The sequence below is a fragment of the Lynx canadensis genome, chromosome A3, assembly GCF_007474595.2.
Source record: "Lynx canadensis isolate LIC74 chromosome A3, mLynCan4.pri.v2, whole genome shotgun sequence".
NCBI lineage: Eukaryota > Metazoa > Chordata > Mammalia > Carnivora > Felidae > Lynx > Lynx canadensis.
Window position 1 is genome coordinate 113,586,894 of NC_044305.1, and position 288,358 is coordinate 113,875,251.

The 288,358-nt window shown below is 36.8% G+C and overlaps 2 protein-coding genes and 1 pseudogene across 2 annotated transcripts in view; all 3 read right to left on the minus strand.

Annotated features, from left to right (window-relative positions):
- Positions 1–1,568: 1,568 nt before the first annotated feature.
- Positions 1,569–227,984, minus strand: BIRC6 (baculoviral IAP repeat containing 6). Its single transcript, XM_032592785.1, is given in 94 exon segments — positions 1,569–2,712; positions 3,833–3,967; positions 7,157–7,345; positions 13,517–13,594; positions 17,708–17,869; positions 20,039–20,256; positions 27,394–27,504; positions 28,136–28,281; positions 42,356–42,566; positions 62,533–62,701; positions 63,594–63,758; positions 68,150–68,367; positions 72,167–72,383; positions 72,385–72,468; positions 73,968–74,041; positions 74,044–74,163; positions 75,272–75,445; positions 76,473–76,640; positions 77,297–77,428; positions 82,751–82,880; positions 83,822–83,965; positions 85,081–85,861; positions 87,537–87,758; positions 91,741–91,849; positions 92,106–92,362; positions 94,234–94,513; positions 96,082–96,282; positions 96,924–97,118; positions 97,252–97,348; positions 98,557–98,732; positions 99,703–100,265; positions 105,581–105,708; positions 108,524–108,657; positions 109,911–110,021; positions 112,802–112,928; positions 113,417–113,571; positions 115,936–116,052; positions 116,112–116,253; positions 118,692–118,762; positions 118,765–118,843; positions 119,914–119,945; positions 119,948–119,975; positions 119,977–120,047; positions 124,000–124,155; positions 124,781–124,964; positions 125,573–125,775; positions 125,778–125,787; positions 127,956–128,021; positions 128,023–128,088; positions 131,470–131,597; positions 133,123–133,260; positions 134,206–134,339; positions 134,822–134,995; positions 134,997–135,039; positions 135,646–135,918; positions 135,921–135,981; positions 136,436–136,657; positions 136,844–137,052; positions 139,420–139,488; positions 139,491–139,518; positions 139,755–139,928; positions 139,930–139,950; positions 139,952–140,080; positions 140,860–140,970; positions 140,972–141,048; positions 150,918–151,064; positions 154,289–154,422; positions 155,265–155,412; positions 156,804–156,901; positions 158,005–158,136; positions 158,234–158,395; positions 159,402–159,535; positions 160,529–160,707; positions 162,714–162,765; positions 162,767–162,846; positions 163,339–163,470; positions 164,544–164,647; positions 164,649–164,680; positions 164,682–164,703; positions 165,488–165,713; positions 167,584–167,733; positions 172,466–173,860; positions 179,220–179,278; positions 183,533–183,693; positions 183,773–183,995; positions 189,158–189,185; positions 189,188–189,239; positions 190,080–190,097; positions 190,099–190,161; positions 190,163–190,193; positions 193,414–193,607; positions 199,062–199,199; positions 201,160–201,341; positions 227,645–227,984. Coding segments are annotated over 94 exon segments (14,778 nt in total). The 5' UTR covers positions 227,970–227,984; the 3' UTR covers positions 1,569–2,532.
- On the minus strand, positions 120,461–122,273 carry LOC115510950 (annotated as a pseudogene).
- A 42,460-nt stretch (positions 227,985–270,444) lies between the features above and the next one.
- Positions 270,445–288,358, minus strand: part of YIPF4 (Yip1 domain family member 4) — a 29,362-nt gene continuing 11,448 nt past the window's right edge. Inside the window, exons 2-6 of the mRNA XM_030311345.1 lie at positions 284,907–285,060; positions 282,638–282,809; positions 279,353–279,430; positions 275,239–275,352; positions 270,445–271,034 (exon numbers count right to left, since the gene is read on the minus strand). Of these exons, the coding sequence (XP_030167205.1) occupies positions 270,897–271,034; positions 275,239–275,352; positions 279,353–279,430; positions 282,638–282,809; positions 284,907–285,060 (656 nt within the window). The 3' untranslated portion in view covers positions 270,445–270,896. The remainder of the gene's footprint in view (positions 271,035–275,238; positions 275,353–279,352; positions 279,431–282,637; positions 282,810–284,906; positions 285,061–288,358) is intronic.

Below are 288,358 nucleotides of genomic sequence, written 5' to 3' on the forward strand. Positions count from 1 at the left end.
TCATTTGACTATCCCATTGTCTCTGACAATCCAATGTGCTATTAACTCGAGCTCTCCTCTTGTTCTCTTTTGTCTGTGGTAACTTCTGCCTGAATTCTTTATCCTCATCCTTCGAGACTCAAGATTATTTTCCTTAAGGAAGACTTTCCTGACCACATCACCTCAAACATTTTGCCCGAGCAAAGTGCTCCTCCCCTGTGTTCCCAATAGTACCCTGTAATGAACTCTTTCTGGGAACTTAGCAATTGTACCGACATCAAGTTTCCACGTCTGTCATCCAACCCTGAAGTTCAGGAACCTGAACCTAGTACCAAAGTGAGTGCACAAATGTTTGCTGGCATAAAGTCAGGATCCCAGATGGAACCATTTGAAAGTAATCAGTCTCAAATTCAGACTTTTAGGTTTTGTTTTTTTAAAAACATGAATCGGACCTTATCGTACTGGTATTGTTACTTTTCTTTTATAAAGCCCCCTGAAGACTAGTGGTGCGAATTGGAGAAAAAGGACCCAGCCTTATTTTAATGATTAAAAATTAAATCCCAAGGGGAGCCTGGGTGGCTAAGTCGGTTAAGCGTCCAACTTCAGCTCAGGTCATGATCTCACAGTTTGTGAGTTCGAGCCCCATGTCAGGCTCTGTGCTGACAGCTCAGAGCCGGGAGCCTGCTTCAGATTCTGTGTCTCTCTCTCTGCCCCTCCCAAGCTTGTGCTTTGTCTCTCTCTCTCAAAAATAAATAAACATTAAAAAAAAAAAATCATGGGGCGCCTGGGTGGCGCAGTCGGTTAAGCGTCCGACTTCAGCCAGGTCACGATCTCGCGGTCTGTGAGTTCGAGCCCCGCATCAGGCTCTGGGCTGATGGCTCAGAGCCTGGAGCCTGTTTCCGATTCTGTGTCTCCCTCTCTCTCTGCCCCTCCCCCGTTCATGCTCTGTCTCTCTCTGTCCCAAAAATAAATAAACGTTGAAAAAAAAAATTAAAAAAAAAAAATCACAAGTTGGAGGCAAACAGTACACTTGATATAGTAGCTTTTATCTTCTATCCCTCACAGAACCCTGAGAGACCAAAAAACAGAAAGCCTAGAGGATGGAGGACTGTCCTTTTACTTCTTACTGTTACCTAGAATTTAGCTAGCGTGTATGTGGATGACATTTAGTGGACTCTTCTTCCTCATAAATGGACTTTATTTTGTCACTCTTGGTGTAGCTCATCACCCACCAGATCGAACAGTGTGTGTTTGAGAACTTTTTGTTTTCTGGTCACATACAGTCTGTCCCCTCCTTTGTCCACGCTTAAGGAGCACTACCCCTTGTACATCAGAGAGTATCACGCTCCCTAGCTCCCCTGTTGCTTCAGAGAGCAGCTCGATGTTCAGAATACAGTTTCTCTTGGTCAGCTCCAGATTCAAGGCTCCCACAGGCCACGTCATTTTATATACTTAGCTTTTCCTTTGTGATAATTGGTCTTTGAAAAATATCCTTTCCTTTCCCAAGCTTAGGTCTTGGAAGTGTCCAATTCTTTGTAGAAACAGCATTTCACACCATGGCAAACTGTTTTAGAAAGAAGACATACTAATACACCTAAGTCTTTATTTATTTGGCTCTAGGAAGAATTTGCATGAAAATGAGCCTATATGGCAGGTACAGAATGTACTGTAACAGCACCAGAGAGGTATCCTCTCTGCTCTACAGAGCCTCAATGTTTAATACATACATGTGACTTTAGTAATAAAACCAGAGTCCAGGAAAAAAGGAGCCCTTTAGGAAAAAATCAGTTTAGAGTGACTTTTCAAATTGACCATTCCTTTTCATATACTTAAATTCAAATAACGGATACATTCACAGGCCCAAATGTTGGCATAGAATAAAATCATGTTCATTTATTTTTTTCTGCATCTTAGAATTAGAAGGCATAAAATTAAATACGTTGAATGTAATAAATTCATCCATACAAGTGCAAGTCTCCAGCTATAATGCATTTTATGGCATATTTATCATTTAAAAAATGTACCAGTAAATCAAAAAAGAGGGAGTATGTCCATTTAACTTTTATTTAAGTGTATGTAGGAGGTCTTCAGAAATCAAATATGAGCATGAAGATATGGCCAAACATAAAATCTATCAAATTCAGTGAAAAGTTGCTGACTTTAAATAGTAGTTGTAAGAATGACCAATATATATTCTTTGTTAACAACCCCTCACTCTACAGTAAAAAAAAAAATAAAATAAACATTCAGTAAACATTCTTTCCTAAGGTAGTTTCCCTTATATATCAGTGATTTATCCATTTCTTTGTATACACAAATTTGTTGAACATACCAATCAGTGGTTCTCACAATTGAAAAATAAAAGCACAAAAAAGTTTACACTCTTGTACAGGTAAATAAAAGATCACCTTGAATTAAACTGGATCTCCTTAAGGGCATAGTATAGTTTCAGTTTCAATAACTATTACATAATTAGTTTCTTACATACAAATATTGACATATTTGGCTTGTGCTTCAAAGCCTCTTTGTCTACGAAGTCCATGTCAACGCAGCTCATAACTTGAAGTCACTGGGGAGATCCTTACTGCTGCTGGGTTTGACCTGATCATGCGTTAGAGTCCCCTCAGCACCGGCTGTGGCACTGCACATCTCCGAGGCATCATCAGCATCAGGGTCCAGGCCTTCGGGACAGGGAAGTTTTAGCAGCTCTTCCCGGAGCTGAGCAGTGTGACGCTACATGGGGGAGAGTAAGTGATACGGGAATAAACCCTGGGATTCTAACATAACGTCAGCTGAGAGAGGAGATGAGTTTAAAACAACACCCAAAGCATTAGGCCTACAAATACTTACTGAACACCTTCCTTATGCTATTATTATAAGAGGCAAAAATCTCGAACCTCAAAATAACTGACGTTGCTAAAAAGCCCTGAGTAGCATGCCCATAGACCCTACCCACGCCTCCATCCCTGGAGCAAAACAGCATTACTTATGATATAGAAGATACCGTTCTTCTGCAATATACACTCTTTTAAATTAAAGAGAGTAACCTCTTGACTTATCATACATCTTGCCTCTGGCTAAATATTTTTGAGAGAAAGTCTATAAATGAAAATAAACCCACCATTATTTTACTAAATGAGATTCATCAGGCACAGCAGGTTGATGTATATAACATTTGCAATATGTTTCACACTAATTATCTCACTTAATGCTAGAAAAAACCTTAGAAACAATTTTATCAACATAATTTTTTTTTTAATTTAACCAAATGAAAAAGAAGATTTAGAGAGAGTGTGTAATTTTGTATTATACTATACTGCCATTTAGGGAAAGATACAGACTTGTTAACAGAGAGTGATTAGTTGTCTATGAATATTAAGTTGTGGATTATAATTTTCTAGTGGGAGAGAAATGGCCTCAAATATCACACCAGGGGTTTGAAATTTTGTTGTTGTCAATAGCTGACTTTGAAAATTAACTAACCAACAGTTTTTATGTAGGAGGCACAGTGTTCAACACTGACAATGTAAAAGGAGCAGAATAAGGAAGATAAAATCTCTGACCTCAGAGAGACTAAATTTTGGTCGGAGGTCTAAGATGCATAAACAAGGTAAGACAACTACACACTTGCAGCCATTTGTAAGGTTTTAAAATGGATTAACACGCTGGTGACTCGTAAGTTCCCTACCCCAATTTCCCTTCCACTGTGGACAACAGGAGAAAACAATTAGGGAAGGAGAAGGAAAAATTTGATGGTTTTAATCTTTGCATCCTTCGGATTCCTTTACCGTTTGGTGGCCATGGGTCCGTCAGTGAATATACAAGAGGGCTCCTATTAGGAAGGCTTACTCACCTTGAGAGCTGCCGCATGGTGAGACATAGTCCTGCCTACCCGCTTATCACTGCTGTACTGCTGGATGTCTGCAATCCACTCCTCGCACTGGGCCATGATCTCAACTCTTTTCAAGTAAAAATGTTTGTGTATAACCTTAAGAATAAAACAGCCAAGGGAACAAAGTTTGTTAAGATCAGAATTTAAAAGACAGAATAAGGGGCATGACAAAGAAATGAAATTTATACATTTTTTAAAATGTTTATTCATTTTTGAGAGAGAGGCATGAGCAGGGGAGGGACAGAGAGAGAGGGGACACAGAATCAGAAGCAGGCTCCAGGCTGTCAGCACAGAGCCTGACACGAGGCTCCAACTCATGAACTGTGAGATCATGACCTGAGCTGAAGTTGGATGCTCAACCGACTGAGCCACCCAGGTGCCCCACAAAGAAATGAAATTTAAAAGACAGTTACAATGTTTTTGTCTCCATACAACTTAATTTAGTGAATTCTGTATTAACAAGAAAGAATCATGCTTTAAAAAAAAAATTTTTTTTTAATGTTTGTTTATTTTTGAGAGAGACAGAGACAGAATGTGAGTGAGTTAGGGGCAAAGAGAGAGAGAGAGGCACAGAATCCAATGTAGGCTCAAGGTTCCGAGCTGTCAGCACAGAGCCTGACGCAGGGCTCGAACTCATGAGCTGTGAGATCATGATCGGAGCCAAAGTCAGATGCTCAACCGAATGAGCCACCCAGGTACCCCGGAAGAATCATGCTTTTGACATCAGAAGACATGTGCAGAGATGCCCAGCTCTACACAGAAAATAATGCCCAAGCTCAACCAGACAATAAAATAGTTAATCCTACTGGAGAAAATAAAGATGTGTATAATGCAGTATATTCACAAAGTGAGTAAATAACCAGGAGAAAATAATTAGGAAAATATTGACAATAGAAAAACTGTCAAAATTTCTACCTTGAAAAGAGAACTCTACAAATACCTAAATAACTAAAGACATTCAAATGTCAAAGGCATTTACACAGAAATCAGAATAGAGTCCTAAAAATAGCACTATTACTACTTTCTTAATTTTATCTTCTGGTTAATTAAAAAAAAATTTTTTTTTCAACGTTTATTTATTTTTGGGACAGAGAGAGACAGAGCATGAACGGGGGAGGGGCAGAGAGAGAGGGAGACACAGAATCGGAAACAGGCTCCAGGCTCTGAGCCATCAGCCCAGAGCCCGACGCGGGGCTCGAACTCACGGACTGTGAGATCGTGACCTGGCTGAAGTCGGACGCTTAACCGACTGCGCCACCCAGGCGCCCCACTTCTGGTTAATTTTTAGATAAAATAGTATTAATACATTATAAAGTTAACTTTCATTATAATAATTATAGTTTGTATTTGGAATTAAAAAAATTATCTGAAAAATTAAGTACAATTTCTTCCTGTTTAAGTAGTAGGAGTCTACTTCTGATTAATGTAAGTCAGAAAATAGATCAATTTGGAATTATTATTAAATCAATTAAAAAATATTATTCTGTATGCTGGGTGAGCCACTATATTCCCATGAGCTTATCTCCCCTAAAGAAAAGGCAATAATACCTACAAAGTTTTATTAGGGGAAACTGCGAATGGATGTAACACACCAATCAGATCCTATTACATTTAACAGTTTCTGCTCTTGATGCCTACAGGGACATAGAAGTTAGACACTGCCTGACATGACGAACCATGACAACCACAGAACCAGACAAGAGGTAGGTGAACCAGAAAGAGGTACTTAAAAAAACAAAAATGTATGGAATTGTTGGATCACTATATTGTACACCTGAACCTAATATAACAATATATGTTAACTACAATGGAACTGAAATGAAATGAAATAAAATAAACTGAAGAAAAGGCAAACAAAAAACCCCAGGGAAGTCAAAGAGGCACATCTGAAGGGGAAAATCAGGAAAGCATACATGGATGAAGGGCGCCCCCTTTAATGTGAGCCAGGTTCTAAAGGATGAGAAAGATTGTTTCAAATTATACTTATCTGCTTTTTGTAAAAGTCATCCCCCAACTCAGAGTTCCTTGTGTTAACTGTTTTTCTTCCGGAAAAAAATTTTTATGCATGAACCAACAAATTATACCTCAACTGAGTATATACACTTACACACTTATTTCAATACATTTTAAAAGTGAAGTTTCGCATAGAGAAACACAAATTACACATACAATAGGATGCATTTTCCCACAGTGCACACCAACGTAATCTCCACTCAGACGAGAAACAGGACATTACCAAGCAGGCTGCAAGCCCCTTTTTGCTACCTCTCACCATAAATCCTCATGGAAGGGTATACAGTATCCTGACTTCTTTAAGCCAAAGTTAGTTTTACTCATTTCTGAGCTTTTAATAAAAGGAAACATATGAAATGTATTATCTGTGTCTGGCTTCTTATGCCCTATATTGTATTTATGATATTTGTCCATGTTAACCTGCATAGCAGTTCATTCATTCACATTGCTGTATTCCATTTTATGAATATTCCATAATTTGCCCATCCATTCTGTTCAAAGTCAAGTGAACTGTTTCTAATTTTTGGCAGTTATGAGCAATGTAATGAATATTTTCTATACCCAGTATAGAGACTATACCCAATTTCTACGAAGCACACACCAAGGAATGGAACTGCTGGTCTTTCAGCATATATTCAGCTGATTAGATCCTGCCAAAGAGTTTTCCAAAGAGGCTGTACTGATATCTATATCCCCATCAGAGTGGAACAGGGTTCCAGCTGCTGCACATTCTAACACTTGGTATGAAAAGCCTTTAAATTCCTAGAGATGCTGAAGAATGAAAGGACAGGGGCCAGACAACATAGGACTTTGGAGGCCATGGTACGGACTGGAGTGAAATGCAGAGATTATGTGTAGAAAAGCACTGCCGAGGGACAAAAGTGGAAGCAGGATAACTGGTAAGGAAACCACTTCAACTGTCCAAGCAAGAGGTAATTAACCATGGCTTGAAATAGGTTGGTCATTGCAACCTACTCAACTGCAAAGACAGTTTTACTTTGATTATGTCTTGAAGGGTGGAGCCAAGAGGATTTTTCATTAGACTGAATGTGGTATACTAGAAGAAGAATCGAGGGGCACCTGGGTGGCTCAGTCAGTTAAGCATCCGACTTCGGCTCAGGTCATGATCTCGCGGTTTGTCGGTTTGAGCCCCACGTCAGGCTGTAGCTGAGTTTACCCCAGATTGTCTAAATATAAAGGCAAGTACAATACTAACAAACCATATTATATAAGGTCTTTAATAAAATATTTCATTAATTTTATTGAACATACCTCTTTAAAGCATGGTGAAGGGTTTCTGATTTGCTCTAGCATTGCCCACTTAACCGTTGCTTGCCTAATGTTTCCATCATATTCTCGAGAACTCTGTGTGCCACTGGGAGTTCCTCTAGACCGTTCATATCCTGGTTCATTAAAGTAAGGCTCAGCTACTAATATAAGGGACTGAACAGACACCAACACCTGTGGAACAAAGAAATAAAGACAAGCTATTATAATGGGACATTTTTATTACCAGTAAACTGGTATATTTTAATATGTGCTTCCACATATTTTTATCACTGTCAAATTGATGTTAATCACGAGGACACTGAAATGCTATATTATTAAAAGCAATATTAAAATAGACACAGTAGTTTTTTGTAAAATATTCATATATCTTACATTTTATATTCTTGAATTCTTGAAAAACAAAAAGAAATGAATATATTTCCTGAAACTGCTAAAAAAAAATTTGTTTATAAACACCCCACACCAATTTAGACATTATTGAGCTCAAATTGTCTTTATGCTCAAAGAGGATAAAGCTAACCATGCACTCTGAACAATACTCACTTAGGGGCACCTGGGTGGCTCAGTCAGTTGAGAGTCTGACTCTTGATCTGGGCTCAGGTTATGATCTCACAGTTTTGAGATCAAACGGGATTCTCTCTGTCTCTGCCCTTCCCCTGCTCATGCGCTCTCTCTCTCTCAAAGTAAATAAACGTTAAAAAAAGGACTCACTGGTAAGAACAACTATTCATGAGGCAATCTTTATTTAAAAAAAAATTTTTTTTTAATGTTTATTTATTTTTGAAAGACAGAGACAGAGTGAGAGTGGGAGAGGGGCAGAGACTGGGAGACACAGAATCTGAAACAGGCTCCAGGCTCTGTGCTATCTGCACAGAGCCCAAAATAGGGCTCGAACCCGTGAACTGTGAGATCATGACCCGAGGCGAAGTCAGACACTTACATGACTGAGCCACCCAGGCGCCCCTATTTTTATTCCAAAGAAAATACTTTTTAAAGGCATCTACTATTTGCTTTTTAAAATATATACCATTTTGGAAGTATACAGACGCTACTTTATTTTTCTTCAGTGAATTCGGCTATTTAGGAGTCATAATATTTATGTTATGGAATCTTCTGGAGCCTCAGATTATCTGACCTCTTTAGTCATTTTACTTCACAGTACACTTTAGCCATAAAAACTGTGCACGAAGGGATGCCTGGGTGGCTCAGCTGTTTGAGCACTCAACTCTGGATCTTGGCTCAGGTCATGATCCCATGATTGGTGGGATCGAGCCCTGCGTCGGGCTCTGTGCTGAGCGTGGAGCCTGCTTGAGATTCTCTCCCCCTCTCTCTCTCCCTCTACTCCTCTCCCCGGCTTGTGCTCTCTCAAAAACAAACAAACAAACAACAACAACAACAACAACAAAAACAGAAACAAAACTGGGCATGAAAAAACAGTAAATCAATAAATCCTTGGACAGAAAGATTTCTCTTTTTAAAAAGGATTTGAATTTCAATATTAAAATTATCTATCCCTGAGAACAATGTATAATACATATTTTTAAACATGTTTTATTTACTTGGTGGTTTATTTATTTGTTTGCTTGTTATAGAGAGAGAGTGCTTGAGGTGGGGGAGAGAGGCAGAGAGAGAGAGAGAGAGAGAGAGAGAGAGAGAGAGAGAGAGAGTCTCAAGCAGGCTCCACACTGAGTGCTGAGCTTGAGACCTTATTTATTTTTTTAAAGTAGGCTTCACGTCCAGCGCTGAGCCCAACTCCAGGCCTGAACTCATGACTCTGAGATCAGGACCTGAGCTGAGATCAAGAGTCAGTCGTGTAACCAATGGACTCACCCAGGTACCTCCGAGAACAATGTGTTAATATTCAAGTCAGAGATCAAAGAAGGCAGAATAACTTAGCCCCTCAGAACTATTTTGGTTATCTGTAAAATTAGGATCACACCTACTTACTTTAAAGACTGGCTATGAGAACTAAATAAACTTTGTAGGGGGTAAAGTAGTAGCACTTATAATTAAGTGTAATTAATAACAGCAGCTATTCTTTCTTGGAGCAAAAATGACAGCATGCATCCAGAAGACAGTAAAATGCAAAACAAAATCATTTTTACTCTGAAAATAGAAGTCTTTTTATCTATAATATAAGAGGGTAATATAGGGTCCTGCAAAAAAGCAGTCAGTAGGAGTTCCACTGTGATCAACAAAATTTAAAAGAGCTACCTGGATCAAATAAAAAGCTAATATTTATCATAGCTCCATCTGCCTAAAGTGTTTTATGAGAATATGACCTGACAATGAACTGGTAATTAACAGAAACACACCTGCTACATACCATAGCATATTTACATAGTTATATTTAAGTTAATAATAAACAGAATAGATTTTCATTCTGCAACGTAGGTTCACTGATTCCTAGTCAATCCTTTGATACTTTAAGAAAGTCAAGAGTTACAGACTTTCATTCATAGGTTAAATTTACAGTCCCTTTCCTCTTTAGTTTTACATTAAGCATCCACAAAACTGCAAGAGGTTTTCACTATAATTTGTTTAGGAACTGACTAAATCAAGAATCATCTAACACCTTCCTTTCACTATCTGTGTCAAAATAAAAATTTTAACCCTGTCATATGGTCTTCTACTAGGCCACTCAAGTAGTCAGTAATCTTGTCTCCTACAATTGTATATATTCATTTGGTCACTATATTCCTACCACTATCCATTCTTGCAACTCATTTTTTTTTTTTTTTGCAACTCATTCTTTAGAATATCCACCAATTTGCCATATTCCTCCTCCTACCCCACATCCCTTAGAGATTATTAACTTTTGATTTCCTGTATTTTCATGTTGTATCTTGTCAGAGGATTTAATTGTCTAACTTGATCTTGTACATCAAAAAATTTTATCACAGGTATTTAAAACATAGGAGAGTACAGAGTATATAATCCAAAATACTAATGTGCAATGAGAAACTGTATTATAAGAAATAATAACATCTTTGGTATGAGGGAAATATTCTTTTTTTTTTTTAACGTTTATTTTTCAGAGAGAGCATGCAAGAAGGGGAGGGGCAGAGAACGAAGGGGACAGAGGATCTGAAGCGAGTTCTGCGCTGGAGAGCAGGGACCTAGATGTGGGGCTTGAACTCACAAACTGTGAGATCATCAGCTGAGTCGAAGTCGGACACTTAACTGACTAAGCCACCTAGGCAACCCAGGAAATACTTTTAATTAGTAAAATGCTTTTAACTTTTTAAAATATTAAGTACCTGCTTCTGGAAAATTATGCTGCAAATGACTAGGACTGTAAACAAGTGGCTGATTTCCAGAATTTTCCATTTTAAGAGAAATGATAATACATATTTTGTTAACATTTATAAATGGTTGACTACATGAACCATAAAATACGTTCAATTCCTTTTGCATATGATATCTTTATTAACATCCAACTGGAACAAACTATTCACAAGGCATTATAATAGGTATTTTAAGTACATTATAGCACATTAAAAACCAGTTATGTAAGCAATGCTATAACTTGGTGCTACTGTAAAAAATTCTGGTGATAGTCCTAATAAATAATATGACTCTGATTTGATTTTATTTTTTTTTAAACGTTCATTTATTTTTGAGAGAGAGAGTACACCAGTGGGGTAGGGTCAGAGAGAGAGGGACAGAGGATCTGAAGTGGGCTCTGTGCTGACAGCAGAGAGACTGAAGAGATCATGACCTGCAAAGTGGGACGCTTCAACTGACTGAGCCACCCAGGTCCCCCTGACTTTGACTTTATTTATTATTTTTTAAATATTTATTTTTGAAAGAATGCAAGGGGGGGAGGGGCAGAGAGAGGGGGACAGAGATCTGAAGCGGTCTCTGCACTGATAGGCTGACAGCAGCTGCGAGCCCGATGCAGGGCTCAAACTCACAAACCGCGAAATCACAACCTGAGCCAAAATCAGACACTCAGCCGACTTAGCCACCTGGCTGCCCCGTGACTTTGATTTTAAACTGTGCTAATAGTTAAGACTATTACTACACTACTGCTGGATACGAGACTTACAGCATAAGACTACAAAATGCATTATTTTTATACAAAGAAACATTCTTCTTCTAACAGTCTCAGAGAAACCAAGAAATTCTAATAAAGCTTGTCACTGTTCAAATATTTTGGAATTGTTTTTGATTGTATACAACCTTCAAAAATTTTTGTGGAAGATTTTCAGTCTGGCAAAAGTACTTTTATCCTTTGTGCACATGTGATAAAAGGGTAAAACAATGTTAGGCCCTAAAATCTAACCAAAGAGAAATAAAGTAATTTTCCTTGAGCCTTTCTAGTCTGCCTCTGAAGAAAGTTTCTAACAGACAACAAAGAGTAATGTGGTCCTGACTACATGTATTTATTTCTTGTATAATGTGAATAAAACCAGCTCACAAAGATCAGACCAGTATTTCTTAGGAATACAGATGCCAAAAATCCTCAAATAAAATACTAGCAAAGCGAATCCAGTAATATCTAAAAAGAATTCTATACCAAGAGACCAAATGGGATTTATCCCAGGAATGCAAGGCTGGTTTAGCGTCCAAAAATTAATATATCATATTAATAAAATAAAAAGCCAAAAATAGTAGAATCATTTAACAAATGCAGACAAAGCATCTGACAAAATCCAACATCCATTCATAATAAAAATACTCAACAAACCACGAGTAAAGAGCAATGTCGTCAACACGAAGAGAATTTATGAAAAACTCACAGTTAATGACACTCAATGAGGCAAGACTGAAAGTTTTCCCCCTAAGATCTGGAAGAAAACAAGTCTATTCACTCTTGCCACAGAAAAGAGAGAGCCTCCTCTTGCTCCTGCCCAAGTCAATTTGTCACAGATTTGAAAACCCTGATTCAGGAAACTATCTAAAATATAAAGAAAGTCATGTAATAACTGTATTACTTATAAAACTAAAAAAATTAGAAGCGAAAAATTTAGTCAGTAATAGAGAACCAGTTCAGCTACAGTATATTAATTCAAAAGATTAAGAGCAATTAAAAATTATAAGAATGTAACTTGGAAAAATGGATATGCTCTAATGTTAAGTGAACAGAACAGTGTACAGATGATTTATCTACTACGTTCTCACTCTGTGAATTATGATAAAAAAAAAAAAAAGCCCCAAAAACCCAAATCATAAAGGGAATATAGAGCAAAGCTCATTTTTATGCATGGGTAATTAAGTTTCCAAACTTGTAAAACTTAAACCCCTGAGTAGAAGTTTCTTTACTTTACAAGATTTTGGGTATATATTAGATATATAAGCCATATAAAAGTTAAAAGCAAATCAAATTTTAAACTAATTAGTTATTGGGGCATCTGGGTGGCTTAGTCGGTTTAAGCGTCTGACTTCGGCTTGGGTCATGATCTCATGGTTCATGAGTTCCAGCCCTGCATCAGGCTCCGTGCTCACAGCTTGGAGCCTGGAGCCTGCTTTGGATTCTATGTCTCCCTCTCTCTCTGCCCCTCCCCTGCTCGCGTTTTGTCTCTCTCTCTGTCTCTCAAAAATAAATAAACATTTTAAAAAAATTATCTAAATTCGACTAAAGTTTCAATTCTCAGCTAAATCTAATTTACTTTATGAAAAATAGGATATCTCTGAGTTTCCTTTCTTTGCTTAGTTTGAGTTGACAAGAGTAACATACATGTAGAAAAAATATTTTAAGGTTTTTAGACTACAACTGAAACAAGAATTTCTAAAATGAAGTAGTAGTTACTTGGGAGGAATATTCTAGTGACTTCCTTATAGTTCTCCTGCATGAATCATGTATACAATGTAAACTTTTTTCCTAATCTCGACATCAACAAAAAGGGAAAAATTATACTATGATATTATTTCTTTAATTCATGAGGATGCTACAAAGTCTTCAGAGAATCAAAAGAGTGACATCCTGAGAATTATTTTTTGTATCTTCTTTCACCTAATTCAAAATAAGAATGTAGAAAAAGAATCTTTTCAGGGTAGATCAAACTTTAGTAGGCTTACCTAGGGATAATTGTGGTGATTTCTCCGAAACATTAAACTTTTTTATTTTTTTAATGTTTATTTATTTTTGAGAGAGACAGTGCACATGTGGGGGAGGGGCAGAGAGAGAAGGCGACACAGAATCCGAAGCAGGCTCCAGGCTCCAAGAGGTCAGCACAGAGCCCGCTGCGGGGCTCCAACCCACAAACCATGAGAACATGACCAGAGCTGAAGTCGGACGCCTAACTGACTGAGCCACCCAGGAGCCCCTAAAACACACTTTTTAAAAATATAGATAGTTCTTATTTTTCTAAGTGAAATTCAGAGAAATGTGTTTACTTGCAAAAAGCTTGAGGTCTGAGGATTCCACTTCTCTTCTGGTCTTCCATGCCACGTATTTAAGATGCTTAAACAAACCTGAGGAAGAAGGGAAGAAAACATATACAGAATTGAATAGAGTGCCTTTTTTTTTTTTTAATTTTTTTTTCAACGTTTTTTATTTATTTTTGGGACAGAGAGAGACAGAGCATGAACGGGGGAGGGGCAGAGAGAGAGGGAGACACAGAATCGGAAACAGGCTCCAGGCTCCGAGCCATCAGCCCAGAGCCCGACGCGGGGCTCGAATTCACGGACCGCGAGATGGTGACCTGGCTGACGTCGGACGCTTAACCGACTGCGCCACCCAGGCGCCCCTAGAGTGCTTTTTAAAAGCAAAGTGTCATAGCTAGAAGCAAAAATGAAATGCTATCATGTCACAGTATCTCAGTTTTATGTTCCCCAAGAAAACCCCAAGGGTCAGTTTGTTAAAACAAATTGGCATCTTCAGATGTGACCCAAAGCTGTATGGCATTTCACTTTCACAATGAAACACGAAATAGCACCTATTACATGTTAATACAAACAACATTTTTAAATAAAAAATAACTCTTTCCCAAACCAAAAACAAGTTTCAGTGAGAAAAAATGGTACCATTTATATTAAAAAAAATTTTCTCTTAAAATTTTGTAAATTTTAAAAATGGGTATGGTTCAACAAAAGAGATCTTGATTTCATATCTGCTTCTACATTCAATTTGTTACAATATATTGTTCTGGTTGAAGTATCTGATAACATCTAGCTTCACATAAACATGAAGTTGGAAGGAGGAGACCTCACAGACTCCCTGAGAGGACGCTGAGGGTCCACTGGGTTCCTTGGAACCAACTTCACCACACAGATACTGTTCGCTCACATAAGCAAGAGTGAACCTAAACTATCTGCCAAACACAGGTATGGAGGTCATTCCATACCTGAATGGAAAAACAAAATTGGGGACATTTTATGTGTAATTGTAAACTGACAATTTCACATAATGGGCAATGGATTTGGAAAATAAGTGGTCCTAAATAAAGCAGAAGTCCATCGCCTTGCTAGTTTTGCAAATGTTCTATGACAGTAATAAGGCAAAATACGTTCATTTAGAACATAATTTCATTAACAATTTTTAAAGAACTATATCCAAATGGCTTTGTACGTTATTATTTAAAGTATTGCCAGGCATTTCATTTTTAGAACACCCTGTGACTATCAATGCCAAGTATTCTTTGTTTTTGTTAAATATAATTTATTGTCAAGTTGGCTAACATACAGTGTACACAGTGTGCTCTTGGTTTTTGGGGCAGATTTCGTGATTCATCGCTGACATACAACACCCAGTGCTCATCCCAACCAGTGCCCTCTTCAATGACCCCCCCCCCCCATCAACCCTTGGTTTGTTCTCTGTATTTAAGAGTCTCTTATGGTTTGCTTCCCTCCCTCTATTTTTCTCCCCTCCCACCCCCTATGGTCTTCTAAGTTTCTCAAGTTCCACATATGAGTGAGAACATATGATATCTGTCTTTCTCTGACTGACTTATTTCACTTAGCATCATACCCTCCAGTTTTATCCACGTTGCTGCCAATGAATGCCAGGTATTCTTATCCCTATCTACAGATCTAGATCCCAAGGGTTAAATGTTACCAGTGTATTAATATAACAAAGACTATATAATTCAGGATATTGAACTCTCAGGCCCTTACCTGCTTTGCTATACCATTAAGTCTAAAGGAAGTAATTTCTTTTCTTTCTTTTTTTTTTAAAGGAGGCTTCACAGCCAGTGTGTAGTCCGCCCAACACAAGGCTTCAACTTAGATCCTGAGATCAAGACTTGAGCTTGAGGGGTGCCCGGGTGGCTCAGTCAGTCAATCTGACTCTGGATTTCGGCTCAGGTCATGATCTCACAGTTTGAGATCAAACCCCACATTAGATTCTGCGCTGACAGGATTCTCTTGGGATCTCTCTCTCTCTGCCCCTCCCCTGCTTGTGCTCTGTCTAATTAATTAATTAATTACACAAAACAAAACAAAAACAAAAACACCCAAACTGAGATCATGAGTCCAATGCTTAACTGACGGAGCAACCCAGGCACCCCAGTGAAGTAACTTCTTAAATAAATTTTAACAATTTACACTTCAATTCTATTCAGATTCTAGTCTATCTCTTGGGTGAAGACAACACTGCTAGTTCCTCTTCTCTGCTCAGTTATAAAAGACCTGATCTTTGCTCTCCCAAAGAAAGTAAGCTCTACCTCTGGTTAAATCTCCTGAAGTCAATGAAGAAAACGAATTCCAGTTTTACGATCGGAGTTTACGATGAAAACAAAATGATAGCCTATGAGCACAGATCTGAGGCAGGCTTCTCCTGAAACCAGGAAGATGATACCCAGGGAAAACTTAGTCCATCTGTAATAAACCAGATCAACTTCAAGCCCTTGTTCCTCTCAGATCATCAAAGAAGTGTCTGCTTGTGAAGGCTATAAATTTCTTCTGACCATCTAGCGATTGTTTTAAAAACTATTTTTAGGGGCGCCTGGGTGGCGCAGTCGGTTAAGCGTCCGACTTCAGCCAGGTCACGATCTCGCGGTCCGTGAGTTCGAGCCCCGCGTCGGGCTCTGGGCTGATGGCTCGGAGCCTGGAGCCTGTTTCCGATTCTGTGTCTCCCTCTCTCTCTGCCCCTCCCCCGTTCGTGCTCTGTCTCTCTCTGTCCCAAAAATAAATAAACGTTGAAAAAAAAAAAAATTTAAAAAAAAAAATAAAAAAATAAAAAAAAAAAAAAAAAACTATTTTTAATGTTTATTTAGTTTTTGAGACAGAGTATGAGCGGGGGGGGGGGGGGGGGGAGGAGGCAGAGACAGAGGGAGACACAGAATCTGAAGCAGGCTCCAGGCTCTGAGTTGTCAGCACAGAGCCCGATGTGGGGCTTGAAATCACAGACTGCAAGATCATGACCCGAGATGAAGTCAGACCCTCAACTGGTTGAGCCACCCAGGTGCCCCTGACCATCTAGTGATTTTTAAACATTTAACACTTCCAGCATGGAATTTACTGTTGAAATTCCATCAAGCCATCCAAATTACTTTGAACAGTGATGACTGTCCTTTAAAAAAATTCTTTTTAATGTTTATTTTTGAGAGAGAGAGAGAGCGAGCGAGCGCGTGCACACAAACCAGGGAAGTGCAGAAAGAGGAGACACAGAATCCGAAGCAAGATCCAGGCTCTGAGCTATCAGTATAGACCTCGATGTGGGGCTTGAACTCATGAGCCATGAGATCATGACCTGAGCCAAAGTCGGATGCTTAATTGACTGAACCACCCAAGTGCCCCTATGACTGTTGTTTTAAATCTAATTTTAAAAGGTTTACTGTCAAATGAAATGCTTTTTATTATACCTCAATTTAATTTTTTTTTTTTTTAGAGTGAGAAACAAGTGTGAGCAGGGGAGCAGGGAGAGGGGGAAAGGCAGAAGGGGGTGTGGGAGGGAGGTAGGGGGAGAAAGAGAGAAAATCCCAAGCAGGCTCCACATTCATTCGGAGCCTGACGCAGGACTCAATCCCACAACCCTGGAAGAGGCACCACCCAGGCACCCCAACTTTTTTCTGAGATAGAACACATCTTCCCATTTATTTAAAAAAAGAAAAAGGAAACATTTTAGCATAAATTAAGCATCAGAAATAAGATCATAATTATATGTATCATGGAAAACATGGATGGCTATGAAAGCAAAAAAAAAAAAGTGAGGACATGCAAAAAAGGGAATACAGAGTTGACAGGACCATACTTTTGCCATTCAACTATCTCGAGGCACTTGTGAAAAGAGAAATGGAATTGGAGATACGGAAAGTAAAGAAAGTTGAGAGGCAAAGACAGACTTTTGGCTCTACTACATCTTGAGGGGAGAAAGCTCTCAACTGGCCAAGGAATGTGTTGAATGAGTTAGTCCCTTAGTAACTTCTTAAGACTATACATGCTTCTCAACATGGTTGTGTTTCTGCCTTTTCTGGTTCCTTCTCTGTCATTCCCCAGGCTAATCTTTGCATACAGGAAAGAGAGGCATGAAGAAAGCCACATAACTCTTGGAAAGAAGATATCCAAAAGAAAATTTTTGTTTAAATTACAAAGAACCTTTGGTTACAATACTTTGGCATTAGAAACAAAAGGCTGAAATTACATTACCTTGCCATCATTATAAAGGTTTGGATTGAATCGCACGCTATGACCACCAGTTGTCTCTAGATTCACAAGAGGGGGTGAACTGGGATAATCTTGAGGAAAATATACATCAAATTCAAAGCAGCCATTTGCATAAGGGGTGTCCGCTGGACCGGTTATCAGAACCTAATAAGCATACACAAACACAGAGGTCTCTGTTACTATTCCCAACCATTGTTTGCTATTTAGAAAAACACAATCCAACATGAAATAAGAACAACCTTCTTACATCCTATAGACAGAATCTATCTCTACCAGAATGTGTTAAAAATGAGGTTAAAGTTAAAAATAACAACATGAGTGGAAATGGGTTTAGATTAGGATTAAGGTTTTTTAGTTTTGGTGAAAACAGGCTATTAAAAGATGCCTTATTGGCAGGAAAGCTTACCTAAATATCAAATACCTTTTAATATTAAGTTACTATTTTCCTGAGAGCTTTCCTTCATATTTTCTATAGTATTTAAAGATTTGAGATTTTAGGGGCGCCTGGGTGGCGCAGTCGGTTAAGCGTCCGACTTCAGCCAGATCATGATCTCGCGGTCCGGGAGTTCGAGCCCCGCATCAGGCTCTGGGCTGATGGCTCGGAGCCTGGAGCCTGTTTCCGATTCTGTGTCTCCCTCTCTCTCTGCCCCTCCCCCGTTCATGCTCTGTCTCTCTCTGTCCCAAAAATAAATAAACGTTGAAAAAAAAAAAAATTTAAAGATTTGAGATTTTAGGTATATTCATTATCACATCCAAAAGGTATGGAGGTAATTTTCTGCAATATATCTTCAGATAGGTTAATCTCTTAAGAAATAACTTAGTTTTAAATATTTTTCTCTGGAATAATAAGACAAATAGATAACAAGAAAAGTTCTCATGTAATAACTTATGATAAAAAGGTTTTGAGAGAACAACAGGTGTTCCCTGTAGGGTTACTGGTAGTTCAAAAAATAGCAGAGAACCCAACCCTGACTGTCAGAATTATTTAATGAATTTTGTTTAAGTCAATCAATAGATACTAATTGTGCAAGGCCTGTGCGGCAAAGTCTCTGATCCTGAAAAGCTGTTTGTGGAAGAAAGTGATCGAGTCTCAATCTGTGACAACTCCGATTTAAGGTTTGGAGCTCCATGTTGGGATTTAAAAAAAAATTTTTTTTTTTTAATGTTTATTTATTTTTGAGACAGAGAGAGACAGAGCATGAACGGGGGAGGGGCAGAGAGAGAGGGAGACACAGAATTGGAAGCAGGCTCCAGGCTCTGAGCCATCAGCCCAGAGTCCCACGCGGGGCTCGAACTCATGGACCGTGAGATCGTGACCTGAGCTGAAGTCGGACGCTTAACCGACTGAGCCACCCAGGCGCCCCCATGTTGGGATTTTTAAATTTAGGTACAGCATAATGTTTTCCAGAGACAAAGTCACAAGTCTGAACTTATGTGGTCTATTTAGTGATACAATACTTCCCGAGGCAATCCTTCTGTAATTGGCTATTGTTTGTAACAAGGGACAGGTTAAGAGTGTGCTCAAAGAGGCAAAGCCTATGAGATTTTTACTGAAAATTTATCCAAAAGAGCAAAATAAAAAAGTAATAAGCAAGCAAAAAAACAAAAACAAAAACGCTCCTCAAATCAATGTGTTGATAGTTACAGGTGTGTATCTAAGGAAGACAGACTATGATACCACGAATTAAATGACAAATGTAAAGAAAGGTTCCCCATCATGTCCCTCCCCGGCAGGTGTCAAATCTTTATAATTTTCTTGCTGCAGCAATCACGTAGAATTTAAAGCCAGATAACCACAATGGTAAAGCATAAAGGTGCAGTTATTTATTATTGTACTATCATTACTTAATTCACAGATCTTAAGTAATTAAGTCAGTCTTAGGTAATTAAGTAACTGCATGAATTTCCTAGAAAAGAAAAAAAAAGAATAATTTCTGAAGAATGATACTATAAAACATGAAGGAAATATCTTGGATGACAAGGAAGAAGTCCTATGATTTTTTCCTACCAACCAACATAAAATCCTGTGATACTCAGCTCTTAAAACTACAGGCTGTATATGGCCTTTACTCAAGGCAGGCATTTTGGTACTTTCTTCTAAACTGTTATTTTGAAGAGCTGTCCCATACACATACTCTAACACTAAAAAAAAGGACTCCTTTCAATGATGTCCAAAATGACCAACAGGATTATTTAATTTATTAAAATTCATGCTACTTCTACTGCTCTGTATAGTCACTATCTGAACAATATAGACAACTATATACATAATGGCGTTAGCCAGAAATAGAGAAAACACAGTTGTTTTTCTACCTTCATGATGTCAAGTCGCTCCTCATCACAGCGCACAAACACACTCGAAGAGGACGAAAGAGGCAGTGAGGTTGACAGCGTAACAGCCTCCTGGGCCAGGCGGCGGGCTCTGGCTGCACTGTTTGCGTCATTTGCATTTTTCACCTGAGACATGTAGTGGTAATTTACTTTAAAACCCAATTTCCCATCTTCATCCTCAGAAACCATCTCAAATGTATCTAAAAGAAAAAGAAGAAAAAAAAAACACTGAAAAAAAAAGAAAAAGAACTAGAATGGAGTAGTGTTATAACGACAAGGATCACAAATAAATCACTAGCCCTTCATCCAAAACAGAGAGGACCAAAGGCAGAGCACAAGGAACACAGTCAATGGCATTGTAATAGTGTTGTATGGTGAAAGATGGCAACTACACTGTGGTGAGCACAGCATAATGCACAAAAATCATGAATTGCTATGTTGTACACCTGAAACTAATGTAACACTATGTGTCAATATACTAAAATAAAATTTTTTAAGCCCCACAAAATGGAGAGGACCATGAAAAATTAGCAAGCTATACATGTTTATGTCACAACTACTGTTCGGTGGATGGATTATGTAATGGAGCAAAATGAAGAAATTATTATTATTTTTTAAGATTTTATTTTTAAGTAATCTCTATATCCAAAGTGGGGCTCGAATTTACAACCCTGAGATTAAGAGTCACATATGCTCTGCCGACTGAGCCAGCCAGGAATCCCAGGAAATGATTTTTTAATCTATATAATGTGGACACACTGATAGACTGTATCAAGCTGCTATGACAATGTAAAGCAGAAAAAGCAATTTATTCTTAAAATGTGTGGTGTATAATTTTTGCCACAATAATTCAAAATACTAAATGCCAAGAACTATTATTATATTTCATTTTTTTAAAACCAGAATAGGTCTTTATATATTTGCACTGACTTTGGAGTTGGAAAATGAAGTCCCAGACTGAGGTCTACTCTTGCATTACTTTTGGAATTTAAGTTAATGCAATAAAGGAAGATTATTAGGGTAATGTTCTAAGTACTCTGAGAAAATACAACTAATGGGCTAATTCTTAACCATTTATTCAGGCAGATTTAGAAAAGAGTTGAAGTTATTCTTTACTTATAAACTCTGTACACACAGAAAGAAAAAAAAATGGATTTGAATTTTATCTCCAGTTCAGATTATTCTACCCTAACCAATGGGTTACAAAAGATTTATATAAATTTCAACACTACATCAAAACCATGTACTAGGGCAAATACTGTCAATTAGAAGCAACAATAACTTCTGATCTTATGTTCATATAATTCTAAATATACAGAAAAACTAATGCTATTATTATAATTAGCATTAATGCACTAAATTTCACCAAGAGCTTACTAAGTGCAAGGTTCTAGGCTAGTTTATATGGATTAAATGGTAAATCGGAAATGAAATCTTCAAGACTTCAAGTAGCTTATAATCTAGAAAAAGGGGGAAGACCTATGAAGAGTCACAGGTCTGTGTATTCCATATGTTTAAAAGAGGAGTGCCACAATCTTTATTTAACAAATCTTTCAGAGAGAAAAATAAACTTTTGGTGCATCTCTTGTAGAAACTATCACCAATTCTATGCGAGTAGAATCTAATTTAAGAAGAAATGTTGAAAGCTGACTTTACCACACAGTACATATACTACATCTCAGCAAGACTGCTAACTACTTCCTGTCAGTGAAGTTGTAAACTGGAGTTATTTCATCTGCCCAATTTCGCCTTTCACATACTACAGAGATAAATTTCTGTATAAATTTGAATTTTATAAACAGCAATCCACCAGAAACAAACATGAGCCGATTCCCAAGACTGGAGGAAAATTTTCTATCCTATAGCTACCTATAAGAGAACAGGATCTACTAATACCAAAACTTTATTAAAATATTCAAAGATAATGACCAGTTGCTAAAAACGTACATAGTTTGACTCAACAAATCCTCTTCTATTAATTTATCCTGAGGAAATAATCATAAATGTATATAAATATTTATAACAATGATATGGCCACTGAGATGTTGCAAAGGTTATTGAAAAACTGGACGGGCACCTAGGTGGTTCAGTCTCAGTCTGTTGAGTATCTGACTCTTGGTTTTGACTCAAGTCATGATCTCATGGTTTGTGAGTTTGAGCCCTGCTTATAGCACAGAGCCCAGCTGGGATTCTTTCTCTCCTTCTCTCTCTACCCCTCCCCTACTCATGCATGCATGCACTCATTCTCTCTCTCTCTCAAAATAAATAAGTAAACTTAAACAACTTGAAGGACCAGTTATTGGTTAAATGACAGTATGTTACATGATGGAATATTAGGCAGTCAATAAATATCAAATTGTAGAAGAATCATGATATTAAAAGTACTTGATATAAAAGGTAGAAAATATAGTTTATTCCAAAAAGCTCAACAGAAAACATGCATTTTTTTTGGTGAATGATTCTAAAAGTCACTGGGTAGTAAAACTTAATGATGTTTAAAGTCATATCCAACTTGGAGAGTTTATGATTTTACGTGGTACGAGAGAAGTCTCCTGGCTCTGACATAAGGACTCTGAATTTCTTAATTACAGGTAATAATTTAAATCAGAATTTCCTATACATACAGAAGCATAAGGCATTCATATTGATAAAATGAAACTTTTTGAATGGAAAGAACTAAAGAACATATAGAGATGGAATGTATCTAAATACTTTCAACTACATGCACATTACAGATGCTTTAAAAAGACATTAAAACATATTTGGGTCTGAACCAGTAAGTAAATTCAAACCTAAAGTTCAATAAAATATTTAACTCCCACACACACACACAATCACATTTCAGGAAACTTCCTTCTTAGAATCCTAGAACAGACTCGTTATTTTCCTAATAGAAGCTTGATGGTTTAAAATACTTTCAAAAATTCTTTGACACCCTCTTCAAAAGGTAGAAATTAATTCCCCATTCCTTGAACATGGGCTAGACTTAGTGATTTGCTTCTAACGATAAAGCAGAAGTAATGTTTACAACTTTTAAGACTAAGTCATAAAAGGCAGTTTGGCTTCCTGTCTGCTTGCTCTCTATGAGAAGCCAGACACAATGCATGAAGACACTCAAAAAGTCCTATGGAGAGGCCCACATGGCAAGGAGCTAAGGCCTCCTGTCAACAACCACGTGGGGGAGATCAAAAGCACAGCCCCCAGAGCCAGTCAAGATTTCACATGACGAAGCTCCAGCCAACATCTTGATGGCCACATTTATAAGAGAGTCTAAGCCAGAAACAGTGAGCTGAACCATTCCTGAATTCCTGACCCATGGAGATTGTGAAATAATAAAGGTTTTAAACACCTTAAGTTTTGAGAGTAATTTTTAGTGCAACAATAAATATGGAATAATTTGATAAAATACTATAGAAACTAATCGGAGTCCAAAAAGATATAAACTTATGTATATTAAGTAACACTTAATCAAATTCACATAAACCAAGTTCAAGTATTTGCTTTAAATAACCACAAAAAGGAATTTCCAATAAAATGCTTCTTCAGGGGGTCTGGGTAGCTCAGATGGTTAAGAGTTTGACCACTGATTTCAGCTCAGGTCATGATCTCACGGTCATGACTCCCACTCATTCTCTCCCGGTCTCTCTCTCTCTCTCTCAAAATAAATAAATAAACTTAAAATAATGCTTCTTCAGAAGTATTGTTTAAAAACAAACAAAGGGGCACCTGGGTGGCTCAGTCAGTTAAGTATCCAACTCTTGGTTTTGGCCTGGGTCATGATCTACCAGTTTTTGAGTTCAATCCCAGCATTGGGCTCTGTGCTGACAGAGCAGAGGCTGCTTGGGATTCTCTCTCTCTCCCTTACTCTCTGCCCCTCCCCTACACATGCACGCTTTCTCTCCCTCAAAATAAATAAACATTAAAAAAATTATTAAAAACAAACATGTTAACAGAATAAAGGAACAGATTAGATTGTCAAAATTAGTGAGGCCAAAGGCTGTAGTATCATTAGAAGCTAACGAGACCCCTAATTAAAGTATACAAAGAAGAAACCTACTCGGAAAAGATTATGGAATAATTTCTAAGAGAAATAAAAATGATATTGTACAATATTAGAACACAAATGATAGTTTCATTCCATGGTATCTTTTCAGGATTAATATACTAATAAGTAACAATGGGAGAGAAAGAACAATCACTTCTAAAAGATTTCTAAAAAGCCCACACCAGCTTTTCAGTGATAAACTCAAGTTATATAAAAAATTAATCTATGTAAATTTTAACCCACCAGAAAGAATGTTTTTCCAAGTAAAAGGAAACCAAATCTTGGTTAGAAGAATCACCTCTTCTCTCTTCCCAACCCTATTCTTGACACCTCCCACTCCAGGCTAACAGTCTAAACACTGAACAGGAGATTAATGTTTGCAAATTATATGCCCCCCAAAAGACCAAAAATATTGAATAAAAATTCAAAATAAAATGAAGAACCTATAAAAATTAGACTAAATCTGGTTATATCCAAAGCCTCTGTCAATGACTAAAGATCAGTAAATCCAAAGTTCAGCAGTAACAGCAAATCATATGTTTTATTTTTTAATATTTATTTATTTTTGACAGAAAGAGAGACAGAGCACAAGTGAGGGAGGGGCAGAGAGCGAGGGAGACAAAGAATCTGAAGCAGGCTCCAGGCTCTGAGCCCAAAGCGGGGCTCGAACTCACGATCCGTGAGATCATGACCTGAGCCGAAGTCAGACGCTTAACCGACTGAGCCACCCATGCGCCCCCATATGTGGTTTATAAAATGCTACTTAAAATCTTAAGGGGTGCCTGGATGACAGTCCGTTAAGCGTCTGACTCTTGGTTTTGGCTCAGGTCATGATCTCAAGGTTCAAGGAATAGAGCACTGGGCTCTGCACTCATTGTGGAGCCTGCTTGGGACTCTCCCTCTCTCTGCCCTCCCCTGCTTGTACTCTCTCTCAAAAATAAATAAACATTAAAAAAAGTCTTAGAAAAAAAGAGATTTAAACTCTTAAAATATCATGACCATGGACCACTTTTTCTTCCTTCTTGTATACTCCCACCAAGTATCAGTGCTGTATCTAATGGCATGAGTGGGAAGCAACCAAATGATGTCCTCTGGCAAATCTACCAGGATCATACTAAAAAGGTCTTAGTTTTTGCAGGATTTATTTTTAACCTACTCAGGTTTTCAATGGCTCCCCAACAAAGTTACTGTCCACTTGAGGTTCAAAATTCTGTTCCATTCCATTCTATTCCACTCCACTCTGGAATTCTATTCCAGAAGTAAGACATTAAACGTTTCAGTAGACATGCATTGGTACCTAGTTGGGGCAACTCACAGACTAAATTTCATTCAGAATCAAAGCACAATTAGACAGCCAATAAAGAAGCAGAGAAAGTTTCTTTATGCTTTTGAATCTGGAGGAGGAGGGAAAGAAACAGGTTGTCACAAAGTGAAAAAAGTACACAGAAGTGTGAAGCTACAGACAAACCCATCTAATACCTGGGTTTTGCCTCAAGGCTACCCATAGTTACCTTCAACTGTACGCAGACAAACCTGAGTAGAGATATGTATCAATCATTTCATCTTAACACAGTGCTACTGACAACTCCTGACATATTTCCAGTCTACTTCAGTTGTTTTATTCTACACAATATAGTGAATTTAGTTTCAAAAAAGATTTGCAACAATATACATTAATCAAACTGTAACTATAAAGGCTTTCATTTGAGAGATTTGAAAAATGAAGTCTACTTAAAATCTGAGAGTACTTTTCCTAGTTGTGACAGTGAATGTGGCTACAAGGATCATACTGGTGGTGTGGCTTTTCCTGATGATTCTGATTATTCCTTTATATGACACCTCTCTGAGGAAGAGGTGGTCATGATATTTTAAGAGTTTAAATCTCTTTTTTTCTAAGACTTTTTTTAATGTTTATTTATTTTTGAGAGAGAGTACAAATTCATGTTCTATTTGTATAACAGTATTTGTTCTTGGTGTCTTGTAACTTTAAGAGTACAGCAGACAATATTTTTGTTCCTTTGGTAATCATTTATAGTTATTAATATAGTATTGAATGAACCTGACATTTATTACATTTTCCTGAATTAAGCGTTTATTAAACAAAATGGTCACAACCTATCAGTGGCTGGCACAATTATCCAAAACCAAAACTGTTACATTTTTTCTGAACAACAGTATATACATGTCATCTCAATTCTTCCAATCTTAAGATAATGAACAAAAGCAGGGGCGCCTGGGTGGCTCAGTCGGTTGAGCATCCGACTTCGGCTCAGGTCATGACCTCACGGCTCGTGAGTTCGAGCCCCGCATCGGGCTCTGTGCTGACAGCTCAGAGCCTGGAGCCTGCTTCAGATTCTATATCTCCCTCCCTCTCTATCCCTCCCCTGCTCATGCTCTCTCTCTCAAATTCAATAAACATTAAATTAAAAAAAATTTTTTTTAAAAAGATGATGAAACAAAAGCTGCCTGAGTGCTTTATCATTTTCAAATCATTTTCATATATATTACTACTGTACGTGATTTTTACTGCAAACCTGGGAAGTAAGGTAGAGCAAAAGCTAAATGATTTCCACTGAAGTTTCAAAGACAGTATGTCAAAAGTTTATGTATTTTTACACTTGCTTTAGTGTTCCTTTTCATATAGTCAAAGTCTTTTGACTGGGTCTCAAGGTTGGAAAAGAGGCACAGATAATAACAGTTACTAATGGTCACCAAAATTTGGAATTCTAGTGTTTATTTATAGACTAACACCTTATGAGGGAGACTGGTAGGATCTTTTCACCAGTCTTTACTTGTCAAGAGTTTCAGAATAGAAAAGGATACAAGTGGACTTTACAAAACTATTATTTTCCAAAGGCAAATCTCATGGAATTCTAAAATGTTAAGAGTAACAGACTTAGTTCAAAGTGCCAGGTCTTAGCTTTCTTCTGGCCAGCAAATACAGAAATGAGTGGTCTTAAAGAAAACTACTTTCTGCCCCCCCCCCCGTTTTTGACATTTGACTTTATTTTTTCCCCTAGGTTTCTACTGAATCATGATTTCCAAATACAACTATAAATACAGATATAAATTTAGAGATGAAAAGATGATCAAATGTTTGCATGTATACATGGTGTGTGTGCACGCACGCGCGCACACACACACACACACACACAGACACACACAGAGGATATGAAGAATTCATGGTACAAACAACTTTTAAAATCTTTCATTTACTAGAACACATTTTAATAGCACTATTACACAATATGAAACGAGACCTGAAGAAATGAAGGTTAAAATTTCAACTTACCAAACTGTAATTTCTTCATAACAGCCACATATTTTTCTTCAAGCGATTTCAATACTGATAAAGGTTTGGGTTTCATAGCCACCTTCTTTGAACATTCACCTAGTTTTTTTTCTGTTATTTAATATTTCAAGATAAATAATATAAGCATACATTTTAAAAGATCAAAACAAAAACAGTTTCTACAGTTCAAAGTTCGAATTCTAAAAAATTAACAAACTCTTCACAATTATCTTCCTGGTGTATCAGTTTAAGTATAAGAGATTTTTATGTCATAAACATAACTAATAGGGCTAAAACCCTTATCAACTTTAAAGTTTATGTTCTTAAATTCTGTAAAATTAGTTTGACCCAATCAGGCAAGACAGCAGACGTAAAACAATAGATAATACACTGCTAAGACATGAAAATGCTAATTTAAACTGAATTCTCACAACCAGTCTAAATGTACTCTTTCCTATCCAGTACAATGGCATTTTTCAATTTCACAACTACCAACAGGAAGAAGAGAAGTTCATGACATGTCTGTCTGCCTGCTCAATCTAGTGTGAGTGATCATACAAAGAAGAGGTAAGTATTTCAAAATTAGAGACTATTCACGATTAACTTGAAAGCGTGGCAACAAAATTTTTAGGTAAATGAGCTTGCTTGCAAAGCATTAACACAGAGAAAAGAGAGAGGTAGTTTTCAGAAGTAAATGAAACATCTCTGGGTCAAAAGAAAAGCAGCAAGGACAGTTCTGTACCTTGATTTGCCTGCCGTAAACTGGTAGTGGCTGCATGCACAATCTCAGCAGTCTTCTGGATGTCCGGTACCAACAGTGTAAGTCCTTCTGGTTCTTGATCAGATGCATCTGGTTTTACTCCTGTTTTAACATTTTCCCTTTTAGATCTGAATTTTTTTTTTTTCATATGGGAAGAAATGCAAGGAAAATTAAGACTTTAGGATTGAAAAACAAGTACCTCTGTTAAGTCACAGTGGTTAAAAATCAAAATGATAGTGTGTATTTCATTTGAAATACATATGATATATAGCAGAAGTAGTTTAAGTTAGACTCATTGTTTTGAAGCCACAGAATAATGCCTAGCATAATAAGTAAAGCTTTGGATTGGTTTTCCCTTCAAATATGATCAATCTAAATAAAAAATGAACACTGTAGAAACACCCAGATACTCGATATGTCCTTGGATCCACACTTTTAAAAACGTACTTGTAGTACAGTAATTACAAATACCTGGAAGTAGAAGAAATCATTTTCATTATCTAAAAGGGACAGAGGTCTATCCTCTGTCTTCTAAGATTTGGGAATCAAAGAACCATATGTATACTTTTTTACTGTAATACTATTTGTATTTCACTCAGAGTAAGTATATTCTTTCCCAAGGGGAGAATTAAAAGATATATTCTGGAGTAAAAACGAAGGTTTATTACTAGGTATCTTAATGCAATGTGCTTTTATACATCATAACTTTATATTTAAACAGTAAGTTTTAGGGCATAATCATTTTAGAGGCATTCTCTATCCAGGGTCTAAAATGTACCCAATCTTGTATCAAATTCTGTATCATTAACAGGATGTACTACAACAATGTCTCTGTGTATAAGGCATCAAAATATTTCTTTAAATTTTCTAGGTGAATACAGTAGAGTTTTATTGTAAGAGTCACTGAAATTAGTAAGTGAATATCAATATCCTTTTTTGTATTTCAACTCTCAGCACATATTTTTCACTTAATAATCATCATACTATTGCTTAGATACTAAAAACTTACACTTTTGTTAATTCATTAAATAGATAATACAAACTGAAAACACATATAAATAAAGGTGTTTAAAATATTCATGCTATACCATCACTTATTCTTCTAGCTGTATACCTACCAACAAAAGGACTTGGCAACTGTATTACAACTGTATTTCACAAAGTGAGCATGGAGACTTAGATGAGCTACAAAAAGACTAGCAGAAGGTAGAAGAGTCCTTAACAAAATAATATTGTTAGCTATGTATAAACGAACTATTCTTCAGCACAAAGACAAAAATCTGCTCAGAAGCAATTCAGTGCTTACACTTGAGGGAGCTGTTAAGAGGTAAACGAAGAAGGGCCACTCAGGTGGCTAGCAAGGGTAACCATATATAGCATTATGCGTGAGTTCTGAACTGATTTCTGCAGTGTGTGAAAAAACTAGTACCCACAGGTATTTTTAACTAGAAGGTATATAGTTGCCTCACCTGGCAAGATGGCTCAACTCAATGTGTCACTGGGTTACTGTCTGAGGTTACCACTGAGGTATAAGAAATCACATAGAATGCATGGCCAACTTGGTGGATGTTATACTGTACCTCATTTCAGTCATCAATTTCTGCACAGGTACATGTATATGAACATGAATGTTTGCATGTATATGTAAGGAGACTATAGTGAATGAATGTTGTAAGACTGAAATATCAGGCATTTTAAGTGCTGGAATCAAATAAGATATTGTCTTTTAAAAAGCTATGAAATAAAGTGGAGACTATTGCTTAATAGTATCTGATACTTTTCTTAATAAAGATGTAATGCTGGACAAGCTCAAACAGATTCTCAACTTCTGCATTTATCAACAGCTATTCACAATCAGTGTCAAACACTGAGAATCAAGAAAAGTGCAATAAGCTGTTTGACTTTCTGAATTTAGAAGGACTCCCCGCCAATTGTAAATGATTCTCCCTCTGATACCAGGGCTTAAAAAAATCTTAATAGGATCACTGACCGTAACAGGAAAACAACGGTAAGTAGTTTGAAAAACAAAAACAAAAACAAAAACAGAAGAGCTACGGTTATAGCCACAATAAAATAAAGATGGTTTCCTAAAATCTGTCATCAAACAGTTGATCCACTGGACGCTCAATGAAGATTTCATTTAAGAAACACATCTTGCGAAGCAGAGAAGAAAAGATATGAAGTGAAGTGCGTTTTTCCAGAATTAAGGTGTTTTCTCCTTGAAGAAACAAGAGTGTCTGGCATGGAGAGTAAAGTGCACAACACAAGTGAGAGCAAGTCAGCCTTGGAGAGAGGACTCATCCTAAACTCCAAGCCCTATTCATGGATACCGATTTCCTAAATCCAGTTTTTAAAAGATGATTAGTAGGAGAAATTCCTATTATTAAAGTAGTCCAAACAGTCAGGATGGTAAATTTCATATATATGTATATATATATATTTTGGACCACAAAATTTTAAAAAGATGCTAAAAAAGTGCAAAAATACACAAAAGTTAAAAAAATATGTTGATACCAAAGGTGTGAAAGAAATGATTTTATGCATCTCCTATCGAAGATAATGGTTAACTCATAAAGCAGTTATCTTTTAGAGCTTTACACCAGGTTCAAATGAGAAATTTTTACATGAACAACCTTGACAAAAACAGACAGGAGAAAAAGGGATAATGTCCAAAAGGTGAGAGTACTTCAAATCTACAAAGAACACACACTCCCTGCCTAATGATGACCACAACTAGTCATTGTCTGATATCCAACTACAGCCAGTAGTCTCTTTCCTATAAAAGTTGCAGGTTACTGTCAACCCATATGTAGGCCCAGCTCATGAAAAAAGGCCATACCTTCGCTCACATCCTGAAGTCTGTGGGAAAAGCTATTTGAGTTCAAGGCACCTAGCTGGAAGTAGGTCTCTGAGACTGACAATGGATCCAACATGGTAAAAGCAATCAGCGACGGCCGCTACCATGGTATCCGCTGCTTTGTGCATACGTTGAATCTGGTTGTGATCACTGCCCTGAAGAAATACGAGGAATCAACTGAAGTTTCTACTATTGCACAGAATTATCTGCAAACATTTTCCACTATGCTGTGAATTCCAACTAAACGGCTAACAAATTAAGCAAATTTTGGCTCTCTGACATGTAATTTGAACTAGGATGTGAGCAAAATGGGTAAATCTTTCTTGTAAAAACAAAAGAAAAAAATTCCCATAATTCAATATTCAGTTACAGTGCCCTACCTCTGCTAACACTGTCACCCAAAATAAGTTGGATTTTTGTAAGACTAAATGCAAAATATCAGAATTATGTTATTTTATGATCTATAAACCGAAAATAGCTTAATATAGCTATTTTCTTGGTAGAACACAAAGAAAGATCACCTCCATTCCCTGTACTCCTAATTCTAAAGTCAAAACAGTTGAAATAAACATTTAAAAAGTACAGCCATGTTGAACAAGTAATCTGGAGACAACATGCTGAAATATCCAGATTCCAGAACTATTAAGAACTAGCATCTTAGAGAAAGATTCTAAAACTGTAAGCAAGTGAAACTTCTACATTTCTCTGTAAACCAATGCATCATATAATATTCCACAGTTCTAAAGCTCTTTGTCAGGGATAAAGTCTAAAATGAATTAAGATTAAAAGTAAGCAGTGAGATTTAGAAAATACATTACTGTGGAGAACTATTTGCTTCTAATTATCTCCAGAAAACATGAAAATTCTTGAAATGCACCAGTAAATGGAGCAAAGACCTCTGTAAGATGAATGCTTTTCATTATTAGTTTAAACCTTAATTTTTAATTCTGATTCCCTTTTTTTATTTAAACTCTTTCCAAACGGAAGTGTCCGTTTTAGTTTTCAATAGGATTTAAAATTGAAAACATAATCTCCATTGTCTTCGGAAGCATAAATGAGCACTATAGAAGGAAATATTCAAACAGAGGGTCCGATAAGCCTTTTAAAAATAAACCCTTGATTTCTAGATTAGATAAAAATATAACTTCTAGGTCAGATTAAACATCACAGGACAAAATGAAGGTACTGTGTGCTGTTGTGGAATGGAGTTGCCACAAATAATACGCTTTACCAAGGGATAATCCAACTGAGGCAAATAAAAGATGGTAAAATAAACATTGGCATCATTGTCTCCATCACCGAGTAAAAGGTTGATGAACTATGAAACTCGTTCAAGGTCATCAAAAACAGAAACTTAAAAAAAAAAATGTAGGTATGATTATAACAAATGCTTCTTGGTTATGAAACCAGGCCTCTTTCATTTTGTAGGTGTTAGAAGCAGAGGAAAAACAGGAGAAACTACGAAATGTTTTTCCAACAGAAACAAAGGTAGGAGGGCTAGAAATGAAATTCTCTGGTAACTAACTGAAGCCCTAGAGAAACTAGCCTAAGGCTGTTAAAATGAGAGTGACAGAAAATACGCCTCTGAAAAAGAGGTCAATTAATCTTATTGCTTAGTTAGATAAAAAGGAATTGGGTATTTCTACAAGAGAATTAAATTATTTTCATTTTATTAAAAAAATTATTTTTAATGTTTAATTTAGTTTTGAGAGAGAGAGAGACAGAGAGACGTAATGTGAGCAGGCGAGTGGCAGAGAGAGAGGGAGACACAGAATCCCAAGCAGGCTCCAGGCTCTGAGCTGTCAGCACAGAACCCGACACAGGGCTCGAACTCACAGATGGCAAGATCATGACCTGAGTCAAAGTCGAATGCTCAACCAACTGAGCCACCCAGGTGCCCTATTTATTTTTAAAAGTTTATTTATTTTACTTTGGGGGGGTGGCGGGGGTTGGGGGGAGGGAGTGTGAGCAGGGAGGAGGGGAGAGTGTGAGCAGGGGAAGGGGCAGAGAAAGAGAGAGGGAGGGAGAGAGAAACAGAGAGAGAGAATGAATCCTAAGCAGGCTCTATGTTGTCAGTACAGAGCCTGACATGGGCCTCATGAACCGTGAGATCATGACCTGAGCTGAAATCAAGAGTCAGATGCTTAACCTACTAAGCCACCCAGGTGCCGCAGAATTCAGTTATTTCTAAAATATGATGAACTTTCTTATACCAGAAGATGCTTCGAAATAGCTAAGGGAAATGGAAATAAAAGATGTTTGCTTTAATGCTGTTAAAGAGAAGTTCAAATCCAGAACGCGTCATACTCAATACAGACATTTGTGATGCATCCTTATTAGCAATTCAGATTATTTGACTGACAGCAAGTCCCTCTTCCAAATTTTTGGTCAAACTGTCAATTACTAAATATACTAAATAGGATTATTTGCCTACTAGAGTCCAGTAGGAAAAGTCTGCATAGAAGATGAAAGATAAAATGAATGGTCTTCACCCCTGCTCCAAGGAAGCTATGAAGTGTCACACTGATTCAAAAGTGAAACCAAACTACTATGGCTTACTCTGACTTTGTTTTGAGAGAAAAGGTTGGAATAGCCAGCAGAAACTGAATTTCACCAGGACTGATATGTAAAAGCTGAAGGGGTCACATCTTCACAGTGTGACTATGTTGTGGGCAAAAGAATGAATTTTCACACTAGACAATTATATTTCAAATGGAAATGATTATATATGTATGTGTGTGTATATAAAAGTTTATATATATATATACACACACAAAAGTTTAAAGTATTATGTTATGTTACCTGTGCCACAGATCCCTTCATTAACAAGATGAGTTGCTTTCAAGTTCTCTCATGTTTAAGTCTAAAATAAAATGTTGATCAATAAGTGGCCATAAATGGGAGGGGGAATGTTTCTGCTTATTTTTCAAATATCAACTATTGCTACACAAGTTCTTTAACTATCCCTTGACAAGAGAGTTAAAGATATCAGAAATGTAAGGTATACAAAGATATCAATAACATTCAGGAGACAGAAAATAATAGAGTGTGTGGAGGATGGGGAGAGGCTTCTTTCATCACACAGAGAAAACAATTTTATCACCTATGCCCTGCCCTAATCTATGCAAGTGGATACCAAATCAGATTGAAAAGACAGTAGAGGAAAAACACACACAGTGGTAATTAAGAAAATACCAGAGAAATGCTTTTCATAAATTCTTTATTATTTTTTTTCCAGACAGAGCACAATTGGGAGAGAGCACAATTGGGGGAGAGCGGCAGAGGGAGAAAGAGAATTCAAAACAAGTTCCATGCTCAGTGTGGAGCCAAAGGCTGGGCTCAATCCCGTGACCCTGAGATCACGACCTGAGCCAAAATCGAGAGGTGGCACACTCCACCCAGCCGCCCCCTGCTTTTTATTAATTCTTTTGACCAAGAAAAACATCAAATGGGTAATGCTGACTCACTCTTCATTTAAGTGGTAAGTATACAAAGTTGCTCTCTGCTCATGTACGAGAGAGACCAAAAAACAGTGAGGCTTAGGTTTACTTTAGCAATGTAGTAATTACTACTTAGGCACAACACAAATGTTATCATATCTAAGGTAATATGCTGCCTTTTAAGAGCCTATCATGACTTGAAAATTCTTCAGGTAATGAAAAAAGGTCAGTAAAAGGAAATTATCAGAAAAACTCTGTAGAATTTGCATTATTGTATATACTTTTATAATTACTAAAAGCAAAATTTTTAATTAGAAAAACAATTTTACTTCACTATCAACATTAAAAAAATATATATATCCTAAATATCTAAAACCAGCTCAGAAAAAAGTCCACCTCTCCAATTTCTAATTATTCACTGATGCACAAACTGAATTGTTCTTTGGAAGTTAGGTTTAACTTAGTGGATAAATATATTTGGGAGTTATCACAGCTTTGCCACAAAGTATCAGAGAACCTGGAACAAACCAAAGTATTTTTGGACCTTGTTTTCCTCATTTATAAAAAGAAATATCTGAACTACCTTAAGTCTAGACAGTCCCCTTATAGCTCTAAAACCTACAGATAATATGGAACAGGTTATTTGTTAGGATGTGCCCTGAAGGATTTGTTATAAACTAAACCTTGTTAGCAAGACACTTCAAATGCAGCAATTCACAGTGCTTGAAATTGCATCTGGGATAAAGACCATGGAAACTGTCCTGAAACATAAAGCTCATATAATGTAATTTGATAAGGAATAATCATTTTATATTGTTATGTTATGCTACTGAGATAGAAATATTAAGTCAACTTATAATTTTTTACAGTTTTTTTGTTAGTCATTAAAAAAAATATTTTTTTTAAAAAGTAGACTGCACACCTAGCACGGAGTGTATCACAGGGCTTTAACTCACAACCCTGAGATAAATATCTGAGCTGAGATCAAGAGTCAGACACTTAACCGAATGGGCCACCCAGGCACCCCTTAAAAATTAAAAAAAAAAATTTTTTTCTTTTAAGCAGGCTCCACGCCCAATGCGTAGTATGCTCCAGTGACTGTGTCAGCAAGGCACACTGTTAATCACTTAAATAATAGAATAAGGTGTATTTTGGCATTTGATCAATGTGTTCTCAAGAAACAGCTAAGCCTCAAGTATAGCCATTATACAAGCATGAAGCCTAAGTGATAACTGAACTATTTTGGTAAGATACAGTAACAGTGGTCTATCTGGAGTAAGGGTCAATCGACTTGTCTTTCTTCATATAAATTTATTGAAAACATTTTTTAATATTTATTTACCTTTGAGAGAGAGACAGAGCATGAGAGGGGGAGGGGCAGAGGGGGAGACACAGAATCTGAAGCAGGCTCCAGGCTCTGAGCTGTCAGCACAGAGCCTGACACGGGACTTGAACTCACGAACCATGATCATGACCTGAGCTGAAGTCAGAGGTTAACTGACTGAGCCACCCAGGCACCCCTAAAAAATTTTGTTTTTAATAATGAACAACATAGGCATCAGGAGACGGGGAGCAATGTCCAGATTTATAACCTATTAGTAAGTTTTTAATGTTAAACTCTTAAGCAGTAGTTTCATTCTCTTTCAAACAACGGTAAGAAATATTTTCTTGCCTACTGCATACAGCAGGGGAAACTAATAAATACACATTTAAAAACTTCTGAAACTGTATACACTCCACAGAAGCTAAAGTTCTATTACTTCTTTATATTTTTATATGACTACATGCTACTCTAAATTTATTAAAACTTAATCAATTATTTAAAGCAGTTTGGATAATTCTCAAGAAACAAAAAAGGAAATCAATGAAAGCACAGAGGCTGTAACACAAATACTATACTAAGCAAAAATACTTCAAACTGGCAGAACAAAAGGAATACAATCAATCTGACAGTTATGAAAATTCACTTTCACCAGATTCCCATCTTTTATAATTGGTATAAAATTGAGTGGTAGTGACTTTGGACTTATACATCAATGAGTATCTAATCACAGACTGTCTTTGGCACGTGGGTAACATTGCTTACACCTTGTATATACATCTTTGGCCCTCTACTTTTGACACACTCTGTCATTCTCAATGCACTTCCTCTCCATCTCTCTCTCTCTCTCGCTCTCTCTCGGTCCCTAGGGAACTATTTCTTCCCACTGCTTGTAGGCCTAAAAATTAAAAGTATTAACCACAAAAATCATTAAATCATTAAACTGAAGAAAAAAGCTAGAAATTAAGACGTTGTGTAGAAAATAAATGAGAAGCCAGTAAACTTTTTCTGCGTTAGGCCAAAAAGAAAAAGGGTTTTCTGAGAAATGGAATGTTTATGGTAATGAAAAATTTTAACCATCACGAAGGGAGTTAATTCCACTTAGAGTGTTAATCTTGTGTGGATGAATATTCAACTTTTTGCTCTTCACAGGTGCCTAGTATATCACAGGACCAAGTAAAGGAAATGGAGCTCTTTATCACTTTTGAAATCCTTTGTTCTATTGAAGTGATGACTAAAGTGGCTTTTGAATAATGTCTCTGAAATAAAGTAATAAACTCTATTATTGAGGCAAAATTAAATAGCACCAATATTTACAGTTTAACCATTTCCCCGTTTTCACTGAAATTATAAAAAGTTTCAAATGAACAAGAAAAAAACTACACAATTTCCTAATGGTAGCATCATGAAACGCTCCAATATTGTTTAGGTTTTAAGTAATAAATAATGGAAGAAAATGACCTAAGTAGAAAATTGTATTACATAACTTACAGGCACAGTTGAAGTGTGCTTTAAAATTGCTACAGAACTAATGTACAAAACATGTCATCTATGTTTCATTTATTTTGAAAGAGAGAGAGAGAGAGTGCACATAGAAGTGTGAGCAGGAGAGGAAGGAAGGGCAGGTGTGGGGTGGGGGTGCGGGGTGAGAATCCCAAGCAGGCTCCCAGTTGTGAGCACAGAGGCGACGTGGGGCTCCATCTCAAAAAAATCTCAAGAATCATGAGATCATGATCTGAGCCAAAATCAAGAGTTGGATCTTAACTGAATGAGCCACCCAGGTGCCCCTATATCATCTATATTTAAAAAAAATCAATTTCTGAAAAAATCCTGATACCTAATTACCTTTAATCTTGTCTATTTCAGACAAAAGCAGGAAAGTGTTGAATGTAAAATTCTCTATTTTGAAGTGATACACTTTGGCCATTCTTTTGTGCTTCCTAATCCCTGATTTATCTTAATCTAAAAGCTTACTAAAAATCAGTCTACAACAATATTAATCAGTTTGTCTATGTTAACCATTAGACTCAAATTAACCCTATGCAGTTATTATAAACTGTGAATCTTGAAAGGACGGGTTAGGAAAGGAGGTAAGTAATAAAAATATAGAATCATGAATAAAAGAATACTAGAATATTATCATCTTTAGGAAGCTCTTAATGCAAACTGTACAGTCAATATTTAACAACTGCCTAAGGAATGTCAACTTCAAGCCAGGAAAGAGGAATGCAGTAAGCTAGAAGTACATTCATTCCCCGAGTGGTGCTCTGGTTTCACTAAATATCAATCCCACCAGTCATCAAACTATCCTCACCTACAAGAGATCATTGTTTTAATTCAGGTATAATTATAATCAAAGGAAATTTGAAACATGCCTCAGAGTCTATTACTTTAAAAATTAAGATTCAGAAGCTACTTTTCAGATATATGTATGTGTGTGCATTGATATATACATGCATATATAATTATATCTCACATATAATAACAACAGCTCAGTAATTACAGAACTAGTAGGCGTAAAAGGCATTCCCACGGTGTCGTGCCACTGTGCCAACAACTCAAGTTCCTCCTCTAAGCAGTCACTCTTACTCGAGCCTTTGGGTACAGAGAAAGTGGGTAATGCAAATCCGATCAGATCTCTGAAATCCTTTCAGTAGCTCATCACCACATTTAAGAGCAAGTAACTGTAAATACACCCCTCTTCACCTTCTAGCTCCTGCTTTCATCTCTAGTTTCATCTCCCACGCATATACCATACCTAATCACACCAAATTTCTTCAGGTTTCCCTGAACATGTGATACTTTCTTTCACTGCTAACATTATTCCCAGTTTGGTATAGCAGGCCACTGCACACTTCATTTAGCTAATTCCTACTTACTCCTAAATATAATCACAAATTTCTATTGCACAAATTAGGTAAATGATGTGCCTTTTCAGTTTCTTAACAGTATCTTTCTGTTTCCTCTTACAGAAGGGTTCAAAGTGTGGGTGGGGGAGAGTCGGCTCACCTATATCATCTCCTTCACTCTTTGAATTTTGAGATCAAAATCAGTTGGGACAGAATAATCTCAGTCAGGTTATTCCCGGCAGGAGAATAACTTCCTTTCAGTACTGGGGCAAAACATTCTCATTTCTCTCATCCACAAAAGAGAGATAAAAATTGTAAATATATACAGAAGAAATAATTTTAATGAAAATCATTACATGTAACCACGATCATCATCTAGGGACCTGCAGAGTGCACAGCAAATCTATTTTTTCTTTATTTAAGATAAACAAATGGTCACATATAAATGATACAAATTTCATTCGAAGGGGAAAAACTGCACTCCCTTTGTGTATGCTTGGTTTAAAAAAAGTAACATATGAGAAGTTAACAAGACATAACGAGGGAAAAATGAGGAAATAAAGTATATAAATAAAATATATAAACATAATAAGTACTTGCTTTAACTTAAAAAAAAAAAAACCATACTAAAAAGATGTACTTTATTCATCCTTACATTTTTTATTGAGAGCAGAGACAAAAAGAACATAAACATTTTCTGAGCGGAGGTACACCTACACATTATTTTTAAAGTCACAGCTCCGGGGCGCCTGGTGGCGCAGTCGGTTAAGCGTCCGACTTCAGCCAGGTCACAATCTCGCGGTCCGTGAGTTCGAGCCCCGCGTCAGGCTCTGGGCTGATGGCTCAGAGCCTGGAGCCTGTTTCCGATTCTGTGTCTCCCTCTCTCTCTGCCCCTCCCCCGTTCATGCTCTGTCTCTCTCTGTCCCAAATAAATAAATAAACGTTGAAAAAAAAAATTAAAAAAAAAAAAATAAAGTCACAGCTCCAAACCCTGATAATGCCACAAAACATATACTAAAAGTGATCAATGAACAGAACATATTTGCCTTGACCATTGTTTTCTCAAAAGTATCCTGGTTAAAAAAAAAAAAAAAAAAAAAATGCAGTTGGGATCAAGTAGGCAGGTGGGGAGAAGGGAAGTTTTATACTTTCAAACAGTGTTAAAATTGAACTTAGCCAATTTCTGTGGGTATAAACTCTTTAAGGAAACTGGACAATTCTGCTCACTTTATTAGAGTTCTATCATTACGAAAATATAAAAAGAAATACATCTTAGGTCTTGACAGTCTGGAAGAGAATAGATTTTACCCTCTCTGTGTGAAGTGGAAAATGAATTCTCAATGTACCAAACCTCAAAAGGCAAGTAGGGATGTTATAACATGTATGTCTTTGATGGTTTCTTTTTCTAACAGAGGCTGTAAAATATAACAGATATCATGAACAATCTTGACTAAGAAGAATACTCAAATCCTAAGGTAAAAGTCACTAGCATTGTTTCTACATTACTAAAGCAGAGCTATTAAAAATAGCTATTGCAGAGTCACCATAAAGATAAAACAACATAAATAAAATGAGCTCTGAACAGTCATTATGATCTTTTACATACATGTTTTGGTGACAGAAAATTTAGAGTGTGAAGTACCATTTTTTTCTTACTGAAGAAGGAAGGAAAGAATTTGAAGAATAATTTTTTTTTTCCAGTAGGAAAAGCAGAAAACCAAAGCTCCAGTCAAATGACACTTGTTATTATCTATCTGAAATTAAATTTTTACAGTGAATCATGAATACAGTTTATACAGAAGTCAAGTTTACTTTTAAAAAATTATACTGCGTATGTTATGGAGGCAGGAAATATATTAACTTAGGAAAAGCAACAAAAAGGCTACTCTAGGCATACTAATTCCAATCACTGCATCTTCTGTAATTACCTTAGAACTCAATACACTGTAACTTCATTTTTGCAGGATCCAACAGAAATTATAGCTTAAGGAAATACATAATATAGAGTTGTCCATATTTTAATGGTCTTATTTTCACATTTAGACTGTCATAAATTTGTTATTATTTTTAATGAAAGTGATAATTATAACTACATTCCTAATCTTTATGCAATTTTTTCATCTAAGAAATAGAATACTCCTGGGAAAAAAACACTCCATTTCATAAAAAATTTCAATACATCTCAAAACACAAAAACATGAGAAACAGAAACACAGGGCAAGATCCCTCTAAAAAAACACAGGGCAAGATTCCCCCTAAAAATACTCAAAAGCTCTGCATATTTTATATTAAATGCTTTGTCAAGAACTGTATGTTTATTGTACAATAAGGAACAGAGATGACCAGGGTAGAGATGGGATGATCAATCAGAAGTTTCTCAATGAGACATTAGCTCAATTAGAAAATTAGACCTTCAGTTCAATTATGACATGACACCTTGTTTAGGTAATTATACCAGCTGCCTAGATTACCAGTTAGATTTCTGACACGATGAAGGTTGGGACCAAACATAATGTTCTCTTTTCTACAACAGAAACTATCTCACTATCAAAGAAAATATACCTTTACATTGTCCTTCCCTGGTGAAAGAGTAGTATGAACCTACAGCTCTTTTGTTTCCACCAACTGGCTCTTCTTTAATCTTTTGTCCAAATTATGATTTTTACTGCCTGGTAGTGAGCCACTAGCTTTAAAAGTGATAGTGACAATACAATAAATGAACAGTCAGGATTATCTCAGCAGCTGACTCCTCCCTGAAAAAATTATTCTTCCAGTGACCAAATCTCTACCATTGCTTGACGTCTGTGTTTCTCAAATTTATTATCTTAAAAAAATACGTGAGAATAGGTAGAATATATTGTAAAGATGGTAAAGAACATTAATTGACTCAAAAGACCACTGACAAAAGAATAAACTCCCATTTGCAGTATAAATGCTCTAAAAACCAGAATTTGGCCATCTACGTAAAACGGATAACCACTGAACAGATTCTGCTAAGAGAAAGAAAAAGGTTTGCCAGGTAACTTAAAAAGAGTTTTTGTTTTCAGAACTCATCATCTGAATCTAATGAGGTATAAACTTAAGCCAAACATTCATTACATAATTAAATTTACCAAGAAGATAAATACTAACTTTATTATAACTTCGAGAAATAAATACTGAATCTTCTCACTTCTAAAAAAAGATTATAGCATGAATTATAGCATGTATCACAATGAAATAGGAGTAATCCATAAATCCAACAATTCTGTTTCTATGAATCTACTGTGTGGAGATTTCTACAAGCCTCAAAAGACGTATGTCTGAGTTCATAAAATGAAAAAAGCCCAAATGTCCACTAACAGATGGTTAAGTAAAACATAGCATCTCTATGCTACGCATAATTGGTAGTATTAAAAACAATGTCAGCCCAAATGTATTTACAGACACTGAAAGGTGTCTTTGTCCTCAATATGGACTAAAACTAGCATCCATCTGTATAATCAGTACAATATGACAGAATTTAAGAAAAACTCTATACCTAAAGCCCTAAGACTGCACAAGCAGATGTCTGATAAGCCAATGTAAATAAATGTTTCTGAGTGTAGGATTTGGTGGATACTTTTTCTTTGTAGTTTTATATCTTGCTTGTGTGCATATGTGTTTAATCAGCACATGTCATTTAAGAAAACCCACAAAGTTAGTTTCAAAAGATTCTTAGGGGCACAATCAAGAGCAATGAACCAAGTATACTACCTTAAACGGTTGGTGTAGGTATCAACACACGTCTTCATTTTGGCTAATAATGTACCAACAGAAGTCTGGCACTCTGACTGTTCTTCTTCCTCTTCACCATTCTCTGTAGAAAGAGGCAACAGTAGGGGCACCATGGATGTACAAGAAGCAATGGCCCGGAGCAATTCCAGCAGAGCTCGATAGAGTGGCACATGTCTTGCCATATCAAGAACTGTAAAAGGAAAGGGAAAAGCATAAAATGAGAACATGTGTGCAATATACAAGTCCACAGCCATGTAGCTTCTACTCAGATCTTAAGATTGATTGGTTACTTGGTAAATGAGCTAATGCTGATGTTTATGAAGCACCACGTGCTAAGTATAATAATCATTAGTTCAAATGTTTTATTTATTTTTTTGAGAGAGAGATTGAGCGCGCATGTGTGCGGTGCTTGAGGGAGAGGTGAATCTAAAGCAGGTTCCATGCTCAGGGTGGAGCCTGATGCTTAACTGACCTAGCCACCCAAGCACCCCTCCAATGTTTTCTTAAAAGCACATGTATTGAAGAATAAATGCCCCACTCTAAGAACATATACCACATCTACAATTTTTATAAGTTGTTTTGCTAGGTTTTGTAGTTTTCTTCCAACTGGAATTTACTTTTGTGATCATGTGAGATAAAGACTTTAACAGGGGCACCTACGTGGTTCAGTCGGTTAAGCGGCTGACTCATTTTAGCTCAGGTCATGATCTCATGGTTTGTGAGACTGAGCCCTGTATATGGGGCTCTGCACTGACAGTGCAAACTGTAACTGTTTTTTTTAAGTGTATTTATTTATTTTGAGAGAGAGAGAGAGAGAGAGAGAGAGAATGCCTGCAGAGAGTGAGAGAGCATCTCCAAAAAGGCTCCACCCAGCATAGAGCCTGACTCAGGCTCAATCCCACAACAGCGAGACTCTTTTTTTTTTTTTTTAAAGTAAGCTCTACACTCAGTGTGGGGCTTGAACTCATGACCCTGAGATCAAGGGTTGCGTGTTCTACTAAGCCGGCCAGATACCCTAACAACTTTTTTCCCATCCCAGTTACTGAATAAAGTTATGCCATAAATATTCACTGAAAACATGCTGCTTGACAGGCTGAGAATACAGCAGTGAAGAAAATAAACAAAAATCCCTGCTCTCATGTAGCTTACATTCTATGTAGAGGGCAAATAAGTAAAAAAAAATTTTCAGATGCTAACAGGGACTCTGACTGCTACACACACAAAGACTGAAACCGGGAAGGAGAAGTGGAGGAGTACCTACTGGAGGCAGAAATTGGTTCACAGCCCACAGACCTATACTGAGATTAGAGTATGGGGAGATGCGGCATAGGAATTCTCAACTCTATAAAATCAGTTGTGACGGTCTGATGACAAACAGGGAGGCTCTTCAGAGTGATGGAGGAGTCGGTCCTCGTTCCACACCTTCCGATGGTGATGCAGAGGACAGAGGCAGGAAAGTAGGACTGCTCATTCTGGCCTTCCTTTGAAATTTTACTCTCCATCTTAATCATACAAAAATTTCCATACATACTTGGTTAGGTTTAAAGCCTTTTTTCCAACCTATGACCTAATGTTACAGCTTACTACACTTTTATGGTATAACATAGTACACTCCAGTTTTCAAGGAAATCCAAGTTAAAACCCAAAGTTGCTAATCAATAGGCATAAAATACAACATTAATTCTTGCGAGGATATGAGAAAGCCAGACTTCCATAAACAGATATATATATGCAACCTGATAACCAATCTGGCACTATTTAATGCCCATATTCTATGACTTAGCAATACCATTTGTTACTATACACCTATAAAACAAGGGTGACTAATATAATACTGTTTTTACAGCATATAATACTGAAGGTAGGAAGCACCCTAAGAGCAATAAAGGATTAAATACACAATAATATCTAAATGATTGTATCCTATGTAGAATTTGAAAAGAATATAGATCTCCTATACCTATACTTGAGTGAAGTAAGTTGTAAAATAATACATAAAGATGACATTTATGTAAAAAGAAACTCAAATATATTTGCTTTTTAAAAATTTTTTTTTCAACGTTTTTATTTTATTTTTGGGACAGAGAGAGACAGAGCATGAATGGGGGAGGGGCAGAGAGAGAGGGAGACACAGAATCGGAAACAGGCTCCAGGCTCTGAGCCATCAGCCCAGAGCCTGATGTGGGGCTCGAACTCCCGGACCGTGAGAACGTGACCTGGCTGAAGTCGGACGCTTAACCGACTGCGCCACCCAGGCGCCCCTATATTTGCTTTTTTATAGCTGGGAAACTACATAGGAATACTTAGAGGAAAAAGATGAATTTCTAAACATAAATGTTATATACATGAGTAACATCTCACACTGATTATCCTGACAAATCGTAAAACATTGCTGATAAGGCTACAGTCTACTTTGACCATTTCTCTCCTTGTCCACTCATTCACCAGGCATATCACTTTGGTATACATACATCTAATCCTTTTTCTACACGATATTCTGTGTGTGTATAACTTTTAGGAAAAGGAACTACAGTCCTCATTGTGTGTATGAGAAGCTAAGATTTAATAACATGTACCATCAGCTAAATAGAAAATAGCAAGAACAATGACACTGAGGTACATTTAACTCTAGAGCTTTTTCATTATACTGTGATGCCTCCTGTGTTGTTCAATAGGGTAACCACCGGCCACACATGGCTATTTAACTTTAATTAAAATGGAAAGAATTAAAAATTCTGTCCTTAACTGTACTAGCCACATTTCAAGTGATCAACATTCACATGACTCCATATTGGACAACAGAATGTTTCCATCAGAGTGAAACATATAGAATGTTTCCATTATAGTGAAAAATTATCTCAGATAATACCTTCTTCAAATGCCAAAGTCCTTATATTATGCTTACCTACATAAGCCATGAAAACTATGTGGGTATGGGCTCTACCCAAAGAGATGAGTCTTTCTCCGCGAGGTGTAGATATCATATAGAGTGAAAGAAATAATCTCTAGATTACATTTAAAACAGCATGAATAGTTTGTTTCAGGTTTATTTAAAAACCAGTGATACATACATGTACTGGATATACTTATATAGTTAGATACAGAATACTGATAATATTAATTAACGGTACTTTCACCTAGAAAGAAGAACTAGGGTTGGGGGGGGGGGCAAATATCAGGGTGAATTACTTTTCATCATATACCAGTTTGAACTATTTTATAATGGTTTATCAGAGTATCCGTCGTGCAGTAAATATTTTATTGACAAAAGGAGATAATTTAGTAATTACTAGGTCATAAAACTTGATAACACATAGATGATTTAAAGAACTTAAGATATATAAACACTTCAGCTATGATCTTGTCACAGAATAAGCAACAGACAATATATATTATTTCTAGTTTAAAAATTATTCTGACCTATGTATAAGAAAGAAAATACTTATTATTTTAGACAGTGTGTTCATTAAGGAATAGAATTTTGTTTTCCAATGTTATTATGTATACTTATAGACTTTGCTCAGAATTTGGTGTTTTTCCTTACTGTCTTTTGAATAAAATTTTATGAATGCAATTTATGCTCCACATTATATTACCTCCAGATAATTCATCCTCCATTGCTATGCAACATTCTACTGCTGGAAAAATTAAATCTAATACAACAAAGCATGGCTTTTTTCTAAGTAATTAGTAACATATAATCTCACATTACAGAAGCAGTAAACTAAATTATATACCAAATCACATCACACTGAAATGACTCCAAACAGTAAAGTGACAGGAGGTTATCATATATCCACAAAACTGTCTTAGAGGTTTAATAACAAGACACTTAGCCAGGTTAATCAACACGACTAAAAATAAACACCAATTTTGTTCTTAAAATAATTGAGGCAATATTGTGTTTTTATTAAAAGAAAACAACCCTACTGAACTAAACCTAAAATGTTCTGAAATATAAACTATTTGATCCAAAGAATATGAAGAAATAATTTGACAAAGGAAATTTTAAAATGAAAAAGCACATTTCCAAACAGTGTAACAGTAACTCCTCACAGATCAATTTTTAAGAATAAAGGTGTAAATTACAGTACACTGATTGCTAATCCCCAAATGAAAATAGCAATTATAAACAGTGTAGTCATTTTCCTTTCTAAAATTGGAATATAACTAAGTAATACAGGAAATGACTCTGATTGCATTATCAACAATTCACTGAAACCACAAACTAATTCTAGAAGTAATCCCTCTCTAAAGGTGGTGATGGCTGCACCTATCTGTGAATATGTCAAAACTCATCAAAAGTACATGAATTGTACAGTAAGTGAATTATCCTCAATAGAACTGTTATGAAAAACTTCTTAATTACTTATTCACATACCATTTCCACTTTTTCCTTCTGGGGTATTTATTTTTTTCAATTGCTTTATAATACTGCTTTGTATATGAAGAAAAGAAAAAGTTTTATGAACATTTTCCCTAATATATCATCTTAGTTTTCAAATATATGAAGAGAGAGACACAAATGTGACTTATACAGCTTCTTTCGTCTCGGAGTCAGCAAAAGAAATGAAGCTTAAGCTTATCTTCCATCTTCCACTAAAATTCTGAATAGCTTCCATTTCTACACTTAAGTACTGGACACATTAGAATTTACACTGATATAAATATGGCCAGTTATCCAAAGATTTCCAATTGTGCTATTTTATAAACTCATTTAATGAAGTACAGCACACAGTGTTTTATTCTTCCCAGCCTGCTTCCTTGTAACATTCAAAGAGAAAAAGAAGAGTATAAATTACAACAAAAACCCCAGTAACTTATTTTGTGGGTACCAACCAATTCTAAAATTTATACAGAAAGGCAAAATACTCAAAATAGCCAGTATAATACTTAAAAAGAAGTCAAAGAGCTGCTAAAAGCAGACTTTAAGACTCACTATAAAGTTAACGATAATCAAGATAATGTAGTATTGGCAAAATAACAAATAGGTCAATGGAACAAAAAATTTAACAAAAATCTGTACATGAAGATTTACAGCAGCTTTATTCATAACTGCCAAGACCTGGAAACAACCAAGATGTCTTTCAAAAGGTGAACTGTTAAATTGTTGACTATCCAAGCTTTCAAGTCACAAAATGACATGGAGGAAACTCAAATACATGTTGCTCAGCGAAAGAATTACTCAGTGAAAGCCAATTTGACAAGGTTATATACTGTATAATTCCAACTATATGACATTTTGGAAAAGGAAAAACTGGAGCTTGTAAAAAAGTTACCAGAGGTTTTGGGGGATGAGGGACAGTCTGGGATGAATAGGGGGGAACACAGGGAGTTTCTTAGGGAAGTGAGTGGAATCTACTTTGTGTGATACTATAATGGTGGAATGCAGGACACTATGCATTTGTCAAAATCCACAGAAATGTCCAAGAGAGAGTGAACACTAATGTAAACTACTGACTTTAGTTAAAAACAATGTATCATTATTATTCCATCAATTGTAACATGTACCACACTAATGCAAGATAGAAGTAACAGAGGATACTGAGTAGAAGAGAGAGGGAATATACAGAACCCAATGTTTATGTAAAGCTGTACAACTGCTTTAAAAAGCACGGTGCACGCGCGCGCGCACACACACACATTTTTTTTTTGGCTTATACATTTTAAGGAGAGAGTGTGTGCATACGCCAGGGCAGGACAGAGAAAGAGGGAAAGACAGAATTCCAAGCCGACTCCATGCTGTCATTGCCGAGTTTGATACGGGGCTTTGCAAACTCAAGAAGCATGAGATCATGACCTGAACTGAGATCCAGAGTTGGTCACTTAACCAAGTGAGCCATCCAGGAGCACCCCAAAATAAAGTAAATTAGTTTAAAAAACAAGCTACAAAAAAACCATAGTATTTTATACAAGAATATAACTAACCCAAGACACAATGATTGAAAAAAAAAATGCTTTTTAATGTTTATTTTTGAGAGAGAGAGAGAGAGCGAGAGAGCAAGTGAGCATGAGTGGAGGAGAGGCAGAGAGGAAGACACAGAATCTGAAGCAGGCTCAGCTCTGAGCTGTCAGCACAGAGCCTGATGTGAAGCTCGAACTCACAAACTGCGAGATCATGACCTAGGCTGAAGTCAGATGCTTAACCAACTGAGCCACCTAGGCACCCCAGGGCACAATGATTTTTTTAAATAATAATTATTAAATGGTTCTAAGTTACAAAAAAACAGGAAAAACCACAAAATAAGAAACCACCTGTCCATTATAAGAATAATGCCGAGGCCAGCTCAGCATGCTAAAACTCAATAAAAAGGAGTCGGGAAAAAAGATATGACAAATTTGCAAGCACATGTATGACTGTTAATTAAAATTTTTTAAAATCTAAAAATAAACGGGAATAGAGAAAATAAAACAGCTCTTTTAAGTAAATGAAACATGGTATTTCCTTTTATTCAAATGACGTTTCATTCACTTAAGTTAGCAGTGGGAAGGGACAACTGAGAATCTTAAATTATGAAAATAAAATATATTCTCTTCAAATGAGAAATGGAAGCAAAAGCTGTGGAGACAAGGTAATCAGCAACGGACAATGAGACTGAGAATCATTTTCACCGTGTGAGACATAAAACTCTGGGTCCGATTTACAAAGAACTTTAAATTTCATTACTGTATCATTTCTTATGTATTTTGCTCTTAAAATGTCAAGTTTTTGTATGTTTGCTTTTTTCCTGATAATAATTAGTTACATAAACAAGAGCGTTAATTTTAATGTCAAATTCTAAGAGATATTAACATATCCGGCAATCTACACTTATGTCTGGAACTTAGAACATGGTTATTAATTAATAACTCATGTTGTATTATTTGTGTTTTTTAAAAAAAGATTTATTGGGGCGCCTGGGTGGCGCAGTCGGTTAAGCGTCCGACTTCAGCCAGGTCACGATCTCGCGGTCCGTGAGTTCGAGCCCCGCGTCAGGCTCTGGGCTGACGGCTCAGAGCCTGGAGCATGTTTCCGATTCTGTGTCTCCCTCTCTCTCTGCCCCTCTCCCATTCATGCTCTGTCTCTCTCTGTCCCAAAAATAAATAAACGTTGATTTCTTTAAAAAAAAAAAAAAAAAAAAAGATTTATTTCTGAATATGGCCAGAGAGGAGAAAACTAAGGAAAAGCTAATTTATGTTCATGTTTTTTTGGTATGCACTTTTAAAACTAACATGGATGGATAGTCAGTGAACAAAAGGAGTCAATAAATGTAACAAACTCTTAATGAAAACTTTCTTGTTAAAATACAAAACAAAGCAGGGCGCCTGGGTGGCTCAGTCGGTTTAAGCATCCGACTTCGACTCAGGTCATGATCTCACAGTTCGTGAATTCCAGCCCCGCATCAGGTGAGCTCAAGCCCCACTCCAGGCTCCAGACTCTCTCCCCCTCTCTCTCTGAACTTTGTGGGATTCTCTCTCTCTCTCACTCCCTCCCTCTCTGCCTCTTGCTTACTCGTATGCTTTGTCTCTCAAAAATAAATGAATAAATTAAAAAACAAAGTAAAATGAAAAAAATAAAATTAAAATTAAAAAAATTACTTAAAAAACTATAACACAAAGCAACTGTTTCCATCTTGAATTCCTTAGTCCCATTTCTGTCAATAAGAGCTTCATCAGAAAACCTTAGATTATCTTTATACTTTGCTCCTTTTTACCTGCATACTTCACTGTTATTAAAGGATTAAATATGACCAGCTGACAAAGAAAGAGCAGGGGCACAACGCTGTTATGCAACACCACGTCTGCAACAGTGGCTTACAGCTCCATCATTATTCATGAAGTGCCAAGTGCATGTTCAATGTTACTGCTTATTACTAAACAAAGTCACTATCCTTCTGATGCTCGGAAGTTCCCTGGTTGCTGAATTATGCAATGCTTGAAAAGTACCTTGGAGTTAACAACTACAGATAGAGGTGTGTGACATTACTATACTTATTCCGGTAAGAGAAATTTTCTAATTTGAAAGTAGTGACTAGTACAAGATATAAAAACAGAATTCTCATTTTCTGTATTTGAAATTACATTTCAACACAGAAAAGGATGTTCAAATAGCTGAAAAGAAACAGAAGAGTTTTAAGATTCATCAGACAGAAAATTCATAAGTAGTCACCATTTTTGTGAAGCACCATTCAGCATGTATAAAAGCCAAAAGAAACATGGAACACATTTACCATTTGATTACTACTGGTAGAGGCTATCAATTTATACCAAACAGTTACAGTGAAATTTACATGGATTACTACTGGAGAAGACCCCTCCCCCTGGATACAATGAAAACATCTGTCATCTTGAGTATGAAGCCTGTCCAGGCTCTGCTCACTTTTCTTTCCTTGAGTACAAGCAGAAGCTCTCCACGAAGAGAAAAAATCCATTCGTCACACTGTGGACTATGCAGGATATCTGATAATACTTTATTCCTGATGCAATGTAGAGTAAGGAACACATCTCTTTTTATTATTTTAAAAATCTGACATTTAGTACCTTCATTATTTTAGGCTAAAATATGCAGTGATTATATACACATATCAGACCAACTGACTGCAATTCACATGTATGTCAGCTTAGCTAGATATAGACAGAATATTTGAAAATAAAATTTAGAGTTACTAAATATAGAACATATATAAACGGCAGATCTAATGTTTACCTTTTCATTATATTTTCTTATCCTATCGAACTGTTGATAATAGATTAGAAGTTCTACTAAAATATATTCATTTTCTATCATTTTCCATCATGTTAACAGAATAAAACAGAAATGCACCCTGAAAAATTATGCAAAGATAACAAGTATAGTAAATTTATTTACTATTTCTGTACATGTTGGAAGGAATCTTTCCTAGAGGTTTCACAATTTTCTTTTTTTCTAGATCAAGAGATGTTCTGGGAAAATGAGTACTTTTGTCATCATTACAGCAGAAGACATTAAGAAGCAAGAAAAGAAAGAAGAAAAAGAAGAGCCTATCTCGGCCATATTAGGCATCATGGGACAATAGTTCATTTCTTGGTAATTGTTCTTGTTTTATTTCTTTTTTTTTTTTTTAATTTTTTTTTTCAACGTTTATTTATTTTTGGGACAGAGAGAGACAGAGCATGAACGGGGGAGGGGCAGAGAGAGAGGGAGACACAGAATCGGAAACAGGCTCCAGGCTCTGAGCCATCAGCCCAGAGCCTGACGTGGGGCTCGAACTCACGGACCGCGAGATCGTGACCTGGCTGAAGTCGGACGCTTAACCGACTGCGCCACCCAGGCGCCCCATGTTCTTGTTTTATTTCTATACCACACTCTGATGATCTTTTTCATGGGGCTGCATTCAAGACCAAAGCCAGCTCTAATAAGAATGATTTCTAAGAATATCCTTTAAAAGTCCATTTCCAGAGAACTATGACACACATTCCAGGGTAAATGCCTTGTTCTAAGCGTGGCGATGACTACGGACGACCAAGATTTACTGCCAGAAAACATACATGACTTGGCAATATAAACAAGACACAAAAGCAAAAATGCCATAGACATTTTTTCTCAACGTACATGTTGAATATATTGTTTATAATCAAATTGCACTTAAATATGTTTTCTTTAAGCTCCTACCTATTTACCTAATATAGGAAAGGGAAATTTAGTCAGTATGGAAAGTAAGACCAACAAAATGTAAAGCAAAATAAAGATTTAGTCAGCATAAATAAACACAAGATTTTCAAAATCACTATCTTCCTCTGGATTTATATTTAATATCCCAAAAGAAATGCATACTTTAAAATGATTTTTTGGTAGTTAAGCAATTCTAACTGTAAGATTACATAGAAAATGAACACTATTGGGGCGCCTGGGTGGCGCAGTCGGTTAAGCGTCCGACTTCAGCCAGGTCACGATCTCGCGGTCCGTGAGTTCGAGCCCCGCGTCAGGCTCTGGGCTGATGGCTCAGAGCCTGGAGCCTGTTTCCGATTCTGTGTCTCCCTCTCTCTCTGCCCCTCCCCCGTTCATGCTCTGTCTCTCTCTCTCCCAAAAATAAATAAACGTTGAAAAAAAAAAAGAAAATGAACACTATGTAAGAAAAGTATCTTGTTTTTTTCTGATGAGTCATCAGCACGTGCTGACTTTATTTCTCTGATGAATTTCAGTAAAAACAAAAACAAAATAGACACCTAAAATGTGCAAAAACTTCAACTCAATTGAATAAAATATTTGTTTACAGAGTATTAAGTGAACTCAAAACTAATGTGAAAACTAAATATATTCATTATTCAAATATTTAATTTTATTTAACATTTTTTTAAATGCTTATTTTTGAGAGAGAGTGCAAGCTAGAGAGAGGCAAAGAGAGAGAAGCGGACAGAGGACCCGAGGCATTCTCTGTGCTGACAGCAGACAGCCCAATGCAGGGCTCCAACTCACAAACTATGAGATCATGACCTGAGGCAAAGTCTGATGCTCAATCAAATGAGCCGCCCAGGTGTCTCTCAAATATTTAATTTTCAATTAAGGAATTTATCCACTTACTTTGCCTAATCTGACACATAAAATCATCCTATATATTTCAAGGAAATATCATACAGAAAGAATCAGAGATCTTTAAATTATTTCTCTGTAAATTATAAATCCTTTTAGTAATTAAATACTGAATTTTAATCTATAATTATTTGCAATTAAGAACCATACAAAGTAATGTGGGTAATGTTCATATCTTAAAAGACAATCACTGGGAATGCAAGCTGGTGCAGCCACTCTGGAAAACAGTATGGAGGTTCCTCAAAAACTAAAAAAAGAACTACCCTATGACCCAGCAATTGCACTACTAGGCATTTATCCACAGGATACAGGTGTGCTATTTTGAAGGGACACATGCACCCCAATGTTTATAGCAGCACTATCAACAACAGCCAAAGTATGGAAAGAGTCCAAATGTCCATCGATGGATGAATGGATAGAGAAGATGTGGTGTGTGTACACACACACACACACACACACACACACATACACACACTGGAGTATTACTGGGCAATCAAAAAGAAGGAAATCTTGCCATTTGCAACTACACGGATGGAACTGGAGGGTATTATGCTAAGTGAAATTAGTCAGAGAAAGACAAAAATCATATGACTTCACTCATATGAGGACTTTAAGAGACAAAACAGATGAACATAAGGGAAGGGAAACAAAAATAATATAAAAACAGGGAGGGGGACAAAACAGAAGAGACTCATAAATATGGAGAACAGAGGGTTACTGGAGAGGTGGTGGGAGGGGGGATGGGCTAAATGGGTAAGGGGCATTAAAAAATCTATTCCAGAAATCATTGTTTCACTATATGCTAACTAATTTGGATCTAAATTTTAAAAAATAAAAAATAAAATAAAAAAAAAAGAATTTTATATTGATACATATTAAAATGATAATATTTGGGATACATTGGGTTAAACAGGATACATTAAAAAATAAAAAAATAAAATAAAAAAGATAATTACATAACAAATATATTATGCTTGGCAAACTAATTACATTTTTTTAGTAGTGATCTGGTAATTTGACTTTTACAGTTAAAATCCTTCCCAACTAAAACTATATTTTCTCCTCTAAAAGATCAAGTTGTAGAAATTATATTTGAGCAAAACATAGTTAAAAACAAATGCTGAGGGGGCACCTGGGTTGCTTAGTCAGGCATCTGACTTTGGCTCAAGTCACAATCTCACGGTTCATTGATTCGAGCCCTGCACCAGGCTCTGTGCTGACAGCTCAGAGCCTGGAGCCTGCTCTGGAATTTGTGTCTCCCTATCTCTCTCTGCCCCTCCCCTGTTCATGCTCTGTCTCTCTGTCTCTCAAAAATAAATAAATGTTGAGAAGCCTGGGTGGCTCAGTTGGTTAAGCGTCCGACTTTGGCTCAGGTCATGATCTCACGGTTCGTAGGTTTGAGCCCCGCATAGGGCTCTGTGTTGACAGCCTGGAGCCTGGAGCCTGGAGCCTGCTTTGGATTCTGTGTCTCCCTCTCTCTCTCTGCCCTTCTCCCTTTTGCGCTCTCTCTCTCAAAAAATAAATACATGTTAAAAAAAAATTTTTTTAAATACATAAATGTTAACAAAACAAAACAAAATGCTGAAATAAACACTGGGTACAGTAAAGTAAGAGAAAGAATTTTTTCACCCAGAATTCTCACTAAAATGTAACTCAATAAATAAACTGAAAACTATTCTTTGATATTACTGCATATTTATAAACAAAACATGCCTTTGCAATCAAGATGCTTGCAAATGAGGGGCACCTGGTGGCTCAGTAGATTAAGTGTCCAACTCTTGATTTCAGCTCAGGTCATGATCTCACGGTTTGTGAGACAACCTCACGATGGGAGCTCTGTCAGCACAGAGCCTGCTTGGGATTCATTCATTCATTCTCTCTCTCTCTCTCTCTCTCTCTCTCTCTCTCTCTCTCTCTCCAAAGCCCCCTACCGTCCCTTCCCTGTTCTTGCACGCATGTGCTTGCTCTCTCTAATAAACTTAAAAAAAAATTTTTAGAAAGTTACTTGCAAATGAAAATTACTAAAAGGGTACCTTAAGTGAGCACACAGCATGAAAACTATTTGTCCATTAACAAACAATTAGAAGGTGTTTTACTGCATAGCTATGAATTTGATATAAGTAACACTATCATATATAAGTGCTATGACAGAAACATCAATAGACTTCATACAAATACTTTGATAAAAGTAACTTTTGCATATAATAATTCATACACAATATTTCCTCTCCCTTGCAGTTTTCCAATTATTTAATTTATTGAATTCATACTCCTCAACTGAGCCTTAGCCAACAAATTATTTTGGGGATTCATGTCAACCCTAGAAATGCTGAATGCTGGCTTAAGTCGGCAGTTAAGCCAGCCAGTAGACAAAAAGAATGAAATACAGAGAAACCCACATCAAAGTATCAAAGATTTTTGGCATAGGATCAAAGTACGTATGTTTCTTACACAAGTCAGGAAGGGCTCTACCCAGCTGGAAGGGCATTCTACTGGGGAAATACGTATGTATACGATATATTTTATAGTTTCTCAATGTAAACCTAATTAATTGATTGTTTTAGTCAATTCCTTTTTTATGGCGTCTTTAAAAAAAGTATTCTAAATTTGTTATATAAACATCCAGTTTGTGTAATATTGAATTATGTAATGGCAATAGAGGCATAAATAAATTTGGAAACAAACACAACTTTTAACAGGTTTACAATTTAACTATTGAGAAGAGAAATATACATATACAAGTTGAGTTGTTTATAAAAGAACTAGAGAGTTATGTTTAATTTGGCAAGTGGTTAGGTGGATTCATTAAGAAAGTTTATACTATAACAGCACTACAACGTGAGAAGTGAAAATATAAGCATTAGGTACACTGGCAACTAACAGGAAGGAAGGATCGCTTTACTGTGGTTGATCAAGTAAGGTATCTCTGCAGTGTTGCAGATATTTTATCCTTACCAACCGGTACAAATCAGATCAGTTGGGAAACCATTTAAAGTTTAATTAAAGCAACCCCATCTCCCCCTTTAAAATTACCAGTACAATTATTTAACAGAGAGAGTGATGTATTCTACACCAAAGATATTTGCATATAGGATGCCTCTGACAAAGATGAGAATTCCAGATAAAGGGAACTAACATTTGTTGATGAACGCTTATGTGCAAGACACACTGAGTGGACAATAATATGATCAAAATCTTGGCATTCTGTACTCTTTTACCAAGAATGAAATGGTAGAGGGGTGCTTGCGTGGCTCATTCAGTTAAGTGTCTGACTTCGGCTCAGGTCATGATCTTGCGGCTCGGGAGTTCGAGCCCCGCGTCGGGCTCTGTGCTGTCAGCTCAGAGCCTGGAGCCTGCTTCGGATTCTGTGTCTCCCTCTCTCTCTGCCCTTCCTCTGCTTGCATACATTCTCTTTCTCTCAAAAAATAAGCAAACATTAGAAAAAATTAAAAGAAAAAAAAAAGAATGAAATGGTAGACAGGTCCTGAAAGTATCTTGTTTTTGTAGAAAATAGATACACTAAATATAGGCAAGCATTCCAGATTTTATTTTGTACTCCTCAGCTAATTTTCAAGAAAACTAGGGCCATATTATAACAGTTTGGGATTAAAAACCAAATGGCATGCAATTCTACTTAGCAGAAGTATCTTAAAATTTTTACCCCTTTCTGACAGACTGTTTATTAAAAGAGTGCAAAGAAATGGCATACACAACACAACTCAAAAGCTTCAAGTAAACTATTACAAAGAAAACTATAAGTAAGGATATAAAGTTAAGTATTATGTGTCATAATGGCTCAATAATTTCTACTTATTTGTTCTCAGACAAGTTGTATCAACAAAGTAACTTTTTACGAATGATAAAATTGCATACTTTCTATTGATAAACTATTATCTTTTCTCGGTACAAAACTAATGTAATATTCAAGCTCTTAAACAATAGGCCCTCCTGAATTTACTGCCCTGAAGACCAGAAAGATGGATAGGGGAAAAAAGGAAAAAAAAAAAAAAAAAAAAAAAAGGAAAGATGGGTACACTTCCAATTGTACATTTACTTTGAATTAACTTTATAGTAATAACTTTGGGTTTTAAAAAATGTGGTCATATTTAAATTAAGACATTTGCCATAACAAGAAAATTAACTTTATTTTCAACTAGTATACTCATGAGATTAAACTTAAGTCCTCACTTTCTGAGAAATATAACAAAAGATAAGACACGATAAGAACCTAAACACATAACTCCAGTGTGAGGAAAATCAGATGGTTTAATACAGCTTGCACTAATGGGTTTTGTTCCACTATAGGTAGTTATGGAACCAGCAAACCAACGCTGTGAAAATGACAAAATTTTCGTATTAGTATATACCATCACTTAGCTAAAACAAACAGCCAAACAGGTACCTTATAACGTTCCCCAAAGAAAGTCCTGTACTTGTTTTCTCATTTCTACCTTCCTCTAACCTATCATGTTTATTCATTTCTCTTTTCCATACTGAAAAATCCACTTATGGCTTTCCTTCAGATTTGAAAATTTTTGAGTTTGGTAATAGCCATATTACTGCTAAAGAGTTAAACCCGGGCAACTGACTAAATGTCTCTGGATTTCATTTTTCTCATTTGTCCCTTCCTAGTCTGTATATTGGCAGGGAATGAACAGGAAAACTCAAGTTTCCCTTTCTGAAATTGTATTTACCTCCATGCTATGAAACCAGCACTAAAATGGTACAGATTTTATGATACTGATAAAGGATTTTTTTTTTTTTTTTTTTTTACAGAGAGAGAAAAAAGAGTATGAGCAGGAGAGGGATGGGGGAGGGGGGAGGAAAAGGGGGGAGGGAGGGAGGGAGACAGAGAGAGAATATGAATCTTAAGCAGGCTTAACGCTCAGTGCAGAGCCTGATGTAGGGCTACACCCTATGACCCTGGGATCATGACCTGAGCTAAAGTGAAGAGTCGGATGTATAACCAACTGAGCCACCCAGGCATCCCTGATTGTTCCATTACATTAATGGCAAGTAAGTTAATATTCTCAGTGATGTTTTCTGAAAATAGGAGAATGTCATTTCCCAAAATGGTATCAAGATGAGGTGAGGGTGAGGTACCCTAAAGGAACATTCTACATTCATACTTTTTTTTTTTTAAACCAAATATTGCTAGCAATGAGACAGGATCTCCATCTAGTGGCCAGTAGGGTAACTGCATGCTTACTGAATAGCATAGTTAACCGTGGCTTGAGGAAAAAAAAGATCCTTGTTTACAAGGCAGCTTTCAAAATAACATGGCTATAACAAATAGAATGTTGACAAAGAAAAGTTAAAATGAACACATTCTTTATACAAGGATTTTCCTATCTACCTAACTACTTTCTCTAATGGTTTTTACCATTCCTATGAAAACTGATACTTGAGTTCAAACATGTAATTCACTTATTTGTTTCAATTACCCACCTTCAGCTCTGGCTTCAAATTTACTGTTTTATAATTTTTCCAGCAACTCTCTTGATTACAGACTAAGCTTACTGAATTAAATTCTTTCAAGAAAAATTTAAAAATACATACACAATACTGTTTTGATACATATAGTTGGCCAACAGAGAGGTATATTACTGGGTTAATCTAATGTACAAAAGCAAGTAAGAACACTAATATATTTCTTTATTTTATTAGCATAAAAAGAACTATTATTTAAGCTTCAAATATACATATCTATTTTAAATAACTGAAACCATCCCATAATATCTGAGAAATCTGATCACCAAACCAGACACTTCAAAAATTTTGCCATTCTTTCACTTATAAACAGGCTTCTACTTTTTGTGCCCCACCCATTTTCAGGCCAACAGAGAAAGACCTATATATGAAAAGTGTATAGTAACAAAACTACTATTAGGTTACTAAAAATTCCTCCTGGGGGGAGCCTAGGTGGCTCACTCGGTTAAGCGTCTGACCTCAGCTCAGGTAATAATCTCATGGTTCAAGAGTTCGAGCCCTGCATCAGGCTCTGCACTGCCGGCTCAGAGCCTGGAGCCTGCTTTGGATTCTCTGTCTCCCTCTCCCTCTCCCTCCCCGTGTCTCTCCCCACCCACCCCCCTGCTTGCATACACACGTGTGCGCGTGCTCGCTCGCTCTCTCTCAAAAATAAATAAAACACTAAACATACACATTCATAAGCGTATCCAGTAATTTTTAAATTTAACAAATCAATATAAAAATAACACACTGGATAAATAATACAAAGCCATATTATGCTACAAGTTAAAGTGTTGTTTGAGAATCACTTATTGTAAATATAACAGATGTAGTGACTAAACATAATCAGTACCTATCTCTGGAGAATGGGATCAGTGTCTCAGTTACAGAACTGTTAGAAGGTCAGTAACGGAAAAAAGGGTGTTCTTTTCTCCAAGGAATCAGTATGAACTCTTTATGCTGGTAATGATTTTACAACAGACAGTACTCTCTTTTCACCTGTGATGCAAAGATGTTCACAGCTAAAGTGAAGATCAATTATTATGTGCAATTTCTGTTTATCAGTATGGCTAGCATATTGTTATTCACTTAAAATTTTTGGCCAATTTTTAAACTTCCACCAAAATAAAACAGACTTACAAATAACCTGCTACATAACAAGCCTTCTAATATGAGAACTTTAAGGCATTATTAAAAGACACAAGTGGACTCTGGTATTCATAGCACTCTTTAATAGTCATTAAGAAGAAAAGTTCAGAGATTTCAAAGTATCTAACTTATACATTAGGAGTCAGAAAAGAAGGACAAAAACGAGGTTGTAAAGGGGTAAGAAACCACATTCAATACTTAATGGCAGGCCAATGAAAGTAGGGCATGAACTGCTGTATGTCTTGTCTTGCTCGCCGATTGTTTCCCAACATGTTAACAGAAAGGAAATGTGTACTACTTTACCAGAGTTCTCAAGACAGCCTATTTCATTATGCTTGCTTGTGTTTTTGTATATTATCTGCTAGCGATGCAAGCAAACCATCCCTTGAATATAATGTCTCAAATGAAATTATTAGCACCTCTCCCACAAACACCAACAAATGGCCTCTACTCTGTAAAAAATGTCAGTATTATGAAAGACAAAGCAAAGCTTGGAACGGTTTTTTACCCTATCCCACCACCCAAACTTGCCAATATTCTTTTTTTTTTTTTTAAGTTTATTTATTTATTTTTGAGAGAGCAACAGTGTGTGAGCAGGGGAGGAGCAGAGAGAGGGAGAGAGAATCCTAAGCAGGGCCCATGCTGTCAGCACAGAGCCTAACTGGCTTGAGCTCATGAACCGTGAGATCACAACCTGAGCCAAAATTAAGAGTCTGTTGCTTCACTGGCTGAGCCACCCAGGCATGCCACCAAAAATAATATTCTATAGGCAAGTGACAAAACTGGAAATTGGACTAGGTAATCTGTTCAGATTTTAAAATGCTACTTAAAAACTAACATTTTAAGCAAAATTAATGATTATATAAATAACATATTTACTGATATAATACTAAAGTATTTTTTTCCTGAAAATCAATTCATATTTAGAATATTCTAAATGAGCATACTTTTCTCACAATCTAAAGATCAGAATATATCCCAAACGTGACAGTAATTTTCTCTGATCATTTAAAACATCGTTTAAAAGGTGTATTACCAAATTATCTGATCTACTTAACTAAGTCACTTTATAGCAATTAATTGATCTTAAAGTATTATTCCAAAATCATTTTTGTCACCACATTCAAATATAAATGTACCAATTCCAGTTATACCAATGGACAAGGTACCAGGTTCGAGCACATAATTCTAAAACTAGGGCTAAAACAAAATCATTTTATAGGGAAAAAGTCATAAAGGAAAGATCAAATTCTGATCTGTCACATTAAACTTCTAAAATAGTTCCAAGATACAGCATCTAAGTCTCCGTAATGGCATATGGTTAACAAAATCACGGTTTATTTATTAACATATATACTTACCAGAAAGTGCACCTTACATGAATACATTAATTTAAACAGTAAAAGTAGATAATACTGGATTTCCTTTTTGACCCTGATCCATAAACATAAAAGCTCAGTATTATACAAAGACTGAATTATAGAACAAGATAAATTTTAAAATTTTTGAGAGGATATACATTTTAAAAGTGAAAGGACTAATAATATTTTAATAATGTGGAAAGAGATAAAGAAAAACCTTATCCCACTCTACTCAATTTCTCTACACAACCCAATGTTAAATTTCAGCACCAATATCTAAAATAGTTAAGTGTTTATACCTCTAAATATTTTACTTAATCAAAAAAATACACTGTGTACCTGATACCTACTTTTTAAAAAAGACCAATTTAATGTATCAAACATGTCAATGTAAAAGAAAACTCAATCTAAATAATGTATCATCTCAATATTTTTATGAAGTTTAAGGCAGATTAGAGAACTGTGTTTAGAAGCCCAATAATCTCCATAATGGTAGAAAATAGGGGCAGTTACCCCTTTACAAATACAAGTAGCTTTTCCATCTCCAACTGTGCATTAAAAAGATTTATTCCCATCATTTTCCTCACCTATTCTTCCTTAATAATCTAAGTATATGTGTAAATGTCTATTTTCATAACAATATGATTAAAGAAAGGCATAGATAAGAAGAACAGATACTAAAAGTTCCTGGTGAAAGGGAAGCGATGTTAATTAACTTGTTTTTCTTGGCACTATCTGTAAACAAAACACATCCTTCTATTATTATTTAGGAAAAGAATACATTTCTCAGAAGATACTTTCATAACTACTTATGAAATAAACTAGTTTCAGGGGCGCCTGGGTGGCGCAGTCGGTTAAGCGTCCGACTTCAGCCAGGTCACGATCTCGCGGTCCGTGAGTTCGAGCCCCGCGTCGGGCTCTGGGCTGATGGCTCAGAGCCTGGAGCCTGTTTCCGATTCTGTGTCTCCCTCTCTCTCTGCCCCTCCCCCGTTCATGCTGTGTCTCTCTCTGTCCCAAAAATAAATAAACGTTGAAAAAAAAAAAAAATTTAAAAAAAAGAAATAAACTAGTTTCAATGATCAGCTGCACACTGGCCAAGTAAGTACCCACAGTACTTCTATTAGTGAATTTATGAAATTAGTAGTCTTATTATCAAGTACCTATGGGACTAAAATAATTTATACATGTCTTGAAATTACCATCATCCGAAATTTTACAGTGTTTGAGAAAAACATTAAAATTATTAAAATGCATAGAAGTTCAACCATATTTATATATAATATATAATATTTAGCCCAGAATATTATCAAGAAGCTACTAGCCTTTGCCCATTATTTTCAGTTACACATTATTTGTAAAAAAAAAAAAAAAAAAAAAGTACATTCACAGGTTAAAACAGAGAGATAATGAAAACTTTCATTTTGTGTTTCAGGACAGATGACAACACAGGTAACCCAATTAGAATCTCCAAAAAACAACTAAGTGTTTCCACAATAATTTTTAAGAAATAAATCCGTTAATCTCATGCCTACAGATACTGGGGAAGGATAATACCAAATACTCCAACGGAACCTCATTATTTTAATAGATAATAAAGTAAACAAAGGACTAATGACAATGAGACTTACCTGAATCATTTCGTAGATAAGATGACATAGCTGGGATGAGACAAGACTGACTGAGAAGCTCCAGAAGTACAGAAGGAAGGGCGTTACTGTTCTGTACTCTACTCTCATGAGATGACTGAGCTTCCCCATTTACTGCTCCACTCACGGGATTTATGTAACTTGCAAGAACCTAAAAATAAAAATTAGAGGGTTTAAATTGGATTTTAGCTTCACATACTTTAAAAGCCCGCATTTGGTTAGATATTCAGTCTAAGTACCAAGAGTTTATATTTTCAAGTCAGTCAACGTCTTTGTTTCAAAAACAAGACTTGTTTCCCTCAGATTTTTCAAAAGAGAAGGGTGTGTTGTGTGCAATGTTACACTGTATATAGCTAGACATACAGAAAAAAATCCACCTAACAAGACAAACTTAAAAAAATGAGCAACAATTCTGGTATTATTTATATTACTGAATAGATTCCGTGTACAATTTGACAGTGATCTTAGAATTTTGTACTAGAATGAGCCTATCATTCTAGAATTATAGAAAATAATGCTCAAAAACTTGGCCCATTTTAGTCAATTAGTTGATGCAGGGACTAAAGCTATTATTTAAGCACCTGCCCTTCCCATTGGTGCTGTGGGACTTTCCATACTAGTGCAACTTGCCTGATTCTAGAAGAGTCCTAAAACAATGTGAGGAACGAATAAAAGAATAAATAAATAAATAAACATTTAAATACATATATTTAAAAAAGAGAGTCCAGATACAGCATTTTAGAAGAGAAGATGACTGGAAGAAGGTAGATATGGTATATTTTCCAGTTATTGGATAATTTCGTCCTTGTCACTTTCCTCTCAGTGAAAAAGCTAATTGAGATGGAAGAAATTTAGAGTTACAAGGAGGGAAGAATAAATAATCTTTGTCCAGGGGTATTTAAATGTACTAAGAGCAAGGAGCATAATATATTTTATAACAGTAGCTGAGGATGAGTTGGAAAGTCATCAATACTTAAAAATCAACACAAATATAAAAAAAAATTTAATTATTATCACCGACAATATCAACTTTGTAAATATACCTGCAGAAGACAGGTAACATGTTCCTCTTCCAGCCTCTGTTTAGTTAATGCTTGTTCAACATCCCATCCAGAAGCCGTAGAACCTGTTCCAAAGCCAGTCCCTTTTGCCCAATACAGCTGTTGTTCTTCTGTTGATGTAGGGTTATGAGAGCTCGATACCTGTGGCTTGTAACAAAAAATGAAAATTTCTTACTATTTGATTTTATTTATCCTCACAAATATTTATAAGTATCAACATGAATAATTTAGCTACTATAAGAGAACAGCTGAAGTCTCCTCAAAAAAGTAAACAAAGGATTAATTATGTGACCCAGCACTTTCATTCCTAGGTATATAACCAAAGAAATAAAAACTGACACTCAAACAAATACAGGTCCATGTGTTTTCATAGCAAGACTATTCATGATAGCCAAAAAGCCAAAACAGCACAAATGCCCACCATGAATGCATAGACAACTGTGATATATACATACATTAAAATTATTCAACCATAAGATGTAATGAAGTACTGACATATGCTACTTTGTAAATGAACGTCAAAAACATGCTATGTCCAAGATGACAGACACAAAGGGTAACATACTGTACAATTTTATTCATATGAAATACCCAGAGTAGGTAAATACAGAGAGATGGAACACATGGTAGCTGCCAGGGGTTAAGGGAAGGGGGAAAATACTTATACTTAAGAATACATTATAAAGGGGCACCTGCGTGATTCAGTCAGTTAAGCGTCCGACTTTGGCTCAGGTCACAATCTCATGGTTTGTGAGTTTGAGCCCCGCATCGGGCTCTGTGCTGACAGCTCAGAGCCTGGAGCCTGTTTCAGATTCTGTGTCTCCCTCTCTCTCTGACCCTCCCCTGCTCGTGCATTAAATATTAAAAAAATCTTTTAAACAAAAACATATAAAAAAATTTAAAATATCAGTAAAAGAGGGGGTAAAGACTTATAGTCAATGACACAAAATTAGATAGAGAAAACAGTGAAAGGAATAGGTACATGAGCCAGCTCCCTTAGGATGAATCTAGTTAAAGCATATCTTTAATTCTTTTTTTTTTTTAATTTTTTTTTTCAACATTTATTTATTTTTGGGACAGAGAGAGACAGAGCATGAACGGGGGAGGGGCAGAGAGAGAGGGAGACACCGAATCGGAAACAGGCTCCAGGCTCTGAGCCATCAGCCCAGAGCCCGACGCGGGGCTCGAACTCACGGACCGCGAGATCGTGACCTGGCTGAAGTCGGACGCTCAACCGACTGCGCCACCCAGGCGCCCCTATCTTTAATTCTTTAACTGTGTCATATGTCTTTAATCGCAGTAAGATTCCTCATACTTCTAGAAGGAACAATTTTCAATTTCTTTCTTACTGAGAATGTGATGTGTAGAAAAAATCTTTTGGGAATAGGGGACATACTAAAAAAGTGAATGGTAGAGAGAGAAAAAATGACTTAGAACCACTGGTTTTATTAACATAACCTCAAACTCTGTGAAGGTCAATTCTTCATTATTATTTTTGTGCAATGTAAAATTAATTATATAAGAAGAATCCTCTCTTTAAAGAATTTTCATTAAATATAATACACGATGTACCCTCAAAACATTTGCAAGTATTGGTTTCAAGGGTAATTTAAAAATAATACCAATGCTTTACATTTCTTTTAATGAGGATATTCTAAAGAAAAATATTATATACAATGATACTTTCCAAAAACAGATCTGTAAAACAGTTTTACGGATCTATGACTGCAAACGTCATCTTTCATGTTTTATAAGATAAACTTAAAATAAATCACAATTTCATCACCATATAAAAGTACCTGTAGAATTAACATTATTGATAAACATTTATTTTTTTAAATTTGTAATATAAATAATAACATATGCATGAAAAAAAAAAAGTCAAGTTTAATGAACTCCAAAAACTTATTTAACCAGGCAGGCCAAGAATTACATCACTGCACATAACAAATTGCCCCTATTCTATCTCCTATTTGTGAAACCTTCAATTCCTCCACAAAGTTAATTATAATCCCAATTTTTATACTCAATGCTTCCTTACCCTTCTTTATAATTTTACCACCTAAGCATGAAACTGTAGTCACTCTAATTTCATTTTGTCTAATTTATGAACATTCTATAAATGGAATGATGCTGTATAAATCCCACTTTGTGTGGCACTTTAGTTGCGCTTGTGAAATTCATCACTGCTGTTACGTGTAGTTGGCTGTAGCTGTTTACTTTCATCACCTAATAGTATCCCATTATATAGTAGACTACAATTTGCTTATCTTTTACTGTCTCCACATTATTGTATCCATTCCAGTCATTTGTACTTTTCTGATAAAGAAACAGATCACCTTTCTCCATTTATTGGATATTTAGATACCCCCTCTTATGAAGTGCTCATTCTAGTCTTTCCTCTATTTTCCCATGAGGTTTTCTGCCTTTTCCTTTTGTAATTCTTGAAGCTGTCCAAATATTCTGAATACAAATTCTTTATCAGATACACCCAAATATAGTCTCCCATTCTATGACTTCTGTTTTCACTATCTTAATAGTGTTTCTGATGAAAAATAGTTCTTAATTTTAACATAATTGCTTTTTTCCAATGTTTTTCCCCTTATGGGTTAGTGCTTTTTAAAAATTGTTTTTAAGAAATCTTTAAAAAAAAATTTTTTTTTAACATTTATTTATTTTTGAGAGACAGAGAGAGGCAGAGTATGAGCAAGGGAGGGGCAGAGAGAGAGGGAGACACAGAATTCGAAGCAGGCTGCAGGCTGTGAGATGTCAGCAGAGAGCCCGACGCAGGGCCCGAACTCACAAATCGCAAGATCATGACCTGAGCGGAAGTCGGATGCTCAACCGACTGAGCCACCCAGGCGCCCCAGAAATCTTTGTGTACTCTAAGATCATAAAGGTATGAGCATATTTTTTCCATAAAAGGGTACTATTATATTTTGTATGTGTTACATACATTTATATCTATCATCCAGTCATAATTAATTTTTGCATATAGAGTTCATTAGGGTTTAAAGTTTCATTTTTGTTCCACAAGAATATTTAACTGACCCCGCCATCATTTATTGATAAGATCGTATTTACCCCATCATGTTGTGCAGTTACTATTTTCATTTCAGGTAATCCTACATACAGGGATTTAAGTCTATTGTTTGCTGGGCTTCTATCTATCCTTGTACTAATACCACAGACTAATAACAAATTTTGATACATGATAGCATAAGCCTAATAAATATGTTCTTCTCTGAAACTGCCTTGGCTATTTTTGAGCCTCTGCCTTTCCCCAAAAAATGTTAGAATTGGCTTGTCAGATTCCTCCAAATTAAATCTGGAATGCCATCAAACACAAAGATCAATTTGATAGGAAATAATACTGGGGCACAGTCAGTTATACATCCGACTCTGGATCTCACTCAGGTCATGATCTCACAGTTCATGAGTTCTAGCCTCACATCGGGCTCTGCACTGGTGGCGTAGAGCCTGCTTGGGATTCTGCTCTCCTTCTCTCTGTCCCTCCCCTGCTTGCACTCTCTCTCAAAAAAAAAAAAAAAAAAAAAAAAAGTATCATTGAACTGTTATATTTTCTGTGCCCATGGAAAGAAACAGGGGCACAGACCTCATTTTATTAAAGTCTAGTGTTTCTTTTAAAAAGTTCATGTATGAGTGTAAATGTCTTGCACATATTTTTTCAGATTCATTCACAGATACTTTCTCTTTTTGATGCTATTCTAAAAAATAGATTGAAAAAGCGTATCATAAAAATTAAAAAAAAAAAAAAAAAAGGGGGCGCCTGGGTGGCGCAGTCGGTTAAGCGTCCGACTTCAGCCAGGTCACGATCTCGCGGTCCGTGAGTTCGAGCCCCGCGTCGGGCTCTGGGCTGATGGCTCAGAGCCTGGAGCCTGTTTCCGATTCTGTGTCTCCCTCTCTCTCTGCCCCTCCCCTGTTCATGCTCTGTCTCTCTCTGTCCCGAAAATAAATAAACGTTGAAAAAAAAAAAGAAAAAAAAAAAAAAGAAAAAGCGTATCATATGCTTCTTGCTGGTACACAAAAGTAACTTATTTTTAAATACTGAACCTGGATACTGTATCCTAATTAAATTTACTTATAGCATTAATTATTTTAGAATCTTCTAAAAACATAATCAAATCATCTTGAAATAATCAGGTGGTTTTCTTTCTTCTTTCTTTCTTTTTCCCTTGTTTTACTCTTTAGCTAGAGGCACCAATTCAATAGTATGATTCTAAAGTTTGAGAAAGAAAAGGAAAAGAGATCACAGTATAAATTCAGCATATGCTGGTAAATGGGAAAGCTTCCTTAAGCTTTAAAATCTTTGTTTTTTAAGCAGATAGGTTAACCTATGGTTCCTAAAAGCACCCAATAAAGAAGAAAACACTTAGTTCATAGTTTCTCTTTCAAATATTGTTTAGGAACCAAAAAAGATGTACATGAGTCTCTGAAATATTATTTCAGAAAAAACCCTATTCTGTACTCCATGAATTTAACTTTCTCACAATCGAGGTAAGTAAAACTCAACCTACCTCTGCTTGATTGAGACTAGAGTTTGGAACTCGCGGGGCATGGTGGCTCAGGGCAGAGAGGCAGACAAGGATGAGGTGTAGTGCTCCAATTTCCAATGCCATCCGCCTCAGAAGCACACCATCATCAGTGGTCAAGGGTGTGGTGCTAAACAAGCTACGAAGGACATGGAAAGGAAGAGTTGGAAGCACATTGGCTGATGGAGATTGCAGAATATGACCTATATTAAAAAAAGAGAACTCGAAATTAAAAATATTTAAGAACACAATAAGGAACAATATTCAGGGTCACAAATTAATAGTGACAATGTAACAGAAAATTATGTCATTAAATTTATTAAAAAGCAATCCAAAGACCACAGAGTATCTTAAAATTTAGTAAGTGTCTAGAAAAACTCTTTAAGACATCATGAATGTAAACAAATAAAAGCTGAAATATATTCATAGAATAATCATTATTGACTATGTCAAGACTATTATAAGTCAGAACTAAAACCTAACAACTAAAATAGAAGCATGTTCCTTACAACAGTATAAAAGTAACCTGATTGCCCTGGGAGTAGTTTTAACCATGAATAGATAATGAAAGAGCAAAACTATTTTATTTGGTGTGTACATAATATAGTTTTCTACTATGTCTAGCTAGAATGTTAAATGCAAAAAAAAAAAAAAAAGAAGAAACCAAAAGAAAACAAAAACCACATATGAATGGTGGAAGAGAACCACTTCAGAAATGGGTATCAAAATTATACTTTTTAAAAAGTATGTATGTATGTTCACGAAAAAACAAATTTGAAATGGCGTAAAGGTAATTATCTGTTTAGGGTTACACCTACCATGTTGTAATAGACTACCCAAATACAATGGTTCTTACCTCTCTATCTACTTAAATTAAAAAATCAGATCAAATAGGGGCACCTGGGTGACTCAGTCACTAAGCATCTGACTTCAGCTCAGTTCAGGATCTCACGGTGTTGTGAGTTTGAGCCCCCCATCAGGCTTGCTCCTGTCAGTATAGAGCCCACTTTGGATCCTCTGTCCCCCTCTCTGCCCCTCCCCCACTCGTCCGTAGGTGCGCATGTACGCGTGCCCTCCCTCTCAAAGAAATAAACATTAAAAAAAAATCAGTTCAAATAATTAAAAATTCCTGATCTACTGAAATAGGTATATACAATTTATATATGAAACTAAACAGGTAGGACTACACAGTATGTAGAAGCTGTAATTTAATATGTTACTACAAAAATATTTAAAACAATATCACCATTTTCAAAGATTTATTCATTCATTCATTCAGACAGAAAGGGGGGAGACAGAGAAGATCCCAAGCAGGATCTGCACTGTCAGCAGAGCCTGACACAGAGCTCGAACCCATAGGCTGTGAGATCATGACCTGAGCCAAAATCAAGAGTCAGACACTTCACTAACTGAGCCACCCAGATGCCCCAATAATATCACCATTTTTGAAGAATTCCATCAAATATGAAAATACATAGAGAAATAGGTGCTTTATTTGGTAAAGTATGTACTTTTAATATTCAATAGTTTGAAATTCATACGTTTTTATTAAATATATTTTGTGGTGAGGATTTAATATTCTAAGTGGTATGTAACAGAATTCACCTCCTATCAAAAACATATGATTTTATTTAATTTTTTCAATATATGAAATTGTCATTGGTTTCTATACAACACCCAGTGCTCATCCCAAAAGGTGCCCTCCTCAATACCCATCACCCACCCTCCCCTCCCTCCCACCCCCCATCAACCCTCACTTTGTTCTCAGTTTTTAACAGTCTCTTATGCTTTGGCTCTCTCCCACTCTAACCTCTTTTTTTTTTTTTTTTTTTCCTTCCCTTCTCCCATGGGTTTCTGTTAAGTTTCTCAGGATCCACATAAGAGTGAAACCATATGGTATCTGTCTTTCTCTGTATGGCTTATTTCACTTAGCATCACACTCTCCAGTTCCATCCACGTTGCTACAAAGGGCCATATTTCATTCTTTCTCATTGCCATGTAGTATTCCATTGTGTATATAAACCACAACTTCTTTATCCATTCATCAGTTTTTGGACATTTAGGCTCTTTCCATAATTGGGCTATTGTTGAGAGTGCTGCTATAAACATTGGGGTACAAGTGCCCCTATGCATCAGTACTCCTGTATCCCTTGGGGAAATTCCTAGCAGTGCTATTGCTGGGTCATAGGGTAGGTCTATTTTTAATTTTCTGAGGAACCTCCACACTGTTTTCCAGAGTGGCTGCACCAGTTTGCATTCCCACCAACAGTGCAAGAGGGTTCCCGTTTCTCCACATGCTCTCCAGCATCTATAGTCTCCTGATTTGTTCATTTTGGCCACTCTGCAAAACCATATGATTTTAAAATAAAGAACAATTAGGGGCGCCTGGGTGGCTCAGTCAGTTAAGCAGCTGACTTCGCCTCAGATCATGATCTCACAGTTCAGGAGTTCCAGCCCTGCTCCGGCTCTGTGCTGACAGCTCAGAGCCTGGAGCCTGCTTCAGATTCCTCTCTCCCTTGCACTCTGTCTCTCTCTCAAAAACAATACATCAAAAAAAAGTTTTTAAATAAAGAACAATTATTAATTTCCAAATGGAATGGTCATTAACTGAAGAATCACAGGTAAACCAATAGAAAATCTACTTGCTAGGCTATCCTACATTATGACTTTTCTTTAATGTTTCCTTATATTAAATAAAACTGTCGGCCCAATGGAAACAATCACCATAGCTTTCTATTATTATTTTGTAATATTATATTACAAGATAATTGTCATGTAATGTCATTTTCCACATTCTTTTCACTTTAGTCTAAATATTGCTTCCAGATTCACTTTCTTAAAAAAGATCATCATATCATAACTTGGTTCATATATTTTAATAAATCTTCATTACTATTTAGAATAAAATCTGAAGTTTAAAAAAAAATTTTTTTATGTTTATTTGAGACAGAGAGAGAGAGAGAGAGAGAGAGGGAGAGAGAGAGAGAGAGAGAGAGAGAGACTGTGAGTGGGCAAGGGTCAGACAGAGAGGGAGGAGATACAAAATCCAAAGCAGGCTCCCAGCTCTCTGAGCTGTCAGAACAGAGCCTGATGCAGGGCTTGAATCCATTAACTCCAAGATCATGATCTGAGCTGAAGTAGGACGCTTAACCAACTGAGCCACCCAGGCGCCCTAAAACCTGAAGTTCTTACTAAGACTTTCCATGATCTGCTATCAATAATAATAGCTTTTTTTTTTTAATTTTTTTTTTCAACGTTTATTTATTTTTGGGACAGAGAGAGACAGAGCATGAACGGGGGAGGAGCAGAGAGAGAGGGAGACACAGAATTGGAAACAGGCTCCAGGCTCTGAGCCATCAGCCCAGAGCCTGACGCGGGGCTCGAACTCACGGACCACGAGATCGTGACCTGGCTGAAGTCGGACGCTTAACCGACTGCGCCACCCAGGCGCCCCAATAATAATAGCTTTTAAAATGAGCACTCAGTGTTGTTTCTTATGTAAATTTTCATCAGCCAACTTATCGTCTCTCATATGATCTGGGCACACAAACACTGCTCAAATCATCTTTCTAGCTCATTTCAGCCTAAATAGATGTTATCCTTCAACACCCTACTAAAAACTAACATACCACTTTTTCACATAGCTGGGTAGTAAGGAAACAGTCTCATACCTGTGAGCCTTCACAAGATTGTGCTTGCAAGGCATTTGTAACTTAAGTCTACACTTACATATACTGCTTGTTGCTATTACTGGAAAACAGGAGAACATTAGCTACGTGAGGACAGGGTCTAAATATCTGCTTCATCTTTAAATGCCTCCAATGATGCCCAGCAGTTTGTAAACAGTGAATACATTTTGAATGAATAAAGAAATGAAAATAAAGACTCTTTAGGACTTACTATGTGTATCATTAGAATGAAACTACCGACAATAAATCTAGTAGCAGGCACTGATCTGAGTAACTTTTATGCACTCCAGAATTAATAATTCTAAACACTTACTTCCTTCTCCATCATCTGTCACTCCCAATACCAGTCGAAGAAGGCACTGGGCATGTTTTCTCTCTTTCAGTAGCACTTCAGCATAGCCCGGAAGACGAAGAAATAATCCAAAAGCGGCCAAAGAATGGGCAGGTATGGGAGACATGGTCTGTACTGCTGACTTGATAGGTGGAGGTTCAGCTGCAATGGTTTCTGGTGCTTCATAAACTAATTCCCCCCGATTGTTCAATGGTCACCCATTCGAACTGATCGCTATCTTTTGGTTTTTCCTGAGTGGTAGAAGTTACAACTGGAGCACTTACCTAAAGAAAAAAGAAATTTTTTGTCTGGCCATTTGTGTGTTTCAACATCAGGTTCAAATTAAAGACCTGACTTTAAATGATCTCTATAAAATACAGAAATAAATATAGGAATAAAAGGATCAATAATGGGGCCTGTTTTTACAAAGTTTCCAAAAATCAGGAATTAAGCGATGTCATGAGTATGGTGGGATCTGCCAAATATCTTTACTTTAAAGTTAGATACATACATACATACATTTATTTATAAATAAAGTTACTATTTTATCTTTTGTAATTAGTCAAGAGTATGTAGACAGAGTCCTTTGAGGCTATATAAATATCTTGTTTCTTTCTCACCAAACTTCGAATAATCAGCATTTTTAAAATTCTTGCCTGAAATAATAATTACTATAGTGGTTGCTAATGGTGGCTTTCTATCATTCCTTCTACATTTATTAGTCAGCCAGAACTGTGAGTAAAAACGTTCCCATCTTCTCCACCTATTTAACTCATTCAATTGTTAATCTACCTCAGAATGGAACTAGGTCTTTGCAGATGCAATCAAGTTAAGATGACATCATACTGGATCAGAGTGGACCCTAATCAATGACAAGTGTCCTTATGAGGAGACAGAGACACAGAGACACACAGATAGACACAAGAAAGATGGCCAAGTGAAAATGTAGGCAGAAATTGGAGTAATGCAGCCACAAGCCAAACAAATCCCAAGGGCCAGCAAGCAGCAGAGCCTAAGAAGAGACAAGGATGGTTCTTCCCCAGAGGCCTGCACAGGGACCATGGGTCTGGGGACAACTTAATTTCAGACTTACAGCTTCTTACAACATCAAAGAATAAATTTCAGTTGTTTTAGGCCATCCAGCTGATGGTACTTGTTACAGCAGCTCCAGGAAACTAATATATACTCAGTACATGAAATTAGAGAATAATTCCCCTACTTCATTCAGTAAATATCCAGTGCTTTGTATTTACAACTTTCTATGTGCCACACTCCCCCTTATTAACAGAGGAGCACTGAAAGCACATCAATAAGCTCATCACTAACAGCAACATTAATTAACAGTAAAGAGGTTAAAGCAGTTATGTTTTTAAAACTACCTGAAATGGAAATGGTACCTAAAACAGGAAAAAAGTTAAGCAGTATTTGGGTAGCAGTATACACTACTGCCTTACTCTCCCATTTCCAGTAACATCTATAATTAATATCAAGCCTCAAGAAGCACAGAAATAAAAATATTACATCATGATGACCATAAAATCAAGGAAAATGCTGCAGTGTAATGAGTCTCGCAAATGTACTTGGTCTTCAGCATTTCTTCGGTACCAACAAATTCTCAGAAAGCTCTCTGTACAGACTGACCTGTGAAAGATTTATAGGATGCTCGAAGACTGTAAGGGAAAGGGTACTCCCCAAAAGTTACACAAGTAAGTATTTTTAAAAAGCAAAAAAGAACAAAGGGCTTTGCCATGGAATTATATATTCAGTTAGGAATTTATCTTACTTGTTGAATTACTTCTGGATATAGCATCGGTAGTCGTTCTGCAATAAGAGCCAGTCCACCCATTCCTGCAAAACTTGTAATGGTGACTGGATGGGACAGGTTTCAAGTAAAGATTCATCCAATACTCCATCCATACATTCATCACTTGGAGTGAGAGCCTCATCTTCTGGACAGCTACCAAGTAAGTCTCCATGATCTAGAAAGTAAATTACAAATAACAGGTAAAAAAAGGTCTGTTTTTATAATAATTTTTCGTGTACAAGGATATTATTGTCACCTCTCTACTCAACAAAACAGCATCAGTATGTTACTCAGAAAGAGCTTTAAGGCTGGATACTACAATAATCTTTAAATGACTTCTGACGCTGCCTCTTAATAGTCCTGCTACTCAAAGCAGGATCACTGGAAAGTGAACATTGGCATCATCTAGTAAAAGCTTTTGAAATATAGACTTTCAGGTCCCACCCTGGACCTACTGAGTAAGAATATGCATTTTAACAATGTTCTGTAGGTAACTTATAATCAATCATACTGAAGTTTGAGAAGCACTGTCCTTTAGGGCATATTATAAGACATATTCTATGTAAAAATAAGTCAGTTTGCAGACATTCAAAGCAAATACTAATATATGTACATCATGTTCTGAAGTATCCCATTAAGAAAAACTGAATACTAACAGACTTCCCATAATGAAAACTAAAGTTATACCATATTGGTTAACTCTGAATCACTCACAAAGGAAAACCAAAAGATTAGTATGTTTACAAATGATTAGATTGTATAAATACTAAAAACCCAACCACATAAAAACAAATAATCTTGCTGAAAACTAAGCAAAGGCAATATTCTAAGATTTACTAAAGAATGCAAAATGCTAGAGGCACCTAGGTGACTCAGTAGGTCATGATCTCATGGTTCGTGGGTTCAAGCTCCGTGTTGTTAGGACAGAGCCTGCTTGGGATTCTTTCTTTCCCTCTCTGCCCACTCCCCACCCCACTGGTGCTCACTCGCTCTCTCGCTCTCCAAATAAATAAACTCCAAAAAAAATGCTTAAAAAAAAAAAAAAAGAATGCAAGAGGCAAATAATAAATCAAAGCATATGTGCTCATAAAGTGATGCTGTAAGAAAAATTAAGATTAATTTCAGTGAAAACAATAGCAATTTACTATGTTTACAATCAAGTCAGTCATAAAGAACAAGACCTCATTAACTTGACAGAATAAAAACAAAGGTAAATGAAGTCATGAGCTACAGAAATCCCTACTTCTCAGATCACAGACTGTAAGGGATCATCATATACATACCTTTTTCAGGATGTAACCTTTTAAAAGAATCTGTTTTTGACAGACTTGGGTCTGTGATAACTCTAGATCCCAATTTAACAGTCAGATCTATTGAGCGGTAACCTTGAGGAAGTTTTCGGTCATACAGGAGAGTTAAAAGTTGGGCAAGCGTCATTTCAGCTGGCAATGGCTGGCCTAAAAATGACATAACTAAGTTAAACCTGGAATCCAAGAGGGAAATATTTACTTGGTTTGATTAAGTCAATTAGTTACTTTTTTACTGAACTATAGTACAGCGTCTGATTCTGACACCAGTTTAAAAACAATTTGAAATTAGCACATGGAACGTTTACAGAAATCTATTTCTGACACATATGTCAGAAATTCTGACACAGAACAATCATGTCTGTAGAAAGTGTTAGTCACTAACCAATCCCACCAAGATCTCATGAGATACAGCAAGATACAAAGAAACAAACATTCCTAGCCATCAGGGGTTGGCAAAATCTTCTTCCTGAAGGACCAGATGATAATATTTTAATCTATGAAGACCATACAGTCTCTGCTGCAACCACTACCGCTACCACTGTGGCATGAAAACAGCTATGGGCAACGCACAAATAAATGGGCACAGCTGTTATTTCGATAAAACTTTTTATATCCAGTCTACTGGCCATAGTTTGTTGATCTCTGCAATAAATCAGTAACATAAAGGTAAGAAGGAAAATATGGCTAAGAAGGAATAGTTGGCAATTGGATTTTAAGAATAAAGCACAAAAATGGAGACAAATTGGGTATCACCTTGACCAAGAGAAAGTATACTGGTCAAAGATTATGTTTTAGCTAGAGAGAAAATACTGCTTAACTCTCAGTGGTACATCAATGACTTCTACTACCATAACGACTTCTTCAAAATCTGCCTCACGCTCCTTCCTATATAACTTTTTATGACCTCTTTAAAACATTAGTTTTACTGATATTATAGCACACTGACAGCAAAATTTAAGACGACAGTAAAGTATAAATATGCAACATTATAATGTTAAAAAGAGCATGTAAAGGTTACCTCTTCTTTTCTTCTCATTTTTCTTAGAGGGAGCTGTATGGACAAAGTCTCACTAACTCATGTACCTCATCAAGAGCTCTTGATTAAACAGGAGTCTGAGTGTGGTGATTACATGTCTTTATAATTTTTTGTATTTTTCAATATTGTGAACATTACCTGCCAAGAGTTTGTGGAACAGGTGAAACACTGGGACAGTAATTATTTTGTTGGCAGCCTCTGCTCCTGAAGAAGCACTTCCTATTTTATCAGGAATTGTCCTCCCTCTCCTGGATGGTGGACGTGGTGGTGTAGCTGACACAGCCCGTTTGGATTGGGATTTCAGCCCTAAAACAATCAGGAAGACTCTATCTCAGTCAACACACAATGAAATAAAAAGAGTATTTCTACAATATTTTTAAATAGCATCACATTCCTAACTAATGCCAAAAGGGAGAAATGTTTCTTCTGATTTTATATCTGATCTCCAATTCTATTTGTCCTCATGACATACCATGAATTTTGGCTTCATGTTCGTAACTATTCTCCAAGAAAGTAAAAAAATAACGCTAAATTCTGTTGTTCTATTTCTCTGGAGATAGAAATAAAATCCATCATCTCCTATTTGAGGAGTAAAGTAATACAGACTAAGCCTTATCTTTTGAACTAAAATCACTTCATTTATAAGAAAATATCCTCCAAATTACCAGTTGTCTTGGTCATTTTGTCTTCCTCAATTACCTGATAGTACAATTCTCTTGTGTACTGTCAAGCTTAAATGGAGAATCTATAGGATTCACACATGTTCAGTATCTGATGAATACAGTAAGCTTTGGACATTAATAGATTTCAGGTGTAATGTTTTTACATCCAGTATTATGACATCATTTTAAGTCAGCTTTTTGCATTAACACCTTTTATTACATGAAGTTCCTAGAGTATATATTATTATATTTTATATAAAATCCAAACAAAATCAAGATTATAAAAAACAGAAAGCATACCTGAAGCAACAACAACACTGTAATTGTCCTGAAATCCATTTTCTGCCTTAACTTTTTCTTTCTCTTCATGGTTTTTCTTTTCTTTGTCATCTTTCTGTTCACTAATTAGTTTAGCAGTGATACTTGGTGTATCTGTAAGAAAATATACCTAAAATACACTGCTTTTCAAATCATTAAGAAGGAAGCTAACCATTTTAGACAAGGATTAAACAAGATTTATCATTAATATGAAGGCAATGTAAATGATTTAGGAAAAACTGATGAGGTAAAGCCTGATATTCAATCCTTGCTGATACCAATGAAAGGGAATCACCACTGTTCATAAGCAGGACACTTAAATTATTATCTCTAGAAAATATTACATACAATAGTATTGCCTCTTGAGGCAATGAAAAACACTACCATTAAATTCTTTTATTGTAGGCCACAGTTCAGTGTATTTGCAACAAACATGTAATTTGGTCCTCACAACATGCATATTAAGAAAGAATATTATTTTCAAAATAAGGAAACAGCCTGTAGCAAGGCTATGATACAACTTGTAAATGACAAATACACAATTCGAGCTGAGGGCTCATCCTAAAGCATTATGGTAGATTTCTTATTCTACAAATGGGAATAGAAAGGAACAAGTTTCAATAATGAAGATTTGTTTTGCTATTTTTAGTTAGGAAGCTTAGCTACTTTAAGAACGAATATTAAGCACTTTACTAAACTCTCAATATTTTCTTTCATTACTCTGGAATACGGCATGCTATTAAACATCAAGAAATGAATAACTAAAATGATCTGATTTGGCCATTAAGAAATCCAAAACCTGGATGAACTTAGGAGTGACTTCACCAGTGTGGATAAGTTATACAGATTCTCTTTGCACTTTTCTAACTCACACAATTGTGATCTAATGCTTTTTTAATGTTAAAAAGGTGAAACAATTAAAATGATAAAATAGTACGTTTTCATTATCTCCTACGTTGTGCTTTCTTTGAACGTCTGAAAAATACCCCTGTGATGTCAATTTCTGAAGTTCCTTCCTAACCACAGTCTGCCTTTAGAGTTTCCGTTTCTTGTGTGAAATTTGAAAATTCTGTAAATACCATAAAATACATAATGAAAAAATACATTTACTTTATTACAAAGGCAAAAACAGTTAGAAAGCCTAAATAAAATACTTTAAAAAAATCACAAAATTAATTCAACGCATAATCAGGAAAACCAGTAAAGATCATTAGGTGATAAGAACTTACATAGTGTCATACCAATAAATGTCAAATACTAAAAGGTATCAGTAAAAAACATTCTTCTCAATAGTCTGTTTAAAATTGTTCTAGGGGCAGGGCACCTGGGTGGCTCAGTTGGTTGAGCATCCGACTTCGGCTCAGGTCATGATCTCACAGTCCGTGAGTCAAGCCCCGCGTCGGGCTCTGTGCTGACAGCTCGGAGCCTGAGGCCTGCTTCAGATTTTGTGTCTCCCTCTCTCTCTGCCCCTCCCCTGCTCATGCTTTGTCTCTCTCTGTCTCAAAAGTAAACAAAACATTTAAAAAAATATATTAAAATTGTTCTAGGGGCACTTGGGTGGCTCAGTTGGTTAATGGTCCAACTCTTGACTTCAGCTCAGGTCACAATCTCATGGTTTGAGAGATAGAGCCCCATGTCAGGCTCTGTACTGAGAGCATGGAGCTTGCTTGGGATTCTCTCTCTGCCTCTCCCCCACTTGTGCACATGCGCCCTCTGTCTCAATAAATAAATAAACATGAAAAAAAAATTTTCATGTTTATGAACTGACTGGTGGTTCAGTCAGTTAAGCGTCTGACTTCCGCTCAGGTCATAATCTCGTGGCTTGTGAGTTCAAGCCCCACGTTGGGTTCTGTGCTGAGAGGTCAGAGCCTGGACACCTACTTTAGATTCTGTGTCTCCCTCTCTTTGCCCCACCCTTGCTCACACTCTGTCTCTGTTAGTCTCTCTCTCTCTCAAAAATAACATTTTTTTTAATTTTTTTTTCCAACGTTTATTTATTTTTAAGACAGAGAGAGACAGAGCATGAATGGGGAGGGGCAGAGAGAGAGGGAGACACAGAATCGGAAACAGGCTCCAGGCTCTGAGCCATCAGCCCAGAGCCTGACGCAGGGCTCGAACTCCCGGACCGCGAGATCGTGACCTGGCTGAAGTCGGACGCTTAACCGACTGCGCCACCCAGGCGCCCCTCAAAAATAAACATTTAAAAACAATTTTTTTAACTAAAAAAAAAAAAAAAATTGTTCTAGTTCGGATTACCACTTCTAATCAAGATGAAATAACAAAACCAGATTTACTCTACTACCTGAAATAACTAAAAACTAGGAAAATACATTAAACAGTTTTCACACAATGGCCATCAGGAAGGCCACAGAGTGATGCCTAGGTGAGTGGAAACTAAAGAGGTGAGCTCTAGGACTGCTCCAGCTCATTGCTAGAGTTTCCCAGGCCATAGATCGGCACAACTCAGAGTCATCCAAGGTAAGGATACGGACTGGGAGTCCAGGAAGACAAAGACGGCTGGCTGCAGTTTTTAAGTCACATTGCTAGGGAGGAGAGATCTGCAGAGAGAAAGAGCTCCAGAGATCTACAGTCTCTTCTGGGTCTTTAGCGCATACAGATGGCATTATATATGAGGAAACCACCAAAAGCCAAGTTAAGTACTTCTCAAAAGGGATCAACCCCAGAGTCTAAATAAGGGCTGTAATATTTAGTGTTCTCAATGCCTAGTGAATTCCTAATATTTCTCAGATGGGTTATTACCTCAGTAGTGAGGCCCAAGTAGCCTTAGACTTTCATTTTCAAATGTGGTACCCTACTTCTATTTCAATATAGTACCTTTTCAATTAATTCATTAAAAACTTAGTTCCTTAGTCTCACCAAACACATTTCATGTGCTCAACAGCTACCATACTAGACAGTACAAGTTTATTAAAAATGTCCATCATCACAAATAAGTTCTGCCTTAGTTTAAAAGGTGCTCTGTTCCTAATTAATAACATTTAAAGCTAGATCTAAAAGAAGCAATCCATTTCCAAGTAATATAACTTTGTCCCAGAACAAAATAAAAAATATTTGTTAAACTACAAAAATATCCAGCACCCAAAAAGTAAAACAAGTAGAAGTCCAATAAAATTTTCCAGGCAAATAAAGAAGCAATAGTATACAATCCATAATGAGGAACAAATAATCAACATAAACATGTTTAAAGGAAAGCTTATACACTTTAAAAAAGGACAAGGAGATATTAAAAAAGAACAAATTAGTAGGCACTACAGAGGAACAGAATTGAAGACAGAGCAATATAAATTATCCAAAAATTTTAAACAGAGGGGGAAAAAAGAGGCAGGGGATCAGGGTGGGGGGAATGAGCAGAGCTTCAGTGAGCTATGGAAGAACTTCAAGAGGCCTAATAAATGTGTAACCTGAATTACTCTACGTGAAGAGAGAAGCAGAGACAGAAAATATGAGAAAATATTTGTAAAAAAATTTCCAAATATGATGGAATCTATACACCCACATTCAAGAAAGTCAACAAACCCACATCATAAGCAGCAAGAAACCACAAGGCATATAACAATCAAATTGCTTAAAAGCAATGACAGAAATTTGTAAAAGCAAAGATACTGACACATAACTATATTATTTGAAAGCAATGTAGTCAAAAGCTATGGGAAGTGGGTAAAATTATTAATTTTGGATTACTTGTTTTCATACATATTGATAAAATATATATGCACATGTAAATATATCATACCAAGTATGGCTAAAGATCATAAATACACTTTAAAGGACCAAAGCATTGCTAAATACAGGTTAAATTAGCACTTGCAAATTTTCCATGTTTGCTCAGGATGACTCTTTGTCTGACTTTTTACTAGGAGTAGTATTCTTAGAAAGTAATCAATTTATTTTTTAAATTTGTAGGTAATAAAGGTCATTACTCTTAATGACCTAATAAGACATTTTAGAAAACAGTATTCCTTTATAGTGAAGAAAAAGAAAAATATTAAATTTCCAGTTATTTTGTAATATAATGTCTATACTTTCCCATGATCAATAGGAAATAGCAATAACTGAACTTCAGTACTCTTGCCCACTTCTCCTTCTTTCATTTAATTAATTATTCATTTTTTTCTTCGTCATGCACAAGGAACAATTTCAAGGCTATGATACAAAAAAAGTCTATAAAATCAAATTTTCAAAAAAGTTTAGCTGTAACAAGATATGGCAGACATTTTCAAATAAGAACAAATGTTATTTATAAAATTATAATAGTATTTGAACATTTTATTGTTTAACTTAATAAAAAGGAAAGAATTATACAGTATTATGTACATACTTGTGTGGCTGCAGTGACTAAAACCAAGAAAGAATCTTTTCTACCTTATTTTCTCATAGCGATCACATCCATTCACATGGTTTAACTTACCATCTATGGATGGTAACAACTCCCAAACCTCTTCAACCCAGTTTTTTTCTAAGCTTAGAAATTACAAAATAAGCTTTGTATTTCCCACTGATACATGGACATCAGCTTTTTTCTGAGATACTCCTAAGTTCCCAGCTATAGTACTTAGGTACTCCCTTCTAATGCATACAGATAGAAACATACTTACATTTATATTAGAATGCAAACATTCTTAAATTTCATTTACTTTTTAAACAGCGTAAGTAAGACCCTAATATTGAGGGGCAGGGTACAGGTCTTGCTTACTCTTACAGCCTGAGGACTTACACATAGAAGGTGTTCAATCAATTCACTCACTGATTTCGTTCTCAGGATTTCTGAGAGGCAATCAAACTATCTACAGGCAATCAAACTACAGTTGATCTGCATTCTGCCATCAAAACTGCTTATATTTTAATATAATACAAACCTGTGTTTTAATAACCTGTATACTGTTCAAAGCCATCATCTTAGAATACAGGCAGGAAGCCTAGGGGATAATTTCTCTCTGCTTTCTTCACTATTATAATAATAAGGTCACCAATCAAGTCTACCTACTTCATTTTCATCTCCTGACCATTCATTCTTCCTGAGATCTAGTAAATATTTATTATTTAGAATCCTGTTATCCAACCTAATAGCCTGCAAATCACCTATTATAAAAAAGCCCTACGGTTTATTGTGAAAAAATTCCATCAATGGCTTCCCAAGGCTTGTCAACATTTCCAACTGTCCATTCTGTCAATTCTCCACACAACACACACCACAGCAAAAGAACTATGGGTGCTAGAAGGCAGCGCACATACACTTTGTCTCCTTTATCAGCTTCTTTCTCATGCTTGAAAATGTAAAGACATACTGACCTTTCTATTGATGAAATGGTTGCTGAGTGAGTAGATGCAGTAAAATAAAGTTACAAAACATAATAAAAATTTTATATAATGTAACATAAAGTTAAAGAAAAATTTTAATACTTAAATCTGACTTGCCTGACACTCTGTCAAGAACTTCTGACAATGTTGTTGAGACTGGCAAATGAAGTGTACGGAACTTATGCCCTGCTCCATACATTGGATGTTGGATGACATGGCTTGTAGCATTAATTCTACCTTTATACAGCTGAAAATTCAAAAGAAATCAAGAAGTGATTTTTTGGAAACATGTATCATTACAAAACAATTTCAAAAGTTTTTCTAAAAGAATAAAAAGTGTAAATACACAAAATAAAGAGTATTTTATATTTTTGAAAGTATGGTACATTTGAAGGGTGCCTGGGTAGCTCAGTCAGTTAAGCATCCAACTTTGGCTCAGGTCATGATCTTGTGGTTCGTAGGTTTGAGCCCCACATCAGGCTCTGTGCTGACAGCTTGAAGCTTGGAGCCTGCGTTGAATTCTGTGTCTCCCTCTCTCTCCGTCCCTCCCCCACTCATGCTTTCTCTTTCTCTCTCTCTCTCTCTCTTCTCTCTCTCTCTCTCCCTCTCCCTCAAAAAGCAGCATTAAAAATTTTTTTTTTTAGGGCGTCTGGGTGGCGCAGTCGGTTAAGCGTCCGACTTCAGCCAGGTCACGATCTTGCAGTCCGTGAGTTCGAGCCCCGCGTCAGGCTCTGGGCTGATGGCTCGGAGCCTGGAGCCTGTTTCCGATTCTGTGTCTCCCTCTCTCTCTGCCCCTCCCCCGTTCATGCTCTGTCTCTCTCTGTCCCAAAAATAAATAAACGTTAAAAAAAAAAAAATTAAAAAAAAAAAATTTTTTTTTTAAATGTGGTACATTTGACATCTGATTTGTTGCTCAACTTTTGTATTAGCACCACTGTACCTAATAATCTGTCACTCTTTCCCCCAACCAAATTATACTTTTCATGGTAGTGCATAATTAGGCTATTTATCACAAGAAGGGTTATCCAAAAAAGACTTGTAAGTCCTATCATTAAGTACCAAGGTTGTTCTAGTTTCAGTTTGCTATTTTAGAAATTAGGATGTAGAGGTAATTGCAGATTCTGATATGAAATTATAAAATATCTTTATACACAGCTAATATTAAGATTTAACTGTTAAAATACTCACTGGACAGGGAGACTGAAGAAACATTGTCACTTTCTCATCCTCCAGCATCAATTGCAAAAACAATCTACGTATAAACCCTGAAATGTTCCCTGATGTTGGAAGGTTCCCTCTTTGAGGAGACGTTTGAAAAAGTTCACAGAGGACCTGGCAAGTAAAGAGATTTAAAAGTTAAGTGCACTATTTATCTGCAGCTGTGTACTTTCAAGAAAAAAAAAAAAAGATTATCCCCAGAGAAAATTTCTGTGGATAAACTACTACTACAGGGTTTTCACATAAATACCTGGTGTAACCAACTTACTTTCAACTTGAGTCAATATCAATGTGCTTACAATGCAATAAAAATTATGAAAAAAGGGTATTAAAAATATCAAACAAAGCCTTAACAAGAAGCTGAGAGATGATAATTAAGCCAGAAAGCAGTAAGACACAAAAGTTTCAGGCTACCCAGAGGTACAAACCAGATTTTCAAATTCTCATATCCATGACCTTGGTTAAAATTGATAATTTAGACATTTCCTTTAATTAGGCATATTAAGCAGATCAAGTTTGGCAATAATTAAATACTTTAGACACTCAAGTATCTTGCTATCCTTCTCAATAAAGTTAAATCATTCAGTATTTCTTGAAAATTACCTTAACTGTCTCTAGATAAAGGTCAAAACAGCTAGAAAGGAGCAGAATCTGGCAAAAATCAACTAGAATCGTCCTTATAATAATTCTAGCTTTCAAGATTTTTGTCCCCATGGACTTAAAACAATAAAATCATCTCTCATATTTTTAGTGAGATGTCAAGAGTTTCCTATCTGAAATCTACCCTAATGTCTGCTTCATTAGAAGCAAACTAAAAGTCATAGCAAGCCAGTTACAACAAAATACAATACTCCACTGCAGATGAGATGACACCTTCAAGTGGTCAATCGTCTTTCAGCAGCCCGTATTGTTCTTCTGGTTTGTCTTCTTTATGGGGGGCAGGGGGAGATGAGTTTAAAAATAGGAATGTATGATCTACAGCTAGAATCGTTGTGAATTTGCCCATTATCTCATCAAAAGGAATATGTGACAGTTGAGAGGAAGAGGGAAGATATATCAAGACTTTATTTTAATTACAGTTTCAATTTAGATCTCTAAATGGACCGTAACCCAATCTTCATTATCACCTGTAATACATACCCCTTTCTCAACTAATTTCATTAGTGTTATTTAACATTGTATTAAAATAATAAGATGCCTAAAACTTAAGCCGGTATTTCTAATCTTACCTGAGCCATCAGTTTTTGATTATGAGGGTGGCATGAAATGCACTGCAGGAAGAATGCAACAGTGGCGTTCTCAATAGCTGTCCTCTGTTGAGTAGTCAATCCTGTTGGAGCAGCTGAAGAAAGAGAGGCCGGTCTTGCACTAGTCTGTTGTTGTGCACCTAAATTATGTCCTCCAGAAGCGGACCCAGAATGACACAATAAAAACAGAAGTGCTGTCCACAGTGGATTGACCTCAGACCCACCGAGCCAGTCTTTCATAACATGGCTACTGCCAACTTCTGTCAAAAACCTAAGAATGGGAGCAACCAGGTCTGCTGTGATAGGCATCTTATTACATTGTTGTGCAACATGATGCCGCCTGAGCTTGTCCTGGGAAGTATCTATTGACTGAGCAATGCTTTCTGAGTAAGAAATGTGACTGAAGCAGAAACTAGCCAGACTCCTCACAAGAAGAGATGGCAAACCTGAGTCCAATAATTGTTTGATAGCTTCTGGAGATTGAGAAGAGGATGCAAGGGTTGCCAAATGTGATTCAGTTAGTGCAAGAGGCGCTTGTGCATTTTTAGAGTCATCTGTTAAGGATGAAGTAAGATCTTGCTTTTTGCTATCATCAGTCATGGACAGTCTGTGGTGACACTGCACTGGAGGAGGGGTAATTCCCATCCAGCCCATGAGCAAAAAAATAATTTGGGTGATATGACACATTGAGCAAAGTAGACTGTCAACAGCTTTCTTCAAAACCATATTGCAGGGAAGAGACATGGACCAATTAAAAAGTAACCTAGGGGAATAAAAGACACCAGGTTAATATTATATATGTATCTTTAGAAAGACCTCATTTTTCCAATAGTAATATTAGAAATCAACGTACACTGTATAAAATCATGACATCTATAAAAGTATATGTTTTATTTGACATAGAATACTATAAGATTTCATGATGACTGCTTTGATATACATTATTTAGGTATTTAGGTAGATGAAGGTAGATTAGACTTGTAAAACCAGTACAGAAAATCAAGAGATCTGTATTTAAATGTATCTACCGCTCTATGTGTGACCTCAAAAAAGTTACATAAAGAAACACTGGAGTTGTGCCTGGGTGGCTCAGTCAGTTAAGTGTCCAACTCTTGATTTCAGCTCAGGCCATGATCTCATGGTTCCTGAGTTTCAGCCCAGCATCAGGCTCTGCATTGACAAGGTGGAACCTGCTTGGGATTCTCTCTCTCCCTCTGCCCCTCCACATTTGCGCAGTCTCTCAAAATAAATAAATAAACTTAAAGAAAGAAAGAAACATTGAAAAATTACACAAAAGAGATGTTCAGATTGAATTTGACATGATTGATGGCTTAAAATTCACATTTGCAAATCAAAAACTATTAGTAAGTTTCATTAATAAGTCGTGGGTTATGCCAATTGAGAAGACCAAATATGAAAATGACAGACTAAAAAGGACAAAAGGCCAGTCTTTTATTAGGTCATGGAACTCCTCAGAAATAAATATGATATTCTGTTATAGACTTAGCAATTACAGGCACTAAGTTCAGCAAAGCCCTAAGTATGATACAGAAATGTGGGTAAGCGGAAACTGCCAAAAGAACAATCCTATCAGATAACTAGAAAGTAGTAAAAACAACTAACCATAAAAACTCTCTAAAGCAGTAAGTCTTTCAAAATTTCCAATTATACTTTTACTCCTTAAATAGCTGTACATTAAGGATAAAAAAAACAATCTGGGGGTGCCTGGGTGACTCAGTCGGTTAAGCGTCCCACTCTTTTTTTTTTTTTTTTTAATTTTTTTTTTCAACGTTTATTTATTTTTGGGACAGAGAGAGACAGAGCATGAACGGGGAAGGGGCAGAGAGAGGGAGACACAGAATCGGAAACAGGCTCCAGGCTCTGAGCCATCAGCCCAGAGCCTGACGCGGGGCTCGAACTCACGGACCGCGAGATCGTGACCTGGCTGAAGTCGGACGCTTAACCGACTGCGCCACCCAGGCGCCCCAGGCGTCCCACTCTTGATTTCGGCTCAGGTCATGATCTCACAGTTGTGGGACTGGGCCCCGTGTTGGGCTCCATGCTGGGGATGGAACCTGCTTGAGATTTGCTCTCTTCCTTGTCCCTCCCCCGTTGGCATGTGCACAAGCCCAATAAAAAAGTCTGGTGGGTAAATTTGCAAAAAAGAATAAATACTATGACCTGTAGGAACACATACATTAAACACTCCAATTTTAGGTGGGAGAAAGCAAAGCAATGACACTAATATTTCTTCTTAGTGGAGATAAATCTAATTAAATTTGTAAGCACCTAATTTCAAAATTATACATGATTCTATGTAACTACTACTTTCAAAGTATTATTACTATCCAAACAAGCATATAAAATACCATTTCATCAAGTGAAAACCTGTAACAATCTGCTAACGGAAAAAAAAGGATTTCAAAAATCGTACTTACTCAAAGAGGTCTCGGTCCAGCAGCGCTGGTAAATCGTACTCTACAAGCAGTTCATAACTGTGCCACAGAATTGCTGCTACACAGTGCAAATGAGAAGGAGATGGCATGAGAAGACCATACTCTACTGTCGAAGAGTTAGGGCACATGTAGCTCATCCTGCCACTTCTCCTCATAGCAGCCACTCTTGCAGAATCACTGACCCATTTTAACAAGGCCTGAATTCTTAAAAGAAAATGAATTCAAATAACCAATTATACCACAACTGACATTTAATATGGATAAATACCACCATTTCAAGTAAGCACTGCATTTATGAGAGTCACATACTAATGTTCTTGGTACTTTTAATCTAAACTAGGAAGGAAAAGGAACTTATGTAGCAAAACTGACATAGTAGTTCTACTTCTCCAATAACCTTACTAATCTTAACTGATGAAAATGTTTGAAATAACATATGATAACATATAATTCTGCAAATAAACATTGGGTAATTTCTTAACTCACTTACCAAAAAAACCCTATAAATATCTGGACTTACAGGATACAAAACTTAACAAATTCATGGTCTCCTGTAAATTTTCTTTCATCTTATAACAAATCCACATAACCCAGAATAGTAATCTGGGGCTAACTCTTTATCGTGCAACACAGCATGTCTTACTCCCCTGGCCCCCAACCATTAAATACTACTAGCAGTCACCCACCCCCCTGCACTCTGACAACAGAATATAGCCCCAACGTAAGTACTTTTTCTCAAGTGTCACCCTACCCTTAATACCCTGGAGTTGGGGGAATACTGAGAACAACATTTAAAAAAAAATTTTTTTTAAGTTTATTATTTTTGAGAGAGAGCATGAGCAGGGGAGAAGAAAAGAGAGAGAGAGAGAGAGAGAGGGAGAGAGAGACAGAGACAGAGAGAGACAGAGAGAGAGAGAGAGAGACAGAGAGAGAGAATCTGGAGGAGGCTCTACAGAGTCACTGCAGGGGTCTGAACTCATGAAACTGTGAGATCGTGACCTGAGCTGAAATCAAGAGTCAGACACTTAACTGACTGAGCCACCCAGGCACCCAGAGAATAACATCTTTTTTTTTTTAATTTTTTTTTAAACGTTTATTATTTTTGAGACAGAGCATGAACGGGGGAGGGGCAGAGCGAGAGGGAGACACAGAATCGGAAGCAGGTTCCAGGCTCTGAGCCGTCAGCACAGAGCCCGACGCGGGGCTCGAACTCAGGAACCACGAGATGGTGACCTGAGCCGAAGTCGGACGCTCAAACAACTGAGCCACCCAGGCGCCCCATAGAATAACATCTTTTAAAGCAATATGGCTTTGGAGTTTATAAGATTCTTTGCTTCAGGTTACAAGAAATGGAGGTAGTAAGGTATATAATACTACTTAAACCCCTTCTCTGCTCTGAACAAGACCCCTTATTTTACTGTTTTTTTAATATATATTTTTAAAGTTTTATTTATTTATTTTGAGAGAGAGAGAGAGAGGGAGAGAGGGAGGGAAGGGCAGAGAGAGGGAGAGAGGGAGGGAAGGGCAGGTCCCGCACTGTGGGCACAAAGCAACGTGGAGCTCAAACTCACGAACCATGAGATCATGACCTGAGACGAAACCAAGAGTCAGATGCTTAAGCAACTGAACCACCCAGTTGCCCCGGACAAGACCCTTTAAATTTCATATGATAGGAAATAAATATAAGTCAGAAAAAGAGAAAGCAGATGAGGTAATTGGGAAAGAGTAAGATTTTCTCAGTGTGCGGAAGCCAGTAATTTTGTTATTATGTCAGTTCTAAAACATTTATGTTTTAAAAAGTATTATGCAGTGAGAACAATTTTATTTAGGGTAATTTTCCTACGACAAAAAAAAAACAAAAACAAAAAACAAAGAACTATTAAAGAATTAAAAAATTGTAAGCTATCTTAAGAAAGTTGTTCTAGAAAAATATTTAAAATTAATTTTTTATGGGGCGGCCTGGGTGGCTAAGTGCGTTAGGCATCTGATTTCAGCTCAGGTGATGGTCTCACAGTTCGTGGGTTCAAGCCCTACGTCGGGCTCTATGCTAATAGCTCAGAGTCTGGAGCCTGCTTCAGATTGTGTCTCCCTCTCTCTCTCTCTGCCTTTCCCCTGCTCGCTCTCTGTCTCTCTCTCAAAATAAATAAGCATTAAAAAAATAAAATTAATTTTTTAATTCTTTTTTACCTCATTAGCCATTATAATTTGAATTTGGCACAATTTATTCTACCAAAAAATATTCCAGGGGTGCCTAAGTGGCTCAGCGAGTTTAGCATCCAACTTCAGCTCAGGTCATGATCTCACAGTATGTGGGTTCGAGCCCCACGTCAGGCTCTGTGCTGACAGCTCAGAGCCTGGAGGCTGCTTCCGATTGTGTCTCCCTCTCTCTGTGCCTCTCCCCCACTAACACTTTCTCTCTCAAAAAGAAACATTAAAAAAAAATTCCAAAAAATTCCAATCTATTTTTAAATATAATAATCATATTATGTGAAGCAAAAAGCTTTATAGAAAAGAATTCAGCTTATTTAATATCTTGAAGTTACCATGCTGGAAATAAATTTACTTCATTAAATGCCATTTGAACATTCTTCATCGGAGAGTATGAAAGCAACTAACCTAAAATAAGTTACAGCTTATTACATTATCAGTGATTAAAGTATCAAAATTTACTAGGCACCTGCCACGCCTGACACTACCCCAAATCCCCAAGTCTGACCTATGTAAATTGTCCCTTGTGAGTGACAGTATTCTGTCTCCCCAATACAAGGCAAAAAGCTGGATTCAATGAACTTGGACACTCTAGTATCTAGCACAGTGCCACGCACACAGCAACTATTCAGTAAAAAGCAATAAAATGAGTAAGTACCCGCAAAATTAATGATTTGTTAATAACTTATAAACAAACTAACAAAATATCAAATGATTTTCTTGAATATTAACCAAAATATTAAAGGATAGCATTAACTCAGAAAATAGTAAAGATTAATTGTTTATGGAGTCACACATTCTATAAATGGTATTCTGGTATTGATATATGATAATATAAAACATGAGAATGACAAATCATCACCCAAAATTTGTCAACAAAAACGTGTCTCAAAAATACTTGGGAAGTTCTTCTCAATGTGGAGGTAGAAGACATCAAAGAAAAGGTACATTAGTAAAACCCATCCAAAATTACCTATACGTAAACCATCACTAAATATTTAGGTGAGATATTCAAATATTATTTACTTTGTATGACAACATTTCACCTTGCAGTAGGAAGGAGATAGAAGGTAGAGAGCTAATGAAAAGCTGTCAATGAATATTACAAATAATAAGTAATAAAAAAAACATTACTTTTGTCAAAATAGTCTAGGTGCCTAATATGGACACAATATTCTAATATTCATACACAGTAGTAAATGCTACCTAAGATTGTATGATTTGACAGCACCACAACTTAACAAAGATCTCCTAACAACATGGTTCACATAAAAACATGTAATATTTTGGGGCGCCTGAGTGGCTCAGTCACTTAAACGTCTGGCTCTTGATTTCGATTCATGTCATGATCTCATCGTTTGTGCAACTGAGCCCGGCATTGGGCTCTGTGTTGACAGCGTGGAACCTGCTTAGGATTCTCTCTCTCCCTCTCTCTGCCCCTTCCTCACTTGTGCTCTCTCTTGAAGTAAATAAACATTTCAAACACTGTAATATTTTATTCCATTCCATTTGTCCAAAGTAATACTGATTATAATTCTATTTCCATTCAAATTTGCTTAAGATATGTCCAAATACATAAAAATTGATGTTTAATGTTCACAAAGTTTCTAGAAGTTATATCATGTAAAGCATACAGGTATATGTCCAATATAATCAACAGTCTTGACTTTTACGAAACAACCTAAGGAGAAAGTATTAGAAGTAACGTTCACTATCACATAACTGTGTGTAAGTGTGTCCTTAAATAATAAACAGTGATTTCACTGTCCATGAGTTCAAGCCCTGCATCGGGCTCTGTGCTGACAGCATGGAGCCTGCTTGGGATTCTCTGTCTCCCTGTCTCTCTGTCTCACCCCTGCTCTCTCTCTCTCTCTCTCTCTCTCTCTCTCTCAAAATAAATAAATATTAAAAAATTAATTAATTTTAAAAAAGGAAAAAAAGAAACAGAACAAAACAAAAAAACAAGATCAACATATACCTGTCTTTTGTTCCAGGATCCTGAGTTGTTCCAAGCTGGTAAAGAATATCTATCGTAGAATCGGAAGAGAGTCCATTCAGTCTTCCAAAAAGTAAAGGGCTGTTTAGATCTTGCAATAAAGAACCAAAAGAAAGTTTGCTAAATAAGCAAATGGTATAGGAACATTTGCTCAATTTAATTTTAAATTGTTAATTAAAAATTACACTTCCATAAATTACAGCAACAACAAAAAAAAAAAACTCCAAGGACATTGAAGCCATAATGGAAATTAATTTCAGAAACAGATTTCATCACAAAGTGAATAAGTAACTGTCACTGTTTTGCAGATAGGTAAAAATTAAAATATCAAAGATAACGGTGGTCACCTGTAGGATCACTGCCTGATGCTGCACAGTTTCTCAGGAGAATGTCTATGAGCTTCAGGCCAATTCTCGTGGACTGCAGTCCTATCTTTACAAGCACAACCTCAATGTTGGGTGAGTGCATCCCACAGTACGGGGACATCAGTAAGGCAGCACAAGTCTGCAGCAGATTAGCAGTAGGTGCAGCTGCACTTGCCATCATTCCTTCCAGATCACTTATGTGAGTAAGGCAATGATGCAATAACCGTAACCAGCCGATACTGAAAAAGACAACACAAAGCAGCTTACGTGGTAAATTCAAGTGGCTCAGATTATTTCTGGGGTAAAACAAAACTGAAAAATCAGCATGTTGTGTCTCATAAATAACACAAATCTTCATTTAAAAAATGCTAGAACATGAAGAAGGACTTAAACACAGTTAAGTTTCCTCCATAGTGTAACAAATAAAAATACTTAACCACTAACAGCATTTAGGAACTACTTGCCTTTTGTTCAACCAGTCAAAAAACGTTTTTGTATTTTTTTAAAATAGGCTCCACGTGCAATGTGGAGCTTGAATTCATGACCCTAAGATCAAGGATCACATGCTCTCCTGACTGAACCAGCCAGGTGCCCAGTCAGAAAATTTTTTTATATATACACATATATGTTTAAATATAAAATGCATAGGATTATAGCCTTATGAAACTATAAAGTCTTGGCAGCTTGAGAATAAAAAAACCCAAATTTTCTTATCAGGCAAAACTTTCAATAGAACCAGTGTATAACATTTTCAACTAACAAATTTTACCAGATAAATGTGAATTAAAGGACATATTCAGGTCCTTGTTTATTTGGTCAATTTGTATGGCTCAAATCTAACCTTTCCACTAACTGCCATTTAGGAATTATCATACAAGACTAGGTCTCTGTCTATATGGTCAATTTGTATGGCTCAGATGTATCCTGGTGACAGGCATGTGGAAATTCATATATTAGACTCTGATCCAAAGAACAGAAATCCATACCCACAGATACTACACATTGTACATACCTCAAGAATTAAACACACATAAATTTCAATTTTAACCAGCCTCCAAGTTCTGGTTCTAAAGAATCATTATCTCTATTACATCTAATAAAATTACAGCGCTGTATAAACTACCTATGGAACAAAGGACTTCCTAAGCCCTAAAACAGAAACCATAGAATAAATAATTTCATAAAAAGTTCAGAAAGCTTTTTTAAGAATCAGACATAAGGGGTGCCTGGGTGGCTCAGCTGGTTGAGTATCTGACTTTAGCTTAGGTCATGATCTCACGGTTCATGGACTCAAGCCCCACATGAGCTCCCTGCTGTCACTGTGGAGTCTGCTTCAGATCCTCTGTCCCCATCTCTCTGCCCCTTCACTGCTCACACACGCTCGCACTCTCTCTCAAAAATAAATAAAACATTGGGAATGCAAGCTGGTGCAGCCACTCTGGAAAACAGTACGGAGGTTCCTCAAAAAACTAAAAATAGAACTACCCTACGACCCAGCAATTGCACTACTAAGCATTTATCCAAGGGATACAGGTGTGCTGTTTCAAAATGACACATGCACCCCAACATTTATAGCAGCACTATCAACAATAGCCAAAGTATGGAAGGAGCCGAAATGTCCATCGATCTATGAATGGATAAAGGGTGTGGTGTATATATATACAATGGAGTTATTACTCGGCAATCAAAATGAGTGAAATCTTGCCATTTGCAACTACATGGATGGAACTGGAGGGTATTATGCTAAGTGAAATTAGTCATTCGGAGAAAGACAAAAATCATATGACTTCATTCATATGAGGACTTTAAGAGACAAAACAGATGAACATAAGGGAAGGGAAACAAAGTAACATAAGAACAGGGAGGGGGACAAAACAGAAGAGACTCATAAATATGGAGAATAAACAGAGGGTTGCTGGAGGGGTTGTGGGAGGGGGGATGGGCTAAATGGGTAAGGGGTACTAAAGAATCTACTCTTGAAACCACTGTTGCACTATATGCTAACTAATTTGGATGTAAATTTTAAAAAATAAAAAATAATATTAAAAAGTAAAAATAAGTAAATAAATAAATAAATCATTAAAAAAAAAGAATGAGAAATAAAACATACCTTGTTTTGGATACCTGATCTTCAGATGGAAGAAAGGGATTATTAACTGTTGCCGAAGAAGTGGTACCAAAAGCAGTGAGGCCCAGTAATTTAATTTGTGACAGGCCTAATGTGCTGGCATCTCGGGGGCGATGAAGTCTAAGGCAGACAGCAGAAGCTACTTCAGCTTTTACCAGCTGAATTTTTATGTAGGTGAGGCCGCTGGTGACGACAGGAGTGGACAAAGGGAGCATGTTTACCCCATCTGCACTCACTTCAACGGACACAGAGGACGGGCAGGCTGGAGGAAGAGAAGAGTGAAAACTTATTAAAGAAAATGTGAACTAGACTTCATGGTTTAGCAGAAATCCCAGTAAAAGAGCAGCTTTCAGTTATATTATGAACTTGCAAACAGATAATTTATATGCCACGTCATACTTTGTCACTGACTTCCACCAGGACTGATTTTGGAGCTATTTTCCAACATAAGATATGAGATCTACAATATAAAAAAATAGTATTTTAAAAATTGTAACATTCCCCTAAATAAAATAACTGAAGATATGTAATCCACATTTACATAACTTGAGTCTCTGCAAGAAAAAAACTGCCAAATTGGCAATTACTACTCTATTATTTCTATTACTCAGAATTATCACCCACAATGTGGGACATTTGATTAATATGTTAACGGCTTAGGGTTGTAAGTAATTTGGAAAAGAATAATATACCAAAAACAAAGTGCTTTGGGGCACCTGGGTGGCTCAGTTGGTTAAGTTTAAGACTTCATCTCAGGTCATGATCTCACGGTTCGTGTGTTCAAGCCCCAGATGAGCTCTGTGTTGACAGCTCAGAGCCTGGAGCCTGCTTCCGATTCTGTGTCTCCTTCCCTCTCTGACCCCCCCGCTCATACTCTGTCTCTCTCTCTCTCTCTAAAAATAAACAAACATTTAAAAATCACCATTTTTTTTTTATTATTAGAGCAAGAGCATGTGAATGGGGAGAGGGGCAGAGGGAGAGAATCCCAAGCAGGCTCTATCCTTGGCACAGAGCCCAATGTGGGGCTCAATCCCAGGACACTGGGATCACGACCCGATCCAAAATCAAGAGTTGGTTACTCAACCAACTGAGCCACCCAGGCGCCCCAAAATCACTATGCTTATACTGAAAGAATCTGGGATCAAAAATGCAAAATAGTATTTCAGATTCCTTTATGAATACTTGGAAGAGTTCTTTTTCCTCTTAATGTAAAACTTGTTTCCTAAAAACTCTTCTCAATTATTTACACCTTGCAAAGTGAAAACAAAATATATTCAATGAAAAAGCACCAAATGAATGATACTCAATATAGTACAAATTTAAAAAATCACACTCAAATATTAAAAATATTAAATATTACAGTCAAGTTATTAAAATAAAAAATTGTGTACATGTAATTATCTTACAATGGGGAGGGGGGGGACAACACATAAATCCAAGCTAATTTCCCACTGCAGGACTGGCACTGAGGATGGGGCTAGAGAAAGTACACCTGCTATCTACAGGTGTGTAAACTAACTCATTTCAAGTTAATGCTATAGCTTAATAAATTTGGGGAGAAAGGCAAGGAAAAATTATATATAACTGAAATAGGTTGGTTTGGATTTCATGAAACATTCCATTTGTTTAAGGGGAATAGCTATGTCAATTCATTTCATGGGAAATGATTTGGTGGTAATGTTGAATATTACACAAAAAACTTCAAAATTAAGCAATATGGGAATCATACCTAAATGTATCACTGTTTACTAAATATTTTCTCTCATTTTTAAGTGTTCCTACATTACAGTTTATTTTCATACACGTTTCTTTACAAAAAATACTACTCACTCGCAAGAGATGCAAGGTGAGGCTGGATATGTATCTCTTTAAGAAGCACTGCTGCAGGAAGGTGAATAGTGAGGTCGCACCAAGCCTCCTCCGGCAGGAAGATGTAGGACCACGCGGCAGAGCGAGCCCTCCTGTGAGGAGGCGTGGCCTGTAAAAGCACCTCAGCTGGTTGGGCAGTTGGACTGCTAGATGTAATTGTACCTACAGAAGATATTATAAAAATCATAAAAATTCTGTAAAAGAACCCAAATAAACCATCAAGAACTATCTAATCACTGAACCAGAAAAATTAGCTAAAATCATAAACATCTGATGCTACAAACATATTTATTAGTGTGTTAACACGATTTGTCACAGTATTTACAAAATATCAAGACACCCAGTCAACCTGCAAGGTGATAAGTTCATTATTAATTGTTGCCTAATTTCTTTATATTCACACGTCAAATGAAAACTAAGGTAATAACAAATCTAGCACAATAAACTGGGAAAAGGAGTACCCACCTAAAACGGAAGCTTCTTAAAATAACTCAAAATAAGATGGAACAAGTTCTTTAAACTGATTAACATTTATGGTGAAAACAGACACAAAAATCTGCTATTTCGTTTCACAAAAGGTGTTATTATTTAACTCGGAAATACAAACAAATGAGATCATTAAAATGGGAGCTATTAAAAACTTCCTTCTAACCAACAGACTGTTTCAAAAACCACTACCTTTAAAATCACTTGTTTGGTGATATTATCACATGATCAACTTACTTCAAGAACTATTTCTGCTTCATACCAGCTAATAAAATATGTAAGTTCATATCAATAAGATTTAGTAATTCTTTTCTTACCCAGGGGTGCAAAGTTATGGATCCCTTCTGCATTATCAGGCTCAGAAGCTAGTATTCTTGTTTTCAAAGTGCTGTCAACAGCTTTATTGGGACCAGAATCAAGAAACTTCATAATAGTTGATACCATACTTCTTGCAGTGTTTACAATAGCCCTTGTACTAGTAACCATATTGTTGCAAATGAGCTGAACTCCACCTAATTTACAAAGAACACCAAATGAAAATAAGACAGTGTGACATTCAGTCATCTTTCACAGAAGACTACAAAAATGACAACATACATTGTCAAATGCGTACACTTAAATGACAATTTGTAGAATTTATCTTACCCATATCATGGAATGCTTTCAAGGCGTCACTGGTATCCAATACTCTCAAAATAAACCACAGTAATGGTTCAGATAACTGGCAAGTAGCGAGAGAGCCCTAAAGAAAACCACATGTGTACTGTGACTTTGTAACAGTGATTATTAACTTCCTGTAATTAGGACAATTAACATATTAACTGTAATATTCTTTATAGTTAAGTATTCTAAAATTATAGCCTTAATCTAAATCACAAATTTAACATATCTGCCAAAAGACCTAAGAAATCTTACTGAATCAACAAGGAAGTATAGCTTTTTTTCTGAACTGAGAGTATTTAAAAAAAAAAAAAAAAAAAATTTTTTTTTTTCAACGTTATTCATTTTTGGGACAGAGAGAGACAGAGCATGAACGGGGGAGGGGCAGAGAGAGAAGGAGACACAGAATCGGAAACAGGCTCCAGGCTCCGAGCCATCAGCCCAGAGCCTGACGCGGGGCTCGAACTCACAGACCGCGAGATCGTGACCTGGCTGAAGTCGGACGCTTAACCGACTGCGCCACCCAGGCGCCCCTGAGAGTATTTTTTAAATTAAGCATCTGTCTTTATCTAGTATTATCATTTTCGACCTTAATGTGCATTGATTTTGTTTTCCATTAGACACTAATTTCATTTAAAAACTGATTCTTCTCAAATATCTTTCCATTAATGGAGAAATATGTGCATATATATATGCAATGACAATTTAAGAAAATGGTGATTCACACTGACATACAAAATACTCCTTAAGAAAGTACATTTTAAAACCTGCATTTGAAAAAATGCAGTAAATGGACTAGAAGTTAAAAGCATCACACTGGTTCCTACAATTTCATTTTATAAGAAGGAAAATCAAAAAGCAGTAATATTCGAACCGATTTTTCTTTTAAAATTACCCAAATCCTTCTTGGCTGAAAGAAAACTAAACAAACATGCATCATAGCTTGAAAAAACAGTCGCATTAAACTTTTGTATGTAACATCTACAGAGAGCATTTTGGTATTCCACGATGCTATTTCTAGGGAAAAGAAAACTTCTTCTTGAGATAACAGGAAAACAACCTAAAAGTTAAGATTATGTTTAATGTTTTATTCTTAGATCACTGTGATTTTTCACAACATGGACTCAAAAAACTACATTCAAACTTTATTTAATAGTCTATAGGTCTTTACTTGATGCTGCTGCTCTTTTTCCAATATATGAATCCTCTGTCTTTGTCCTATAAATACTTCTCTGTCCCCATTGCCAGAAACTATTTAAATTACTGAAATAGTTGCCAGATTGAACTTACTTGTCTGCCCATATATCCACAGGCCATGTAAGTTAAAATTGGCTGCAGCATCATGTGGACCGTAGAAGCCTTTTTACTGAGGGTTGTCAGTATGGTAAACAATCCATCCCCAACTGAGATAGCATCTAACCCACCATGAAAGTTTTCATGTTTGGTGAGATGTAATCCACTTGCCCCTAGTTTAAATAAAAAGATTACACATTTTTAAAATACAGTATATACTTAAAAACCAGTAATAATTAAAATAGAAAAGTCATTTGTCCTGAAACCACTGAAGGATGGGTACATAACAGCTACATATATGTATATTGTATGTGTATAAAACACATGTGTGTATACATATACGAGAGATTGGGATATTCATCATAGCATTCAGTAAAGCATGTTTTTGGCCATCTTCTTACATGAGATACCTCTATTGTTGGTAACAATAAAAAGAAGTTGCTCTGTTATATGACTGAGGAATATCATCTTACATATCAGCCATATACCAAGAAGAAAGGAAATGGAGAGAAAATATGTGGTATTGTTACATAACTATGCTTCAAGACATCGAATTAAAAAAAGATAGGATGGTTGTTTCCCATACACAAAGAAAGAAAAAACAGAATGGAATCAATGGGATTAATTTTGTCACAGTTTACAGAAGTACAATATATCAGCTTTCAAACAGGTAGAAAAGTTAAGCAACAATACAGAAATTTTACACTGATGTATGTGTCATAGAAACTGTTCCACTTTGGATACAATTTTACACCTCACATTTTTTAAAAAGTGGGAATCAATAAGGTTCCCTAATATAAAATTTGATGTGAAATTCTTCATCTTTAACACATCAGAGATGTGTGATTAAAGTATGGTGCCTGACCAGTGAGACTGATTTTTTTCTTAATATAACAAATTACAAATTATTTGATTAGCATATTATGGTATTTAAAAATTCACACTTAAAATTCTTCATCATTTCTATTTCACTTATTGATAGAAGGAAGCCACTTTCTAGAAGTTTCCACTTACAGCTTGCTAAGAAGTTTGCAATGAAGTAGCCTTACACTATAAAGTAATAAAAAATCAATTTATATGTTGCTAAAACAAAGAGATACAATACCAAAAACAAGCATAAGATTAAACATTCTCAATACGTACCAATTATCATCGCCATGGCACTGCTATTACACAGGCCCAGAGCAGACAAAATCTGGCTCATAATCTGTTGGTTGGCTAACACTAAGTCAGCAACATATGCAGGTGATCCTTGAACACTACTACTGCTTCCATTACCATCTTTGCCTCCGGAGACTTTTTCCTCATCTGAAACACTGTCTGTAGTATTGGTGGTCACAGAAACTCTTGCACTGTATTCTCTATTGCCCGAAAGAGGCAGCTGTACTAGAATGTTAACCAGTTTTAACAAATCAAACATGAGTTGATCTCTTGTCATTTCGCCACAAACTGCTTTTGCATCGCCTGGACGAATAAGGTTGGCAAAGAGTCCCCCAAAGCATGCTCGAGCACCCACCGAGCTATCTGATCCACTTCGAGACATCACTTTGTCTGAGCAAGTGATATAGTGGTGCACTAAAAAGGTGACAGACTCTATTACAGCAGAAATAGTACTAACTGAAACAACTTCAAAATTCTGCTCCAGGGTAAATTCTAAGAGCTTTACTTGGGCATCAAGAGGACCTTGGCCTGTCTGGAAAGCACCCCTGCAGAAAAAGAGAGATGATTAAAAATTAATCCATCTTAAATTTTTTTTTTCAACGTTTATTTATTTTTGGGACAGAGAGAGACAGAGCATGAATGGGGGAGGGGCAGAGAGAGAGGGAGACACAGAATCGGAAACAGGCTCCAGGCTCTGAGCCATCAGCCCAGAGCCTGACGCGGGGCTCGAACTCACGGACCGCGAGATTGTGACCTGGCTGAAGTCGGACGCTTAACCGACTGCGCCACCCAGGCGCCCCAATCCATCTTAAATTTTTAAAAAAGTAACCACCACAATACAAGAGAGCTAACACAGTAATTAAACTCTTGGTTTTCACTGTTTCATTTTGTAGCAAATGGTTTCCATTCTTCCTGAGTCATTCTAACTGTCTTCCATTTGACACAAAATCAAAAATGACTTCCCTTCCAATAGAAAACTAAAGGACAAGTAATCAAACAGGTGGTTTTGAAGCTACGGACTAAAATATTTGAGTATCACATGGAATAAGCTCTGGTTTTTCATATCTTCAAATGGTGCTATTTTAAACATTTTCTACTAATTATGATTTTCAAAACTTGAAATTCAGTCAACTAATTCTTACACATCAAAGTTAAATGCTCTCAAGTTCTGCTTATGCCTAAGATATAAAAATCTGGAGAAAATACTGCCCCCAAATTTACGAGAAAAAGGTAAAACTAACTATAAAGTCACATAAACCCATTACAGAGCTGGAAATCCAGGAAAGATAGGCACCTCCAACGAGACAGAATAAGAGCCTGACTTTCCTATGGCAGAACTTGAGAACAGACACTGGCAACATACAAATGAGTAAGAATTCAGCTAATATATTTAACAAACGGCTAAATTCTGGTGTATGCAACGGTGATAACACAGAACCCTTGACGTTCAAACCCATTCACAGACACCCAACCTTACAAACCCCCTACGGCACACTTTGCCCATGTATCTATTCCATTTAGCTGTTCCTGAGTTATATACATTATAATAAATCAGTAAATGTTAAGCGTTTTACCTGGGTTCTATGTATCATTTTTACAAACTACCAAAACTGAGGAGTGTGCTGTGAGAACCCCTGAATTTGCACCCAAATCTGACAGAAGTGCGGCAACTTGCAACTGTGCGCTCTGAAGTGAGGGCAATGTTATGGTACTGAGTAGCTAAACCTGTGAGTCTGACACTAACTTTGGATAGTGTTAGAATAGGATTGAGGTGTAGGACAAAGCTTCATGTCAGTTTTCTGAAAATATCAAAAATAATGATAAACTTCTAGCCAGAATGACATAAATAAATAACAATTACCAATATCAGAAACGAAAATAGGAATCGAACTAGAGCCCATCAACATTAAGAGGATAATAAGGAAATAATACAAATAATTCGACAACATAGATGAAATGAACAAATTCTGTCAAGATGCAAACTGCCAAATCTCACTCAAGAAGAAACAGAAAACCTGAATCATCTTTCACTATAAAATAAATTGAAAACGTTTTCTCCAAGAAAACTCCAGACTCAGCATGCCTCAGTGGTGAGTACTGTCGAATCTTTAAGTAATCAATTTTACACAACTCCTTTCAAAAACAGAAAAGGGATCGTTTGTTTTATAAGTCCAGCATTAACTTGTATAAAAAACAGGCACTTTCATAAAAACCAGACATTGTAAGAAAAATGCAAACATTCCTCATAAAGATAGATTCAAAAATCAACAAAATGTTAACTAATTTAATTTAAGCAAGACATGAAAAGGATAATATATCATGACCAAGTGAGCAGTGAGTCTATGCTGGGAACACACAGTGATCAACACTTTTTTAAAAAAAATCAATGTAATTCACCATATTTACAGACTACACAGGAAACAACATGATATTTCAAAAGATATAGAGAAAGCATTCCACAAAATCCAAGGGTAACACATGATTTTTTTAAGTCTTAGCAAATTAAGAACACAAAAAACCTCAAATTGCTATCAGACATCTACAAAGGAAGCTATAGCTAGTAACATTTCTACTTGTGAAAGACTACCAATAACAGTAAGAAAAAACAAAGATGGCCAATTTCATCATTTCAACTGATCATACTGAAGGTACTTAACCAGGGCATTGGGAGAGGGGAAAGGGAAGGGCAGGGCAGGGGCTGCGGATTAAGACATACATACTGGAAAGGAAGGAAATAAGGCTGTTTTTGCTCAGTGACTACATGACTGGGTACAAAAAAAAAATCCAAAGAGGCTATGTAACTCTTCCTAAATTGATCCGTAGACCAATGCATTCTCAATCAAAATCCAGCAGGGTTTTGTTTTATTTCAGGTAGTATAGACGAGAATCATAAACTTATTCTAAAATTTATGTGGAAAAGCAAAGGAACCAGAATAGCCAAAACAATTCTGAAAAAAGAACAAAGTTGGAAAACCAGCACTACCAGATTTCAAGAAACTGTGGAGGGACCAAGGCAATACAGTATTAGAAAAGTATAGATGCAAACGTCAATTCTACAGAAGAGAGTCCAGATAGTGCAAAACGTGTACAGTCAATGGATTTTGAAAAGCAAAGAAAATTCAATGAAAAAAAGCAGAGCCTGTACAACAAATGACAGAGGAACAAATGGACATCCACAGGCAAAAACAAACAAAAACAAAAAACAAAAAAACTGTGACCCAAATGCAACATAAATGTAAAAACTAAATTTCTAGAAGAAAACATAGCAGATCATGTGTAGGACCCATGGTTTAGGCAAGGATTTTTTCTTTTTTTTAGGACATAAAAAATATATAAAGGAAAAACTTGACAAGACTTCATGAAAATAGAAAACTTATTTTCTGAAGGATACTGTTAAGAAAATGAAAATATCATCCACAGGCCAATAGAAAGGAATCTGCAAAAACACCCAATAAAATTGAATGCCTTCTTTATATTAAGACTCTGTATTTCTTCCTGGTCATAAAATTAATTTACCTAAGAGCTCCCAGCTAACTTATCAGGATACTAGAGACTTTCTTAAAAACACAGAAAGCAAACAAAACATAAACCAAGACATTCTTGGCCCAGAACTTTATGCATTGGATTAAAGAAAATTACACTAGAAAATTCACAGGGTGTGTGTAGAGCAGAAGGGGTTGGCTGAAAAAAGAAGAGAAGCTGAAAAAAAGAAATTGCTGATCAGTTTTGGAGGCATGCAAATATCTCCACTTTGAAAAAAAAACAGTATGTAACTAAACTAAAATCAAGATGAATGTTTCTGTAGGAAACGTAAGAGCAAATATATTACAGTCTCATAGGAAAACCTTTACTGCAGTACAACTTTATATGAACAGTAGTATACTAAAGCATATGTCTACTGAATGTTTGGAGGTCTCATACACAATTTAAAAAAAAGCCTAGTTAAAAAAAAAAAGTAAATATATGGTGACTGATTTTTGCTTGTCAACTGCTTTTATTTACATCACACAAAACTATCATGCCCATGTTTTCCAAATATTGTACATGTATTCATATCGTAACATCATGTCCTTAGTTTCGTGAATCTACTCCTTACCTTTATCTTTCACTGTGTATATACAACAAATAATTAAAACTACACATATTATTAGTTTTTATTATTTTTTTAAATGTTTGTTTATTTGGAGAGAGAGAGAGACAGAGAATGAGCAGGAGAGGGGCAGAGAGAGGGACAGAGAGAATCCCAAGCAGGCTCCAACCCAGTGAAGAGCCCAACATGGGGCTTGATCTCATGAAGTACGAGATTATGACCTGAGCCGAGATTAAGTGTCAGACACTTAACTGACTAAGCCACCCAGGTGCCCCAGAAAGTAATGTTGGATTTTTGAAATGTCTTACAGTATGAAGAAAATGATACATTCATATGATATATATTAGGATATTTAACCATTCATGCATTTTAAGAATAAACTCATGGGAATGCAAGCTAGTGCAGCCACTCTGGAAAACAGTATGGAGGTTCCTCAAAAAACTAAAAATAGAACTATCCTACGACCCAGCAATTGCACTACTAGGCATTTATCCACGAGATACAGGTGTGCTGTTTCGAAGGGACAGGTGCACCCCCATGTTTATAGCAGCACTATCAACAACAGCCAAAGTATGGAAAGAGCCCAAATGTCCATTGATGGATGAATGGATAAAGAAGATGTGGTATATACACAATGGAGTTATTACTCGGCAATCAAAAGAAGGAAATCTTGCCATTTGCCACGACGTGGATGGAACTGGAGGGTGTTACGCTAAGTGAAATTAGTCAGTCAGAGAAAGACAAAAATCATATGACTTCACTCATATGAGGACTTCAAGAGACAAAACAGATGAACATAAGGGAAGGAAAAGAAAATAATATAAAAACAGGGAGGGGGACAAAACAGAAGAGACTCATAAATATGGAGAACAAACTGAAGGTTACTGGAGGGATGGTGGGAGGGGGGATGGGCTAAATGGGTAAGAGGCACTAAGGAATCTACTCCTGAAATCACTGTTGCACTATATGCTAACTAATTTGGATGTAAATTTTAAAAAATTAAAAATAAAATTTAAAAAAAGAAGAAAGAAAGAAAAGGGAAATTTGGACACAAAGACATAGAGAAGAAGTGCCACATGAAGGTGGAGGCAGAGATTGGAATGATGCGTCTACAAGTCTAGGACCACTGAGAATTTCTGGCAACCAATGGAAGCTAGGAAAAGGCAAAGAAGAATTCTCCCCTAGAGCCTCCAGAGGAGAGTATGGCCTGCAAACACATTAATTGCATTCTTTTAGCCTCAAAAACTGAGAGGTAATAAATTTCTATTGTTTTAAGCCAAAAGTAAAAAAAAAAAAAAAAGAATAAACCCACCATGGTCACAATTTACTCTTTTAATGTATTGCCCAATATTGATAATAAATTTATTTAGGATTTCTCAAGGAGACTGGTGTGTAATTTTCTTTTGTAAGCTATCTTGCTCAGGTTTTCTTACATATTGGTTTGAAATAAAATCTTTGGTAGCTTTAATATTCTATCTGTATTCTAGAAAAATTTTAACAGCTTCAAATAAATTTCACTTATCTATGAAAACATTAAAAGCAAGCAGAGATTTAACACACTGTGTTTCTTTCATAGAGTTCAAGAATCTAGAGAGCCAGAATGGAATGGAATGAAAAGTCAGGAGAGAAATGGATAAATCCTTCCCCCTTAATCCCTACTCTACTGTTGATCTGTTCCCACATAACCCCCAACAAATGGTAAAGCAAAGTTTATTTAGAGGATTACTTATTACTTCTACATCAAGAATACATGCATACATTGAAATTTACCTTTCTGTAGAAAGTATATGAATTAGCTTGAGCAAAAATTCACTGAATATCTGAGGACATGTTGAAGAAAGATGCACTTGTAATCGGGTAAGAAATTCTTGCATAGCTTGTGTAGCAGTTGGACCAACCTGAAGAGAAATTAATGCCATTGAAAACTTTTTACTGATACCATTTATAGAATTATTCATTTAAAAAGCATCAAGCATTAAGTCAAGCACTATACCCTTTGAACTTTTCATATGAAGAACGAAATATTAACAGTGATAGCAAGAAACCAACTTTCTTAGATTTTGATATATTTATTTTAAACTTAAAATTATAAATCCTTTTTTTTAACGTTTGTTTTTGAGATAGAAAGACAGAGACCACACACGCATGAGTGGGAGAGAGGGGGGACAAAGGATCTGAAGTGGGATCTGCACACACAGCAGCAAGCCTGACGCAAGGCTCGAGCTCACGAACCATGAGACCATGACCTAAACCAAAGTTGGACTCTCGACTGACTGAGCCACCCAGGTGCCCCCAAAACCATAAATTCTAGTATCAATAATTTTAGCATTATGGTTTAGAACTTACAGTAGGTTTATGTAACTCAAGACAGAAAAAAATTCATCTGAATTACACAAGAAATATACCCACAATGATTCACAAAAGTACAAAGAACTTTTGCACTGATTTTCACCAACCACCTTACTAAATACCTATTTCACAGAAGCACTCCAAGAGGTTAAGTGATCCACAACTGGTCATGCTTCTAATGACTAGCAGAGCAAATACGAAAGTGGATGAAAAAACCAAAATCACAAAGACTCCAAAGGTACAAACCTGTACCAATTAATAAAAAAATGCTTTCCCAAACATTGTATCTTGTCAATGAAAGAAATGATAATGAAAAACTACTAAGTAACCTGAGGTATGTTTTGGAATGTTTTTTAATCTCCATACAATCTTATTCAATCTCAATTTGTTATGATCACAAAAACCTTGAGGAGTTTTGGTAAAACAAAATGCAATGTAATGCTTCAAACTGTTTTAAAGTTAGATAAACTTAATTTCTAATACTAAGCACCTAAGTCACAGCATTCTTAACCAAAACTAAGATCTTTGAGGAAAGCTTGATCTTTAATAACTTATTTTGCCTTTAAAAAAAAAAAAAAAAACAGGAAGAAAAACCCCTATTTAATACAATGGTATGCCCTCCAATACCTCGCTCTACCACCAACAAGTTCTGTAATTGTGGGCAATGCAGATACTGCATTTCTTTATATGTAAAATAATGAAGTTAGAATCAATGATCCCAGGAATCTTCACATTCCCAATTCATAAATCTCTATGTACAATAATCACTTGATAATATGCCTCTGCTCCCACCAAAACTCTGGCCCAATCTAAATATAATAGTTTTCCTCCCTTGTTTTCATACTTGTCTTGCTTGTTTCACTGTGTTCTACAAAACTTAAGTATGTACAGTACGAGAGTACTGACTAAATGTACCCAAAAGAATTTAAAATCCAAGAAGGCAGAGAACTTGGTCTTGGTAACTACTTATATCCCTAGTACCTAGAGAACATACCTGGACCTAGCACATAGAAGCCTCGTAAAAACTTACTGAACAGGGGCACCTGGGTGGCTCTGTTGGTTAAGAGCCTGACTCTTGATTTCAGCTCAGGTCATCATCTCACAGCTTGTGAGTTCAAGCCCCACATCAGGCTCTGTGCTGACAGTATGGAGCCTGCCTAGGATTCTCTCCTTCCCTCTCTCCTCTCCCCCCACTCATGCTATCTCTCTAAAAATAAATAAACATTTTTAAAAACTTACTGAATAAATGAAACACTAGAAAGGATATTATTACAGATTACACAACTAAATGAGATTTTGTCTAATGGCAAATCCAGAGAAAAATTTATAAATTTAAAAGATGATAATGTTGCATAGCCTCCACTAAAAAGATGCTATGAAAACTAAATTTATATCTTATATAAAAAGAAATATAATAGGGGCGACTGGGTGTCTCAGTTAAGTGTCCAATTTTTGGTTTTGGCTCAGGTCATGATCTCACGGTCATTGAGATCGAGCCCCACTTCGGGCTCTGCACTGAGCATGGAGCCTGCTTGAGAGTCTCTCTGCCACGCCCCTACTCATGCTCTCTTTCTCTCTCTCTTTAAAAAAAAAAAAAAAAAAAGAAGTATAATGATGTAGGAATATTTTAAAAAGCAATATATTATAACAAGAAATTAAACTGATATAAAGGAAGTTTATAATGAGACTAAAATTGTTTATAAGCCCTGAGCAATACAACTTGCTATTTTTTTAAATAACATTTAATATTATAAAAAGGTTGTTAGGTGGATTATCAATATTAGTAGTTGAGATCATTAAACATGGTACATTAGTTTTAAACAACTTTTTAAATTCCTGCGGTGCCTGGGTGGCTCAGTTAGTTAAGCATCTGACTTCGGCTCAGGTCATGATCTCATGGTTCATGAGCTTCCACTTCTCTCTCTCTCTGCCCCTTGTGGGATTCTCTCTCTCTCTCTCTCCCCCTCTCTCTATAACCCTCCTTCAGTTGTGCTGTCTCTCACTCAAAAACAAAAACAAAACAAAACTTTTTTAATTCCAAGATTTCTTAAATGTTTCCATGACTTTCAGGTAAGTATTTTTTCAGGATGTTTCTTAAATTAGCCCAAAATTAATGCCAAAAATACACATCTGCTTATAAATCCAGTAAAAATTCAAGTGAAAATTTACTACCTGCTGTGCTTCAGTTTCAGTATAACTATTATTATATACCATTCAAAACATTTTATTACATTGAAATATAAGACAATATCATTTAATACCTAAGCAATGAAAATTTTATTAGTTACATTAAGTTTTTCTTTACAAATATAATATATTTTTGAACTGTCTGGGTCTATCACTGGTTTTGAAAAGACATCGTACCTGCGGACTGTGTTGATTTGTTCCATGTGGACTGGTGCCAGAAAGAAATTTCACTAATACATGAATCAGGTTTGGATCTGAAACCAGCAGATGAGCAGTACTCTCCTGAGTTCCAATGGCATTGCATGAACCAGCTGTAAAACATTTTTTAAAAATGCTCTTAACAAATGGACCCTGAAAGAATGGAAATGCGGTATCTCAAATGTCTTTTAGTTTCAAGGAAAACTCACATATTCCTGGGAGTTAGTTTATTAAAAGGGTCTGAAACTCTACTGCATTGACTGTGTTGGGCTCATTCTGTATTTTCATCTATCATGGATCTCCTCTGGCCTCTCTCCTAATCTGACTATAAAAAATAGCTGGTTTAAAGTGCATCTTATTTAGTATATAGTCAAGTGGAAAAGAAATTGGAAAAGAAATAAATAAATGCTTACTGACCTTTTGGTGAGCCTATTCTTGGTAATTATTTCCCTCTTTCAGAAATAGGGACCTACTTTTCGGATAAATCTCAGATAAATCTATGCAAACACTATTCATTTTTGCAAGTCAGTACCACAAAGGTTGTATAATGTTCAAAGGTATACAGGTAACACACCAGTTTTCTGAATTGACTAAAACATCCTTTGAGCTAATATCTTCAATATGAGACAGTGATACTTTTGATGCCATATTTGGAAAGTATATTTGAAATGAAAAAATGGAATAGCACTTTGATGCGAAACAATGATTTAAACTGATATATTTATCAATGTGACAAAGCTTTCTATTTAGTGAAATTAACCCCACAAAGAATGGGGATGAAATTTACCCACCTCTTGTCATAATCTAGAGAAAATGAGGATTTCAATTCACAAATGGTGAGTCCTTGTTTCTAGTCTGAACTTTCATCCCTATCTCAACAACAATCTCCAGAATGTCAGATTAAATCCAGACTTAAATGTGAAAAGTAAAAGCAATATGCACTACAGAAGATAACATAGAAGGGATCTAGATGTGGAAACAAAAACCTAGCAATCTAATCATATATGCTCAGGATTATAATAATAAATAAATCACTTTTAAGCGCAAAGATCCTTTAAAAAGAATAACAAACATAAAACAGTAAATATTGTTTACTCAAAACTCTAAAAGCAGTTTTGTTTTAATAAGTAGTAAGGTTTTAGAAAGTAAAACTATGATTTGAACTTGTGATGGCAAATGAGAGTAAATTGTCAAAGTAAAGAGGCACAAAGCCTAAGATATTTAAGAATAAATTCAGAAGAGGCACAGTCAAAGAAGAAACATAATCTTCACAACTCTATCACTTCTTACAAAAATCTTGAGAATCTGATAGTAAGGATAAAAAAGTATGTGTGAGAGATTTAAAGGAATAAATCTCTAAACTTACGATTCAGCTGCATATTTGTCATGAGAGTTAGACTATGAAGCACAAGGCACCATGTCCGGAGAAGAGTGTTGGGATACCAAGCTAACACGGTGAGAAAGCTAGTTATGGACGCTATACAGAAAAGAGAAGGGGAGGACATTTTTAATTAACGATAACCACATGTTTATTAAGAATTAAAAATGAAACAGATAAATTTAAAATACGACACTATTTCTTTACATCAATTCACTACCTAGTGGCCTCAAAACATACAAATGAAAGAGTTCCCCGTTAAATATCACTAAAGAATTAAGAAATAAAATAATGTTTTAAGGCTAAGTTTAAAGCTCTGCCCACAATCCATAAAATAACATGTTATCACTATAAACATGCTGTCCTTCTCAAACTAAAGGCACTTCTACTGCAACACAGCTTTACTAAAACTCTTCACATTCTATAAGACCTAAAGCTGAAAATAACAGGGGACACTGGAAAAACAGGGATGGGGTAAAACCTCTGAAAACCAATACAACTTCACAACAAAAGCAGAAACCACAACAAAAATTAGGTCACTTGCAAAGTTAAGTGGGAAGCACTTAACGGCAGCTGGAGAAGCCAAAGAAATTATTCAAATGCACAAACATAATTCAGTGCCCACACTGTGCTCTTAAAACACCCTTGAAAAATGGCTGATTCCAGATTTCAGGCCAAAATATAAACAGACTGAAATATTTACCACACTTTAAAAGCTAACAAAACCCAGTCATGTATTTAAAACAAAAGAAAGGAGCACCGAACTGGCCACAAATGGCAAAATTTTAGCATCAATATCCATTAACAATTTTAATAGAAAAATATTTTTAAATCCCTGAACTTACACAGATATTTATTAAAGAAACTAAATAGTCATTTTAAAAATTAAGGAAGTTCTGGCATTTTCCTTTCCTCTATTATACAAACTGTACCAACAGAAGGTGAGAGAATAGCCTATGAAAGAAAATTTCTCTTTATGTAAGTATTTCAACTAAAATGAAAAAGTGACAGAAATAGACTATCCTCATTTTGAAACCTCTAATGAATTATTAATGGCATTCAGCATCAGTGTGTTAATAATGTAAAAATAGAGGCTACCTTTGAAATTGCCTTTTAAAAAAATACTAAGCTCCAGGTCTAACTACCATTTATAGGAAATAGAGAGGACAGCATGGAGATACAATCACGAAAAATCAGGAACCTGGGAATCGTGAAAAACAACCAAACTTCTTTGACAAATGACTTTATTAAGGGGATAAAAAAAAAAAAGATCTGGAGAGAACCGATACAGCTTAAGGATTAAAGAAATATAATTAAAACATGTGGACCTTATATGGAGTCTATTTCAAGTTTTAAAAATTTGGAACAGTTGAGACAACTAGAAATTTGAATACTAACCAGATATCTGATGATAATAATGAACAGTTATTTACTTTTTTACTCATCAACTTTGTTTGTGTGTAAGGGTTTTCACAATAAAAAAGAGCACAACTTATAATAATTATTAGTACAGTGGAAGAGATGAAAATCTTAATAAAAGTAGGTTGGCTCTTGCCAAGACAACGCAGATCTAAGTAGAACCGTTCAGCCAGTGGGACTAAAGACCAACCTGATAGCCATGTGAATAGAAAATGCACCCCCCTAGGAAGAAAGCACCAGAAATAGATGACCATTTACACTTTTCTTAAAATAAAACTAAATAGATTCCTGCAGCCAGAGCCAAAGACTAATTCTATTTCTATAGAAGGGTATTATTTTACCCCATTATATCCACACTCTTGCATTTGTCCAAAACACACACACACACACACACACACCACACACCCACCCAAAAGTTAACTAATACAACTCTTAAAAATTTTTTTTTTTAATGTTTATTTTTGAGGGAGAGAGAGAGAGAGACAGAGCGTGAGTGGGGTAGAGGCAGACAAAGTGGGAGACACAAGGCTCTGAGCTGTCAGCACACAGCCCAACACAAGGCTTGAACTCACAAACCATGAGATTATGACCTGAGCTGAAGTCGGACGTTTAACTGACTGAGCAACCCAGGCATCCCTAACTAACACAACTTTTTTTCTTTTTTTAAATATAATTTATTGTCAAATTGACTAACATACAGTGTGTAAAGTGTGCTCTTGGTTTTTGGGGTAGATTCCTGTGGTTCATTGCTTATATACAACACCCAGGGCTCATCCCAACAAGTGCCCTCCTCAATGCCCATTACCCATTTTCCCCTTTCCCCCCCCTCAGTTTGTTCTCTGTATTTAAGAGTCTCTTATGGTTTGCCTACTAATACAACATCTACACGAAATCGACAACCAACTCCAATTTACCAATTCCTATGAGGCTGATTCACCTTTTTAAGAAATACCAAGGGCACCTGGGTGGCTCAGTCAGTTAAGCTTCTGGCTTTGGCTCAGGTCATGATCTCAGGGTTTGTGAGTTCGAGCCCCACATTGGGCTCTGTGCTGACAGCTTGGAGCCTGGAGCCTGGAGCCTGCTTTGGATTCTGTGTCTCCCTCTCTCTCTGCCCGCCCCCGCTCACACTCTGTCTCTGTCTCTCAAAAATAATCATTAAAAACAAACAAACAAAAAAAGACATACCAGTGGTAACAGAACAGCTGAAGAATAAGACAAATATTTTAGGAAATAAAGATAACAATGCAAGTTTTAGTTGCACATGGGCATAAGATAACACAAATCACAGAGTAAGTTTTTTGTTTTCTTCACTGCTAAGTAATGTCAGTTTATTAAAAAAAGGCTTTTTTCCAGTAAACCATTATAATCCTAATGACAAAGATTAGGTAAACATTACCCTAATCATTGCCTTTTTAGTTTATTTATAGTATGTTAATAACCATCCTTCTAATAAATCTTACCCTGATTTAATGAGATGACAGGTATTCGATTGGCATTATATAAAAAAATGTCTGCTCCATTTTCTTTGTTTCCAGATGAACTAGAATTCAGGCTCAATGTGAGCCACAACTGGAGAAGTGATTCCAACTGAAAAAGAGTGAAAATTGACAGGAGGAAAAAAAAAGTACCTATTATATAACGAAATACTGTTTAAATAAAAACCTTATGAATGACTCCTTGTGAGTAATTAATTTTTTTATTAAGTATTTCCTCTGGCTACTTCAATTCAGTTGGCAAGCAAACACATCTCACAATTCTTGATGAAACAAAATTTAAATTAAAATTTCGTACCTAATACCTATAGTTTTCTAAATCAAAATGGATGATTCAAGTCTTTAAATATAGTTTTATGTGCAACATATAATTGGAACTAAAGTAACAAAGCTTAAAAAACATAAAACTTATAAATAACCCTATCACTGAGGAGCTGTGGTTATCAAAGGATCTCCAATACTTTTCCATCTGAGATAATTAATAAACACCCTTTCAGGTTGAGAAAGATCTCCCCAGTTATTTTCACCTTTTACTAGGCTAGCAATACTTGTAAAAATACACCATTTCTCCTGAAGTCATACCTGGACATGATGGACTTGAAGCATGGAAAAAAGTTTGTTGAAACAAACATTTAACATTGGGACAGATGATAACTGTATAATAAGCTGGCTGGACTGGCTCGCTGCTTGTAAACCCCCTAGAAGGGAATCATCTGTTCCAGTGGGAGACTGTGATACTGAAAATTAAACACAATTATGATTTTTATATACAAAGTAGCAGGAGACATGTTCACTAGCTATTAGTATGTACAGATAAGTGAAGCTCTTTAAAAAAATTTTTTTAATTGCATTCCTAAGAATGGTTCATCATTATATTATTTGAAAATTTGTTTTTACAACATTACCTGAAGGTCAAAAAGACAATCACCAAAGAGAGAAGCTCCCCAATTCACAGCACTTGTCCATCAAAGGAACAAAACCTTATTACTCTCTAGCAATTTCTATTTTCAATTTTTTCCTAATTAATAAAAGAGGAAAAGGAAGAAAAAGAAGAATCTTGACTAATTCTTAAGAAAGTAATTTTAGAATAATTTAGACTCTAATCCATTGATTCTTAACCTTGATTACACATTAAAATTACCTGGGAAGCATCAAAAAATTCTGATGCCCAGGTCACACACCAAACTAATAAATGAGCATACATTCATGGGAAGTAGACAAACATATGAACTCTAAGAGAGGTTTTCCATGAAAAGTTTATTTACAAAGTTATTAAAAGGGGGACAAAGTTCTGAACAGGATAAAAATCAAAATAAAATATTAAGAGGAACAGATACAAATTACAAAAGCATCTTTTAACAAAATGTTTTAGATCAGAAATATTTAACAGAGAAAAGGGCTACTTAGGTCAGTACTGAGCTGTCTGTCGTCACGGAGAGGCTGACCCAACAAAAGAGATCCCTCCATTACATGTAAGGTACAATAATACTATTGTACCAATACCAAGATCACAGAACACTAGACCATTTCTTCAGTCTTTCACCTTTTTTCTATACCCCCTAAGGTGAGAAATAAATGAAAATAGCAAAGTGAAAGAATTCATTTTGACATAGAAATGTTGAAAAACCCAATTTTTCTAATGCATTGTGAACTCTCCTTCACAGGGGAAGGAGAACATGATGTTCTTCCTAGGTTCTAACTAGTATATCTACCCCTTTACTCACCATGCTCCAGAGAAGGTGAAGTAATTTACTGGAGGTGAAGGAAAATAAGAATCACCATCTCCTCAGCACAGCTCCTCAATCTTAAGTCTTTGAGAGACAAGCTGCTATCTTAACTGTGCTCACCTGACAGGAGGCAATCCACCCAAGTCTAGCACTCTACTTCAGCAAACTACAGCCGGATGATCAAAACTGGCAGGCACCTGACTGTGTAACAGTTTCTAAATCAGCCATGCCCATTTGTTTGGACGTTGTCTATGGCTACTTACTACAAAGTCACAGTTGTGTAGTTACCACACACACTGTACAGCTCAGAAAGCCTAAAACATTTACTATCTGGTCCTTGATATAAAAAGTTTGCTCTCTTTTGATGCAGATAATCAGGCAGTAAATCTTCAATTCAGCAGTTCAATTAGGCCCCTATATATCTCTTCCATCCTAGTCTTTAGTAAAAGGCGAAAGATTTACACGATTTGAAGAGAAACCAGAGTACATCCATCCTAGTCTTTAAGGGTGACAAAGATGCCACTGCAGTAGTGCCCCCTTATCAATAGTTTTGTTTTCCACAGTTTCCGGTTTCTTTTAATAGCAGTCAACTGTTATCATCATATGAACAGCAGTCAACTACAGGCAGGAGGCAGGTGATCCTCTGTCTGACTGACATACAGTTAGAAGGTCAACAGTAGCCTGACACTCCATCACTACACCTACGTCATTCACCCTACTGCATTACACCATGCAGGCATTTTATCATCAAAAATCACCACCACGAGAGTGAATACATAACATATTTTGAGAGACCACATTCATACCTTTATTACAGTATATAATTGTTCTATTTTTATTATTGTTAATCTCTTACTGTGCCAAATTTATAAATCAAACTTTATCACAGGTTTGTATGGAAAAAACATGGTATATATAGGGTTCAGTACTAGCTGTGGTGTCAGGCATCCACTGGGGGTCTTGTATGTCTCTTGGAAAGGGGGGGGGGAATTATTGTATTCAAAAACCCACTTTATAATAAATGCGGATATAATGGAAGGAACTCCCAAGCAGCTAGCTAAGCAAACAACTCTAGGAATTTCATTAACTTCACAATGCCACAATAACAAAACATCACTCAGATTTTTGGACTGAATGTAAGTGTAGTACTACATGGAGGCATTTTGTTTCCCCTCTGCTTTCCCAATTTATTAATCCTTTGTCTTTTTTCAACTTGCTACTAACTTAGTGAGGGAGAGGTGCTATATACTTAGCCTACTCAGATTCACACCACACGTGGAATTTAAAAATTTGTCTTCACTGAATGCACTTAAAAAATCAACCAAGAAATAAATCATTCACTGCAATATTCTAAGAATGATGATTTTCACTTACATGTAGGTGATGTATTTGTTAATGCCTGTAAAATGGAATCTGCTTCCAGGGTAGACATCATTTTCAACATAAGTTCTGCTTGTTGTTCAAGTCCAACTTCTAGGCGAGCATCTAGGGCTACGAAGAGCAGTTAAAAGAAAAAAAAGGCTATTTGATAATTATTACTCATGTCCTACTTTCTACACTAAAATGTTGACATCCAAATGCAGAATAGGGTGAAGAATGTGTCCTCATGGAGAACAACCTGTCAGGAGTATCAGGTATGTCAGGGAGTATGCAGGTAACAAAATCTGTGCAAAGGAGGCCAGAGATGGGAGACTGGTTATATAAAGAGAAGTGGATCAAATAAATTAAGTAATGATAATGGAAACAAGTAAGGTAAGGATAATGAGAACCAGGTTCCTCATTGTCAGAGAATACAGATACAAAAATGGAAGGGAGGAAGTTAAAATGAAGCCTGTGGAATATTACACTGTACATTAACGAACTTAAATTAAATTTTTTTAACTTATTTAAATTTATTAAAAAAATAGTATTTTTTAAAATACTACAGCCAGATATGTATATTAGAAATACAGACACAAATGTGTGTAAACACACACACACACACCACACACACACACCCTGTCCACCAAGAGGACACACAAACAGTCACCGAAATTGTAGTTAAGTATATCTAGCACCCAAATCTTGGTTTCCTAAACACATTCTTCCACTAAAATGTTTTGAAATACCCTTTTTGCTCAAGTAGTTAATCCCCAGTCTAGGGAAGAAAAAGGAAATGATAAGCCTGGGGCACCTTGTGCCAGAAAACAAGGAAACCCACAGAAAGATGAGAAAGTATCAAAAAGACAGATAAGCTTAAGAAAGATCCCACTGGTCAAATCTGGGACAATGTGAACATCAAAATAAATAATGAAGACACCGTGAATATACTTAGTGCCACAAAACTGTATACTTAAAAATGGGTAAAATGGGGGGTGCCTGGGTGGCTCAGTCGGTTAAGTGTTTGACTTCGGCTCAGGTCATAATCTCCTGGCCCATGGGTTTGAGCCCCGCATGGACTCTATGCTGACAGCTCAGAGCCCGGAGCCTGCTTGGGATTCTGTGTCTGCCTCTCTCCCTGCCCCTCTCCCACTCATGCTCTGTTTCGCTCTCAAAAATAAAAAACATTAAAAAAAGTTTTTAAAAACGGTTTAAAATGGTAAGTTTTATGTTATTCACATTTTGCCTTAATAAAAACTAAGCAACAAATATACAAATAATAATTATGACCCACTGAATAAAACAGAAAACCATAAATCTACTTAAAACTAATTTTTTTAAAAGAATAGTTTTGAAGCACCACTCTCCCACACCCACAAAAATTTATTTGGCAAGGGACAAAGAACAACTTTATAAGGGAGAAGACTGTCAGATAACCTCCTTAAATCAAGTAATTAAACTTCAAATCACCAGTCATGGAACAAATTAAAATCGTAAGCCAACTAACAGAATACATAAGAAAATCTATGCATTATACCAATGATACTTTTGGCAACGATGCATGACCATAATCTAATCATGAGGAAATAACACACACCCCCAAGTTTTGAAGAACATTTTACAAAATAACCAGCTTGTAATCTTCAAAAGCATTAAGGTCATGGAAGTGAACTCTGATGAACTGTGGCAGGCTATGGGGCGCTTGGGTGGCTCAGTCAGATAAGGATCTGACTCTTGGTTTCAGCTCAGGTCTGATCTTGCAGCTGTGAGATCAAATCTCACGTCTGGCTCTATGCTGACATTGCAGAGCCTACTTAAGATTGTCTCTTTCCCTCTCTCTCTGCCTCTCCACTGCTCGCGCGCGCGCGCTCTCTCTCTCTCTCTCTCTCTCTCTGGCTCTATGCTGACATTGCAGAGCCTACTTAAGATTGTCTCTTTCCCTCTCTCTCTGCCTCTCAACTGCTCGCGCTGCGCGCTCTCTCTCTCTCTCTCTCTCTCAAAATTAAAATAAAAAATAGATAAATAAATAAATAAATGTAAAAAAAAGCTATGGCAGGCTGAATGAGACTGAAGAGGTATGAAAACTAAATACAAGGCATCTTTTTGCTTTGGATTCTTTAGCATAAAGGATGTTATTTAAACACAAATGCTGAACTGGAATGGGATATGAATGTTAGTACTAATGTTAGTTTCCTAATTTTGATGAAATGTGCTTCCTGATTGCTCTTGTAGAAAAATGCCCTGATTTGTAAAACAAATAAAATAAAAATATTTAAGCCTAGCAACTTACTCCCAAATGGTTCAGGATAGCAACTATTCTTTGTATCAAACTTCAACGTTTCAGCAAACATATGGTTGTTTCAAAATTTAACCAAGATTTTATTAAAACAAAAACTCTGATATATTCTACATGACTAGAAAAGTGCAAAAATAATATTCAGTGTGGTTTCATCTGTTTACAAACAAAATACGAGTTTATTGTGTGTAAAAAATAAATACATTAAAGCACATCAATTTAAAGTCCCTGTCAATCCCACACAACTCACAAATATATTTTGTGAGGGTTATTCTGAGAAACAAATGCCCCATAAACAGAAGCTCCTCCAAACGGACTGACACGGAACACACATCCGTGTCACTCTGATGGCACATGTGGGAAACCAAACCCTCAGAGCACACACTCAGCCTCGTTTTCTCATATGCCAAGCATACATGAAATCAGGACTTGTTTTAAGAATAGCACATGACTATAGAATATACTACCCACTTACCCTGAGATACTGAACACTAACTGTCTGTGATCCATTCTTCTCTGTGCTTGCAGGTGGCTTTGCTACAGGAATCCAAGACCTCCAATGTAAGGGTTGTAATTGTAGGTGCCATACTCAGCACCCCAGTAGTCATACCATGTACTGCGTATTGGCTTAAAAGAGTGGGAAAAATAAAACTGTGGTTTATTTTTACCTCTTCACTAAGTGACATTATTTACACTATCTAAATTCAAACAGGGTTACAAAATAAACATACTCCCCCCCTTTAAATCACCAAAACATACTTCTAATTTTAATGATCTATAGGAACAGTTCAATAATTTTCTCTTGATTTGATACCAAAATCTAGAAGTACCTTATTTATTTAGAATCTGAGAGAGGGGTACCTGGATGGCTCAGTAGGTTAAGCATCTGACTCTTGATCTCAGCTCATGTGAGGATCTCACAGTTCTTGAGATTGAACCCCATATGGAGCTCTGTGCTGACAGTGCAGAGCTGCCTGGAATTCTCTTTCTCTCTATCCGTACCCCACTTGTGCTTACTCTCTCTCTCTCTCTCTCTCTCTCACACAAATAAATAAACTTAAAAAAATGTATTAGAATATGAGAGATAATTAGCATCCTTAAAGAAAAATCTCGGGGAACCTGGGTGGGCTCAGTCAGTTAAGCATCTGACTTCAGCTCAGGTCATGATCTCATGGTTCATGAGTTAGAGCCCCGCATCAGGCTCCTGACAGTGTGGAGCCTGCTTAGGATTCTCTCTCTCACCCACTCTCTCTGCCCCTTCCTGACTCATACTCTACCTCAAATAACTAAAACTTAAAAAAAAAAAATTCTCTTATACATAAATAGAAGCAATATAAAGTATTAGAGGTATATCTCCTTTAGAAAAATTTGAGGCTAACACAGAAGTAGAACTTGCAATACACTGCCTTGCCTAAAATTGAGTAATCCATAACTAAACTTCCCCAAGCCTATTAGTGGCTCTTACTAATACATACGACAATAATAGTGGCTATATTAATAAAAGGGTATGTGTCCTTATACTACTCTATCTATATTATAAAAAAACTACTATAAGATCTATTGCAAGTTAATGAATTTTGAGAACAATGAATAATGAATACATTTAGTGAATAAACAGGTATACTTTCCTGTTTTAAGTGATTAATAAGCCACAAGTATAAATGAAATATTAAATTGCGAAGAATAGTATATCATACCTTAAAAACTTTGGCTGCAAGAGGATCTTTTCCAAATCAATATCTAAAGGATCAATGTCAACTTTCCATTAGATCTTGAAGTAACTCAAGATCAATTTCTTTATCTTTTTCCAAAGAAGAAAGAGGAGGTGCACCTTTCAAACAATTGAAAACGATTATGCTGATGATGTATGTAACATAAAATTTAACTAATATGTTGATTTTAATTTCAGAAAAAATTAATTCACTTGTATGTAACATGTTTCCACTGACATAAACATCTCTAAATTTTTATACTTGACAATTAACCACTATTAATTATGAAAAATGTATCCATCTATAAACATACAATTAAAAACATGATGCAGGGGTGCCTGGTGGCTCAGTCAAGAGTCACCACTTTTGATTTGGCTCAGGTCATGATCTCACAGTTGTGAGATCGAGCCCTGTGTCAGGCTCCGTGCTGGGTCTGGAGCCTGCTTAAGACTGTCTTTCCCTCTCCCCTGCTTGCACTTTCTCTGTCCGTCTCTCAAAAAAACAAAAAACAAAAAACAAAAAACAACCCCAAAACAACAACAAAACCCCAAAACACAAGGTGGTAATATTTGACTCCTTAGCAATTAGCCCGTATTGAATCATGCTGGACAAAACTTTGTTACTGAAAACAATCATTAACCATTTCTAGAATGAATATTACCCATTTTATTACCTCCAGTAGATAATTCATTACGTTACATCCACTATTTTAGGAAATGATGCCAGTATTAAAGTGAAAAGCAAAGATTTAAGTTGTAAGACTACTTTCACTTTTTTTTTTTGCCTTTGATCTTTATTCAAAATTAGCTATCCAAAATGATTTGACATCTATGGAATAAGAAAATTTAAGTTTTTATGTAGCAGGTGTCTTTTCTTCTGTGGTGGATTTCTCCTCTGCAGGCTGCTTCTCGGCAGCTGATTTCTTGGTAGCTGCAGCCGGTTTTTCCTGCCAAAGGTTTCTTCTGCTTCTTCACACAATAGCCCTTTTTTCCTTTCTTCCCTCCCAGAGGCCTCTTGCCTGGAACACCCTTCTCATCTGATTGGCTTCCAAAGCTGCTGCTGCCTTATGCATTCGAAGTTTGTGATTCTTGCCTGGCAAAGAATGGCTGTTCCCGGCAATGGTCTGTGTATACGGGTTTAGCTTCAACACGATTCTCAGTTTTTGCAGGGATTCTTCTTCAGGACTCTGCAATGACTCCGTTGTGTGGTACTGGCAGCCTCTGTGGATCTCTGGGGCCTCTTCACGATTCTGCTAAGATGTGTATTTAAGCATTTGTGCAATGGGAAGGTTGTAGTTGCTCTTGAGGGAGGCAGCCTTATGCAAAGTGCCATACAGTCATGTAACTTGCAGAAGACGCTGTCAGTCCAAATATGCAGAAATGTCCTGCATGTCACCAGGGGCAAGTTTCAAGATGTTCAGTTTGCTAACATTAAGTAAAGTAATTCCAGGGGCATTTCTGAAGGCCTTTATGATACCACTGTCTCATTACAGATAATGCAGGGTCCCCTACACTGGATACAATGACAATTCTCATTGTGTTCTTCCCAGCTCTCATTTGCTGAGAGGCATAACCTTTCTGATATCATTCTAGGCTTTAAGTATTTTAAGAAGCGAAACAGCCTCTCTGGTCGTCTTGTAGCCTGAACTTTAATCTTCAACCACCAAAGGAAGTTCGGGGACTTCCTCAATACGATGATGTATAGACATGACCAGCGCTGGTAGGCCTGAGGCAGCCAGGGCAGAGCAGATGGCCTGTCGCTTCTGTGCTATGTTCACTCTGCACCAAGGGTGCCACATTTTGTTTGGTACAAACATGCAGGCCAAATATGCAAGACACATATTTCCAGAAGCACCCTGGCCAGAACAGTGAGTCCACCATCTCGAACTCTGGGAATTTGAGCCACGGCTCTGCCAGTACCCCAAAACTCAGGACGGGTGGTGACGACCTGCTAAATCACCAACAGCTTAGGGCTGTATGTTGTTTCTGCAAAAGCTGGTGCGAACAAAGTTCATGGTATCAGATCAAATGAAAGCCCTGAACACAGCAGGCAAAGTAACATTTTTGTATACTGGAACAGTGGACAAGTTCACACCATCACAGGGAGAGGAGAGGGCCATGCTCCTCTCAATCCAGCAGCTCATACAGGAAAAGCTGCTATTCACCTTACTTTTCTACTTTGAATCAGAAATTATTAGGCTCTTAGATGTCTCAAAATTCCTAACTAGCCTGCTATGCCTTACAATAAACCTTACTTTCCCATCCTTCTCACACTCTATTCAACATTTATTTTTTTTTTTAATTTTTTTTTTAACGTTTATTTATTTTTGAGACAGAGAGAGAGAGACAGAGCATGAATGGGGGAGGGTCAGAGAGAGGAAGACACAGAATCCGAAACAGGCACCAGGCTCCGAGCTGTCAGCACAGAGCCCGATGCGGGGCTCGAACTCACAGACCGCGAGATCATGACTTCAGCCGAAGTCGGCCCGCCCAACCGACTGAGCCACCCAGGCGCCCCTCAACATTTATTTAAAGAATGCCTAGCACATGCCAGCCTGTTCTAGGGTTTAAGTATGTGAAGACAGATATCTGCTCTCCAATACATCAATCGAAGTTCGAAAGTGAGGACACACTGCAGAAATTTCATCAACTACAGCATGATGAGTGCTACCAGAGACCATCTAGAGTGGAAAGCAGCAGCAAAGACAGAGTCCCCAACGCTGCTGCTGCTGCCGCTGCTGCTGGAAAAAGCTTCTCAGAGGAGGACAAGGTTTATGTGAATCTTAGATCAAGAGTCCATCCTGAAAAAACAGGAGGAAGTCTATTCCAGACACAAGGATTATCAGGTAAAAAGGATAAAATTATTACAACACCTAAGACTGAAGAATAACAACGGCTGAAATGACCACAGCACCTGTAGCATACAGGACAATAACTAGACTCTTAAGAAGTAAGGAGCAGGGACGCCTGGGTGGCTCAGTCGGTTAAGTGTCTGACTCTTGATTTGGGCTCAGGACATGATCTCATGGTTCATGCAATCAAGCCGCATGCCTGACAGCACAGAGCCCGCTTGGGATTCTCTCTCCCTCACTCTCTGAACCTACCCCACTTGCGTGCATGCTCTCTCTCTTTCAAAACAATAATAAACTTAAAAAAAAAAAAGGAACAAAGAATTGTACAAACTAAGATACACATACAGTTTTTAAAGCAGCAGAAAACAAAGAAAGAAGAAAAAGAATAAGGCTGGATCTTAAAGAGTAGTAGTCTTTAACTTTACCATCTTTACTAATACATGATCTTTAATTGTTTTCTAGATTATATTTTCTTCAACACAGCCAAATCAGACCATCTCAAATAACTAGGGTATTATGAAAGGATAGCATTTTATTATAATAAGCATTCATTCAGATAATCAAAACATATTTATCATATTTAACTAATGTATCATATTTAAGGCCAAAACCCTAATACAAAAATATAAAAATTAGGGGCGCCTGGGTGGCTCAGTTGGTTAAGTGTCCGACTTCAGCTCAGGTTGTGATCCCACAGTTTGTGAGTTCGAGCCCCCACATCAGGCTCTGTACTGACAGCTTGGAGCTTGGAGCCTGCTTTGGATTCTGTCTCCTTCTCTCTCTGCCCCTCCCTATGTGTGTTCAGTTTCTCTGTCTCTCAAAAATAAATAAATGTATGTGTGTATGTATGTATGTATGTATGTATGTATGTATGTATAAATAAATAATAAATAAATAAATTTTCTGCTGCACTAAAATTCTGCATTTTGAAATATATTTTTCAAGGGTGCTTGGGTGACTCAGTTGGCTAAGCGTCTGACTTCGGCTCAAATCACTATCTCACAGTTCATGGGTTCAAGTCCCATGTCAGCCTCTGTGCTGACAGCTCGGAGCCTGGAGCCTGCTTCAGATTCTGTGTCTCCCTCTTTCTCTCTCCCTGCCCCTCTCCTGCTCATGCTATGTCTCTCTCTCAAAAATAAATAAAACATTAAAAAGAGAGAGAGAAAGAGAGCAAAGGCTACCTTCAATAAACAAAACTTAAAGAAGGTGCAGGTAGGTACCCGTTATATCGTGTGTCAAAGGCTCATCTATAGTCTCCAGCAGCTGAACTGAAGACTGCTGCAGGGAGTCATCAGAGTCACCAGCTGCTGCAGCTACGTCATCACTCACTGCTCCTTCCTCCATGGCTTCTGCCGCTACCGGAGCCAGCAGCTCTCCTGTATGAAAGAAAAGAGCCATAACCGCTTTAATAATTGTTAGCCAATATCCAAATCATATGAAAGCATATTTTCCTCCAGTTTAGAGAATGACAGCGTGTATGCTCGACCACCTATGAAAGACTGAGGCAAAAGATTCTCCACCTACCTGTGCAAATGCTAGGACCCACCACTCTAACCTCAAGTGTTAAGGACAAGTAACGAGTAGAAAACACAAACTGTATAATATGACCAGGAGTTATGATAGTCCCTTTACCTATATTAACTCACTTATTCATCAAAACAACTTTATAAGGAAGGTACTGTTATTATCCTTATTTTATGGATGAAAGGAATGAGGCACACAGAGTCCTCAAGGTCACATAAAGAACAGCAGCCCATTGCTGATAATAATAATGAAACAGACTATCTCTAATGTTCCTGTTAACAACATAACTCCTCCATAAAGACTTGACATTTATCACAACTGCCAAAATAATTAAATACAAAAGTCATTCCAAATGGTTGCTACTGATACATTAAATAGACTTTCACACTTTGGGTTACAGTTTCTTTTAAATGTTACTTATTCAAGCCATGACCAGCTAATTTGGACATACCTTATGAAAAATAAATCCAGACAAACCTGCTAATATATCCTGTAGCATACAAGTTAAGGAATACTGAGCCCAAGCACCACCCCAAGATATATCTCCTCTATTGAAGTCAGTTCCAACCAAAAGTAATAGCAGTCTTTCCAGCTGGGGTTCATTCACAATCTCACACAGATGTATAGTTGGCCTCGTGGCATTTGCAATGCGTGCCAGAACCTGCAATATTTTATAAAGCCATACATTTATAAAGCCAACATTTTATAAAGCCATACATTTAAACATCAATTACATGTGTTTTTTCCAAAAACAAACAGCTGGAATAATAGTTGTCATTAATGACATATGCTTTCATTGTCAAAATAATTGCTTGAGATAAAATGCAAAGAACTGTATTTTCATGGATCAAATATTAAAATCTCATTAAAAATCCTGGTGGAATGGCTAAAAATAATTTTTATAAACAATGAATATGCTACAAGAAAACCTTCAGGGCATGAAAACCCCTCATTACGATAATTTGACACTTATTTGTGTACTTACTGTTTTAATTAATAGAAAAAGGTAGGTTGAGGATAGACATACCTACCTTATAGGCATTTCAGATCGACATTAGAGTTTTAACTAGGTTAAAAATAGAAATCACATCTACTAAGAAATCTACTTTTTCAATCTTTCAAGGCACAATTATAAAAACCTGAATTACATAAAGCAAACCAATAAAAGCACTATTATTTCTCTTAATCAAAATCAATCAAAGACTGCAGTCTTTCTTTTTCTTACCCTCTAAGTCTGTAATTATAAATTACGCCTATCAGTTTACTTACCTTACAAACAAAAAGTAAAAGATCCGCATGACATGTAAAATCCATGGAGAGAAGAAACAGAGTAAGTTTCTGCACTACTGAAATACAACGTTCATGGGCCAGGGTAAATGGAAGTGGTTCTATCTCTGGACTTTCTTTTGTTGTTGTAACTTCTGTATCTAAATTAGAACGGGACCATTCTGCTGTCCGACGTAACCGAATAAATCCTTGAAGTGCTGCATAGAGAAATTTACAAAATTTAAATCAGTGTTTATTAATGTTTATTTATATTTGAGAACATGTGCACATGTGCAAATGAGCGGGGGAGGGGCAGAGAAAGGGGGAGACGCAGAATCTGAAACACGCTCTAGGCTCTGAGCTGTCAGCACAGAGTCCCACGCAGGGCTAGAACTCATGGATCACGAGATTATGACCTGAGCCGAAGTCGGAGGCTTAACCAACTGAGCCACCCACGTGCCCCTAAATCATTGTTTACCGAGTAAACATTCTTTCACTATTATTTTTATTTTATTTTTTATTTTAAAAATTTAAATTTTTTTAAAAAATTTTTTTAATTTTTATTTAAAAAATTTTAATTTAAAAAATTATTTATTTTAATTTTTATAATTATTTATAGATGAAAATAGCCACTTCAGAAAACTTACAACTTTTAAAGAACAAAATTTTAGATAAGCTGTAAGCTTCAAAAATAATTATTATTTTCTGATTTCATACATCCAACCAATGGAATAAATAACTCCCTGCAAAATCTAGTTGTTTTTTTCTTTTAATTAAAAAAAATTTTTTTTAATTGTCTTAGGCTCCGGGCTCTGAGCTGTCAGCACAGAGCCCGATGCGGGGCTCGAACTCATGAACCTGAGATCATGACCTGAGCTGAAGTCGGACGCTTACCGACTGAGCCACCCAGGTGCCCCAAATCTAGTTTTAACTATGTTGCTGATAAATCCTTTCCAAATCGTGACTGTTATCTCCATGTTATAACTAGACTTAATTCCTCACCCACGGGAAAAGGGAAATAAATGGAAGACTTTCATTTTCATTTCCAAAAAGTGAAATTCTACATTAAGGCTACATTGAGTCAAATCCAACATCTTGAATAAAAATTACAAAAACACCCAAAACATAATTCAGAAAAGGTGGATGATAAACCTATTAACATAACTTCAACTATACAGTATTAACTCAAGTTATTTCAAAATCTGATGGAATAATGATAACTTCATATTTAAAGAAACACAATAAACAAAATTGGCTGCTATATGTGTTATCCGCCCCCAAATTAAAAAATAAATATTAACTGGGGCACCTGGGTAGCTCAGTCAGTTAACTGTCTGATTTCGCTCAGGTCATGAACTTGCAGTGCACGGGGTCAAGCCCTACCTCAGGCTCTGTGCTGACAGCTCAGAGCCTGGAGCCTGCTTTGGATTCCATGTCTCCCTCTCTCTCTGCCTCTCCACCATAGTCGCCTTGCCTCTTTCTCTCTCAAAAATAAAGTTTTAATAAAAAAAAATATTAAGTTATATTTAAAATTTTTATTTACAAATCACAGGATTGATTTTCACTTAGAAAAAACACATTAAGGGGCGCCTGGGTGGCTCAGTCGGTTGGTTGGGTGTCTAACTTCGGCTCAGGTCATGATCTCATGGTCCGTGAGTTCAAGCCCCACGTTGGGCTCTGTGCTGACAGTTCAGAGCCTGGAGCCTATTTCAGATTCTGTATCTCCCTCTTTCTCTCTCCTCCCCGGCTCATGCTCTATATCTCTCTCTTCTCAAAAATAAATACATCTTAAAAAAAAATAAAAATAAAAAATAAAAGAAAGAACACATTAACTAAACTATACACTTCCTTGAATCTTTATCTTCAATTTACTGGCACACAATCCACTTTAAAGTAAGCACACCAGGGGGCGCCTGGATGGCTCAGCAGGTTAAACGTAGGACTTTAGCTCAGATCATGATCTCATGGTTTGTGGGTTTGATCCCTGAGTCAGGCTCTGTGCTGACAGCTCAGAGTCTGGAGCCTCCTTCAGATTCTGTGTCTCCCTCTCTCCCTCTGCCCCCTTCCCATACTCGCACTCTCTGTCTCTCAAAATAAAGACATTAAATAAATTAAATAAATAAATAAATAAATAAATAAATAAATAAATAAATGTAAGCACACTGGAAACATACTGTAAATCCACACTTATCATATATTTCCTTGAGTTAAAAGCTACCTTCCCTCAAAAAGGGGGGGGGGGGGTATAATAGACCTTTCTGTTGATAAACTGAATAATATATATTTAAGTTTCTTAATTATTATTAAAGATCCTTTACTCAATTAAAAATATTAAAAGAAAAAGTGACTTTTCCAAAATAATTACATTAAAAAGCATAGATCATACCTTTGAAGTAGCCTGCTTTAGTTTTGCTTGCTCTACCAGAAGTTTATATGATGATCCTTTGTTACTTTTGTATTTTTTCTTTTTCCATCTGTTCCACCAAAGCTTTCTGTTTAGCTTTTAATAGGTTAAGTTGCTTAAAGAAAGGAAAAAAAAGGTTAATCTTTTTAATCTATATTAAGCTAACAGTGTTAAAAACAACAAAGTAAATTAATATATACCTCAAAGATTTAATACATTCAAATAATGAATAAAAAACTCCCTTCAAGTTCTAGTTTTAACTGCATTGCTGATAAGTCATTTCCAAATCCTGACTGTTATGTCCATGTTCTAACTAGACTTAACCAATTCCTTACCCCTGGGAAAAGGAAAATAAATGGAAGACTTTCTTATGTAAGCCCCTAATGAGATTGACTGATAGGTATTTTTTTGGAGGGCAAAAAGTATTTTTAAATACGCGGGGAAATATTTTTATTGTATAATATTCTCAGCTTTGTTCTATGGCCATCTCCCTCAAAAGTAGTGTAATTTTGGAATATCTATATTTTTTATTAATTGAAAATTTTATTGAGATAACTGTAGATACGTAGTTGTGAGAAATAACAGGGACCTTTTGAAGACTTTACCCATTTTCCTCCAGTGATAACATTTTGTAAAACTATACTATAATACCACATCAGAGCGTGGACATTGTTAAAATACACCAATTTATTAAGATTTCTCTACTTTCACTTCTACTCTTTTAAAAGTGTATGTCTGTGTTTGTCTATCTTATTTGTATAGAATTCTACATATGTATAGACACATGAACCACCACTACAGTTCCATCACCACCAGGTTCCCTCATGTTGTTCTTTTATGTTGCCCACCCCACATCCCTCCTATCCCATCTGCCCAAATTCCAACCCCTTGCAACCACCAGTCAGTACCAATGAACAAACAGACCAAAACAAAGAAGAAAAAAATTCTGCACAGGAAGGCCTTAAAATCCACTGAATGACTTCACCACATCCCCATATAGCCATATATGCAGAATATCATTCTAAATACAAAGTCACTAGAAGGTAATAGTCATGATTATAAATGAATATTTTGTTAAAACTTAAACCTACTTCTTCAAGAACATCTCCAAAATTTCTACTTTTGATAGATTTTTGTTATCAGGGTGAAAAATTAATACACTATAAAGAAATATTCACTTAGCTATAATCTCCATATATGAAGAAAAACATATCATAAATTAAAACCAGTATGCACATGTATTAGATGATCACATATGTGTGGTGAGAACTACCATAAATCAGTATTTTCAGAAAACTATTCTAAAACCTCTACAATAAATACAACAATTACAATAAAAAATACATAATTTTAATGTGTTTCAAAACAATCACAATCTTAATCAGCAATTTTAATTATTGCAAAAAAGACATTTTTTTCTCAACTATTTGAGAATAAGTTGGCAACCTGATGGCCAATCACCTCTGAATACTTTTGTATGTACTTCCTAGAAACAAAATCTTTCTGCAAACCATAATAAAACCATCAAAATCAGAGAATAATACTAATACACTACTACCAACTATGCCTCACACCCCATTCTAAGTTTTACCAACTGTCCCAATAATGTCCTTCACAGTAAAGAATAAAATAGTAATATTTTACTAAGGAAAACCCACTGGGTTATATTCTAGCTTTGCTTTCCATCTTCATATTCTAAATTAAACACAGCAACATAAACATTAAGTGTTCAATAAAATTTAGCTGAATTCAAAAGGATGCAAATTATTACCACACAATTAGTTAAGAATAAAAAAAAAGCTGAGAGAAAAGCTTCACATCATTTTTCTTGCAAAAGATCAACAGCTTAGTCAAAAAAAACAAGTGAAACCTAAAATTTAGTGCTACGTCCTTTTTTTTTTTTTAAAAAAGCCCAAAGCTTTCACAAACTTGCCAGATCCTAAGGATTTTCATATAACTCTCATTACAGTTTAAATCAATTATGCAAATAATTATTGGTAAGACACTAGGCTCATTCTAGGTATCAAGGATATAGTATATAACCTGGCATATACTGTAAGAGAAAAGAGAAAGACCCCTTTAAAAAACTGATAATAATAAAGCAATGGCTCACAAGAAATTGATGTCGGCTATAAATTCACTTCTACACAGTACAATGCAACAGGGACCAAATTTTATGTGCAATTTCAAGAGAGATCATGGAACCACGTAAGAAAAATCCAGTATAGGCACAGAATGTCCTATAACAAAAACCACATTCTAATACATGACTTCTTTCTGTGAAAGAAAGACTGAATGTGTGTACATGCAAACATTTGCATGTTAATCAGAGAAACATACAGCATTTTGTATTCAAAAAAAAAAACACTAAAGGGTCATCAATAGGAAATAGTAAACAGATCTGGAACACTCATGGAAGAGTACTCAAGAATAAAAAGAATCAATGATATATCAATAATGGATGAATCTCAAAAATACCATTTGAGGGGAAAAAAAAGGAGGTAAAAAAGAGCACTCTGCATGACTCCTAACAAGACTTCAAGAAATCATTCACTCACAGCGAAACACACAAATCTCATATTAACAAAACAAAAGACACTACCAAAATTTATGATGAATATAATGAAAGGAAAAATACGAGACACAGGGGAAACACATTGTATGGGGTACTATCCTAATTTAGAAACCAGAGAAGACCTCTTTGAGGAAGTGAATATAAACTAATGCCTGAGGGCACCTGGGAAGCTCGGTTGGTTAAGCACCCGACTCTTCATTTCCTGATTTTGGCTCAGGTCCGGTCTCGGTTCCTGAGTTCGAGCCCCACATGTGCCCTCCGTTGACAGCATGGAGCCTGCTTGGGATCCTCTCTCTCTGTCCCTCCCTGCTCATGCTCGCTCGTTCTCCCCCTCAAAACAAATAAATAAACTTAAGAAAAAAATAAAAGAATGCCTGAACTAATGCCTAGTAAGTTAGGTTATCCTACGTGGTAAGGGAGGAAACTCACCGCATACTAAAATCCTGGATGAGAAAACTGGTGGTTCATGAACTCAAATTCAGTAGGGCTAGACTAAAATTCAAACCTGACAGGCACAAAGAGGAAGCAGATGATAGACACCATCAAGGACTTTGAACTGCATACACAGGTCAACTGAAAGCTACTGAGAATTGGAGAAGGAAATGATATGATAACGTATGACTGAGAACAAAAAGGGTAAGAGACCTTTTAACTAGACAAAAGAAAATGACAGCCTCTCACTTAGAATGGCAGAAACAGAGATGTAAAGAGATAGACACTTTAAAGGACCTCACCAAAAATCTATAAACTACAAACTGTTGCCATCTTACGAATAAGGAAGCTCTATCTCACAACTGTTAAATAATTTCCCTAAGTACCTCATTAAATATCATACCTGAGATCTGACAGTAAGTCTATCTCATGCAATGTCAAAAGCAATGTTCTCAAACATTAAAATTTTAAAAGTATATTGAAAATTACCTGTTTATGATGAACTAGCTGCTTTCTGATTTTTCTGGAATATAATCTATCAAGGCTACTGCTGCCTTTGGAAGACCTATTTATGCTCTGAGTGTGCAGATTATTGTTAATAAAACTCCACTGGTTACCTATAAGAGCAAGAAAACATTTTATTAATAATTCTGTTAAATGTGGTTTTAAAGTATTTTCCACACCTAGAAAACACAAATTTATAAACATGTCAATCACAACAAAGCAGTTTTAAGGAAACTGGTAGTAAGATATAACCCTAGAAAGGCTAATCCAGATCCTAAATGACTTTAAGATCAGAGTTTTCTCTGTCTCCAATCTTCCCTTTAAGAAAACAGTCATCTTTCTCCATAGTTGCTTAAGATTAATCTTTGTACAACACAGCACTGATGTAACTCAATTCAAACAACAAATGCTCACTAGTGCCTATGTCAAATCCATACATTAATGCAAGGACCCAAAAGAGGGCGTTCAATAATCTGACTTTACAAATGTAAAAATAAGGTTAAACGGTTCAAAAATTATGCTGTGTAGCTCGACTTACTCTCATTTTTTAAAACGTGTCCAGACTATTACTTTAAGTATCATTCTTCTTTTCAATTCAGGCTCAATACCACCCCTGAACCACCCCTGAAGTAATCTCCAATTACTTGTTCATGCTTGCTTAACCTAAAGATATCTTCCCTATTCTCTAATATCCATTAGTCAATTCAAATTCTTCAAAACCTACAAAAAATGTCTTCCACCAATGCATTTCCATATTATCTGAATGATACAAATAAAAACTAAGACCTTCAATACTGTAATATTCCAACTTTATATGACAGTTGTATATAATTGTAGATACCTCTATATCCCATAAATCAGTAAATTGAGCCAAAGACTCTAAATATTTAAAACATATTTTCTCTACATGAATAAAATACCCCACCCTTTTACCAAAAGTAATGGGCCCCATTTGACTTATCAAATGATAATCAATTGATTTATCTAGAAAACACTCTGAGGGATCTTTTTTAATACTATGGTCCTGACAATGTATAAAATTCAAATTTTATGGCACTTAGATATAAGATGCAGCTATTCCAAAACCTTTAGGAAAAGTGTCATTAGGTTGGAAGAAAGGAAGAAAATAATTTGTCTTACAGCTTGATTTCCTTTAACTTTTAAATTTTTCTATGCCCCAAAAGTTTATGGAGAAAGACTGAAACTCAAAAAATAAAAAACAAAAACAAAAAATAAATAAATCTGGTAATTTCCATATCTAAGCATAAAAGCTCCTTATAGTCAATTAGAACTATACACCATAATGGTAAATAGAATGACACACTATACTAAAATAACAAAGATTTCCTATTCATAAATTCACTGATATGTATGGTATTAGAAAGTGTTTAAATGAGCCTGGAAATACCTCATGAAAGACACAGTTGTATTTAGACATTAAAAGTCATGCTCAGATAAGGGGTTTGTCCAGAAAGCCCTTCAAAAGTAAATTCTACCCTTAAAACAGATTCCTGGTATATTTAATTCTTACTTTAGTAAATTACATACAGCTGTAATCTCCAGGCCAATAGCCAGTTCTGGAACAACTGTGTACTCACTCAAAATCCCCACCAACAGATTATTATAAACTTCTGATACCTGTCAGAAACCTTTCCCTGTCTTTACCATTCAAAGGTTTCTTTGCAGCTGCTGCTTCATCTTCAACAGTTGCCACATAATCCAACAACCTGGACACCAGCATAACAACCCAACTGATCATGGGAATATCCAGTACTCCTAAGAAGAGATGACAGGGGAAAAAACAATCAGGTGACTCTAAGAGTTCTAATGAAGTCTGAGAGGACAATTATGCAATAAGACATTTTATAAATTTAAAATATACTGTATCATTGCTAACATTAACATTTACTTATAATAAGCCTCAAAATTGGAACTTATGGCCAAATTGAGGAACATACTGAATGTAATGGAAGACAAATGCTTTATGGTATGAGAATAGATTCTTACAGGTTGAATCCAACAGATAATAATTTATAAATTAGGAAATAAGGTGTAAGGTCCTAGTCTAAGACTTACAGATAACTAAATTAAAAAAATCTCTCAATTTTGCCTTCATAAAGTTTTTTGAACTACATTCTCAAGTTTTTGTTCCAATAACAATTTTGTTGCTCAAATGAAATACGATGACCAGAACAGCAACTGTGCCTTAAATTAAGAGAGACTTAAATAAGAGAGTTTGAAGGGTGCATGGTGGCTCAGTCAGTTAAGCATCCAACTTCAGCTCAGATCATGATCTCACGATTCAAGGGTTCGAGCCCTGCGTTGGGCTCTGTGCTGACAGCTCAGGGTCTGGAGCCTGTGTCTCCTTCTCTCTCTGCCCCTCGGTCCTGCTCAGGTGCTTTCTCTCTCTCTCTCTTTACCTTTCTCTCTCAAAAATGAACATTAAAATTAGAGTTTGATCTTAGTTATGACAGTAAATAGGAAAAACATAATAGTTCCCAAATTCAGAATTCAAATAATGAAAAGGTAATAGATTTTTAAAGCAATAACCACATGGCAGTCAATCACATGAAAGTGTACATTCTAAAAAGTCTACATCATAGAAATATTAACAAAATGTGCCATGACGAATATTAAAATAGGTACTTCACAGTAGCCATTTTATGAAAGCAGTAGTAACAGGAATCTTATTTTACAAAAGATGACCACTTGAAATAATACCTTCTGTCCTCCTATGCATGGGTAACTGCGGCTGAAGAGGTGACAATAAATTATCCAACAGATTAAGTAAGCTTTCTAATACTCCACTATTGCTAAGTGATCTTTGACCAATGCAGGAGAGCAACATGAATACCCTAAAAAAAAGATATACTAAGTATGAATCAATTTGCTCATTAAAAAAATAATTTACATTGAAATTTAACAAACAATAGGATATGTAGTTCTCAGCATGATTTATATCTCGAGCTATGATGTTAAAATTGGCTCTTTTCAAACTACAGGTTGTATTTTTTAACTAAATAAGAAATCAAGAAGAGAACTTTATCAAAGTCCCCAGAAAATGCGTTTAACACATGAAGTAACATAATCTGTTAGGAAATACTTGTAAACAGAGACCTATAAACTCCACAGATTCAATTACAAAACTACAGAAGGTAGTCTGGTTATATCATGTGTAATTTTCAATATGCGTTTTGCTAGGCATTCCCCAAACCCTGGAAAGAAATGTTTCATTTCCCCATTCAGGATCCACATATGTAGGATTTCAAAACCTGAGCAATGACTGTGAGAATTAGAAATTACTAATAACGAACAACTCCAGTATCTTCTGACCTACCTATCTTGTGGGAAGATGAGAAGCTGCTCTGAATTGTACAGTTCCTGAAGAACATTAGAAAGAAACTGACCCCACCATCTTTCACCACCACAGAGCTGAACAAGTAGAAGACCAGTATGCAATCGTATCTTTGGTGTTCCACTGATGCACAAGTGTTTAAAAAGCTCTTCACACCTGGGCATGAAATGTGCTCTGCAAAACTGCAGGAACAGAGTGTCCTATTACAAAACAGAAAACAATAAAATTTCCTATTTAAGTGTATGCTGTAGTATCAGTATCAGCATACCTAAATACACCTTCTTCTTTACCAGGATTCAGTACACAATTGTATTTTATTTATTTTGCTATTCATTTCTTTATTCTTCATATGAAGAATTTAATTGTTAAACACTTGGGGAGGAGAAAATCTAGCAGTTCAATCAACTGTATTTATGTGTGGAGTTGGTTGTATCAGTTAGCTGAGTACGTGTGTTTTTGAGTGCACGTGTAATGATCAAAAATAGCTCCTGTTATTAGAAAATGACAGTATTAGGGTAGCAATTTAGTAACAGTTTTCACAATAACAATATTTAATGTTTTGCCAATAAAAATGATGTGCCACATCAACAGCAAAACCTCAAGAAAATTATCGAAAATCCGTTTAAAACAAAAACAAGTAAAAATATGGAGGAAAAAAACGAGTTAATCTAAACACATTTCATAGTCACTTTAGAAAGGACATCAAAATGAGCCACACTCAGGAAATATTAACACACAACAAAACATGCAACAAAATCACATCAAACACATTTCTAACATTTAAAGAACCTAAGCCAAATACAAACCATTGGAAGAGTGAAGAAGACTGAGCAAAGTGTCCAATAAATATCTGATGATGGTACGTAACTGCTCTGTGGAAGACGTCTGAATCAAATCTTTTGGATCTGATGTTTCACTTAACACTTTCCGACTTGTACCTAGAGCTACTTTGAGCCTCTGCACTGCATTATGAGCCAAATTCAGCTGAAGCTGTAGCTGAATACAATCTTGATAGGCAGAAAAAACTCTACTGTCTTCCTCAACTGCCTTGTCTGGTTTTCGCAGAAAGTACTGTGCATGTTAGCACTGTTGAGAGGAGGAAGATCGATACTTGCAAAAGAGGTTTCCAGTCGATGACAAGTCTAAGTTATACTGTTAAAAAAAAAAAAAAAAAAAATGTACAAAAATAATTCCTGCAATGTTCTCTCTGGTATATATGTATAAATGTACACTGAAAATTAAAATCTCTACAACCATTAAAAAGAATTCATCAGTTCATTAGTAATAAATAAAGCCAGTTATTTAATCACAATATTTTAATTATCAAATATTACTGTAACATTCGTTTCCTACTTCCTTTTGTTCTTTTTTTGTTTTTTTTAAGTTCACATTTTTTTTTTTTTTTTTTCTAGTAGATCTCTGTACCCAAAGTGGGGTTTGAACTCACAACCCAAGATCAAGAGTTGCATGCTCTTCTGACTTAAGCCAGGTGCCCTGTCCTATATGTTCTTTTTATACATCTAGGAAAAGACATTTGTTTGAAAATATATGCAATACATACAATATAAAGGTTTCAATAAGATTAAAATAGACTGCAATTTTCTAATACCTGCACTGTATATCTTCCTGTAGAGCAACCATCATTGCTAAATGCTGGTCAATTTCCGGTTGGTTTGCAGATTCACCCTCTCCCCTTAAAGGATCATGCATTAACTTCAGTTCACTCTCCCAAGGCAAGATATACGTATGACCATAGTAAAATCCTAATGGGATTTTGGCTCTGGCATTTGTACTTCCATAACGTCCAATGACAGTGATCTGAAATGAAATAAAAACAAAACAAATCAAAACATAAGTATACATACACTCCATCTGCAAAAAAATAAAATTCTGAGCAATGGATTTAAAAAGATAGTTATACTTTTTAACTATATGTCTAAGTATCTTTCATAACCTGTCAGAAACATGGAAAGCCTATCAATTCACTGTCTTGAAGCCTTTTACCTTCATGAATCTGCACACAGGAGGTGGTATCAAGTCATGCAGAATTAGTGAATGGGTGCTTATGTCAGTTGCCACTACCAGTCGCCTCCCATCCACCTCTTCTCCTAAAGTCCAAATGTCAATTGACAAGGAGGCCAAGTCTCCACAAGTGGAATCAATACATCTGTGCAATAGTATTGGTCTGCCAAAATCCAAGGTCACAAATCTCCCTTGCTCCTATCAGAGAGAGCAACAGGTGACAAAAAATACCATTGTTTCAATTAACCAAAAGATACATTCAAAAACAGTTGGGAACACTCATCTTAAAATCCGAAATCAACTTATTAAACTACAAACAAATAAGTAGAAAGAGGAAGTAGCCTTTGAAAATTTTCTGAAACTTCAATCCATGCTAGGTAAGACTGAAGTAAAAATACACAAGAGTAAGTTTGTTACTGTGACAATCAACTGTGCATATAAGCTTAATTTAAAATTTTTTAATGTTTATTTTATTTTGAGAGAGACAGACAGAGTGCAAGCGGGGGGGGGCAGAAAGAGAGGGAGACACAGAATCTGAAGCAGGTTCCAGGCTACGCGCTGTCAGCACAGAGCCCAAAGCAGGAGGTGAACCCAAAAACCGCAAGATCATGACCTCAGCCAAAGTCGGATGCCTTACCGACTGAGCCACATACGTGCCCCGAAGCTTAATTTGAAACATCAGAGTAGAAAAACTGTATCATCAAAACAGTAGATAGATGAACTCTTAAAAGTTATCTATCTGCTCTTTTTTTCACTCATTTGGTCACTTTTTAAAACTTCCCACCTAGACTCATTAATGATACCAAATTGTTACTACTTTAGTTTTCTCAAGCCTTGTTTAACTTCTTATGGAGGTTAGATCCTACATTGTGGTTACAATGTAAAGTAAAAGTACAATGCAGAAATCACATGCAGACAGCACCGCCACTATAAAAAATCCCTTAGGAAGGTCCTCCAAAGAAGACAAATACAGCTTATCTCAAACACTGTTTTTTGCCCAGGTAGTGGCACATCACTGTCTCTTCAGCTCAGTTCCAGGCAAAGCATATGGCTTATTCTCAAGGACCACACTAAACAGGCAGGATGCCTCTTCGTGTAAACACTAGAATCGCATGCAGCACAGTTGAGATGTGCACATTAATGAAAGGCAAAATGATCACAGAGGAATGGAAGAAGAACAGATTTGCATATCTCAGCTCATATACATTTCAGAATAAGCCCAATTAGTGAAACAGTAGACAGCATTGTTAATCATATAGTTCTTTTTCTTCTTTACCAGGTTGGGGTGAGGAGCACCTAATAACCTTACCAGCTACATGTTACAGTGAAGGAATCAACTGAACTTCTAGAACTAGTTTTCAATGGAGCTAGTTTAAAAGCAAACAAGGTAGTTACCAATACTTCCCTAGACAGAAAAACTATTAAATAACAAAGAACATAATTCTTCTATGTCTTACAGTCAATTCCAATGATAAAAAAAGAAAAAAAAAACAAACTGCAGTGTAAAAAAACTGCTCACAATCCATAAGACTCCACAACAAATCACACTCTAAATGTTACAAATGCTAATGTTGATACCAATGAAGGATTAGTTGAGCAAAAACACCATTAAGAATTTTACCTTAGGGGCGCCTGGTGGCTCAGCCAGTTAAGTGTTGGACTTTAGCTCAAGTCATGATCTCACAGCTGCTGAGTTCGACCCCTGCGTTGGGTTCTGTATCTCCCTCTCTCTCTGCCCCACCCCAGCATGTGTTCTCTTCTCGCTCTCTCTCTCAATAACAAAGAAATAAACTTGAAAATTATTTAAAAACAAAAAAAAAGAATTTTACTTTACATTTTTTAAAAACTCTCTCTTCCAAAGAAGAAACATCGCAATGCAATAAAGCAAACTATTCATATGATAGAAAGTGCCACAGTATGCATTATACACATACTACTTTCTACTATAAACACACTGTGGTTTCTACTGAATTCTGCTGCAGCACAAGCCCAGAACTAGTAGTTGGTAGGATGATAAGGTTAAATCACCTGTGGTTTATTAGTAACATATTCTAGTTGAAAGTATCTATCCCAGTCATGGGTTGCTAGCATGTAAGTATGTCACAAACTTAGGCAGAATTTGAATTATCAAGAGACCATGAAGTGTTATTAATTTTACTTAGTTACTAAAATCAGCAGTATGTCTATCTGCTATTTTCTAGAAATGATTCCAACATCAGGATGCTGGTCTTAAGAATATTTAAGCGTAACTTCCAGTGTAATGATAATCGAGCAGCTACAATGGAGGTAGATGGTCATGTCCATCAGAGTTCAACAGGCAAGACCCATGTGCAGGTGAAATCCACAGTCTGGACAGAACTAGTCAACCTACCCAGTAGCACTCTGCCACCCAACGTGGTGAATGCACAGCTGGAGCCTTATGTAGTGCCTACTCCTGGTAAAATGTACTTACCTGGGAACAGATGTGATTACTTGCAAAGGAAAATCAAACTACAGAATATTAGATTCAAAGGGCTAGCAGAATAGGCAACAAATATCTTAAGAAAGTCAAAGATTACCTGAATGCATTCGTTCTATAATAATGGACTGGTGAGGTGGAGGTTGAAGAAAATGTGAAGCATGAGAATTGCAAGAGCTAGACCAGAACCAAGTGGATTCTAGAAGAGAAAAAAAGTATAACTCTATATTGATATTACTCTTGCTCTATACAAACTAGTAACTGTATATCAAATTAACGAGTCTCATCTCCTGATGTATATTCTGTAATATTTTAGAAAACAACCTAATTGATGTATCAAGTTGGCATAATAAAATTTTGCCTTCTCAAGCTAGCGTATACATCATATATTTTTAAATGTCTAAGCGAACACCTATTTAAAATATAAGAATTTACCATTCTGGACTTGTTGGAATTTTTGTTATGTGCAGCAAGATTGACTGTTGGGGGATCAATAACTGAGCCTGGGAAAAGCTGTGCAAGTTCGGCATAATCACAACGGAAACTGCTTCATTGGGTTGGGGTGAGTGGTGGAGTCATAAAAAGTGGTGTTGTTTTTGGAGTGGGTGGGAATAACATCAGATGGATGGATTGAAGAATCCGGGGGCTGCCACCGGGTTGGAAGGCACAGAGTTGTGAACAGGACCTACTGCTGATGCTGCTGATGCTGCGGCAGCCGCTGCAGCTGTTGTCTGATGTAACTTGGCTTCCAGCTTTGCTTTCTGTAAAAGAAGTAAAGGCAACAAATGTAGACTGATCCTGCCTACCTGAACTGTAGGGAACACTACACAGGAATATTTTATGAAGATAAACATGACTAACTAGATACTAGTTAAATAAAAATGAAATTAAATAAAAATGGACTCCACATGAATTGAGCATTTCTTCACTATACGAACTTCATTAAATATTTGATGTAAACTTCCTTGTGTTTCGGAAACTTGGACTTCCACAAAGCAAAGGTGGAAGAAAAGAAGAACAAGTGCATGTAAATAAGGAAACACAGTTCTACTCAGAACGAAATATTAACAGGAGGAGGCGGACTCTCGGTTGCCTAACCTGATACAATTTGTCACCTGGAACCACATGGATGCATTTAGAGAACAATAAAAACTCCCAAGCAACTGTCATATTACTAAATTTAATCCACATGACTGCAAATCATCTTTAAAATATTTTAGGTTAGTCAATCTGTAAAAATAGTAACTGGTAACCATAACGTTTGACCAAGAGTGTTTAAACAGAGTTACAACGAATTTTACTAAAGCCCTGCCCCCCCATATCAATTATATTCCATCAGATATTTGTCAAACGAAATTTACTTATATAATTTTAAACACTTAGATATTAACAAAGACATTACCTCAATTTTTGCAGAAAATGATTAGCTCAGATCGGTCAACCTACTTTCCTTTATGAAAATAATGGGCATTTTTACAGTACTTTTTTCAGCTTTTGAAGTTTAGAGACAGCATGAACAAAGAGCCAAAGAGTCTCCAACCTGTTGCTGAAGCTTCAAAAGCTGCTGCTGTTTCTCTTGCAGCACCTGCAGCTGTTGCTCGGCTGAAGCCATTGCATGAGAGAGAGACTGCAAAGCTACCTGGGCTGCTGAAACTCAGGGCTGTCGAAGCTTCCCCAACTGTCCCCGATGACAGTCCACCTACTGCAGGAGTAACCCCGAAGGAACTCACTGGTGTAAGACAAGGGGGAGAGAACAGGGATGAGGAAAAGGTTCATGCAGAAACATGTTCCAAGTATACTATTTTGACATGAAAACTAGAGTTTCACTTTAAAAGACAGTAAGCTATAGAGTATAAAAAAGAAGTCTTAATGATCAAAGTCTTAATCATAAAAGCATACTCATTGATAATAACAGTATTTGAGTTTAAGGGATCCAGGACCTATTTCCAAATCAAAAACAAAACAAAACAAACAAACAAACAAAAAACAAAAAACAACTTGGTATACCTTTGAACTTAAAAATATTTTCAGCATGTAAGAAATTTCATTTAATATGGCTAAAATAAAAACACAAAATGAGAGTAATCCTATTCTACAATTTGAGCTTAACGAATAAACTAAAATTTGCTTTACTAAGTTTTCCTGTAGCAGTACCTCCTTCCTCCTGCAAAAAGTTCAAAAAAACCTTTAATTACATCATTTTAAAAATCTGATACTTATTTCTTCATTTTAAAGCATAGCCTAGACAGCTGGCCCACACAGAATATGTAAAAGCAATGTTTCCTACCATATTCTCCCCAGAACACTAATATGGAGAGAAACATCTCTGATTCGACTTATGTCAAGCAAGTTTGGCACACCAGCTTACACATGAAGATTATCATTAATGGCTCTACGAAATCCCGTAAGTTGAACAATTTCTCTGACTTCCCTTTTCAATGTTACTCAAGTATACATTATAAAAAATAACTCCTCATTAAATATTAACAATATTTGTGGAAAACATTTTAGGAAAAGCTAAGATAAAAGCTTAATTTCACAACATAATGAAATAGGTCAGCACAAAATATAGTTACATTAGGGAAAGATAACCACTACAACAGTAGCAAATTTTAGTGTGCATTACCATGTGACACTGTTTTAATCAATTACTGTATTCAACAGGTAAACAACTCTGAGAAGCAGACACTAGAACCCTGTTTTTTAACTGATGACAGAGAAGTGTGACCTGCAGAGCTGATAGTGGTAAAACTAGGGTTGGAACCAAGGACTGTGTGAAAACAAAGCCAATGGGGAACCACAGTGCCAAGCACGGAGCTTACTTACATCAACTCATTCTGTCTTTGCAATGACACATTGGTAGGTACGACTCTTACCCATTTTACAGGTAATGAATCTAAAGTTGAGGGAAGTAATTTGCTAATACCTGAAAGGGTCGGGGAGAACCCAGGTATGTGACAGGCTATCTTAACATCTAACAATGCTACACTGTGCTAGGATTAAAAAAAAAAAAAAACTTTAAAAAAATTAGCTGTAATCCGCGAGATAGTAATAACAAACTGTGCATAGCCTTTCACAATTAAAAGTGCCTTCAACTTAAACACACACACACACACACACACACACACACACACACACACACAGACACTTATTACAGAATAGCCATACTATACTTCATTTAACTTCCAAGAATCCAACTCTACAAGCCTGGTCAAAGAAAGAGCAATCAAAACTCATATAAGCTATGTGCCCCAAAATGAAATCCATTTGCTTCATCTAATGTTCCACCAAAGAAACAGCTATTAATTCCAACTCTGGAGGAAAATTATTGGACTTACTGAAGCACTGCTATTGTACTTGTACTTTTTGGGTAATTACAGTCAATATTAACCACGTGGAGTTGAGCCCTTTACTGACTTTAAAATCCAATGCTCAAATACTACTTGTGGGAAAATGAATTAAGTAACCAGAAACACAAGAGACACATCAGCAATCCAAAAGAAATAAGTCATCCTGCAACTACAAATTTTTTAAATCTTTTGATTTTTTGATTGAGCAATATCCTTTTCTATTTTTATACAAAGGGCCTCAAAAACCATATATAAGTAGAGATCAAAAGAAAATAAAAATGACTATGACCACCATTTCTATTCAGTATCATGCAGGAAGTTCTAGAAAGCACAAAAGAGCAAGAAAAAGAAGTAAAAGATAAAATTATTAGAAAAACAACAAAGTAAAATTCTTATTAACAGATGACATGAGGCAGCTCTTTCTGCCCACAGGTCCTGTCTCCATGCTTTAATAAAATCACCTTTTTGCACCAAAAAAAACAAAAAAAAAACAAAAAAAACAAAAAACATCCAAAAAACTGGATGACATGATTGTGTATATAAAAGTCTTTAAGAATCTACAAACTATTAGAATTAATAAGCTAATATAGCAGTGTCACATGAGATTAATATACAAAAATCAATTATATTTTTATGCACTAGCAACCAAAAAAAGGGAAATAAATTAAGAAAAATATCACTTATACTAGCGTAAAAAAATCAAACAGCTAAGGATAAATCTGAAAAGATGTGCTAAACGTCAACACTGAAAACTAAAATATCTCCCAGAGCAACTGAAGACCTAAATACACTAGATATATCATGTTAATGAAGTAAAAGGCTTAATATTAAGATGTCAATTCTCCCAAACTGATTTATATTCAAATTCCAAATAAAAAAATAATAAGCTCTTCGGTGTATAATCTGAAAAGCTCATTCTAAAATTTAAATGGAAATAAATACAGCATGATGATAATAATGCTGTATATAATTAATAATATAATAATAATGCTGTATAGTTTTCAATTCTGCATTTACAATTTCATGTGTTACACCTCATCAGTATAAATGACAGAATTCGGTTTTTTAATCTTTCCTTTTACTATGGGTAGTTGAAAGTTGCTAAGAGTAGATCTTACATGTTCCCACCACAGAAAAAGAAATGGTAATTAAGTGACGGGACAGACATATTAGCTAATGCTATAGTGGTAATCATTCTACAATATATAAATGTATCAAATCAATACATTATACACCTTAAACTTGCTGAGTGTTGTTATGTCAGTTATATTTCAATAAAGCTGGGGGGGAAATAGAAACAAAGACCAAGAATCTTTAAGAAAACCTATCTTTAGGGGCGCCTGGGTGGATCAGTCGGTTAAGCATCCAGCTTCGGTACAGGTCATGAACTCACGGTTTGGTTTTTTGAGTATGAAACCTGCGTTGGGCTGTGCACTGACAGCTTGGAGACTGCTTAGTATTCTTTGTCTCCCTCTCGTTCCGTCTGCCCCTCCCCTGCTTGTGGGCATGTGCACTTGCGCGCACACTCTCTCTCTCAAAATAAATCCAAAAACATTAAAAAAATTATTTTTAACTTTTATGTTAAACATATGTTAAGAGAAAAATGAAAATTTCACTAAGTATATACTCAAGAAAACTGAAAACATAAAAATGTACACAAATATGCTGCATAGCAGCATTTTTCTTAACAGCCAAAAAAGAAGTAACAACTCAAACGTCCATTAACTTCTGAGTAGATAAGCAAAATGAGGTATATCCAAATTGTTTTAAATTTTTTTTCAACGTTTATTTATTTTTGGGACAGAGAGAGACAGAGCATGAACGGGGGAGGGGCAGAGAGAGAGGGAGACACAGAATCGGAAACAGGCTCCAGGCTCTGAGCCATCAGCCCAGAGCCTGATGCAGGGCTCGAACTCACGGACCGCGAGATCATGACCTGGCTGAAGTCGGACGCTTTAAACGACCGCGCCACCCAGGCGCCCCCCAAATTGTTTTAAAAGTAGCATATCCATACACTGGAATACTATTCAGTCATAAAAAGGAATGGTGTACGGAGACATGCTAAGTGGGTGAAACATGAAAACATTATGCTAAGTGAAAGAAGCCAGACAAAAGGGCCACAAACTATATGAAACTACATTTATAAGAAATGTATGGGGTGGGCAAATCCATAGAGACACAACATAGATTACTGACTGCCAGGCAATGGAGGGGAAAGGCGATGAGGAGTGACTGCTCATGACTACAGAACCTCTTTGTGGAGTAATGGAAATATTCTGGAATTAAAAAGCGATGATGACTGCACAACAAACTTTATACCAATTTTTTAAATCTACCAAAAAAGAAAGAAAAACAAAACTGATGAGTGTATACTACCAGATTTCAAGACTTAATATAAAGTTACAATAATTAAGACAATTAGGTACTGGCATAAGGCTAGAAAAATTGACCAGTGGACAAAAAAGGCCTACACCACAGCAGACATGATTTTTAACAGACACAACACCACAGCAGAGTGGAGGAAGGGTAGATTTTTCCCATTAATAATAGAGAATGAGAATTAGTAAACTAAGATGAATTAGAAGCAAATAGCCAAAGTAAAAGGAGAGATTTAAAAAACTGAGAATTACATCATTTATACTGGTAAGGTCTAACACATGAAACTGGAAACACAAAAAGAGAATACAGAAAACAAGGCAGAAGCACTGTGTGTACAGTTAATGGCTGAGATCTTTCTAAAGCTGATGGAAGTTATCAAGTAAGGATTCAGGAATGCCTATGAATCCTAATCAGGGTAAGTACAAATGAAACCATCTATAGGACCATCAAAGAAAAATGCTCGGGGGGGGGGGGGGGGGGGGCGGTGGACAGGGAAAGAATATGGATGAATCTTAAAAACAGCTTGAGAGCTGACAGCGACCTTAAAAAAGGAATAATAAGACTGACACAGTGGAAATGACAAGAAATTATCTTTAAATCACTAACAGAAATAAAAACTTAGAATTCTGTAACATGTCAAAATATACTTCAAGAATGAAGAGAACATCTCTGGATCTAATCAACCAAATGTAAAATTTATTATTCAAATATTCAGACAAATTTAATTAAGTATAGGAAACAAACTGTACCATGAAAGTGATTATGCTAATTTAGTTGGTTATGATAAAAATTGATCAGGACAAATTATAGTTTCTATGATTATGATAAAAATGGATATGTTGCATCAGTCATTACACAGCATTTGCACACTGTTTAAGCTATTTATATATATATTTATATATATTCATATATATATATATATGAAAAGAATAATGATATAGTGTCTAGGATTTGTTTTGAAGTACTTCAGCAAAGAAAAAATAGCAGAGATAAAGGAAATGTGAAAACCATTAATAATACTGGAACGTGGATAATGGCTATGCGGTTTATTTACCTAAATATTTTTAAAAATTTTAAATTTCCTCCTTCAAAACTAAGTTTATTCACCACGGGCGGACAAGAATAAAAACAGACGTTACAGAATACTTTTCAAACAAAGAAAATCATACTTGATTGCAGCTCAAATGACAAAAAGGAAAAAAAGAGGGATTAAAATGGAATGAGATAAATCCAAATGAATACTGAATAAAAAAACCATAATAATTCATTTGGGAATTAAAATACACATAAAATTAAGGTGTAAAAGCACAACTTCATACAAGTCAGAAAGGTGGTAAATGTTCTAGAAATTTGCACTGTATAGTACAAACAGTAATTGGACTTCTGAATGTATAAAGGGTATATGTATATTATGACCACTGGGATAACTGCTAAAAAGAGTAAAGAGTAGAAAAATAGCCCCCCAAAATATAATCACCCAGAATAAGAGGAAAGGAAAGAGAAAACATCTAACTGGCAAAAGAAAAAACCTAGTAGAATACCCGTACATTAAAAACAGCAGATTTAGGGGTGCCGGGGCAGCTCAGTCAGTTAAGCATCCAACTTTGGCTCAGGTCATGATCCTGCAGGTTGTGACTTCAAGCCCCGGGTCAGGCTCTGTGCCACAGATACAGGATTCTGTGTCTCCCTCTCTCTCTGTCCCTCCCCTGCTCTCTCAAAAATAAATAAACATTAAAAAAAAAAAAAGATTTAAAAACAAATACATCAGTAATTACATTAAATGCAAATAAATATTCCAACTGAAAGACAAAGTATCAGACTCAATTTAAAAAAAGCAACTATAGGGGGCGCCGGGTGGCTCGGTCGGTTGGGCGTCCCACTTCAGCTCAGGTCACGATCTCGCGGTCCGTGAGTTCGAGCCCCGCGTCGGGCTATGGGCTGGTGGCTCAGAGCCTGGAGCCTGTTTCCGATTCTGTGTCTCCCTCTCTCTCTGCCCCTCCCCCGTTCATGCTCTGTCTCTCTCTGTCCCAAAAATAAATAAACGTTAAAAAAAATTAAAAAAAAAAAAAAAAAGCAACTATAGGGGCCCCTGGGTGGCTCAGTCGGTTAAGCGTCCGACTTCGGCTCAGGTCATGATCTCGCGGTCCGTGGGTTCGAGCCCCGCATCGGGCTCTGTGCTGACAGCTTAGAGCCTGGAGCCTGTTTCGGATTCTGTGTCTCCCTCTTTCTCTGACCCTCCCCTGTTCATGCTCTCTCTCTGTCTAAAAAATAAATAAATGTTAAAAAAAGAATTTTTTTTTTAATTTTTTTTTTCAACGTTTATTTTTTTTGGGGACAGAGAGAGACAGAGCATGAACGGGGGAGGGGCAGAGAGAGAGGGAGACACAGAATCGGAAACAGGCTCCAGGCTCTGAGCCACCAGCCCAGAGCCTGACGCGGGGCTCGAACTCACGGACCGCGAGATCGTGACCTGGCTGAAGTCGGACGCTTAACCGACTGCGCCACCCAGGCGCCCCAAAAAGAAATTTTTTAAAAAATAAAAAAAGCAACTATAAGCTGCCTATGAAAAATAAAGTTCAAAGTAAAAGGAAGGAAAAATATCTATCCTATTAATAGTAACCAAAGAAAGCTGATACAAAGCATATAAATTTCAAACAAAGTAATTTTAGAAAAAATAGCTATCGGGGATAAAGAGATAATTCCTAATAATGAAAGATTCAATTCACAAGAAAGATTACAATCATTCTAAATTTGTATGGTAACTTCAAAATACACAAAATAAAAATTGGTGAAACTCAAAATTAAATATCCACAGGCACAGTGACAAGAATTTAACATAGTGATCTTATGAACTAAAAGAAACCAAGGAATTAATCAATAAAGACACAATTCAAATAACACATTTAGCAAATCCACCTGAATGGACATAGCACAATTTACCAACAAGTGTAAATATTATTTTCACATATTTATGGAATAGTTATAAAAATTGATCCTCTACAATTCCCAACACAGACTGCAAGACTGACAGAGTAATTTTTGACCATATAGCAATTTAAACAGAAAACAATAACAAGATAACTAGAAAATCCTCATATATTTGGACATTAAGAAGTTCATTTCTTTAATGTTACTTACTAAAGTTGAATATATGCAAAGCCCATGAAGCAATAAATCAACTACTACATTCATTTCCAAGAAAACAGCATATTCAGTAGTACTAAAAGCACCATAATTGAACAACCCAAATATCAATCAATAGTACACTTATCAACAGTGGGCACATAATTTTTTTTTATTTAGACAACAGAATCTCAAACAGCAATAAAAAACAACCAAGTATCTACAATGCACTGATATAGATAAATTTAACAATCGTAACACTGAACCAAAGGCAGACCAAAAAACACATAAATGTAATTTTATATTATAAATGTAGACCCTATCCAACAAGCATTCAGAAATGTATAACTAAGTGTTTATACAATGAAAGAAACACCAAGAAAAGATTACTCTAAACGTTAGAACAATGTTTCCCTTTTAGAGAGTAAGGGAGAAATAAGTGGAAGGGAACATGAAGACACTTTTCAGAGTGTTGGAAAAAAAATTTTTTTAATTTTTTGTATGTTTTTATTTCTGAGAGAGAGAGAGAGAGAGAGAGAGAGAGAGAGAGAGAGAGAGAGAGAGCGAGCAGGGGAGGGGCACAGTGAGAGAGACACACAGAATCTGAAGCAGGATTCAGCTCTGAGCTGTCGGCACGAAGCCTGACGTGGGGCTCGAACTCATGGGCTGTGAGATTATGACCTGAGCCAAAGTCAGACACTTAACTGACTGAGCCACCCAGGGAACTCAGAAAATTATTTCTTGATTTGGTGATCACAGGGACAGTTTGTTTTGTCATAAATTGTTGGGTTATACAATTGTTTTCTGCACTTTTTCATAACAGCATTATATTTCATAGCTAGTATGTTTTGAAAAAAGTAAACAGGAAGTTGAGAAACTATAGTCACCTTCTAGCACCTTATGATCACAGTTGACTTTGCACTGCACCTGGGTGGCTCAGTTGGTTAAGCATCTGACGATCTCAGCTCAGGTCATGATCTCGTGGTTCGTGGGCTGAGTCCTGAGTTGGGGTGTGCCCTAACAGAGTGGAGCCTGCTTGGGATTCTCTCTCTCTCTCTCTCTCTCTCTCTCTCTCTCTCTCAAAATAAATAAACAAAATTAAAAAAAAAAAAAAAAAAAAGACTTTGCCCTAACATTTAATAAAAACCCCTTTGCTGGTGATGGTTTCAGTCTGGGTGAAATACATATATGATTCATACTATCTCTGAAAATACAAAAAGCTGGTTCCATTGCTTGCTTTGTAGGAGATAAAAGGGAGTGTGAGGAATACTTCTCTTCTTCAAACCTAATCTGTGATCTATTACAAAATTTTATACCTTCTGAAAGCATTACTTACTCAAACACATGCATTTTAGATCCTTAATTTCAAGACGGTTCCAAAAGAGTCTGATTTATAACAAAAGAGTTCTCTGAAAGTGCAATTTCTTGTCACAGCATTTTTCTATTCCAATGTAAATGCATGTCTCTACAAAATGACTATAACAATCCAAGAAAGCAAACACAAAATTGATCCTTCTAGCAACCCATGTAAGATTTTAATTAAAAACTCTGAGGTAAATTACGTAGGCAAAGGATTTCACTTAGTAATTACTTCCACAATCGGAAGATATAAAATGATTCTGAATAAAAAGGTACTCAAAGAATTGATAATTTATATACATATATATACATACACACATAAACATTTATTTTTTTGAGAGAGAGAGAGAGAGAGAGCACGAGCTGGAGAGAGGGGCAGAGGGAGAGAGAGAAAGAACCCCAGGCAGGCTCCATGCTCAGTGCAGAGTGCGATGAAGGGCTCAAGCCCACAATCCCAGGATCATGAACCAAGCCCAAGTCAGAAACTCAACTGACTAAGCCACCTAGGTGCCCTGATAAATTTCTTCTAAAAACCCTTCTTAAAAGGTTTTGTGACTTCTCAAACTGTTTTTCCTTTCTGTTAATCTATTGAAGAAAACAAAAAGAAAACCACAAACACAAAACCACCAACAGAATTCATTCAAGACAATATTCAAGCTCTTCTGTAACTGTAATATAAAGATAAAACCCTAATATATTTAATTATAAAAATTTCACTTATTTGTGCCAACACAGAATTGTAAATAAACACTTATCTTACTTATAATGTGAGAAAAAAGCACAGAAAAGAAGGTTTATAAAAAAAAAAAACCAGAGCTCCCACTGATTATTCATTACAAACATCAATAATACCACATATTCAACACACTAAAATATTGGTTCATATGTCTGAAGGTGCTTTAAACTAGCTGGAAAAACAGTATTCCTTCTTCACTCTTCTCAACCTTCTCAACGATATTACCAAACATACTGTGAACTTTAAATGCAAGAAATAGCATTACAATGCCAAAACTGCACATAACACTGGTCAATAGTTGAGGAGTATTGAGGCTGGGTAAAGGAAATGCAGTCCCTTTTAATTTTCCCTTTAATTTTGTTTTGTTTGATATTTTCCAAATTAAAAGGCTTCTAAAATTGCACACATCTAAAAACAAAAGGATTTAAGACCGTGTTCTAGAAGGTAGGAAAAAAGTGCTATGAATTGACTTAGAAAAGAACACAAAAATACTTAAGAATTTTCCCTCCTATTAATAAGTTTCTATTAACATGACACCAAAGGAACTTATAAATAACATAAACTGATATTTAATTACTTACATATCACTTTGTATTTATGTCAGCATAAAATGCATAATAAAAAGAGTGTATAATAAAAGAAGGTATATACCAGTAAACGTACTTGCATCATCCCTTTCTATTCTGGTGCCATCACTAGTTGACACACAAGTAAAGTGCAGGGGCTCAACTTCTAGAAGTCCAGTGAGAGATGTGAAACTACCTTCGGCAGCTGTGCAACTACTGACCTTTCCATTTCCTATTGCAGAAAAGAGACAAGTTTTATGATATGTAAATAAATTTTAAAAAGGCAACAGTCCTATGAAAAATTATACCTGCTACTACAATTTTAATTAGACAAGATGTATAAACACACAATCCTCATACAGGGCCATTCAATTAATATGAAACAGCAACAAGTGATCAAGATTTTAAATGAATAAAATATAATAAAACAGCTACTAATATTAGCTATTACACAATCTGTTGAGTATGCATAAAATCAGAATACATTCTGTGATGTCAACTGTATAAATATGACACTAAATAAAAACTAAAGAAACATTCTAAAATATTATCCAAATTTATCTATAAATAAATCTTTATGTTTCATATATATTATCAATTTTCTAGAATGAGGACTACTACTTTATAACCATAGAAAAACCCCTGAACAATGCTGAGGGTGAACAATGTTGGGGGTGCCAACCCAGCGCAGAGTCAGAAATCCACATGTAACTTCTGACTCCTCCAAAACTTGATGACTTAGAGCCTACTGTTGACCAGAAGCCTTATAGGTAATATAAGAGATGATTAACATATACTTTTCATGTCTTATGTAATATATACTGTATTCTTACACCGAAGTACACTAGAGAAAACAAAGTGTTAATGAGAAAATCACAAGTGAAAATACATTTACAGTATTATACAGTACTATATTTATTGAAAACAGTTCTGCATTAAGAGGACCCACACACTTCAAACTCATGTTGCTGAAGGGTTAACTGTAGTTTAAGTTAGCACATGTAGTTGAAAAATTAAATTAAATTAAATTAATTCACATGATCACAACTATGAACAGTAAAACCACAGCAAGAAGGCCAGACGGAAGAACACAAAAGAATTAACAGTGTATGTGTTATGGAGGAAAAGAGTTATTTTTGGTATTGTCCAAATTTTCTGGAATTAGTACTGCTTTAAACAGAATTCCTGAACAGATAAAATTAAACAGAAACCAAAGATGGAAAGAATGGGGAGATACAAAAGCTAATAACATCTGAAGGATTAAATGTAAGACTAAATTGTCATGACCATGTTCTCTAACATTTCACTGGTGCACACCATAGGACCTTACATGTATTTAAAAAAAAAAAAAAAGTATTTATTGAGCGCTTACTTAATACAAGACATAGGAAATGCATTAAAAAAAAGACAGGCCTCAGTCTCATGAAACACATATTTGGTGTTAATAGGTTAGTAGGCATTAAACAACTAATCATACAATTAAAAAAAAAAGTGCTTACCCCACAACCCAGCATTTGCAGTAGTAGGTATTTACCCAAAGAATACAAAAATACTAATTCAGAGAGATACATGCAGCACCCCGATGTTTACAACAGATGATCTACAAGAGCCAAATGTCCATCGACTGATTAATGGAAGAAGATGTGGGGTATGTACATACATATGTACACACACACACACACACACACACACACACACACACAGGAATATTACTCAGCCATAAAAAAGAATGAGATCTTGCTATCTGCAACAACATGAATGGAGCTAGAAAGTATTACGTTAAGCGAAGTAAGTTACAGAAAGACAAATACCATATGACTTCCACTCATATGTAGAATTAAGAAAGAAACAAAGGAAACGATCATAGGGAATAAAATAGAGAGGCAAACCAAGAAACAGACTTTGAACTACAGAGAACAAACTGACAGTTGCCAGACGGGAGGTGCGTGGGAGATGGTTAGACAAGAGCAATGCAGAAAGACCAGTTAGAACACTATTATTGTAGTCCATATTCAAGATGACTGGCTTTCCTGTAATCATGTGATCACGGGGGGTAAGAGAATAGATTTGAAATATATGATGGTGTAAAAGAGACAGCCTCACTGTTGACAGCCTCACTGTGGAGGCTGAGAAAGAGGTATCAAGGATGACATTCAGATTTCTGATTTGTGCCAGTGATGCCATTAACTGAGAAAACAAATACTGCACATGGACCAATACCGAGGAATAAAATAACGAGACAATGATATGGAGACTTAGGTCATGATTTCTAAGTCCCTTCTCCTGGGTCTTCTTTACGGAATGTGCTACTCTAGCGAATTTGTTCCCTGGCTTGACCTGAGCTTTATGGTCTTCTCCTTACACTCTCTCCATTCTGAATCTGGTATACAGAAAGACACCTATACATCTAGTTCTAGCCGTTCCTCTGAATTCCACTCATAAACTAATGTGTCACTTGGACAGAGATAGAGCAGCATAAAATAGAGCCTAAGTCATCAAACAGAGGAAGACACATACATCCACAGCAACATAAGCCATTAAAAAGCAAGTAACAGACCAGTAAGTATGATCTCTTTCATTAAAAATGTTCATGAACACGTGTAGCAAACAAGACTACACAGCTAAGCATCCTGTTAACAAAGGTAATCTAAGACGGTGGAAAGGTTGGAATTTAGGCACTTCACATATTATTTACATTTCTGTATTTGATTTTTCTCATTTGCTTTTTCTCGCAATTCATCTTTTAAAGTAAAAGAAACTGAAATTAACCCCAAAATTTACTTCTATTTAATGTGGTAATTATCTTAATATATTTACCAAAAATTCTAACATTGTGGTTTATTAGCAACACTTGTAGTAAGTTCAAATGGAAGAAAACAAAAAATAAAATAGTCATTGCCTTATTTAACAAAACTAGATAAACACCAAATTATAGCACTTGGAAAGGTTATACAGTGTTATACACTCAATCCTAAAAGCATTCTTTCAGAAATGTAAACAAGAATACATGTAACACTGTACAAAGTTTATCTGAGTATGCCAGTAGATACAGAAAATTATTTTTCTTTCTGCATCTTTACTTATTATAATAAATATACATTAATTTTTATTTTTGATATATGAAACTATTCTTTAATTTTGGGGACATCAAAGGCATACCAAATAAAACTGAAAGGCTACAACAAATAATCAAATTTTAAATAGTCTCTTATGAGCATTAAAGTCATACTGACATGCAAGGAAACACAAAAAAACAAACAAAACAACCCTTGCAAAAATAACTTCAGTAATTTTTCTGAGGGGGGAGTTAAGAAACAAAGGCATTTTCATGATTCACAGATGTTAAGTTCTGAAGAATTTTAGTTTTTAAAAACAGAATGTCGTAACTACAATCTATTAAGTCAATGATAGCTTAAATAGAAGAAATAAAATTCAGAAATTCCTTTATGTTACTACCTGAAAGGACATCTGATAAATCAATTTCATCTGACTGGACACCAATGCTGCTGTTGTACACATTTTTACAAGAAGAGCCGCTCATTTCCAAATCAAAGAGGACTGGATCAAATGGTGAGCTATATAATCCATATCTGAAAAATAAAATAATGTCCTAACAATTTTCCTGTTGGCCATCTAATTAACAAATTACCTATTTACTTCCATTTGAAAGCAGTTTGACACAGGGCAAAAGGAAACACTAACCAAATTTAACCCACTAAATTCAATGAATCTCAGTTATGTTCCCTGGAAACCTATACTCCAGAAGATGTGGTGCCAGAGACTCAACAAATGTGATTCCAATAAACTGGTAGCTAATGAACCAAGATTGAATCTTCATCTGCAGACTGAGGCAAGGAAGACATATCAGGCACCCTTCCCTCAACTCCATCATTAATTACATTGACTCAGCAGACAGTACAAAGGCTTTGAGTAAAATCTGATCAAAATCAAGATTTCTCCTCTAAAAGATTAAAAAATCATCATGTTAAATAAAAATACTTCAAATACTGAAGATCAGGCAAGAACTCAAATCTAACCATTAGCTATTTGTTTCATTATATTGGAAGTTTTTAGAAAAATCAACCAGCAGATGAAGAATAATAGTTAAGGCCTATAAGCGATTTATAGAACTTCAACCACAAAGTTTGAACAGTAAAGAAATTATCTTATGCTTCTTCAATTAACAAGAAACACCACTTTTAAGTATTTTAATACAATTGGTCCTCTGAATACTCATCTTCAGGACTTTCAAAATTGTTAAAAGGAATTATTTCAGAGAAAAGAGAGGAAAAGAAAACCTTAGACTAATATTTGGAAAAAGGAAAAGCATTTATTAAATTTTTGCAGGCAAATATATATTTTAGCAATTCTGAGCAAAGCTGGTATCATATCCTGAAATATCCATTATTAGTCACTACGTATATTAAAATACCTTGTCTGAAGTAAAGCTTCCATTGGCGTTAGCCTGTCCTGTAACTGTTTGGACACAGCAGTAAGCAAAGATGCACAAGCTGTACTGCACCCAGCCAAATCTTCATCTTTAACATAATTCAGTAAGACAAAATACCAATAGACAGAACCTGAAAACAATAAAAGCAAATCAATGTTTCTTTTCCTCATTTTTCTCTAACAAAGAGAACATCATATTACATATTTATCAGTAAGTCCCTTTACAAAGAAGGACCACCTCTTTGGAGGACTCTAGGAGGATAGTGACAGGGAATCTCCCATTTTTTAAGAGGTTTATCAAGTCAACCTAGTCATTCAGGTTTTCACTAACTTGAGATGACTCTGAGGGACATTTTAGAATAGCCGGAAAAGTACAGAAAAGTCTTCCAAACGATCCTCCCTGAAATACTGTTTGGTTTATACTAAAATTTTCAAAAACAATGGATGGCAATGAGCTCCTAGCAAGTAAATATAGTTATGCTATACCGCCAGTTAGACACAGACCAACACAGCTCAAAAGATGATCATCATGGTGTATTCTAAGGCTCTTCTGTAAAATTTGAGATATCTAAGTACACCCCAGAATTTAAGCATCCTATCTTGAAGACCATCCTCAAAAAAAACAATTTTAAACTGCAAAGACTATTAAGTGAGCAATCAAGTCCAAAACATCCTACTCTGTAGAACATAAAGTTAACCGTTTTACCCAAAATATGTTCAAGTAAATATAAATAGATTCTTTACCCAAATTAATGATAATATAACCACTTATCAACTAACTTTGAACAGTTTTTTTCTATAATACCACAAAGATCAAATCCTTGTGAAATATATTTATCTCATTGAGACAACTTGTTGAATAAATTGATTATTAAACAAAAGACTGTAAAAAATGTCTACAAAAAGATAATGTTAGGTTTAGAAGGGCAAATTAGTAGCTCTTTATAGCAACTAAAATGGCACAAAACATTGAAAATACTTGTAAAATTTTTATTGCTTTATATATGTGCTATTTTAGGGGGACTGCTTTATAAAGTGCTACTTGATAACTACATTCATTCTTTTCTTTTTCTACATTCATTCTTGAATGGCATGTTTATAGTCTTCAGGTGCTTTAAAAACCTACTGGCCCCTTTTCTAGTTTGCCAAAGTCCCAGCAACCACACACAATACACGCACGGACCATTTTCCTTAGGTCATCTCTCTGCACCTGCTGGCATTTTAGCAAATTTGGGAAGATGTGATCTATAGTCTGTGAACAACCAAACAACTTAACAATTTGAATGAGGTATAGAAAATGTATGAATTGAGACGACTTGCTATTTACTTAACTCTCCCACTTTTCCAACCAGTATTACTGAACAGAGTATCTGCCCACCTTCTCACAATCTGCCAACCCTTAGAGAAGCTAGAGAAAAAAGAGGGGCTAACTGAGGGGAAAATGTTGACTACATAATCTCAAATATATTGTGAGATATTTCCTATGACTACTGTTATTTGTGAGTAAACTAATTTCACATACCACCAGTTGCTGCTGCAGGTAAAAATGACATATTCTCAAGTAAGGCCTTCAACAGAACAGATCCAAATCCTGGTTGACACGGGTCACATTTGCCATTACTGAAAAAATTTAGAAGAAAAAAACTTAAATGTATCACCCAATGTCTAAATTCAATCCTAAACATGCTGTAGTACCTAAAACTAAATTTTAAAATGTATTCATACAGATTACAAGAAAAATCTGCCTTAAAGCCCCATATACATGCAGAAAGAACACAAGGACTGATTATACTGAAGGTCTTTGTCACGGTTTTCCTTTGCATTAACCATTCTCTTCCCCAAAAAGGATTAACAAGCAGGCATAGGCATTACTGACTATCAGTTTTTAAACATTTCCTAGATGGTTTAAGTCTCAGGGTCTAGAAGAAAGGTCTACACAATGTTACAAATAAACCTGGTAAGAATGTCACGTAACAGGGAATAATGCCTCAGGTGAAGAATCAAACGACAATCAGGGAAGATAAAAAGTGGGGGAAGGGTTCCCCTTACAAAACTTCCCAAAATGCTACCAATAGGTAAAGAAGCCTGGTAGACTTCTTTTATTAAAAGACTTATGCAAGTCGACATTTTCCCCCTAAAAACCTAAAATTCTTTCTTAGAATCTCAATAATCCTCAGGGCACCTGAGTGGTTCAGTCGGTTTAGCATCCAACTCTTGATTTCAGCTCATATCATGATATCAGAGTTTGTTCCAGAGTTCAAGTGCCACATTGGGCCTCACGTTGACCTTGGAATTCTCTCCCCTCCCCTGCCCCTCCCCTACCCTTCCCCTGTTCGTGTTTTTTCTCTCTCTGAAAATAAGTAAATAAACTTAAAAAAAAACAACAAGCAACAACAACAAAAAAACCCAAGAGTCTTGGGCGCCCAGGTAGCTCAGTTGGTTAAGCATCTGACTTTCCTCAGGTCACGATCTTCTGGTTCATGAGTTTGAGCCTCACATAAGGCCATCTGGCACGCTCTTGCTCTCAAAAATAAATAAATATTTAAAAAAAAAAAAAAAAAGACTGAGTAACCCTCATCAACTTTCGAGACTTTTTTAACTTACGAAAATTCTTCTGTTATACATTCATTCACCAAGTATCAAATTACACTACAGACACAGCATCACCTATGAAACTATAGCTGCACCTACAAAGTGTACTTTCAACTTAAAAAACCACTAACCTAATGCACAAGGCTAGAAATCGGGCACACTTATGGGCTATGCTGCGTCCCGCCTCAAAGAAGCATACACGCACAATGTCTGAAAGACATTTTCGTGTTTTTGAAAGCAGGCTCTCATTTCCTTCTTTGGAGCTGCAAAACAATAGCAGATATTTAGACTCATCTTGAACTTCTACTCATAATCTCCAAATAGCTATCATCAGTTGTTAGTAAAATCTTAATTATTAACCTTCCAGGTCCATTCGAATGTACTCCAGCTAACCAACAAAGGGTATCCAACACAAGGCTCTGGGCATGTTCTGTGATTTGGCCATCATCTGCTTTTCTACAAAGCGTGTTAAGAAGCTTCTCATGAAATTCTGAAAACTGTAACATAGCACATCGTTGCACTCTAAAAAACAGAAGATATAAACACATTAACAACCAAAATAGAACAGTTATGACTAAACCTACCACAACCTGGTTGGTTATTTGAAATCATGAATATCACAATTTATTTTTTTTTTTTTTTAAAGTTTATTTATTTTTGGGACAGAGAGAGACAGAGCATGAACGGGCGAGGGGCAGAGAGAGAGGGAGACACAGAATCAGAAACAGGCTCCAGGCTCTGAGCCATCAGCCCAGAGCCTGACGCGGGGCTCGAACTCACGGACCGCGAGATCGTGACCTGGCTGAAGTCGGACGCTTAACCGACTGCGCCACCCAGGCGCCCCGAATATCACAATTTAAAATATGTTTTTGAAATTAAATATTAAGAATGGAATGTTGACCTATTAATTTAAGGTTATGGTATTAAAAGGTCAAAACAGCATATAAGCAATACTTCGTTTATAGAAAGTTTTAAAAGAAATGAAGTTTACAATAATGTACTATATTCTGACAAAGAGTGAATAAAACTTCAAATTATATTTATGTCTTTCCTCGTTCTACAAATATTATATTCCTGGTATATACCAAGCACGTACAGATACCTGGGATAAACCAATGAAGTAGAAAGATAATTCATACCCTCATTGAGATTACAAATACTTAAGTGAAATGGAGACCAAACAAAAATTTTCAAGTAAAAGATTTAAAAATTTTATGTGTGGGGTGCCTGGGTGGTTCAGTTTGTTAAGCGTCCAACTTTGGCTCAGTCATGAACTCGAGGTTATTGAGTTCAAGCCCCATGTCGGGCTCTGTGCTAACAGCTCAGAACCTGGAGCCTGCTTCAGGTTCCGTGACTCCCTGTCTCTCTGCCCCCGCCCTGCCCGTCCCCCGCTCACACTTTGTCTCTCACATAAATAAACAAAAATAATTTTTTTTTTCCATTTTACGTGTGTGTGTTAATGTTTATTAGAATTCATCCTTTGTACATTTATTACCAGGAGAATAGCAGAAGAAGGAAATGAGGTTACCTTTCCTTAGAAATTGAAGTTTTCTTAAATCTTCGAATGGTGACTGAGACCTCTTGCAGTAAGTCACAGCCCCGGAGGTTCTCAGATTTGCGGGCGCTACTTGAATTTTCATTCTTAACGTTAGATGATTTTTCCTAAACATACAAAAACAAATAACTCAATGAACAACAAATGAAACTAAAAAAGCATTTACCATTTAAATAAAGTTTTTTTAAAAGGAAAATAACTGTATTATGACTATCAAAACAGAAATATCAAATTAAAATGAAAGCTTTTACCCTCATATTCAGTAAATGACTAATTTCCCCCAGTATTTATAACGGGGAAAAAACAAAGTGGCTGTTTTAAAGGCAATAACCCAATGATTATAGATTAGAAAGCCAAAGTCCTGAGTCCAAGTCCCAGCCACAGCACTTAGAAGCGATATGAAATATGACAGCTCCCCATCTCCAAGGTTCACTCACTTTCAATATGAAAAATGGAGATAATAATAGCACCTGCTCTGCCTACCTCAGAGTTATTTTGAGGATTAAATCAGATAAAGTACACAGAAGTCCTTGAAAAATTGGAAGACCTATACAAATATAAGATGATTGGTGTTACTGATATTGCTATTGTTGCTTATGAATAATGATGATAGAGAAACAAAAATCTCCAGAGTTCAGGAAAATCCAAGATTAGACAATTATGAAGAGACTGCATGGTACATAGCTAGTTGTAGAAAATCAACCTTGAAATTAGGATTTATCTCTAACATTACTCCCCAACTTCTCTTCCTGCATCCTCCCAAATGTTTACCCAAAAAAAAGTGGTGAGTTACCAGTAAAGGACATAGAAACAAACTCTAAAACCTAAATAAAGAGGTATTATGGTCTAAAACAATTATAAAGGGAAATATCTGCTAACAATTAGTCTGCTGAGCATACTTTATAAATGCTTGCTTACAGTTAATTCAAAATAGATTCTTCTTAATTGTATATTTAAAGTCAGTCACTGCAAGGAAAAATTATAAACAAAGTGTCTATTGAAAAATCAATAAAGGGTCATACTACTTCAAGAGTGTGTCAGATCTTGTCCACCATGTCTATAATAGCACTGCTGTAGTTCAAAATGGCACAGCTTCATACCTTGCCTGCTGCAACTTTTGCCAAGAGTGAAGCAAGTGAATAACCCTTGTTACTCTGGTGTTTTAAGGATGGAAGTCTTACTACCGGGCGTATACCACCATTACAGATCTCATCGCTTCCTCTTTCATTTACTGCCTTGACGTGGATTAAAAAGGAACGGTATTTTCCTCCTGCCATACCTAGAGGAGACAACACAGAATGGGAAACATAACCAAATCACCAAAAGAACGAATTGTTTTTCACCTTAACAGAGCAAGTTATGTAATTAATTCCACAAATTTTCAAATTATTGAGTCTCATCACTGAATAACCTTCCTATGTTGGTAGCAAAATAACAAAAAGCACAGGGACTATACCAACAACAGAAGACAGAAAATTCTGACTAATGTTACAAACATTTTGCATATCTTTCCCTGGCGAAATGATACATTTTAATAACATTTTGTCAACTATGGGAAAAACACAAAGATAAAACTACCTTTCAGTGAGCACCACTGATCGATAATGGAAGGTATCATTCTGTGAATGCATCCGGTCCTCTTACACACACACGCACACAGACATACGCACATATACACAAGCACAAAAAGCACAGGCTTTGGCGTCACGACCTGGGTCTGAGTAATGGCTCAGTTATTTATTAGATATGTGCCCGATAATCTCCTGTGGTTCAGTTCCTTCAAATGTAAAATGGGAATAAGGGTACCTACCTCAAAAGTACCTAAAACACAATTGTGCATGGCACAAAGAGAGCACTCAATAAATACTGGTCGTTACTATCACCAGTACATTTTGCTTCCTTTTAACTAAACTGAGATCATACCACACAATCCATATGTAAAATATACTGCAAAAATAACCTCAAATTAATACACTCACCAGTAAACCATCAGCCTATTGTATCTCACAGGTATTAAATCGTTCTGTAATTACAAAAGCTACCTTTGTTGTTTTCCACTGATCCACCTGCCTACTGTGCTAACATTACACTGTTATAATCTTATTGTTGTGTTATTACTCTTTGTTTTAGTATCTGACAAGACCCTCCCTCTCTGTTTTCTTTTTCCAAACCTCTTTGACCCAGATCTTCCTTTTACTCTAAAAATTTAGCAATCATTTTCTCCAGTACCAAAGATTTCTGGAGAATTTGGAAAGGAAAAAAAAAACCATCTTCAGTAAATTCTAGGAAAGTTAACACTTTTAAATTTAGTCTTTTGAAATACATGTCATATAATTCCACCCTCCATTTTGTCAAAGCCAACATCTTTATATTCATATACAAATTTACGTTTCACAGTCTCATTCAACAAAAGTTAAGTTATACTCTCAGCAATACAAGAGATCTTATTAGTCTTGCTCACTGCTGTACCCCAGCACGTAGCATAACACACCACAGGATGTCATAAACTTAATGAAAGAATGAGCTGTAGTCAAGAGAGCACATTAAACTCGTATACAACACATACTATGCATCTAACGGTAAATGTGTAAATGTGGACAGCTATTACGAAGGGAATGTACACAAATGAAAACCGTTGTTATTTAGGTGGTGAGGTACTTTCTGGCTTGAGGAAGGATCACCACATCCCATCCCACATCCAAACTTACTTTAATAATCAAGGTAGGTACTTTGTTGGCTTTTTTAATTTACTGGGAAATGAAGGCTGATATATAAACATCCTACTACTGTAATATCTACCATCTACATAAGAGCCAATTACTTTTAATACACATTAATTAAAATGTGTATATGTGAGAAACTCAATAATTACATCTGATGTTATCAAAACTCTTCTATAAAAACCCTCAAGAGGAAATATTACAACAATAAAAATAAATAAATAAAATACAACAAATCAAGACAGAGAACTCTAAGTTGACGGGAAAGGCAACCATGCCAGAACATGTCACCTGGTTACTCAAAAAAGCTCTGCTATATCACACTAAGTCTGCAAATATTCATTTTTTTTATACTTTCTCAAAAAGTACTGAAACCTCCAAAACACAGAAAGTAGTATCAGAGTCACTTCTGAGAAGAAGGGACCTCAGTTATCAGGAAACTGGTGCAACTATTAATGCAAATCCCAAACAAAAAAGTATCTTAGTTTTGTGAGACCAGTTTAAAAAAATCTATTTCACATTTGTGGCATTATCTATCCTGCTTTCGTAAAATATGTTACTTCACCTTTAACAAGTTTGGGGCTTGTTAATGTCAACATCCCAGCATGCCCTGAGAGACTCAAGGCCACTAGCAAGCCATACTGGTCCACACAGAATGTCTTCTTTGTGATCTTCTAAAAATGGACACAATCTAAGACCTAAAAAGAAAAAAACATCATTTTCTTTTAAATTAGCTTAGAATTTAAAATAAGTAATAAGCAAATATCTATCCCATTTATGATACCACCACACAATATACCATAATTCGAATGTGTTCAAGTAAGAATTCACTATCATGCTAAGGAAATATAGTCAAAGATCTGATACATTTTCACATATCTGACATATGTTGCTTTCCATTCCCATATTATTTACATTCACCTTGATTTTCCAAAAATATTACAAAACCATGACATGATTTTAAATCTTGGGATATTAAAAAACAAGAATGCAAGTATTAGCGCAGCTGTGTTCACAAAGATGAGCTGAAAGTTAAAGCATATTGCCAAAGCAGAATTACAGGTTATTTTTTAATTGTATTTTTAAAACCATGTTTTTGCAAGCCATAAGGAAATCTTTGCCCAACATGATGCATTTTGGATCACTATTCCTTTTACTGTCATGGACAACAGCTCTGTAATTTCACTCACACTGTGATTCCTCTACATCCATGTGCTGCATTTCTTCATTCAAATCAACCAGGGACGGTTTCCCATTTTGTTCCACTTCAATGTTAAGAGCTGGAGACAAAGGAAAGGTGATCTGCCTATCTACTGCTGTTTCTAGAGGATAAAAATATTAGTAAACTTAATTTTGCTTAATATCAATAATTTATGTGCCTGAAATTCTAAAACCTTGTTATATTGGGAACCTACTGTGATTTTTATCACAGATGCTACAAATGGTTGTCAGAAGAAGAAAAAGTTAGGTCCCATTGTTTCATCAACTAATTCTCTCTTTTAATGGAATTCAATATTCACCTGAGAAATAATGTGCTGGCAACTAACTAAAAGTTCATACCCTAGGCTGCAGAGTACAAACACCTGCAAAGTTTTCAAAACACCAGTGGCCTAAATCCTAGACCCAATTTAATAGAATCTGTCACGATTCAAAAAATGCACCACACACACACACACACACACACACACACACACACACACACGTACATATGTATTTTTGAAAATAAGGAATTTTTCGTGTTTCATTGTTTCTAACCCTGGTGTAAAGCAGCCATGTGATATGGTAATATGAAATTATCTCCAGCCTTTTAATTAAATCCGCTTAAGCAGTAAACACCAGACAGTAACGTCTAGTTCCCAACATGTTACATGTGTACAATCTATTTCAACGAACTCAAAATACCAAAGTCTGAACTTGTAAAAAAAAAAAAAAAAAAAAAAAAAAAAGCAAATAAAGTTGGGTGTATTTCTGGCATTATGTGAAAGGCTGAGTTTCACCAATAGTCTGAAGAGTATATGACTTCATTAACAAAGTCTTTTCCCAATTGGGTCTCCACGTTAGGAAGAAAAACCTGTAAGTCTAGTAGTGATGAAAGTGAAACTAATTAGAAAGGAACTAACTGAATTTCCCAAATAGCATAATTACATTATTCCAGTTTATGCATTTCCATACAATACTGAACTACCAAAAACCTCTAAAATGTTCTAGAAGTAACTTTTTCTAAAATAAAACGACCAGGAGCAGAGCAGAAAACAAATATGGGGGTAGGGGAGAGAGCAGAGAGGAGGCAGGGGAGGGATCTGAAAACCTAGACAGTCAAGTTGAACATCAGTTTGTTTGTTTTTTAAAGAAATAAACTGCAAATCTTCAAATATAAATTCTGATTCATTCTTACCATGACTTTCCCTAAGCCCCGGAGCTTTATTTTTCAGCAGTGTCACTTGTATCTGCGGAATATTGGTGATGTTTGAGTTCAAAACAAATTTGAAGTCCACATGCAACCATACAGGCTTTAGGTAGAACCAATTCAAAACACATGTTCATCCCAGCTATTGCTGTCAAATAAGGGGGAAAATGCTAAATACAGCAAAATCTTTCGCCTGACCAAACCACACTGTCATTAAACACTTTTCATATTCTTGGATTTGCAGCCTCCAACAAAACTCAGTGCCTCTCAATGGGATCAAGAGAGAAGACAAGCAGCTCCCAAAAGAGAGGTTAATCTTAGCGCAATAATTGATCTTACCTTAGAAAGTGACACCTACCCTGTGAACTGAACATTACAATAAACCCTGTTTCTTACACTATGGAGCATTATGCATCAGAATTGTCTGCAGATTCCTGGGCCCCACCTGAAATCTATGAGTGGGGTCCCAGGAATCTGCATTTTAAAACAAGAACTTCTTGGGGCGTGTGGGTGGCTCAGTTAAGTGTCTGACTCTTGCCCTTGGCTTAGGTCATGATCTCACGGTCTGTGGGATCGAGCCCCACACCACGCTCTGCGCTGACAGCTTACTGTCTTTCTATCCCCACTAGGATAGAAATTCCAGCGACAACCATATTACTAGTGTCTACAGGAGTGACTGCACAAAGCAACCATTTATCTATCTAGTAAATCAACTTGTGAACTGAGTGACCAAACTAATTGCAATGGTGGATTACTCTCACTATTTTATCCTACAACTAATATAGAAATTTCCAAAATTAAGGTGACAAATGAAAAGAAAAAAGTTATTAATAGAAAAAGTTAAGAGAAACAATATATTTAAGAATTTTATGTTGCCTCTAACAAATATATAATGTAGACTTAAAATTTAATACCCTGAAACAATGTTTTACCTGTCAGTCTGTAGTTTCCAAGTTCTAGTATGCTGAGCAGCATCTCCGTGGTGTTGCTGATGTAAATGTTGAGGATGCCTCCTTTGCTGCTGTTCTTGCTGAACTTCTACCCAGCATGGAGGAACAGTGGCTGAAAACCGTGGGGTCAAAGTCTCAAAGCGGGTTAGCTCCACTAGAGATGTCAGGATGTCAAGGGTGAATGGCTGGTCCACCAATAAATCAACTCCTTAACAACAGTAAATATTGAATTTGAAATAGGTTTTTAAAACAAAGTAGTTTTAATCTGTGTTTTCTGTCTAATCAATTACAACAACTGCAAAATATCCTGAAAGGTGTTATATATATACATATATATATATATGTGTGTGTGTGTATATATATGTATGTGTGTGTATATGTGTATATATATAATATATTTTTTTTTTTTAATTTTTCAGAAAGACAGAGACAGGTCAAATAGAGGAGGGGGAGAGAGAGGAGAGAGAGGAGAGAGAGAGAGAGAGAGGAAGAGAGAAAATCCCAAGCAGGGTCTGCGCTGCCAGCAAAGAGCCAGACATGGGGCTCAAACTCACGAAACTGTGAGATCAGGATTTGAGCCAAAACCAAGAGTTGGACACTTAACCAAATGAGCCACCCAGGTGCCTCTCTTGAGAGTTATTAATGAGAGCTAAGAGATCTACAGGCAAATGAAGAAACTAGCACTGACTACATAATGGCCACAATGAAAATCCACTTGAATATTTTAGATTACAGACAGGGTACCTCTTACTGGACAAACCCAAACTCAACCTGTTAGAAGAGCCTTGACTGGGGTGCCTGGGCGGCTCAGTCGGTTGAGCATGCAATTCTTGATATCAGCTCAAGTCATGACCCCAGGGTTGTGGGATCGAGCCATGAGTTGGGCTCTGTGCTGAGCATAGAGTCTGCTTAAGATATTCTCTCTCTCTCTCTCTCTCTCTCTCTCTCTCTCTCTCTCTCTCTTCCCCTTCTAGCCTTCTCCCCTGCTTGTGTGTTCTCTCAAAAATAAAAATAAAGAGAAAAAATAGTTCTGACTGAGCTCTAACCAGCCCTAAGTTAATAAGGGCAACAAAAGTAGTGCTGAAAGGCAAGCCAAATCTGTATCAAACCAATAAATAACTTTTAGACTTTGTTATTTACAAAACAAAATGCTAAGCATCAGTAAGTACATAACATCTGCCCTTTTTTACTTTATAAAAAAGTAATTTTAAAAAGGCAAAGCTATACTGATGGCAAATAAATACTTACAAGCTAAAAGCTTAGGGAATAAAATGTGTTAAGAGCTAAGAGTAAAACATTAACAGCACTAACAGCATTAACTGTGGAAGCACAAAGAAGAGTTCAGGGTAACATGTAAACAGCATGAAATGGAATCATATACTTAAGAAATCATGAAAAATTTATTGTAACTAAACACAGAGAATAAAATTATAGAGTTACTTCAAAGAAGTCCACAAAGCAAATTAGAATTTCAACAGGAGTAACATGTTAGCATTACTTTTTCTGAAAAAGCAGCTCTGGAGGGCAGTATAGAAAGAACATAGATAGGAGAAGACATACGAACAACAAACAAAAACAAACCTGTGTAATGATGCACAATGGGGCAACAAAAATCTGAATATCGTGCCCCAGGGAGAGAGTATTTTTTAGCTTTTCAATTCCAGTAGTGATATCAGTAATATTAGCCACTCCATTGATTTTATACTCACTTAATGAACTCCTCTATTTCATGCTACTTCCCTCCCTAACTACACCAAAAGCTCCTTAATGGCCAAAATTGTGTTTTTGCCTCTTAGGTGACATGGCCAATATTGGCCAACCTACCACAGGTGAAAAAGCATTTTTTATTTTAATGTTTACAACAATTTCTAACTACAGAAAATAATAGTGATATATAATAAACAAAATCAAGCCTAGTAAAAGAATGGCAACCAGGAAATGAATTCCCTCAACTAAGTAACCAACAGTTGACTGTAAAAACTGAAAGAATGTTTAAGATTATTTAAGAATCAGAAATCTTTGAACATCACAAGAATTTCTGTTTTAAGAGTCATTTAAAATTAAACTCAGTATCATACCTGAAATGCCAGGACTTGAAGGATTTGATAAAGGTTTGGAACCTTCTGAAGATGGTTCTATTCCTTTAGAAAGAGCTCCATCCACTAGTATATCAGCTTCATCAATATCGTCACAAGCTCCTCCAATTTGGAGAAAATGAAGCTCACCGCCTACAGTGTAGTAAAATTTTATCACAAAGGCACACAGAGTATGGGTAAACATACAAGTGTACACTACATAGGTAAGAAACTTAATTCAGTATCATTCAACAGGCAGATAAAGGGGGCTGCCAAAGTGACATATCTCCCAGAATTTAGAAATTAAGTTGACAAGGCACTTCAAAATGAAAATTTAATACAGAAAATGGCAAACACATAAACATATATGAAAACAGTTATTTACCTAGTACTAACTACATGTAAAACACTACCTTAAATGCTTAAAAATTCATTTAATCTTCACAAAAACCCTTGAGATAAGGACTATTACTGTGACCACTTTACAGATAAGGAAACTGATGCACCAGCTCTGTATCTCAGAAGTAACGAAAATAGAGTCTTAATTTTTTGAAGTATTCATAATGAAATAAATTCAATTTCTATTTTTTATATCTCTCACATAAAAAAACTGAAAGCAAACTTAGCAAATATTTAAGACAAAAATCAATGGATAAAAGTATATCCTAACAAAAGTATTTAGAGATTCACTTCCACCATGACAGAACAGAGAATGAGGAAGATGATAAATTCACTTCCTGAAAACCAACTACAAAGCTAGACAAAACTGTCCTTCAACCAGGGTGGGTGGGGCAAAGCCATGAAAACCAGAAGGACTGCTACTGCACAGAGGACAGCTGTCAGTTTAAAGGGCTCAGTCGACAAAATGAGGTGTATCAGCTCTGCTACCTGAAGTCAAGACCCTGTCTGGAGCAAGCAAAGCACTTAATAGAAAGTTGTAAGAAGTGAAAAGAAACATAGGGGGCTTGGTAAACTCTCCACATACTACACAAGGATCAGAGGTTGTACACATGTGTAGCAAAACCAGACCCGGCACAAGCTATCCATATATTCTCAGTCAACTAAGTACCATGCATATGCAGAAAAGATGTGAGAGGGCATAACATAAAATAAAAACAAAGAAAACAAAAGCCAAGGCACACCTGGATACAGACTTACTGGTGAGGTTGCTTAAGCACAATCACTTATCAAAATCTTTGGCTGACCACTAAGCCACGTGGACACAGAGGCAACAAACGAATAATTTAAAAATTAAAACCAGGGGGGGTAAAATGACGAGAGACATGACTGCAAGACTGAAAAGAAACAAATTACAGAAATATAGTCCTGGTGGGTTAGCAAACAAACAAAGCAACAACAACCTCCAAAGTGGGGGGAATCAGAATCCAGAATTCTACAATGTTGTTTAAAACGTTCAGTATTAAATTAAGAATTGTAAGACATGTGAATAAAGAGTGACCCATGCCTAAGGAAAACAAAATCACTGAGAAATATCTCTGAGTTCCCAAGATTTAGATTTGGCAGACAAGGACTTCAAAGAAGCCACTGTGAATATTTTTACAGAATAACAGGAAATCAGGTATGGAGAATTACAGGAACAAATGGTGGAAATGACTCAACAAGCGAAGAATCTCAACAACAAAAAATTATTTTAAAGAACAAAAGGGAAATTCTGGAGTTGAAACATAAAATTCCTAAAATGAAAAGTTCACCAGAGAGACTCAAAGCAGATTTGAGATGGCAGAAGGAATCATAAAATAAAAACTGAGTATAACTAATTAGCCAATCTGAATAAAAGAAAAAGATTTTTTTTAAGTGGAAATCATCTCAGATACATAGGACAGATCGAGTATAAGAGGGTACATGTAATGGGAATTCCAGAAAAAAGAGAAGAGAACAAGGCAAGGGGAAACTGATGAAATACTGGGAAAAAACTCCCAAATTTGAAGAAAAACATTACACTGCAAATCCAACCAATTCAATGAACTTCAAGTAGGAGAAATACAAAGAGATTCACAGATACCTATGTTATAGTCAAACAGCTCCAAGTTACTCAATGAGAAAATCTTAAATGCAACAAGTTAAATATGATCATCAGGTGGAATAACTACGATGCAAAATGAAACAAGTCCAGAAATAGTCAACCAATAACTCTACATTCAGTACTACCCTCAACGATGAAAGAAAACAATACCAAATTTACACACACACACACACACACACACACACACACACACACGTACCAGAAATGATAAGGTGGCAAACACAATGTATATTTTTTCTCATTTCTTTGAAAACTTTTTCCAAAGACAAAGATGGTAGAAAACAACTTTTTGGTTGGGTTTATAACTTATCTAAATGTAAATATATAAAACCATAGTGGCACAAGAGGACAAAAGAAAAAAGATCAAAGTATATTTTACTAGAATTAAGTAATTAGCATTATTCTAAAGTAGACTGTGACAAATTAAATCACTAAGAACAGAACTCCAAAAAAAGTATTTAAAAAACAATATAAACAAAGGCAGCAGTAACGTCACACCAAACAGCTGAGTGGGAAGTTCTAGGTAGGGAGCTCTAGAGGTCAGCTACTGAACTAGAAAGAGTGACTGAGAAATCAACTATTTCCGAACTCTGGAACCCAACCAGAAACAGCAATCAGAGGATGCTTCATAAAAGGAAAGGCTGCTGATCTTCCCTGAAAGTAGAACCCACTGCCACCCCCATTCCTCAGCCCTGTGCCAGCCATGGGGAAAGTGGCCCACACTTCTGGAGTGGCTGGCTGGTGGCAGGGTGGCCAGTAGTGACCTTATTTCCTTGTTTCACATACAGGTATATGTATGTGTATGTATATTCTATTTGTGAACTTTAATCAAACACAGCCGCATCAAATCTACCTTTAAGTACATTATTACTATTTGAAATTAACTTACAACATTAGTTATAGATTTTAATCAAAAGGTTCAATAATTCTCCACAAGACAACGAGTTTTATGTTATCTGAATATAGTCTTAGGACAGTGTCATGTCCATCTGATTCAGTCTGCAAACCTTTTTAAAAATTTTACAACTGCTTTATGGACTGTCCTATACATTTTAACACATCAACTTTTCTTTCCTCTTTTTTGTTACTAATATTTTCAAATGCATCTTCATCAGTTAATCCTTGAAGAACTAGGGGATAATTTTCAAAGTGATTAATTTCGCAGGCTTTTTCTTGTCCTTCGATTCATCTGGATAAGTTCTCTCTCACATGAGATCAATTCCTAGAACTTTTCATTATCCAAACTCCAAGAACACATTAACCTGTTTAAACACTACTTCTCCTCTGACTCACCAAAAGCATATCTCATCAAATAATTAAAATCATTAAACACTGACTGCATTTCTGGAAAATATTAGTATCTTACACAGATGTGCCCTGGGGCAGGGTCACTCAGGTTTCAAATCCACTCTGGATGGCCTATGGCAAAGTAAAATTGTTTTTCATTTTTAAAATCTTTCACATTCAAAGATTCCAAAAGCCTCAATGTACAAGACTTTGGCTTTTGTTACATTCTGGCAATATAATGTAGTTTAAGCACCCGGACAACAGATACCCCAGGTATGAATGCTGACTCTGTCATTTATTAGCTCTGTGACTTAGGCAAGTTACTTAACCTCTCTTTCCTTCAGTTTCCTTATCTGTAAAATGGAGACAGTAATTGTATATACCTCATAAAGTTGGCACGATGACTAAATAAATTAACAGAAGTAAAGTTCTCACAACAGTGAACAGGCACATAACGTAATCAATGAATTCAAGTTATCCTTCATACCACATAGTATTTTAATGATTTTTCTAAACTTTATTAACTCTAATTCAAAGTTTTATTGAAGTTATTCTGCATTGCTCATTTTTTAAATTAATCTATTTGGATTTTGATGTTATATCAAGATTTTTCTTCCCCTTATTTCACTAGATGTATTCCAAACAAGGCAATCTGAATGAACCACTATATTCACCACTACCCTTCTTGGCCAAACTCTTGGAATCTTTATGAAAGTGAGGAAAAACTCAGGTTACTTCCTCCCAAGAACCACAAGTGAGATGGGTAACTTCCTCACACCCAGTTCCTCTCTGAAGCACCGGTTACAGTTACCTGGGTTTCAAACATCTCCTGGCCCTAAACTCCTACTACACTATCAATAAGACTATTCATTGTGCCTATTATGATCAGCAATCCTTTTCAAAAACGGCTTTATCTTTCCAACTTAAAATATATAAAATAAGAAAGGAGAAGGGAAAATGCACACTGTTTGTTACTCTGTATGGGGCCTCAGATGTTGCAAAACTGATTTAACTATCAGCCAAAGGTTGGGAGTAAATCAGACAAGGAAAGTTTATTTGGCAAAACTAGTAATTTGTTAAATATTTTATTTCAGGAGGAAATAATGACCAGTATATGCTCTATGCCAAAAACTGTACATACATTATCTCATTTAATTCTAAGAAGCCTAAAAACAGGCCTTCTGATCCTCATTTATAAATACACAAAGGTTTACTGAGTTCAAAGTAACTTGCCCAAGGCCACAAATTTGAGCAGATGCAGAGTCAGGACTCACAGAAACAACAGCAGGTTATTTTCTTGAGGTTAAAGCAGAGAAGATACTTTCTGAGAGACTTATTAACTTATTTACAATTAGAATCCTTACCTAGGGCAGTAGAAAAAAGTTTTAAAATGTTAAAACAGTAGAAAGATTTACCACTTCATTCTAAAAAAAAAAACATATTTCACTGCATCTATATGGATCTAAAATTCATACTAGGTATGCACATAAGTGAATGCCACATACACAGATTTTATAAGATTTGTAGAAGAACCAAACAAACCCATCTGCTTACCTTTGGTGCATGCACACAGCCTGTCTGTACCCGAGCAGTAAATGACAGAAACAAATGTGTCCTGTTCTTCAGTGCCCTCCTTTTTGGGAGGTTCCACTTTGGCCAAAATTTCAAAATTTGAAAGATCTAATATTTTTACATATCCTCCCTGAGTGGTTATTACCAGGTGTCCAAGAGTAGAAATATCAGCCTTTTTTTCTCTTTCAATGCCATTCTTTGAGGTTAACTGCATTTCTTCAACAGGCTCCTCACAGTCGTCTTCTCGATTATCCAATATATCTGGTGGAAGCAAAATGAGCGAGGTAATTGTGTCCTGGGGGTCTTTGATATGTTGGATTTTTATTGGCTCCTCTTCTAAAGTCACTATCCGAGTGGCATAATTCATTTTATAAAGTATTAAATATCCACCACTAACGTTCCTCTGCTCAGGCTGAATTATCAAAGGAGTCTGTACGTCTGCTGGTGATTCATGTTGGATTACACTAATATTTGCACCATTCACTACAGCAAGATTTGATTCCAGCTCGCCTTTCCGTCTATTACATAGTGCAGAGTTTAATTTATTTAAATTATTCAAGGCCTCTACTTGATTTATTGCACTCAAGGATTCAACAGGGCATGTCCGTAGTCCTACCAACAAATGAATTCCATCAGCACAAGGAGTTATGGAGTCTATACAAAGATTCTCCTCCTCTGCAAACTTTGGCAGCCTCAAGCACTGAACCAAAGTCCCAGGCTTGGGAAACACAGAGTTCCACTTCTCAGAATCTGGAGAGGTAAGGTTGGCGGCTGCATCTGCAAATTGCTGAATATAAGTCACAGGAGGATCCTGCAACAACAACTGCTCCTGACTATCCAGCTCCATTTCAATAATCTGTGGAACTGTAAAACCATCATCGTGCAAACTTTTACTCATTATATTGTTCATCTGTGAAAATATTTTTCCTGCTTTCTCATCAGATTCCTTGATACTATAAAGAAGCAAAATGGGTAAAGTCCTCCTTACCAGAGGAGAATTTAATTCTGAATTAGTACAGGACTCATTGTCAGTTGACCCTTGTTCTGATATACTTTCACCCTGAGTTCTGCTTAAACCATCCAGTGACCTGTGAGAATTACTACTAATGGGTGAGGTAGCAGGAGATTTATATGTTAATAAACCTCCAGCTAATAAACAAGGAAAGGGAATGTTGTGTTGTTCCTGGTGCTTTTCCTTTGTCTTTTCACTCTTAGAGTTTGTTAAGCAAGGATTTGCCCCAAGTTCTTCAAGATCCTTAACAGTATCTTCAAGCACATTTGCAACAATCTCCCACTGGAGTTTTTCAGGCTGCTGGAGAATGCTGAGTGCTGTTATATCAAGGCTCACTTCCATGGCTTCCTTCTGTGATGTGTGCCCTTTGAAAAGGAACAATATTCATTAGAATTGGCCTTGAGAATGCAAATCAAAAATCTTTAGTAGGGGCACCTGGGTGGTTCAGCTGGTTAAGCGTTTGACATCAGCTCAGGACACGATCTCGTGGTTCATGGGTTCGAGCCCCACATCGGGCTCTCTGCTGTCAGCACAGACCCTGCTTCTGATCCACTGTCTCCCTCTCTCTGTCCCTCCCCTGCCTCAAACTCGCTTTCTCTCTCAAACTAAATAAATATTAAAAAAAAAGAAAAAATCTTTGTATATGGGGCACCTAGGTGACTTAGTTGGTTAAGTGTTCAACTCTTGGTTTCAGCTCAGATCATGATCTCACGGTTCCTGAGTTACATACAGCCCCATGTCGGGCTAAGCACGGACAGTGCTGAGCCTGCTTGGGCTTCTCTTCCTCCCTCTCTCTGTGCCCCCCCCTGCTCACTCACTCTCTCTCTCTCAAAATAAATAAACTTAAAAAAATCTTTACTATAATGCTTTCATTAATTTTCTTTTTTTACACATCTAATCAGTGCATTATAATTACATAAGTGGAAGAATTTTAAGTATTTAAAGGGAAGTTAACCAAATCCGATATAAATTTACTGAGGAAAACCACTGAGGCCATTTAAGAGAGTCAAAATCATTTTCAAGTCAGAATATATTCTCCTGACAATGTAAGCAAACCTTCCTCCCTTTTTAATTTAGGAGAATGGTTAAAGAATGGAGACATTATTGGCATCAAAATAATACGAGTTCTGCCCTTCAATTCTAAACCAAAAAACACTGCATACCATTATAACTGTCACTTAATCACTTTATAGAATATCCACGAAGTGTTATTATAGGGTCAGTTCCTTCTCCTTTACCATTTGAAAGGAGTCATAGCATCCTCTATTCTCTCCCACCCTACCATGCTAATTATCAGTCGATTATCATAGTACACAATGTAACTCTAAGCTCAGCTTAGAAAAAAATTATAACTACGAAGGAAAAGTTCCAAAAATATGTCATTTTAAAGAGAAGCATAAATGTCTTCTGTGTTATCTGCTAATTTATACTATGTTTAGAGTCAACTACATTACCCCTTAATGAATGACCTTTTGTGTACTGTGTGCTCTTCAAGCTGCCCCCTTATAAAGAGCACAAAAGTCATTTCTCAGTCTCAACACTCCAAACATGCCATGTCTCTCTACACACAACCCTGTAAGAGAGGTCACTCAACCCCTAAACCAGATATAATCTCTTGATACTGAACTGAAAGTCTGAACCAATCTGCTTTTTCTCACTTGCAAAAAATACTATCAGTCAGGCGACAACATTAGCAACAATAACAGCTCAGTATTTATGACAAAGGAAAAAAAAAGTGGAACTGGCTTTATAAATTTAGATAAGAATACAAAAGAGTAAAGGAAATAAATATAAAATAATCAAGGAAACTTGCATGAAAGTTTGAAAGCTGCCCAAGTAAAGAACATGCAAGTGAGATTCATGGAACATCATACACTTAACACTGAAAGTTCTGTTCACACCATTTCTGTTACTAAATCATCTACTACTTCTTCAAAATGCTCAGTGACAGCTTTATCTATTATTTCCCATTTTCTGAGGATAATCTTCTCACTTCAAATAATGTCACTTTTATGACCTAAAAATGAAACCATTTCTAGTTAAACAGAAGAAAATTTTGATTATACACTCAGCAATTTAATTGTCCTAATGGAACTGTTCATTTATTTAACCACTCATTTGGCTACAGTCATATGCAGTCTGTCCATATTGCCATGTATTAAGTCTAATTTAGATGTGAATTTAGATTTGAAATTAAAAGTTGACAGTAAGATTCTGATAACATGTAGTACGCTATAACCAATCTTGAGGATGCTCAACTATTAACTGAACTAAACTGAAACTTTTTAAATTATTTATTTTAAGTTATGGTCAGAAATCTATTTTAGTTTGTCTATCTACAGAGACATAAAAACAAAATAACCATAATTTACATACATTAACACACATTTAAGAAATAGAAGGTGGGAGGCACCTGGGTGGCTCAGTCAGTTAAGTGTCCGACTTCAGCTCAGGTCATGATCTCACGGTTCGTGAGTTCCAGCCCCGCGTCAGGTTCTGTGCTGACGGCTCAGAGCCTGGAGCTTGCTTTGCATTCTGTGTCTCCCTCTTTCTCTGCCTCCCTCACCCATGCTCGCTCGCTCGCTCTCTCTCAAAAATAAAAACACTAAAAAAATAGAAGGTGGGACTATTAATAAAGAAAGGCAATACAAGAAGTGGCATTATTACTCTGCTTCTTCCCAACTACTTAAGCATTCTATTTCAGAAGATGACAAAGCACAGTAACAACTGTTAGTACAGTAAGAAAATCTGTTATCTCATCTCATAAATTCTCAAACCTACTGGACTACCAAACAAGTGTTTATACTATACACCTACAAACAGACTGCAATAATATTGTCCTGATGATCATTTTGGGAAACCAACAGTTCTATATGCCAAACCTCCTGAGGGTAGCAATGAGGTTTTACCTAAGTATTTTTCTAAAACTATCAAATTTCAGTTTGAACTCCTCTTCAATCTCCTGTCACACACTCTTCCCACTCTTTACAAGAAGCAATATATCCTTACTACTATTACCTATATCCTCGGTAATATTGCCCAAAGGCCAAACTTTTCTCTCTGACATCATCTAGATAACTTCAAAAGTCATAACCTTCACATGAAAACAGGTAAAAGTCTCTTAGTCTCCATCACATTTTTGAAATTAAGAAATACATTCCACAATTCTTCAGACCACATCATTCACTTTGATGGGAATCATCTAAAGTTGGTAAATGTTAAGTTTTGAAATAGCATCTATGACTTATTTTAGATACCTCAGGAAAAGAACACATCTTCTGTTCATATCACAAGCTTCCATAAACTCACCAATAATCTTTCAATATAATAAAATTAACTTAGAAGATACAGTAATCCCCCCTTCATAGGCGGGGGATATGTTCCAAGATCCCCAGTGCACACCTGAAACTGTGGATACTATCGAACCCTATATATATTACATTTTATTCATATACATACATATGATAAAGTGTAATTTACAAAAGAGGCACACTAAGAGTTAACAGCAACAGCTAATAATAAAATAGAACAATTATAATAATATCCTGTAATAAAAGTTATGTCAATGTGGTCCCCCTCAAAATATCTTACTATACTGTACTCACTCTTCTTGTGATGATGTGAGATAAAATGCCTACATGAAGAGATGATAAAATGCCTATGGGAGGAGATGAAGTGAGGTGAATGACATAGGCACTGTCTCGTAGCATTATGGTACTACTGACCTTCTGACCACGTCAGAAGGAAGGTCGTCTGCTTCAGGATGGACCACAGGTAACTGAAACCATGGAAAGCGAAACCACAAGTAGGAGGGAGGGGACTACTGTATATTTTCCTACAAATGAATTAACTAGTTATAAATCCTACAAGGAGGGAATTAAAAATTTTGAACCATTAGGATTTTTTTCTCTTACCATAGCTACCTTTTAATACTACATATGGACAACAATCCCAACCCTAAATGAGGTATCATAGAGAAAGTCAACAAAAATACATGGTGACTTTCTTAGATACTGGAAAGTGAGGTAAACAGGACTATAGTATCTAAAGGAAGTGTGAAAGAGCAACTAGGCATAGATGAAACAGATAAAAGTAGAAAAGAGAAAAGGAAACAGACCAGAGACATTATAATTACAAAAATACCTACTGAGATCCTTAGACCCAGAGAAAAGAACAAAGCTACAGCATACAAAGGAAAGGTTATGGTTAGAATCAAAAACTTTGAGAGCAGAAAAGGAAAATTTAGTTCAAACACTTCACTTTTCAAAGGAAAAACTAAGGCCCAGAGAGTTTGACTTGACAAGACACAAGAGTTAGTAGAAGGGTTCAAGTTCTAAACAGGTCTCCAGGTGACCTGTGACCAGTTTTATTTTTATCAGATTAAGAAAATGCAATTGTAGCTCTTTTCTGTTTTTAAAAAAGGACAACAAAATGGGAAAACAGCACTATCTTCATCAAACCAAATTTTTTTTTGATGAATCTATTCTTTATTTTTCAAGAGCTAATGATACAATTGTATATTATTCAGGACATTTCCCTACTTTAAACATCTTTTTCATTGCTACGAACTACCTCAAAAGACAAGTTAGGTTTAACCCCAAATCCACCCCAAGGTGTAGCATTGTTTGGGGGCTTTAAAAAATTTTCATGACAATTTAGAATTTAGAAAGCACCACCATTCTATAATTACTCGAATTTTTGACAACTGTTCTATACAAAGCTGTGTCTCTTCCACACAACTTACACATATCCTTAGTTCATAAGATTTGACATTACAAAACAGCCACAATTTAATAAGTCACTTTTTAAAAATACTGGGTGCTTCCCAGGTTCTATGCTTTATATATTTTTATCTTAATCAGTCCCCAAAACTCTAAACAGATGTTAACATAATTCTTTTATGTATTATTATGTATTAGGAAATGCATTCAGCCTATAATAAATAACAGAGTTAGAATTTGAATTCTGATATAGAAAAATTATTTTAAGATGTACTATTAATTAGCCTTGCCTATTATATAAAAAACTACATTAAAATGCAAAGTACAGTCTTTCACCCTAATATGTCATAAGATAATGAGAAAGGCAGCACTTACTCGATTGCCTTAACGTCTATGATTTTATATTTTAAAATATATTTTAAAATTTATTCTCTATTCACCTGTTTTATTTTGGGAATAAAGAATCTTAATTTCAGTATTACTTTTATATAACCACAGAATAAATTATGCAAATAAACTGAACACATTCTGTCTTAATGTCAATTCCTTGACATCTATGACAAAACTTCAGTGGAACTATCACTTCAGGAGTGCCTGGTGGTTCAGTCGGTTGGGCGTCTGACTTAGCTCAGGTCATGACCTCACAGTTTGTGAGTTCAAACCCTGCATGGGGCTATGTGCTGACAGCTCAGAGCCTCTGCCCCTCCCCCACTCATGCTTGCTCGCACGCCTGCGCTCTCTCTCTCTCAAAATAAACAAACATTAAAAATAAAAATCACTTCAATCTGTTTGGCTTGAATATGTACCATTTAAAATATAAGTATGGGACTCCATATATACTAATTCAAGACCTCTAATGTGCAAATTTGAGTTTTCTGTGTATATTAGTGAAAATTCAGAGTTTGCATTAACTGAGAAATTTAGAATTAAGTAATATTTAGCTTTACCTACAAATGAACAACTGCAAAGATTTAAAAAAACAGACTAACATTTTTTTACATACCTGTCACAGAATCTGATCTGGAATGCTCTTCACTGTCTGAATCCTCCAGTAAATCGTCACTTAAAGACAAAGCAAAAAATAATTTAAATTTCCATAAAAAAGTATACATAATATGAGACAAAGAAAAAAGTACAACGACCACTGCCTTGTATCTCAAATAGAAGTATCATACAAAACTATTAAAACTAGCTTAAATGACATATAAGTAGTCTGAGATCATAAGTGACTAATAATGTTGGTAATGGATTACCTTAAAATCATGAAACAAGCATCTGCCTGGAAAAGGGTGTGGAAACCTCTAAGAATCTATAATAAAATTTGTAGGGATATGAAGACTGTTAAGGTATGACAGAAAACAGTCTAGGTAAGTAAAAGGATAAAAGAGAGAAGCAGCTAATAATATCAAGTACAAACTTCTAGTAGCAAAATTTTAATAACACTGTGTTACGGAATTCCGGAAAGCTGTCCTAGAACAAAATAAAAGAGCTACATAAATAGGTGTGTATGTACACGTACTCACACACATGCATGTATTTCACTTTTGTTTTGTATTTGATTGGTTTTGGAAGGGGTGATAAGAACTCTGTGACAAGCAGGGAAACTATTACAACTCAGAAGTCAGGGGTTAAGAAGAGACAATAGTTCCTCCTTTACTCTTCACTGTGTCAAGAAATTGCCAGCCTCCCTCTTGGCATTATCTTTATCCTCACTCTCTATTGTTCACCGACAAGAAAAAAATAACAAAAAATCACTCTGGCACAATATTAGGCTGTGTCTGTACTCTAACAATCAGCACTTCTACAGCAGTGCTAAAATTCTGATGACCTCAATTACAAAAATAAAAAGATTCATTTTGGAGGAAAGTAATATTAATTCTCCCTTTTTGAAACAATGTATTTCACTTACAACTGAAATAACCAGGTACTTGCTTTAAATGAAATATAAGTTAGTAATTTCCGTTTTAAAAAAGTTTGAAATATGGGGGAGAGGGAGGACTCAGACACTTGACAAATTCCTGTGTTTTAAATTTTTCAAGTAGAAGTAACTGTCCATAAAACAATTTTGTGCTATAATTTAAAACAACAACAAAGAAAAATGTGCAGAAGTTCAAGATCAGTTGCTGATTAGCCTCAAACTATTTAAATACTAACTGGCTGGTTTCAGAGAAGTAATAAAGATACCGGGAAAATTAAATCCCAAGAGTAAATATTAATGATTGGTTGGGAATTACCCATAATGAAGAACTCCAAACCAAGATACAACAAGCTTCAAGTATCGAAAGGTTTTTACATTAAGGAAAATAACCAAGTATTACCCACCTATAATGAAAAAAAGGTTAAATGAAGTAATTGTATATTTTTAAGGAAGAAATTCAAGGCACCTTGATAGGCTTTACAAATAACTTACAATATTACAATAATGTTCCAAAGGGTTGCCAGATAATCACCTTAACAGACCAAAAAAAAAAAAAAGTTCTTTCTAAAGTTTCTCAAAATACAGTTTTTTCAAAATAGTTTATGACAGAAAAATTCTCATACCATTACATAATAAAATCATGAGTAAAATGATTGAATTGTACACTAAAAGGGTGAATTTTGTGATATGTAATTATACCTCAATAAAACTTTTAAATATGGCTTAAAAAACATAAATACATATTAAAAAAAATTTAACATATATATATATATTAACATAACCGAATGATGTGAGTATGGGTACTCTACGTTTCTTCAAGTTACTTCTCTGTATTGTCTAATTTTTCTACTTTAAGAATGCATTAGGTATAATACACACTACATTTCCTGAACCCTTGTACACACACAAAGTCTTTTGCAGAGTAATAAACGTGCAAAATAAACCAGATTATAAGTAAGTTTTAAATGGTTAGTTGGGATTATCTGTTTTTGAAAACTGAAGATTACAGGGATACCTTAGTTTTGATACGTCAATACTATAAACAACTTCAAAATTAAATGCAGGAAATTTCTACCCATTTGAAAAACATAATATACAAATGAGACAAAAATGTTAATTCATTAAAATTAAGTGTGTCCCCAAATAAGTATTCTTCCTTCCCAAATAAAAATTCTTCTCTGAATGAATTCAGAACAAAGAAAAATGTTGCCTTTTAAGTAGAAAGGGTTATAAACAATTCGTGGGCAAACTATACTACTAACTACTTTAAGCATCTTGGCTAAGCTTTAATCTGTTCAATTAAATATTAATTCTTCAAGCTAATGAAACTCACAGAGTATATTTTAAAACCAAATATATTGTATCTTGTAGCACAAAATCAGTAGTAGTTTAGTTCATTATATTTACTACCAGTGCAACAGAAATCCTGCTGCCTCTGGGGGGGGGAAGGCCAGAGAGGGAGACTGAGGTTAGATATGAAGTTCCACCTCTTCGGGCTTCCTCCTGCCACCCCAACTTAAGAGTACTCTTTCTGTATGATTTGCTTCACTTTCTCAGGAGAAAAGTGTCCTTCTATCCTAGAAAGACTGCCTCTTAAAAGTAGGCAGAGAGATTTATACCCAACTCCAGCACACTACCCCACACAGTACCTGCCCACCTGAAATACTGGATACACGTTTACCAAAAATGTACATTTTACCTAAGTGAGTGTGTATGTGTGTCTGTGTGTGTGTGTGTGTGTGTGCGCGCGCGCACATCGGTGTAATCTTAAAGAGTATGTCTTGAATTCAATTTTTAATCCCCAAATTACAAAACCCCAAGACAAAAGTTCTAATTAAAATCAGTGTTCAGGGGCACCTGGGTGGCTTAGTTGGTTGGGCGTCTGACTTCAGCTCAGGTCATGATCCCGTGGTTCATGGGTTCAAGCCCTGCGTCAGGCTCTGTGCTGGCAGCTCAGAGCCTGGAGCCTACTTTGGATTCTGTGTCTCCCTCTCTCTCTGCCCCTCCCCACTCATGCTGTCTCTCACAAATGAATGTTTAAAAAAATTTTTTTAAATAATAAAAAAATAAGTAAATAAGTGTTTAAAAGCACATACTAATTTCATCATCTTATATAAATTTTCCACTAACTTCTAAGAAAATCACAGAACTCAAGCACACTTACTTTCTAGTCCTATTGACAAATGTGCTCAAAACTCAAATAATAGGTCAGATGCTTTCCCATCAAGTTCTCACAGGGATTTATAATAACTAAAACAACCATGAAGCTTTAATTCAGTCTGTTCCAGAGCTCAGGCCACATTCATTTACCTACCCAGAATTTATACATTATCATTACCAAGACAGACTAGACAGAGCTAACCTTCCCAACTAATATATCATGAATTTTCCATTAATTCCCTTAATAAAATAATTCGTACTAATAAAATTTTACATGAGTTCTTAATGAAAACACACGCCATCAAAGGGACTATGAAGCAAAATACTGTTAAACCACGAACTATGGCATATAACATCGATCACACATCAGTAACATAAGAAGCCCCTGCAAGTGAAAAATGATAGACCTCCTCAGCATCAGGGCATCTGACCATAGTTAAATAGGCTCCATTTCACATTGCTACTCTCAGAATCTTAAAAGGGAATAGCTTCTACTGCCTACCACAAGTTGGGTGCTTTGTGGAACCCTTTATTCGGTCCACCTGACTACACTGCAGACATTCCTCTATAGTTCTAGCCGAGTTCAGAGCTACAACTGCAGTGTCTTGGGAGACGAGTGGGTGAAGTGAGATTATACTTTGACTCTCTTACCCCCACGCAGATCAAATACAGCTACAGAAATCAAGACTGTCAGAAAAGCTGAATGGAAAAGAATCCAACACAGCATTTTTACCAGAATGTCTCTTTAGCAATCATGCCTCAACTCACTGCTGACTACTGATAAACTATTTACATAATTGGGTCATCTTGCCTAGCCAGAAGTTTTTTTCACTATCCAACGGTACTGATACAATTTAAGGTGTTAATGAAAAAAAGTGGAAACCAAAATCATTTGGTTCAACTGCTCTAGGAAAAAATATACAACAAGATAAAACTTCAAGTATAATCCGAGGATTTCATTTCATTATTTAGACTTTATTTTTCAGTGTAGCAATTATTTCCAGTTGGCACAGATTGAGACAGAATATAAAGTATGTTTTACAGACTATAGCATTTCTGAATGAAAACTTTTCTCAAGAATCACAGAGCTCTTTCAGATCTAACAACTGAACATTTATTCTCCATTCTCTTGACCTAATATTTTTTTCTGCCTCTTTAATTAGAATTAAGAGAATATAAAATTTAGGAAAACACCTAACTTTTATAAATGCCACTAAAAAGAAAAAAACCTCACATACCTATCTCCTTCTAATTTGGGTATATCTGAGCAACTGGAGGAATCTTCCAGCCATGCCAAAGTTGGTCTCCTGGATTCAACTGCTGAGCTTGGCTCTCCCGACAGAATAAGCTGTTGTACAATTGCTGGATCATATGCATTAATTTCAAACTTTAGGTGCACCTAAATAAATGAAAAGCCTAAGTTTAAAACTGATTTTTTTCCTCAACTACTAATCTATCACTTCAAAATTGAAACATACCTTCATAAGTTTGGAAACATCCCATATGCAGATCTTTCCTCGTTTTGTTGCAGCAGCTAGAAAATGAGGGCAGCTCCCCGACCCAAAGCAAGATATTCGGTCAGTTCCATCCGTACAAGGAAACTGTGCAGGACTTGTTGCGAGAGTGACTGACAACGGCACATTCTGTGTGTGCTCACCTTTCACAAATGGGCAGTTTGGGGAATGTCTCTCGTGTTCAGACCTTTACACAGATTAAGAAAGGAAAAGTTTACTGAACAACATTTAGCTGTTAAATCTGTAGATTAAAAGAGAACTCCAGGATCTTTCCTTTTTTAAAAAAAACAATTAATTAGACTTTATTAAAAAGACTCAAATACCAAATCACTCCATCTGATCAAGATCACTAACATTCTACCACTCACTTTGGTAGCAGTTACTCTTCACTTAAATGGATTACATAGAAGGTCAGTCTCAAATGACACAGAACACTACAGTATAATTTATACTCTATTAACGTACTGGTAAAATTGTTTAAAGTTCTAATAATTCCTCATAGTTTCCTACAACTGTAAATAAATAACTACTCTGTTTCAGTTTAAAATTCTCCATAAAGGTACAACAGGTAATAATAATGTATTATATATTTGAAATTTGAGAAACAAATATATCTTAAATTAGATCTTAACACATGTACACACACAGAATGGCAACTAAAGCAGAGGTGATAGATATATTAATTAGCTTGATTGTGGTGGTCTTTTCAGAGTGTGTACATGTACCAAAACATCAAGTTATACACCTTAAATATATGTAATTTTTACATGTCAAAGATATCTCAATAAAGCAATTTTTAAATTATATAAAATTATATGCATACTTATATTTATCAGTGGCCACAATATAAATGATATAGAGTAAAAACTCAACAAATGCCATTCGCAACACAAAAATCTTTTAGTAAAGATCTGAAAGCAAAAAGATCTACAGAGTATGGATAAAGTGACCTAGATTAAGAACACACATAGGTGAATAGGTGGCTCAGTCTGTTAAGCATGACTCTTGATTTCGGCTCATGATCTCATGATTTCTGGAATCGAGCCCCGCACTGGGCTCTGGGCTGAGAGCACATAGCCTGCTTGGGATTCTCTCTCTTCTTCTCTCTCTGCCCCTCCCTCTGCTCACTCCCTCTCTCAAAAATAAACTTAAAAAACAAACAAACAAAAAAGATGCGCAAATACATCTTATACATTAACTACAGGACCAGACCAGATAAATAACCTCTAAACAAAATTTATTTTGGGGGGCACCTGAGTGACTCAGTCAGTTGAGCGTGGTCTTCCACTCAGGTCATGATCTCATGCTACACGAGTTCGAGCCCTGCCTGGGCTCTGTGCTGACATCTCAGAACCTGGAGCCTGCTTCAGATTCTGTGTCTCCCCTCTCCCTGCCCCTCCCTGGCTCGTATGCTGTCTCTTCCCCTTCTCTCAAAAACAAATAAACACTAAAAGAAAAAGCTTAAAAAAATAATTTTCTCAAATATTGAAAGCAGGATCAACTTTTACACTGAAAAAATTACCTCTCCAACTCTGTGACTACTTTGTTTCTTTCTGGTTATTCTTTTTTTACTTTCACTAGCTGTAATTACACAGCATTATTTGAAATGCCAGGATGTTTCTACCAAAAAAAGTCTTTTTTTTTTTTTCATTTCCATGGCAAAGAAATAAAAACTATACTTACAAAATATGCTATTCCTTGGGTGTACATATTTCTTTATACAAGGTCCCTACAACTTACCTATATCCATATGTAAATCCTAGATAATCTGTAATACACAGATGTCTTACATAATTGCTTTTACATGGCATCCCCCAAGCCATATATTTCAACTGGATTCCCTCCAGCTAAATCCTAATATATTTTCTCCTTCCTAAGTTTTAACTTTTTAATTAAAATGTTATTTACACCAAGTAAACATGATTTATAAAGCTAAATATCACTCAATTATAATATCCAATCCCAGTAATCTCTTTTCCCACCTCCAATGGCCACTTTATCTGAGTTTAAGTGTCATTTCTAAAATATTTTTTTATACATATAATATAGGGTTTTTTTCATTTTAAAGAAAAGTACTATTAATGAACTCATTCTACAACAGATCTTTGATAAAATAGCATACCTAAAGTTTAATGACGGTGATTAATCAGAGAGCAAACTATTGCTTCCTTTTATTTTTACTTGTTGGATAATAGATTTTCTGAGTTATACCATATTTTGTTTGGCTATTCCATCCTGACAGGTATTTAAGATGATTCCATGTTTACAACTGCAGCTTCCAACCATTTTTATGCCTCTTTGCATACAAGAGGATTAGTTCTCTGGGGTAAATAAGTACAAAGTAGAATTAACAGATAATAGGGTGTGCTCAATTTATTTTTTAAAAACTTCAATCTCCCTCCAAAGTAGTTCTACTGACTCCCACCATCAAAATATGAGAGTCCCATTCTCCACTTGTAAGTCTTCCTTCTTTTCCCCCTTACAGATTCAGAAGGTACCTAGGCTCAGCTCCCCAGCTGTGCTCAATCTTATTTCCTCCTACCCATTTAGAACACTGTCCTCAGGCCATCAAAAATACTATCAATTGCTCAAATTTGAAGAATCCTGAATCCTTCCTTGGACAAAGAAGGGGTAGAATCTTTGATTCTGTGACCAAGCTGAAAATCTGAACCAATTCCCCACAATCAAAATATTTTTGAATAAACTTATATTCTAAAATCATGACATAATTTTTCAGGTGGGTTAAATAACTGAGGATCAGCCTGAGAAACTAAAAGGACACATTAAAATGGTTTCTAGGGGGGGCGCCTGGGTGGCTCGGTCGGTTAAGCGTCCGACTTCGGCTCAGGTCATGATCTCGCGGTCCGTGAGTTCAAGTCCCGCGTCCAGCTCTGTGCTGACAGCTCAGAGCCTGGAGCCTGTTTCAGATTCTGTGTCTCCCTCTCTCTCTGCTCCTCCCCTGTTCATGCTCTGTCTCTCTCTGTCTCAAAAATAAATAACGTTAAAAAAAATTAAAAAAATAAATAAATAAATAAATAAATAAATAAAATGGTTTCTAGGGGTGCGTGGGTGGCTCAGTTAAGCATCCGACTCTTGATTTCAACTCAGGTCATGATCTCACAGTTCTTGTGTTCAAGCCCCACGTCAGGTTTTGTGCTAACAGTATGAAGCCTGCTTGGGATTCTCGCTCTGTCTCTGTCTCTCTCGGTCTCTCTCCACCCCTCTCCACTCTTGCAATAAATTAACTAACTAAACAAATAAATAAAATGTTTCTAAGGGTGACTAGGTGGCTCAGTCGGTTAAGCATCCAACTCTAGATTTTGGTTCAGGTCATGATCTCATGGTTTGTGTGCGCCAGCCCCACCTCGGGTTCTGTCCTAAGAGTGTGGACCTGCTTCAGGTTCTCTCTCCTCTCTCTGCCCCTCCCTCGTTCTTGCTCTTGCTCTCAAAATAAATAATAAACTTTAAAACAAACAAAAATAAATAAAATGGTTTTTAGGGGCACCTTGGTGGCTAAGTCAGTTAAGTGTCTGATTCCTGATTTTGGCTCAGGTCTTGACCTCATGGTTAGTGGGTTCAAGCCCTGCATCAGGCTCTGCGCTGATTGTGCAAAGCCTGCTTGGGATTCTTTCTCTCACCCACCCCCTCAAAAATGAACATTTTAAAAAATAATAAAATAAAATTGTTTCTATATCTTGGGGTGCCCAGGTGGCTCAGTTAAGCGTCTGACTCTTGATTTTAACTCAGATCATGTCATGAGATCGAGCCCTGTGTTTAGTGCAATCTGCTTAAGATTCTCTCTCCCCTGCCCTCTCTTGCCCCCTGACCCACTCACATTCTCTCTCAAATTAAAAAAAAAAAAAAAATTGTTTTCTATACATATATAAATGGTTTCTAGGGGAAAAGACTGAGTTCCAAATAGAACTTTAACCTAAACTGGAAACTGCATGTGTTTGACTCGCAGTCACAGATGTTTCATGCAGTATACCCCACTGCAAGCTGGAATCCATGCACACATTCAATAGACTTTAGCTAGTTCACACCCATTCACATCAGCTGATTAACATTCAGAAACCTCAAACTAATTTTACTACAAAGAATGATGTATCTTAAAACCAATCAAATCTTGGCTCCGTCACTTATTAGCCATATCCCCTTTGACAAATTTTATTTTCTGTATTTTACATTGGATAATTCCTATCTCACTGAGTGACTATAAGGATTAAGTTGGGACTATTCTGCATTCTCCCTATAAAATGACGATAATAATATCTACTTCATAGGGCTAATGTGAGAATTAAACAAGTTAATATATTAAAGTGCATAGGATGGTATGTGGTAAGTGGCGTTATATAAATACTTGTATTATAATTACTATTTCTATATAGGACCTCAGTATTCATAAACAATTAGGTTTTGATACATGCTCTCTAATGTTTTAACCAAGTTCTTCCCTTATTCTTTTTTTTAAATTTATGTATTTATTTTGAGAGAGACAGTGTGAGCAGGGGAGGGGCCAGAGAGAGTTCCAAGCAGGCTCCAGCACTGTCAGGGCAAAGACCGTGGCAGAACTCAAACCCACAAACTGTGAGATCATGACCTGAGCCAAAACTAAGAGTTGGGTGTTCACAACTGAGCCACCAGGTGCCCCAAATACTATAACCAAGTACTAAAGTTTCATCCACTAGAATTCAAATTACCACAGACTCCCCAAAATTACTTCAAAGTTAAAAACGTAAACCATAGGGTGCCTGGGTGGGCTCGAGTCAGTTAAAGCGTCCGACTTTGCTCAGGTCCTGATCTCATAGTTGGTGAGCCTGAGCCCCACGTCAGGCTCTCTGCCTGTCAGAATAGGGCCACTTCAGATCCTCTGTCCCCTCTCTCTCTGGCCTTCCCCACTCAAGCTCTCTCTCTCTCTCTCTCTCTCTCTCTCCTCCTCTCTCTCAAAAATAAAATAACATTAAAAAAAAAAAAACTTTAAAAAATGTAAATCATAAGGCCATCCTCTATGGATTCCCTACTGATAGGCTGCCCTCAACAGGACCAAGGTTAAACTGCTGACGTTTATCATGCTGTATCAACTTACTTTGTCAAAGCCTTCTGGTTTCAGAGCCTAATTCTATTCCTTTGGCACTTCTCCCCATGTAGATTTAGGAAGTCAAAGACTTTAGCTACTATATGCCAACCGATGTGACAGAGCATAACACTCTCATTCTCTTAGGACTAAGGCAAAAATACAGATGGCAAAAAGGCAAAAATATTACTGTATCTAAACGAAATAAGGGAAAGTTTAAAAGCCTACTTATAGGACTAACTTAGCCTATCACATCCAGAAAAATCAAAACTCACCAAGGTTCATCAGTAGGTTCCCAACAACGAGACATACGCTACAAGTAAAACACATGGCTCTATCATCTCCAGATGAGGCAGGCTGCAAGTTTATAAAGAAGACAAAAAGCTTAATATTAAATAACCTTTTAATAAAAACACTTCTTAAAAAGTTCATGATTTTAGGTAAAATACCATACTGAGGAAAAGACAATCTATACACTGGTCCCAAAAAGACAGTGAGTGCCCTAATGCTTAAACATTCGCTTTATTTGAAAAATCGTGTTTCATCAAAAAATGAGCACTAAATCAAACATGGAGGCACACACACACTCAATCTCTGATCTAGCATCTTCTAATTGTATTATTAAAGTATTTGAAACACAGCTAAATATATAAGGAAACAGACTCTAATGGATTTTATTATTAAAAACTGAATATCATACAACACAAGAAAGCCAAGTAAAAAAGGAAAGCTAACTAGTGAACCTAATTTGTGTCATATTCTTCAAGACACATGAGACAAAATGCCATATATATAAAATGTATCAAAATCTGAACATATACGTCTGAAAACAAACATTAATATTTTTGAGCACTTACTCTACTTAGCACCTACTATGACTACAGATTTGGTAAATTTACTATATAGTTAAAATATATATATATCTGGTTTCTGAAAGAAAATAGTTATGAAGCATTAACTCAGCTGTTAGTTACTTGTAACAAATATTTTTTCCTTTTTGTACACAATTCAGGATATAGGAGATAGCCAGTCAGTATTATGATCAAATGTCCAAGAATGAACAACTCACACAAATGCAAAAACAAAAGCACACAGCAAGGTTGCATAAAGTAAGTTTTTGAAAGAGTATTAAAATGTTGATGATTTTACTGAAGACTACAAAGCATACTGAAAACATGTTTTCTGAGTCTTTTTCACCTGATGATAAAATCCAGCTTTGAGCCATGGGATCTGGTTGTGCCCATCTATAGCCTACATGAGGCCATGAGGTAAATGTCTCCCCGTCTGTTAGCTTCACTATACATCAATGATCTAAAAGTAACATACTTTATGTAATCGAAGGTAGGCATCAATTAGAGTGACGCTCCTATTTAACAATGAAGAAAAATTTTACTAAATTATCAACAAAAACTGGGAATGGACTAATGACGAAGTTCCATATGTATTTTAAACTAAAAATGATTACTTTTAGCAATTTCCCTTAAACAGTGTAGGCAAAAAAGAAAAGATTGATGGCTACAACTGATAATTCCAGAGATAGATTAAATTAACGAATGTTGCAGAATTACCAAGCAGAGACAGAAAATCTAGAAACGTAAAGATAGAGACCATATGCTTTCATCATGTGCCAAGTTTTACATAAATGGATAAAAACCACAACCAAAGGAACAGTGGTTTTATCTCAACCTTGTTGAAAAAGTATTTTCTGGGGGGCGCCTGGGTGGCGCAGTCGGTTAAGCGTCCGACTTCAGCCAGGTCACGATCTCGCGGTCCGTGAGTTCGAGCCCCGCGTCAGGCTCTGGGCTGATGGCCTCGGAGCCTGGAGCCTGTTTCGATCTGTGTCTCCCTCTCTCTCCTGCCCCTCCCCCGTTCATGCTCCTGTCTCTCTCTGTCCCAAAATAAATAAACGTTGAAAAAAAAAATTTAAAAAAAAAAAGAAAAAGTTTTTCTGGTTTAAAAAAATTTAAGTAGAAAGCAGTTTTCCTTCTGTTCTTTCTCCAGAGAATTCCTTTTCCAGGAAAGCTATACCCTTCAGGGAATCATCAAAAAGGAAATCTTCATATATGTTTCATATTAAAATATATAGCTTGCTGTGACTAAACCTATAACCTAGGCTATGTTTTAAGTGAGTTTTTTTTAATTTACTTTTTAAATTAAGCTCTATGCCCAACAGGGGCTCAAACTCACAACCTCAAAATCAAGAGTCACCTGATCTACCAACGAAGCCAGCCAGGTACCCCAACCTAGACTATTTTTTTAAGAATGATACCCAATTTGGGGCGCCTGGGTGGCGCAGTCGGTTTAAGCGTCCGACTTCATCCAGGTCACGATCTCGCGGTCCGTGAGTTCGAGCCCCGCGTCAGGCTCTGGGCTGATGGCTCAGAGCCTGGAGTCTGTTTCCGATTCTGTGTCTCCCTCTCTCTCTGCCCCTCCCCCGTTCATGCTCTGTCTCTCTCTGTCCCAAAAATAAAAATAAACGTTGAAAAAAAAAAAAAAAATTTAAAGAATGATACCCAATTTAGAAAAAGTCTAAATGGCTTCAAGAAAGAAAGAACTGGTAAGCAAAGGTTATTCCTCCAAATACAAAAGTCCAGATGATAAGAGGAAGGGGAAAAAGAGAGAAAAGTGGTATAAAGGTCATCACAGTGAGACCAGAAAAATACTTTTCTCTAAATTCCTCCCTAAATTAGCACATAATTTCTTACAATATTGCCAGGGAATTTAGGTTTAACTCATAGTTGTGTTCTGGTTTAAAAAAAAAACAAAACAAAAACAAAACAGGGGTGCCTGGGTGCCTCAGCTGGTTAAACATTGGCTCTTGAATTCAGCTCAGGTCATGATCCCAGATGGATTGAGCCCCACATTGTGTGGAACCTGATTAAGGTTCTCTCTCCCTCTCTCTCTCTCCTCCTCTACCCCTCTTCACTGCTCGCTGGCTCTCACTCACTTTAAATTAGAAAAGAAAGGGAAAAAAACCAAAGTTGTTGGGTTAGAAAAGCCTTATCATTCACAGGCTATAAATGTCTTCAGGATTTGTGTCAGACAGAAACTGTCCACTTACTTATATTACCAAACAAAAAGAACAATAGCATCTAACAGACCCTGACTCAAACCTCCAACAGACCTAAGTTCATGAATGTCCTTATGAGGTTCCTAGATGCATTTTTACTGAAAAAAAACAGCACAGACTACATCAAAATTAGTATTTTGAGACATTTAAACACCTCCAGAAACACTGAATATCCTATCCACTGAACGCATTTCCTAAAATAAGACATTACCACAGCTTGCATGGATTTCTTTAGAAACCTAGCTACTGTTTGCAAAGAAAATAGCTCTGAAGGGCTGTTTTATAATCTCAAGATAGGCACAGCTCTAGGAAAAGAAATACTTACTCCAGGTACATATTTCCACCCCCCTCTCCAGACATAGTCTAAGGAATATTTTAATGACAGCCATACTACCTATTACCTAAAAGCTATTCAGATTATAAATGATAGTTTCTACATTTTACCCAAAAGACACAGTATTGCAATACTGCTACAGAATATAAAAATCTTTCCCAAATGTTAACCAAAAGAAGTTATTTATATAATAGAATCACTCAACAAAAAAACAGGCAACTGATTAAGCAAAAGTCTCAAGATTACCAAGACATAAGCTAATAAATATTGCAAACTAATGTAAGAGCCACACTTAATAGAAGTTAAAGCTAATTTATTCGGTAGTGCCTTTGTTAACATCAGCATGTACTATTTATAAATGTACTTCAGAAAAAAAGCATAGGAAGTTATAATTCACATCCAGTGAAATGTGAAAATGTAAAATCTTCCCCATACATGGGAAGGCAAAGGTGAACTCATCAAAATTGCTAGATTTAATATTTCCTTATAGCATTTCTAAACTTCAGTACTTTTAGTAAGAACCTGATATATGTTATTTCAAATTTAACATTTAAATGAACATATTACTGACTTTTTAATTAGTATTACACAGAGTAGGAACTCAATGAATCTCTACTGAAGAAAATACTGGCCGAACCAAGATTTTTGTGAACTGCTTAAATCCAGGGGAGGAGGCACAGAAACTGTAATTCAATATCACCCTGATTTTTCAACTCTTCTCATTTTCTAAGTAGGAAATAATATATAGCTCTTCTACATGGATTCTGGCATGGCTTTTCAACTTATGAAAATTTATCTCAAAGGTCACAAAATTTCAACCAGGCAAAATTCTTCTTCTCTACTGAATAATTATATTTTAAGTGGACTCAAATATTTACTATGTACAGAGCTGGAATTTCAAAGTACAGTTTATGGCCTCTTTAAATACCTCCCAGCACCAAAAGAAATTACTTAATCGCAATTCAAATACTAATTCACTTCAGTATTTTGATATGAGAATCTGAATGGTTTTCAAAATTATTTTGAAATACATTTTCAATCATAATTAAATTTTTGTTATTCCTTGGTTAATCAAAACCTAATCGGTTCAATTTCACTGTCACATCTCTTCATAAGCAAGGTTATACCTGTCCACAGAACGGCCTGGCCCCACTCCAAGTTCTGGACGAGCACTAGGTAAGAGGTAAGACAATCTGTCCATCACTGAGGACGCCACAGGTAAGGCAGCAACATTTTGATTTATTTTCTTGAGTTCATTCACAATGGCACTGGCAATGGACTTCAACACATGATGAGGAAGATGAAATGTAACTGTGGCCCACTGAAATAAATTGGGGAATGAAAGCAAAGAAAAATGTATTCAACAATTTAAACCAAAACTATAACTTATACATTACAAAATAAAGAACTATTTATCAGTTTCAGGTCAGTTTACTCTATTAACTCAACATTTAAAGCAGAAACTTGCAATTATAGAAAAAAATGAAAGCTCAATTAGAAAGTTTAGAACCTGATGGTAGCACATCTTCTTACGTATGCATCAACAATTGAGGATAACGAAAATCATCTGTTGTTTTCATATTCCTCCAGCACATTTACAATGTTAAGCACAAACTAGGCACTCAAACATCTCCACTCATAAGAACATACTTGTGTATATACTTGTGAACATACTTGTATATATAATACTTGTGTGTGTGTGTATATGTATGTGTGTGTGTGTGTATATATATATAAATATATATTTATATTATATACTCGTACATGTATCACGACTTGGCATATGAGGATTTACTTCAGTTTAGCAGACTCTTATGTATTTGTTGTCAGTTAATTCAGCGAAGCAACTAAAAGCACAGATGTTGTAGTTACACAGACTTGGATTCCAGACCATCTTCATCATCAACTATGTGACCCTGATCAAATTAACTTCATTCTCCTGCTTCTGTGATATGGGAAAAACAAATACCTACTCACATAATGTTCTTAAGAAAATTCAAGTGAGAACTGGTACAATCTTTAATACAGTAAGCATTCAACAAATATTAACTATAATTATTAACATAAAAATTATTTTAAAAGTTAGAAAGCGAAGATGCTCAGTATTATCCTTCCAGAGAAATAAGTCTATAAAACCGTTTCATTTTTATATCCTATCCTTGCTCACCTATGGTGTTCCACTGCGTCTAGTACATTCTAGGCAGCCTACTAAATTATTACTTATCTAACTAGAAAAACTTGTGGACACAGACACGACTTAAATTGCTAAAAAGAGAGACAGAAAGAAATTGAAAGCCTCTTACTTTGTTTCTAGAACTAACCCATTCATAGGTCCAGAGCCTCTTGCTTGAATCCCCTTGAGAAAGGATACTACAATATTGTCCCACTTCACTGTAAATCATACTTCAAGCCTTCCCCAAAAGCACCTGTAGACGACATTCACTACAGTCACTGTCCATGAGGAAATAGAAAATATGATGATCTTTCAGGCACTACAAAGCAGTGGCACTGAACTAATTTAAAACATCACTGTGGTCCACTAGTGAAAGTGGGGATTTGTGGTGGTCAAGTGATTAATGGAGTTTTTTCCCAAAGTTGTCTCAGTGAGCTCTGTGGATCCCTGTACCTGTGTTGTAGTTATTTGTCCCATTACCAAATGCAATAGGAAGAGATATAAAACAGACAACTAGAAAAACTTCCACATTGTTTCTCTGGTCCTCTCTAAAAAGTAGTAAAGGAACAAAGGCCAAGCGGAAGCACCTAGACACTTCCATTCTCTAGAAAGCTACTAACCAGAACAATACCACATTCTTGAGGAAATCTCTGAGATTAATGCCACTATAAGAGACCTGATAGATACAGGGAAGTCAAAACTATCTCACCTTAATTTAACTTCATTTTCATTTATCTCACCTTCATTAATTGGCCTGTTTGGCCAATGCAAAATGTAAACGGATATGAAAGAAAAACTGTGGATTATAAACTATCAGGTGACTTCAATTGCAGCTGCTGTTCCAGAATGACGTTTCTTTACTGCAGAAGTCAACAAATCCCTTGGTATCTGGTAGGCAGTTACAGTTTTGTGAAATACTCTTTCTTTATACCAATTTTTAAGGACCATCCAAAAGTAAACTGCTTTTATATGGCAGTAACACCCAAGCTTCAGTCTTACCCTGGGACTGTATCTCATGCTCTTTAGCGTATCTAATCTGCAGAAATCTTGATGAACTTAACATCCTGCAGACCACCACACTGGTCTACTACATCATGCTGTAACACACTATAGCATGACGGTGATTGGTCTGCATGAGGAGAAAGTAGCAAGGAACTTACATGCCTTAGTAAGACACACGCAAGCCAGAGAGGATCAATAATACCCAGAAAAACTCAGAGTCCTACAGCTTCTGTGAAGTTTCTGGAGGTACAGTGGACTGAGCATGTCAGGATAGTCCTTCCAAGGTGAAAGACAAGTTGCTTCAACTGACAGAAGCAAATACTGAAAAAGAGGCACAATGCTTGGTAGGCCTAACTGGATTCTGGACCCAATATTCAGTATATGTGAGTGTGCAACTCTATCAATTTTCAAAGAATTCATGAGGCACAGAACAAGAAGCTCTGTAGCAGGTCCTGGCTGAATCAGGAGATATTCTGCCATCTGTACCAGTGAGCATATTCAATGACATGAGAAGTGTGTGTGGCAAGTGAAGATCCTGAAAGGCCTATCTGACAAGCTACACTGGAACAACTACCAGCACAAACGTTAGGGTAAAGCCATGCCCTCTTCTGTAAATAACTGTTCTTTTGAGAACAGTTTCTGGCTTCCCAGTCCTGACAGAAATTAATACCAATCCATGAAATATGTGTCTGTGCAATCAGAGCTGCCCAACACAAACTAGATGTTATATGTTATATAGATGTTATACACCAAACCATAATACTGGGCACAAAATACAAGTTTCCTTCATTAGGTGATTTATAAATCAGTCTTGAGAAAGTCCAAAAGGCCAGTTTTGGACAAGGTGAATAAAGCAAGTAACTCAGACTTCTTCAATACCTACTCTTGTTATAATCCCGCCTTCTCATTCAGCATTGATGGCTTCACAGAGAACTACATAGAAGGTAAATGTGGAAGAAAAACTTTGGCTCTGATTTACAGATGGTTCTGCACATCTGTACCACCCTAAAGTGATGGCTACAACATCACAACCTCAATCAGGATAGTAGTGAAGGTAAATCTTCTCAGTGGGCAGGACTTCAACCAGTATATTGGCTGTTCTCTTTGTCTGGATTGAATACTGCCCATAAGTAAAGATCCTCACTGATTAATGGACAGTAGCTAATGTTTTGGCTGGATGGTCAGGCATTTGGAAACATCAGGATTGTAGCCAAGGGTAAAGGTCTATGTACAGACCTCTCAAAATAAACACAGAATGTGAAAATATTTATCAAATACACAAATGCTCATCAAAAAACATCTACTCCTGAGGAAACCGACAAATTATACACATTGTATTAGTGTCACTATACGGTTGAGACCTAAACATAACTAAATTTTAGTAGTTACTATCACCTAGGGAAACATAAAATATTTTTGGAACTTTGTGTCTCTCATTTCTGGGGACAGGGAGAGGGAATCTTCATTTATAAAAAGTAAAAGCATCGTATTCTTGTTGTATCAGTATTAAAGGATCAGGTATGTACACAAAGTGTGTATGGAGATGGTGAACAGTCAAAGGGTACGCTGTGCCAATTATCAAACTACGATCTCTCAGCTCCAAATGGACCCTTTATTTCTCTTCCCTATCATGCTAGGGCTAGGACTCTGCAAACTGCATTTCTTCTTTGCCAGCCAGTTTCCTGTCTGTCAGGTTCTGACACAAGGAACACAGGATGGAAACTGGAAAGCACGATGGGGGGGGGGGGGGGGGGGGGGGGGGGGGCGGGGGGGCGGACCACTTCCCCTTGCTATTCCTTGTCACTACTGTCAACGCTGTTTCAGCACAGGACCTGGTGGCAGCAGTTGATTCTTACAGTCTTCAGCATTTTGTTTTGTTTATTCAGCATTCCCAGAACCAGTCTCACAGAGCTCCTCAGAAGCAGTAACACCAGCCAAGCTGTACCTCTCTTCAGAGATCTGTGTCTCAGCTCCACAAGCTCCAATCCCCAAACTCCTGAGGTACCAGCTGGGCAGCAGCTCCTCCTGAGAAGTCTGAGTCCCAGACCCATAGGGCCTACTCTCTAAGCCTGTATGTGCTGACAGCCCTCATTTCTTGTTCCTCCAGACCAAGGTGAGAGCTGCTTCCTGTAGTTACTATCTGTGTGTTTACTCACGGTTTCCATTTCACTTTTTCAATTCCCAAACACAGGTTAAAATCAATTCTTTATGATAAATTCTCTCTGTTGAAATGCATAGTATGGTTTGTATTTTACTAAATGTCTCATCAATGGAATAAAAGTTAATGTATCATTGTAAATCTATATTAAAAACTCAGTATCAGGAAGGATACAGCTGATCTGACGATTAATAGCAAAGATACTCAAGATACATTCTTAAATTTAAAAAGCAAGATACAGGGGCGCCTGGGTGGCTCAGTCGGTTAAGCGTCCGACTTCAACTCAGGTCACAATCTCGCAGTCCGTGAGTTTGAGCCCTGCGTCGGGCTCTGGGCTGATGGCTCAGAGCCTGGAGCCTGCTTCGGATTCTGTGTCTCCCTCTCTCTCTGCCCCTCCCCCGTTCATGCTCTGCCTCTCTCTGTCTCAAAAATAAATAAACGTTAAAAAAAAAAATTAAAAAAAAAAAAAAAAGCAAGATACATGCTACAGTCTGAATGTGTGTTTCCCTCAGCAAAATTCATCTGTTGAAATCCTAACCCCCCAAAGGTGGTGGATGGTATCAGTACTGGTAAGGCCTTTGGGAGGTACTTAAGTCATGAGACTAGAGCCCTCATGAATGGGATTAATGCCTTTATAAAAGAGGCTCCAGAAGGATCCCCTGATCTTTCCAGCATGTCAGGACACAGTGAGAAGGAGCCAAGTATGAACCAAGAAGAACTTCCATCAGAAGGCAACCATGCTGCCACCTTGATCTTGCACTTCCCTGCCTTCAGAACTGTGGGCAATAAATTTGTTGTATATATGCTACCCAGCTAGTGGTATTGTTACGCAGCCCCAACAGATGACAGTACATCACGACATTTTTGTATAGTTACAACTATACTTGAGAAAAAAGGTATTTATAAGCACAAAAATTATTTTTAGGAAAACGGTTTTTACTTTCTACCTTACATCCTTTGGTACAGAAATTTTATATGTATCGCATTTATAACTTAGACAAAAAAGAAAAATCAGTAAAATATACCCAAGGATTTAATTCAATGCATCATCTGGCACAGACATACTAATCACATCACCCCAAGATTATTTCAACAAAAACCCAAATGGCCCCCATTTTCAAATACATATTCCATTTCTCACTGAAGCTCATCACCTGACAAGTAGCTCTCTTTAAGCCTCTCAACCAACATAGAGCCACCAAGCACAGAAGCTTTAGGAACAAAGTTAAGCAAAACAGTTCCCATAACCTGAAGTTAAACCTCAGTAAAACAGTTTCAACTTGAGGTGACTTATAAACACATTTTTTTCCCTAAAGGAGAGGAAAAATCTAGAACTGGAATAGTTTCAAGGGGAGATGGAGAGTATGGGAAAGACAGAGAAAGGCAAAAGTATGGAGGTGTGAAATAATCCCAAACAAGGTAATTTTGTTTTAACCTCTTACCTTAGCAACTTTATGGTTTGCTGCAGTCTCATGGGATGTATTTTTTAAACCATCTTTGAGCTGTGTGATGAACAAATCATAACCCTCCGTACTAGAAATATCTACCTTTTCTAAACATGCTGATAAGAGCTGCTGTGCCTAAATTAAAAAAAAAAAAAAAAAAAAAAAGATGAACACAGAAAATTAAACACAACAAAAAATGTTACACTCAGATCCTTATTCAAATATTTAATTTGTAATGATTCTAACAAGTACCATACTGCTTTTACTTTTTTAAACAAACTTAATCATATATTGATTTGAAGGGCTGTTAAAAATTAAATGAGATAAAGCAATGTATTCAGTGTAGTATCACAGAATAAAGCTTCAATACATGGGAGCTATTATAAACCAGAGCAAGATAAAAAAAAAAAAAAAAAACTGGACAAACTGACACCATGCTCAAAAATGAAAGGTAGGGGCGCCTGAATGAATGGTTCTGTCAGTTAAGCACCAACTTCAGCTCAGGTCATGATCTCAGTTCGTGAGTTTGAGCCCTGCAACAGGCTCTGTGCTGTTCATGCCAAGCCCACTTCGGATCTTCTGTCTCCCTCTCTCTCTGCCTGCCTCTGTCTCTCTCTCTCTCTCTCTCTCAAAAATAAACATTTAAAAATAAAATGAAAGATAAAAATTTAAAGAGATAAATGTAAAATCTTTCAATGAGTTTTAAATACTCAAAGTAAGCAAAACCATAAGAGGGGCATTCACTAAGTCATCAGGTAATATAAAAGAGCCCTCTGTATTGTTACCCACATATTCAAAATGAACTATCTTAACAGAAATGTGTGGTCAACATATGGAAAAGAATACATCCACACTGATCTAACCAAACCCAGGACCCCATACTTCAGTGAAGACAGTGACAAAGTAATGTGGTACAGTAAAGGATGCCTGGGATGGTGGAAGGTCTACAAACAATATTATGTGAACAACACAGTTGTAATTATTTAGGTAAATAGAGAGAAATCAGCAAGTGGATGTTAAAGGTCAACAAGGGGAAGAAGGTGGTAAAAGTCAGGTAAATACCTAACATTTCAGTCAGTAGAGAATGAAAAATACTGACTTGAGGATCTATTTCATTATAAATATTCCAATATTTTATTGTAATTCTATAGTTCTTTTTAAAACCTGAACAGTTTGGGGCGCCTGGGTGGCGCAGTCGGTTAAGCGTCCGACTTCAGCCAGGTCACGATCTCGCGGTCCGGGAGTTCGAGCCCCGCGTCGGGCTCTGGGCTGATGGCTCGGAGCCTGGAGCCTGTTTCCGATTCTGTGTCTCCCTCTCTCTCTGCCCCTCCCCCGTTCATGCTCTGTCTCTCTCTGTCCCAAAAATAAATAAACGTTGAAAAAAAAAAATTTTAAAAAAAGAGACATGATACATAGCAAAGATAACTCCTTTCTTTTATATTTTTAAAAAAATAAAGAACTACCTCTTCTTTCTCAGTCTTCTCAGCTTGATGTGACCATGTGACTAAATTCTGGCCAAGGAGATGAGCATGAAAAGGATGTATATGAGAGAGGTTATGAAAGAGATCAAGAAGGAATGAAGGAGAGAGGGAAAATGGAAGGGAAGGAGGGGAGAAAAAGTAGAAACAAAGGGAGAGAAGGAGGGAGGGGTCACACCCCTTCCCTGAGTGCTCCCCTGGCCTTTTGCCCTTCCTTTCGCTATGACTGGGAAATACTAATGAGACTGGGAACAGCTGTCTTGGACTCAGGAGATGGAAGCTAACTGTTGAGGAAAGTAAAGTTACCCCTACCCTTAGCCCTGCACTGTTACTGAAAAAAAAAAAAAAAAAAAAGTATTGCTTAAGTCACTGTATTTTGGGATCTCTATCACAATTTAACCTGTACGGTTTACACTTAAATACCACTTCAATAAATGTCAATTAATTACACAGAGGAATTAAACAAACTTGTGATCTAGAAGTCAATTCTTTATTCTATATGTACAAGAAGGGGTACATATATAATGTTGTCAAAGGACAACCTAATTCCATTTAACAAGTAACAGGTCTGAAATTATATTAAGTAGAAAAGTACACTGATACTTATTTCAACTTACCTCTGTAACAGGTAATTCAAGCTGAACCACATCATCCTGCTTTGAAACTGGAGTTTGCAGAGCAGTGTCTAACAACAAGATTCCATTAAGGTCCTTCCTACACCCTACTGCATAATCATCCACAAATATAACTTTATCCACCGCAGATATATACTGACATTTCACCTGTCCACCTGGTTTAGCTGTCAAAAAAACAAAAATTCAACACTTAGGTTTAAAGGCCAACAGTCCATTAAAAATACATGTTTAAATGGAAGCTAAATACAGTATTTAATCCTGGAATGGAAAAAGATTGCTCTAAAGGACATTATTAGAACAACTGATAAACTTGCAATATGTACTATAGCTTAGATAAAAGTATCAATATGAAATTATCAGAACTTGACAACTATGGAGAATATAATTGTTCTTAGAAATAAACAGGGGCTCCTGGCTGGCTCAGTTGGAAGAGCAGGAGACTCATGATCTCAGGGTCATGAGTTCAAGCCCCACGCTGGGTACAGAGATTAATTAAGTAAATAAAACTTAAAAAAAAAAACAAATAAACCTAGAAATAGTAAAGGGTAAAGGGGCATGATATACGCAACGTATTCTCAACAGAGCAAAAGTATGTATATATGTGCGGAAATGACAAGCAAATGTGGTGAAGTATTTATTTATTTATTTATTTATTTATTTATATTTATTTATTTATTTATTTATTGGGACAGAGAGAGACAGAGCATGAACGGGGGAGGGGCAGAGAGAGAGGGAGACACAGAATCGGAAACAGGCTCCAGGCTCTGAGCCATCAGCCCAGAGCCCGACGCGGGGCTCGAACTCACGGACCGCGAGATCGTGACCTGGCTGAAGTCGGACGCTTAACCGACTGCGCCACCCAGGCGCCCCTGAAGTATTTAAAATTAAAATTGGTAGAACAGGGTGAAATGTACAGGGAAGTTCTTTGTACTATACTATTTCATAGAGTGTTCAGAACAAAATTTTTAAAAATTCAGTATTTGTCATTTTGTGCAAAATTCAATAAGCATAAAGTCAGCATGGACAGTTTCTAGGTAATTACCACAAAAGTTTTTGAGGTCTTTTATAGATGAGATAAAATTATGGAAAACTATAACCCAGGTTAACAGAACTAGTAAAGCCTCTAGTTCAATCCTCACCGAGAAAACACCATCAACTACCATTGAAGATCAATGTTTTCTGAAGTTTCTGCTGAATCAGTATCAGAAGGGTATTTTAATGGAGAAAGTCAGTAAATAAATGAACCATAAAACTTCTCAGAATAAGTTACAGTGGAATTTCAAGAAGACTTACAAAAGCCAGGACAGATGGGCATGAAGCTTTGAATATAATACTAAATAAATTTTTTTGAAGATAACATCAGTTTCTACACTTAAATTCATAGACTTATTAGATTAATATTAAGTGTTTCTGCTACAAATAGAGTTTCTGTAAAAAAGACTTTGAAGAATGATCAATTGTGAAATTTTTATTCCAACAGAAGATATTTCCCTGTGGGCAAGTAATCCTGCCAGTGTATCTCATCCTAAACTCCCACCACAACTCTACAGAACATCCCAGAAACTAGCACTGCTACTGCCTAATGATACAAAAGCAGAAAAATGGAAATAAATCAGGGTCCTAGTCCTCAATCTCCAGAACAACTATAAAGCATGTCATGATCAATGAATATTGGGTTGACATTCTTAATCCCAGATTGTTACAGCTCTTTTGGACTCTAACAGACAGCTTGGAGGTATTACAAAACTGATTAGGAACTAACTCATTACCTACATAAAACAAGACAAAAATTTCTATAGTTCAGTCTCAGAAACAGAGGTTTGAAATACATGTTAGCATACAGGATAATAATCTCTGTAATACAATAAAATAGGAATATGTACCTAGCGATTCTGGTATCTAGGTAAAATGGAAAGAAACACAAATTATAGAAACTCAGAGTAAAATTGGGTAAGAACTTGCAAAGATCATTTCAAATCTCCGAAACTCATTAACAATAATATTTTTTTATAAATAAATAAATAATGTTTATTTATTTTTGAGAGAGAGAGAGAGAGAGAGACAGAGTGTGAGCAGGGGAGATGCAGAAAGAGAGAGGGAGACACAGAATCCGAAACAGGTTCCAGGCTCTGAGCTGTCAGCACAAAGCCCGACGCAGGGCTCGAACCCACAAACCACGAGATCATGACCTGAGCCGAAGTCAATGCTTAACCAACTGAGCCACCCAGGCATCCTAACCATATTTTTTAAAACTATTCTTTTTTTTAAAGCAATTTTAGGTTTCTAGCAAAGGAAGGTACTTACATTTCCCATATGTGCCCTGCCCCCACACAGAACTATAAAATTTTGTAAAACAAACTGCAAATTCTGCTTTACTGTTTTAGAGATGTGCACTTAAGTGACAATTCATAAAAATTATAATTTTGTTAAAATTTCTCCAGAGAGGTATAAAATGTGAGTAAGACTCTATACCAGAGTTTCCAAATGGGCTTCCACACAACCCTAGAGAATACAATAGAATGTCAATGGAGATTCCTCACCAGATCTTGGCTAAAAAAAAGTCAGCACTGTTTTTTGAACTTCTTATATTATCCAATACTAGCACTCAGTCATGCACAGTTACTAAGCAGTCTTGCTGACAATTTCTTCAGGCCAGTATAGCAGCATGGAACAGGACTATGTTCATTCAGATGAGTTCATCGCCAGTTTCTGACCTTAGCTAGGGAAAGCCATACGTAAGCAGTGAAGGCTCTACTTCACAGAGGGAAGAAAGTAGAGGGTATTATCAGCCATACTCCATTGAAGGATCTCCTAGCTTATAGACCTCATCTTAATTACATCTGTAAAGGTCCTATTTCCAAATACAATCACAGTCTAAGGATTCATGTAGACATGAATTTTGAGGGAAGATTACTGAACCCACTAAAGACCCTTTCTCTCAATCTTTTACTCAACCTGAAGACTTTACTTTTGAGAGGAAGAGCTTTGTTAATGTAGTCTGACAGCATGCTCAAGATGAGATTTACTGATCTCCCCCTAGAAAAGTCTTAGATGGGGTGCACTGGTGGTCAGTCAGTAGAGCATGCAACTCTTGATCTTGGGGTTGTGAGCTCAAGTCCCACATCAAGCCGGCTGCCATCAGCATGGAGCCTGCTTCAGATCTCCTGTCCCCCTCTCTCTGCCCCTCCTTGACTTGTGTTCTCTCAAAAATAAACATTTAAAAAATTTTAAAAATAAAATCTTTTATTTACTTTTTTAAATTTCTAATGTTTATTTATTTTTGAAGGAGATAGAGAGAGCAGGGGAGGAAAGGGGCAGAGAGAGAGGGAGACACAGAATCTGAAACAGGCTCCAGGCTCTGAGCTGTCAGCACAGAGTGCGAAACGGGGCTCGAACTCACGAACGGTGAGACCATGACCTGAGCCAAAGTCGGACACTTAACCGACTGAGTCACCCAGGTGCCCCCCCAAAAATAAAATCTTTTTTTTTTTTTTAAAGTCCTAGATTTCTGTGAAAGAAAAATATCTTGCAATGGACAAAAGAATACTTTGTGGAACTTTTCAACTTCTTACATGTTTGAACAAGTCTTTTATTGAGCAAGCAACAAGACAAAGGACAGAAATTCTCTAGTTTCAGTTAAAAATGAAATCCATGTAAATTTAAGTCTGACCCAAAACTGAGCATTTGTACAACAACAACAAAAATGAGGACAGGTTTCACAACAAGGTAAATTCAACATTTATTTTTGGTTATAACAATTTTAAGCACAGGAAGGTCCATAAAAGAGACCAAGAAACCGAGAAACCTATACCTGAGCTTGACTGTGTCATTCAGTGAGAAAACATGTTTTCAAAGTCCTGTCGAGTATCATGTCTTGAGTTATACTTTTATTCATGTTGCTCCAGTTAATGATTTTACCAGCACTACTATTCAACACTCAATATATTTTAATGTTACCAATAACACTGATAAACTTACAACTATTTGTAAATTGTATCTCCCAAGACTACCTTTAAAAAAATCCCAGGGCACCTGGGTGGCTCAGTGGGTTAAGCATCTAACATCAGCTCAAGTCATGATCCCACGGTTCATGAGTTCGAGCCCCATATCGGGCTCTCTGCTGCTAAGCGCAGAACCCACTTGGGATCCTCTCTCTCTCTCTCTCTCTCTCTCTCAAAATAAAAAAATAAACATTAAAAAAAAAAACCCTTAAATCCCATTTTGGCATAAACCATTTATTTCATTTACCCTATGAGTTTAAAATATGTGAAAATAAATTACTCAAATAAATTACTCAAATTGCTTAACTAATGGTTGTTATGTTTTCAAAAAAATTGGCTAGAAAGTCATTGTTGGTTTTTATTTATTTTTTATTTGAGAGAGAAACAGCAGGGAAGAGGGGCAGAGGGAGAGAGAGAGAATCTTAAGCAAGGTACACACTCAACACGGAGCCCAACACTGGGCTCAATCTCAGAATGGTGGGATCATGACCTGGGCCAAAATCAAAAGTTGGATGCTCAAGTGACTGAGCCACATAGGCAACCCCATTTCTGGTTTTTAAAAAGAAGGAAAAAACACTGACACATACCCCATACCACATACTGCATCTTTTTAGAATTCTGTATAGAAGCTACTTGTAAAATGACTTTTAAGCCTAAGTTAAAAAAAAATTCAGGTAGGAAATTTTAATACAGGAAAAACTCAAATTCCTCCATCTACACCAGAGATCAGTAAACTTCTTGTGAAAAGGGTCAGATTAGTAAATATTTTAGGGTTCACAAGACACAGGGTCTCTCTCACAATTACTCACCTCTGCCCCTTAGTGCAAAAGCAGCCATAGCCAACATGTAAATAAATGGGTGTAGATGTGTTCCAGTAACACTTTATTTACAAAATTAGGAGACAGCCCAAGAGCTATAAGGGTTTGCAGACCTCTAAAATTGACTCTAATGCCTTGCATTAGTGCAGATATTCTTTTTGGGCAGGGGAAACTTCACAAAAAAACAAGTTAAAATTCACAGTCAAACACAATAAACTGCTGAAAACTAACAAAGAAAAATCTTGAAAGCAACCAGAGAAAAAGGACACATTATTTGCATGGAAGTAATATATTTACCATTAAAAACCACAGGGTTCATTAGGAAGTGGACCATTTTTTAAGTACTAGGGAAAAAGAAATTCCATATCAACAAAAATATCCACCAAGAATAAAGGTTAAAAAAAAAAAAAAAGAAGGTGAAATGCATTCTTCAATGAAGGAATACTGAAGAGAAATTTTGCCAGCAAAGCTACTCAAAAAGAACTGTAAAAGAAGTTAATCAAATAAAAGAAAAATCATTTCAGAAGAAAACTTAAGAGTATCAGAAATGAGGGAATACCAACAGAAATGGTAACTATCAGGACACCAAGGTGGCTCAGTCAGTGAAGCATCTGACTCACGATTTTGGCTCAGGTCATGATCTCACAATTCATGAGATCAAGCCCCATGTTAGGCTCTGTGCTCATAGCACAGAGATACTATCTCTCCCTCTCTCTCTGCCCCTCCTCCACTCACGCCAGGTCTCTCTCTCTCTCTCTCAAAATACACTTAAGAGAAAAAAAGAAATGGTAAGTATCTGGGTAAATATAACCAGTGGTTTTTTGTCTCAGTTCTTTAAAATATTTTTTAAATATTTTTAACGTTTATTTATTTTTGAGAGACACACACAAAGAGTGCAAGCAGGGGAGGAGCAGAGACAGAAGACACAGAATCCGATGCAGGATCCAGGCTCTGAGCTGTCAGCACAGAGCATGATACAGGGCTCAAACCCACAAACCATGAGATCATGACCTGAGCTGAAGTCAGACGCTAACCAACTGAGCCACCCAGGCGTCCCTAAAATATTTTTGACAGTTGGAGCACACCTAGGTGGCTCAGTCAGTTGAGTGTCCAACTTCAGCTCAGGTCATGATCTCACAGTTCGTGGGTTCGAGCCCCATATCGGGCTCCATGCTGACAGCTCAGAGCCTGGAGCCTACTTCGGATTCTGTGTCTCCCTCTCTCTCTGCCCCTCCCCAACTCATGCTGTCTTTCTTGCTCTCAAAAATAAACATTAAGTATATATACACACATATATTTAATTATTTAATAATTACATTAAATAATATAAATAGTAAAAAATTAAATATACACACACACACATACACACACATATATATGTATATGTCAAACATATACAGGGGCGCCTGGGCGGCTCAGTCAGTTAAGCGTCTGACTTCAGCTCAGGTCATGATCTCTCAGTTTGTGAGTTCAAGCCCCACATCAGGCTCTGCAGTGACAGCTCAAAATCTGGAGCCTGCTTCAGATTCTCTCTGCCCCTCCCCTGCTCATGCTCTGTCTCTCTCAAAAATAAATAAACGTTAAAAAATTTTTTTTTAATAAAAACTAAAAGAGGGAGAGCACAATATGGTAAAAAGGTTGCTACATTCTGCTTAAAGTGGTAAAGTACTGATTCTAAATAGATTGTGAAAAGCATATATATTGTAATACTTCAAGTAACTACAAAATATATATAAATAATTACAGTAAAAACAAAACAAAACAAAAAACAACACATAAGTTAAAACAAAATAATTAAAAGTATCAAATGACCAGGGGTACCTGGCTGGCTCAGTCAGAGAGAGTGAGTCTCTCCCTCTTCCTCCCTCCAAAAAAAATTAAAAAAAAAAAAAACTAGAAAAAGAAAAGTAAGCACAAAATAAACAACAACAAAAAAATAGTAATGATAGGAGCAGAAATCAATAAAAGTGAAAATACAAAAATAGAGAAAATCAACGCAAAGTATTCTTTGAAAAGATCGATAAAATTGGTAAATCTCTAGGCAAAGTTGGCAAAGAAAAAAAAGACACAAATTACCAATAATATCAAGAATGAAAGAGAACTAATACACTATAGATCCTGCAACCATTAAAAAATAATAAGAGAATACTATGAACACAATGCACATAAATTTCACAACTTAGGTTGTCAAATAAATCTGAAAAAGTCAGACTGTCAAAATAAATAAACTTGATACTACAAATTTAAAAAGGTAACTGGGGAATAATAAAGACAGAGCTACACATATAAATTTGAAAGTACAGATGAAATATACCAATTCCTTGAAACCACCAACTATCAAAACATCTCAAATGAAATAATCTAAATTAAGGAAATTGAATTCATAGTTACAAATCTTCCAGACAAATCTCCAGGCCTACCTGACTTCACTGCAGAATTTTATTAAACATGTAAGAAGTAATACCAATTCTACACAATCCTCCTCTAAGAAAAAGAAGGAATACTTCCAAATTCATTTTACGAGACCAGCATTAACCTGATGCCAAATCTAGAAAAAGCACGAAAACTACATTACCATTATCCGTCATGTATATCAATGCAAAAATCATCCACAAAAGAAAAGCAAATGGAATTTGACAAATATAAAAATATAATAACATGCCAGGACCAAGTAGAGCTATCCAAGGAATACAAAACTGGCTCAATATTCAAAACCAACCAATTTAAGCTACCATATTAATAGCTTAAAGAAGAAAAACTGCATCAAGTCAGTAGATGCATTTGGCAAAATACAACATCCTTTCATGATTTAAAAAAAAAAAAAACCTCAGGAAATTAGAAATGAAAGGGAATTTGCTCAACCTGATGAAGGACAGCTACAAAAATCCTACCACTATCAACATACTTAATGGTAAAACACTGAATACTCTCCCCCTAAGATCAGGAGCATGGCAAGGATGCAAACTCACACCACTCCTACTCAGTATCATATTGCAAGATCTAGCCACTGCAATAAGAAATGCTTAGATTTAAAAGCCCCACAGGGGCGCCTGGGTGGCTCAGTCGGTTGGGCGTCCGACTTCGGCTCAGGTCATGATCTTGCGGTCCGTGAGTTCGAGCCCCGCGTCAGGCTCTGTGCTGACAGCTAAGAGCCTGGAGCCTGTTTCAGATTCTGTGTCCCCCTCTCTCTCTGACCCTCCTCCTTTCATGATCTGTCTCTCTCTGTCTCAAAAATAAATAAACGTTAAAAAAAAATTTTAAAAAAAAAGCCACAGAGATTAAAAAGGAACGAATGACACTGTCCCTACTCACAGACAACATGATTAACCTATCCAGGAAATCAAAAAACAAAAGCAAAACTCCTAGGGGTGCTTGGGTGATTCAGTTAGGAGTCCGACTCTTGATTTTGGCTCAGGTCGTGATCTCTCAGTCCTGAGATCGAACCCCAAGTCAGGCTCTGCACTGAGCATGGAGCCTGCTTAGGACTCTCTCTCTCCCTCTGTCCCTCTCCCTCACTTTCATGTTCTCTCTGTCTCTCTAAAATAAATAAATGGGGGGAGGTGGGGAAGAGGGGAAAATGGGTGATAGGCACTCATAAGGGCACTTGTTGAGATGAGCACTGGGTATCGTATGTAAGTGATAAACCACAGGAATCTACCCAAAAACCAAGAGGACACTTTACACACTGTGTGTGAGCCAATCTGACAATAAATCATATTAAAAAATTAACTAATTAATTAATTAATTAATTTGAAACTTCTAGAGCTACAGTCAGTTAAGCGTCCAACTTCAGTTCAGGTCATGATCTCACGGTTGGTGGGTTTGAGCCCTGTGTTGGGCTCTGCGCTGACAGCCTAGAGCCTGGAGCCTGCTTCAGATTCTGCGTCTCCCCCTCTCTCTGTCCCTCCCCTACTCACACTGTGTCTCTGTCTCTCAAAAATAAAAATGTTAAAGAAATAAAATTAAATTAAAAAATAAAATAAAAAATAAAAAAAACTCCTAGAGCTAATGAGTTTAGCAAGGTTACAGTAAACAAAATCAATACACAAAAACCAATCAATTGTATTTCCATATACTAGCAATGATCAATCAGAAGCTGAAATTTATAGAAAACAGTAACAGTTTATGACAGCTTTAAAATCATAAAATAGGGGCACCTGGGTGGCTAAGTCAGTTAAGCATCCGACTCTTGATTTCACTCTCTCTCTCTCAAAATAAACAAGCAAACAAAATACAGTATCACAAGAAAGTGTGGTGGTGGCTAATGGATAGAATCTATGGAACAGGAGAGAATCCAAAGACATACCCACAGAAACATGTCCATTTGATTTTTTTAATTATTTTTAATTGTGGTAAATTAACATAAAATTTAGCATTTTAACTTTTTATTTATGTTTACTTATGTACTTGTGTTTATTTTTGAGAGAGAGAGACAGACAGACATAGTGAGAGCAGGGGAGAGGCAGAGAGAGGGAGACCCAGAATCTGAACAGGCTTCAGCTCTGAGCTCTCAGCACAGAGCCTGATGCAGGGCTTGAACTCACAAACCGTGAGATCATGACCTAAGCTGAAGTCAGATGCTTAACCGACTGAGCCACCCAGGCGCCCCATCATTTTAACCATTTTTACGTATACAGTTGAGTGGCATTAAGTACATTCACACTGTTGTGCAACCATCATCACCATCCACCCACAGAGCTCTTCTCATCTTGCAAAACTTAAGCTCCATAACCATTAGACACTAACTCCTCCTTCCCACTTCCATACTCCCAGTGCTCAGCAATCGATCACTATTCTACTTTCTGTTTCTATGAAATTGACTGCTCTAAGTACCACATATAAGTGGAGTCACATGGTATCTGTCCTTTTGTGACTGGCTTATTTCAATAAGCATAATGTCTTCAGTTCATCCATGTTGCAGTATATGTCAAAATTTCCTTCCTTTCTAAGGCTAATATTCCATTGTATATACACACCATACTTTGTTTATTCATACATCCATCAATGGACACTTGGGTAGCTTCTGCTTTTTGACTACTGGGAATAATGCTGCTATGAACATGATGTACAAATATTTCTTCAAGACCCTTTCAATTCTTTTGGATGTGAAATTGTGATATCATAATTTTATTTTCAATTTTTTGAGGAACCACTGTTTTTCCTAACAGCTGCACTATTTTATATTCCCACCAAGAGCGTACAATACAAGGGTTCCAATTCTCCACATTCTCACCAACACATTATTATTTTTTATAACAGCCATTTTAATGGGTGGGAAGTGCTATTGCCTCATAGTTTTAATTTATATTTCCCAAACATTAGTGATGTTGAATATCTGTGTGTGCTTGTTGGCCCGCTGTATTTCTTCTCTAGAGAAATATCTTCAAGCATTTTGCTCACTCTTTAATCAGGTTGTTTTTTGTTGTTGTTGAGATGTCAAAGTTTTCTATATTCTAGATATTAATTCTGTATATATACCTGGATATGTGACTTGCAAATACTTTCTCATATTCTGCGGTTTGATAGGGCCCTTTATGCACAAAAATTTTTCTTGATAGTGTCCTTCATGCACAAAAAATTTTCATTTTAATGAAGTCTAACGTCTATTTTTTCTTTGGTTGCCTGTGCCTTTGATGTTATATCCCCAAAATCACTGCCAAATCTAGATTCATGAAGCTTCCCTCTTTGCATTGTTCTAAGAGCTTTACAGTTGTCACTGTTACTTTTAAGGGTCCAACTTCATTCTTTTGCATGTGGATATCCAAGTTTTCTCAGCACCATTTCCTGAAGAGATTGTCCTTTCCCCCACTGAATGGTGCTGGCCTTCTTGTTGAAAATCAGTTACCACATATGTGAGGGCTTACTTCTGGGCTCTCTATTCCACCAGTCCTTATGTCTGTCTATGCCAGTACCACATTGTTTCGACTACTGTAACACTGTAGTAAATTCTGAAATCAGTGAGTCCTCAACTTTGTTCTTTTTCAAGAACGCTTTAGCTATCTGGGAGTTCCTTGAGATTTCACATGAATTTTAAGATGGGTTTTTCTATTTCTGGAGATTTTGATATCTTGGAGATTTTGATAGAAATTGCAATGAATCTGTAAATCACTTTGGGTAGTATTGACTTTTTAACAATATACAGACAAAACCAAGTGCTTATAAGATTCAGAATAGTGGAACTCATTTTTAATGGAAATGCATAATGGCACAGCCACACTGGTTTGACTATTTCTTATAAGATTAAACATACACTTACCAAATGGCCCCGGAATCCCACTTCTATGTATTTACCCTACAGACATAAAATCTTACATTCACGTAAAAACCTGTACTCAAATGTTTATAATAGCTCTATCATTAATCACCAAAAGCTGAAAACATCCAAGTACCCTTCAATGAGTGATTGACTAAACAAATGGTGACACATTTATACAATGAAATACTGTTCAGTTATAAAAAGAAATGAACTATACGGGGCATGTAGGTGGCTCAGTCATTTAAGTGTCCAACTTAGGCCTAGGTCATGATCTCATGGTTCACGGGTTCAAGCCCCGCATCAGGTTCTGCACTGACAGCTCAGAGCCTGGAGCCTGCTTCAGATCTGCAGATTCAGTCTGACTCTCTCTGCCCCTCCCCGGCTCTCACTCTCTCTCTCTCAAAAACAAACAAACATTAAAAAAATTTTAAAAAGAAAGAAATGAACTACTGACACCTAAGACAACTCTAAGTGCAAAAAGTCAGTATCAAAACGTTACATAGGTACACCTGGAGCCTCACTGGGATTCTCTCTCCTGTTGCCTCCCCAATGCACTCTCTCTTTAAAAAATAAAAAAAACTGTAAATGCTTCAAATAAAAAATGTGTACTGTAGGATTCCATTTCTAGGACATTCTAGATAAGACAAAACTAAAAGTATGGAAAACGTGATTGCCAAAGATTGGAGGGGAAGGGAGCAGGGTAAGCTATAAAGGAGATGGCACGGGTATTGAAACTGTTCTGTATCCTAATTGTAGCAGTAGTTAATGCATATACTGCCAGTACACAAAAAATGTGTACTATTTTATTGTGCGGTATTAAATAAAATTTATTTTAAAATGTTATAAAATAATAAAGACAGGGGTGCCTGGGTGGCTCAGTTGAGTGGCCAACTTTGGCTCAGGTCACAATCTCATGGTCTGTGAGTTCGAGCCCCACATCAGGCTCTGTGCTGACAGCTCGGAGCCTGGAGTCTGCTTTGGATACTGTGGTCTTCCTCTCTCTCTGCTCCTCCCCTGCTTGTGCTCTCTCTCTCTCTCTCAAAAATAAATAAATGTTATAAAATAATAAAGACATAGGAAAATATTCATAATACACTATTAACTAAGTAAATAGGGAAATAGTTTATAACATATCACTGCAATCCAAATTCTGTAAAAATACATTAAATAGAAAAAAGCAAAAAGAAATTATTACACACCAGAATGCTAACAATGGCCATCTCTAGCTAACAAAATCATAGGTGACTACTCTCTTCCTTAGTCTATTTGATATCCTATAATAAGGTAAATCACTTTTAAAATGAGAATTTTCAGGAGCACCTGGATGGCTCAGTTGGTTAAGTGTCTGGCTCTTGATTTCGGCTCAGGTCATGGTTCGTGTGTTCGAGACCCACATCAGGGCTCTGTACTGACAGCGTGGAGGCTGCTTGGGATTCTCTCTCTCCCCTCTATCTCTCTCCTCCCTCAACCCGCTTGCTCTCTCTCTCAAAAATAAATAAAAAACTTTAAAAAAATTTTTTTTCAAATGTGTGACACTGTGGGGGTTTTGGTGTTTTTGTTTGTTTATTTTGTTTTGTTTTTGAGAGAGAGACCGTGAGAGCAGGGGAGAGGGGCAGAGGGAGAAGGAGAGAGAATCTCAAACAGGCTCCATGCCCAACACAGAGCTTGACAAGGGACTCAATCTCACAACTGTGAGATCATGTCCTGAGCCACAATCAAGAGTCAGAAACTCAAATGACTGAGGTGCCCCAAAACTGTTTTTTAAAATCAGTTAATTCTGGGGCGCTTGGGTGGCTCAGTCGATTGAGCGACCGACTTCAGCTCAGGTCACGATCTCACGGTTTGTGGGTTCCAGCCCCACGTCAGTGACAGCTCAGAGCCTGGAGCTGCTTCGGATTCTGTGTCTCCCTCTCTCTCTGCCCCTCCCCACTCATGCTCTGTCTCTGTCTCAGGAATAAACATAAAAATTTTTTTAATCAGTTAATTCTAATACCTACTTCAAGAAACAGTCAATTCTTTATCAATGCACTATCCATTTGCATTCCTGCAAAACTTGCAAAAATATTATCAAAAATACATGATCTTTGCAAACTGACAGGACACACTGTAAAATTCCATTTCCACAGAGATAACATCAGAGTTCAGTGCTTAAAATACTCTAACATAGTATAGAAAAACATCATTCAAAGTCAATCAAAAGGGTACAAAATCAGCGTTCTAACAAGACTTTTAAAATATAATTAAAGTAACCAAAAATAAAATCACTTAACAAAAGTTGTTAGTACACTATATTATTCAAAGCCAAAGTGAGTGTTCCTGTAAAACAAAACTTGGTGCAAAGCAAAGCAAATTTGGTAAAGTTCAGTGTGTAGACCGTGAAAAAGGGTAACAAATGGATAAAACGCAATGCAGGCATAGTAGTATTCCAGGCAAAAGAACCAACGTCTGCCTGAGCACGAAAGAGGGTCTCCAAAAGAGACAGACTCATTGGAATTAAGAGTTCCAAGTTCCGGAGTGCCCGGCTGGCTCAGTTGGTGCAGCATGCAGCTCTTGATCTTGGCGTCCTGAGTCTGGACCCACACTGGGTGTAGCTTACTTAAAAATTAAATCTTAAAAAAAAAAAAAGTTCCAAGCTCTCTATTCACTTTATCCAAAAGTTCCACCAAACCACTTATTTTACAACAATCTTAAGTATCTGACATCAACTGACAAAGTTTTATTTATTTTATTTTATTTTTTTTCTGACAAAGTTTTAAGAACATAAATAATCGCCACTGAAGTTTCTGTGGATGGGACTCAATCTTTAAGGACCTACCCCATGCAAGAAATTCTGGGGCCTATTTCACATATGTTATTCAATTTGTCACAGTTAAAAATCTTTCAGGGGCGCCTGGGTGGCGCAGTCGGTTAAGCGTCCGACTTCAGCCAGGTCACGATCTCGCGGTCCGTGAGTTCGAGCCCCACGTCAGGCTCTGGGCTGATGGCTCAGATCCTGGAGCCTGTTTCCGATTCTGTGTCTCCCTCTCTCTCTGCCCCTCCCCCGTTCACGCTCTGTCTCTCTCTGTCCCAAAAATAAATAAACGTTGAAAAAAAAAAAATTTAAAAATCTTTCAAACCACCTTGGGACACAAAAGTTACATTCTTCCTTCATGATTTTGAACTGGCTATCATTAAGTAAAATTTGAGAGCTACCTTCCCTACTGATGTTGCTCAAGATAACTCTAACCATCTGTATACAAATTCCTGTTGCAACACAAAGTTGCCCATATGATAAGGAACTCAGCTACAAATCAATACAATTAGGTAATGCAGAACATGTACCCTGTGAATTTCTATTTGCAACTCATATTTGAAAGTACTGTTCTCTGTAGAACACAAATGGTACATGTATCTAGAGGTCACACAGACCTTTCATCATTCCTCACATAGCCTACATTTTAAGTCAGTCCAAGTCAAATTCCATCCAAATATGATGAAAATCCATCTAGCTGTTTTTGCATATACAGTATGCAAAAAAAAAGGGCAATAATAGGGCAAAAGAAACTTAACTGGATTACCTGCCCTGTTTTCTAACATCACTGGGAACTTTGCTCAAGGGCTGCTTCATAGACCCTACCAGACCAAAGCACAGCACAAATTTACCCATCATCATCTCATACCAGCTCTAATTTCTTACAGCATTTATCACCACTTGATAGTGTGTGTGCGTGTGTGTGTGTGTGTGTGTGTGTGTGTGTGTAATATACCTCTTCCCACTAAACCACTGGCTCTAGGAAATCAAGGACTTTGTTAACTAGTGTATCGCCAGTGCTTGACACACAATAAATGTCTTTGAATAAATGAATCATTTTCTATAGTTTAAAAGAGCTTTTTAATAGATTAAAACTAAATGATAATGTAGCAAAATACAATAGTCTCACAGCTTTTGTTTTGGTTTGTTAACACAACATGAAACAAAGACAGTTCAGGCATGAAAATAACTGTGGGCCTATTTTCCCCTATCTTACTCCTGGGCTGCCAGTATGAGGAGGTCACTGTCCTTGGCTCTAGTGACATTTTGGTGAACAAGTATCAGAGCACTTGGCTGGTTCAAAAAACAACCAAAACTGAATTATACTGAAAAGGACAAAACAGAAAGCAGAAGAATGGGGCCTGGGTGGCTCAGGTAGGTGTCTGACTTTGGCTCAGGTCATGATCTCATGGTTCGTGAGTTCAAGCCCTGCATCCGACTCTGCTGACAGCTCAGAGCCTAAAGCCTGCTTCCTTCAGATTCTGTGACTCCCGTTCTCTCTGCCCCTCCCCTGCTCATGCTGTCTCTCTCTCAAAAATAAATCAACATTAAAAAATTTTTGAAAAAGAAACGCAGCAGCATAAATTTGGTTCTTGACATATCTCTGTTGCTTACAAGCATATTGCATTATATATTCACTAAATACAATTTAAAACACAATGGGGTAGGTTTTATTAGCAGACTAACTTGGGAGGTTTTTCTTACCCCAAAAATTAAGGCTAAATAGAACAATATTCAGTTCAAGATACTATTCAAGTGAAACTTGTCTCTCATTTATCCCAGACTTATCATGAAGTTGGAACCTCTAAACCTATCTGCACATTAGAATCACCTGGTATCCTGTTCGGGCGCCTGGGTGGCTCAGTCGGTTAAGCGTCCGACTTCAGCTCAGGTCATGATCTCACAGTTCGTGGGTTTGAGCCCCATATCGGGTTCTGTGCTGACAGCTCAGAGCTTGGAGCCTCCTTTGGATTCCATGTCTCCTTCTCTCTCTGCCCTTCCCCTGCTCCCTCTCTCGCTCTCTCTCAAAAATAAATAAACATTAAAAAGAAAATTTATATAGAATCACCTGGTATGCTGTTAAAAAAAAAAAAAAAAAAAAAAGCCTGGCTTCCACTCCAGACAACTTGAGTCAGAATAATGGGACCCCAAGCAGAATTTTTTTTTAATTTCCCCTGATGATTCTAATGAACAACCAAGGCTGAGAACCACTGCCCTATGCCATCTCCCCAATCTTCTCTCCTACTTCATAAATCAAAGTAAAAAAGTACAGAAACAAATCATGAAGATTTAAATTCCTGGCACCCACAATAAGTCTCAATCCTATCTGCCCCTTCTAACATTTCTATCATTTCCCCTAAAAAGTAAGCATAATATTTATCTCCCCTAAAATACATCCCTGATATAATATACACAAATGAGACCACTATTACTTCCTTTTAGGGGCACTACCCTTCTCACAAACTATTTTATATAGCAATTACTTTATTCTTTTTTGTTATTTGTACATCTATTATCCCCTCTTTTATACCCAAAGAGTTTGTCTTAACTTTTTTGTTTCCTTCACATCTGAAGTGCTACAGTCTACAAAGACATTTCTATATTCATTATCAGATAATAAAGTAGTCTAAGCAAAAATTATCAGACCAGGGGCGCCTGGCTGATTCAGTCAGTAGAGAATGCGACTCTTGATCTCAGGATCAAGCCCCACACTGGGCGTGGAGCCTACTTCACAAAAAAAAAAAAAAAAAATTGTATAATAAAAAAGTAAATAAAAATAAATAGTTTAAAAAAAGAATTACCAGCCCCTTTCAAAGATAGTAACTCTGAGAAGTTATCTTGCCAAAGGCATGAGGCCATCAGCAATGCAATGCACATATCAGAGGTACCTCCCTCCCAACACTCTCCCCACTGCTCTTACATACTATTGTAGAGAAATCTGTTATTGTTTATATTCTATCAACTAACTGATACTAAAAACATAACTCCTATAAAAATAGGTCCCTAAATTTTTTACCTTAAACTAGAAGTCCTTACACTGAAAAATATGGGAGCCATAGGTCGGAGGGACCAAATCCAAGATCCTCAGGCCATCTATCACTCCCAGCCTTGTGCTTTACACTCTGATACCAAAGGGCTTAATAACAAATACTGCCTGCTTCATGCCTCTACTCTTGCTTATGCTACCTAACTCTATCAACTTGTCTAGAAAGGTTTCCAAATTGGGAGGCAGGGGAGAATTCAAATTCATCTTTATCCCAATATGGCAGGCAAACATTTGTTGAATTAAGCTATATAATTAAAAACCCCAACCCAAAAGTAACACTTATTGAGTGCTTATGGTAGGTTAAGCAGTAACTACATGTGTCAGGTTATTTAATCTTTCCAGGGGTGCCTAGCTGGCTTAGTCAGTCAAGCATCTGACTCTTGATCTCAGGGCCCTCAGTTCAAGCTCCACATTGGGTGTGGAGCCTACTTAAAAAAAATTTAATCTTTCCAATAACCCAACAAGTTAAGGGTGCCAGAGTGAGGTTAAGAATGTTGCCTAAGGGCACAGATAGTAAGTGGTAAATCACTGACTGAAGGCATTCTGGCTCCAGAACCAATATCCTTAACCACTAGGCTCAGTCTTCCTAACCTGTGTCCCCAAATCCTCAAGCTTCAACTCTGAATTCCCAATACCTCCTGGACATCTCTACTTGGATGTCCTTCAAGAACCTCAAAATTAATGTAACTTAAATCACTATCTCCCTCTTGCTCCCCAATCTTCTCCAACAAAAACCACTCTTCACACCTTCTTGTACTGCTTATTTGGGTTAATACACACCATTTACCCAGTTACCTAAAGTAGGAGCCCACGCATGAGTGCTTTTCACCTTGTCCATCTCTCTCATCCCCACATTCACCAAATTACACTGTTCCTACCTTTCAAACTAACTTACAGAAAGCTCTCATCACTTCTCACACCAGAGCATTAGCTTCAAACCTCTCTAAAAACAAATTTGATCATGTGATAACCTACAGTGGCTCCCTACCACTGACATCAAGTCAAATTTCTTAGCAAAACAGATTATGATCTTGTGTTTGCCTATCCCTCAGCTTCAGCTCTAACCATCCCCTCACACACCTTAACCCCCAATGTCTTTCCTTGAAAAATCTCTTTGTTACTTGAATTCACCATGTTTTGAAAGACCAACAGCTCTCCCCACAAGCAAGTACCCTAGCTTAAGATGATGATCCCTATAACATTCCCTCCCACTACCTCATCTTTCAAAATGGATCATAAAAACAACCTCCTTTGAGAAGCCTTCTTTTTTTCCCTCGGGTTGAAGAAACTTCCTCCTGTGTACTCACACAGCATTGTGCATATCTATATCACACTACTTATGACATTACGCTAAAATGGTTTACCTAAACACATCACCAAGCATACATTCAAAGGCCAAAATGTTGTCTTAATTATTTTGTGTTCCTGTGCTAGCATAATGTTGCTCTTTTAACAATTTCAACTCCAAAATCAATTCACTTACATAGTTTATATTTCTCCTGTAATACAGAAGTTATTATTTTATAATTATGCCCATTAGATTTCACCCAGTCACATTTCCACATGCATGGAAAGCTGGAAGAATACTGCTATTTCAACAGAATATCTGTAGCAAAAATGTCTACTACACTTAAATAGCCCCTACTACCAAAGAATAAAAACATAATAAAAAAACACTTAAAGAGTACATACGTTACACAACCACTTTATGGGATAGGCACTATTATTATCTTCCTTTTGTAGATGAACTTCAAAATTAAATAGAACCAAGACTTAAGATCAAAATGTTCGGCTCCAGAATTTGATCTCTTATAGTGACTCTCAATAAGCCTAAAACTACTAAAAGACCAAGATAAATTCTCACTAGAGCAAAACCATCTTTGAACAGGTAATAGGAAAACTTGGGAGATAAAAGTTAAAAAAACCGTATAAACGTCAAGGATCTTAAAAACAATCTTCATATAGGGGCACCTGGGGGGCTCAGTCAGTTTAGTATCCGACTTCAGCTCAGGTCATGATCCCACCGTTCATAGGTTTGAGCCCCATGTTGGGCTCTGTGCTGGCAGCTCAGAGCCTGGAGCCTGCATCAGATACTATGTCTCCCTCTCTCTCTGCCCCACCCCCCTTCAAAAATAAATATATATTTTTTAAAAATCTTAATATAAATTTTTAGTCTTAATATAAATTTACTCTAATTGTGGCAAAATGTTTTGTTAATAAAATAGTAAATTGGGGCACCTGGCTGGATCAGCTGGTACAGCATGTGACTCTTGATTTCAGAGATCTAAGTTCAAGCCCCACATTCAGTATAGAAATTACTTAAAAATAAAATCTCAGGTCATGATCTCACACTCCGTGAGTTCAAGCCCCGCGTTGGGCTCTGTGCTAACAGCTCAGAGCCTGGAGCCTGCTTCAGATTCTGTGTCTCCTCCTCTCTCTGTCCCTCCCTTGCTCATGCTCTGTCTCTCTCTGTCTCAAAAATAAATAAAAACATTAAAAAAATTTTTTTTAATAAAATCTTAAATAAATAAAACAAATCTTTGACATAAGATAGGTCATCACGTTTCATTACTAAAGTCAGTCAATTGCAACATCAAGTTTGTACTCAGCCCACAAAGAGATCTGACCAATTAAGTTTTTATAAAGAACTCAGGTGTATCCAGAAAACAAATATTTTCTAAGGCTACTAAAATTCCAATTCTGTACTGTCTTATATTATCTTTCATAAAAGAATAATTGAGACTAGGAAGGCTACATGAACCAAAGTCAGGAAATAGGAAGTGGTCTGAATCATGTACAATTTCTAAAACAGACCTACAGGATGATTTTGCATTTTATCCAAATTAATGCATGCCTAATTCAGCAGTAGTGAGAAAAATATTACCACTTCTAACAAAGTGATAGTAACTAAGAGTTGTATCCCAAAAATTAGATCTTGAGAAATATGCAGGTAACCTAACTAGTTTTCTATACTCCAAGACTTCTTGATGCAGGCAGCTCTGGGCTTTGAGTCTGAACAGCAAGTTCATATCAAACAAAAAGTAAATAAAGAAGTAAAAATTCAGCCAATCTGAACTTCACTGCACCTGGAGTACAGTAACCTTTTTCTCATTTATGACCATCGTGGTAATTTCTCAAATCAAAATCAACGTCTATACAGGAAAAGGAAAAAGGGAAATATTCATAAAGAAATGTGAAACTAGAGCGTTGGTCTAAAAACACTAAGCAGCTTTGGAGTTTCCTCACCATGACAAAAATCTGGAACCTACTTCAGAAACAGAAGAGACATGATTTCCTTTTACACATATGCTACAACACCTACTGATTAATATCCATATATCTTCTGTTACTTATGTAGATATAATACATGAACAATTCATATATACACAGAACTAGTAGTAGAACAGTCTTAACTTCATTTTGACATTCAGCCACACCAATACACTGCAAGACATTTATCCAGAGATAATATTTGTCACCAACATTTACATTTCCAACTACAACTCAACAGTATCTATCCTCTGTACATAACACTAAAGCAGTGAACATTTTTTCTAAATAGTGAGGAACATGGCAATACTAAGCATCCACGAGGCTTAAGAGAATTAACATTCACTGTATACAAATGCTAAGCAGTGTTAGGCACTTTAAATATGTTTACCATTTAATCTACACAACGACCCTATTAAAGGTTAATCTTAATTTACAAATGAGGAAGTTGAAATTCAGGAATTTTAGAGAGTGAGTTAGTGAGCTAAAATTCAAAATTCAGGGGCGCCTGGGTGGCTCAGTCGGTTGAGCGTCCGACTTTGGCTCAGGTCGTGATCTCACGGTCTGTGAGTTCGAGCCCCGCGTCGGGCTCTGTGCTGACAGCGCAGAGCCTGGGGCCTGTTTCAGATTCTGTGTCTCCCTCTCTCTCTCTGACCCTCCCCCATCCATGCTCTGTCTCTCTCTGTCTCAAAAATAAACGTTAAAAAAAATTTTTTTAATAAAATTCAAAATTCAGAATACCCATTCCCTTTCCGCATGCCCTCAAAAAAGTGTATTAAAAAAACAAACAATATAAAACGTACTACATTGGGGGGAGGAGTACTATTTCAGAAAGCAAGAGGATACATTACCACTAGTAGTTAAATAATACAAGAAAATACTGAACAAAGGGCTTAGGACCAACCCCTGGTACCTGGTGGATTTAATAAAAAATGTTGATTCCATAAAAAAGAAAAAAGAAAAAAAAACCTGAACAATACCTTACTCAAAGCAAAAATCAGATGGATTCTGCTGAATGGTAATAAGTGGTAAATATGAAAAATAAAGTTAAACTTTCGAGTTAAGTTCAAAAGATTTAACAGAGAATACCAAAAAGGTTTAAGTAAAAAAGGAGTATTTACAAAGATGTACAATTAATAGAAGAAATATTTTTGAACAGTAAACACACTGTTCTAAAAACTTTCTGTGTATTAACAGTTAATTCTCACGATTAGTACAATTATCATCCCCATTTTGCAAATGGGGAAACTGCAACAGAAATGTTAAGTAATTTAGTCAAGGTTACACAGTTAAATTGGGAGGTGGGGGAAAGCAGAAATTGGGATCTTAACCAGAGCCAACTGTCTCCAAAACCAAGCTCCTCCCTTAACTGTTATGCTAAACTGCATGAACAAACAAAAGCTAAAGAGAACATATCTAGCAATATAAACAATATGGTCAAGTGGTATATGTAGAGCTATTTTGATTTTTAAAATCCAAACTGCACAAATTTTCATTAGGGAATTGCAAATTAAAACAATGAGGTCCCACTACACACCTATCTGAATGGCCACAATCCAAACAAAAATCAGAGTGCTAAGAGGGATTTGGAGCAACAGGAACTCTCATTCACTACCACTGGGAAAACAAAATAGTACAGCTGCTTTGGAAGACCGTTTGACAGTTTCTTACAAAACTAAACATACTCCTAACACATGATCTGGCATTCACGTTCCTTGGCATTTCCCAAATGAACTAAAAACGTATGTCCACACAAAAGCCTGCACACAAATATTTGTAGCAGCTTTATTATTCATAACTGCTGCAACCTAGAGGCAACCAAGATGTCCTTCAATAGATGAATGGGTAAATAAACTGTGGTACATCCAGACAATGGAATATTACTCAACGTTTAAAAGCAGTGAGTTAGCAAGCCATCAAAAGACATGGAAGAATTAAATGCATATTCCTTTTTTTTTTAAATGTTTTTACTTTTTAGATTTTATTTTTAAGTAATCTCTACACCCAATGTGGGGCTCAAACCCACAACCCCAAGATCAAGAGTCACACGCTCCACTGACTGAGCCAGCCAGGCACTCCTTAAAAATGGATATTCCTAAGTGAAAGAAGCCAAACTGAAAAGGCTACATCCTGTATAATTCCAACTATATGACATTCCAGAAAAGGCAAAACCACAGACAGTCAAAAGATCACAAAGTGGCAGGGGGTAGGAGAGAGGGATGCGTGAACAGGCAGAGCACAGAGGATTTTTATGAAAGTGAAACTATTTGGTATGACATATCCATTTGTCAGAACCCAGAGAATGTATAACACCAAAAGTGAGCACTAACATCAACTAGAGACTTGCATGATAATGATGTGTTAATGCAGGTTCACTGATTGTAACAAACAGTGAAGGAAGGTTGTGTGTGCACAGGGGCAGGAGGTATATAGGAGCACTGTACTCTTCTGCTCAATTTTTACTATGAACCTAAAGCTATTCTTAAAAAATCTGTTTAAGAAAAGAATGAGGGGCAGGCGCCTGGGTGGTGCAGTTGGTTAACGTCTGACTCCAGATCTTGGCTCAAGTCATGATCTTCAAGCCCCACATGGGGATCTGTGCTGATGGTGTGGAGCCTGCTTGGGATTCTCTCTCTCCTTCCTTGTGCCCTTCCCTCACTTGTGCGCTCGCACTCTCTCTCAAAAATAAATAAACTTAAAAAAAGAAAGAAAAGGGGCGCCTGGGTGGCGCAGTCGGTTAAGCGTCCGACTTCAGCCAGGTCACGATCTCGCGGTCTGTGAGTTCGAGCCCCGCGTCGGGCTCTGGGCTGATGGCTCAGAGCCTGGAGTCTGTTTCCGATTCTGTGTCTCCCTCTCTCTCTGCCCCTCCCCCGTTCATGCTCTGTCTCTCTCTGTCCCAAAATAAATAAACGTTGAAAAAAAAAAAAAAAAAAAAAAAAAAAAAAAAAAAAAAAAAAAAAAGAAAGAAAAAAAAGCCAAAGAAGGTGTTTATTTTAGCAGTTAGTATGTAAGACAGCATACATTTAACACTCATTAGCATATATACATAAATTTAAAATATTCATTAATATTTTGTACTAGGCATTCTGAGGAGGGGATATAAACAAGAGGACAGGTTCCTTCCCTTGAGGAGTTTTAAATATAGTTAAATGGACATCGTATATTCACAAAAAGCTAAATAAAATGGGATTTAAATAGTTCAAGACAAAAAACACACCACAAACAGTAAGTTGCCAAATTACTAAAATAGACATTAAGAGGACAATATGTGCTTACGGGTTCAGTGGATCACTTCAGGCTAAAAGAATCAGGAAGTTAAGATCTGCTCCAGGTCTTGAAAAATGGCTAAAATATGTCTGGAGGGAATTGGTGCATTCCAAGAAAGAGCAAAACTACTGAGTTAGGAAAGAAAATTAAATGAACCAGTTCAAAAAACTAAATAGGGAGATAAGACCAGAGAGAGACTAGAAGAGGCCAAATCATGGAAGTCAAAGAATGCCAAACTAAGGAACTGGCCTAGACACTGAGAAATCTTAACTCTTAAACACTAAAATGGATCGAATACTTGCCTAACGTGTTATACTGATAGCTGTTAACATAATGAAAAGTGTATTTATAAACATTTCATGTCAGATACAGATACACTGAAGACATATACTAGTAGACACAGTCAAAAATTCACCACCTTTGTCACCCAACTGAAATATACACACAAGTCATGCTTCCACCCTTCAATATCCCATCTACACTAATAGGCTACCTATAACCCTATAACCTGAACCCATTCAGAAGACATACTACTCTGTCACCCAAGAACACTCTTCTTCCCCTGATACAAAGATGTCTTTCCTCTGGGGGTATGAAAGAAGTGGCTCCTTGCCCCTTAAAGAGGGGTCATGTTAGGACCATGGTCACTGCTGACACCTCCTCCTTATTCTATTTATAGAACTGTCACCCTCTATTAATCATCAAAAGCAAACCTACCCATAAAGCAAACCTACATAGCAAACCTCTATGTAAAGTCTATACATATTCCAGGCAAGACAAAAAATGCAGCATTCCCTCCCCAATCACCTGAACAGATGACATACACAAGACTAAACATACACAAGACTATAAACCTCTGGTAATTATTTTTAATAACTGCAATTCTCATAAATGAAAACATTTCAAATTTTGTCCATTGTTACTTTCAAACCTTTTCTGTAATCCTTTTGTTTGCCATAAACTCTTCTACATATTATAAATTACATATTCAATCTTCTATGCATGGGCATCTGCAATTGTATTCAATCCCATACTTTTCTAATCAACAAATGCCCCAACTTATCTCAGCTAAGTTATCCGCAATCAGTGCTGTACCTTTAAACTTGTATTACAACTCTAAGCCCCTCCCCTTTAGTAATCTACCACTAAAGTGACTATTTTCTTCCCTTTCATGACACACATTCACATATGTCCAATTTCCCCAACTACTTATAACAAACTCTGACATACACTGTTTTTCTCAAACATAGCCTCCAAATATAAAAACACCCTATTAAATTCCTTTCTAACAAAAACATTTTAAAACTTCTGTTAATACTACTTTTTATAAAAAAAATCCAAATATCCTATGATAGCAATTAGTCAAAGCTTAAAATCATGAAAGACAGCATTAGATAATGTTTAAAGAGACAAGCATATACTAAAAAAACAGAATCAGGGATACATGATTGTTCATTTTAATTATTCTTTATACCTTTTTGTGTTTGAAATATTTTACATGAGAAGAAAGATATCCAATTACTAGTGAGTATCTCCCTCTCTACATAGTGACAAGTTGTTACCTCCATATTGCAGTTACTGTGAATTGCTACATCTGGGACACCCCTCCTGTCCTTTACCTAAGCCAAGAAAAGAAAAATTACAAGCCTACAACCCAAACTTTCTCTTAGACATATCTTAGATAGGATCCGGGTTTATATTCTGTAGCTGTATACAATCCATTTCTTTCACATCTCTCACATCCACAGAAGTTAAATCTCTTATTTTATCTTTCTATCCCTACATTGCCATTAACTCTTACGTGCCTTACTACACAGTAAACTAGAATAATGACCTGTCCATATTTGCGCATGTTACAAGTGAATTGATATACCACATAACTCATTTCGTTGGCTAAATGCACACAGTCATATACATTATATCTGTATGCAGAAGTCTAACTCACTCATACACTAACTTTTCAATCTCAATTTATAACATCTAAATTAAGCCACACATCACTTCACCGCAAATGAAATGTCATCTCAGCCAAACATAACTAACTTGGCCAGGGCAATTCCAAACAACTCCACTCCAGTCCACTGAGCGTTCACCTAATAATGCATGGAGTCTCGTCCCTGGAACAACGTTTACATCACCCAGAACAGTTCTCCTCCACTGGTGAGATCCAGACATACCTCCAAATCCCAACTTTCGGCCTGCTGTGGTAAAACAAGTAGAGAGGACCTTAAGTTTCACCTCATTACGAAGCCAAAGGAATCTGTATTTCATACACCGCAGGTCCTGAGCTGCTCATCACTGGGGAACAGAAGTTGGAAGCCCCGAACTAGGGAACAAGGTCTAGTCTTCCATGGCGTCCGTCCTAAAGTCTTCGACGGAACCGTTCAGGCAGCTGGCCCGCCTACTTGCCTCCCCACCCCCACTCCAGGCGCACCCCACCCCCACCCCCGGTGCGAAGCCCGCCGTACATCCCTGCACCTGCGGATCCTACGAACAGTCGAGTATTCACTTCTCTCTACCAGAGGGGAGGGCTTACATGCTGGCTCCGACGCTCGCCTCTGGCCACCAGGCTCTCACGTCGGGCCCAACCCTGCGACCCGCTGGCTCTCTGATCTGGCAGAAGGCATCACCGACACCTTCTCCAGGACCGACCGGGCGTCTGGCCTTCTCAGGTGCAGAGCTCCGAGGCCTCCTCACCCCTCCCAGAGGACCAACCTACACCGGACGCTCAAGGCCCGAAGGCAACTCCCACCACTCCCCGACTCGCCAGTCTTTTTTTCCCAGCTGCAGCCGCTGAAAAAGCCAAGTCCTACGGTCCTCCTCCATCAGCTTCCGGGCCTCGGGTCACAGCCAGGCCTGAGCCCCCAGCCCTGCCCAGCGCTACCCCATTCCCGTCACGCCGCTTCCCCTCCTCCCAAGGCCGAGCCCCGGGGCTGGGCGGCTTCCTTCCCCGGCATCCCGCGGGCCCCGCTCCTCCCGCGGCGGGCCCGGCCCCCGCCCGGCGTGCCGCACACTCACCGCTGAGCGCTGAGGCCTGCAGAGTGGCCCCCGAGGTGCCGTCGATGACTTTGATGGTCCCGCGACTGGTGACGGCCAGGATGGCGTTGAGCGCCGGGTGGTAGGAGAGGCTGTGCAGCCCTTCGGCGTCGCAGCGCATGCAGCCGTCCCGCAGCACCAGCCACTCCGAGACCCCGGCCGCTCCCGCCCCCGCCGCCGAGGAGCAGCCCGAGCCCGAGGCCGCCGCAGCCGCAGCCGCCATCTTCCGGCCTGCGCTCAGCACAATCACACTGGGAAGCGGCTCAGTGACAGTCCCGGGAGGTGCAGCACCACCGCCAGTCACCATCCGGGGCCAGGGGGCAAGCGGAGCGCGTTAGCCGGAAGTGAAGTCAGGCGCCGGCACGCACGCGGGACGTCGGCCGCGCGCCCGGAGGGACCAAGCTCAGAGGGAGGTTGGCGGGGGAGGGGGACAGCGAACGAAAGAGGCGGGACCCGGAGAGGGGGCGGGCGGCGAGCGGCTGGAGCATGCGCGGGAGGGCTCGCGCTTGCCACGCGCCCTGGCTCCCGCCAGCGTCGCGTCCGCAATGTCCCTTTTTTTTTTTTTTTTCCCTGAGTGTGGGGAGTGGCGGATGCCTGAGCCCCGCCCCGCTCCCTTGCTCCTGGCGGTGGGGGTTAGGCTCCCTGTGTTTCCGCTAGGCGGGGACCCCGGCCCGTGGGACTAGTGTGAGACGCGCCGAGGCCCTTTGCGGCGTTTCCAGCTGCATCTGGACGGTTCCCTGCAGGAGTGGTGCAGCTGTTTGGCGGTGGCCGTAAGGAGACCCAGGGTTTGAGCCACGGCTCTAGTCTACAAGTAAGCAGTCTGAAAAACCTCTGGTCTGGACTGGGAGAAACCAAACGACCTTTGGACCCGATGTCTATTGCACGCCGCCATTCCCAGATCTTTTTGTTGAACAGAAGTGCTACCAAAGAGTTCTATGCTGGAAGCATATAAATTAGTGTCTTATCCCCATCCCAAACAAGTCAAGTTACGTGAAGTGTTAATAGATGTGTGGGGGTGTTGTGAGACCAGAAAAGACTATAGTGAAGTAAATTTATTAAGCATACCTACTAGCAATGCATTTTTAATCTTTTTATTTAAAAATAATTATTAGATTCACAGTTGCAAATACAGTACAGACCTCTGTGGTCTGCTTCCCCAAAACCTATCCATAACCCTTATCTGTCAAAAAAAAAAAAAAAAATGGACAAACTCAAATTGAGGGACTCCTGTAAAATACCTGACCAATACTCCTCAAAGGTAGGGCAGGTCCAATTTACTCAGTTCCCCCCAACAGTTACATGTTACATAAGTTTAGTACACTGTCAAAAGCAGGGACTTGACATTTATATGTTGTGTATATAATTCTATCACACATTTTATCACGTGTAGATTCCTGCACCACAATGAGGATAGAGAACTTATGTTCTGTGTGTCTTGGGATCATTCTGTTATCTTGGAAAGCCTAAATTCTTAAAACCTAAAGTGCTGTTGTGAGAATTAAGAATCATGTAAAATAGCATCGTGTAGAATAGCATCTGACATATAGTAGGTGATCAATAAAAGTTATGAAAGTTGTCTTCCCACATTCCTGCACACTTCATTAAGGAATCTTCATAAACTATCCCAACTATATCTTAAACCTATTTATTTGTATGCAAAGTTTTGGTGGTTTATTTTGTTTGTTTTGAGAGAGAATATGCACAGGGGGGCTGGAGACCTAGAAGCAGGGAGAGAGAACCCCAAGCAGGCTTTGTGCTGTCAGTGCAGAGCCCATTTGGGGGGTCAGTCCCACAAACCATGAAATCATGACCTGAAGGGAAATCAAGAGCCAGGCGCTTAACCAACTGAGCCTCCCCAGTGCCCCCAAAATTGTACTCATATAATGTATTCATTCCATTGTGGAATGTGGCAAATATGCCATTTCTTTAAGTGTACATTCATTTTTTAGAGAGAGAATATGATCAGGGAAGGGGCAGAGAGAGGGGGACAGAGGATCCAAAGTGGGCTCTGTGCCAACAGTAGCAAGCCTGATGCGGGGCTGGGACTCACAAACCGTGAGATCATGACCTGAGCCCAAGTCAGACACTCAACAGACTGAGCCACCCAGGTGGCAAATATGCCATTTTAATCTATTGTTGGGAGACAATATATAATAAAGTGAAAAAATACCCCCAAATATTAAAGTCTAAATGAATACCTGATTTTGAGTCACTGTGGCCTCATTTATCAGCTCTATCTATGATACATTCTGAGAAATTTCCACCAGTGTCAATTGGCAATGATAAAATTATTTGCCCTACTTAGGTTTGTTACAAGACTTGTAAATTGTAAAACTTATGAAAGTACTTGTAAACTGTAAAAATGGAAACAAAGGAGTTCAGTGGCTTGATCCAGGTCTCATAACTTATGAGGAGGGAATAACAGCAAGCTAGACTTTGAACTCAGGCAGTTTGACTCCAGAACCCAGACTCCTGCTCAGAACTTCAGTGTCTTGAGGTAAATACAGTAATGCAAATAATCAAATCTAAATGTAACTGGGGTGTCATTATAAAAGTGTTTTGTTATCTCAGGACACAAGCAGAAACTAAAAACTGCCATTTCAAAGTTGTTTTCTGCTTGGGCGCCTGGGTGGCTCAGTTGGCTAAGTGTCTGATTTTGGCTCAGGTCATGATCCCCCAGTCCAGTCCGTGAGTTGGAGCCCCACATCAGCTCTGTGCTGACAGCTCAGAGCCTGGATCCTGCTTTGGATTGTGTCTCCCTTGTTCTCTGCCCCTCCCCCACTCACACTCTGTCTCTGTTTCTCTCAAAAATAAATAAACAATGAAATAAAAATAGAATAAATAAAAACAAAGTTATTTTCTGTCAAGATTCATTTGGGCCACACTTTTCCATTAATCTGAAAGGGTACCTGAATAGGCCTTGAATGCAAATCAAGCTCCTCATCTTATTGATAGGGAAAACAAACAACCTGAACACTAAATTTAAACTTGGTGTACTTCAGTGTTGTACTATAATGAAAAAATTGAGACACAGTTGTTATCTGTTAGCCTGTGTTACATTTTTTTGATTAGGAAAAAAATCATTCTTTTCTCTCTATGAACTTAGACTGCTTTTACCTATAAACCAGAATTTTCCAAAGCTATTTACCCAGAAGATGTTGTAAAATAAAACACTTCCATAATCAAAGAAATTTAGGAACCAAGTCCCTCTATATTTCTCCTCTTGGAAGATTTATAATACACATTAGCATACCAAAAGCTCTGAGACCTCCTATGATCAACAATCCTATTTAACCTTCTTTAACCAGCATTTCACAAACTCCTATCAACAGAATCCTGCAAAACAAGTGTTTCACAAGCACTCTTCAGTGTAACTTATTGCTTGTTTTTGTGAATATGTACTTTTGTTTGAGCGCTTGCTGAGGTCTCAAAGACTGCAGTCAAGTGTTTCAGGACCCAGCTTAAGGTTCCTTAAATTGAAGTGATCATAAAAATGAAACTGGCCAAGACTGGATGAAGTTTAGCATCAACTGTGTTGATTTTGTTCTGCAGGTGGAGTTAAGAACCAAGACTTTTTCTTTTTTTTTTTAAGTAGGCTCCACACCCAAAGTGGGGCTTGAACTCACTACCTTGAGGTCTAGAGTTGCATGCCTTACCAACTGAGCCAGCCACGCACTCCAAAAACAAATACTTCTAACTTTGAAAATACACTGATTTTCAAGGCTAGTCTATTTTGAAGTGATGGACTTTTGAGGGCCTCCAGCCAAGCCATTTTGGGCACAGGTGGTGATTGCCTAAAGAAAGTAGAAATTCCCTGGGGCACCTGCGTGGCTCAGTCAGTTGAGCATTTGACTTTAGCTCAGATCATAATCTCATGGTTCCTGGTTCAAGCCCCACATTGGGCTATCTGCTGTCAGCATGCAGCCGCTTTGGATCCTCTGTCCGTCCCCCACTCCCGCCTTCTCTGCATCTCCCCAGATCATGCACTCTCTCTCTCTCTCAAAAATAAATAAAGATTAAAAAAAGAAGAAGAAAGTAGAAATTCCCAATGACAATCACTTTGGAAAGAGGAATTTGCTGGAATCAGAAATGTGGACTCAGAAAGGGGGCCTAACACAGAAAAAGCATTTGACCAAACACAACATCCATTCAAAGAAAAAAAAAAAAGCAACGTGGGAATGCAAGCTGGTGCAGCCACTCTGGAAAACAGTATGGAGTTTCCTCAAAAAACTAAAAATAGAACTACCCTACCACCCAGCAATTGCACTACTAGGCATTTATCCACGGGATACAGGTGTGCTGTTTCGAAGGGACACATGCACCCCCATTTTTATAGCAGCACTATTAACAATAGCCAAAATATGGAAAGAGCCCAAATGTCCATCGATGGATGAATGGATAAAGAAGATGTGGTATATATATACAATGGAGTATTACTCGGCAATCAAAAAGAAGGAAATCTTACCATTTGCAGCTACATGGATGGAACCGGAGGGTACTGTGCTAAGTGAAATTAGTCAGTTAAAGACAAAAATCATATGACTTCACTTATATGAGGACTTTAAGAGACAAAACAGATGAACATAAGGGAAGGGAAAAAAATAATATAAAAACATGGAGGGGGACAAAACAGAAGGGACTCATAAATATGGAGAACAAACAAGAGGGTTACTGGAGGGGTTGTGGGAGGGGGGATGGGCTAAATGGGTAAGGGACACTAAGGAATCTACTCCTGAAATCATTGTTGCACTATATGCTAACTAATTTGGATGTAAATTTTAAAAAATAAAAAAAAATTTTTTTTTAATTTTTTTTTAAAGTGTATTTATTTTGAGACAGAGAGAGACAGAGCATGAACGGGGGAGGGGCAGAGAGAGAGGGAGACACAGAATCGGAAGCAGGCTCCAGGCTCTGAGCCATCAGCCCAGAGCCCGACGCGGGTCTCGAACTCACGGACCGCGAGACCGTGACCTGAGTCCAAGTCGGACGCTTAACCGACTGAGCCACCCAGGCGCCCCAAAAATAAAATTAAAAAAAAGAAAACAACAACTCTCAGCCAACCAAAGATAGAGGGAAATTTCCTCAACTTGGTAAAAAGTATCTATAAAAACAAAAACAAAAACCTACTGCTAACAGCATACTTAACAGTAAAAGACTGAATCTTTTCCCTCTAAAATCAGGCAGAAATCAAGGACACCTACTCTCACTACTCCTTTTCAACACAGTACTGGAAGTTCTGGAACTTAATGGAAGTCATTACAACAAGGAAAGAAAAAGAAATAAGCGTAGAAAGAGAGCACTTTCTGGGAGAACTGGACAGCAACATGCAGAAGGTTGAAACTAGACCACTTTCTCACACCATTTACAAAAATAAACTCAAAATGGATAAAGGACCTAAATGTGAGACAGGAAACCATCAAAACCTTAGAGGAGAAAGCAGGAAAAGACCTCTCTGACCTCAGCCGTAGCAATCTCTTACTCGACACATCCCCAAAGGCAAGGGAATTAAAAGCAAAAGTGAATTACTGGGACCTTATGAAGATAAAAAGCTTCTGCACAGCAAAAGAAACAACCAACAAAACTAAAAGGCAACCAACGGAATGGGAAAAGATATTTGCAAATGACATATCGGACAAAGGGCTAGTATCTAAAATCTATAAAGAGCTCACCAAACTCCACACCTGAAAAACAAATAACCCAGTGAAGAAATGGGCAGAAAACATGAATAGACACTTCTCTAAAGAAGACATCCAGATGGCCAACAGGCACATGAAAAGATGTTCAACGTCGCTCCTTATCAGGGAAATACAAATCAAAACCACACTCAGGTATCACCTCACGCCAGTCAGAGTGGCCAAAATGAACAAATCAGGAGACTATAGATGCTGGAGAGGATGTGGAGAAATGGGAACCCTCCTACACTGTTGGTGGGAATGCAAATTGGTGCAGCCGCTCTGGAAAGCAGTGTGGAGGTTCCTCAGAAAATTAAAAATTGACCTACCCTATGACCCAGCAATAGCACTGCTAGGAATTTATCCAAGGGATACAGGAGTACTGATGCATAGGGGCACTTGTACCCCAATGTTCATAGCAGCACTGTCAACAATAGCCAAATTATGGAAAGAGCCTAAATGTCCATCAACTGATGAATGGATAAAGAAATTGTGGTATATATACACAATGGAATACTATGTGGCAATGAGAAAAAATGAAATATGGCCTTTTGTAGCAACGTGGATGGAACTGGAGAGTGTAATGCTAAGTGAAATAAGCCATACAGAGAAAGACAGATACCATATGGTTTCACTCTTATGTGGATCCTGAGAAACTTAACAGGAACCCACGGGGGAGGGGAAGGAAAAAAAAAAAAAAAGAAAAGAGGTTAGAGTGGGAGAGAGCCAAAACATAAGAGACTGTTAAAAACTGAGAACAAACTGAGGGTTGATGGGGGGGTGGGAGGGAGGGGAGGGTGGGTGATGGGTATTGAGGAGGGCACCTTTTGGGATGAGCACTGGGTGTTGTATGGAAACCAATTTGTCAATAAATTTCATATATATATATAAAAAAAAAAAAGAAAGAGAGCACTTTCTCAGACTCACCCCTCTTTCCCTTATGCAGCCACTGGTGGTGGGGGCCAGTCTTTAGGAAACCGGTAGAAGCTAAGATGGCAAAGGGCCAGTGGCCCAGGACTGCAGGTGATGATTGGCAGAATGAGCAGGGGCTCTGGCTGGATAGAAGCCTGTGCCTGCAGCTACACAAGAGCAGAGACAGAGGCAAAACTGATTCTAGAGCTGACAAAGCAAACGCTCTCCCTAAAGATTCCCTGGTAAATAGGGGGACTCTGAATGGGTGGTTGAGGTTATGCCATGGGAGCTAGAATTTGAGCACATTTATAACACACTCCAGTAAAACCTGGAACCGATACACACACACGCACACACACACACACACACACAATTGAGCCATATACAAACGTTGCATAAAACAAATGCCTGATGTAATAAAGGAAACAAAATTTAAAGGGAAAGAAAGTTGGACAACAATAAAAGAATCTCTAAGATAAAAAAAATAAATAAATTATCAGCCTAATGCCCAAATTAACTTCCCTACAGAAGTTTATGGACAGATTTGCTTTATCCCAAAATAGAAAATGATCAAGTTCTAATGATTTCTAATGGAAAGGCGGATCTCCTATAAATTACTTCTATCTGGCCTGATATTGACAGCCAGTATGTGTATCATTAAAATTCACTCTCAGGACAAAACAATGAGATGCAACTTCACATTCATTAGGATGGCCACTATGAAAAGGAAAAAAAATAAAACCCAGAAAATAAGTATTGATAAGGACGTGAAGAAATTGGAACCTTTTAATGAGGTGTCTTAATGTAAGGTGTAGTATCTAGTTTCTGCAGCAGCTACCTGGACAAGCTGGGCTGCACAACCAACAAGTACAGGGAAGTTAATGTACCATGTGGCAAACTTTGACCACTGAGGCGTAGGAGATGGAAAGGAGTTGCTTGATAATTTCTCTCCTTGATAGACTGTTTTAAAACACTCTACTTCCAAAGAGCCTGTTAGAAATATATCCTATGTGAATGAGCAGTCATCCATGTTTCATTGTGAAACTGGCCAGACTGCTAATACAACAGCTTGTATTTGCTTTCTCTTCTTCCCTGCCTCACGTTCCTTTTCCCCTAACTCTTGCTGCCCTAACATTGTACCATCACACATTCGAAAGGAAGGGAGGCAGGGAGACAGGGGAGGGAGGGAGGGAGGAAGGAAGGAAGGAAGGAAGGAAGGAAGGAAGGGAGGGAGGGAGGGAGGGAGGGAGGGAGGGAGGGAGGGAGGAAGGAAGGAAGGAAGGAAGGGAGGGAGGAAAAGAAAGGAAAAAGAAAATTGGAACCATTGTACACTCTTGTAGAAATGTGAAATGGTACAGCCACTGTGCAAAACAATATGGAGGATCCTCAAAAAGTTAAAATAGAATCATCATATAATCCAGCAATTCTTATGTATTTGTACACCCATGTTCATAGCAGTGTTATTCAACAGTTAAAGTATGGTGGGAACCCAAGTGTCCATCAGTAATGGATGAATGGATAAATAATAATGGAATATTATTCAGCCTTAAAAAGAAAGGAATGACTTATGGTAAAATATGGATGAACCTTGAGGACATTATGCTAAGTGAAATAAGCCAGTCACAAAAAGACAAATACTGTATATTATTCCATTTACATGAGGTATTTAGAGTGGACAAACTTGTAAAAACAGAAAGTAGAATTCATAGGGAGAGAAAACCAGAGGCTGGGGACAGGGAAGAATGGGGAATTATGTTAATAGGTATAAAAGTTTCACTTTTGCTAGATGACAAGAGTTCTGAGAATGGACGGTGGTGATGATTCCACAACACTATGAATGTACTTAATGCCACTGAATTATGCACTTAAAAAGGGTTTAGATGGGGGTGCCTGGGTAGCTCAGTCCATTAAGCGACCAGCTCTTGACTTCATCTGAGGTCATGATGTCACAGTCATGAGATCAAGCCCTGTGTCAGGCTCTAAGCTGAGAGATTTAATTAAGAGTCTCTCCCTCCCTCCCCTTCTGCCCCTCCACCACTTGCATGTGTGTACATATGTACTCACTCTCTCAAAAAAAATTTTTTTAAATAGAAATCAATATTCAAAATTTTATTAAAAAGTGGTTAAGATGATACTACTACATACCTATTAGAATGGCTAAACTCCAAAAAGCTGACAATACCAAATGCTGGTAAGGATGCGAAACAACAGGAACGCTCATTCATTGCTGGTAAGAATTCAAAATGGCAAAACCCCTTTGGAAGACAGTTTGGCAGTTTCTCACAAAGCTAAACACAGTTTTACCCTATGATGAAGCAATCACACCCTAGGTATTGACCCAATTGAGTTGAAAACTTTTGTCTACACAAAGCTTATACAAGAATATTTACTGCAGCTTTATTCATAATCACCCAAACCTAGAAGCAACTAACAGGTCCTTCAATAAGTGACTGGATAAACAAACTGTGGTACATCCATACAATGGATTATTATTCAGTGCTAAAAAGAAGTATACTACCAAGCTATGAGAGATGCGGAGGAAACTTAAATGAATATTGCTACGTGGAAGAAGCCAAAATGAAAAGACTACATACTGTCTGATCCAACCATATGACATTCTAGAAAAGTAAAACCATGGAGAGAGTACAAAGATCAGTGGTTGCCAGTGATTGGTGGAGAGGAAGGAATGATGAATAGGTAGAGGATGGGATTTTTCGGGTTATGAAACTATTTTGTGTGATACTGTAATGATGGATAAATGACATTATGCATTTGTCAAAATCTATAGTAGAACTGTACAACACAAGGAGGGAACATTAATGTACACCACGGACTTTAGTTAATAACAATCTATCAGTATTGTTTCATTTACTATAACAAATATGCCATACTAATGCAAAATGGTAACCTGAGGAGAAACAATGCAGGGGAGAAGGTGTATGAGGATTCTCTGTACCATCTGCTCAATTTTTATGTAAATCTAAAACTGTTGTAAAAATGAAAGTGTTTTAAATTATTAAAATGGTGAGTTTTATGTGCATTTTATTACAACTTTTTAAAGATAAAAAATATTCACTGTAAGGAGAAAACAGCCTAGTCCACATTTGTTTCTCATTACTGAGAAGAGAGTAGAGTCCCCCCCAATTTTTCCAGATAGTTTTGTTTCACATCACTGGTACCCTAGTGTCCTGGAAAAAGGCCAGAGGTAGGACTGTTAGAGATGTGTATATATGAGATGTGAATATGATGACTTATGTGGGGAAACACTGTCTAAATATTGCTTCCAGTGCCAGAGATCAGACCCCATGAAGTGAATACCTACCTAGGAAGTACTGTCTTTTTGTTTTGTTTTGTTTTAACATTTATTATTTTATTTTTTGAGAGACAAGAGAGAGAGCATAAGCAGGGGAGGGGCAGAGAGAGAGGGAGACAAAGAATCCAAAGCAGGCTCCAGGCTCTGAGCTGTCAGCACAGAGCCGGATGCAGGGCTGGAACCCACTAACTGGAGGTCATGACCTGAGCAGAAGCTGGACACTCAACCAACGGAGCCACCCAGACACCACTAGGAGGTACTGTTTTTAAAAAATTAATCTCTAGAGTAACCTGCATAAATTTACTAGTTTTTTTTTTTCACTTCAGAAATTGGGAGTTGATCATCTCTAAATGTGTCAGTGTTTCTTGCTTTCCTCTTTTACATGTTTTTACCATTTTTCTTCTGCTACCCTCATGGTTTTCTTGCCACTTCCTTTCCTAAGGAAAGGGAGTGATACAGTGTAAAAACAAGTCAAACAAATTATTTCATATGAATGATGCAGTGTTTGGGAGAATGTACTGATGTGTGCAGTTTACTCTGAAATGCATCAAAAAAGATACATGGATGGATGGATGGATCAAAATAGATAGATGAGTAATAAACCAAATATAGTAAAATGCTAATGGTAAAATCTAAGTGGTCAGTGTACAGATGTTTACTATGAAAAGTCTCTCAACTTTTGTGTGTTTGAAATTTTTCGTAGTAAAATGTTTAAAAAATACATACCACAATGAAAAAATAAAACACTGATAGTCTCCTTCTTCCCCCCTCCAAAATAATTCTTTTCCAGTGCAAATTTGTCACTATCTAGTAACCATATGTAAGCTGCTAAAGCTTCCCAGCTCAGTACTGTGTTAAATTATAAAACTGAACAAAATCAGCAGGGCGCCTTGGTGACTCTTGATATCGGCTCAGGTCAAGACCTCACAGTTCGTGAAACTGAGCCCCATGTTGGGCTCTGTGCTGGCAGAAAAGAGCCTGCTTGCGATTCTGTCTCTCCCTCTCTCTCTGCCCCTCTCCCACTTGTTCTCTCTTTCTCTCTCTCCCCTCTCTCTCTCCAAATAAACATTTAAAAATTTTTTAAAAATAAAACTGAACAAAATCAGCAGTTTCCAAATGTCATTTTATGTGTGGTTAGCATCAGAGTCATTTATGGAGCCCCATCTACAGAGGGCTAGACCATACAATTAGAATCTCATGGAATCTAGGGGTGCCTGGGTGGCTCAGTCGGTTGAGCTTCCGACTTTGGCTCAGGTCATGATCTCACAATCTGTGAGTTTGAGCCCCGCATCGGGCTCTGTGCTGACAGCTCAGAGCCTGGAGCCTGCTTCAGATTCTGTGTCTCCCTCTCTCTCTGCCCCTCCCCTGTTCATGCTCTGTCTCTCTCTGTCTCAAAAATAAATAAACATAAAAAAAAAAAAAAGAATCTCGTGGAATCGAAAACCCACTACCCTTTCATGGGTTCAGTTCTTCCTTCTTGGGCAAACCATATTCACGGGAAATGAAATATGTTGAACATCTTCCATTTTCTGAATTTGATATAGAATAATCATAGGGAAATAGTTATAGAAAATCAAACTGCCTTTTCAGTGTGAGCAGCCATTATTTATGGAGAAAAGCTCAGTATGGCATTAATTGAAAGGATACTTGATCCACTTATCTTTGACACTTGTTGAACATCATAAAATCATCAGGGTGAGGGGTGCCTGGGTGGCTCAGTCGGTTAAGCGGCTGACATCGGCTCAGGTCATGATCTCGCGGTCCGTGAGTTCAAGCCCCGTGTCAGGACTCTGTGCTGACAGCTCAGAGCCTGGAGCCTGTTTCAGATTCTGTGTCTTCCTCACTCTGCCCCTCCCCCGTTCATGCTGTGTCTCTCTCTGTCTCAAAAATAAATAAACGTTTAAATAAATAAATAAATAAATAAATAAATAAAATCATCAGGGTGCTGTGCAGTAAGGATAGACACTTTGGAAGCTACAGATATGATAAAGATAAGCATAGGATTGCAGCCTGAGATCAAAGAAGTCACAGCGTAAAAAGCAAACAAAACAGTGGGAACTAATTGGAAGTTCATTAAAGTGCCTGGAAAGTTCATTTGCTTTTCTTCTTGCTTTCACACACTGAGTTACCTTTCTAATAATACTTTTGCAAACATTTGTTGAAAATTTATTATGCCCCGGGTCACTGAGTTGGGTGTTTATTAAGCACTTACTACGTACATACAAGGCATGTGATAGAGTACAGATGACAGAAACAACTGAATAAAGAGACTGTCATAATCTCTGCTCCTTGCAGTTTACAATCAAGTAAGCAGACAGACATTAACCAAATCATCATCACACTAAACACGATTGCAAATGTGATAAGTGTATGAAGGAAAAACCGTGGCGCTATGAAAAAGTGACAGGGGAAGCTGGGCAGTCAGGCCAGGCTTTCCACAGATGTGAAAGTCCAGCTGACATGTGAAACCGAAAAGGGAAGTATCAGTATTTAGGTGTATCTTGGAAAAGAGAATATTCTAGGCAGAGAATATTCTATAGGAAGGCTGTGGGGCATTTGGCTTGTTCTAACCGGTGCCCCTGCAGTTCAGTAGGCAATGGGAGTGAGGTTCAAGAGCAAGGCAGAGGCCAGCATTTGTAGGAACTGTAAGTGTAGGCCACGAAGAATTTTGGACTTTATGATAAGTGCAAAGGGGGGTGCCTGGGTAGCTCAGTTGAGCATTAGACTCTTGATCACGGCTCAGGTCATGATCTCACAGTTCGTAGGTTCAAGGACTGACTGTGCTGAGCCTGCTTGGGATTCTCTCTCTCTCTCTCTCTCTCTCTCTCTCTCTCTCTCTCTCTCTCTCCGCCCCTCCCCCGCTTGTGCACATGCTCTCTCTCTCTCTCTCTCTCTCAAAATAAATAAAACTTAATAAAAAAAAGAGTTGGAAAATATATTAAGTGCAAAGGAAAGCCATTAGCAATGGAGTGATATGATCTGATTTGCCTGTAAAGAGACCACTCTGGCTCTTTGTGAACAGATAATTTAAAAGCCACAAGCAGGGCCCAACTAGAGAGAAACGCTAAGGTGCTCACCTAGGATGCAAAATTTAATTTTTTTTTACATTTATTTATTTTTGAGAGACAGAGAGAACAAATGGGGAAGGGGCAGGAACCGAGGGAGACACAGAATCCAAAGCAGACTCCAGGCTCTGAGCTGTGAGCACAGAGCCTGACGTGGGGCTTGAACTCACGAACCGTGAGATCATGACCTGAGTCAAAGTCGGACCCTCAATCAACTGAGCCACCCAGGCGTCCCTAGGATGCAAAATTTAAAGACCTGCCAAAACACTCAGTAAGCCGGATAAATGATACTTCACTTTTTTTCAGATAAGTCATATTTTATTTTATTTTTTATTTAAAAAATTTTTTTAATTTTTTTTATTATTGAGAGACACAGAGACACAGAGCGTAAGCAGGGAAGGGGTAGAGAGAAGGGGAAACACAGTTTATTTATTTTTGAGACAGAGGGAGACACAGCATGAACGGGGGAGGGGCAGAAAGAGAGGGAGACACAGAATCTGAAGTAGGCTCCAGGCTCTGAGCTGTCAGCACAGAGCCCGACACGGGGCTCGAACTCACAAACTGCAAGATCATGACCCAAGCCGATATCGGTCGCTTAACCAACTGAGCCACCCAGGCACCCCAAGATAAGTCATATTTTAAAGCAAGACTTGGAAAAATCAAATCTACAAATAGTGGCCTACAGTCCAGCTGCCTGTTTTTGTGAACAAAGTTTTACTGGAACCAGGACTGGGATGAGCTTGAGAAAAGTACAACAGGATTGTGGGAGTGCAATGCTGCCCTTAGTTAAAATTTTGATGTTTTTTACACCGATTTTGCATTTATTCTGATCTTTAAAAAAAATGTTTTAATGTTTATTTTGAGAGAAAGAGAGACAGACATACAGAGAATCCCAAGCAGGCTCCATGCTGTCAGTGCAGAGCCCGATATGGGGCTCAAACTCACAAACTGTGAGATCATGACCTGAGCCAAAATCGAAAGTCGGGCGCTTAACAGACTGAGCCACCCAGGCGACCCCTATTCTGATTTTTTAAAATTGGTTCATTAAAATATGATTTATCTTGATTACTGAGGTTTTGGGCATCCCTTAAAATTTTGTACCTAAGACCACTGCCTCACTTGCCTCACTCTACAAGGGCAGAATATGAAGACCAACTAGGAGGTCATTCATCTATTCATTCATTCAACAATACCAGACACTTCTACATTGTGGGGGTACAGGGTGGAAAAGACAATTACAGTCTCTGTACTCTCACGGAGGGTATATTCTAGTGTAATATAAACAATGAAAAAACAAGATGATTTGGGGTATTTTTGAGTGCAATTAAGGACGTAAAAGAGAAAATCTGATCTGGTGACCAGGAGGAGGCTACTTACAATAATGTGACCAGGGGAGGCCAGTAGGACTAAAATCTGAATGGTGAGAACCAAAGGAAAAGGGTCCCAGGAAGAGGAAATGTTAAAGTAGGCTGAAACAGGATTCAGAAGAGTGAATAGTAACCTAAACTGGCATGGTGGCAAAGAAATTCACAGCAGTGGCTGATGTGAGAGGTTTTAAAAGTAGAATTAGTAATTGGTTCAACAATCCTAGAGTGAGAGAGACATGTCAAAAGACTCCCCATTTCCTAACTCACAGTTGGTTGAATGAAGGCAAAGTGTGACAATAAATGCTTTGACTGTCATGACGCTTTAGTCCAGCAGAATTTATGAATCAGAGGAATAATTACATCAAAATAGCTACTGACCACTTGCCCCAGAATCAATACTTTGACACTGCACAACTCCCAGCTCAAATGCCCATAGCCTCACTGAATTAAAGGGGATCAATATCTCTAAGAGATCCACTCCAGTTTTCCTGAATAAAAAATAAGATGAGGAGAGTCTGGCCATCTGATATGTAAGGAAGAGATGTGCTGTTCCTCTCAGGATCTTTCTCTAGGCTAGCATGCTCTGTCTTGGATGCCTAACATTTTTCTGTGGGTATGATCTCTCCTGTCTAAATGGAGAGTAACCCATCACATCACACTCACTACTTAGCCCTTTGAGTATCTTTTTCCTCATTTCGAACCTGCTCCGTTGTGTCAGAATTGTCAATGTTCTGGTTGTTTCCTGATCTTGATAACAAACTGTCCTTCTGAAGAGCAGTCTTCTCTGTAAGGTAGCAACTGCAGTGAACTCTTCAACACATAAGTCAACATTTGGGCAGTTATACAGTTTGAGAAGACTAAAGGAGGGATATTAGCTTAGATATACCTTACAACAATCCTAAGGTGCAAAGTGTTATTACTGTCTTATGGATAATGCCACTGAAGTCCTAAGGAGCTAGAGAGACCAGGAAAATCATACATTAGTTAAGTAGAGGGTCAGGGTTTGAACTTTGAACTACCATCAAACTTCACAGCCTCTATTTTCAGCCACTATACCTACTAAACTTCCCCCTGAAAGGGTATAACTTTATTAATTTGATATCAGTGCTCAGAGGGAATGTGGTGTACTGAGAGGAATGCTCAGGTCGGTGGACGTGGGTTGTAATCTTGCCTTTTCCTGGTGTCCCTCACTCCATCTTACTGAGCACCTTTTCTCAATTGCAGGAGCCCCTAAAGTCCTCTATGGGAGCCTCCTTGTCCCACAACAGACCTATGAGTTGGAAATGTTGATGTATAGGAAGGCAGGATCAGTATAGATATGATTTTTTTAAACAAAGCTGTCAGTTTGGACTTTCTGTATGAAATTTCCAATTTTTCAATGTTGGCAAGGAATTTACAATTGTTAAAACAACAGCAACAACAACAAAAACCTCTGTGTGGACAAATTACATCCTTGGACCTAACCTAGTTTGCTCTCTGCTGTAAGTGAGCTACCTATAGAATCTTTCTCCTGAACAGAATATACTTTGTTTAAAAACACATCTTAGTGTAAATAAAAAAAAAATTTTTGACCAGACTATGAAGGAAGCCCAAAATGGAATACATATTATTAAAAAATGAACCTAAGTAAAATAAACTTAAAAAAAGAGGAGAGTACCTTGGTGGCTCAGTTGATTAAGCGACCGACTCTTAATTTCATCTCAGGTCATGATCTCAGGTTGTGAGTTCAAGACCCACATCAGGGTCTGCGCTGACAGCACAAATTCTCTCTGTCTGTCCCTACCCCCACCTCTCAAAATAAATAAATAAACTTAAAAAAGTGAACCTAAGTGTATTATGAGTCAATAATACAAGAACACTGCAGGGCATGGAGCAGAAAAGAACTAACCTAAGAGTAACTTTGGAAGCCAGTATTTTGACTGTCTACTGTAAGGTTAAAGAAAAAATTGCACCAGGTACTGTACCCTGGTTAGTAAACTTGTTTCTCATAAGTTTGTGGGTTAGCAATTCCGAAACTACTTTACACATTGACATTATATACCCTCCAAGGGAAGTTTTTTAGCCAAAAATGCATAGCCTGAATAATCAGTAAAATATCATCAGGTATGAGCTAAAGGACATGCTACAAAAGGACTGCACTCTTCTAAGTTTCAGTACTCTTCAAAAGTTTCAACATTTTGAGGACAAGGAAAGACTGGGAAAGTGCCAGAGAAGACTTAAGGAGACGTGATAACTAAATGCAATGTGGGATCGGGAATTGGATCCTGGAACAGAAAGAGGACATTAATGGAAAATCTGATGAAATCCAAATAAAGACTATCATTAATTTAACAATATTGCACTCATGTTAATTCCCAGCTTTGATAAATGTACAGTTATGCAAGATGTTAACACAAAGGACATGAGGGTGACAGATATTCAGAAACTTTCTGTATTACTTTTGCAACTTCTATGTTAAATCTAAAATTATTTCAAAATAAAAATTTAACACATACACACACCACACACTACACATATCTTAAAGGCTGCTTTGGTTTGGCTGGTGGAATCCTTCTAGATTGGACTGAGAGGCAAAGAGAGAGCCAAATTGCTTTGCCCAAGAAACTCATGGAAATTTTGGGAGAAACAACTAGAGGACAGGAAAGAAGACCAAAAAGGAGACAAGTACCCAGGTCCAAGGTTCTGTGGAGAAATAGTCATGAAGAGGGAGTGATTGAGGGAATTTTAAGACTGGGTGGCTCAGTTGGTTGAGCGGCTGACTTTGGCTCAGGTCGTGCTCTCATAGCTCGTGAGTTCGAGCCCCACATCGGGCTCTGTGCTGACAGCTCAGAGCCTGGATCCTGCTTTGGATTCTGTGTCTCCCTCTCTCTCTGCCCCTCCTCTGCTTGTTCTCTCTCTCTCTCTCTCTCTCAAAAATAAATAAATAAATAAATAAACATTTAAAAAATTAAAAAAAAAAAAACAGGATCCAAGTTGGATTTGTTTGTTGGACTATAATGTTCTACAAGTAGCCTTGTGCAGGTGCTTTGGGGACCAAATGAATCAGGATGATGTACAGCTGTGACACAGGATGGCAGAGGGACAACATTGCATGGGAAGTAAAACAGCACAGAAAAAAAGGTCAGCAGAACTGGAAGACAGAAGGAACTAGGAAGTATGTGGGTACCATAGGAATTGCCAGAATTTTCAAAGGAATATGAGTTTTCCCATGCTTTCTAGACTATTTTACTCAAAGTTTATTTTATACTTTGTCCTTAAAAAAAAATTGTTCCTTCTCCTTCTTCCCTCCTCTCCCCTCACTCCTTCTGTCTTCTATTTGCATGGCACTCCCTTCCCTCCCACAAATGTTAATCACTGTTGTTGGTTTTGTAAGCCCATTCTAGAAATTTTAAACATTCATTTACAATCAAATGTGACTACATATTGTCCCTCTGTTTATTATTACACAACTAGCATACTCTACATAGTTATCTCCACCTTGCTTCTTTTGCTTAATGATGTTTCTAGTAGATCTTTTCACATCAGATTATGAACAGTTTCATCATTCTTTTATATGACTAACGGTACACCAACTGACTCTGTACCATAATTTTTTTTTATTTTTTAATGTTTTATTTTATTTTAGAGAGAGAGAGCACACAAGCAGGGGAGGGGCAGAGAGGGGTACAGAGGATCCTAAGTGGGCTCCATGCTGATGGCAGAGAGCCCAATATGAGGCTTGAACTGAAGAACCATGAGATCATGACCTGAGCCAAAGTCAGACACTTAACTGACTGAGCTATTCAGGTGCCCCCCATAATGTTTTTTTTAAAACAGACACTATCACTAGATATCATGGTGGTTCTAGTGGAATTGCTGGGTGAAGTGTACATGTATAATTTGTTTTTACAGATAATGGTAAATTGTCATACAAAGGAGAATTTTATTTACTTAAGAACAAGTTGATCATGATACATTGGAGGATTAAGGGGAAAGCAGTCAAGTGAAATCACAGGTCCTAAAGAAAGTCCTAGTGGATTCACCACATGGTGACCCCAGCCTAAGCACATTAGGATGAACTTCCACATCTAGAAATATCTCATGACTGTGCCTGCAGACTTGTGAAATGGCAGGGGTACAAGACTATTTCTCCAAACACAATTTGTAGTAGTGAAAAAAGCAATCTAAACATCCACCAATAGGGGGCTGGTTAAATAAATTATGGTATAGAATCACACAATGGAAGACTAGGCATCTATAAATAAGAATGTATAGGTTCTTTTTGTGGTGATATAGCATAATCTCCAAGATCTACTGGAAATGATTAAAAAAAATACAGTGCACAGTAATGCACATAAAGGTCATCATTGTGTAAAAGGGGAGGGAGACTATGATACACATATATACCTGCATATGAATGAATAAAATAGCTCTGGAAAAATACACACAAAAAAGATACAATTGTTGGGGTGCTTGGCTGATTCAGTCAGTACAGCATGAGACTCTTGATCTCAGGGTCATGAGTTCAAGCCCCATGTTGGGTATGGAGCCAACATGAAAAAAATTAAAATAAAAATATAAAAAATAAAATTTAAAAATCCAGAGAAGATTGTACAAGGATAATATTTTAAATATGATTGTTTATTTCTAAGGAGAATAACTGAGTAACTGAGGGGCAGTTCTACAAAGCTTTGCGAAACATTCAAATTTTGAACAATATGGATACATTACCCATTTGCAAAATAAAATAAAATTGTCAATTAAGTTTCCTGAAAGGGGAAAGATTGACCAATTAAGTACTAATTGTTAAAAGCAAATCAAGGCCATAGTGATTGTAAACACCACAGAAAAATGTTTGATCTTGAATTGGTGCCCCTGCACAGCATCTGGCCCTCACCTAGAGTGGTCTTTTCTGTTCCCACTCAGTGTAAAATGGGTGTGTCATTTTAGTGGATAAATGTGGATTGGCTGGCTCAATGTGCACTCTACCCTTCTCTAGGGTGCTTGCCTATATGACAGGCGAGGCTAGAACACTAAAACCTGCAGTCTTGGCTCCTTTGCAGGTACAACTCTGGATGTGACTTAACTTCTGTCCATTAGACACATTCAAGTGAGATTTGGAAGGCAGAAATGAGGTAAAAGCTATTTTTCTGTTCCTCTTGTTTACTTTTCTGCTGCAGGTGATGTCATGGAAATGTGAGATTTTATTATTTTACAGCAGCACCTTCAGTGTTCTTTCTACCGCTTTCAGGGGGTGGAGTGCAGTTACTATGGCAACAGGAGCCATGTTGGATTCCTGAACGCTGAATCCAGGAATTTGTATCCATGGTATTGTGTCTTGAACTCAGTCTTTCCAAGTAGTGGCCTCAAAGGGCAGTTCCTGGTGAGTCAGTTCTGTATTGCTCTAGAAGTCATTCCTGACGTCCCAGCCTAGAACCTGCTCCTTGAGTCCTTTCAAAGATTTTCTAAGCACATAAGTCTGTATAATACATCCTTTCATGCTTGAAATACCTCCATTTGTTTCTGTTTCCTGCACTAAATCCCAGCTGGTACAATAATAAGATCTCAGAGAACAATACATGGAAATATTGTGCCTGGACCTTCATGTTCTAATCCAGGTTATTCTTATTACTGCCTCCCCACCACCACCACCATGGTCCTGGCCTGCCCTTCACTGTGATTCCACCCTGACCCCAGACTAATAAGATATGCAGAGCCCAAATTCAGTATAGTCGTCTGGCTTTGCTGCTTATTCTGACCTAACCTTTGTTCCAAGTTTTCCAGCATGTGGCATAACCTTCCCTCTGCAGCTGAGTCTCTACACTTGTGACTCAGTTTCTGAAGAACTGGATATTTACTTAATACCTTGGAAACTGAGTTCCTACAGAGATGATTAGAAAAGTATCTGGATCTCTGACCACTACAAGTTGTCCAGGTTGGAAACCAACTCAGGGGGCTAGGACTACCAGCATGGCTATACATGTGGTTAAAATACTGAAACAGCTACTATCTGGGACACCTCAGTGTTCCCTCACACTTCCCCTCCCACCTGGACCCTCCCTCCAATGCATCCACTAAAGACTTAATGCTCTGTCCAGCAGGGTCCTCTAGGCGCTGGTTCCAGAGCCATGGTTAGTCTCAACTCTGATTAGTCTTGGACTGTTCCCAATTGGTTGTCAAATATTTTGAAGAGCATCTCTGTATACAAGCCTATAGTATCTTTGCTGAGTGGGTAATCCTCTTTACCTCTGTTATTTCTTGGCAACTGGGATACTTACTTTCTATTTATTCAATGAATCCTGACTGTTCAGCTCTAGGGACTGCTATTATCCAATTCTTGGTTTTAGATTCCAGTTTCTCCTGATGTCCAGGATTTCTATATTATTTATATCTTTCTGACAAATCTCTTAGGTTTGATCAACCTTACTCATTATTGCAGAAAAGATTCCTGGGATTATGGACACCTTTTAAAAGTCTCAATTTTTACCTGCCTTTAGTCCCAGGCTTCTGAATCAACCCTATTCTAAGCTATATTTATAAGAAATAATTAATATGAAAAAAGAGTATCTTAAAAACATTTTAAACATTAAAATATGCTTAATTTCCTGAGGCTAAATAAAGTTATCTCGTGTCCATTACTAAAAAATAAAATTTCTGGGGGCGCCTGGCTAACTCCATCAGTTAAGCATCCAACTTCGGCTCATGTCATGATCTCATGGTTCATGAGTTCGAGCCCCACATTGGGCTCTGCACTGACAGGCATTCTCTCTCTCCCTCTGTCACTCCCCTCCCTCCGTCGTGCTCTCTCTAAATAAATAAATAAACTTGAAAAAAATAAAATAAAATTTCTGGCTATAATTTAGGTCTTCTCTTTACAAAGCTACAAAGATTAAATTGTATACCTTAAATTGCATTAATCTGTCATTGGGAAACACTGTTAAAATCAAGACAATTTGACAAAATTGGTCAAATTCACAATCAATTTGTATAAATCTGGCAACTTTTATGATGCAAAACATGTACTAGGTTTTTCCATATTATCTGGATCATTATTCGACCACACAGAGAACCAATGGTGGCTCGAAATTACAGAATTCATAGTACACCTACCTTTTAAAGAATATTGGTGCTTATTGAGTAAGGCATCTAAGAAGGAGGTTGTAAGTTAAGTTCACAAGGGTAAGAGCATTTAAAGTAGAAGATAGGGTGCACATCACTTAAATTTTTTGCAGAAATGAAAATCAAGAACATGTTCTAAATTAGAAAACAAGAAATGCGTGTGAGATGTATTGATCTATGCCAGCAAAACAAGAGAAAAATCAAAAAAAGAAGACATGGGATACAAGAACACAGCAACTGGAACTCCTGGGTGGCTCAGTTGGTTGAGCATCCGACTCTTGATTTTGGCTCAGGTCATGATCCCAGGGTCATGAGATCGAACCCTGAGGCAGACTCTGTGCTGAGCATGGAGCCTGCTTAAGATTCTCTTTTTCTCCCTCTGTCCCTCTCCCCTGCTTATGCACTCACTCTCTCTCTCTCTTGCTCTCTCTCTCTCAAACACAGCAACTAACCAAAAGTCCAGTGATGTGGTGGATCTGGAAGCAATCTGTCTCCAGAGGACATAACTCAGTGGGCTCCAAGGAGCATGTATTCCAACAGAAGCATTTCCTGCTGTAGATGAATAAAAGAGGCCACATATGTCTTCTCTTCCATAGGGAAAAAGAAAGGCAATTGGGATTTCCAGGAAAAACAAATAAAACAAAATATCAAGAAAGCCACCATCCAGATATAAAGCAAACTAAAAAGTGGCTTGATTTTGAAGAACTGATGGAATTTGAGAGGGACATTCTCTCTTAAGTAGCAGAGGGTGGGGTCAAATAGTGGACCCATGAAAGAGGAAAGGCTGTCCTGGCATATCACATGTTTCTCCACTGAGTAATGTTTACCTTGTGACAATAGAGCAAATGTTGCTTACTGACATTCAAGGTTTAGAATCAGTATGGACAAAACATTGAATATTTGTTTACAGCTACAGTACAGAATGTAGTTGTCATTAACCTTGATGTCATAAAATTAAAAGAGAAAGCAAAAGTGAAGCTGACAGAAGTTGGTTGGAAGGAGAAAAGGAAAGGAAGCTGTGATAATGGCTTCATATTACATACAAGAGAGACAAGAGCTACTGTAAACAAAAAAAGGCTGATGAACAAGAAACAGCAGCTTAAGTTATAAAGACTTTCAATCAATATAATAAACATACTAACACTGAGAGGAGAGAGAATAGATTAAGTAGTTAAATCTTTACCTTTTGTTTGTTTGTTTACTTCTTTTTGAGAAAGAAAGAGCAGGGGAGGGGCAGAGAGCGATAATTCCAAACTGGCTCCACACTATTAATGCAGAGCCCTATGCGGGGCTCCAACCCACAAACTGCAAGATCATGCCCTGAGTGGAAACCAAGAGTAAGACACAACCGACTGAGCCACCCAGGCGCCCCAAATCTTTACCTTTCAAAAGTAGGAGTAAATGTCTACAACCGATACAAGAAATATCAACATAGGAATACTATTTAGCTATAAAGATGACAACATGAAAAACAAAAATAAAGGAGTTGTCCCAGAGCAGCAGCACAGGAAATGAGCAGGGAAAGAGGATTAGGGGCTGTGGCATTGAATTGTAAGTCCTCTGGCAGTCCAGAGGTGTTTTGTTTTTTGGTTTTGGTTTTGTTTCACTAAATGTTAATTCCTTAAAAACAGTTAATAAAAATAAAAGTGCAGTGGATTGAAAACAGGCATAATAATTTTGTTCTCAACATATCAAATGTGGGGAGAACTGGTAATAGATCTAGAATATTTTAGAAAATAGTAAACAATTAAAAATCATAAATAAATGCAGTCAAATAAGAAATTTGATAACAGTTTCTAAAGAACATTAATACTTGTTTTTCCTTTGTAACCACTGTATTCCTTAATTATCATTTATTTTTCCTTTGTAACCACTGTATTCCTTAAGTAATTATCACTTATTTACTTCAAAGATTTCTAGACATGTGAAGTAGTCATTGACTACAAGACATTAAACATCATTCCCAAAACAGTCAGATGACCTGAGGTTTTGCCACAGATTGATAAAGTTTTGTGGACAATTCCTTTCCTCATGAGAAATAAAACCAAATGTGGTATAAAGGAACTCTCAGCACTTTGTAGTTTCTCCATTTTAATGCAGGTACCTTCAAGCTTATGCTCCTTAGGAGCACAGCAGTGATAAGTAACTTCCTACTACATCATTTTCCTCAAGCACAAAATACGCAAAGGTGGATGGGGAGAGATTTACCCTCCCCCATTTGTCGGGACAAGCAGTTGTGGCCTGAGCAGCTTTAAAAATTTGCACAGTATGTGAACCCTTACAGGGTAGGATTCTTATCCTTGCATTCGTTTGTTTTTTTTTTTTTTTTTAATTTTTTTTAACGTTTATTTATTTTTGAGACAGAGACACACAGAGCATGAACAGGGGAGGGGCAGAGAGAGAGGGAGACACAGAATCAGAAGCAGGCTCCAGGCTCTGAGCCATCAGCCCAGAGCCTGACCCGGGGCTCGAACTCACGGACCTGATATCGTGACCTGAGCTGAAGTCGGACGCTTAACTTACTGAGCCACCCAGGCGCCCCTCCTTGCATTGTTTTTAATGAGATTTCCTAATAAATGACTTTAAAATGTCTTTGAAAATCCTTTCGTTATAATAGAAGCCACACAAATGTTCTTTTATATTCAATCTCCTATGGATATTGGCTTTTCTCCACTTTCCTGTGGAAAAAAGATTATAGTTGATCTATAATCTTGTATAAAGATCTCTCCCTTGCTATATTTTGAGACAAGGGCGGGATACTTACAAGGTAGCTGGTAATGTGGTTCAGTTTTAGTGCACAGATAAATGAAGGGAAAACCATAAAAAATACTCACAGAATAAAAGTAGCACACATTCTTGATTGATTAAAACAAACACATATTGAATACTTATTATGTACTAAGCAGAAAGCTAGCTGATAAAATTCTATATCAAGATAGGACTGGAAGCATTATTCTATCCCTAGTAGCACTTTAACTGCTTGACATTTTAGAAAATGTATTCATTTTGTGCAGGATTTCTCACTTATGGCACTATTGACATTTTGGGTGAGGTAAGTCTTTGTTGTAGGAAGCTGTCCTATACATTGTAGATTATTTAGTAGCATCCCTCATTTCTAACACTAGATGCCAGTAACATTGTTTCCTCTCCTCACCCTCCTCCCACCTGGTAGTGACAACCAAAAATGTGTATAGACTTTGCAGTGTATCCCGTGAAGGCAAAATTATACCTGATTGAGGATCACTGAGTGTGACTGTATTTTTAAAAAACCGAAAATTTATTTAATTTTAGAGATCACTGTGCCAACCTTGGCTACTACTTACATGATGAAATTTGTCTTGCACACAGTTGAACATCCAAACTTGAGAAATACAAACCACAATGGACTCTGATTCTTAGGTAGGATAAACAAAATCATTAGCACTGCAATTGATGGCATTTTCAACTAACTTATGAATAGCAGAACAAATATGATTAGATATTTTTAGCGTATGGGGGTCTATCTTAAACCATACATGGCTCATAAAAATGTGGAATCTAAGCTCTTAGGATTTCTCTTGAGTTAACCAGATGGTGTGTTTATGATCTGCCTACAAAATCTTTCCATTCTTTTCAAATAAAAAGCTATTTTTTACTTTCCACTTTAGTATCATATGGTTTTCAATTCTTTCCAAATGAAAAAATATATAGGCTATGTTAGACACTAAAATAAACTATCACAAGTCCTGGGATTCCTGGGACTTGTGACACTCTAAGGAAAAGAATGTTCATGTTCTCTAGCCTCACCTAGGCTTCTAAACTAGCCTTATAATGACAGCAAACACAAATATACTTATTACGTGCCAGACACTGTTATAAGCTCTTTTACATATGTTAAAGCTAAACATTTTTCCACTTTATTGATGTATAATTGATACACAAGAAACTGCACATATTTAATGTATACAATTTGATGAGTTTGCACATACACATATGCCCATGAAACCATTACCATAATCAAGGTAATAAATCAGAATTTTAGACAGAAAAGTTGCAAAAATATACAAAGAGCTCCTCGAAACCATTCACCCAGATTCACCAATTGTTAACATTTTACTGTATTTGCTTCTCTCTACGCCCTCCATAAGTGTGTCTATAATGTGTAATTTTTTTCGTGAACCATTTAAGAGTAAGTTACATTATCATTTTATCTCTACCTCACTAGTGAGTTTTTCCTAAAATCATGGAAATTGTAATTAATGTAATACCATTACCTAATCTGCATTCAGATTTCACCATTTGTCCTAAAAATGTCTCCATCTAAATCCGAAGAAAATCCAAGACTATGTGTACATTCAATTGTCATGCCCCTTTAGCATCCTTTAATCTGGCACAGTTTCTCAGTCTTTCCTGGTAGTAAATGACATTGACATTTTTAAAGAGCACAGGCCAGTTGTGTTGTAGAGTCTCTCAGTTCGGATTTGTTTAGTCTGATTCATTTTAGATTCAGACTACGCAATTTGGCAAGAATACCAGAGAAGTGATGCTCAGTTGTTTGTTTTTGTTTTTGTGATACTGAGTTCTTGTCAATACTTCAGAAGGCATATGATATTTGTCCCATTATTAGTGATATTATCTTTAACATTGGTTAAGATGGGATCAACCAGATTTCTCCACTGCCAAGTTATTAGTGTACTCAGCACTTAATAGGTATCTTGTGGAAAGATACTGAGACTATGTAAATATTGTTATATATAAATATAAATATTTCTCAAACTTTCATCCACTAGTTTTAGCATCCGTAATTATTACTGTGATTTTCCAATTCTCTCATTTCTTCTATATGGCTTTCTACTTTAAAAATGAACTTCCTTTTTATCTATCTATCTATCTATCTATCATCTCTATCATTGCAGCCCTGTTCTTTACTCAACAGGTTATATCCCTTTGGTTTTTATTTTATTTTGTTGTTCAAATTGTTACACATTTGGTCAATGAGAGCTCCTTCAAACAGGTTCCTGTGACTTTTGACATAGCACAAAAAGATTCTCCAGGTTCATCTTGTACTTTCCCTGCCTCAGACCTGGAATCAACCATTTCTTCCAGGACTCTTGGTTTCTTTTTAATAGGGAATGGGATTTAGGAGCCAAAATCCAGATGCTATGTGTGTGCAAAGCTACTGGGCTCTAAGAGCAGACAAATGGGAAATAAACATATTTATATATACATAAGCATACATATGCACATATTAACATTTAATCATTATAACCCTATGATATAGTTACTACTTTTATTATTTTCATTTTATAGTTCAAGAAACTGAGGCACAGAAATTAAATAATTTGCCAAAGGTTTCCCAGTTAAGTGATAAGGCTGAGATTGGAACCTGGGTGGTCTGGGTGCAGGCTTACCCTTTTAGCATAAATAAAGATAAAAGTATTCCCAGAATTGAGAAGAAAGGTTATCCTGTATGATCTAAAATTCCTATTGAGTTCTTCAGCTTTAATGTCATATATGTTTTCTTTTTTTTTTATTTTGTTTTAAAAAAAAAATTTTTTTTTTCAACGTTTATTTATTTTTGGGACAGAGAGAGACAGAGCATGAACGGGGGAGGGGCAGAGAGAGAGACACAGAATCGGAAACAGGCTCCAGGCTCTGAGCCATCAGCCCAGAGCCTGACACGGGGCTCGAACTCACGGACCGCGAGATCGTGACCTGGCTGAAGTCGGACGCTTAACCGACTGCGCCACCCAGGCGCCCCTCATATATGTTTTCTATATGGGGAAGAAGGAAATAGGGAATGTACTGCTGACCAAGCAATCAAATCCAAGTATCAGACCTGACACAGAATTTCTTCCTCCCTCAGAAAAGTAAAGGCTTGCAACTGTACCAAACTCACTATGCCTGGGTCTCTCTTCCCCAAGGAAGAGTTCAGTCCTTCAAGGATTTTTCAGGCCCTCATGGAAATAGGCTTCTGGTCAGCCTGCTCACCAATCCTGTAGACGTGCTCAGACTTCATCTCCGGCTAAGCTGAGGCTCCATCTCCTGCTGCTTATTCACTCTTCAAAGTATTCAGGAAACCAGGAAAATTAGTGTCTTTTTTAAAGTGGAGGATGAAGAGGATTGTGGATTTTTAGATAAGGTGAAAGGAAATTTATTACTTTAAAATTAATTAGGAAATGTTTCAGGGTGGGATATGGGAAAGTTTTCTTTAATTTTTTTTTAATGTTTATTTAGTTTTGAGAGACAGAGAGAGACAGAGCATGAGTTGGGGAGGGGCAGAGAGAGAGGGGGACACAGAATCGAAGCAGGCTCCAGGCTCCAAGCTGTCAGCACAGAGCCTGACGCGGGGCTCGAACTCACAAACTGCGAGATCATGACCTGAACCGAAGTTGGACGCTCAATCAACTGAGCCACCCAGGCGCCCCATGGGAAAGTTTTTAATACCTATCCAGAGAACATTTGCCTTGCTCATGATTATGTTGCTCTAAAGGGAGCAAAAATATTAGGAATGACTTATAAATAAATGACTTATAAATTTAATTCTGACCAGAAAGCTAGACTTATGTCATGACACTAGCTTGAATTTATCCTTGGAAGATATTGTAATAGCAAAAAGAATAATGTTGAACATACATTAGACATATACTCTTAGTTTTGAGAGCGATAACAGGAATTTTTTTTTTTTAATTCATGTGATACCAAGGCCAAGGATTTTTAAAGGAAATACAAAGGGATAGGGAAGCTTTAAAAATTATATTCTAACAAGAGAAGTGGAAGCAATTCAATTGAGCAAGAAGGGGAGGTGTTCAAAGCAGCCAATGTACCGTGAATGGAGCTGTCAGATAAGCTCAGACAAACCCAAAAGATCAAGAATGAATTTAAAAAAATGTAAGACAACTAGAGGCGCTTGGGTGCCTCAGTCGGTTAAGCATCTGACATCAGTTCAGGTCATGATCTCGCAGTTCACGGGTTCAAGCCCCACATCGGGCCCCGTGCTGACAGCTCAGAGCCTGGAGCCTGTTTCGGATTCTGTGTCTCCCTCTCTTTCTGCCCCTCCCCCGCTCGTGCTCTGTCTCTCTCTCAAAAATAAGTAAACATTAAAAATTTTTTAAAAAATAAAAGTAAGACAAACTCTAAGGATAGTGTGGTAGGGCAGCCAGGCTATGAATGATCTCTGTGTAAACTCATACATACCTGGAAACTTCATATCCTGTAGGTCAGTATGGATATGTTGAATTATTTCCTAAATGTTGCTTGGACAATTGGTTATCTATATGGAAAATAATAAAATTCGGTCGTATTTCACACCATAAACAAAAATAATTAACAGGAGGATTAAATATGGTTTATATAATAGATTTAATTTAGCAAAACAGAAATATGATGTCTCTTGTGCCTGAATGATACACATTAATTTTTTTGACAGAGAGATACAGAGAGAATGTGCAAATGGGGGAGGGGCAGAGGGAGAGGGAGACAGAGCATCTTAAACAGGCTCCATACCCAGCGCGGAGCTCAACTCGGGGTTTGGTCTCACAGGCAGTGTGATCATGACCTGAGTCGAAATCTAAGAGTCGGATGCTTAGTCGAAATCTAAGAGTCGGGGGGCGCCTGGGTGGCGCAGTCGGTTAAGCGTCCGACTTCAGCCAGGTCACGATCTCGCGGTCCGTGAATTTGAGCCCCGCGTCGGGCTCTGGGTTGATGGCTCAGAGCCTGGAGCCTGTTTCCGATTCTGTGTCTCCCTCTCTCTCTGCCCCTCGCCCGTTCATGCTCTGTCTCCCTCTGTCCCAAAAATAAATAAACGTTGAAAAAAAAAAAAAAAAGAAATCTAAGAGTCGGATGCTTAACAACTGAGCCACCCAGGTGCTTCTACACATTAAATTAACTTCAGAAAGCAACCACGCAGAAAAAGCAAAGGCTAGAGACTCTTAAGAATGGATCCAAATCCAGAGAAGACAGTGCAGTTAGTACATAATGGGAAGGAAAGAGAGCTAGAAGTCTCTTTTTCCTATCTTCTCAAGGGAGGAAAATAACCTCCAAACCATTGAGCTGGACCAATAGTAAAACAAGAAAACTTAAGTTCCTAAATAAGAAACCTTGTACAACAGGAGTGTTAGATGAACGCATAAGCTAGGCCATCACTATGATTCAGCTTCCAAGAAAATAAACCCTATAGCCAAATGCAATGGCAAACTCATAGAGTCAGATGACCAGAGTGAGAGAAATCCCACTGGGTGCCAGTTAGATCACATCCAGGTTTGAGGTACAGTGACGAGCCAAAAAGTACTCAGAAGTGAGCAAAGTTGAGCTTTCAGGTAAACATATTCTGTAACGAGCTGTTCACAAGTATGACGATACACTTACAGAAAACCTTGCATTCCCTGTGTTTTAAAAAGGTAAATATTGGGGCGCCTGGGTGGCGCAGTCGGTTAAGCATCCAACTTCAGCCAGGTCACGATCTCGCGGTCCGGGAGTTCGAGCCCCGCGTCATGCTCTGGGCTGATGGCTCAGAGCCTGGAGCCTGTTTCCGATTCTGTGTCTCCCTCTTTCTCTGCCCCTCCCCCGTTCATGCTCTGTCTCTCTCTGTCCCAAGAATAAATAAAACGTTGGAAAAGAAAAAAAAAATTAAAAAGGTAAATATTATAGAACTCTATTTTCTCTCATGTAGGTTTCTAAAAATCAACGAGCACTAACGTATACTTAGAATAAGATTGTACAAGGGGCGCCTGGGTGGCTCAGTCGGTTAAGCATCTGACTTCGGCTCAGGTGACGATCTCACAGCTCATGAGTTCGAGCCCTGCATCAGGCTTTGTGCTGACGGCTCAGAGCCTGGAGCTTGCTTCAGATTCTGTGTCTCCCTCTCTCTCTGCCCCTGCCCCCTTTGCAGTCTGTATCTCAAAAATAATAAATATTAAAAAAAAATTTAAGAATAAGAACATACAATAGTTGGTTATATAAAATGTCCATGTTTTAAGACTATAGGAAAAAAAAGTGTATTGGGCTCTCCAGAGAAACAGAACCAATAAGATGTATAAATATACATGCTAAATGTATAATGTATAAATAATACATATACAAATGTATAAATATATATGCTAAGAAATTTATTATAAGAAATTAGCACACATGATTATAGAGGCTGACAAGTCCAAAGATATGCAGGGTAAGTAGGCAAGCTGGAGACCCAAGAGGGCCAGTGGCTTAGTCCCAGTCCAAAGGCTGGCAGGCTTGAAACCCAGAAGAGTTGAAACCCAGGAAGAGTCCAAAGGCAGGAAACAACAGACGCCCCAGCTCTCCCAGCTAGAAGGTGGTCAACCAGGAGGAATTCTCTCTTGGGAGGGTGGAGGGTGAAGGTGGGAGGGTTGGAGTGGGATGGGAGGAAGGAGGGTCAGCCTTTTTGTTTTGTTCAGGCCTTCAGGATGCTGTCCACCCACCTTAGGAAGGGCAATCTGTTTTACTTGGTCTACTTATTTAAATATTAATCTCATCCAAAAACATTCTCATAGAAAAAACCCAAATAATGTTTGATCAAATATCTTTGAGTAAGGCCAAATTTCTAAAAATATTTTCATATTCTGAATGTTTGCTCTGACTTCAACATTTCTAATGAAGAAAATATACAAGGGTTGGTTGGTATGATTCTCAAATTACCCTTGCAGTTCTAAAACTATAGCCTTCCATCGAAGCCAAAACAAAAATCCAAGTATCATTATCACAATTCTGAGCTCTTCAGATACTATTTAACTTTCTCAGAAAATTTTACCTTTGTTTGCTATCATAAATTTATGATAATAAATATACAGTTTATTGGGAAAATACGTTAAAGTGATTCATGTATTTATGTCTTTATTGCACCATTTGGAGATATTCAAGTGTAGTGACTTTGTGCCAAATTAAAACATCTGGACATCTTTCTGAACTTTGGCTAAAATTCCAGATTTCTTCCCTAGCATTTCATAGTATTGTCTGTTAAAAATGCAATGAAGTTTTGGGGCGCCTGGGTGGCTCAATCGGTTAAGCGGCCGACTTCGGCTCAGGTCATGATCTCGCGGTCCGTGAGTTCGAGCCCCGCGTCGGGCTCTGTGCTGACAGCTCAGAGCCTGGAGCCTGTTTAAGATTCTGTGTCTCCCTCTCTCTGACCCTCCCCCGTTTATGCTCTGTCTCTCTCCATCTCAAAAATCAATAAACGTTAAAAAAAAAAATTAAAAAAAAATGTAATGAAGTTTTTCCACATAGTTCTTACTGGGATCATTTTCCTTGGAACGCCTATAATGATGTTTGGTATTTTCCCCTGGATGTTACCTTCAGCTCCACAGCATCAATGCAAGCCATTAAACTATTTTTAAAATTGTGATATTTTACCTTTTAAGTAAATTACTAAGACACTCATATGTACCAATTCAAGCTCTGTGGTAATGAATGAAAACTTACATTCTTTTTTCAGATGTGTTACAAGTGAGACCATAAATCTAAATTGCAAACTCTGTATAAAAGGTTTACTAAATATTTCATGCCTAAAAATCCTTCTTTGTATTTAACACCAGAGTATTTGGTGTTAACAATATGAATGGTCTTTTCAAAACAGTTTTTCTTGGGGTTCCTAGGTGGCTCAGTTGGATAAGCATCTGACTTCGGCTCTGGTCACGATCTTGCAGTTTGTGAGCTCGAGCCCCACATTGGGCTTTGTGCTGCCAGCACAGACCAGATCCTCTGTCTCCCACTCTTTTTGACCCTCCCCCACTCACTCTCTCTCTCAAAAATAAACAAACATAAAAAAATAACTTTTCTTTGATCAATTGAAACTCTCAGGTGAGGGGCACTTGGGTGGCTCAGTCGGCTAAGTGTCCAATGTCAGCTCAGGTCATGATCTTAAGGTTCGTGGGTTCGAGCCCCACGTCGGGCTCTGTGCTGACAGCTCAGAGCCTGGAGCCTGCATCAGATTCTGTGTCTCCCACTCTCTCTGCTCCTCCCCCACTCATACTTCATCTCTCTCTCTCTCTCTCTCAAAAATAAACATTAAAAAAAAAAAACCTCTCAGGTGAAATTTTTAGAGTTTTTTTTTGGGTGAAAATGATAGATCTTTTAACCTCCTCAATGATGATTGCAAAGCTTTGAGTTATGAGCTTTAAGTGAATATGACTGCTTCCTGGATGAAATATGAGCTTAGCACTTTCAACTTTCAACACTACATTTTTGATCCCTGTTTGCATTCAACATTCACATCTGCTGTAATAAGTCATGTTTTCATTTCAGAAGTGAAAATCACATGTTTTATTTTATATTAATTTTTGCACAGTATCAAAATACATTTCAGGATGTTTCAAGAAATGTTCCAAGCTAGAGTTCATTATCATATTCTTCCACAGTTTTAGAACATGAACATTTATGACATTTAAAAGGAATGTTAAGAAGCTTACCAACATTTTGCTGACACTTCATTCTGGGTGGGGTTTTTTTCTCTCCAATTTACAAGGTTTAATTAAAATACAATATCCTTATAGCAAGGTGTATCAAGTATACAGCTTGATACATTTTCACAAACTGAACACGCCCATAAAATTAGCACCCACATTAAGAAAGAGAAGGTAACAGCATCCTAGATGCCCCAATCCCAAACCCTCTTTCAGTTACTTCCTTCCCACTCAAGAGTAACAAACATCCTGTTTTTTGTACTTTACATAAATAGAACCATGAAGTATGTATTACTTTGTGTCTGCTTCTTTTGCTCATTCAGTTTTTGAGATCACCCATACTTTTACATGTAGTTACAGATCTTTCAATCTAATTATATTCAACTGTGTGAGACTGCCTTAATTGGTCTGTTTGGGTTGTTTACAGTTTGGAACACTATTAATGGTGCTGCTATGAATATTCACTGTTTTGACCAACACAGTAGCTAATAACCACAGGTGACTCTTTAAGTTTAAATAAAATTAAGTTGAAAATCAGGGGAGCCTGGCTGGTTCAGTTGGTAGAGCATGCAACACTTAATCTAGGGGTTTTGAGTTCAAGCCCTATGTTGGGCATAGAGCTTACTAAAAAAAACAATCACTTTCTCAGTTGCATTAATCACATTCCAACTACTCAAAAGCCACATAGCTAGTAGCTACTGTAGCGACAACACAGAATATTAGACTCCTTCCATCACTGCAGAAAGTTTCATTGCACAGTACTGAATTTATGTGTGTGTGAGCATATAGAATTGCTGGATCGTAGGGGATGCACATGTTCTGCACTGACAGATAACAGGGTCAAACAGCTTTGGGGTATATCCATTTTTAATATTTTGTTATAAATTCTCCTATTTTAAAATACTAAAACACTATTATTACTTTTCACCCAAGAATTGCAATGTACTAAAAATAAAACAACAACAAAAAAAACTATTTAGAAGTAGCAACTGTTAGGACATGGAATGTTTCATAGGTAATGCACAACGCAGCCACATTATTTACCATGACACAGGATAAGCTAACAGATGTTGGAAATGTTTCTCATATGTAATTACAACAAAAGGTTCATTACCAATGAATGTCACAACAGAAAAAATCTTATCAGAATTTACATAATTAACTTCATTGCTAATGCAGTTACAGTATTACTATTTACCAGTTGCATTTCAATATTTTAACAATTCAGACAGCCATGTTCCTGTCTATCAGTTAAATCAGATCTGCTCATAGTCTCAATCAACACCAGATATTACCAACCTTTTTAAGGTTTGGCAATCTGAGGGGCCAATGTTGTTGTTTAAACTGCATTTAATCACAAATCAATTTGTGCATTTATACATATATTCATTGGCCTTTAAAAAAAAATCATCTCTCCCTTATATCCCTTGCCCATTTTAAATATCAATTTATATTCTTTTACTATTATATATTACATAACACGATTGACCATGTATATCCTTTGCCCATTTTAAATTACTAATTTATAAATGTTCTTTTTATATTAAGGAAATTAGTCCTCTGCCTATATAAGTCTTACATATATTTCTTAATTCATAGTTTATCTTTTCCTACAGAATCATTTTAAATGGTAAGTAGTCAACATTCTTAATTTCTTCCTTTTTGGCTTGTGTCTTATGCCATACTTTGAAAGCCCCAACTTCTCAAGGAATATATGAAAAATTAATTCCTGCTTTTTTTCTGGCTTTTGTTTTTAAAATATTTGATATATCTGTAATTTACTTTGGTATAAAAAGTGAGATGCAGATTCAGCTTTATATTTTTCCAAGTGGCCTGACATGTCTTTGTAAGACACTGCTCGTTACCCACCTGGTATCCATTCTCCCTTACTAACAGAACTGTTACTTTGTTTAAGGCAGAGACATATCCAGGTTAATACACTTTCCTAAACTCTTGCAGCAAGGGATGACCAAGTGATTCAGTTCTGTCCCAAGATACAAGGTGGTGAAGTCACAGAATGCAACTTTAAAAAAAAGGCAACTTTGACTTGACATGTTCCTTTTGGCCTCTTGACTTTCACCTTTCTTTCTGCTAGGAATCTAGCAATGAAATGAAAGCCACACACTCAAAAGGGCAGAGTAAAAAGATAAAAGGAGTCTCTGAGTCCTCAATGACATTAAGTTGCCATATTTGTCCTGGATTATATACCCTTGGATTTCTTATCATGTGAGAAATATAAACTCATATTTAGTGAAGTCATTGATCATAGGGTTGCTTCTTGTAACCAAATGTTTTTTATCTGATGCAGTATCACCTCTTATTTAGTAATTCATCTTTAAGTGTTTCTTTTTTTATTGTTGTTGTTGTTTTGATTTTTGTTAGTTATCTATACACCCAACATGGGGCTTGAACTCACAACTCCAAGATTGAGTCATATGCTCTTCCAAATGAGTCAACCAGGTGCCCCAATAATTCATCTTTTTTTTAATCAATTTAACATGCCACCTTTATCATGTACTAATCTCATATATAATTGGGTATATTTCTGGAAACTCTCCTTTTTCATTGATCTAAATGACTTCAGTATTATCAATAGCTAATATATTAGCTAATGTGTACCAAGTACGAGGACAATCCAAAGGACAACAGCCCTTTGAGCCTTTATTATTTAATATTAATGTGCAATACTTGAAAGCCTAAAACTAACATTGACTTTAAAAAGTGGAGGGGCGCCTGGGTGGTTCAGTTGGTTGAGTGACCAACTTTGGCTCAGGTCATGATCTCATGGTTTGCGGGTTCGAGCCCCACGTCGGGCTCGGTGCTAACAGCTCGGAGCCTGGAGCTTGCTTCTGATTCTGTGTCTCCCTCTCTCTCTGTCCCTCCCCTGCTCATGTTCTGTCTCTGTCTCAGAAATAAATAAATATAAAAAAAAAATTAAAAAAAATAAAAAGTGGAATAGGAAGAATTAAAAGGGAAAGCAAAGGAAAGATGTTTCCATTATTTATACAATGGACTATGATAAAAAAAAAGACAACTATACCTAAGTTGTTGAGTGGCAACACTGATATTCCAGATCATAATGAAAAGAACACTAGTTTGAAGTTTGGAGACTTAAAAAAAATTTTTTTTTTAATGTTTATTTATTTCTGAGATAGAGCATGAATGGGGGAGAGTTGGAGAGAGGGAGACACAGAATCTGAAGCAGGCTCCAGGCTCTGAGCTGTCAGCACAGAGCCCGATGCGGGGCTCGAACTCACGGACCGTGAGATCATGACCTGAGCCGAAGTCGAATGCTTAACTGACTAAGCCACCCAGGTGCCCCACTTTTCTTTTCTTTTAATATTTATTTATTTTTTTGGAGAGTGCAAGCAGGGGAGGGGCAGAGAGAGGGGTACAGAAGATCTGAAGCTGGCTCTGTGCTAACAGGCGACAGCAGCGAGCCTGATGCAGGGCTCGAAATCAGGAACTGGGAGATCATGACCTGAACCAGAGTTGGACACTCAACTGACTGAGCCACCAGGTGCCCCTGGAGACTTAAACTCTTAACTGTGTGGGTGAACAGTGTTATTTTATTATTAAATCTTTTTAAGTTTATTTATTTATATTTTGAGAGGGCGCAAGCTCGAGTGAGGGAAGGGCAGAGAGAGAAGGAGAGAGAGAGAGAGAGAGAGAGAGAGAGAATGAATCTTGAGCAGGCTCTACGATGTCAGCATAGAGCCCCATAGGTTTGCGGGGTTCAAACCTATGAACTGTGAGATAATGCCCTGAGCCAAAATCAAGAGGTGGATGTTTAATTGACTGAGCCGCCCAAGCACCCACAACAGGGTTATTTTAGACAATCCTTTCTTAGGCCTAATTTCCTCATCTGTATGAGAAATGATTATACTCATTAGATCATCTCTAAGGTCTTGCCTAAATTCAACTAAACTTCAACACTCTGAAAGACTAATGCTAAGGCTGCTGGTTTTGAAATTCACTGGCTTTGGATTTGAATTCAGGACTCAATGACCAGGTTCATGTATTCATTCAAAAAAACTGGGATACACTGATGAACATGTCAGAAAATGTCTTTGTCCCAAGGGAGCTTGCATTATAGTGGAGGAATAACAGTAATAAAAAAGATGAAAAATGATAATTTACCTATGTTAGATACATAACCTGTTTAGAACAATTAAAAAAAGATTTTAAGGGGAGCCTGACTGGCTCAGTTAGTTAAGCATCCAACTCTTGATCTCAGCTCAGGTCTTGATCTCAGGGTCATGAGTTCAAGCTCTGCAATGGGCTCCAGCCTGGGTGTGGAGTCTACTTAAAAAAAAAAAATTAAGACTACATTATAACACACATATAGAAAAAAACATAAAACATACAGCTTAATGACTTAATAAAAACCAAACACCCACGAAAGTCCTTCTTTTAAAATTTTTTTTTTCAACGTTTATTATTTATTTTTGGGACAGAGAGAGAGACAGAGCATGAACGGGCGAGGGGCAGAGAGAGAGGGAGACACAGAATCGGAAACAGGCTCCAGGCTCTGAGCCATCAGCCCAGAGCCTGACGCGGGGCTCGAACTCACGGACCGCGAGATCGTGACCTGGCTGAAGTCGGACGCTTAACCGACTGCGCCACCCAGGCGCCCCTGAAAGTCCTTCTTATGACTCTTTCCAAATACAACCCTTCTCCCTTCCCATTAAGGGTAACCACTAACCTTTTTTTTAATGTTTATATATTCTCAAAAGAGATAGACAGAGACAGAGTGTGAGTGGGAGAGGGTCAGAGAGACAGGGAGACACAGAATCTGAAGCAGGTTCCAGGCTCTGAGCTGTCAGCACAGAGCCTGACGTGGGGCTCAAACTCACAAACTGTGAGGTCATGACCTGAGCCGAAGTCGGACTCTTAACTGACTGAGCCACCCAGGCGCCCCAACCACTAACCTTTTATGGTGGTCACTTTCTTGTTTTTTATAAACATGACTTTGTCAATTGGATTGTGGTAGTGGTTGTAAAACTAGACAAACTTAATAAAAATTATCAAACTGTATACCAATGATGGATGAACTATGTGGCATGTAATATACATCATTAAAGCTGTTTAAAAAAAAACTTTGCACCTCAATATGTATCTCTAAACACCATCACTTAATTTTGCCTGTGTTTGAACTTCACACAAAGGGAGCAACACAGTATAAGTTCTTTGGTGTCTGCTTTGTTCACTCATAATACTTGTGTAATTCTCCATGTTCTTACACGTGGCTCCAGTCATTCATTTTCATTGGATAACACTCCACTGTGTTATACCTATTTACCCATTCTGTGTTGATGGACATGCTGATTCCAATTTTTGGCTACTGCGCACCATGCACATGTCTCTTGTGGCATATGAACATGCATTTCTGCTGGGGAAAATCAAAAACAGAATTGCATATCTTGGCTTTTCATATTAAAAGCATGTTTCTGGTACTGTACTTCTAAACAAGAGCCCTGACAAAGAAAACATGGCTTGGAATGTCAGGTACGGACTAATGCCAACTTAACCTGTTCAATTTCATAACCTACTAAACTTCAGCCAAATGGGTTTTCATATCCTTCTACACACCCACTATTTCCTCTGTCTGGATAGTCTTCCCTCCCACCTCTGCCTAGTTAACTTTTACTTACTCCTAAGATTATACCTTAAGCATCACTGCCTAAGGGAAGGCTTTTCTCATCTAATTCTTCTATTATACATTCTCTTGCTACCACAGACCTACAGTTCTTATTTCTTTATTTGTTGCAATTGTTTTACAATTTGTGAAACTCTCTCTCCAAAAATACTGGCTCATTAAAGTTAGGGTGTGCATGTGTGGTTTTTGCATACCACTGTATCCTTGTACCTACCACAGTACCCAGCACATACAGAGGGGGCAATAAATACCTGATTGATATCTATTATCTCTTCATATTCAGGGTACCCAATTCAAATGCCATTTCTTTTGAATGTTTCATTCTTGGGACCACCACCAGTACCATCCTTTGAAAATAAATTTTTATTAGGCAAAAGATTTTCCTAAGTCCCATGGGGCAAAGAAGATTGAATATGAGGGACTTAGCACCTAGGCCCATCATCATGAATAAGAGTAAGAGAAAATAATTCTGTATAAGGATTACAAAACATATGGAGTGTTTCCTTATCAAATGGTGCATCCTATTTAAGTAATACTTCACATAGCAACTGATTAATACCACAAAAGTGAGTAGGGTCATTATAAAATCAAGCAAAAATACATAATTTCAATCATTTACCTTCAACAACGAGGACTTATTATGTGAATAGCAGCAATCCACTTGTATTTGATAAAAATTGCTCAGTGGCAACTATTATAGAAAAACCAAGGTATCTGTTCTCGATAAACCTAATTTACTTATATTCCGAGTGTTAAGAAAATTATTACAAATAGCAAAGTTTACTTCTCTACTATACTAATAACCTTCACATGCTCTAATTACAAGTTCAAAATACTTTATAAAAATATTTTTTCATACCAATATCTAACTTTTAAAAAATCTCAGTGATAGCACAAATATACCACTGAACTAGCTACAAGGGATGTTTAAGGAATTTTTTTCAAGCACTTGCAAACTACACATATCTTCAAAGTAAAAACGCATGGATATTTTGCATAAAACAAGAAAAGCTGAAACTACGGTTACCACCAACACAAAAATGAAAAATTGGGTATTATTTTACTGATGCCATCTTAATCATCCTGACATTCTTTTCTTTAATTAACCTCCAAGATGCAACCTCAGCATATCAAAAGAATTTCAAATGAGAAATCTAACCTTAAGCTTCATGCTTAATAATATGCCTTCAACAGGGAATATTCTCATTTCTGAATTTCAGACCACTACACTCCATAGAGAAAAGGTAGGGTCTAAAATGTATACCAGTTTGTTACAAAGAAAATATAATCACAAGTGGAACTTTCTTCAGAAGATATCATGATTTGAAGTTCAGAGATAGAAGACTGTCTAGCATTATTAAGGTCAAAATCTTATTTTGGGATTTATTTACAAAGTGGCAACAGATTCTCAAACATACAGACTACTGTTAGGAAAGTACACAAATGAGAAATAAAGCATCTGTAATTGAGTTTCTAAAGGGAAATTAAAATGTAGTGAAAGGGAAGATGTTAACACAAGGGTTCCCTTCAAGAACCATTTATGAAAGGTGGTGACAAAACACTATTATTTTGGGGCACCTGGGTAGCTCAGTCGGTTAAGTGTCTGACTTCAGCTCAGGTCATGATCTCACAGTCTGTGAGTTCGAGCCCCGTGTCAGTCTCTGTGCTGAAGGCTCAGAGCCCGGAGCCTGCTTCAGATTCTGTGTCTCCCTCTCTCTCTGCCCCTCCCCTGCTCATGCTCTGTCTCAAAAAAATAAATAAATAAATAAAATAAAATAACACTATTATTTTATGTTATCAGAGCAGAGAATCGCTGAGGGTGATTTTTAGTTCTATCAAGACTTATTTCAGACTGCCATGCCATGCAACCAGAAAGAATTATATTAATACAAGCCTATGACGTGTATTGTCATCCTTTGCTGCAAAGAACAAAACAACAAACCCAACTTGTTCACTATAAAAAAAGAAGAAAAAAAAAAAAAGAATTGCATGGAAGACATTATAACAAAACTTAAAAATGTGTCACAATTTCCTAAAGCCTAAAACTGGCTAAAATATGCATAAAAATGTAAAAGATAAATAAATAACAATCATCTTAAAATATTCAATTAGTTTTGTTCAATATGAAAAATATTCTGTTTTTATTAGGTTGTAGAAGCATTATTTTATTCAATGTTTAAGTACAATGTAATTTTAAAAAATAAATTGACTGAATTTTAAACAATAAACAAAAATATCTACCTCATTATTTTCAGTCAACGCGAATTTTCACTAATTTAGAACTCTATATTAGCATTTTAATATTTGGGGAATTTTTTGGAAACACACACCATTATATAAAACTGTCTTATAGACCTTGGAAATAAGCAAGTTTAATAATGGTTCATAAAACTTTACAAATCTTCCTAAACTGTTTTCTAATACAATGAAAATTATAAAGAGATTTTGATTTTTAATCCAAATTTCAATTATTTTACAATCAATTTGAAATATAAGTAAATATAATTTACTCATAATTCTCCTCTTGAGGATTAACATTCATCACAATTGCTACAACTGAAAACACACACGCGTGCACACACACAACTAGAAGAGACTATCTGGCGAGTTCTGTTTTAAAAATACTAATGAACTAATAATTAAGTTGGAATCATGATTTAAAATCAGTATGACTTAGAAAATATTATATAAAAATTCAAGGAAAGGACATTATCACGGTCAGCTTATCATTGTTAGCAGTAATGTCTCTTGTACAAATTTACAAATTACATTTCCAAACTGACAATCTGTTTTAACTACTTTGCTCATTAGCCCATGAGTATTTTGGTTGACCTTGAAACATGATAAATAGTACCTACATATACCCTAAAGAGCGGAAGTTCTCATGATTAAATGTTGTTATTTTTAAACACCTTTTTAGAACATCAATACCTCATTTTATCTTCATCATTAGGGAATAAACACAATACAATATGTAAACTTCTCATTCACATCTTAAAGAACTGATAGGTTAAAAAAATTAAACCAGTTTTTGATAGAATGGGTCCCAAAATGGTTTAATGTACTGCTTAGTAACATTCTACCCCCTGGGACCAACCCCCAAACTTCTTGGGGGAAGATTCAGGGTCAACACTATGCATATCAAATATAATAATTGACTGTAACAAAGTAGTGACCTCAGGAATTTCTTATGTGTGACAAATGTTTATTTTACAGTTGCTACTTCTGTAGCTATTGATCCTTCCTCACAACTTCATATTATTTTAGGTTCCAGAAATTCTGTCCCTCTGGTGCTTCAATCTATTGTCCTAAGCTTGTTTTTAAAAATTAGCATATGTAATCTTCACATTATTCTGGCTCAAAGATAGCTCCACCCTTTTCCTGTAGCTTAAAATAAATTTTTCCTTTTTTTTTTTTTCCCTTTCTTTTTTAGTGAAAGGAGGAGAGATGGGTTTGGTACTTTGAAGACTTCAGAGTTGCTAGATATTTCCTGATGCATAAAGTTGTTAAAGGAATGGTATCATATTGAGGACAGCAGTTAACTCTTCCAGCTGAGACCAGAAAGGATAATATAATTTGCTGATAGTTACCAGGCATTTGCTGTTTTATGGACATAAATAAAATATTTAATCTACTTTACAAAGTTATATTAACTAAAGTATACACCAGGGTATATGAAATAATTTGCAACAAAAATTTCACTAAAATTTCTTAATATTTCCCTTAGCAAATACTGTACATTTGTTAGAGTACCTGATGCTTGTTTAGTAATACAGGACAAGGTGTTATAAAACAAAACACACAGCTGGGAAGCATTTTATTTTTTTCTACTTCATATAACATTATTCAAGACCACAAGATTTTAAAGGTCTCTTTCCAGCAACTTTTATGACTTAGGAGTACCACTTAAAAATATTTCTGATGCTATAAATATTACTATTTCTCTACATATTGACAATTTTAATAATGCCATATCCATTATACCTCCTGTTCCTTTGGTCAGAAAGATAAACATAAACTGAAATCAGATATTTAGGCATTCAAAAATAGTTTTTCAAAGCATACCCAAGCAAACCAAATCTACAGCAGCAACTGTTAAAAAATTAGTTTTAGTTGTTATTAGGACTCTTAACAAGGACATACTGAAGCATGTATGAGATTTTTAAAATTATACACAATTTAAAAAACAAATCTGAATTTATAAATAAAAGATTAATGGCCAAATTAAAGAAAGGTTAAGCATCAGATTGAAAATATCTCAATTTTTAGGCTATTCAGAAATATATTTTGTGAATAAAAAGAATAATTTCATAAATATATACGTATAAATATAAATATATATCTACAGGATCTGCAATGCAGGAGAAAACCCTTTAAAGAAAAAATTGCGCTTTTAGATTATTAGGATGCTGCCATATTTACCCTTTGAATGAAATATAATTACCATTCCAGGTGCTTTTGGCACAAGTTTTTAGGTGAATATTGACACAATCTTAAAAACACAATGCTTTTAAATTTTATTCACTGGAATATGAAGAATCAAACAGAATTCGGAATTCTGACCAAAAAAAATCCAGATAACTGCAAATAATTAAATACAAAAAAATGTTGTTTTAAAAAGACTTTCAACCTGCCTTTACATGTGGAACATGTAAAATTTTACCAGCAACAGGATTTCTTCAATCCCCTTAGCAAGAGTTCCCAGCCTACACACACAAATGTAACATGTCTTTTTCTACTCATATATGACTTAGATCACACCCCAGTGTATAAGGACAAAAAATAAATGTATAGTAAAAAGATTGGATAAATCAGGAGAGGCTTTTTGGTCTTGAATTCTTCACCCACTAACAATGAAGCAGCACTGTAGGCAGCCCAAAACACACCAAACAGCTTTAAAAAAACAAACAAAAAAGACAAAAGGCAGCATATTAGCAAGTCAATTAACATTCTGGGTATCAGACAGTAAAATAACATTCACAATAGTTTCTTAAAACAACCCTGACAACCAATTGTGGTAAACAGTAAAACTTAATGTTTAAGATTATTATTAAGAATGTTTATCCTTGCTTTGTTCCTTGACGTATGCAAATGAAGTCTTTTGTTATCACACTTGTCTAATCCTAGGAATGACTCGGAGTGCCTATTAAAAAGAGAATCCGGGGATTCACTCTAGCTTGCTAAATCAAAATCTCGTCAGGGAAGGGTTTTGTTAATTAGTCTTTTTAACAGTGTTCCTGGTGATTTAAGATAAGGCACGTTTTGGCTAACTGAAAGAAATTTGGCCAACTGAAAGAAATGTGCTGAAAGAAAATTAATTTCATTATAAACTTTTTCCTGTTTTTTCTTCTAAGAAGTAGGAAAACAGACTAAGCGAAAATTTTACACAATGTTTATGAAATAGAACAGCATTTTCCCAGAAATAGGTAAAAGTATGGGGTTAAATAAAAAGGAGAAAAAAAGTAACAGTTTGGTCAAGAGTTTAATACAATGTACTGTGGTTTTCAGATTATACGTGTACCAAATTTTAAGTTATTTCCACTAGAAACTTATAGAACACTTACTGATGTAGTTGCAAACGGCATTTTATAGAATAAAATTAAAGGAAGAACTTCAAGGGTAGAAATCAGAGAAACTATGACAGAAAAGGACTTGGCACAGGGCAGGATATCTCAACCTTGTACTACTGACATTTTGGAGCTGGATAATTGTTATGGGAAGCTGTCCTGTGCATGACAGGATTTTTAGCAGAATCCCTGCCCTCGACCCATGACATACTAGTAAGATTCCACTCCCAACATCGTTTGTGACACCCCATATGTCTCCAGACATTGCCAAATGTCCTTGGGAGGCAAAATCGTCCTTGAGAACCACTGGTAGAGAGGTCAAAAATAAATACCGACAGCCTGAAAATGTATTTGAGATGGTCCGGTTTTCTACTGTTCTTTTTAAACTAAAACAAAAAGCTACAAAATATTTTAGACTTTCAGAAAAGTATAGGGAAATATATGAAATAAGATTATGATCAAATTGCATTTGTATGCCATACATTTTTTTTTTTGTTATAAGTAAATAGTTAAAGATTGGTAAGAATTACAGACATTTAATGTTAAAAAAATAATGCTTGTAGATTAAACTGTATTCTAATGAGCTTTATTTTTTTTTTTAATTTTTTTTTTAACATTTTATTTATTTTTGAGACAGAGAGAGACAGAGCATGAACGGGGGAGGGGCAGAGAGAGAGGGAGACACAGAATCGGAAGCAAGCTCCAGGCTCTGAGCCATCAGCCCAGAGCCCGACGCGGGGCTCGAACTCACGGACCGTGAGATCGTGACCTGAGCTGAAGTCGGCCGCTTAACCGACTCTAATGAGCTTTAAATGATAAGAGTTTTGCAACATATTTCTCCATAAATCTTGGACTTGGAAACAAACATACAATGGCTCACTACAAACAGAAGATTAAACAATTAGGAAAAAAAACTGGGGAAAGAAAAATCTGAACTTTAAAACAATTGTATCCTAAAATATTAATGACAAAAGACTTTCTGGTTCATAATAATACATTCATAAATTGCATAAAGAATGCTAAACACCAACTTTCAATTGAACTTGATTACTAAAAGTGACCAGAAGACACACAGTTTTAGCAATTTTGGGAGTAGTCTTAGAAGTATTCAAACAGGCTTTAACCCAAGTTAAAACAACACACAAACAAGAAAGATCCTGAATGATTCAGTAAAGTGGTACGTTCACCAAAGCTAGATAATTACATGTCAGCAATGGGGCTAGCTTCTGTACTGTAAGACTTTTAAATTAAGTGCTGATAATGCCAATTAAAAAAAAAAAGATTTCAGGATTAGAAGGCAGAGAGAAGAATGATCTGGTACTTGGTCTCTAAAGTGATCAAGTAGTTCTAATATACAAAGATGTTCTCAAAATATTCTTTTATAATATTTGTAATAACAACTACTAATTGAGTGTCTTCTCTGTGCCAAGCATAAATACTTTACCATTTTGATAATGAACCCTAAAAAACAGTTGTCAACATTCCCAATTTGCAGAGGAGGATAAGAAAAGGTATCGCCCCAAGCGGGTAGCAAATAAGTGGAAGAACCAGAATTTGAATTTAGAACTAATTGGTTCCAAAATCTCTACTCTTCTCAATACCTAATACTTATATCTCATTATTACCCTGTAGTTAACCAATTCTAAAAGGAATCTTTTCTCCCATATATTAGAATTAGTAAGGGACTTTAAATAAAACCAAATGTCATAAAAATTAATTGGCTGTACTTAAAAACAAATACTTTAATGTGAAGGCTACATAATGGCAGTTCTGAAAGTGGTAGTCTTAAGAAGTGCTGTATTTTTGGGGCACCTGGGTGGCTCAGTCAGTTAAGCGTCTGACTTCGGCTCAGGTCACGATCTCACGGTTCATTGAATTCAAGCCCCGCAACAGGCTCTGTGCTGACAGCAAGGAGACTGGAGCCCACTTCAAGTGGCTCTCTGCCCCTCCTCCGCCCCTGCTCACATTCTCTCAAAAATAAACATTAAAAAAAAAGAAAAAACTCTATATTTTCTCATAAAGAAATAAAATTACATTCATTGTGTAATATAAATACATGTGCTAAGCATTTATTTCCCAAAGTTATTCAAAATTTAGGTTATCTTACTACTTATTAATACTTAATATTATCAGTAAATGTTTTTTTTTTATTATTTTTTATTTTTTTTAACGTTTTTTTTTTTTTTTTTTATTTATTTTTGAGACAGAGAGAGACAGAGCATGAACGGGGGAGGGGCAGAGAGAGAGGGAGACACAGAATCGGAAACAGGCTCCAGGCTCTGAGCCATCAGCCCAGAGCCCGACGCGGGGCTCGAACTCACGGACCGCGAGATCGTGACCTGGCTGAAGTCGGACGCTTAACCGACTGCGCCACCCAGGCGCCCCTATCAGTAAATGTTTAAGATGCATTTATGTTAATGTAAAGTTAACACAGCATAAAGAAGTGCTGATCTCTGCAACACAGAAAAGCCAATTTATTACAACCATGTCTTTCATATTTGATAAGGGAGTTATTATTCAAATAGGAGTACCAGTTATTAAATAAATGTCTGGTAAAATCTTAAATATAAGTCACCCACAAAATCTAAGTCCTATGAAGTTGTATTATAAACACAGAGAAGAGCCATTTGCAGCTACGGGGATGGAACTAGAGGGTATTATGCGAAGTAAAATTAGTCAGAGAAACACAAATATCGTATTACCTCACTCATATGAGGAATTTAAGATACAAAACAGATGAGCATAAGGGAAGGGAAGCAAAAATAATATAAAAACAGGGAGGGACACAAAACATAAAAGACTCAAATACAGAGAACAGAGGGTTGCTGGAGGGATTGCAGGAGAGAGGATGGTCTAAATTGGTAAGGGGCATTAAGGAATCTACTCCTGAAATCATTGTTGCACCATATGCTAACTAACTTGGATGTAAATTAAACAATAAATAAATTAAAAATAAATAAAAATAAATAAAGGTTATGGAAAAGACCAAAAATAACAAACAAACAAACAAACAAACAAACACAGAGAAGAAAAATTCAACATTAAAAAATTTATCTGAGGGGTGCCTGGGTGGCTTGGTCGGTTAAGCGTCTGACTTCAGCTCAGGTTATGATCTCACGGTCCGTGAGTTCGAGCCCCGCATCGGGCTCTGTGCTGACAGCTCAGAGCCTGGAGTCTGTTTCAGATTCTGTGTCTCCCTCTCTCTCTGCCCCTCCCCTGTTCATGCTCTGTCTCTCTCTGTCTCAAAAATAAATAAACGTTAAAAAAAATTTTTTTTTTAAATAAAAAATTTATCTGAGTGTAATATCCTGTACCCTGATTTGCTCTTTGCTCTTTACTCCTCTCTAGACATACATTATAATTTCTGGTGATTAAAATGAGAAAATAAAAGAAACACAATCAATGACTAAGATCACTGTTCCAAACACTTACAAATGTTTGATAGGTACAGACTACAATATTCTGAGGCAGAGAACTAGTATACTTTTGTTATTGGAAAATAGTTAATTTTTATGATATACACTACTTACTTTTATAAGTGTAGATACCACTTCAAATGATCCAACCACCAAAAGTATAGGGGCTATAACAATGAGAGGAAGTAGTGAATATCCTATAACTCCAAGAACTTGGCCATATGCAACCTGTGAATTTTCAAAATTTTAAATAAATATCATAGAAATCAAGGTAAATTATTTTAATTACTATTGAACATCACATATTTATTATTGTACTTTCATAAATGTGAGATTTAAGAAAAAATCAACAAGTATCAGGGCATCTGGGTGGTTCAGTTGGTTGAGCACCTGACTCTTGATTTCCGCTCAGGTCATAATCCCAGAGTCATGGGATCACGCCCTACACTGGGCTCTGCGCTGAATGTGGAGGCTGCTTAGGAATCTCTCTCTCTCTCTCTCTCTCTCTCTCTCTCTCTTTCTTCTCTCTTCTCTCTCTCTCTCTCTCCCTGCCCCCAACCCTTTCCTCCCCAGCTCGTGCTCTCTCTCTAAAAAGATAAATCTTAAAAAAAAAAAAAAGAAATCATGAAGTATCATATGCCTTATATTTCAAATTATCATATAACCCGCTATGTTCCTACAGTCTTATCAATCTACTACTGTTTCAATTATCATCAATTTTCTGATACCCAAATCTACATTTCCAGCCTTCTCTCTTTTGAGACTTATATATCCAATTACCTTCACTACAACTACAGTATACTTTGTCACTACTTTCCTTAAAGTTGTAGAAGGATTACTTTTATTTTAAATTTTTTTATTCATTTATTTTGAGAGAGAGAGAGAGCACAAGCAGGGAAAGGCATAGAGAGAGGGAGACAGAGAATCCCAAGCAGGTTCTGCTGTCTGTACAGCAGCCCAATGTGGGGCTGGGACCCACAAACCATGAGATCATGACCTAAGCCAAAATCAAGAGTTGGAGGTTTAACTCACCCAGGCACCCCAGAAGGATTACTTAAAGGGATCACAACCATCTTAATTCAAGCAAAAAATTCAAGGTCTAGAAAGCTACATGTGGTAATTGCAGACTAAAAGGGAAGGGAGGGCAGGAAGAAGAGACTGAAGGAAAAAATATTTTTTAGTGGCTACTGTGTGTCAAGCTCTGTGATAGATCAAGACAGATCAAATGCAGCAACAATCCTTTAAGTAGGTATTACTGCCTCCATTATGAAGAAACTGATTTTTAGAGAGACAAAGTGCTTTGTTCAGGAAAGCAAAGTTGGTAGGAGAAAAGAGTTCAAATTAAGATCCAGGTCTCTTAACTCCTACATCAATAGTTCCAAATTACCAAGGCATTTAGTGATATCTTTTTTCATATAAATATTACATGGCATTGTGTTAAAACATAACAAATAATATGTGAACAAATATAATTTTAAATCTCCATTAGAATTATTTTATATTTCCATATGCAGAGTGAAAAAGTTTCACAGATAAATGTTATTCTAAATTTATTTAAGGGTTTTAGGTTAAGATAATGGATTGAGCACATATATCTAGTATCATTCCCTCTTGAAACTATACTAAAAGGGGAAAAACTTTTTTTTAAAAGAGGCATAAAAAATGGAAACTAAATCACAAAATGATCATGCATTTTGAGAACACTGCACATGCCTGGGAGAAACTAAGTAGCAGAAAAATACATAGAGGCCATATAGGTTGCTCACTAGGGAAAGGAGAACTGATCCCTAAGTGACACATTAAAAATGTATAAATATGAAGGCACACCTCAGCACTCACCACAAGAAGTGATAACTAAAGGCTCAGTGAGCTCTGGATGAAACCCCTGAGCATTCTCAGAATACAAATAATGCAGATCAAGTTCATTCTCATTACTCACATACCTTACACTATTGTCAGTAATGTAAGCCCCAATGTATATATGAAATCATGAATAAAACAGGAAAAAAAAAATAACACTATCAAAAGAACCAGCAACAAAAGTCTGATCCTAAACTCTGTAAGTTTAGATCAGACACATGAAATAAAGAGAATAAGTGTAATGACAAAAAAGCCATTTACAAGAATCAAAGTATTATTTTGTATAAGATAACTGTATAGTTTTGGAGAAAATAAAGTTTGATGAAAGTTATTTCCTCATCTTTAGAGTAATTGTCAGTTGTGACACTTTATGAATGATGGTATTTTCATATTCTTTGTGGCCTGCATGGTGTATAGATAACTATATATTCTATATCACAAAATACAATGTTTTATTTCATTAATAATAGAATTTTCTTCAAAAAAGAGGCTTAAACAGAAGAACAGAAGATGGGACAACAGCAACATAATTTTGGAAGCTGGAAAGCAGATAAACAAGAGCTAAGTAACATGGCAGATCTTTCTACCAAATGTGACAAAAGAGCTCAAGATCTCTACATTTAGCAATCAATTCTCATTTAGTACACTGAATCACTTCTCTGCCTGGCATCCCCTCTGCTTTACTCTCTCCACAGAATAAACTACTAGGAAAAAAAAAAAAAGAATAAACTGTCAGAATTCCTAGGTTTAAAGTAATTCACAAAGTCTTATTTAATGGGGTAGCAATTCTAAAGGTGTGGCTAATGGGCTCCTGAGGGTCCCAGCAACTCTTCCAGAAGAATGGAAGGTCAAAACAATTTCATTTCTTTTCTTTTTTATTCTTTTCTTCCCTTCCCTTCTTTCCTTTCCTTCTTCCCTTCCCTTCTTTCCCTCCCTGTTAATGTTTATTTATTTATTTTGAGAGAGAGAGAGAGCGTGAGCAGGAGAGGGGCAAAGAGAGGGAGAAAGAGAATCCTAAGCAGGCTCTGCACTGTTAGTGCAGAGCCTGATGCGGGGCTTGATCCCATGAACTATGAGATCATGACTTGATCCAAAACTGAGTCAGATGCCTAACTGACTGAGCCACACAGGCGCCCCGATAAAATTCTATCCTTAAGCAAACATTAGAATTTTGGAAAAGTTGTGTCTACCACTGTAAGGTTAACAGTTTTCTAACACACATTTCTGATGAGATAGGAGGTGATATTAAAGAATGTGATTTTCTGTTAGTGTACAGTAAGATGTGTCAACATTTAGAAGATCAGCAAAACCCAGTGAACCAGTATTTTCCAAATGATCATGCATGGGTAAAAAGATTCACCCAAAGTGACTTTTAATGAGACAGAATATGAAAAGTTCATTAAAAGGGTTTGAGATTCCTTATTGCAACAAACCTTTAAGAAACTACTACTTGTTGAACGTAGGTGTAGGATCAGAGAAGAATAGCCACAATCATCTGAAAAAGCTACTAAAATACTCTTTCTTTTCTGGGCGCCAGCGTCTGACTCTGGATCTTGACTCAGGTCATGATCGCACGGTTTGTGAGTTCGAGCCCCACATCAGGCTCTGCACTGACAGGGTGGATCCTGCTTGGGATTCCATGTCTCCCTCTGTCTCTGCATCTCCCCCACTCGCCATCTTTCCCTCTCTCTCAAAAATAAACATTTATTAAAAATAAATACATAAAATAAAACTCTTCTGTTTCCAATTAAATATCTGTTTAAGGCCTTATTTTTTTCATATACTTTAACCAAAACAATGTTATCAGAACAGACTGAATGCAGAAAGCAGATAGGAGAATCCAGCCTCCACTAAGCCAGATATTAAAGCTACTTACACAAATGTAAAATAATGCCACTCATCACTTTTTTGTTTTGAAAAAGATTTTTTGCTACAAAACATGTTATTTATGTTAAAATGTATTTCATTTACTTTTAAATGAACAAAAATACATATTTAAATTTTTTATTTTAATTTCTAACATGGTAAGTATTGATAAATATAACCCACATAAAGACATCTCTTTGGGACCTGAGACCAAAAAGTTTGAGAACTGCTGTACTAGAGAATAAATTATATGCTTCCCTGAAAAGCTGTAAATTACTTATGAGTGGTATGGGATCTTTTCTTTCATCTTCCTTTCTTGTAACATTTATTGAGCATGCACAATACTAACATGCTGATCATCTTAAAGGAAGTAGCATAACTTAAAAGCAATTCCACGACAAGAAATAGTTATGATGAATATATAGCTACTGATGATATCTACAATACCAAAAATAAAGCTTATGATAAAAAACAAAGGCTATTTTCAAAATTAACCACTTACTTCTCCACCAAGAACTCTGGCCAGTAAGAAAATTGTTAGGGAACCAAATATCCAAATAGTTATAATCCATGAGACCACCTTAAGGGAAAAAAAATTCATGCAATTAATAACTTTGTACCAAAAAATTGATTAATTTCCCAGGAAGTCAATTCTCTTCTAATACAAGACAGCTTGGTGTTTCCAATTTCAGGTTATAGAGTTTGAATTCCCAGTTATCTTTCCAAAACCTAGTAAGAATGCAATGTGTTAATACAATTTTACATCCAAACTGAAAATTTAGCAATGTTCAATTGCCTAAGGAAATCTCAGTATTTCAAGATCTATTATAAAATATTAATGCAAAAAAAGAACAAAGTGTTTACTTTGTAAACCTCTGGTTTACAGCACCTTGCAAGGAAGATTCATCACCAAAAGAAGTTATAGATCTTCTTGGGAGGTCTTTAAAATTTACATTAATTACATATGTATCTAAGTGATGGAATGTGGAAGACTTTCAGACAATTTTAACTCCTGAGACAATATAATAATGATACATGCCTCCACTTCTAAGTTTCATCTGCTTCGAGGTTCTAGAGATAATGAAGCCCCAAAAGCAAAATAAGCACAATTATTGCCCAGATCCTGGTTTCTAAATATCATTCCCTGATAAAAGGACGAGGATTCTTTTGATAAGTAATTGATTCTAGGGATGGAGCACGGAAGATAAAAGATCAGCCCAGAACACTCTGTAGAATTAGAAGGAAAGGAAATGTTCAAAAAAAGGATGGGAATATGTCTAAAGGACACAGAAGCTAACCTAAAGAAGCTCTCATTGGCTAAAGCAGGGATAACCTCAGCAATAAAATAAGTGACAATAGCACTGGATGATAATCCAGAAAATAAAATAAATATTCATGGTTCCATACTGACATAAATCAATCAATGATTAAGCAATGGTAAAGAAGGGATAGCTGCTCCATACAGAATACCAATTAACACATGTGGAAGGAATGAGGAAAACAGAAAACTACCATTCAGTAAACAATAGTAATAATTGCTGCATGCAAGATCCATCTGTAGATACTAAAATTAGTGGGTTAACGTTTGATGAGAAACACGATGTCTGCATAGTCATCAAGTATGTCTACAAGATATTTATTAATTGAAAAAAGTAGGGACGCCTGGGTGGCTCAGTCAATTGAGCATCTGACTTTGGCTGAGATTATAATCTCACAGTTCGTGAGTTCAGGCCCCATGTTGGGCTCTGTGCTGACAGCTCGGAGCCTGGAGCATGCTTCGGATTCTATGTCTCCCTCTGTCTCTGCCCCTCCCCCGCTCATGCTCTGGACTCTCTCTCTCAAAAATGAATAAAACATTTAAAAAATTATTTTTTTAAAAAAGGGAAAACAGCAACTTTACAGTGGAGGATTTAGGCACACACCACCTCATCACCTAACCAAGCGACCAATGTTAACAGCACCAGTAATAAGATATATCAAGGGGTGCCTGAGTGGCTCAGTTGTTTCAGCATCTGACTTTTGATCTCAGCTCAAGTCATGACTTCATGGTTCACGGGACTGAACCCCACGTCAGGCTCTGCACTGAAAGCATGAAGTCTGCTTGAGATTCTCTCTTCCCCTCTCTCTCTCTGCTCCTCCCCTGTTCACATGCTCTCTCTCTCTCCAAATACATAAACTTGAAAAAAAAAGATACTCATATCACATACTCCTTGATAGTATACTGAGGTGGGCACAAAGTAGTATTCTTGCTAAAAATTTATGACCCCAATCTAGTCATGAGAAAATATCAAGCAAAACCAAATTGACCAACATTATATGGAGGTAGTAATCTGTTTTAAGCTTTAAAACCCTTTGCTCAGGGGCGCCTGGGTGGCTCAGTTGGTTAAGTGGCCGACTTCGGCTCAGGTCATGATCTCGCGGTCCGTGAGTTCGAGCCCCGCGTCGGGCTCTGTGCTGACAGCTCAGAGCCTGGAGCCTGCTTCCGATTCTGTGTCTCCCTCTCTCTCTGACCCTCCCCCGTTCATGCTCTGTCTCTCTCTGTCTCAAAAATAAAATAAACGTTTAAAAAAAAAAAACCCTTTGTTCAAATCAAAGATTATACAAAATAGATAAAATTAGAGATGCTCTAGATGAATGATTAGTGGTAGGTAGTAGACCAGCGTCCCCACTCAACTTCTTCAATTCACCTTACACTTCCAACAGAATACATGATATAAACTACTGATCTAAGGTAAATATTAGTAAGGATCTTGCTATTGGGAGATTATTCTGGATTATCCAGATGAGAACTAAATGTAATCACAACTGTCCTTAATAAAAGGAGGCAGAGGGAGTTTTGACTACTGTAGAGAAGAAGTTAATGTGACCATGATAACAGAGATTGTTAGTAATGCTGTCAGAAATCAAGGAACATTGACAGCCTCTGGAGTGGGAAGAGGCAATCAAAAGAATGTGCCCTGGAGTCTAGACAGGACCAGCCCTGCTGACATTTTAATCTTAGCTCCTTCGAACTTATTTTGGATTTCTGACTTCCAGAACTATAAAAGCATAAATTTTCACTGTTTTAAACCACAAAACTTGTGGAAATTTGTTATAGAAGCAACGAGAAGTGACCGAATCATTTTGTGATGAAGTTATTTTTTATTCCTCTAACGCCTTAAACTAGGAATTAAGGAGTGATGTGTGTATGTGTATTTTGATAATAAAGATAAAGCCCCCGAGAGTAGAAAAAAGTATTATATAAAAACAAATACTGTTGGAATCCTCGTCATTATTTATTAAAATAATTTTTCAAGTAAACTCTAGGCAATGTGGGGCTCAAACTTATGACCCCAAGATCAAGAGTCACATGTTCCACCAACAAAGCCAGCAAGGTACCCCTAAAATATTTATTTAAAAAAATGAGTAAAAGGTAAGAACACATTATGAGTATTGTGTTTTAAACCCTTCATCCCGCGGGGAAAATCATAAAAGGCAAGGGCAGCTCTTTGGTCACTTCTAGTCACTATTCACTTCTGCTCAGCTGAGAGTAGTCCCATCTATTAACCCCAGTTGCCAAATACTAATACTTTCTATGTGAATGATGATGTAAAAGTATGGAAAGCATTAATCTAAGGTACTCCCTGCTTATTTAATTAAGAAGAGTTCTAGAGATGAACAATACAGAAATAATGGGTATAAGTAAAGCATTTCTCAAACATAACGTAGCATTACCCTTAACATTTGGCTATTTTTACTTTCAAACCTCTTAAAATATTTCATTTTGTATAAAGTAAGATATACTTACCCTAAACTGTCCATATAATGATATCATGGAAAAGAAAAGAACAACAGCCAGAGGGCCCCAAAAGTCAGGATTGTCTCTCACCACTTGTCTATTAAAACCAAGTGATGGCATTGGCATCAGAACACACCGGATTTTGTAGTAAATATCCTTTAGATCAATATCCAATTCCTCCCTATAATATAAAATAAAAGTTCTTAAAAGACACACACTTCTAAATACTCAGCTGCAACATAATTTAAGAAAAGTTTAAATATGACGGTGTTGTCTCCATAGGTCAACAAAGCATTACATCTGAAGTACTGTATTTCACAGATTCCACAGATATTACATTTTCTTTTTTCTTTTTTAAATTTTACATCCAAATTAGTTAGCATATAGTGCAACAATGATTTCAGGAGTAGATTCCTTACTGCCTCTTACCCATTTAGCCCATCCCCCACCCCACCCCTCCAGGAACCCTCAGTTTGTTCTCCATATTTATGAGTCTCTTCTGTTTTGTCCCCCTCCCTATTTTTATATTATTTTTGTTTCCCTTCCCTTATGTTCATCTGTTTTGTCTCTTTTTTTTTTAAATTTTTTTTTAACATTTTATTTATTTTTGAGACAGGGAGAGACAGAGCATGAACAGGGGAGGGTCAGAGAGAGGAAGACACAGAATCTGAAACAGGCTCCAGGCTCTGAGCTGTCAGCACAGAGCCCGACGCGGGGCTCAAACTCACAGACTGCGAGATCATGACCTGAGTCGATGTCGGCCGCTTAACCGACTGAGCCACCCAAGTGCCCCTGTTTTGTCTCTTAAAGTCCTCATATGAGTGAAGTCATATGATTTTTGTCTTTCTCTGACTAATTTCATTTAGCATAACACCCTCTAGTTCCATCCACATAGTTGCAAATGGCAAGATTTCATTCTTTTTGATGGCTGAGTAATACTCCATTGTACATATATATACCACACCTTCTTTATCCATTCATCCATCGATGGACATTTGGGCTCTTTCCATACTTTGGCTATTGTTGATGGTGCTGCTATAAACATGGGGATGCATGTGTCCCTTCGAGACAACACAACTGTATCCCTTGGATAAATGCTAAGTAGTGCAATTGCTGGGTCACAGGGTAGTTCTATTTTTAGTTTTTTGAGGAACCTCCATACTGTTTTCCAGAGTGGCTGCACCAGCTTGCATTCCCAAGATAGTACATTTTCAACATTTCAACATCTCTAAAATTGGGATGCTTATCACAATTGCTGGTGTCTTCCCTTAGCCTGGAGGGAAGCGAAGAGCTTCCAAGATCCTCCTTTCCATTTGCCAGTCTACTGGAGGAACTACTACTTTGGGACAACTTTAAAATCCTCTGCTTGAGCCCTTCTTGACTATATTAATAATTCAGACTGCAATCCTATATGATGTGGTGTGGGGTTTCCATTCTCAGGGAAAATTTTTCTTCCAACACCCCACCCATTGCCAACTTGAGATAAGCAAACATCCTTGCTGCCTCTTTATGTGTGGTGGGTTTTTTCTCATCTATTCTTACACTAAGAAGACAGCCCTTGGATATCTTAGCTTTATACTGTCTTACATAATTTTTCCTTCTTATTGATAAACATAAAATAACTGCATCTTAAAATCTATTGTCTTAAATTTGATGAAATGTGGTATATTAAGAAACAGAATGTTTCGGCACTTAATCTACTAGTAATTACAGAGATTAACTTGATAATGCCTCAATTTTACAGAGCTACAGGTTCCTTCTCAAGTTGTTAAATTCTTTACTTTTTTTGCAAATGATAATCACTCAAAAAATTTCAAGTACCATGAAGAAAGTGAAAGACTCTCTGTAGTCCTTCTAGTGGTAGCTCTAGAATTTCTATATGGGAAAGATTTTAGAGTGATAACCTTTTTGGAAGTTTTAATTTGCCTTAAACTGAATTTCCACAGCAAGCACCCTGCTTTTTTACTTAAACTGCATGTTTACTTGAGATAGTTATAGGCCCAAGTAAGCCCTAACATTTGGAGTATACATGTGTGTGTTTGTGTGTGTGTGAGAGAGACAGAACCATAATTCATTCAATTTTAGCCATTCATTAGGTTAAAAATATCCTCCCATTATTTCAATATTTCCAATTATTAGTAAAATTGAAAAACAGCTAGAGCCTTACATCAAAAAGGTTAAGATTTTCCATATTTGTCTTTAAATAACATGAAAGAATACAATAATCCCACAGACTAGTTCTAAAAGTCAAAAAATACATATTACTATTTCTACATACAAGAGTGGCTTGTTATCTTCAGGATCATCATCTTCCACTTCCAAAAGCCAGCCATATCCTCTTTGTCTCAGAAATGTAGTAGCTGTAGATTCTTTAATAAAATCTCCACCAAGGTTTAATTTGACATCTGGGGATGCTATCGAACCACTAAGATCTTAGGAGAAGAGAGGACAAAATTATAAATCAAGGTAAAAATGTGTGAATCTTAACCAACATGAGCATCATATTCAAGTAAAATACTTATCATTTTTTAAAAAAATGTTTTAAATTTGTTTTATTTTTGAGAGAGAGAGAAAGGCAGAGAGATTGGGAGAGAGAATCCCAAACAGGCTCCACACTGTCAGTGCAGAGCCCAATGCAGGGCTTAAACTCCTAAACTGTGAGATCATGAGCTGAGTTGAAACCAAGAGTTGGATGCCTAACCCACTGAACCACCCAGTCACCCCTAAAATAACTATCATATGAAGATCTCTAACTACGAACATCTGCTATTACATACGATCCTCATATTTTATAGCTGATAAAAATCTAAAAACCATCTTTTATTTTACAACAAGAAAATGAAACATGAGAGAAGTGAAAACATAAAAGATTTTAAATAATTAGCTAGACTGGTAAAAAAAAATCTAGGATTGTAACAACTTTATATGGAAGATATATACAAAATATATGATATCATTTCCGATTCCCTTCATTATTACATATACTATGTTCTTCAGAACAAAGTGATTATATAAATTCTTTCTAAAGGCATTACACATATACAGAAAACCTTACACAAAATTTGCTAAAGAAAACTACAGATTTTTCTCTACATTTTTATGTATTATTCATACATCCTCTCATTTAAATCACCAAATAGCTATGTTAAGTGCTTGGTTCTGGATAAATCTGACTAGTAAGAGATCCCCACTATTTCAGCTAATTCTTTTCTTTATATATTCACGTTATTCATCTTTAGTTTGGGCAACAATAAATGTGTTTTGGGGTTTTTTTGGTTTTGTTTTGTTTTTAGGTCAGCTCTAAAAAGGAGTGAAGAGGGGTGCCTGGGTGGCTTAGTCGGTTGTAAGTCCAACTCTTAATTTCAGCTCAGGCCATGATTTCACAGTTCACAAGTTTGAACCCTACATCAGGCTTTGCAATGACAGCATGGAGTCTGCTTGAGATTCTCTCTCTTCCCTACCTGTACGTGCCTGCTCTAAGTAAATAAATACAAATTTTAAAAATCATTTTTAAAAAAATAAAAGGAGTGAAGAGATTCAGTTATGGACCTTACAAAATAAATTCCATTCATAGTTTCAACTGTGCCTTAGAGATTACAGATAATCACACTTGTACAAACGCCCCATTTTCTGGTTGGGAAAAAATGAGAATAGTAAAGGACTTGAGGTCATACAGGAATTAAGAAAAAAAAATCTGTAGGCACAGACAATATGCACTATTAAACAACCATCAATGCTGTTAACCAGAAGCCACATGACTGGAGTGGTACTTTAGAAAATAATCTTGGGGCGCCTGGGTGGCTCAGTCGGTTGAGCATCTGACTTCAGCTCAGGTCATGATCTCACAGTCTGTGAGTTCGAGCCCCACGTCAAGCTCTGTGCTGACAGCTCAGAGCCTGGAGCCTGCTTCGGATTCTGTGTCTGCCTCTCCCCTGCTCATGCTCTGTCTCCCTGTCTCAAAAATAAATTAAAAAAACATTTAAAAAATTAAAAAAAAAAAAGATCTTAAGATTCTCTCTCTCCCTCTGCCCCCTCTCCTGCTTGTTCGCCCTTTCTCTAAAATAAATAAATAAATAAATAAATAAATAAATAAATAAATAAATACATACTTTCCAGGTTTAACAGTATATGATTCTAAAGTTTTTATAAGGGAGTTTACTCAGCTATAAATAAAATGCAAGGCCTTTTGTATTCACTGTCCTTCCCTACTTAGTTTACAAATAGTCCCTGTAAATGCTATCATAGATTCTTGTGATTAAAATATTCTCTGAAATTACTTTCTGCTTGTTTTAATCTAAGTAAAAAAAAAAACAAAACAACTCAAAAGAGGTATAATTTAACTATAATTACATTTCACTAGGTACAAAGAATGCTTTTCTTGATTTAACAAGAGGAAGATTTTGATCAGGAAGTCATTAGTATGGCAGCGTCATTAAAGGTTTTAGAGTATGAGGCAGGAAAGGACCTTGACAACTGTTTCCTGGCCTCCAGAAAGGACTGCACTTAAAATTCTTAATCTAAACAAACAAAAGATATATAAATTATGGTGCAAAGAAATACTCTGATAAAGAGTCATATGGTTAGCAGTCTGTCATAGCATGGATGCCTGAACCTCAAAAAGACACCTTTAGCTTAAGATTTTGTAGTATTTTTCATTCCATTTTCATAAAGCAAGAAAAGATGATGAACATATGCAAGAATGCCAGCAATAGCAGTTTCACACGTCCCTTAGTGCCCCCAAAATATAATTAGGTGTAGGTACAAAAAGCAACAAGAAATGTCCAAAAAACTGGTAGTTAGCCTAACATGTTAGCAAGTTAACAAGAATGTCAGAAAATAACAAGATTCCCAACTACTCCAGGAGCACCGGTATCTTAAGTTAAACCAGAGTGAGAACCAGCTAGCTTGGTTGTCAACTCTAGGATAGGTATTATAAAATATTAATTTTAAATTATTTCTTACTATATATTTTATAATATTCTTGTCATTTGCTAAATAAAAACATGTAAAGAGAATAAGTGGATTTAAAAGAAAATAATCTTTGAATAAAATCTACTGCAAAAGAAAATCTTAAAAATGTTTCCACTTCTATTTGCCTGAGAGTGAGGAAGATCAGTAAATTTCAAGTTTAACAGAAAGCCACCTGGAAAAACTACAGGACAAGATTTACTAGTAATTCTCCCTTCCTTTAAACGCCAAGCTACTGTAGGGGCATCTGGGTGGCTCAGTCGGTTAAGCATTCAACTTTGACTCAAGTTATGATCTCACAGTTTGTGAGTTTGAGCCCACATCGGGCCCTCTGCTGTCAGCACAGAGCCCGCTTAGGATCCTCTATCCTCCCTTCTCTCTGCCCTTCCCCTGCTTGTGCTTTCTCTCTCAAAATAAACAAACTTAGAAAAAAAATAATAAACTCAAGTGTATCACTAGGTGAGGGATCTTTTCTCTGAATCTTCTCAGTCTAACAACTTCACTCGGAAAGATGAGTAAGAACTCAGTGCTGTAAGATAGTATACTCAGGATGAGATTTACTGTTCTGCTGCTAGATGAGTTCTAGATTTCTGAGAAAGAAGAATATCCTGCAATGAACAATATACATTTTGCTGATACTTTTTAACTTCTTATATGTGTAAAGAAGCTTTTTCTTATTTAACAAGCAACAAGAATGAGGATAAAAACCACCGCATTTCATTGGAAAATGAAATCCATGTGTGCTTAAATCTAAAACAGAAT